Here is a 287,090-nt window from a genome sequence, read left to right on the forward strand (position 1 = left end):
CGGTATCTTTGTTGGCCCCAAGTGCTTATAGTTACAGCCTTTCTGTAGTTCACTCAAATGCTCCCGGACAGGTCGTGATGAAGTTCTGAGTGGCTCACGGTTGTCATGCGACGTTTCGTGGTCACTCAGATTTCAGGATCAGCTCGGTTTCATGGTTGCCTGCACTTACAGGGACTCTGGTTTACGGTCACACTGGACCCGTGAAGGCCAAGCAATGCGTTTACAGTGTTGCTATGGACACTCGAGTCAGGACCTGTGCTACAGTGACAATGTTGTACTGTAATAATGAATTCTGCTGCTGCGGTCTCCTTCCGTCGCAACAGCCGCCGCCTGGACGCTACAGAGAAGCAAGGCAGCAGAGCAGCATCACGAGCACCAACAGCAACGACAACACACACACACACACAGACCTGTGAACACACTGTTCTGTGGTGGAAGAGTGACCTACTGTATATTTGCCAGTGGCAGAGTCTGTCAGAGCAAATTCCAGCCATCCCCGTCGATTTACACTTTCCCCAAGTTGCATGCCGACTCAAGAAGGCTTCAGGAGAAGATATCAGTACGGTGGTGCTGTGTGCTCAAAGCTCCTTCAGGGGAAAACCTAATTCCTCGCTGTCTGGATGTATTATGAGTAATCAAGTGCCAGGGTCTCTGCACATATAATGTGGGCTTGCGTTGGGCTCGGCTCTGTGTGAATGAACTTCAATTACGTTAAACTAAAGGTTTTTCGTTGACCTTTTTCACCAGGTAAGACCTCCACGGGCCGAGAGCTCCGTCGAATAATCGTCAAAACCTGTTTTTTGTGATGTCGTTTCTTCCCCAGGGAGTTTGGCCGATGGAAGGTCAACAGCCTGGCAGTGGACAGGCGGGACAGCGGCGGCATGGCCACGCCCTTTGACCCCGAGTTCATGCACACGGTCCGGCAGCTGGGACGTCGGCCCACCCTCCGCAGAATTACCGACAGCATCATCAAGAAATATGGGACCCACCTGCTGCTCTCTGCCACCTTAGGAGGTACAGTAGAAGGAGGCGCCAAACATCGGGTTCTCCTGTCTTTAACCACCTGTCCTCCCTGAGCTCCTCCCAGCCTCTGATATATATATATATATATATATATATATATATATATATATGTGTGTAATAACTGTGTATATATGTGTATGTGTATGTATATATGTATATGTATGTATGTATGTATGTATATATGTATATGTATGTGTGTATGTATATATGTATGTATGTATATATACAGTTATTTTGGTAAGCTACACCAGTTGCTTTTGCGGAAGCACTTCATTCTCAGTAACCATTTGGATTCATGTAATAAGGCAGGAAGCACAGTTTGGCGAGGTCGGGATGAGATCTGGGATGAGATCACGTATGCGTCTCCGTTCCCCCCGTTATCATTTTCCAACACAGTCATTAGATACGTGGAACCTTTTTTAGTAGAGATGGAAGACTACCGTTGCTTAGTGTGCCCTGGCTCAGCGTCTCCCACCCTCCTCATTTCCCTTTCCATCGTAACCAGGGGAGGAGTCCTTGACGATATTTGTGGATAAGAGGAAGCTAAGCCGCGGCCCCGAACTGGGGTCCGAAGCCAGTAGCCACAACCGTTCAGGGCCCGGTGTGGGAGCCGTGACCCTGGAGACCCTTCACCAGCTGGCTGCCTCCTACTTCACCGACCGGGAGAGCACGCTGCGCCGACTCCACCACCTCCAGATCGCCTCCACCGCCATCAGGGTAAGAAGCCCTCGACCTTCCCCTGCCTCCAGGCACGCAGATGGAAAGCTACATGTGAACATAAGTTACTGTATTCAACGTAGGTTACTGAGGGAGGTCAAACTGGGTTAAACCGTGTGGGGAATTCTATGTTTTTGTATTTTTTTTTCGTAATTATTACTATATTCTGGATATATGCCCCCAGGTGACTGGAACACATTTTTGTTTTCTTTCAATTTTTCTGCTGGGGATGCAAGGCGATAAGCGGCTTGCAACGTTTTATTGACATTTTATTCATGTAAAATAGTCACAGTGTATTCCTTATGGTTGAACTCCCGCTGTGCCAATTCACTATGTGAGCCGTTCTATAGTCTGAAGGTCTGTCATTTCTACAATCCTATTTTCGAAAAAGTTGGGAAGCTGCATGAAATGCAAATAAAAACGGAGTGCAATGAGGTGCAAATCATTCATCCCCATATTTAATTGGAAGTTGTAGAAAGATGACATATCAAATGTTGAAGCTGAGAAATGTTATTGTTTTTGGAAAAATACATCCCCATTTTGAATTTGATGCCAGCAGCATGATTAAAAAAAGTTTGGACAGGGGCATGTTTACCACTGTGTTGCATCACCAACTTTTTTTAACAGTACTCTGTAAGCATTTGGGGACTGAGGAGACCAATTGTTGTAGTTTTGAAAGTGAAATGTTTTCACATTCATGCTGCCCAACAGTTCGGGGTCTCCTTTGTCATATTTTTTGTCTTTTAATGCCCCAAATGTTTTGAATGGGTGACAAGTTTGGACTGCAGGCAGACCAATTCAGCACCCAGACTATTTTACTACGGAGCCATGCTGTTGTAATACGTGTGGTTTGGCGTTGTCTTGCTCAAGTAAGGCCTTTCCTGAAAAGATGTTGTCGGGGTGGCAGCATATGTTGCTACAAAACCTGCATACAGCTCTGGAAAAAATTAAGATATCACTGCACCTTTTTCTTTCCTTTCCTAAAAAGTCAAAAAGGAAGGTTTTGAGTGAGGAACAGAAGTGGTAAAATTAAGAGACCACTGCAAATTGCACGCTTCTGTTCCTGACTCAAAACATTCCTTTTCAACTTTTTTGGAAAGGAAAAAAAAAGGTGCAGTGGTCTCTTAATTTTTTTCCGGAGCTGTGTATTGTTCAGCATTATTGGAGCCTTCACAGATGTGCTAGTCATCTTTGCCATGTGCACTAATGCACCCCAATACCATCACAGATGCTGGCTTTTTAACTGTTTGCTGAGATGGTCCCACTCCTCTTTAGTCTGGAGGACGCTGATATGATTTTGATTTGTCAGACCACAGGACAGTTTTCCAATTCGCCTCAGTCCATCTTAAATGTTCGGGCCCAGAGAAGGCGGCTGCAGTTCTAGAACTTGTTTATCTATGTTTTTTTCTTTACATTGTAGTGTTTTAACATGCATTTGTGGATATCAGCGACATACTGTGTTCATGGACAATGGTTTTTGGAAGTGTTTCTGAGCCATCTGAGGGCCCGAAGATCACAGCCATCCAATATTGTTTTTCGGCCTTTTCCAATACATAGAGATTTCTCTGGATTCTCGGAATCTTTTGATGATATTATGTACTAGGGATGCATCGATTAATCGGCCAGCAATCGGTAATGGACGATTTTTGGCAACAAATGTAATAATCTTATCGGCCAACTACGTTAAAATGGCCGATTACTTGTGACCGATTGTGGTATCTTTTTCGACCGATAATGGTCTCTGAAAAGGCATCATATTTACCAAATTTTTATAATAGACTAACGTTTATCGAGTCACGTGTCAATTACAGGTAATATACACTCACCTAAAGGATTATTAGGAACACCATACTAATACTGTGTTTGACCCCCTTTCGCCTTCAGAACTGCCTTAATTCTACGTGGCATTGATTCAACAAGGTGCTGAAAGCATTCTTTAGAAATGTTGTCCCATATTGATAGGATAGCATCTTGCAGTTGATGGAGATTTGTGGGATGCACATCCAGGGCACGAAGCTCCCGTTCCACCACATCCCAAAGATGCTCTATTGGGTTTAGATCTGGTGACTGTGGGGGCCATTTCAGTACAGTGAACTCATTGTCATGTTCAAGAAACCAATTTGAAATGATTCGAGCTTTGTGACATGGTGCATTATCCTGCTGGAAGTAGCCATCAGAGGATGGGTACATGGTGGTCATAAAGGGATGGACATGGTCAGAAACCATGCTCAGGTAGGCCGTGACATTTAAACGATGCCCAATTGGTACTAAGGGGCCTAAAGTGTGCCAAGAAAACATCCCCCACACCATTACACCACCACCAGCAGCCTGCACAGTGGTAACAAGGCATGATGGATCCATGTTCTCATTCTGTTTACGCCAAATTCTGACTCTACCATCTGAATGTCTCAACAGAAATCGAGACTCATCAGACCAGGCAACATTCTTCCAGTCTTCAACTGTCCAATTTTGGTGATCTCGTGCAAGCTTGAATCAGTCGGCCCATTCTCCTCTGACCTCTAGCATCAACAAGGCATTTTCGCCCACAGGACTGCCGCATACTGGATGTTTTTCCCTTTTCACACCATTCTTTGTAAACCCTAGAAATGGTTGTGCGTGAAAATCCCAGTAACTGAGCAGATTGTGAAATACTCAGACCGGCCCGTCTGGCACCAACAACCATGCCACGCTCAAAATTGCTTAAATCACCTTTCTTTCCCATTCTGACATTCAGTTTGGAGTTCAGGAGATTGTCTTGACCAGGACCACACCCCTAAATGCATTGAAGCAACTGCCATGTGATTGGTTGATTAGATAATTGCATTAATGAGAAATTGAACAGATGTTCCTAATAATCCTTTAGGTGAGTGTAGTGCCAGGCTGCTTAGTTGAACAGTATATAAGGTAAGAGCTATCTCACTTAGTCAATACATTAAAAACAATTTAACACTTCAAACTTGATACTGCATCTGAAAGAATGAACCCTAGTATTGTTGTCCCACATGGGACGATCAGTGACCCCATTCAGCCGTCAGAACGTGGCCACGTTCATTTCTCAGTGTACTCGAAACAGACGTTGATGCGAAGTGATCACCTGACTGAAAATCACACATGTAGTTATGACTGATTGTTTCATTATGTCCACCCAAGCTAACCACATTCATCAGCCATTGTGAGGACTGAGTTACACTGTCAATGGGTGGAGGAACAGTTATGAATAGGTTATGGGTGTTAAGCATTGCTGGTTAAACACGGTTCTTCAGGAACACACATCTCGGATGATGCGGATGGCAGAGTCGAGAAGCATTACAGATGCATCCCTTTAATCGTGATTTATCACAAGCCATGCTACGGTGCATATTTAAATGCTTTTTGATGCTTTTGAAAATATATATATAAAAAAATATAATTCCTTAACTTTAAGGTGGCACCATTTTAAACTTTAACATTGTGTGGATGGAAGTCTGCACATCAGAGAATGTTTGAATGGGAATATTAATTACTTTAGATTTTACTGCCAGTAACCCACAGGAAGCCTGTTCAAATTATAGAAATATATATATATACTACCATTCTAGTTTATGTTAATATTATGTGGTGGGAGGACCGGCAAGCGTCTTTTGTAGTAGTAATTCAATTATTTCAAGTTAGTGCAACTTATTTCAGTTCATTGTACACTTCAGTTGTGTACCATCTAAATTAGATAGTAGTTTGAAGGGACAGCTGAGCTCTGTTCTGTGAATTATATTGAAATGACTCCCACCCTGTATTCAAGAATAGGCTGACTCAAACACAATGTATGAGGCATATTCAGGTAAAACTTTTTTTTAAAATTATTTTGTAATTGTTTTTAAAGAAATGACCTTTTAAATTATATTAAGCTCCAAAAGCACCAACACGGGGGATATAGTTCACATGCAGATAAAAGGGAAGTAACGAACATTCAACATTAACAGTTCCTACATCCCCTTTCCTTTCAAGGTGACGGAGACCCGGACGGGCCCTCTTGGATGCAGTAACTACGACAACCTTGACTCGGTCAGCTCGGTGCTGGTCCATAGTCCAGAAAACAAGATTCAGTTACAAGGTATGACTGGCACGAGAACTACAGATGACACATCGACAACTTTGGTATCCAGCCAAAATATCAACTCAGGGTGTGGGTCACTCAGGAAGAACATCAAAGTTCCAAGTGTGCCTTTCATGAGCAACACTAATGCAAGAATTCCCATTAATTTAGAGGGAATACTGTACTGTAATTCAGCCGCCTCAGCTACAGTCATGTAAAAAAAAAACTTAAGCACCCCCACCTATTCACTTTGCTATTGACAAACTTATGAAAGATTCGACTTTGCAAAAAAGTCAGGAAAACTAAGTGCAACCCTAGCTTTAATAGCTGGCGATGAACCCTTCGGCTGAAATAACTTAATGTTGCCATGTTTTGTAACTGTCTATAGGTCTCTTACATGGACTGTGAGGAACTGTGTCAACTGTTCCTCATAGTCATGTTCAAGGGCTTTCTTTCATGCACGGCCTACTTCAAGTCGCCCCTGCAGCATTTCGATATGATTGAGACCTAGGCATCGACTTGGCCATTCCGTAATACATTCTGCTGTAGGATTGCCTGTGTTCTTTGGATTATTGTCCCATTGTAGGATCCATGTTTTGTTCAGGGTCACGTTTTTGACAGATGGCCTCATTGTTCTAGAATTGTTGGTCTTTATCCAGGTCCTGTCTGGCAATCGTCAGTTGTGTCTTGTTTTTCTTTGTCAAGAGCAGATACTTCTTCCTTCCTGACCGCCCATTGAGGCCAAGTTTGTGCAGTCTCTTTCTGGCAGTTGACTCATGTACTGATTGTTGCGAGAGAGACCTGTAAATCTCCTGATGTTACCCTGGGGTTCTTGGAGCATAATTTGGTCAGCACTTGGGCTGTGTTTGGTGGAACTACCTTTCTTGTGTAGATTGTCAGAGGTCTGGAACGTTGCCATTTGTAGATGATCTGTCATCTGTCATAATGTATTTTGAATTGCTAGGAAAAGTCTTTGGTGCCCCTCCCAGATTCATGGACATCAGTAATCTTTCTCCGGAGGGCCTCGGATAGGTCTTTTGATCCTGGCGTGATGTGTTACTACTCACCAATATGGTTAAGACTAAACTAGGCTGGACCTTTATTAATGAATGTGGTTGTAATTTAGCTCAGATGTACATCTACGTAAAGAGAAAAGCGCCAAATTTGCGGGCATAGTTACATTTTAACAGTACCCCAACATGAGATGTTTTCTTCATAAGGTCTAAAGCTGCAAAACACAAGGGCTTGTACTTATTGGCTGGAAGCAAATTAGCCTGATAACCCACACAGAAGTTCATCAAATCCCTGAATGACTCTTAATTAGTTGTTGAAGAGGGATCCTCAAGAGCAATTTAGCAACAGTGTCTTTTTGTCTTGCCTTCTTATTTACCGAGACACTTACCATACCTTATGTACTCCGCAGGTCTCCAGGTCATTCTACCAGCCTACCTGCGGAGTCGATTCGTCCAGGCCGCACTCAACTACATTGGCTGCAACTCCGAGGGCCAATTTGTGTGCAGGGCAAGTGATTGCTGGTGCCAGTGCAACCCAGACTTCCCACAATGCAATTGTCCACAGAGGGACCTTCAGGCCCTGGAAAACAATCTGCTTCACATTAAAGAGGCCTGGACGCTGGCCAACCAGGAGTTTGAGGAATCAGGTGTTTATTTGAATATGTAACAGTTGAATACAGTATGCAGTAGTCCAGTGACCTTGGTGATTAATGAAAATGTAGAAGTCTCAGTTCCAGTCTGTTTCTGCTTTTGACTAGAGATGTTGGATGTGATGTTGATTGCAAAGTAGTCATTATATTCAGGCACTCGTTCATTGCGTTTTTATATGCGTGGGAAGGGGTGGGGGGGCATTGTGAAAGTAGTCTTTGAGATGGTCATGAAATAGAATGCATACTAATAACCTTTCTGAAGTCAGATCAAAAGGGAATTTCTAAACTCTTTGAAACACAATTTAAGAAAAAAGCTTGATCGTTAAGGATACCATGGAAAAATGCATAGACTCAAATGTGGAACATGCCTAGACATGTCAGGCTAGGATTCCAGTGTTAATCTGACTGTCAGGCTAGGATTCCAGTGTTAATCTGACTGTCAGGCTAGGATTCCAGTGTTAATCTGACTGTCAGGCTAGGATTCCAGTGTTAATCTGACTGTCAGGCTAGGATTCCAGTGTTAATCTGACTGTCAGGCTAGGATTCCAGTGTTAATCTGACTGTCAGGCTAGGATTCCAGTGTTAATCTGACTGTCAGGCTAGGATTCCAGTGTTAATCTGACTGTCAGGCCAGGTGTCCTGTGTTAATCTGACTGTCAGGCCAGGTGTTCTGTGTTAATCTGACTGTCAGGCTAGGTCTCCTGTGTTAATCTGACAGTCAGGCTAGGTGTCCTGTGTTAATCTGACTGTCAGGCTAGGTGTCCTGTGTTAATCTGACTGTCAGGCTAGGTCTCCTGTGTTAATCTGACAGTCAGGCTAGGTGTCCTGTGTTAATCTGACTGTCAGGCTAGGTGTCCTGTGTTACTCACGAGAGGGTCACCTGAACCAGGATCTAGCCCCAAAATGGTGTTGGGTATTTGAGGCAAAATGTTTGAGTGAAGTGAAAAAAAAACTGCAGGTAAAGAAATGGCCCGATTTTCTCTCCGGCCTCACCTCCATTCTGTAGACAGCTGCAACTGTCTTTTTGCACCCACTCAAAGTTACTCACCATCTGATACATTTCCAATTAGTGACTAAACCATTCAGTGGTGCATGCTACAGACAGGTGGTAAATAATATATGACACCTCTTGGCTCCAGTGGAGAAATGAGCTCTGTTCACTAGGAAGAAATAAACAATCCTAACCGGAGTCTGTAGCATGTGGTTGTGCTGTTTATTTCGTACGTGGGTTTGCTTGCATTTCTGGGACAGCCCCAGAAAAAAACTAGGGAGAACCAGCAGTGTCACACATCCTTATTGTCATCCAATGGCTAGCAGGGCTCCCCGTCAGAACCGAGAGTTACTTATTCATGGGGTGGGGGGGTTTCCGTCTTGTTCTTGTCATCCATTTTCTTCCAGGGGAGTTCCGGGGCTTTGTTGGAAGGCTGCCAACCCATTATGCCATGAACTCATCTGTTGTAGAGAACCTGTGGAGGATGGACGGGGCCCTGCTCCAGCGCTACAGGCAGCTGGAGACCACGAGCGGCCTGCTCCGCGACAAAGCCCGGCGCGCGGCTAATAAGCTCTTCAGCTTCAGCAAGCGATGCCGCCATCAGCCCAGGATGGCGGTGCAGAGGGAGAGGTAGGGGCTATATTTAGTGTGGCCCGTTAACCCCCGAGGTTCCCCTGAAAGACCTTGTCGTCTTGTAACTGTGCAAATGACTAATGCGCTGTGCGAGAGTAGCTGGCACTTTCGGGGAGAAGTGACCAAGAGGGAGACGTTTTTTGGAAGGTGATTGAAGTGCTGACGGTGAATATTGAGAATCACCTGGGAAGAGCAGAAATGAGGATTGTTGGACAGCACGCAGTTGCAGTGCAATTAGCACCGTTTGGACTTTATTGTCCAAAGTATCCACTTCAGAGCAGCTCAGGCTTATGTAAACTGTCTGTCTTACATTATCATATCTCTTAAATAATGCTTATTCAAGCACTTAACTCTTTCAGTGTACAAATTGTGCAATTTAGACCTCTACAAATCTTTAAAATGTATTACAAATTTTAAGTTCTGTGGAATACCTCAGAGAAAATGTTTAGGACGAAGGGGTTGTTCATGCCAGGAAATAAAATGAACTATGCGGGATGAAGCTCCCAAGAGAAGCAATCAGCTAAAATCAAATGATCACGACTTAGTTCCTCCAACAGAACTCTGTGGTCGTCGAGGCCAATTGAGAATATCTTTGCGCCATAGCCTGGTTTTGAAGTTAGAGCAGACGTTTGTGCGGGTCCACTGGGGCATGTCGAAATTCATTCAAATCACCCCTCCGGGTGACAGTTATCCACGCGGCGCTACGCAGTGGGCGCCGTGAACGTCAGCCACCTGAGTCTTGGCGCGTTTGCGCTGTTACCGTCCAAGAGACGGAGACCTTCGGTAGCTTCATGACCAGGACCGGTGATATTTTATTTCTCGTCTCCAAGATATTTCATCTTGTTTTCCGGTAAAAAGTTTTGTGAAATAGGATACATTACTGAAATAAGTCTTTTTTTTTTTTAAGTTACAATAAGCAACATTTCTGCAGACTGTGTAATACGTAGGTGTAGGTGGATTTTCACTCAGTACAACATGCACCGTTTTCTGCAGAGAACTGTGATCCCTGCGGGGCCTTCAGGGTTCAGCCCAGGTAGCTGCTACCTGGTACTCTCCTCATTGGTTACTAAAGCCTTCCGGAAAAGCCGCTCTCCTTTTATCCCAACTTCACTTTGATGGATTCCCCTCCTGACCTCTATGTTTTGATAGCCATTCTTGTGGAGGAAATTAACTAAATGACACAATCCATCAGTTCTACTGCCGAACGCAAGCTCTGCTTCGTCAATCCACCACCTAGTTTTGCTGCTTTGTCACACCCCTCTGGCCATTAAGAGGGATTTGATGGAGGTTCAGATTTATTAAACCTTTTTTTTTTTTTTCATCCTGTACGTGCTGCCGTGAAACGTTATCTGAATACCATATTGTTTCTACATAGTTTACTTTCTCTGTAATTGTACCAGGTTTTTAGTATGCCATATTCATAAATTCAACAATTGTGTGTGGGGGTATGTGTGTGTATGTGTGTGTGTGTGCGTGTGTGTGTGTGTGCGTGTCTGGCTGTCATCACCCACCTGCCTTCTCGGGGGAAATTCATGATTCATGTTCATTTGGGTCTGATTTGGCTTGCAACGCAGCAGCTGAGCCTACAAGAGCAGAGATGGCGCTTCTGCTCTGCCTATTCTACCTAATTGATAGATATTGTTTGTCGTAAATGTGCTGGATAAATCCTGTTTTTTCTCAGAGGCAGAAAAACAGAAAAAATTGGAGTGGAAAACAAGACATAATAAGATAATATAGAATTAATTGGCCACCAAATGAAACATTCTAATTGGGCAGAAATGTACCCTCACCTATGTTATTTTAACACATGAGCTATATAACAGGTATGTTATGTAGTGTTATTGCTCCTAAGAACCGGTTACCAACACGATTACAGCCTTAAAAAGGCAGTTCATGAATTCATTTATAACCTATCGTTATAGTCGCATGTTCACGCGTGTCCTTCTGTCAACAGGCCCCTGCGCTACTGGCTGAGCTACGTCCTTTCCCTGATGTTCTGCAGTGAGAACAACCAGGTCGGCGTGTTCTCCGAGGAGACCCGCAGCTGCGCCTGCCCCTACCATCACCCTCCCTGCCAGGGTCCCATCCCGTGTTCAGTGGGCGAGGGCCCCCACTGCGCCTCCTGCTCCACTGAGAATCGCACCCGCTGCTCCAGCTGCAACCCGGGCTTCACCCTGGGCCAGGGGCTCTGCCGGCCGGCCGTGCCCGACCCCACCGACCCTTACCTGGGTTTGGAGAGCGACCGCGACCTCCAGGACCTGGAGCTGCGCTACCTGCTCCAGCGGCGCGACCCGCGCATCGCCCTGCACGGCGTCTTTGTCAGCAACGACGTGCGCCTCAACGCTTGGTTCGACCCGTCGTGGCGGAAGAGGATGCTGCTCACGCTGAAGAGCAACCGCTTCAAGTCCAGCCGCGTGCACATGCTCCTGGGCGTGGCTCTCCAGGTGTGCCTGACCAAGAACAGCACCCTGGAGCCGGCACTGTCTGTGTTCGTCAACCCGTTCGGGGGCAGCCACTCGGAGAGCTGGACCATGCCCATAGGCCAGTATGGCTACCCGGACTGGGAACGCACCAAGCTCGACATCCCCCTGGACTGCTACAACTGGACCGTGACGCTGGGCAACCGCTGGAAGAGCTTTTTTGAGACAGTGCACTTCTACCTGAGAAGCCGCGTTAGGGATTCGGGAACGGCGTCGGCTCTGGGGTCAGGGGTTGCGGGAAACGGGACCGCCGGCGCGGTGAACTTTGAACCGCCGGTGGAGGGCACGGTGGAGCCCTCGGAACCCGCGCCGTCCCAGAGCGTGGGCTACATGAAGATCAACAGCATGCAGCTGTTCGGATACAGCATGCACTTTGACCCCGACGCCATCCAGGACCTGATCCTGCAACTGGATTACCCCTACACTCAGGGCTCCCAGGACTCTGCCCTCCTGCAGCTGGTGGAAATCCGCTACCGGGTCAACCGCCTCTCCCCGCCCGGGGCTCAGCCCATGGACCTGTTCTCGTGTTTGCTCCGTCATAGGCTGAAGCTGTCTAGCTCGGAAGTGACCAGAATATTGGCTTCTTTACAGGCTTTCAGCGCCAGACAGCCAAACTCTGTGGAGTATGTGGCGACCAAACTCTGTAGTTAATAACGGGAGGTTGCCAGTGTTATGCCTTTTGTATTAACTCGATCGGATATGGTGTCTGCCCCCATAGCCGGTATATTTTGTCCGCGGGTCTGTGTTGGTGTACACCGTTCATGGCTTTAATTGTATATAAGTGTCATTAAATGTGATGTTTTTATCACTCCAGTGAATCATATTGCCTCGATTTGCATACTAATGAGTTCTGGCGGGGGGAATAATCAATTGGAAACGTTCTTTTCAAAAATGCGTACTTTTGCCTTTTTTTTTTTTTGCAGATAATGCTGCAATGTATTAATAGATACAGAGGATTTTATCTCCTTTATAAAATCAATTTAGAAATAAACATTGCCCTGTTATTACATTGAAAGTAACAAGCGCCCTACTGGAGCCCATCATCAAGCTCTTTTCCAATTAATCTGCTGAGTGAAGGAGAGAGAAAGGCCCTGCATACAGAATGTGCTGTGTTTGTAATGCTCATCTAAATCTGCGGAACACAGTGTCTCACAGTGTATTTCTTCCACAGCAGGGAGGGAAGTCAGCCCTGGCTCAGATTATCAAGCGCGAGCAGAGCGAGAGTAGTGGCCCCACCCCATCTCGTTCGTCCCCGTCTGCCATTCACACTGGCTCTGATGGATGAGAGAGGGTGGTGGAGAGACATGCACAGCATCAAACCCGGACCAAGTATCAGTGGCCATTATCAGAGATAGCTCTCTCACAGAGCGAGCGGCAGTTGGTTGAAGGCTCAAAGACCAAGGGGAAATCAGACCCTAGCTCCCTAAGGGATTGTCTTTAGACTAGATTGTAAGGAGCTTGGGTATGACTTGCATCTTAGATAGCACATGCTGCAGGAGTCGCCAGTAGTCGCTTAATCTAGATTCATAAGACATTTTCCTCAAGGGTTAAGGAAGAGGGTGCTTTTCTGATGTTCCCTGCGAAGTGCATGCACTGACTGAATTTAAAGAAGTTGTCAATCCCGTCTCTTCCCTCTGTTGAAATTGTAACTTGAGGACTTCGGAAAATGGCACTTCGCCATGAGTACAACAAATTAGCTTGCTAGCTGATGCTGTTGTTGTAGCTTTCACTATTACTTGTCACTACATAGGCCAGACTGATTGGTGAATACCTGGTGCACCACTGCCAAAATAGAACAGAGCTGATTTATTATGAGACAAAAATTTGAACAGTGAATAATTGCCATCCATAGCAGTCCAAACAGAACAATTAAATATAAAATATACACATATCAATTATACATTTCTTGGCATTACTTGAACACAGCGGTGTGGGCTTAAGCTTGGCTTGAATTCTGCCTAGGGGCGGCCTCGGTGGTAATTTCATCCCTCTGACTTGAATATCACCAGCCCACATCACCCATCCAGATGAATATTAAGATATTGCACCACTGACAGATTTATCTTACTTTGTTATGGGGAATGGATGCTAGTTAATATAAGTATTTTTGTTCAGATGTCGTAATACTTATTCTTTTTAAAACAGTAAGACAATATAAATACAATATGAGATTTGCACCTTCTACCTGCCACAGCAGATCCTTTGAATGCTTAATTACAGTAGCTATGGTATTTTTAGATTTAAAAATGTTATCCTAGATGTAAACAAAAACTAACATTTTAACACTGTTGTTTCATTTCAAAGGTGGCCTATTTGAAAATAGGCCATGGGAAGATGTTCATATTGAATTTGTTATTTTTTTTTTATATTACCCTTATTGATAACATAAATAGCTTGTCTGTGGAGAACTTACATCGGCCCAACCCTTGAGTTCAGGAACCACTGTCTGAACCATTCTGTACACCTGCACAGAAACAGACTGCAACTGAAGTAACTACATATTAGCTAGCCTTTGGTGGCGGAAAGTTACAGAGAAGTTAATAACACCAACACTTGGTTGGAGGACCGATCGTTCCCCACTGGTTAGCCAAACCCTTAACAATTGTGCAAGTACTTGAAAAACACTTGTCGGGCTGTCAGAACAATGAAGTTATATGAAAGTGAGATTTGTATATATATATATATATATATATATATATATATTACCAGCCCAGCAGACAAAGGTCTGGTCACTCTGGCCTTTCCCAGAACTGCCACACGGCCAAAGCCTCCTTGATTTTGCTCCCTACCTAGTCTTCATTGAAAATGAATGGCTGTGAGCGACTTTAGAAGAGCCGTCTGTCGTTTCTACCATTCATTTTTGGACTTCTACATTAATGATGTTGATTCTAGAGGAATGTAACATCAATGCTTCATGAGCTTGGTTCAACTGTCATATCCCACCAGAACCTGAATGTTAGATTGTTTTCCTTTGTGAACATTGTGAATTCAAACACTAATACTTATCGAATCAAAATGTTCTTAAAACTGCAATTTTGCCAACACTTAGGGTCAGTATTGAATCATCTTTAGCTCCTTTTACACATTTAAAATGGGGTAAATGTCTACTGGACCATTTGACTAAAACAGTCACCCAGCCTTGTAATTGCTTCAAACTGCACATTGGCTTTTTAAGGGAGAGAGAAATTGGGTATAAGGGAAGAAGCAATTGACTTGAAAGCACTACCAAATTGCGTACTCCGTGTGCTCAAATCCAGTTATGGGCAAAAGTCTGTTCCTATGTTTTTTTGTTCATGGTGGTCGTTTAATGTGGAAGTAAATTGGATTGCTTTCCAAATTCGATATACTGAAACCTTTTCAGTGAGGTAAGGTTGGGATTTCTAATCTTTATTTTTTATGTTGCAGGAACATTTGCATATCGAAATGGAAAGTAAAGTAATTAAAAGCAAGGCTGAGTAAACAAACAGCGATGTCGCCCATGTGTAGCATTCATCGACAACTCAAGTAACCACTTCAGTGCGGAAATGTGACGAGGGTCCAGATGTGCTTGAACAAACCCTTTAAAACGTCCTCTAATGTCCTCTACTATGAAGTCTACGGGTATTAATCTTTAAACTGTTGTGTTTTAGAACATTACTTACCTAAAGGATCGTTCAGCGGGAGGGCAGGCCACTATTTCTGAATTAATGTTATTTCAATGATAGTCGACCGCCGGGGAATGTTTGTAATCATGGTATTTTATTGTAATTGTACAACGCGGCCTATTATCTACGTACAGTTGGTAAACACACACAGAGTCGCTGACTGATTAGCGGGGAGCAGTGTGTGCCCGCACACATTGAGTGATTAGCGGAGGCTTTGGGCTGACAGGCCAGTGGGCCTCGGAGGAAACACGAGTTAGACTAATGTGTGTGTCTGTTTTACAAGTAGGCCGGCAGAGGAAGGCCGGGCCTCGGCGAAGGGGGAGAGTTTATAGAGAGCAGCCTCTCGAGGGAGGCATCAGAAATAATGGCTGACAATCCGCGAGAAGAACACATTTACTATGAGCTGGCCCTGGAAGTCCACGGAGACCCGGCTAAACAGAGGCGTGGGAGCGTTCCGTGTTCATCATACGACGGTTCTTCTATAGGAATTCGCGCAGGACTGGATGGCCATCTACAGTTTCAGCTGTGCTGGAAGAGTTTATAAAGAAAATGTTCAGTTAGATTTTAGTCACTTAGTAGATGCACTTATCCAGAGTGACTTTCAGTTAGTCAGTACGGTCTGCTTTTGGTTGTCATGATGGGGACACCGTAATGGAGCCATTGCTGGCACAAGAGTAATACCTCTATTTGATCACCTAATGTTAAAAAAAAAAGACAGGAAATCAACAAACCACAGTATTGGTTTAATTAATTGTTAATACATTCAAGCACATTCTACAAGATTTATCGCAATATTTGTTATAGTACAATGCTTTCTTTAAAACCTACAACACCAGCAGTCTGATTTTCTGTCTAGCCCTGTCCTCAACTATGCTTCTGAAAGCTATTAGAGCTGTGTTCAATTAGCGTGAAGTGTAAATATAGCTAATCAAAAGCAAGGCCACGTTTAAGAACAAATTATGACCAAAGAATGAGAACATTGCAGATGTTTTAATGTGCATTGAAGACTCCGGTTTAGTGTCGCATACAGTATGTTGGTGTTTTTCTTTCTAATATTTTCGGTGTTTGATCAAGCCAGTATGAAATACCAAACACGGATACGTTTACACTTTTCGTTCTATTACGTTTCCGTAGCAACGGGCAAGCTCAATTAAGTACAAAGTAGCATTTTTGTTTTATCCCAGGTCTGGTTGCCAAATATACAAAACGTATAATAAATAGACACAAACCCCTAAAAACAGGGATGTTGTTTAAACACTCATGGGTTCTCTCATCTCACCTGCCAAAGAAACCAATTTGCTTTGCAGCTGTTGGGCACGGTTTACTCATCTGAATACGATAGGAAGACCACTCATCGACTGGATCTCCTAAACCTTCTTTGAAATATTGCTTGAGAGTGATTTTTTTTCAACATCTGAACTTTCTCACAAAGCTTAACAACGAATACAATAAAGGTTTCCTATTGTGAGTGGCATCGATAACCGCCAGTGTGCCAAGAACGCTAACAAAGAACCAGTTTGTCTATTTATCTCTCTCTCTCTCTCATAGTTAGCCACGCCGAGCTAATGACTCTCAGCGGATGGAGTTATGGCGCCTGAGATGAGAGGGGGAGATGCCAGGGATTTAAAGATCCGCAGATCCCTGATAATGCAAAGCGTAAACAAAAAAACAGGCCGACGGTTGGGTCTCTGATGTTCTGCTCAGGCTTTCCTATAACAAACAGCTCTTAGCGAAACGCTGAACTCGTGAATTAACGACTAGATACACACCGGGGGGACCACGCGCAATGCCTGCGGAGCTTCTACTGATTCTTCAGCTTCCTTCAAGCCGTTCTTATTATTACCATACTATGGCATTATAATGGCAGACTAATCAGGTGCTGGGGAATATTCAGACGTACGGAGGTGGTGGTGGTGGTGGTGGTGGTGGGGGGGGGGGGGGGTGGGTGTTCAGATTCCTTGAAGAGTATTTGTTCTGAGGCAGCATGCAACATACAGGAGCATATTAAATAACCCATGCCTTTCTGCTCACAACACACTGAAAACCGACCTCCACACTGAAGCAGACCGTGCTGTACTGTTTTATAATGCTGTACGTATGAGAAAGTCTCTTTTTTTGAAGATGGGGGTGGCAATAAAGCAGAAATGTACAGTTAAAACTATAATTAACAGGTCCTCTCCCACTAGTGTGTGTACAGATAACCAATCACAGAGCTCGAATGTACCCACCAACGAAATCAATGTAAGCTCACATTTACACCTTTTAAACCCTGGAGTACCCAGAAGTTTATATATTGGCTTCTGGTGGAGTATGACTTTAACGTAATCATATCCTTTCACCCAGGTAATGCAGTGTAATTCCTTAACATTCACATGTACCTAAACATCCCCTCTAAATACTATATAAATCATTTTGTAAGCAGCATATTGATGATCCATCACACTACCAATCAAATCACTGACCCATGATAATGTAGGGCGTTTTGGTTGTTTGGTCGTTTTTCCACATGATTCATATAGACACACAAACGTACACACGTGGTCCCATAACCATGTGAGTGAAGCACACGTTAATATTGTGGTGGCGTATAGCATCTACAGTAAGTAGCCGTCCCCCTTGGCGATTTAAAATGACAATTTCATGAATGTTTGTGTTAATATTTCAAATACTAAACAAACAAACAATTAGTCATCTTCATTTACTCAGCTGTGTCCAGGGATTCTTCAGGGTCCGGCATTTGCCTCAGGGAACATTTTTACAACATTTCGCAATGTTCCCCGTACACATAAATCAAACAGGCGCTGACTAGGACATAAACAGGACGCCTAGAGACCGTTTTGCGATTAGGAGCGAACAAATTCTTGTTAAAAGCTGTAGGAATCAGCGTTTTCCAGGTCTTCGGAGACCATTCGGCTGGCAGGCGCTGCCACTGCTGGAGGACTTGTAATCTCACAGCCTCCTAAACACTGTAGCCAATTATTGGGTGGAAACAGGCACATCCCTGGACAACCCCAGGCCCTTGAGCAGTGCAGTGGAGGGTTATAGCAATTATGTATCGAAATCATAGGTCATTTGTCTACTTTGAATGTTATTTATTGTAGCATACAATTTACAAGTACATTTATTATATTGGTAGCTGTGTTCCAGAGGTGATACTTTGCCATTGCCACGACTAGTTTAAAGTTCACAAGGGGTGCAGTGGAACGAGACGTTTATAGAGATATTGACCAACTTATTATTAATTCTTGATATTCTTTTCAGTCCAGACCTTCATTTCCAAAGCATGTTTCACTTTTGCCACGTAATGTTGACGGAGTGCTAACGTGCTAACAGGCTAACATAGATCAAGTCATACTACTTGCTGAACAATGCCCTTGGTGAGAGTGGTTTTCTGTACGACTACTCCCGTGTTGTTGGAAACCACTGAAGCAGGTTTCATCTAGGGAAAACACACGGAAAGCCAATGGAAGTGGGTCAAGACTCAGTCCGAGCAGCTGTTTGGATATGTGTTCCGTCCGTTCGACCGAGAGAGACCACTGAGCTGTAAATCACACCGCAGCACACACAGCATGGCGTGGTTAAACCTCCAGGGCAGTGGAACAAAGCCGTGGTTTGCCGTGGCAGTGGTTTAGCGTATTGTGACCCGACTCCAGCCCCGTGCTCCTTGACCCGAGACGGGTCCGTTTGAACCCCCCCAAGCTGCCTGTGGGGAAATCAGCGGAGAGGCTGGCGACAGTTGGAACGTTACCTGCTTCGACATTGCTAATACTACCTGCCCGCCGTAATGGCCTAGAGCAAGATATTTTACTCGTTACTGCTCAGCGGTAGCCCCGTTTCCTGCTCTCACCCTATGATCTCTGTGCCAGGCAGGGTATGTGAGCGGAATGAAGCTGGAGCGGAGTTAGAAGCTGTGTGTGTGTGTGTGTGTGTGTAATTTGGCTTGAGCAGAGAGTGGGTTTCAAAAGTGTTGGAGTGGCGGCCATCTGTCCTACTTCGATTCCACTCTGGTACCACTCAGCCACGAGCTCAGGGCACGGTCTGCCCAGTGTTTCCTTTTTCTTTTTTACGGTGTCCGTCACAACCCTACTTTAGAGTGTTTTTTCTTACATGGCCTTATTCGAAGCCAAGTTGTAGACTGCATAATTGCAAGCCTAGTTGGATGTTTGTAAAAAAAAAATTTTCTTTAGGCAGAACAATAAATGGAGCAGTGCTCTACAGGTTGACCATGTGGTGCGATAGTGGTTGAATTCCACTTTGTGAACCCTCCTATTGTCCAACTTCTCAGATTAGGGCTTGTCAGGCTCAACACACTGTCAGATTGCTTCCTACTTGGCAGGCAACTCCTCCCAGGTGATGTGGAGAGGATCGGTGTCTGCCGTGCAGCCTCTTAGTACTGGTGTTGCCCAAGGCTCAGTTCTCGGCGCCCTCCTCTTCTGTCTGTAAACCAAGTCTATTGGCTCTGTCACATGATCTTTCCTATCACTGCTACACTGATACCATTCAGCTTTTTTCTCCTTTCCCCTTTCCAACACAACACACGCATCTCTGCATGCCTGGCTGGCATCTCTGCATGCCTGGCTGGCATCTCTGCATGCCTGGCTGACATCTCTGCTTGGATGTCGGTCCACCAATTCAAGCTTAACCTTGACGAAACTGAGCTGCTCTGTCCATCATGCTGTCCTCCTGGCGTGACCCCAGAGTGCAAAGAACCATGGCGTGACCCCAGACAACACCCTCTTGTTCTCCGCTACCATCAAGGGAGTGACTAGCACCAAATATGGCTCACAGGCTTCCAAGTAGTGAGAGGGAGTCACTAGACCGCAACAAGGCAAGGCGTCCATGTTAAACTACTAACCCACCAAACCCGGATGTTGCTGGCTAATTGCGCCACCCTTTGTCAAAGCCCTGGGCTAATGCTTAAAATAATTAATTATAATAAAATAGAAATAAAATAAAAACGGGATAAGAACATAGGACGCTGTAAAAGCTGTGAGGCTAAACAGCACGGTTAAGTTCAAGTGCTCAGTCATAGGCGTGTGAAAAGAGAATTTAACTTGGATTTAAACATTAATATGTTTGGGGCATGCCTGGTAGTTTATTGCAGCAAAATGCAGCTTGACCATGTTTAGTTTGGACTCTGGGCTCTGTAAGCTGACCTGTGTTCATGGATCTAAGAGCCCTGCTTTTAGATCCATGATCCAGATACAAGCAGCAGCATCCTAAAGACGATGAGAAGGTTGTTTCACAGTCAGTAGGTAAATAGCTGGCTAGCAATTAACAGTGACCCTCTTTTTTAAGGCGATATTGTAAAATGTTGTAATTGATTCAGCCACAACAGGGCATACTAGCTACAACAACAACTGAAGTTGAGCTGTAGCTTTGTTTGCTAAAAACAATATCTAAAATGTCCTGTATGGACAGCTAGCTTCAATTCATGTCATTATGAGCTAACCTGGATAACTGCTTTGATGATGATGACAATGTGAAAGAGTCTCGTTTGTTAAAATAATTATATATAATTTTGTAAAGAAAATTATAGGTGTTGCAGCCCCATCACTCTGTTACCATTGTTTATAACATTCTACAATTCCACAGCCATAATTATGGTCAAAAGCTAAACCAGTGATAATTACTTTTTTATGTCTAAATTACAATAAAAGAGCTAATGCCTCCACTGTAAAAGCACTGCTGCTGCTTGGTTTTGAATGCGTCTCACTGCTGTGCAAATATTATTTTTTTAAACGTTCTCATTCGTCTCTGTCCAACAAAGCATGACAATGGCCAAACATTCTTCAAATTCGGTTAACTCAATCTTAGCTTGTTAGCTAACTATAAACAAATTCTGAAATCAGTCTGGAGTCAACAAAATTATAACAAAATGTTTTGCGACTAGTTATTTGCCTTTAGAGATGGCATTCTGTTTTAAAGCCTCAGGGTGCTTTGGATCAAATCTTCTTCAGCATCCATTGATGAAACATGGAGTACTCAGTTGGGCTCTGAAACCTAACATTATCTTGCAAAGTTACTATCACATTGATATAACAGATACCAACTGGCTAATTAAACTTATTCTAAGAAGTATTTGCTGGGACCAACACTAAAAATATATAGTAATCCCAGTGTGTCTCATCGTCCATAAAAATGGGCACAATGGATTGCAGAAGGATTTACTTTTCCTGCAGTTATATCCCCTGCATAGCTGTGTTCATATATGTACCTAGGGGGAAATATCTTTACTCTGTACTGCAGCGATATAGAGGCTAATCTTTTTCCACACAGATCCTAAAATCACAAGCATCCATTGCATATTTATCTGTTGCCTTTCGTTTCTTTAGGCTTTTCTATCAGTGGCACCACCGATCTGGGCTGCCGCCTTCAACCCACCCGGCTTCGCTTGGCTAATCCAAATACGTTTTAAATGATCAATCTCATTCTATCCAACCTCGCTGCCCAGGTATTAATTTGCTATTAAATTGCTGGGGATCAGCCTGCTATAGTTATCTTTGGAAGCCATTATTACTGTATGGATTAAAAAAAAATCAATCCAGTCATACCAACGGTTGACCAAAGAGGTCAAAATCTAAATCGAATGAAAGGAATTGATATTCCTTGTACTCAGCCTGTTTGTTATTTGGAGTTATCAAGTATCCTATGTTTAACAGAAGTATGTTAGACCAGGTTTGAATGGGAGGAAGTCTGCTGAAGTGTTACGACTGGTTTAGCTGTAGTATTTATAGATCCTAGTAGTTTTCACCTCTATTCTAAACACTCGTTGAACGCAGCCACCAGACTGGGCACCTGTTCAAGTATCCTTTGAGTTGGCACTTTTAGCAGAAGTGTACGGACATCAAGCTTGGTTTATAAAGCCTTTCAGTAATCTTACTCTAAACGCACTTACACATGTCAAACACCAACATCACATTGTGCGGATTTAGTGTGATGAAATGGTATATCAAATGTATATTTTCTATTTTTCTTATGGAAACCACTCTTACCTGTCCCCTAGAGTGTTCTGCTGCCTCCAGTGCATATTTATGTCTGCCGCATTGGTTTTCAATCTGCTGTCTCGCACAAAAAGAATACTTTCAAACAATTATCTTTATGAGGTTTAATGTGTCAGTAAAATCTACATCACCTTTGCAATGTATCTTAATCACCCACCAAGCAACATTAAACAGCTATTGGCCAATATCAAGCCTTCCGTTGCTCTCAACATTTTTTGAAAAGCTTTTCCCAGCAACTCAGTGCCTTCCTGAAGACAAACAGCAGTTGTCCAGTCCAGTTGGGGAACCCATCATAGTACTGTGACTGTGAAGGTCATAAATTACCTTTAAATTACCTTTTTTTGCTTCTTGGCCATAGTTCAACCTTCGACAACACTGATCACTCCCTTCTTTTGGACAGATTGGAAGCCCATATTAGTCAACACAGTCACACTCTTTCCTGGTTTGGATCCCAAAAAACTGAGTGTGTTACCTTAAACCCTGATTGCCCCTCTGATTAACATTTAAATGTATTTGGAGTGTAATTCAATCTTCCGAACATAAAACCTTTCTGTCAGAAATTGAGAAATTAATGCTTTTGTTACTTTAAGATTAGAATATTGCAATGATCTTCTCGCTTACCTTGATAAGATACTAGATAAACTTCCATTAGCATTAAATATGGCTTCTAGAATCTTACCTAGAAAGAAAAGATTTGATCACATTTCTCAAGTACTTGTCTCTACACTGTTTGCCTGTTAAGGTAAGGGCTGATTTTAAGCTTTTACTGTTTATCTACAAAACATTACATGAATTTGCTACTACTTGTACCTAGGGGGTACATATACATATATACCTATATGCCATATACAGGTGCTGGTTATAAAATTAGAATATCATCAAAAAGTTGATTTATTCCATTCAAAAAGTGAAACTTTTATAATGTATACATTCATTCCACACAGACTGATATATTTCAAGTGTTTATTTCTTTTCATTTTGATGATTATAACTGACAACTAATGAAAACCCCAAATTCAGTATCTCAGAAAATTAGAATATTGTGAAAAGGTTCAAATTTAAGAAACCTGGTGCCACACTCTAATCAGCTAATTAACCCAAAACACCTGCAAGGGCCTTTAAATGGTCTCTCAGTCTAGTTCTGTAGGCAACACAATCACGGGGAAGGCTGCTGACTTGACAGCTGTCCAAAAGACGACCATTAACATCTTGCACAAAGAGGGCAAGACACAAAAGGTCATAGCTAAAGAGGCTGGCTGTTCACAGAGCTCTGTGTCCAAGCACATTAATAGAGAGGCCAAGGGAAGGAAGAGATGTGGTAGAAAAAAGTGTACAAGCAATTGGGATAACCGCACCCTGGAGAGAATTGTGAAACAAAACCCATTAAAAAATGTGGGGGAGATTCACAAATAGTGGACTCCAGCTGGAGTCAGTGCTTCAAGAACCACTACGCACAGACGTATGCAAGACATGGGTTTCAGCTGTCGCATTCCTTGTGTCAAGCCACTCTTGAACAAGACACAGCATCAGAAGCGTCTCGCCTGGGCTAAAGACAAAAAGGAATGGACTGCTGCTGAGTTATGTTGTCTGATGAATGGACATTTTGCATTTCCTTTGGGAATCAAGGTCCCAGAGTCTGGAGGAAGAGAGGAGAGGCACAGAATCCACATTGCTTGAAGTCCAGTGTAAAGTTTCCACAGTCAGTGATGGTTTGGGGTGCCATGTCATCTGCTGGTGTTGGTCAAATTTTCAGAGATACAGAATTTGGGATTTTCATTAGTTGTCAGTTATAATCATCACAATTAAAAGAAATAAACATTTGAAATATATCAGTCTGTCTGTAATGAATAAATATAATGTACAAGTTAAAATTTTTGAATGGAATTACTGAAATAAATCAACTTTTTGATGATATTCTAATTTTATGACCAGCACCTGCATTTAAGCCCAAAAGTATTCATACCCATGCCAAATTTTTTGCCATAGTGAATTTTTATTTGACCGAAATGACATAAACTTCTGGCTGGAAATGACATAAACAAGTGACAAAACACGGTGAGACATTGTGCTGGTGATACAAATTAGCACAAAATTAGTTTTTTGCCATGTCTTGCAGTTGACTAGTAACTGACTAGACTAGAGACCTACTGCTCTTCAGCTGTTCTCAATTTATAGGTGATTAGAATGCTCTCTCATGGTGGAAATTACAAGACCATTGTAAATGGTATAGAAACTTGCATTTTCTCAAATATTTGCAACAATTTCAAGGGGTATGAATAATGTTGGACATGGCATTTTTCATATAAATGTGAAAAAAACTGAAATAGTTACGTATTAATTTGTATCTCCAGCACAATGTCTTACCGTGTTTTGCCACTTGTTTATGACATTTCCAGCCAGAAGAAAAGTATTGGTGAAATAAAAATTCACTATGGCTCAAAATTTGGCATGGATATGAATACTTTTGGGCTTAACTGTATATGTACGCTACAGTCACAAGACGCAGTCCTGTTTGCTGAACCTAACATTTCTAAACAAACAGCTGGAGGCAGGACTTTCCCCCACAGAGCTTCATTATTCTAGAACAATCTACCGATTATTGTGAGACGCCCACTCAGTCCCAACCTTTTAGTGTTTACTCTAGACTTATCTCTTCAGTAAGGTCTATGATTAAGTGCAGTCTTGCCCCAGGGGTGTGAAGGTGAACAGAAAGGCACTGGATTTACAAACCATCCCTGCTGTCTTTGCCTGGTGGGCTGCCCTCTCCACTGGGATATTTTCTCTCGGGGTGGTGAGAAACTCTAGTTTCTCCATGTTGTCCTTAACGCTCATGCGATGGAACTCTGTGGGCTACAGTATACTCAGCTATATCTGGGTGGTTACAGTTGCTTGGTGTCCCTTCGATATGGTGCTTTGCAAAGAGGGCAGAGTTATTTCCTGCCTGGTTGGCCCGGTCCAGAGTTACCTTCAAATGGGGTCACAGAGTCCCTTTGTCTCAGACCCCTGTTTGACCCTGGAATGTTTTTTATAAACATAATTGCGGACTACAAAGATCAAGTTCAATGAAGGACATCTACTGAGCTTGATTTTTTAGTACCGGAAAAGGCAATAATCGTTGTGTGGGAAACCAACCCTAAAAAATGTAATTGCTGATTTCTGAAGCTGGTTAGTCTACTGAACTTATCTTCTGCAGCTGAGGTGACTCAGGGTCGTCCATTCCTGTGACGGCGTTCCTCACGAGAGCCAGTATCATCATAGCGCTCGATGGTTTTAGCGACTGCACTTTTCCGTATTGACTGACCTTCGTGCCTTAAATTAGTGATGGACTGTCGTTTCTCTTTGGTTATTTGAGCATGACATGGACTACTGCAGTACAGACACGTTGTGTTGTGACAACCCTGCCTTGTCGCAACACAACTGAAACGCATTAAGGAACCTAGCCATTAGCTCAGTGAACTGCATGCGACCGTAGCTGCCAAACTGCTTCACAGCATTACTATCATTATCTCCAGCACAATGCTATAGACAGCAATCATGTTTGATGATTTGTGTTGAGAGTTTTCTGGGCCCCAGGTACCCTTTAAACATCCAAAAGTTTGAAAAGGTTATGCATTACATATAGGCACCTATTGTGAGCCTTTTTAGTCTGCCCCCGCAAAAGACAACCCAAGTGCCCTTGCCCAACCTAATTGCAGCATAAATCAACTGTACAGCGCTTTCACTCCAAAACCATCCACAAATTCACAGACCTTGATGACAATGCTAAGTTTCTCCATAAATAATCACTGGCCCCCATCCCACTTTAATTCAGATCCACGCTTGTGTGATGCACATTCCTAACTAGAAATTGCAGCGCTGAAGGACTTGAAACGCTAAGAAAAAGACTGCAATTGAAATGCATCCTTTGAAAGAGAAGCACCTTTTCGTTCCTTCAGTGCCGAAGCGTCTGCAGTACTTTAAGCATGGACAGTTGGCAGACGATGATGAAATGGTGCTTCAAGTCTGACGGAAAGATGAAAGAGATGTCTTTGCTGCTCTCCATGCTCATTATTCTTAATTCAGGTGTCTTTCTGCAGTCCTCCCCTCCTCCCCTGTCCTTCTTTACCTTATTCACTGTCAGATTCCTCACTCCGGCTGAATGAATGAAGTCATCTCCACGTGGAGGGGTCCACTAATAGGATCAGAGTGACGCCTGCATTACTTTGATAGACAAATTGAGACAAATATACTGACATTTCGGGAACCTGCGCTGAAATTTATTGGAGTGGCAGACGTCTGAAAGTGATTTTAAATTGGGGCTCTTTGAATGGGTTCTTAATGATTGAAAGTCATTAAAAAAGAAACATAACATTATGAATGCATAAACTATTGTGGGTTCTATAGTCAGCTCATTAATTTTCTTGGAATAATTGTTCTTATGATGAGATGGTGGAATAAAATTAACACCTCAAGATAGAAGCTCACCATAATCAAGCATTCAAAATTGAAGCTCACCATAATCAAGCGTTCAAAATAGAAGCTCACCATAATCAAGCATTGACATGAAACAATGCTACACCTGGCCACAAATGTTTCATGCTCAGTTTCCCTAAAAAAGGACTTGACATTCTATCAAGATGTTGGAACCGGTTTTCTACAATTAGTTGCATAATAGAAGCTGACCGGAGGCCCCCACATTTAAGCAAGGTTTTCACTTTTGATATTGCAAATTATAGGTGGTTTTGGCCTTTAGACCATAAGTAACCAAAATGAATTGTTTGAAAATCTAACTGCATCATTGTTAGTTGGCTTTTAATGCATTATTAGTCATAATAAAGAATCACTAAAATATAGCTAGTCAAAGTATGATGTTTCACAGTTAGCGTACAAGTAAGCACTGTTCGTTCCTATTCAAACCATCAACAAGATTGTTTGAAAAGTCTGATACAACATATCGTCGTGATATATTGTTTTCAACCAAATGCATTGCACTTTGAAATTCACTAGATCTTTTGTGGGCTGTGTTATTAGCATCCTAGCTAATACCGAATGACAGGTAGAAAAATTAGCGTAGCTATGTAGGCATTGCTGGCATTCATAGGATGACGTTGAACCAAGTTTTGAGTGTAATGAAGATGATGGGTTTCTCTGCCACGCGTGTACTGTGTTCTATTCACAACATCAGGAGTGGAGCAATAGCCTGGCTATTACCAAGACAGAAATAATGTGCTGTTGTCATTTGAAATCAGGCATTGGTTTTATTGCTTTCAATGGGGAAAAGATTTCCCCATACCCCACCTTAGGCTCTTACACTTGTAGCCATTTGAAAAAAACTTTACGATAATCCCAGTCACATGTTGCATCAGTCTGCTTGACAAAAAATGTCTGCCTGCGTAAGAGTGAAGGAAAAGTCCGGTTTTGGGTTGAAAAGGACACACCATAGGACCAATGGGTTCATGGCTTCCTGGTTAAAGAAACTAGTGACCCGCCCAGAAGGGAGGAGTGTGGAGGGTGAAAGGGCATCCTTAAAAAAAAAAGATCCAACATCCATCTCTATTTCAAGGGTAATAAAGCAGCGTAGTGGTCCCGGAGCTACTCACGGGCCCTAGACGTCCTCTCCCAGGCCTTAAAGGAAGCAGGCTGACATATTGACACCCTGATACACTCAGAATTCCCTTACTCTTCTGGAGGTATTAAAAGTGATAGGTGATGTTAATCTACATTATCGCCTTCGGTTTGTCTGGAATGAATAAATGGTATGACAAAGGCTGTCAGTGTGGTACCACGGAAATTCAGATCTGAGGACTGAACGTGTTTACGAGCACATAGCCAACGGATGCCGCTGTATGTCGGATGGCGGATTAGAAATGGCTCCTTCCTCTACGGAACAGAGACAGAATTATGAAACGGACATGCTTTAGTGCATATAGTCTTGTCTTTGGGTTTTCCTACACTGATCTTTTGTCATTCAAGCCTTTCTCCCACTAAGGTAAGCTGATACGGTCTGTGTCCTAGGGGAATCATTCTGCTGGCGGTTACCTTGGGATGTATGCAGTCCTGTGGTTCTTATCCCTAATTTGTCCTCAAAAAGCCTGTCCTCGTGTCAAAGCTATGCCCCAGCGACTAACAGGAACATGCATTTACATCAATGAATTCAGCACGGTCATAAACCTCTCAAGAGTTATCATCTCACTCCACCCTCCGAGACACATTTCATGACTGACATTTTAAGCTGCGCCTCGATTAATTGGCTCCCATTTGAGCTGGTCCTTCAAGAGGACTGTAACCGTATGCTAATTCCGCAACTAAAAGCAAGTGAAATACTTCAGACAGTCTCAACTATATTGGCGTTTTATTAGCACTAAGGTAGATGGGTAATGACCCTCGACAATGACAAAACCTTTACAGTATAACATCCCAGGTTTTACCCTGCAGGACCGCATGTATAGCACTTCCACTAGAACTGACTTTGCTGCTAACTTTTTTACTGAGAACAAATGTATTGGCTATGACTGCTATACGCGTTGTCCCACTCAGCTATCTTAAGATGAATGTGCCAGCCGTGTGTTTTCCCGGATAAGAGTGTAAACTAGTAGAATGGCACTGTATTTTGTGTGAGGTGCATCAGTTACTTCTCTCACACAGTCCACAGTCTGAACCATGTGTGTGTCCTTTTACAAAGCGAGAAGACAGGCAATGTCATTTCCCCATTACCTGAGATAGCTGTCCCTAGCTACCGATTAATTTAAACCTAACAAAGAGGTACTAGGAGAATGGTCTTCAGGCTCTGCATTGTGCATGAGTCAGATGCAATCAGTGCAACTGATGAAAAAAGACACAAGTGCCCATTGACGCTAATGCCCTAATATTCAGTATAAAAGCTTAAAATGCTGAGGCACTTTTCTTTTGCCACTGTCGCCAAAGACATTAGCATATGATTGCAATTACTGTCTCATCAGAGCTGGAATCAAAACAGTAATTAGGCTGTGGTCTTGACACAAGACTGTCTGCTCAATTAAGCAGAATTTAGCATAGAAATTGCAGTGCATAGTTTTTCAGACAGCGTGGCATAAACAGTGCTTGGCATTGTCGCCTGTCTTTATTATCGCTGTTCCGAACAACAAAGCACATTATTGTATGTCCCCAAATTACAACAAATTCCATAATTAGTGATTTTTACCCAGTCAGCTCTTAACACATCTCCAGACTTTTCCATTGATAGGCATATTTGTCAAGTCAATTAATGTGATTGTTAAGCAAAATAAAACGTTTACCAACTTTATATGAAATGTAAATTTTTAGATGTGCCCAAACTGTACAAATTGTAGATATTCATCGTTATTCCATTTAGCACACAACAGACCGTGCATTGCCAGGGGGAATATCAGTGATGTGAGAAGACACAAGGCTGTGAAAATGATATTTTTAAATGGGCATTATTAGCTAAATAAAGAAAGCATTTTTGGTCAAACATTAACTTGCCCCAATCACTCCTGAATGTTGCCATGTCACTACACCACATAGAACAAATAGTCCTCACTATGTTGACTCCTCATAACAGACAATGAGATTACAAACCATGCTTTGGTCACGTGACTTAAAAGTAACTAGTCCCAACTTGATGTTGCTAGTGTATCATCATAGCTAGCTAGGCTAATGAACAGGCTTATATTCACATTAGCATTTTCTCCCAACGCTAGCAGCATTTATTAATATGAGCTCTTTATAAGCTAGTTAGCAATTCCACATTGACTTTATTATTTGTGTGAGCTATGCCTTTGCATGTGTCTTTGCATGTATTATCTCCTCTTTATACATAGTTCCTCAAAACTATTTAGACTGTTGGCTTGACAGGTGTTAGATCTGTTTTGTCCCAAAGAATGTTGATATTATTTTGTTTTTAAAAGTTTTGAAACACTTTTCAGAAGGTAGGCCAGGACTTGTCAGCCACAAACCTACTACCGGCAGAGGTCTTTACTAGCACAATTACCCAGGCTACACACAAAGTGCAATTCAGTACCTAGTTTAAAATAAATAAAAGCATGCAAAGTAATAGAAAAAGGTAGCCAGTGTAGATGAGACAATGATGACCATGTGCCAAAGTTAGGGAAGTGCAGACAGAAAAACATTCTCAGCATACCAGGTGGTGTTATGGCCTCTCATACCAGGTGGTGTTATGACTTGCCATACCAGGTGGTGTTATGGCCTCTCATACCAGGTGGTGTTATGACTTGCCATACCAGGTGGTATTATGGCCTCTCATACCAGGTGGTGTTATGGCTTGTCATACCAGGTGGTGTTATGGCTTGTCATACCAGGTGGCGTTATGGCTTGAACAGGTGTGGCTGGCACCGGAAATGGCTCACTTGTCTTCATTGATGATGTAAATGAGGGTTAAACTGGATGGGATCCACTTAGGGTTATACTGAGACCTCAGAGGAGCTGAGCTCTGGTAATTCCAGTGGCCAGCAGTGATCAGGGATTTAGGTTAGAGCCCCCACACCTCACAAAAGCAGGTCTCTCCCACTACTCAAATTCCAATTTAACCCCTGGATGAAACTGCAGACAGCAGAAGCAGAATGTGTTATATTGTGTATGCAAATATATTTTCTGCTGAAGTGCAGACATATTCCCCAATTCTGTTTGGATCAAGCTTCCTCATGCAGCGGAAACATGAACGTGAACATACTGCCATAGCAACTAGGGAGCGTTCCAGGGTCCAGCATTTGACAGTTCTTAACTGGCTAAAATAATCTCAGCATTTAAATCCAATTCAACATTTTCTGAAGGTGAGGCTCAAGGCAAAAAGACTGGGTTGCAGACTTCATTGTTTTGCAGGCTTCACTGGGTTGCAGGCTTCACTGGGTTGCAGACTTCACTGGGTTGCAGGCTTCACTGGGTTGCAGGCTTCACTGGGTTGCAGACTTCACTGGGTTGCAGGCTTCACTGGGTTGCAGACTTCACTGGGTTGCAGGCTTCACTGGGTTGCAGGCTTCACTGGGTTGCAGACTTCACTGGGTTGCAGGCTTCACTGGGTTGCAGACTTCACTGGGTTGCAGGCTTCACTGGGTTGCAGGCTTCACTGGGTTGCAGACTTAAACCAGACTTCATACAAGACTATGTAATGTATAAATCTCCAAGTAAGATCTAAAACAAAACATAGGCTACTGTTATATAAACAAACATCGGCTACTGTAATATAAACAAACATAGGCTACTGTTATATAAAGAAACATAGGCTACTTTTATATAAAGAAACATAGGCTACTGTTATATAATAAAATATATGCTACTGTTATATAAACAAACATAGGCTACTGTTATATAAAGAAACATAGGCTACTTTTATATAAAGAAACATAGGCTACTGTTATATAATAAAATATATGCTACTGTTATATAAACAAACATAGGCTTCTGTTATATAATTAAACATGAGCTACTATTATATAAAGAAACATAGGCTACTGTGATATAATTAAACATAGGCTAATGTTATATAATATTGTGGAATGCATGTTCAAATTATCCTCCCTATTTTTGGCTAAAAACACAGTATGATACTTTAACCAATATGGTTCCCAGCATTCAACAAAAAGTCAACCCTCACTACTGCTGCCTTCAAGACAGATGAGTTGGCCTTTGTTAAAGCCCAAACTACAGTAAAAGTGCTTCTGAGTTAGCTGATCGTCAGAACAGTTAATGCCAATACGACTATACATGCAATGAACTCATGCCCAAAGCAATTACAGGAAGTTATTTTAGCTGGGGTCAAAGGGGTGTTTTCAAAGCTTTTCAAAGGCTGCATTACCAAGGTATGCTTTAGCCTCAACTCACAGGTGAATGACCTGACATTCTGATTCCAAGAAGAATTCATGGTTTCTCCAATGATGGCAAGTTGTCTAGTTACTGAGACAGAGAAGCATCCTCACAGAACTGCAGTATGTCAGACTGTAGATATGGGGTCAATACGGTTAAATGAAGCAAAAACCCAAACCCTGCATTCCACAATCTACTACTGACCCTGTATTAATTACCAAGAAACTCTAGTGGTGGCAGTGTGATATTTTGACTACGCTTTGTGACCTCAGAACCTGGAGAACTGCTATAATTGATGGAGCCATGATTTGAGAATAAGAGGGCAATCAACTCTTAACCAGGAGCAGGCACAAGATATTGCAGAAATCAATGAAATAATATTAACATTTAGCCTTATTGGCTCACACCGGCTCACTTTAGTTAAAATGTGGTTTTGGATGATGATGTAAACATTCAGTAATCTTTGTTTATTTTTTATCAGAAAGGGGACTATTTCACGGCACATTATGTCTTTCTGTTTGCCTGTCAGTCAGTGGATATGTCGCTCTGTCTCTTTGTTTCTGTCTATCTGTCTGTCTCTTTGTGTTTGTCAATCTGTCTGTCTGTGTCTGTCAATCTGTCTGTCTCTCTGTGTCTGTCTATTTTTCTGTCTGTCTGTCTATCTCTCTGTGTCTGTCTGTCTCTCTATCTGTCTGTCGCTATGTCTGTCTATCTCTCTGTGTCTGTCTCTCTATCTGTCTGTCGCTATGTCTGTCTATCTCTCTTGGTCTGTCTATCAATCTGTCTGTCTCTCTGTATCTGTCTGTCTGTGTCTGTCTGTCTATCTATGTCTGTCTATCTCTCTGTGTTTGTCTGTCTCTGTGTGTGTGTGTGTGTGTGTGTGTGTGTGTGTGTGTGTGTGTCTGTCTGTTAGTGACTGGATGCCTTTACCTGCCTATGTCTTTCTGTCTGTCTGATCTTCACCCATTTACACATGGCTGCTTAATCACCAACTGTCTTGCCTTGAATTCCGTCTATTGACTTATGCATCAATACCCTCAACGCACATCTATGCATCAATATCCTGTCTGTGTAAGAGGGGGAGAGGGGAGGAGGAGGAGAGAGGAGGGAGGAGAGAGAGGAGGGAGGAGAGAGGAGGGAGAGATGAGCGGAGGGAGGAGAGAGAAAAGAACAAGAGGAGGGAGAGAGATCAGATTTGAGGAGGTAGACAGATGAGATGAGAGGAGGGAGAGAGATGAGAGGATGAGATGTTAGGAGGTAGAGAGATGAGAGGATGAGATGAGAGGAGGTAGAGAGATGAGAGGATGAGATGAGAGGAGGTAGAGAGATGAGAGGATGAGATGAGAGGAGGTAGAGAGATGAGAGGATGAGATGAGAGGAGGTAGAGAGATGAGAGGATGAGATGAGAGGAGGTAGAGAGATGAGAGGATGAGATGAGAGGAGGTAGACAGATGAGAGGATGAGATGAGAGGAGGGAGAGAGATGAGAGGATGGGATGAGAGGAGGTAGACAGATGAGAGGAGGTGGAGAGATGAGAGGATGGGATGAGAGGAGGTAGAGAGATGAGAGGATGAGATGAGAGGAGGTAGAGAGATTAGAGGATGGGATGAGAGGAGGTAGACAGATGAGAGGAGGTGGAGAGATGAGAGGATGGGATGAGAGGAGGTAGAGAGATGAGAGGATGAGATGAGAGGAGGTAGAGAGATTAGAGGATGGGATGAGAGGAGGTAGACAGATGAGAGGATGAGATGAGAGGAGGGAGAGAGATGAGAGGATGGGATGAGAGGAGGTAGAGAGATGAGAGGATGAGATGAGAGGAGGTAGAGAGATGAGAGGATGGGATGAGAGGAGGGAGAGAGATGAGAGGATGGGATGAGAAGAGGTAGAGAGATGAGAGGATGGGATGAGAGGAGGTAGAGAGATGAGAGGATGAGATGAGAGGAGGTAGAGAGATGAGAGGATGGGATGAGAGGAGGTAGACAGATGAAAGGAGGTAGAGAGATGAGAGGATGAGATGAAAGGAGGTAGACAGATGAGAGGATGAGATGAGAGGAGGTAGAGAGATGAGAGGATGGGATGAGAGGAGGTAGAGAGATGAGAGGATGGGATGAGAGGAGGTAGAGAGATGAGAGGAAGACAGAGGGTTAGGAGGGAAGAGAGAGAATGGAGGGACACGGTTGAAAAACAGCACAAATAAATGATGGGATATCCACAGTAAACACAGCATTATTTACAGCGTCAGTGTGTCAGTAATTCCATGTTTCTCAAATTATTCATGAAGAACGTTGGCAATACTAGTTTGAGACCACAAAGTCTGATAAATAATGTACAGCATGTAGCTCTATGTGACATTTTATTTTAAGATAATTCAATTATGTAAACATGCATTCTTTCTTTCTGGTAATACATTAATTAATAAAAAATGAAAAATAAACAAATTATGACCTACCACTTCATAACCACTGGTCTACATTATCACCATATTGTTTGAAGATGGTGAAATTGCCAGCTGAGGTAATTGAATAAATCCCTTGTTGAAAATGAAACTCTCCTTCAAAAACATTTTAAGAATGAATAGACATCCCCTCAACATCTTTTTTCTCCCTCTAGAAGGTAACTTCCATGTCAAGTAGTCCTACAGAAGCACCAGCAGGGCTGGATGCCATATGAGCACAGAGGTGAGTAATTCCATCAAACTCTTCAACTCCCAGTGAAGACTGTACACATCTGAAAAACAACCCCTCAGTCACCATCGCAACTGAAAGATGACAGCTTGTATTTTCACAGAGGACGTACACACAACCCCATTGCTACTAACAATACCTCAGAGGGTTGTTGTTGCTTCCGGACACAGCTCCTCGTGGACTCTGTGAAACTGGGTGCCATTTTGTTTTTCCTTTCACGTGGAACCGATAACACTTCATACAGCCCGTGGGTAGTTCTTTCACCTGGGGGACTGGAACCAGCAACCTTTCAGTTACTGACCCAACACGCTAATAACTTGGCTCTCTGCTGCTCTCTCCTCATGTCAACCAGTATCCCGTGGTCTATGCATTTATTAGTGTGTCCGACCCTAACCCGTGTGTATTTAATAGTCACAGCTCATCTCATGACTGTGTGGACACAGCACTAATTTGACAGTCACCCGTCATACTGGCCACAGAAGACAAGACTGCAATCTGGTCTATGAACTGGTCAATGATACTTTTTGAATAGGTCAATAGATAATGTGTGCATTGAATGCCATTGTCCCTTCCTGTGCCTGGGGACCGCTGATTATTCTCCTCTCTCTATCTCCGTCTTATTATTTCTCTGATCATGCTTACAAAAATGCTTTGTTCATGTTAAGTGCTATTTTGAAATGTGAGCGGAAGAGCCTCGTTTAATGTCACCACTGAAGTTTGAATATAAGACCAGTCCTCCTTTGTCATTCCTGATGTGAATGATGATGTTCTTTGTTTGCTTTTCTCTTTTTTCCGTTGATAATTACTGTACGTAACTTAGAATAGGCTTTGTGAATGTTTAATGAAACATTTATGTGAAAATATCACCTTCCCATCCATTGGTGAATAATGTATATAATCCCAGTTTAGGTTTTACATATTCTGTATAAATATAATATACCACCAGAGCGGAGCAGTTTGATTCCACAAAGGAAAAAGGTGTGGAAATGTGCGAATAAACATGGTTCTGACATGTCTACGATGGAGCCAGTATTGATTGGAATACAACCCCGCTGTCATTCAGTCTTTCCATCTGCCTCAGCTGTCTCTCACTGTACTGCCTGTTCAATAAAAACCCCACGCCCACAAGAGCCGGGGAGATTCGTCTTGATGATCTCACCTGTGTCTCTGCCAAACTATGAAATATGAGGATCCATAGATGCAAAGAATTGGTTTACATCATTACCACCGGCTACAAAAGAAACACTGAGCCATGATGTTGATTATCGCAGGTCCACTCCAGAGAATCTTTTTTTTTTTCAGCCAAGCTTATCTTTCCATTTCCAAGCGCATCGATATCACAATTATCGGTAATGGATCTGCCAAAAATAATGTCGTGAAGGATGATTTATGACAATCAAACGAAAGATTGGGGCATAGATTGAGCCATTGAGTCATTCGGAGACTGAGGAGAGATAGACTTCAGCAGTGGCTCCCCCTTTCTACTGTGGCCACCATTTCCACTGCTCATTTGAGAAGAGAATACTTTTAAGCCATCACTTTTAAACAAGCCCACCGGTCTGCCTCATCCATCCCCATTATACTTCAATCACTGCCTCACGCCGGCCCGGTGGAGAAAATAGCCGTGGAGATTGTGGGCCAATTGGCATAGATTTATTTAGTTCCAGTATGACATTAGAGTTTTGCGAGATTTCCATCCTCAAAGTGAGTGGGTTACCTTTCAAGAAAGCAAACAAGGAGTGTTTTGAGAATCTTTCAGTTAATTCAATAGACATATTATTGTGTAAAATGTCTGTTCATCGATATGCAGGTGCTTATTAATTGCTGCTATGGGAGAATGGATAGAACTGAGAAGCATGAGCAAATCAACAAATGAATGTAGCACAGTACTTTCAGTGGTGCAACTGTGCTTCTTTCACAAGCACTGTGATATATACCATGGCTAAAAGTGATGTGACGTAATACCTGTAGTGTATGGTCTCATATACCATCACTCTCAGCCAATCAAGCATTCAGGATTCAAAGCTCATGGTTTTAAAAAAAAAACGCATACCACAGGTTGCACAGCAAATCACGTTTCACTGTTCTAATTGCGTAACCGGTTAATAAAAGCGATAAACACTCTGCGGTGTGTCGTGCCTTAAGAACAGCTCTTTGTCATGGTATATTAGCCCCCTCGTGCCTTATGGCTTAAATACAAATAGGAACTGAATCATGGATATGCACAATGGTTTTACCTTTACATTTTAGCTGACGCTATTATCCAGAACAGTTAGGCATAACCACCCTGCTCAAGGACAGATTAACCCCTACCTTGGGTTTAATTAAGCCGCCTTTACAGAAGGGGTTTAAATGCTCTAAATGCTAGGCTATCGGCTCCACTGTATGAAGACGCTCTGAAGTAGTATTACTCATGCTACTACATTATGGGTTGGCGGGGGTCCTAGCGGTTAACAATTTTGGGCAAGAAACCTAAGCTGACATTTGGAAAAGTTACAGAAAAAACACCAGGGTATTTGGACAAGACCCATTAAATGACATGACAATTTATGCAGATTTAGTACACTGGAAATAAAACAATGGAAATACAGTGAAAAGGCTAACATTGTATTTTCGTGCTTTTACCATTGTATTTGCACCAGTCCCACTGTATTTCCCACTCATGTAAGTCACCAAAACCCTAAGAAAGTACCATGGTATCTTCTGTCTTTGTGCTAGAATATTACATTTTCCAAAGGGAGATCTTCACACATCCTCAGCTACATTCATGAGATAATGAGAAATAGGAATGCATGGAAATCTGGTTAATATGAGCCTTTCAATAATGCTGATAAAGGTAGGAAGGAACACAATCGCACACAATCTTGAATTCTCCCTGCGTGGTTTAATAGCGCATATTAAGTGCGTCGTTTCAGGCCTTGGGCCAGCATGGGTATTTGTGACTTGCATGCAATGATTTATTTCCCAATTCAGACAGTTCAGACCGTGACTAAATCATTTAGCCCTTGAACTGTACTTTCTTTTTCCCGAAGTCATAACATATTCATACATCTCTAACTCTCAAATACAAAGGCCTGCATTGGCATTCATAGCTAAGCTGGACAGTGCAAAATGCAGAAACTGAGGGAACAGGGAGACATTGAACGAGGCCTGCTGGTAACAGGACATTTATGCTGTTGGTGGCACAGCATCTCTGATGTGTTGAGCCTGACTGGTTAGAAGGACCACAAAGACGAGGCACTGGTGCCATCTGCTGGTGAAGCACTGAAACACACACACACACACAACCAAGTGCTGTTTGATGGATTGGGTTCCTAGACACTTCTGTTGTTAGTCACACCCATTCATGCATGGCTGGCCGACATCCCTGCTTGGATGTCAGCCTGCCACCTCCTCCCAGGAAGGACTGTCGGCTCCAAGACCTCTCCGTCACTGTGCCAGAGCACAGAGACCCTTAACCTCCCATGATTCTTGAACCTAGGACAGAGCAGTGGCATCGCATTATCCAAAAACCTTTTTAACACTAGATAGGCCGAGTGGGACAACTGAACTCAAACATTATAAAATTGAAATACATTTTTTTATTGTTGAAGTTCTAAATTAGAATATTCAGAAGGCTGGTCTCTATACCCACGCCAGGAGTATTTCAGAAGGCTGGTCTCTATACACATTACAGTAGTATTTCAGAAGGCTGGTCTCTATACTCATTACAGTAGTATTTCAGAAGGCTGGTCTCTATACACATTACAGTAGTATTTCAGAAGGCTGGTCTCTATACACATAACAGTAGTATTTCAGAAGGCTGGTCTCTATACACATTACAGTAGTATTTCAGAAGGCTGGTCTCTATACACATTACAGTAGTATTTCAGAAGGCTGGTCTCTATACTCATTACAGTAGTATTTCAGAAGGCTGGTCTCTATACACATTACAGTAGTATTTCAGAAGGCTGGTCTCTATACACATTACAGTAGTATTTCAGAAGGCTGGTCTCTATACTCATTACAGTAGTATTTCAGAAGGCTGGTCTCTATACTCATTACAGTAGTATTTCAGAAGGCTGGTCTCTATACTCATTACAGTAGTATTTCAGAAGGCTGGTCTCTATACACATTACAGTAGTATTTCCCATCAGTCATCAACCATTTGATTGCTGGCAAGACATTTTGCACATGACAGCTGACACAGATTATCTCACAGTGGGATTTTCCAAACATACAGTAAATTATTTTCTTCTGTAACTTTTCCAGTTGTCAGCTTAGGTCACTTAACCACTGTCTTCTGACGCACTGCTCCTGTCATGGGGAGAACACTTCCATTCCTGGCCTTTCACATATGTTCTGCCTTCGTCCATAGGCACAGCGGTCGGCAAATATAGCAACACTGGGGGTGGGTCTTTCAATTCAACCGTTTATCCAGTTAATCAAGGACCCATCGAAAGTCAACGGAGAGAATTCAACTTTTATTGAATGTATCACAGGATGTGTTGCCTCTTGGCTTTTCAAATCAATCTCACTGTAAAGGTGTTTGGTAAGTGATATATACATTGAAGGGTGTGTCTACCAAGCACAGATCACATTTGCGCAAGAATCCCCATACCACATTTCTGAGGTTGACAGAGCATGACCTACAGAGAGGGAATCTAAACACAGATGTTTCTGTTGTTCACATTATCTAGGCACACATTTAAGTTCTAATGAAACACAGTACATTCATATTATTCCAGAGAAACTTACTGCGACAGAAATCTAGTCCATAAATGACAATAGGCGAAGCTTCGTCATCCCGGTCTCTCTAGACATTGCGTTTCAGACTTCCTGTTTCCTCTTGACACTGCCTGGTTCCACTGGGCCAACTTTACTCTTTAATCTATCTGTACGTATGAGGGACACAGTCATCGCTGTCATCCCACATTAACATGAACTGCACATTTTGGAATTATTTTGTGAACTTTGACCCTTAAGACAGTCCCATTGAGTCAGATAGGATGTCAGAGAGCTGAACTTTTGTTTCGGTCTGAATGTGAAGTTACTGTGATGGTATATGTTGTCAGGGTTGTGGTTCTTTCAATCACAGTGACATCCAATTTCACTACACTTATTGTAATTGAAGGTGATTTGTCTTACTAGGAAAAAATTTAATGTGACAAACCAGCTGTATGGGAAACCTTTTGACCTCAAGGCCAACTAATCATGCCAGAATAGACAGAGACAGTCATCATAAGGTGTCTACAAAACCTTTATTCCCACCAATTTGAGAATGGATAGTTTCTCGTTGCTACACAGGCTAGCATTTTAACAATGCATTCATTAACTAAGAGGGATTGTCCCTCCATGAGGCTTTCTACTTGCTCTCCATGCTAGCTCTATGGCTGTGCTTGTTCCATGGCTGTGCTTGTTCCATGGCTGTGCTTGTTCCATGGCTGTGCTTGTTCCATGGCTGTGCTTGTTCCATGGCTGTGCTTGTTCTATGGCTGTGCTTGTTCTATGGACATGCTAGCTTTATGGCCGTGCTAGCTCCACAGGTGTGCTAGCTCTTGGAAATTAAGCTGTGATATTCACTCTTCATTTAAGTATTGCTTCATTGCATCATTCTTTGGGGATGCTTTTCTGCAAAGGGGACAGGACGATAGGACCGTATTGAGGGGAGAATGGATGGGGCCATATATAGCGAGATCTTGGCCAACAACCTCCTTCCCTCAGTAAAAGCATTGAAGATGGGTCATGACGAAACACACAGCCAGGGCAACTAAGGAGTGGCTCCGTATGAAGCATCTCAAGGTCCTGGAGTGGCCTAGCCAGTCTCCAGACCTGAACCCAATAGAAAATCTTTGGAGGGAGCTGAAAGTCCATATTGCCCAGCGACAGCCCCGAAACCTGAAGGATCTGGAGAAGGTCTGTATGGAGGAGTGGGCCAAAATCCCTGCTGCAGTGTGTGCCAACCTGGTCAAGAACTACAGGAAACTTATGATCTCTGAAATTGCAAACAAAGGTTTCTGTACCAAATATTAAGTTCTGCTTTTCTGATGTATCAAATACTTATGTCATGCAATTAAATGCTAATTAATTACTTAAAAATCGTACAATGTGATTTTCTGGATTTTATTTTAGATTCCGTCACTCATAGTTGAAGAGTATCTATGATAAAAATGACAGACCTCTACATGCTTTGTAAGTGGGAAAACCTGCAAAATCAGCAGTGTATCAAATATTTGTTCTCCCCACTGTATGCTCATATAAGACACATGAGTTACATACCTATATTGCCATACATTACTTTTCCATATGGGTCCCCTAAACGGGACCATGGTCTTCACAGCACAGAATCCATATTTCCCTTATTTCATTAAGTGTATTTACACATTCCCAGAATTGCACTGGTGCAGTGGTGCGGCTAATGGCTGACCACATTTAGGGACAGAATGCAGAACCTCCACCTAAAGTTTGCATACATTAAAAACAAATAGTGGAGAACATACAAGCTGACAGGATACAAGCATTGAGTCCGTCCTATATATTCATTTACAGTTGAATGCTGCGTCAGTTTGTTCATTCAACTGGGAGTTCAAATCCTGGCTGTGGCATTCCGACAGTGCCATGGAGTACCACCGGGGGGGGGGTTGTGTAAAATGACAGTTGGATGGGTAACTTGTCTCGTCACACCCCAGCAACTAATTCTAGTAAGTCGGGCACCTGCGAGCTCAATTGTGGTTGTTTGTTGGAGATTGCACTCTCCTCGAAGCACATGCAAACCAGGGGATTATTTCATTCTTGAGGGAGCAGTGTGGTACGTAGCAGAATGGCTCGGCAAGATCTTCAGCTCTCTTAAACCTCCAAGGTTAATGCAGGGAGGCAAGGCAAGGCAATCCTCACAAATTGGAGGGAAGATTAACACTTCTGAATATCCAGGACACCCCTGTGAAATGTTCTTGTTCAGGTTAATTTGGTGCAAACAGATACATTCATCGTTGCCAACAAGCAGAGGCTCTAAACCCCCCGCATTCCGTTCACTGTAGGTGCCGTGATGTGGATGAGTCTCCAATGGGGATGAAGCCACGGGCAATGGAGGTGGTTTGGTGCATCACACAACTGTGATGTGTGTTGTCTGAAAGCTAAGGACTTGCTTTAGCTCCCGGGGCTAATGTCACAGCGACCTGACCAGGAAGTCAATGGGTTCATAAATAGATCCGCAAGCATTTGTGTACTCGAAGCCTTTGGAACGTTGCCCGGAAATGGGGCCGTCAGCGTCAGGCAGAGTGGAAAACCAGCGGAGATTCGTGGCGACTAGGTGCACATAATGATTTGACATTTACGGTGTAATCAAAGTGACAGTCTCTCCAGCGTTGCCCTGGGTTTTTTTTGCCCTGAGCGACACCGATGTGTGTCCCCCCCCCCCCCCCCCCCCCCCCCCCCGTTGCTTTCCCAGCACTTACATGTATCCATGTTCTCGTTTGTCCCAGTTTGTGTTATAAAACAACCGCTCTCTGGAATCAGAAAAGATGCATTAGTGGTGTATTGAAGATAATCAATTCCTATAAAAGAGCTTTCTCCTCTCTGCAAGACCATTTCCAGCAATGTTCCCTATTAACCTTCTATGTACACAAGGCCGTATTTAGCACTCCAGAGATACTGAGGTCACGAGGTCAGCAGCCCCATCCCTTCGGAGTCTCCACTCCGGACATCCCTGTCTGGAATTGTTTTCAACTACAGACACGTTTTATTACAAGTGAGATTGTATAACCTTTTAAACTTTGAATTGTGCCAGATGAACCATGTACATGCTCACAAAATGCCTAAATGTACTCTGTATTGTAATGTATCACACCTATTGCGAATGTTTCGTTAATGAAGCCCTTTTGCACAAATTCACACACTATCTAACCTCTTAATTAAAATATAAAAAGAAGTTTGCATGGTATTGGCAAAATCTAGTGGTCCCTGATCTTACTTGACAACATCTGCTATTTCCCTCTCCCCCGTGACCTCACCTTCTCTCTTTTTCTGTCTATCCTCCTGTCTCCTGCCTTCCCAAAGGTTTGCTGTATCTTTTCAATGTCTTCTGTGTCAGTCAAGAAAGGAAACTCTGGATCAATCACTGTATTAATACAAAGTTACGTCTTTCACAAAATGTAATTGTAACCCTTGTAATTTACTAGAGAGGGCATTTTCCCCACCATGTTAGAATAATGTCACATTTAGTTCTACATCCTGCATACAGTCAACAGTGAATAAGTGGATTGTGGCTCAGAGTAAATACATATGTCAGTGTTTCCCCTAGTTTTTTTCCCCAACAATGGGGTTGCGGGCATCAACGACATAAAAGGCTTGATGTGTGAAATGCTAAAACGTCCTTCCTGTACAACAGTCTCTCTTGCTTTTTAACTTTATTTTCTTAACATTGTTTGTCAAAACTGTCTTAACAACATTCCCTAATAGTAACCTAAGTACTGGCCCTTAATTAACCATTCTCTGAAACTGTTCATGAACCGCCTCCCAGTCTCCTAATAAAAGCCACTGCCTACTAACTAATGAGACAACATGAATTCCATGTACAGTAGAGCATGTTGCATTGGGGGTTAAACAGCGGGTATTAAATATAGTTTTGCTGGATGTAGCACACAGTGCCCCATTATTTCACATTATATTTGTAAATTTACAAGTTCTCCTGGGTATTTCCTACCCAGGCACTAAATAGTTTTTCTGCAAAAGTGTCCCTTGTACATTACAGTGGGGGGATGGAAAATATAGTGTGGTTGGAATTAGAACACAATTCCTCTCCAAAGCATTATGAGCACAAGCAAATGAACAACAGTAATTGTAAAGATACACATTTTTTTTACGTTTCTCTGACATCACACAGTAGTTTGATACTTCGAACGCCGGGTGCAGGATGCTGTTGTTCTGCTCTGATGCTCGTGCGATAGTAAACTGCAATATTATTTTGTAAAGAAAACTAGGTTTTTCTGTGGCGGTGCATCACATTTTATTACAATAAGAGGGAAACACTGTATGTAGTTACATAGGTTTGTGTAGCTTACTGTAGTCTAGATATTAGCCGTGGTACCAATCACATTGACATTAGGAAATGAAACATCAACATATTAACTCATGTTTTCAATTATGCAAATGGGCTTCGAAGCATTACATGTTAGTTAGGCAGCAAACCAGCCAGGCCCACTTAGACCACGATATGCAAAAAATATCATCATCTTTTAGACGGTACATAGAGATCAGTGGCATTTAGCTGGTTTACACAACATTTACTGTCAAATAACCAAAAAATCTCAGATTTCTCTAGCTACCTCTAGCTATCGTGCTCGCCTTCTAAGACACATTTTACCCAGCCTCTCCCTCAGCTACAACTCTGCCTGGCATCAGTTCATTATGGACACTCTTCACGAGGACAATCGTGCAAGCAGTCGGTGATCGTGAATTCTACAAAGTATCTTTTTTTTTGTCAGTCCACTACTTTTATTCTGCATGTAAAAAGATATGGGCCCGGGGTTTTCTGGCATTCTACTGTCATGGTGTTCTCCCCTGGATCGGCCATCTTTGTTTATAGGTTAGCTGTGCTTTTAATGGTTTTCTTTGAAAAAGAAATCTTTAAACTGATGTCTGAGGCAAAAACACATTGAAAATTGCTGAAATAATTTCTATGTCATAAAACTTTGAAATGTAAGCCATGTAAAGTCAACCATATTTAGTCCATTAAGATGTAGCAATGATAACTAATTTAGGTAAAACTCCAATGAAGGTGTACAGGATTTCCAAGTTGTTAACAGACTAAATTCTAAACTTGTATGTAGTTTGTATGCTTGTATGTACAGTAGTATCTTATCTTTTCTTTTTGTAATTATTATCAAGCAGATTGGTTGAAATTGTCATGTTACCGCTAACCAGAAATATATTACATTTCATTCAGAGCAGGAACCTCTTTTGTAGAACACAGCTAGTGTCTGTGCTTTCATTTACAACAAGCCATATGTTTAATATCCATAGCTCTGTAGCAGCGGGTAAATCACCCTTGGGCCAGGCATTAGGAGCTCCTAGTCATCACCTGACCGCATGGATTACATTGTGAGACCTCTTGCTCCCATGATTATTCCAACAGAAGCTTCGACGTTGTTTGCATAATACGGTTTACTTGGTTTGACTGGCTGACATTTGATCCTTGGCAGATAAAGCATGACCAATAGCTTACCTACGTTGGCTCAGCTTGGTGGTTTGTATGCATGAGAATGGCCTCCCACTGTTCTGGTACAATGTTCTGGTAGAGTGTTCTGGTGGAGTGTTCTGACAGAATGTTCTGATAGAATGTTCTGATAGAATGTTCTGGTAGATTGTTCTTGTAGAATGTTCTGGTAGATTGTTCTTGTAGAATGTTCTGGTAGGTTGTTCTGGTAGAATGCTGTTCAGATGGATGAATAGAGATGACTGGTATATCTGCCGCCAGGTAGTCCAAATTCAAAGCCTCGTCTGCATCCCCGACAAACCAAATATCCCCTAATTTCATTGGCGATCTCCCGGGTTTTAGTGGTGAGGAATGATTTTAGATTAAATTAGTTTTAATAGAAATGAACTCTTTGAATGTAAGTTGCTCTGGAAAACATTACATTACATTTTCAGCATGGAAACATAAATGCTCAGACAAATTTCTTTTTAAATCTGCACTGTGATAAGTAACATCACACTTTCACAATAATGCCCCTATTTTGACTGAAATGGTATTAATACATTTGGGTTTTGGTACTTCTTTGGCATGTTTGTGTTTGTGCAACTCCCATTAACTTTTATGACCCCCAGTTTTAGAAGATTACCAAAACTGCCAAAGTTGACAGTGCCACATACTGTAATTGTATAATGTGACCCATGAAATCAGAACCACATCCCTGGTATTGATGGAGCCATGGTAACCCAGTCAGCTGTTGGACCATATCTGTTTCTATGTGGGTCAGAATATTTTTGGTGTTCTGAACAGCAATGTTTAGCTGTCACACAAGGACTAAAAGAAGGAAATTGTTTTGGCATGCCGCCTGGTACTTGGGGTCAGAGGTTTAAGTTGGGGATCTACAGATTGCCTGAAATTCCCATATTTCCCTTTCCTGATTTCCCGCTCTCAAGGCTAAACGGCATACCATGTCACATGTCTTTTCAGTTGAGATTTGAAATCCCACTGCTACAAGATAGGGAAAAGAAATATTGGGGAGTCCAACTCTTCAATGTATCTAGTACAGTCATAATTTAACTGTGTCACCACAGTGAAAGCTGATGACTACCAGACAAAAATTTAAACATTACCAAATATGTCAACAGGCTATTCTCACTAGACACCCTGAAACAACACTTTGGTTTCTCAGTCTTTGCTTAGGGAGCTACAGTTGTAAGGTAACTAATAGAATTTCAGGTTGGTGTGTAGAAAAATCAGTCTGACCTCAAATGTAGTGTTTTGCTGTGCAGAGTTCAGGTCAGGCAGAGGTCTTGATATTACAGAAAAATGTGTTTTTTCTCTGTGACTGGTCCCTTGGTATTGGGCAAGTGCCAAGGGGACTGGATGTTCTCATAAAACACCAAACTTAAAGCAACAGACTGAGAATTTGAAGGAGGCATGTACAACTGTCAGTTTTTGTCTGTCAAAAGCAAAGTATATATACAATGACAGACAGTGTGATTTGTTTTGTTTTCTGATTATCACTTCAAATGATGACATGGTAACACTATTTTGAGAGTCCAAAAAGTGTCTGTAAATGCTCTACAGTTTATCTACTATCATTTACATTTAACTATGTACTAACCCTAACCCTTACCCTAACCTTGACCTTTATCTAAACACTAACTTGAACTCTTACCCTAACCTTGACCTTTATCCTAACACTAACTTGAACTCTTACCCTAAACCTTATTCTAAACCTAACTCTAATCATACTAAGCAGTTGCTTATAAACAGATTGTTTGTTGATAGTAGTACTATCTATAGAACATCTACAGATGGAAATTGGGACACTCAAAATAAAGTGTGACCAACAAGTCCATTTTAAAACCATAAATACATTATAACAAAACAATAAAACACATTACAAAACTACACATTGGTTTGTGAAACCAGGAGGTAGTCTGTGAAAGGAATGTGAACAGTTAATGCATTAGTTTCCCTGGTAAAGATTGACACTGTTTCTGTTTCACAGACAACTTATTTAACCTTCAATTTAAATAGAAATAAAATATATTAGCATAAAATATGATATTGGCATACAAAACACACACACAATGCCACACATACTGAAACTAAAACAAAGCCTATATTGTTGTCAAACAGGTTATGGAAACCAATGTTTTGTAACATGGGTGAACTATAAAGATAGACTATTCAGCAATTCCACAGGTGATTCAAGTTGCATTTATGTTTTTCCTGTCATTGTGACCACATTTCCTTGGTCGTATAAGATAGCCGTGGCCTATTTTTCCCTGTCACTGTGGTGGTTTCATTTACAGCATCTCTTCTACAGTACATTATATGGGTCAGGAAGAGAAATCAGAAGAAAAGTGTCTACATCCATACAATGGATGTTTATTGTTGTCAGCAGAAGATTGGCTTTTCATTTGTCTCTTAAGCATAATAGCTGACCCAGATCTGCCAAACATGGTGTGATGTCTGCTTTGAGTAATGCGCTGACCCTAAAATGAGTTATATAGCCCATTTTCTCTTCTGTTGTATAATGCCACTTATCAAGGTTAGTTCATTTACAAAATAAACTGTCGCTTTCTCTCACACTCATGTCAACACACACACACACGCACGCACGCACACGCACACTGTAAGTATAAACACACCCTTTGTATGGTCTGTGCCCAGTTCACGTTTCCGTGCACACCACCTGTCATCCAGATCCGACTCACTCCCTGAATCCCAACCTTCCCAACCACCTGAACGCTGCGCTCTTCCCGCCTCACAGTCACCTGAACACTCATCACCTGTTGTCACCTACCTGTTCCTTTGTTTGTCACAGTATTCCGTTCAGTCTCACTCCCCTGTCTGATTGTGAGGTGTTTTTTTGTGCATTACTAAGTTGTTCGTAGCGTTTGTTATTTTCTCTTCTAGAGAATATATTTACCAGTCCTCGACCAAGATTGCCAGCTCCTTCTGCTGGATAATAAACCTAGACTCTGCAGTTGGATCCGTCAACACCTGCCTCTGTCCGCTATTGTCACACCAGTGAGCCCCAGGGAGTCAGTCATTGGGGAGAAGTCCCATCATGTCACACCAGTGAGCCCCAGGGAGTCAGTCAGAGGGGAGAAGTCCCATATTGTCACACCAATGAGCCCCAGGGAGTCAGTCATTGTGGAGGCGTTCCATCTTCTCACACTAATTATCCCCAGGGAGTTAGTCATTGGGGAGGCGTCCCATCTTGTGGTAAAACATTTCAATGCTGAGAGAAATGTTTGGTTTTAAATTAGATCTCCCACAGTTCACAGCATGTTGCCTTGAGGAAATTATCACTAAATGTGTACATAACTAATCAAACTAACAATCGAAACATTGTAAGATGACAATATATTGACTGCCATAACAAGAGCAAAACTGCAACTGCAACCTGATTCAAAATGGCTTGTAGTTTGGTTTTCTACTCACTCTCAGTAGTAAGATGAGAGCCTCAGGTGGTAGGTCGGCCCTGAAAGAGGTTGTGATGTCAGGACCTACCATACCGTGATGTCAGTCCTCTCACTGTGATGAGAGGACTACAACGCCGTGACGAGAGGACTACAACACCATGATGAAAAGACTACAACACCATGATGAGTGGACTACAACGCCATGATGAGAGGACTACAACACTGTGATGAAAAGACAACAACGCCATGACAAGAGGACTACAACACTGTGATGAGAGGACTACAACGTCGTGAGGAGAGGAATACAACACTGTGATGAGAGGACTACAACACCATGATGAGAAGACTACAACAGCGTGATGAAAGGACTACAACACTGTGATGAGAGGACTACAACAGCGTGATGAGAGGACTACAACAGCGTGATGAGAGGACTACAACAGCGTGATGAGAGGACTACAACAGCGTGATGAGAAGACTACAACACTGTGATGAGAGGACTACAACACTGTGATGAGAGGACTACAACACTGTGATGAGAGGACTACAACAGCGTGATGAGTGGACTACAACACCGTGACAGAAGGCGGAACACGCTTGGCTTTTTTTGATCAATTGGAGTTTGGTTACGTTTCTCCAGCCCCATCCCTCACCTTTTGACAGAAACAGATGCGGGGGGAATAGGCTTTTCTTATTGTTTAAACTGCTAATTCCACCTTGAAAGCTTCATGTGGTAACAGTGTAAACAGCTGTCTGGTGCATGGATCAAATTATAAACAATATAAGACGTATTTAATTTGACCACACATTGGTTATTGCCGTAGAAAATATGTTTACACTATGTCACTATGATTCAAGCTTCCACCGAATCTTCCGGTTATATGAAACATGACAAAAAGTTGCTATGATCCAGCTCACTTTCCTGTGAAGGAAAATATTATGAGGTGTTTTACTTGGTTTTGGTACTCAACATTGTAATATTATTTGAATTGCGTTTTACATTGTGAAAAAAATGAATGTTTAGATTCCCAAACCAAAATGTGATAAATGACAGCTACTTTCTATTAAAAGTCAGGCTTTGACAAACGGACGGGAAAAGCCATTATGTTTTCGTCATTTAACAGACACTCTCATCCATAGCAACTGATACAAGCGATTATGGTTAGCTGTCTTGCTCAAGGACAGAATGACAGATTTTAGATCTTGCTGGCTCAGGGATTTCATCTAGCAACACTTCCGTTTGTAGTCAGATGCTCTATCCACTTCTTTTGAAGATTCTTTGACGCAAAACTCTCCTCTACCTTTTCTTGATATCCAGCAGAGCACATTGTTCCCAAGACGCCCTTGATAATACATTGGTGTCAGACATTTCCCTCATTCAGTAATGCCTACATCATACTGAACACCACCAGGTAACCATCAAAATCGGGGGAACAGCATCTCCCACGTCTGTGAAGGCCATGGCATGTTTGTGAAACATTATCGTGTTGCGCATTGCCAATCACTCAAGCTCTTGACGAAAATGGCCCAACAATCACCCCTCCTTTAAGGTCGCTGCGATCTCATCTTTTAGTCATAGTAGCCAAACCCCCTTTTATAACAAATTTACCTGATGTGTTTCCTTTATGTTGGCTGTTACCTTTAGATGACACCAATCAAATCAGTGTTTTGGTCCTTGACCTATTCACAGGGTTTTCTATTGTATCGGTAGAGCAGTGGTCTGTATGATAGAAGCAGTTCTGGGGTATTCTACTACTTATTCTCAATAGTGAGTCAGTGTGGTCTCGATTGGTGTATATGAAGATTTAACCCGAAGTGCATCAAAGTGGCTTGGAAAAAGGAAAAAAGACAAAGTCTTTTTTGTATTATTCCAAAAAACAAAGGAAGCAACGTTGCTAAAGCCCATGTATTAACAAATGTATTCCCAAGACAGTGTTCATGAAAGATTTGATTGTGGAAAACCTGAATGAGTAGAATGGAGCAGACCACAGTTTCCATGGTATAAGCAAAGGCCAGTTTTTGTGGTTAATTAATGTTTAAGAGTTTCTGGGAAGGAGTCGTATTGTTTTAGATGGTCAGTATAGAAACCAGGAAGTCGACTCCAGTTCTCTCATCTGGCCCCTTTCCTGCTTCAACTCCTTCCTTCCTCAGCAGACTCCTGTCACCATTTCAGGTCGTTTGACATTCATCAGAAAAGAGTTTGGATTTTGCATTTTTAAAAATAACCCCTGACCCCCCACCACCCCATCTCTTTACACAATAGATTTGTTGTATTCCCAAAATTGAAGATAATATGTTTTTACCTCCCAGAATAAGGAATGTTTGTGTTTTTGACAGTTAGGCAGCTGCATTAAGAAGCTCAGAGCTGTTTATTGTTTTGTTATGATACTGAAGTTATTATAACATTTCTGTGACCACTTCCCCGACATCATATCTCTATACCTGGTCCTGGACTGGAAAGCACTTCAAAATATTCTCTATTGAGCAGGCTCTTTATTCCTGGAAAAACATCAACATGTGTCTCGGAAACCAACCCATAAATAAACTCAATCAATGTACAATATCTTTAGATAAATTATTGTGCGGATTTTCCATGCTCTTTACACCATGATTAATCAGTTCCTTCAGTCCTTCTAGTTCATGTGATGGTCAACCAAAAAAAAAAAAAAAAACGAAGGAGGGGGAATTCTTCCTCCCACTGCCCTCACACCATTGGCTGAAAAACTTGATGTCACAGAGAGGGCTGCCCTATAAGAACGCAGTCTTCACACACAGCCAGTAGACCACGCTGAGAAAGGTGCTACACGGCAGTGTTTGAGCTATTAAAGGCCGTACATTTCCAGAAAACTAACGGTACCGTGAACCAAATAAAGAATCACCTCCATTCATATCCACTCTCACCATGTGCCAAGGACTGGACTCACTGCCGACCACATGTTTGGAGAGGTAGGTTCTGTTGCCCTTTCTTTCTTTCTTTCTTTCTGTCTTTTATATATTAATTTTTATTATGTTACATTTGATTGTTAAGTTGCAGGATTTAGTGTTAATTCAGATTATTGGTATTATTTTTATAATTTTTTTTTTTATAGCTACTTCATGCGGGAATTGGGATTTGGGGTTTGTCGGTGTGGTGTAAATGATTAAATGATTAGATCAATCTAATGTCAACGTGTTCTCTGTCTTTTCAGGGCAAAGGAGCTCAAAGCTCTCTTTGGAAGATTTCTGCAGAAGCCAGATCTCATCAGACACTCACTCAAGACTGAAAAACTAAGGTAAGAGATTCTAAGAAGGAATACACCTTTTCACCTTATAGCTTTTTATAACCTCTTGCAACTTTAAAGTTGTCATAATACAAAATGTTGCATTGGAAATGTGAGACCTTTTAGGATACCAACTATTTCTTCAATGGCTGACTGAACTAATCTGATGCTTTTTATCAACAGGTTAAATATAGATGAACCGTTAAAATGGAAGGAGTCGTTTGAGAACCTGTTGTCCAACCAATGTGAGTCTGACTCCCGATAAAGAGCACTAGCAATATGCAACCAAAATGCTATTATTTCCTGTACTATATTTCAAATATTCCTTCCTTCCAATTTGGAAACGGAAACAGTTCAAAGTGAATTGTGAAGTTGTCACGTGCTACATCAGATTCACAGTACAATCCTCTTTTATTCCAGATGGTCTGTGCTTGTTCAGAGCATTCTTGGTGTCAGAGTTTAGCGAGGAGAACATAGCCTTTTACCTGGCCTGCGAAGATTACAGGACAACCAAGACCTCCTCAAAGCTACCACCTAAAGCTAAGAAGATCTATGAGGAGTTCATCTGCAGCGATGCACCAAGAGAGGTAACTATTAATGTTTAAATAATAAAAGAATTTAATCTACATCCAGATTATGTTTGAAGGGGTACATTTTGGATTGTTCAATACTTTTAGATAAATTACTGTGCAGATTTTCCAAACTCTTTACGCCATGATTAACACACCATATGCCACAATGAACAATGCCCACAGATACAAAATAAACCCTGTTGCACACTAACAACAACTAATACTTTGTTGTTTCATGTGAAACACATATTAATCAAATGTCTCTCCTTTTCTCTCAGGTCAATCTTGACCATGAGACCAAAGCCATCACCAAGAAGAACATGGAGCGCCCCAGCCACTGCTGTTTCAACCTGGCCCAAGAGAAGATCTACGGCCTGATGGAGAAAGACTGCTACCCTCGTTTCCTCAAATCCCCCACCTACCTGGAGCTCAGTCGGCAGGTCAAAGCCGGTTAAAAGACCAGTCAAGCCTGCTAAACACCATTAAGCCTGGTTAACACCATTAAGCCTGGTTAAGAACACTTTAGCCAGCTTAAGACCTGTCACAATTGTTAAATACCCCACTGCAATGGACAAATGGAGTGGGACACCAAGATAAACTCTGGAGATGTCTGGAAACACCCTTTGGAAACCAGACCGTCTCACCAGGATCCCCCTCAGTGGAGGGACGTTCCTGTGCTGCTGGGGCTGGAAGGACAAGGGAAGGTTCAATTCGCTCACTGGATTGAACTGGAAGTCGAAAGATGAGACCGGAATTTATTGTTCTGAGGCATGTGAAAGAGCCTTCTGTGAAAGAGCCTTCTGTGAAAGAGAGTTCTGTGAAAGAGCCTTCTGTGAAAGAGACTTCTGCTGTGAAGATTCGTGTTTCTGAAATCTGCAAGGGGTGAACCTGCGTGTCGTGAGTCCAGGCCAAGTGGTTTCTGCTGATTGTATTTTAGGAAAAAGAGGAATTTGATGGACTGCTTTGCACAACCTGATGGGGAAATTGTTACATATGGTGTGATGGTGCCAATGTCTATTTATTAAAGATATGTTTTTATTTTTTATTTTATTATTATACCAATGCTATTGAAATGTTTCTACTGTACAGTGCAACCATTTGGCTAAGATTATAATATTTATGTATTTATTTGTATATTTTTATATATTTATTTGTATATTCCTGTGAAAGGAGGTTATTTGAATAAAAATGAAACTACTGTATATGAAAAGTCTAAACATGAAGTCTTATTTTCACAACCAGATCAAAGGTGACAGGAATAACTAGATCCAGGATTCACTTATATACCGGACCTGGAATGATCAGTCATTTCTAAAACACTGGCCAGCTCCATCATATCATGGCTTGAAGTCCACAACTTCAGTTAATCATGATAATTTTCCAACCCCACCACATGGTTAGTCCGCTAATTCAGTACAAGGATAAAGGAAACACCTGTCAGTGCCCTGTAATTAGCCAATAGGGCACTGGGGGTGTGGTATATGACAAATACACCACAGCCAAGAGCTGCTTCCCCCCTTCATCACTAGAAGAGCAAATTAAATTCTCCAGAGCAGTCAGCCTTCATAACACCATCCTGCTCATTTATGCTATAAAATAATACCGTAACGAAAACCAGATTTCTGATGAAAATAAGGATTTCATAAAGCTCTTATGAACAGGTGAAGTACACCCCTTGTTAAAGAACGACTAGTCTACATCACCTCCCACTTATGAGTTGGTAAGAACAGGGCAGACGCTTCTTTTTTCAAAGATGATATTTTTTCTAACCACCGAACACAATATTCACCAGCACTTCGATTCAGTACTGTTAGAAATCGGCCGTTTCGTATAGTGGTTGTAATAATTAGCATACCCGTTTGTCAAGGGAGAGAGAAAGTAGATTATTTATAGCAGCATTAGAAAGTCTTGTTCATGAGGTTACGGACCTGGTCTTCCTTACACAACCTCAATCTCTTCTCAGTCAATCTCTTCTCACTGTAATGTTGGTTACCAGCTAGCCTATACATTAAGGGTGTTTCTAACTTTTTAGAAGTCAACCCCCATGCCATATGGCCATCGTAAACATTCCTGTCATTAGAGCGCTACCTACTGAGAGAGAATCTAAACAGAGAGGTTTCTGTTGTTCTCATTATCTAGGCACATTCACTTCCAATGAAACGTACATTCATATTGTAATTGTTAATGCTCAGATTCTACAGTACTGTGGATCTTGGACTTGACTGGTTAGATGACTTGGGATGAACTGGAGTCCTGTGTGGCTCAGTTGGTAGAGCTCGGGACTAGGGGTTGTGGATTCGATTCCCACAGTGGACCAAAAAGTGGGGGGGAAATGAATTTATCCGCTGCTGTATGTTGCTCCGGACACAAGCATCTGCCAAATTTCTTCAAATCATGTATTCTGAATGGACTGCAAGAATTTAGAAGCAGCGTTCAAGTATTCGAATGGGATAATGCCCGACAGCTAGGCTTCAGAAATGAGCATCTTCTCTGTTCAGAGACCACAACTACAATCTGACCTGAAAGGGCAGGCACAGTATCCTGACGCACATTCGAGAGCCCTGTGATTGGTTGATTGGGAGGTTCCATGACAAACCACGGGGGAAGTTGCGGACTGTGGCGGGAAAGACAGGTAGTGTGGGAAGGTGAGCAGGATATCCTTTTTTAATCCCCCTCCAGTGTTGTCAAAACACACAGGGGTGTAAATCATCACACACAAGACCCAACACATATTACAAGCCATTGACGTCATTGGCACGTGACAAAACAACACACAGACACACACACACACGCACACACACGTGCACAAATGACAACATGTACAAGGGTGTGAATGTGTGTTATGGAAACATGTGTTTTTGTTGTCACCATACCCAACCCTGTGAAATGCCAAACACAGAACAGGCACAGAGCAGGGGCAGTTGCAGTGCCCTTGTAAGATTTTAGGGGAAACTGCCATCGCCTACATCCACCCACAGCTAAGGAGTTGGGAAAAGCTCCAGAAATGTGATGTACGTGCTGCTCAACTCATCTGTGACTGGACTTTTAGGCCTTGCAGAATCACCCAGTACGGTGGCCGGGGTTTAGACACCAGTCCCATTGGTACTGTGACCTGGATGGGTTCTCTATCTGTGAGAAGCTGAAATGGGTATTGTTACAAAGGTAGTTCTTTACACCCAGGGTTCCCAAGCTTTATCACACAGATCATGATCATGTACTTTTGATTTCCCGGAGTAGTGTGGTGAAACGTGGCCTAAAGGTTAGAGAGACTGGCAAATACCTCGGGGGTTATTGGTTTGAAACCTGTCACTAATGGCTGGCAAGTCCTGTCTACAAATAAACATATTTGCGGCATTGGAAAGGTTTACTGGAAATCGTACAGTTGAGAATAGTGTTAGAATTAGGCTTACTTTTAGATTTTAGACATATTAGGGATAAACGTATTGAGTATTATTGTATGAAGCACAGTGATGTGTGTTTTTGTGTGAATAGGTAGCATGTGCTGAAATGTATTGGAAACTGAGAGTAGCACAGAAAAACCTACATTTTAGTGGACTTTTCTACATTCTTCAAAAGGTGTTTGTCAGTGCTCAATGTAATAAACAACGGTTAATGTAAGAAACACTGGCTAATGTAAGGATCTATTCAATTTAGCGTGATAAGTTAATACATTAGACAGTGCTGTTACGCATAAAGTGATGTGACAGCCTCCCTGAGGCGTTTTCCCGGTATGGGGCCGCCGAGAGCGTTTGCTGGCAGTGGTCTCCATGGAGACTAGCAGTCACCCATTGTGCACCTCTGCGTCTGCCTCGGCCCACGGGCGTTCGGCTCAGAGGCGCCATGACTCACTTTACTAACTAACCTTCTTCCCGCTTTCTGCCTTCCCCTCTCTTCCCTCCTTCTCTTCCCCCGTCCTCCTTCTCTTCCCCTGTCCTCCTTCTCTTCCCCCGTCCTCCTTCTCTACCCCCATCCTCCTTCTCTACCCCTGTCCTCCTTCTCTACCCCTGTCCTCCTTCTCTTCCCCTGTCCTCCTTCTCTTCCCCCGTCCTCCTTCTCTACCCTGTCCTCCTTCTCTTCCCCCGTCCTCCTTCTCTACCCCCGTCCTCCTTCTCTTCCCCCGTCCTCCTTCTCTTCCCCTGTCCTCCTTCTCTTCCCCTGTCCTCCTTCTCTACCCCCGTCCTCCTTCTCTTCCCCTGTCCTCCTTCTCTACCCCCGTCCTCCTTCTCTTCCCCTGTCCTCCTTCTCTACCCCCGTCCTCCTTCTCTACCCCCGTCCTCCTTCTCTATCCCCGTCCTCCTTCTCTTCCCCGGTCCTCCTTCTCATCCCCTGTCCTCCTTCTCTACCCTGTCCTCCTTTTCTTCCCCTGTATCCACTTTATTACAGCTGGCAAATTATTTGTAAATCATCTCTACTGCTGCCTCACTTGATGGTCGAGGAAATAAACAGGATGTTAATCAGGTGTTTGTGCTGAATACTTCTGGCAATAGTATTTTCCCTGAAAATGACATGCTTGATGCTCTGATCTCTATAAACGCCAAGAAATCGCGAGGTCCTGATAAGCTAGATCAAGGCTTGCTGGTTAAGGCAGCTGCATTTATCTCAGGTGCACTAGTGCATGCTTTTAATCTAACATTAACAACTAGGGTTATTCCATAGATCTGGGAAACTGCTTGTGCTAACACTTCACGTGCTGCCACTTCACGTGCTGCCACTTCACAAAGGTGAAGACACTAACATGTTTGATAATTATCAACCCATCTCTAAGCTGTTCTTAATGGCCAAAATATTGGAATCACTAGTAAATATACAGTTGTGTTGTTTTTTAACATTGAAAAACATATTGAACACATTCCAATTGGGTTTTAGACCAAAGCATACAGTAGTACCGTTACTGTGACCACACTGGTTGTATATGATACTGTCAGAGCTTTAGATGGCAAACTAAGGTGTTTATTTATTGACCTGGCAACGGCCTTTGATCATGTTAACCGCTCTATCTTAGTGGAGTAACTGTTTTCCTTGGGCATGAAAATGGACACCTGTGTAGGGTTTCAAAACTATCTCAGTGATAGGACACAGGCTGTTGTGATTGATGGCTGTGAATCTAAATTCATTGCAGTTCATAAAGGAGTCCCTCAGGGTTTGATTTTGGGCCCTTTACTGTTTAGTATATATATAAATTATATTTGTAAATCTGTTAGAAAATGTAATTTCCACTTCTATGCTTATGACAGTATTGTAATGTCCAACTGGTTACACAATTATCTTAGAGATCTTCAGTTGGTTTTAAATACAAATAAAACCAAGTATATGGTGTTCTCTAGATCTGAAGACATCAGCTTCTGTTTTGAAAAGTCTTGACTCAGTCTATCACGCAGCTCTGCGTTTTATTTCTGATGCAGACTTTCGTACACACCATTGTCTTTTATACACTACTGTGGGTTGGGACTTTTTGTCGGCCAGAAGAGTCAGACATTGGATGTTGTTTGTTTATAAAGCCGTCCTACAAAAACGTCCTAATGAGCTTTTCTTGAAAAAGATCTGGAGGATTAACGCATATCGCACTCGCTCTCAAGAGTAACTACTTTTCAAGGTACCTCGGGCTCAGTCTAAGATAGGTTCAACTTCGTTTACCTTATATGCCCTGCAATCCTGGAATGTTTTAAAGGATGACCTTGGGTTGAAGGACCTTTAAAGTACAGTATAAACGTTGCTTGACTGCCCACTTTCCAGTGATTTGTACTTGTTATGTTTAATTGTTTTAGGTTGAAATGTTTAACGCTTGTTATACATGTTTTATATTTATTTTTATGTATATATATATTTTTTTTTTTTAATCTTTTCTTTTTATTGTTCAGGGCACCACTGTAAACGAGACTTTGGTCTCAGTTGGTTTTCCCTGTATAAAAAGAAAACAAATACATATCCTTCCTCTTCTCCCACACAGCGATACTGCAGCATGTCCAGTAACACTCCCACAGAGACATGGGAGAGGGAGGAGCTATAAATCAAAACAAACCAACTGAGATCTCTGCTCCAACTACTGACTCTGTGATTGAAAGGTCAAAGGCCAATGGCACATATTCCCCACGGAATGTTTTGCTTTTGAGAAGGGTCCCTCCTTCTCTGGTAGGCCTACACTGACAGACTGTCCTGGTCAGAAAACTGACTGATCAAGGAACTTTGCTAATTTAGTGTATGTCAATCTGTAACATTGTTTATGAACACAGTAATAAGCGTATACATATCAATATGTAACATTGATCCTGACCATAGTAAGTATTCACTCCTCTTGGACTTTTCAAAATGTAATTATGTTACAATGAGAAATGTAAATGAAATGTTACAAATTATTGTATAATAAATACGATTGCAAAACTGAAGAACATTAATTGCATGAATATTTAGCCCCTTTGGCAGGGATTATAGTCTCCACCAGCTCTATACACCTAAACACAGCCATTTTTCTCTATTCTACTTCTGCAAAATAGCTTCAGCTCTGTCAAGTTGGACCTTAGGTGAACTTTCAACTTCTTCCACACATTCTCAGTTGTATTGATGACCAGGACACTGCCTCCAGTGTGGCTGTATGTTTGGGGTTGTTGTCCTGCTGGAAAATGAATCTTCTAAGTTCCAGGTCTTTTGCAGACCTCAGTGGGTTTTCTCCCAGGATCCATTTTGCTGCATCCAGCCTCTATCGTTACAACCTGTTCAGGCACTGGCACAGAGAAGCATCCCAAATTCTGCTTCATAGCAGGTAGTGTTCTTTGGATGATGCACAGCATTAGTCTTGCGCCAAATAGAGTGCACAGCATATTATGGTCTCATTAGTAATGTATATTGGAATATTTTTTTATGGTAATAAGGGTTAAATAGTACCATTTACCATTCCACATGGTTGACTGATTACAGCCACTGCTTCTTGGTCAAAGGCTTGAAACCTTTACAGATGTATTTCTACGAAGATCCGTCTAGGCCTAACAATGTTTAAGTTGCCTTCAAATAAGTTAAACGATGTCTCGCCTTATCCATAATCAGGCCGAGACTGGAAGGAAGTAGCCTTGAATCATGCGAGGATCTCAGACCTCCGTTTGGGAATCACTGACTTTAGTGACCCTCTTGAACAGCAACAAGCATTTCCCATCCTCAAGGGGGTAGTTCTGGTCGTCAGTTACTGGAATTGCTTCCCGCCCCCAAACCCAGGTTCAACACACTGGACGGAGCCTACTTATGGCAGAAAGGTATCTTTCTGGTTTAATGCTCACATGCTGTAATAGACATGACTCACTGTAAATAATTTATCATTAGGGCAGATGGAATGAGAAAAATGCACTTTAGTAGAAACTGTAACTTCAACACATTACTACTTTGTAACTATAGTAAAAACAATCCTATAATATGTGCATTACTACTTTGTAACTGTTTTATTATAGGATCGTTTTTATTACGTTGTAACTGTAGTAAAACCGATCCTATAATAAGTGCATTACTACTTTGTAACTGTTTTATTATAGGATCGTTTTTATTACGTTGTAACTGTAGTAAAACAATCCTATAATAAGTGCATTACTACTTTGTAACTGTTTTATTATAGGATTGTTTTTATTACGTTGTAACTGTAGTAAAAACAATCCTATAATAAGTGCATTACTACTTTGTAACTGTTTCATTATAGGATCGTTTTTATTACATTGTAACTGTAGTAAAAACGATCCTATAATAAGTGCATTACTACTTTGTAACTGTTTTATTATAGGAACGTTTTCCACATTAGCTCAATTCTTAGCCCTTAGATCAGATTATTTATATTCAATATTCAAATTGCACATATTTTACCTGTATACTACTATACATCCTAATTATTGTATAATATTCGATCCTATTTAGTAATGATTTCCAATTATTTAAAAGTGTGTCTTCCATTGTTCATGTGTCTGTGTGTGTGGGTGTTGTGGGATAGAAATGGCCCTTAGGGGACTGGTGAGAAATAAAGATATAACATACAGAGATCAGCTTCCTGAGATTTCAAAACAAGGGCTATAATCTTAGGATTGATCTTCAAGGGGTCTCTTTTCTACAGTATATATAGCATCCTGACAGAAGTAAAGAAGCAAGCCTGTTAAATATTTCATTTAATATCAGTAGATCTCTGGGTTCATTGGTATTAATACGAAAAGGAAACAATGGTTTCCTAATCTTCGTTTCCTTTAAAATGTTCTAGTGTATTTCTGTCTGTGGCATTTCAGAGTGGGTGGTTCCCAAGGTCAAGATGGAACGATAATGAATCACTGGCTGGAAGGAACAACAGCAAAGACTGTTTGTCACTCTTGTTAAGCAGTCATCGACAGTTTCTGTGAGCTCAACAACCCTGTAAATCTGTAAGGTGTTTAATTGTCCAATTTGCAGTTATCCAATTGATGTAGTAAAAGGGATCGCTGTTGAATCATTTGACACTACAGTGGCCTTTGGGCATTTTGTTTTATTGCTGACCTTTTTAAACAGTTCAATATGTTTAAAATGTTCAGGTCCCCAACAGTCAAAGTCATGATCCAGAACAAAAGAGGATGAGTATAAGTATGAAAAATGGTAGCACTTATAATCTGTACTATGTCAGGTTTGATGTTGTGTCTAGGTCTCACTTGTCTTTCTTGCATTACCAACAATAAAACATAATTTATTAATAATATGATGTATGGTGTGTAGATGAGCAGAAACAAAGTGGATTTTTTTGAGGCATGACAAAGTTGTGGAATTGACAAGACAAATTGTGCACGAGTTAAAGTGATTAACTTTATATTCACTGTAAATATCTGGAAATTCCCAAAACAAATCACTATAACACCATACATCATCACCATTGTTCCAGCCTTCAGTAGTTTCAACAATGGATACAACACAGATTTTCTTACTAAATAATGTATAATCAGTTCTGTTTTTTTCATGTTCGGAGAGTGGATATTGACTCTCCTTACTCGTGTTTAAACAGAAAATCCAAGGCTTTTGAAGATCAGTCATGATGGTAAAGGGTAGAGTGGGTATTGATCCATGGTCTACAGAAGGGAGGCACATGTGTTTAAGGACTGACAGTCCGGGACCACAGTCCTGTATGTTACAGTATTACAAAAATGGGACCACACACACCCGAATCACCAAGATACATGATATAACATCATGTCCTTGAGCAACTTTGGTTTCTAATGTTTTTATTATTTATTTTTATTTTAAGCCACTAAAACATTTACAAAAGCGGTTGCATTTTTACATATTAGAAAACCAACAAAGAACCAACATAAACAAACCACAGAGACTGAATAAACAAAAGCTACTTTTTGTTTTTAGATAATATTTTGAAACGTAATATAAAATGATTTGAACACCCGACCCCGGTCCAATATAATACCAATACAAACTGTGTCAGAATAAACTGTTTGTTTTATAACAAGCCAGGTGCAAGATGGATGAATGCATGGGCATAGCAGTAGCTGTTAATGCCCACAGCAGATGTAAAGGAACTAGCTTAGGAGAAACCATGTCTATCTAGGTCTACTTTCCTAGAAAATTGGGTCTTTGTGCTTTGCAGTTGGGACCTCACAGCTCGCTTACCTTGTGAGAACAAATCAGTTCATTTAATCTTGTCTGTGTTAAAAGCTTTGTGGACTTCAAAGCATTGCCAGTACATCTGAACCTGGTACAACAACAAGAACCTTAACAACAGAGTAAAAGGCCAATTATAGCAAGGGCTTGATCAGTACGAATGAGTCACACACGTTTAATACATAGCCGGCATAGAAGCGCTGCTCAATGATTTCACCCTCAATGATTTCATGATTTTCACCCTTTTCCTCACAAAACACAAAACATGCATTTGATGTGGAGTGAGCTATGTTAAAAACAAAGAGTAATAGTCATGGTAACCAGGTTACTAGGGGAACCAAGCCGGCGATGCTGCAGAGCTGTCGCTTTGAGAACACTCTCAAATTACACTGTGTGACATTTGCCACATATATGGCAGATTATATTATATATGCCCATGATAGCCAATATCTGAACGGCGGTTTGTCCGACATTAAGACAAGGCAATATGCTGCTTTAAACAGTCCGTAACATGAGGGATAATCACAATAATAGTTTGAGGCTTTGCTTGTTATTGGATTTGTGGCGGCAGCCTCTGGTGTGGCATCTCGTTTTAATTGGGTTCACACCACTCTCGGCGTGACATCATTTTTAGGGCAACTTCTTTTCCCCCCAGCATGTTTACTATAACTCACTGGAGCATGTATGGTTTTCAGAAGCTAGTCTGGGAAATGTCCTTGAAACGTCAAGCACATTTCCTTGCAATTAGTTGATGTCACTCTAGAAACACTAGCTCAAACACCGGATATAGCGTTCGTCAGAGTGTTTATGGGTTAACCTGTTTCTACAGATTCTGTAGAAAGGCTGGACATTAAAGTGAAATATATTTGAGAAAATGCCCTTGTGGCCGTCTTATATCCGGTTTTGTTTTTCATCACAGTAAATCAAAGAATGTAGCTTTTTTTGGAAGTATTTTGCAGCTTACTTGCGCATGAAGATTCCAGAAGGTGAATGACCTCCTCCATCATCCTGTCATTGGGATATGCAGTAACTAACATGGCGTAAACATCAGCCAGATGTCTCCACACTACTGAAACTTCTGCTGGACCTCCAGCGGACCGCCCGATTGGCTGGCCCTGCTCTTCTTTCTTAGGCCCTCAGCCAAAAAAGCTCTCTATATAGCATTCAATTCTCATAAGCAACAGCAGAACTTCAGGACTTCAGGACCTTTTTAAGGAGTTTACACTAAAAGGGATTTTAAGAAGAAACGAATAAAGGAGAAAGTAGAGAATGTGTAAAGGGTTTGTGGCCTTACAACAAACATGTCTTGAGCGGTGAGTATTAATCTTTGAGCATTTTATCCAAGTGCTATAAAATATAATCTGAATACATTTTCACATCGACATTGGCCCTAGTAACAAATGAATAACTTGAAATGGAAACCACTTAGAAAGCTGTTATTCAATGTGCTAATGTGTGATTTGTGTATACACATGGCAGGGAAGATATGTTATTATCTTTTTTTCAGACCACATTATTCATTCTTTTTGATAATATCTGACAAAGGGGGGACATTTTTTCCATGTCTCTATTAACTTATACTTTTTCATCAGAAAGATATAGCTAATCCCAAACCTGTATCCATAAGTGTGGACGCTGCATATAATGCAAATAAAAACAGAGTGCAATGATATGCAAATCATTTATCCCTATATTTAATTGAAAATAGTACAAAGACAACATGTCAAATGTTGAAATGGTGAAATGTTACTGTTTTTCAGAAAATACATGCCCAGTTGGAATTTGATGGCAGCAACCTGTTTCTAATCACCTGAATATTAAGCACCTGTTCAACCCACCTGGTTTTCATTAGTTGTTCTCTATTTATTTCAGTTTGATGCACCTTCTATCTTTGTGAGGTCTTGTTTTATATTTGTTACAACACACTAAGCCGATCTATTGAATGATCTCTGGTCAGTGTACCGAACAGTCTTTCTGCTTGTTTATTTCCGACCTTGTTTTTGAGCCTGTAATTCTGTGATTCTGTACCTTCGCCTTTCCGATCCTCTGTGTATTGAACGTTGCTTGCCTGACTTCTGCCTTTTGGATTCTGAATTAAACCTACGTTCTGCATATTAGAATTACTCCACCATCTGGGCCTGTGTTGTATTCTTACAACTGTGTTGCATCACCTCTTCTACTATCAATACTCTGCAAGCCTTTGGAACCTGAGGAGACCAATTGCTGTAGTTGTCAGTGAAATGTTTTCCCGTTCTTGCTTGATATAGGATATCAGCTGCTCAACAGTTTGGGGTCTCCTGTGTTGTATTTTCCGTTTCATAATGCGCCAAATGTTTTCAATGGGTGACAGGTCTGGACTGCAGGCAAGCCAGTTTTGCACCCAGACTCTTTTACTACGAAGTCATTCTGTTGTAGTACGTGCAGAATGTGGTTTGGCATTGTCTTTTAAGCAAGACCTTCCCTGAAAAAGCCATCATCTGGATGGCAGCATATGTTGCTCCAAAAGCTGTATGTATTGTTCAATATTAATGGTGCTTTCACAGATGTGCAAGTCATGTGCACTAATGCATCATCACCATCACGGATGCTGGCTTTTGAAATACGCACTGATAACAAGCCGGATGGTCCTCTTTAGTCTGAAGGACGCGGCGTCCATGATTCCAAAAAATTATATAAAATCTGGATTTGTCAGACCACAAGACAGTTTTCCACTTGGCCTCAGACCATTTAAAATGAGCTCAGGCCCATAGAGTCTTTCACGGAGTGGTGAACCTCTCCCATACTCACTTCTGTCAGACCCATTTTCTCTGGAATGATCGTTTAGCACCCAATCGTGTTACTGACCTGTTGCCAATTGACCTAATTAGTTGAGTGTTATTCCACCAGATAATTTTTTTTTGTATTACACAACTTTTCCAGGCTTTTGTTGCCTCTGTCCCAACTTTTTAGAAACGTGATGCTGGCATCAAATTCAAAGTGGGCATATATTTTTCAAGAAATTATAAAATGTCTGTTTCAACATTTAATATGATGTTTTTGTACAATTTTCTATTGAATATTGATTTCAAATGATTTGCACATCATTGCATTCTGTTTTTATTTACATTTTACGCAGCATCCTAACTTTTTGGAAGCAAGGTTGTACAACAATTGTTTGATTATCTAAAGACTTAGGAGTGGGGACATCCGATTATTTTCATAATATTGTGTCATGTCATTAGAATAGCAGTGGGCCAGAAGTGATGTTCACTCAGGGGCGTGTGGTCAGGAGACAGCAAACCATTAGATCAGCTCGGGTCTCCTTTCTCACAAGTCTATAATTACACTGTTTGGTGGAAGAAAAATGCAATAGTAATGCTAATACCTAAAATGCAGTAGTAATGCTAATACCTAAAATGCAGTAGTAATGCTAATACCTAAAATGCAGTAGTAATGCTGTAGTAACTTAGTGAGTGTATACATTCACAAAGTCCCTCTTTACATGATGATTGACAGTACGACTAAGATCTTTGCAAGTGTGAAACTTTAATAAATTTTTAACATAAAAATATTATTTTATCTAAATATTAGTATTTCATCCATACAGGTCCCTCCCCCTTGTGAGAGCATATCAGGTTCTTTATGTTTTCATAATATGCAATATCCTGAAAGTGTTCCTTTCCCCCATATGCTTTACCACAGTGTCCTTCTTTGCAGTGACCCCATTTTTTTCTCCAGAATTTCTGGTGGGGTGGTTGTGTGACTGTTCTTATCATTAGGCCTTTCATGGTTTCCACAAATGTTAGCAACTATCTAGGTAACAAAATCAGCTGACTACAGTTTTTAACCAGTTGCCATTAAATAAAGCATTTGTTTTCACTGCCAGGAAGGGATTTGTTTTACGGTACCAGGGGTGGGCAAACTAAGGCCCGCGGGCTGAATCTGGCCGAATCCAAGATTACTTTTTTTGAATTAACAAAAAAAAAAGATCTTGATGATGTTTAAGTCAATACAATAATATAGTCATTCAGTTTGGTGCTATGGGGGTTCATTTAGTTTGGTATTAAGGAGGTTCATTTAGTTTGGTACTAAGGAGGTTCATTTAGTTTGGTGCTATGGAGATTAATTTAGTTTGGTACTATGGAGGTTAATTTTGTGTGGTACTAAGGAGGTTCATTGTGTTTGGTACTAAGGAGGTTCATTTAGTTTGGTACTATGGAGGCTCATTTTGTTTGGTACTATGGAGGCTCATTTAGTTTGGTACTATGGAGGTTCATTTAGTTTGGAACTAACAAGGTTCATTTAGTTTGGTGCTAAGGAGGCATGGCAAGTATGTCTAGAAGGTTTTCAGGCAATCAGCATTCAGTGTTCGAGTCACACTTCATAATAATTGTAGTTGGTAGTGCATTACATTTGCAATGCCAGGTTTGTGGGTTTGATTCCCACTTGGGGCAAATACCAAAACAATTATGCAAATCTACACGTGTATTCAGTACTGTCGCTGACAGATAAGAGGGTCTGATAAATGACTTAAATATAAATGTTTACCCGCTCTGATAGAATTACATTGTGCTATATTAGTGTCATTACAATCATGTCAGTTTAACATTTAAGATCAATTAAACAAAGTAAAAATGATTTACAACTAACACTTGTCGTTTAACGATTGTTTAACGCTGTTTTTCTCCTGACTCCTGATGCTTGCCAGAGCATGTGAATTGGGCCCTCTACAAAAGTTCCCCATTAACAGCAGCTTCTTGGATTGATGTGATTCTCATTCAAATGACAGAAGGTCAGTTAGTCTGTCAGTCTGTCAGTCTGCCATACATGATGTCAAATTCTCATTCTTACTGTAGGGCTAAACAGATCAAGGTCAAGTTTGGTACCCTTCTCCAGAGGCCAGACCATGATTCCACAAAGACTGTAATCATCCCTCCAAAGACAGCTGAGGGATATCTGGAGGCACCGCCTAAGCTTGACAGGTAATAAAAAAAACATCCAGGAAAAATCATTCACAGTGAGCTACTCACAGGGCAGGATGTTGTAGCTGACAAATAAGGTTTCCCTTGAGATTAGTTTTTCTTGCAGAAGCTAAATTGTTGAATAAAATACATTTAGGATGAGGGAGGAATATGTTTTTACATTGTCCAAAAGCAAAACTTCACCAAACTTCATGAAAGCACCATTAATATTGAACAATACATACAGCTTTTGGAGCAACATATGCTGCCATCCAGACGATGGCTTTTCACGGAAATCTGCTTCTCAGTCAGGAGTGGCAGCCCCACCATGGCTTTAAAATCATACTTTTTGTAAATGTTTGTGTGTTTAGAAATGTATTTTAAAACTAATTCACAGCATTTAAAAAGGTATTACCTTTGCATGTGGCCTGAACACAACCAGATCTGATGTCCCCATCTGGTTGTCAAATAACTAACTTCAAAATAAAAGCCTTCTTGTACCTATTCACTGGGAAATAATTCCAAAAAGCACAACACTGTACACGTTTGTTATAAATACACGTGTGGGAGCACTTCTGTCAACTAGCATTTTATGAACCTGCTTTAGAAATACAACACATTAATACGATATGTCTCTATCAAGGCCCTCAAGAGAGGAAGCGTCTCTGTGGGGGAAGGCCCTGGACAATGTATTGATCAACAGCTGTAAGTGTCAGGATAACATTACACTGTTGCACCACTATTCAGACCAATCATAATGAGACCGTTTCGCCAGTGACTGCATTGAGAATCTGAGAATTCCATTGAACTTCACTCTATTCAAATTCCTCTTCTTAACAGATGGCCTGGCTACTTTCTGGAGCTTCCTAAAGTCAGAGTTCAGTGAGGAGAACCTTGAGTTTTGGGTAGCCTGTGAGGACTACAAGAGGACCGGAGAACAAAGCAGAATGGCTGGCAAGGCAGAGGGGATTTATAAGGAGTTCTTAAAGACCGGAGCCCAGAAAGAGGTTTGTTCTTCTTCTTTATCCAAGACGGTGTTAGTTGGGCACTAAGTGGAGAAGTACTGACTGACAAAGGCCAGCTCCACTTGGAAGCACTCATATTAGTTTTCCACATGAAAACCCTTTTTAAACATCTCTGATGTGCTACCCACAGCCAGGTCACGTAGCGGACCATCTTCCCAAGAACAATTTTCCGATGCTCTGTCATTGGGTGGGCATGACAACGGGCGTGATGTAAACATACTAAATTAGGCTGAGTGAGGAGACCGTCGATATTGTGCCGGCAGAGATGTTACCGTCCACTCACTGGCAGCGCGCGTGTCGCAGGTGTCACCAGACCACTAGCGTTTGGGGGCATACTGGCTCCCACTGAGTCATGTTTAAAAAATAGAATTTGTGTTTGTTGAGTAAAGAACAGGAATGACGCTTCAAAGTGCCCGCGAATGCGCCAGACAGGTGAATTAGCATTTACACACAGAACTGTACATGGCTTTACTACACACGGCGCCTGGCGTGTAGTGTTACACAATTGCGGCACTGGCTGAGTGTTTTCACACTACAGCAGACCTTGCCTGTCCCAGCGTTACACAACAACGGTGTTTGTTGTTTTCAAAAGGCTCATGACTCACAGGTCAAATAAACATATCATGTGTTTAGCTGTTGAAGAAGGTCCGATTAGGCGGTTTTACTGTAGAGTTACAACAGGATACATTATGACTGATACGATCCATGCGATTGAGAGATGATGGATATGATGCAGTACTTACATGTTTAGCATTTTCTAAATATCTCTTTCAGAACACTTCTGTGCGCTGATGTACACATTCTGAGCCTCCAGTCACTTGATTTAGTGTATATCTGATTCATTTCCTCCAACAGGTGAATATTGACCATTTAACCAAGGATGCAACATTGAAGAACCTGGCCAGCCTGTCTCCTACGACCTTTGACCTGGCCCAGAGACAGGTCTTTGCCCTCATGGAAAAAGATTCGTACGGGAGGTTCCTCAAATCCAACCAATACCAGGACATTATAAAGTAGCGACTCAAACACCGGTTGTCCAGTCGGGTCCTCAGCCAGAATAGAAGGGTGGTGTTGGATTGAATGGCATGTCAGATTGATTGATTGACATGAATTGAACATGAATTGGACAACCAATAATGTCATCAGACTGACTGGAAGGAGTGTTATAGTTGATTTATTGATTTGTCTGTTTGTCCACTTTGGTAATCCAATATTTAGGTAACACTAGTACAGTACATGCATACTGACCCATTGTTCAACAGTATTTGAAGTAAAAAATTAAAAAAAATAAAAAGGTATTTCATGTGACATATTTTCTATTTTCTAACTCTCACAAAGTTGCTTCATGTGTAGTTCAGAGGTATGACAAGGAGGACGTGTGATGTGTGTGTATGTAGCATGTGTCATGCTACGTGACAGCCTCCTGACGAGGCTTAAATGAGGATTGGGTGACAAAGCACTGTCAAGGCCAGTGACACAAATTTAAAGGGGGAGTACAAGATTTTGACAACGAGGACATATATACTACTGTCTACTAATAGAAAAGCTCTCAACACAATGCCTAATGAAACATGAGAAGTAACACACAGGACATGATTTGAAATAGAAAAGAGGCACTCTGAAATACCCAGTGTTTTTTTCAATCTGAACATTGGTGCCTGTTGTGGAAACTCTGTTTTGAAATTCAGTGCATATAAAGCACAAAACAACCCGAAAAGTGTATTTAATCCAAACAAAAAGTTGAATGCTAATGGCTTGTGGCCTAAAATCTATTATTTATTTTTTTGACACAACAGAAAATTTTAAGCTCCTGGGGCCTTAAAATGGTCTACATTATTGGAGGACTTATTTGAAAAGTACTTAAATGCATAAACTTTTTAGAAAAAAGCCAATTGTCTGGTGCAATTGGCATTTACTCATCTTAACAACAAATACACTATATCATTAATTAAAAGTAATTAAATCTTCTATAATATTCTGTTTACTATTTACACTTAATTATACTTAAGTAGAAAAATACATCTCAATTGGGAGGGTTTGACCAATTAATTAATTTGATTCAATTGTTAGACATTATTTTTGTTTCTTCATTAGCAGTAATAACTTCATAACTATGATCGGCGTCTTAAATATCAGTCACTCGTCTTTAGGAGAGCCTTTCAAGATTAAGAGAAAAAAAGAAAAGTATGCATAGGTTGAAAAAATTAAAGTATATATTTCTCCAGTTACAGAAGAAGGACTATGACAATTCCCCACACAGCTCTGATCTGTGAGGACAAATCAATGCAGTCAGTATCTGAACAGACGAGTAACAGAAGAACAACCTTTGTGTCAGAATAGGGATTTGAGAATGCATGGACGTTATGCTCTTGAGCACATGCTCGTGTCAGGTCTCAAAAGAAAGGGTTTTATCTTGGGCTATGACGATCTGGCGTGAACCTAGAGTCTGTTCAGTGAGCTGTGTTGGTGTCTCTGGTTGCCGTCACTGCCTCACAAAAGCAGCCCATCATTTTGGACCATGGGACGGGACTGAATGAGGTAACTGGCAGACATTCTGTCTCAACTATTTATTCCAGACGTCTCGCCTGAATGACTCAAAATGGTCAAACTTCGTTTCCATCAAGACATGAACATTTTGTCACCGCACAGCCAGTTCTCATTACGTCACATTCGAGGTACAATCAGAAGGTGGTCACTAGACCATTCGGAAAACAAAGAACCACTGACACAATTTTCATTAATTTCGGGCTACTTTTGAAAATAAATCTGAATTATGACATTCAGTGTGCATGGTTGTGATTTGTTTTTTGTGTTATGACGCTGAGATTTATCAGTGTTAACCACAGGGATCTAGCGCCATCCTCTGGTCACTTGCAGACAGTGGTCAAAATATATAATGTAAAAGTTTGGAAAATAATAGAAATAATACTGTAAAACATAAATCAATGCATTTTTTTTTTAAACGTTATAATCAGGAAGCGTCGCACTGGAGTGATGAATGGCTTTAAAATCATTCAGCAGTTCACAAATGGGGCTGATTTACTGAGATATTTGTCCCATTATCCCAACTGACCAATCAGGAGCATTTTAAAACCCTGGTTTAACTGCTCTTTAAAAGGTTTTTGTTTAGTGCAGAAGACACACTAAACAAAAATGGAATGGCTTGTAGAATGTTTCAATGAGGAACAATGCAGCCTGATTGGCTGACAACAGAGCGACAGACCTCCCCGATATCTGCTTCCTGGAAGTTAAATTGATGCATATATTTCAGTAATCAAATGCTGATCAAGGCTTATTTGCATGTAAAAAGGTTAGCCTGTATATGTACTAGTGTTTTTGCTCCTCAGGAGATTATTAATCAGTGAACTATTGAAGCTGTCACACAGGGGCACATTTTTTTGCATCCAACTACACACTGTAAGTTACCAAACCTGACTGATTAAATTCTGAAAACTGTGCCAGGGGAACACCTTTCTGTGTCACAATTATTAATACAAGTATTTTAAAAGACTGTAGCTTAAATCAATAGTTAATCGATACAAAATAGTTCCATTAAGTTTACAGTTTTGTGGTTCCCAGATGTTTTGAATGAGATATTACATGGACATTTTTCTTGCAAGGCCTATAGATGCCAACCAATTCATGGACGTGTGTATTTATGGTGGTTTCAAGACAGACTGGGAAAAACAAGGACAAATTGTAATGTGTGTGATCATCAGGTTGGAGTTCTATCATGCCTGAGTCTCTGACTCAATGACTATTCAAAGAGATTTTCCCGGTCTGTGGAGGACCCAGGAAGAGTTTGGAGTTGATTTGAACACTGAAACATTCAAAGGGACATTAGTGGCTCATTTGTAACCAAGTCGGAATTGGGAATTAACCACATAAAACTGGGAAAATGACAGCTAGAATGGAAACCATCTCTCTATCATATGAAAGCTTAAACTTTTCCCACATGGTGACCTCTGACATCAACTTCAACGAAATGTACCAATATTTTGGGAAGTTAAAAGAAAATAAAAAATGTTTAAATACAGAGCAGTAATATAGCATTTGAACACTATAATTTGTTTAAAAGCATACCATTTTAATAGCTGATGCAGCTTGTTGACCATGGCCAATCTCTCAACTCCTTAAAAATCATCAAATTTGGTTATGAATGCTATCATTTGTTATCTCAGCTGGTCAGGAATTTCAACCATTAAAGTGGTCACATGTCTATCTCTTTTTTTATCTATTTTTTCGAACTAAAACAGGTTTGATGTAACCGTTTTCACCTAACACTAAACTAACCCTAAAATCGATTTACTTGTAGAGATGTTAGAGGATTGGATTGGTGTAACATAGTGATTCTTACGCCCAATTTATCACAGGGCAAGGTGAAACTATCAGAATGCTTACACTTGTTCACCTGGAAACCATAAAATATCTGTAGCTGTGCAGGGTCCGTTTCAAGCCGCTAGATGTCACACAACACTTCTGACGTATGTCATCTGAATTGGAGTTCTGTTCCTGTAAATACGTGACGATGTTCTGCTCATCTCTCATGAGCAGTGGAATCTCCCGATTTTAAAAACTAATAAGACATTAAAGCGGATGTTTAGTGATCCCAACAGAACTGTGAACTGTAAAAAAATTGGTAAAAACCAGCCGTTGGTGATGTGGCCCGTGTTTCCGACTTGGAAATCCGATGTCAAAGAAATATGCGAGTCATAGATCGTTTTTTTCGAGTTCCTAATTGTCTTGAAAGCGCTACAGTCAGATATTTCCCAGTTCCCAGTAGTTATGAAGGCTGCTTTGGAAACTGTCGTTCGTCATTTGCCACCCTTGTAAATTGCGCATCACATGAATTTATTCATGTGCAGGAGAGGAAAATAAGCCACAACCTCGCGTCGACAAATGTCACGGTAGTGGTAGATCTAACTCCGACTTGCTTGAAATTGTAGCGCTGGACGAATGTTATTAACGAAATCCATTAGCCAATCAATCTGTCGCGCACAGTTGTCCAACCGAAATGACCTCTGGGAGCTAGGCGACTAACCAATCAAAGACCCTCATCGGTGCTGAGCGAGATGCGCGTTTTTATGGTCTTCTAATAATAGCGTTGGCATAAAACTAGTGTGAGACTAGTCGTCTATCGGAAGGGCGATGCCAGGTATAACCAAGTATAATTTAGTGGATGACGCGCAGGACCTGAGAATCCCCATGCACAACGAGGCGGCATTTCAGCATGGGGTCTGCTTCGAGGCTAAGGTATGATACACTAGGTTATTTAAAAAAAAGTAGCTGTTCATTACTAAGCGGTAATGAAATGAGAATGGTAGTAGGCTTACTGACTCAGCTTCAAGCCGATTACATTGAACAATTACAATATGTTTTCCAGATGTTATGACAATAAAATATCATGATGATAAAATTGTATGAGGCTGTAACAACTTATTTGCCATTCACATACGTCTACGGTGGCATACTCTTACAATTTCTTCATGGTGTATTGGCCCATTGAACTCAAATTGAGTAAGAGTAATGCTACTTGTATTACTAACGACACATCTCATGAACTTTGTAAATGTTCCAGTACATCGGCAGTCTGGAAGTGGGGCGTCCAGGCAGCCGAATGGAGATCGTGGCAGCAATGAGGAGGATACGGGTAAGATATTTCCAGCACAACTCTGGTTATTCCTTCATTAATTATGCTTTCTCTAGATTAGGAAAAGTGCAGTGTTCTCCAGATATCAAACATGGACTCTCTCTCTGTGTGTGTGTGTGTGTGTGTGTGTGTGTCTCTGTCTCTGTGTGTGCGCGCGTGCATTCATTTCTGGGTTTGTGTATGTCTGTGTGCCTGCACAATAAACACATTTTCGATGATTATTCCATTATTTTAAATGTTATTTGCATGCTACCAAAAAAAAAACGTCACAGCTTCCTGTTTGGTTTGGCATCAGTTCCATTTCAGTTCCGAAAGTGAATGAACCAACAGTTCCAATTCAAAACCTTCCCCATTCAAAAGCCTTGAACAGAACTGGACCAAAAATGTGAATAGCAGCGAACTCCACTGAAGTGAATGGAGGAGTTAATGGCTAATATTAGTATCCTCCCTGACTGTCAGTTTAGGAGCCTTTCTAGTCCGTGGTAGGTAGACTTTCTCCGTCTTTAGGAGGCGGCGTCTGGAGAGAGAGGATGGTGCTGTTTTCGGCTTTAGTCTAGGCTGCAGTGGGCCAGAGTATTACAGTGTTGCAGAGTGGATTGAGCTGCTGGAGAACCAGCTGGGAGAGCCGACTGATGCATTTAATCCAGCCCTGCTGTCACTGCCATGGTGTCACTCTGAGGTCGGCCGCTCCCTCGACAGCACACACACACACACACAGACTGAGAAAGATTCCTTGTGGACACAATGGCATTAGGCCCAGTAAGTGTTTGGCAGAGTCATTCTTGTTGGGCTAAGACTATATTGGCATACTTTGAGAGACTTGGTTTATGGAGAAAAGTAAGTGGAATTGGGCCCGGTAAGTGTTTGTTGAGGTCATCCTGAGGGAGAACTTCTAAGGAGGCCCCATAAGTGATTAAGGTTTATCAGAGTCATCCTTCCTGGGTCAAATTCCCTTGTTGGCATAGAGTACATGATCTTCTGTGCAATGGAATAGTGTAAAGACACCCCAAACGGTCCGAAACCATGCTGGTAAACACTGAATCCGCTGGGATTTATCGATGCATTCTGGGATTGTTTGCTACTGTTTGTAAAAGTGGCGTTTGTTGATTCAAATCGAGAGAAATTGTGTCCTATGTAATCTATGTGCCAATATGTGCCCCATGTCATGAAAACCATTCGCTTTCAAACCTTTCAATTTCAGGGCTAACTGAGGTATAACTGAGGTATAACTGAGGTATAACTGAGGTATAATAGTGATTCTATTTATAGATTATCCAGATATAATATTACACATTCCTAAATGGGATGTTTTAAAAAATAGTTTGTTATTCACAACAGATTGCATCTTTAATATTTTCTGGACAGACTAGATTAACATAAACGCCACCACAGAGTGTGTGGAGATTTTTGTTACAGTTGCGATCTTAAATCTAGTGTATGACCACTTATGCAAAACTCTATCTCAGTGTTAACAGAGATGAGCTGGTACCAAATCAATTTTTTGTACATTGAAAAGCACAAAGAGATTAATGCTTCCCAGTAGGCAGTCTTGTCTGTGTGTTTGAGAAGCAGTGCTTTGTTGATGCTCATGAAGATATATGAACCGTGATCTCTGCTTTTCCCCTGATTTCCTACTCTACCTCTGTGTGGGGGTGGAGGGTGGTGTTTAGTCCCAGTGTCTGTATCTCTCTGTGGGGGTGGAGGGTGGTGTTTAGTCCCAGTGTCTGTATCTCTCTGTGGGGGTGGAGGGTGGTGTTTAGTCCCAGTATCTGTATATCTCTGTGGGGGTGGAGGGTGGTGTTTAGTCCCAGTGTCTGTATCTCTCTGTGGGGGTGGAGGGTGGTGTTTAGTCCCAGTGTCTGTATCTCTCTGTGGGGGTGGAGGGTGGTGTTTAGTCCCAGTGTCTGTATCTCTCTGTGGGGGTGGAGAGTGGTGTTTAGTCCCAGTGTCTGCATCTCTCTGTGGGGGTGGAGGGTGGTGTTTAGTCCCAGTGTCTGTATATCTCTGTGGGGGTGGAGGGTGGTGTTTAGTCCCAGTGTCTGTATCTCTGTGTGGGGGTGGAGGGTGGTGTTTAGTCCCAGTGTCTGTATCTCTGTGTGGGGGTGGAGGGTGGTGTTTAGTCCCAGTGTCTGTATCTCTGTGGGGGTGGAGGGTGGTGTTTAGTCCCAGTGTCTTTATATCTCTGTGGGGGTGGAGGGTGGTGTTTAGTCCCAGTGTCTGTATCTCTCTGTGTGGGGTGATGTTTAGTCCCAGTGTCTGTATATCTCTGTGTGGGGGTGGAGGGTGGTGTTTAGTCCCAGTGTCTGTATCTCTGTGGGGGTGGAGGGTGGTGTTTAGTCCCAGTGTCTGTATCTCTCTGTGGGGGTGGAGGGTGGTGTTTAGTCCCAGTGTCTGTATCTCTCTGTGGGGGTGGAGGGTGGTGTTTAGTCCCAGTGTCTGTATCTCTCTGAGGGGGTGGAGGGTGGTGTTTAGTCCCAGTGTCTGTATCTCTCTGTGGGGGTGGAGGGTGGTGTTTAGTCCCAGTGTCTGTATCTCTCTGTGGGGGTGGAGGGTGGTGTTTAGTCCCAGTGTCTGTATCTCTCTGTGGGGGTGGAGGGTGGTGTTTAGTCCCAGTGTCTGTATCTCTCTGTGGGGGTGGAGGGTGGTGTTTAGACCCAGTGTCTGTATCTCTCTGTGGGGGTGGAGGGTGGTGTTTAGTCCCAGTGTCTGTATCTCTCTGTGGGGGTGGAGGGTGGTGTTTAGTCCCAGTGTCTGTATCTCTCTGTGGGGGTGGAGGGTGGTGTTTAGTCCCAGTGTCTGTATCTCTCTGTGAGGGTGGAGGGTGGTGTTTAGTCCCAGTGTCTGTATCTCTCTGTGGGGGTGGAGGGTGGTGTTTAGTCCCAGTGTCTGTATCTCTCTGTGGGGGTGGCAGCAGAAGGGTCCCTGTCAGGTATCATTTAATTGGTTGTTCTTTCCGTCCCCTACCTCAGACTCTGGTATAATATACTTTTCACACCACGGATGCAAGCTGGTCTGAACCGGTCTGACCTCTGTGCTACAGTGGTTCAAGAGATTCCAAACTACATTTTCCTGTGTTCAAAAACATGGTCTAAAACTGTTGAGCTAAAGCCTAGGAGACGTTGTAAGTCCTATGGTCTCAGCCAAGCTTTGGTTCCACATAACGCTGTAGCTGTAGCACACTAAACCAAATGCCACTAAAATAACGATTAAGAAATGCAATGAAAGCAAAGATGTGTATTCACAATTGAATATGCTGATAGATGTAATCTATAAAAAGTTATTGCAATCAATTAAAATGTGTTGGCTTGGTGTTTGAATCACAAATAAAAATTGAACATTTGCTGTGGTCGAGTCACTATGTCTTTTTTGTTCAGTCTGTACATCCAGCATGATGTTGCCAGTCACCAAGTAAACAAGCCGGAAGAAACAAATATGAATCTCATTAATTCCGTGTTGCTTTTGTGAGTAGGTCTTAGAAATTGCCTGAGACACATACGGTTTTGTAAGTGAATGCAAACGAGGGTTTGATCTACATTATCCCCTTTTTATGGGAAATGTACTGAAAAATAATAATATTGAATGACCACACACAGGCAGTTATACAGTGGAATTGTCCATACTATAGACTTAAATAATCCATCGTCCTGTCATTTAACGGCAGTGATCCCATGAGTCTCACACTTTCACAGGGGATGTAAGGCAGCTCACAACATCTGACTTCAAATGGTTCTGATTGGTTTTTTGGGGATAAGGATCGGAGTGGGTGGGGAGTGAACTCGTTAGATAAAGGTTCTCATTTGATCGTGCTGACTTCTGATGTTGCATTTAATCATCTAAGGAAAAACATGTATATTTCTATGCCTAGCTCTGATGTTTCATCCCCTTTGCTGCAGTACAGGCTGCAACAGATCTACACATTTCATCAATCGAGGGGAAGGACGAAAGCGATTCGAACTGCTGAGTATTCCTTCACGTCTAGCGTACCCGTAGGGTAGGAGGAAACTTTGCCAGAGACTTTACTGACCTCCACCGTACTACTTTTCAACTTTAAGCAACTTTGTGTTGACTGAAATGTTGATTCACCCTCGGCGGCAGACAGTGTTTTGGGGCAGCAGTGCAAAATATGTTGAAGCTCACTTCTTGTCTCCAGGAACTACTTCTAAAAGGTTTAGGAAAGCTGGAGTTGGTGTTTACCTTTGATTTTCTGTGGTCTTCTCTACACTTGATCTGTAATTAGTAATGTTCTGTCCTTTGGGAACCTCAGGACTAGCAGCTGTTACATTTAGCTGTAGCTGATGGGGATCGTGATACAATCCCAATTTAAATGTACCTTTTCAAGTTCAAAGTATATTTATCAAATGCAGCAAATAACACAGCGTCATCCTGTTTTAAAAAGAGTAGGATGGGGTATATGACTAAAGGTTTATGCAAAGTCTGTTATCCAGTCCAGGGACAGTTTCCCAGAAGCATCTCAAGGCGAAATAATAGCCTCTAAGTTAATCTAGAATATTTAGCAACCAGGGACTTGTTAGACTATGCTGACCGACTCAAACCACCTGTTAAGTGTTAACATATCTTCAGCTGACAATCATTTCCAGGCTCACTCACTGCACTCAATCAATCAGTCAATCAAATATATTTATAAAGCCCTTTTTACATCAGCAGTTGCCACAAAATGATTTTACAAAACACCCAGCCTGAAACCCAGAGGCAAGCAGCAATTGTGTTGAAGCACAGTGGCTAGGTAGAACTCCCTAAGAGGGGCCGAAATATAGGTAGAAACCTAGAGAGCACTGTACTGAGTACAAAACAAAGTCCCCTTCTCTGGGATACCCAAGGGATCATTAAGCTATTTGATATACTTAAACTCAGCCATGTTTGTAGGTTTTTTTAGCATGTATTGTCTGTTGAGGTCATGCTGAAACATCCCAATTGGGTTTTGATTCGATCCTTGACTGGGCCATTCCAAAACACAGAAAACAAAGCATTGTTACAAAACTACAGGAAATCAGTAAGGAGACAAATCGTTTTTCATGGCACAGTCAGTTTGTTTGAATCACAGGATTCTAACTTTGAAATTTAGCCTTAAGACACCTTTTGGAGAAAGGTGGCCCAAGTGCTCTAGATCAGGTTGGAGCCAAAACCTCCTGGGATAGGTTTAGCGACCTGGTCCAGTCCAAGCTGCATTTGTGGGTTATTTGACAGTTACATAGAATTTCCATGTTCTCCACAGTATGAATTCAAACTGAAGAACATCAAGAAGAAGAAAGTCAACATCATTGTGTCTGCGGACGGTGTCAGGGTGGTTTTGCGGACAAAGAAAAAGGCGAGTCCCCTTGAACAAACACAACCTTAATGAGAGGCTGTTGAGTAGCTGCCGGAACTTTGGATCAATTGTGTTTAGGATTTTCAAGAACGTTCCCGTGAACGTACATTATGTGCTTGACAGTCTTGTGTAATGCATGCTCACATCAACACTGACATTGCAAGGTAAATCGTGCACGCATATCATATTATCCGGTCTCTGGCTTAAGAAACAGTTATCTCTCAGGCTGTCGAAGGACAGGCCTTCGTTACTGATGGATGTATTGTTTTAATTTGGAGAACTCTGAAATGTCATTTCATCTCCCTGCTCCCAACTGAAGCTGCAAGGTCTTTATCTTGAGCGTCGTAAGACAGCACATACACTGTATCTTCTATAGATCTGCCCCATAGTCCTAGAAGTGAATTTCCGTGTTGAGTAGTGAATGTCACTGTTTAGTGTTACATTTCAGTGTTGAGTAGTGAATGTCAGTGTATAGTGTTACATTTCCGTGTTGAGTAGTGAATGTCAGTGTATAGTGTTACATTTCAGTTTTGAGTATTAAATGTCAGTGATGTTGCTGTTGTTCCGCGGTTTTCTTGCAGAGGAAAGAGTGGTCGTGGGATGACAACACAGTCATGATAACACAAGACCCCATCTACAGGTACGGCACAATGTCTCCTCAAACCCAACGCTCTGAGACTGTTAGCGGCTAGCTAAGATTGAAATTGATCAAATTCCCATTATCAGGAAGGTTTTCCTTCTCGTTCAGGATTTTCTACGTGTCACACGACGCCCAGGACTTGAAGATCTTTAGTTACATTGCTAGAGATGGACAGAGCAGCATTTTCCGTTGCAATGTCTTCAAATCCAAGAGGAAGGTAAGGTCTCAGAGGTCCTCTGTATGTTCTATGTAATTCTGTGGCTACAACAGTCTGTGTCTCTCTGGGGGAGTGGGCGGAGCATTATCCACAGGTTCCAGATCAGTGTTCTTTAATCTGCTTATCTCTACAGCAGGGCTTTAGAAACCCGTTCCTGGAGAGCTTTTTTTCAGATCTGTTAAGCATGTAACTGCATTCAAACCCATTTTAAATAGTGTTTGTTAAAGCAGTGTTTCAAACCAACATTCATGTTGTTCTTCAGTAGTGAATGGGAGGGTTTTTGTGACACAAAAATGGGTCCCACAAGCGCCCAGGGTGTTTTCCTTTTCTTTTTTTACAAAGCATCTCTAAATGTTTTGTCAATACGACTGATGAATGGAATGGTTTATGTGATCTGCATGCAGCTTAAAGACCAGTTCTACAGAGGTGTTAGGAAGCTCACTTCGACAGGTTTTAGATGTTTTGGGAAGCTCAACTTGACAAGGTTTCAGATGTGTTGGGAAACCCAGCTGTACGAGGTTTTAGATGTGTTGGGACGTCCAGCTGTTCAGGGTTTCAGATGTGTCGGGAAGTCCAGCTGTACAGGGTTTCAGATATGTCGGGAAGTCCAGCTGTACAGGGTTTCAGATATGTCGGGAAGTCCAGCTGTACAGGGTTTCAGATGTGTCGGGAAGTCCAGCTGTACAGGGTTTTAGATGTGCTGGGAAGTCCAGCTGTACAGGGTTTCAGATATGTCGGGAAGTCCAGCTGTACAGGATTTCAGATGTGTCGGGAAGTCCAGCTGTACAGGATTTCAGATGTGTCGGGAAGTCCAGCTGTACAGGGTTTCAGATGTGTCGGGAAGTCCAGCTGAACAGGGTTTCAAATATGTCGGGAAGTCCAGCTGTACAGGGTTTTAGATGTGTTGGGAAGTCCAGATGTACAGGGTTTCGGATGTGTCTAGAAGTCCAGCTGTACAGGGTTTCAGATGTGTCGGGAAGTCCAGCTGTAGAAGGTTTTAGATGTGTTGGGAAGTCCAGCTGTACAGGGTTTTAGATGTGTTGGGAAGTCCAGCGGTACAGGGTTTTAGATGATTTGGGACATCCAGCTGTACAGGGTTTTAGATGTGTTGGGAAGTCCAGCGGTACAGGGTTTTAGATGATTTGGGACATCCAGATGTACAGGATTTTAGATGTTTTGGGACATCCAGCTGTACAGGGTTTTAGATGTGTTGAAGTCCAGCTGTACAGGGTTTTAGATCTGTTGGGAAGTCCAGCGGTACAGGGTTTTAGATGATTTGGGACATCCAGCTGTACAGGATTTTAGATGTTTTGGGACATCCAGCTGTACAGGGTTTTAGATGTGTTGAAGTCCAGCTGTACAGGGTTTTAGATGTTTTGGGACATCCAGCTGTACAGGGTTTTAGATGTTTTGGGACATCCAGCTGTACAGGATTTTAGATGTTTTGGGACATCCAGCTGTACAGGGTTTTAGATGGGTCAGCAGCTGCTTACAGAAGGGGACTGGGGGGTGGGGTATATACTGTGATGCATTATATCTTACTTGAAGTTAGATCAATATGCCTCCTTGAGGGCTTTGTTTGTATGCTCACACACACACCCTCACACAGATTAATATATGCCGCCCCCCACACACACACACACCAGTGTGCGTACTACTGCATGCTGTGTAGAACGTCCACCCAAATCTGAATGTCACTTTCACACCACCCTGTATGGAAGAAGATTCCTTGTGGAACCAGATGGAACGTGACATATTTAGCCAGTCCTGTGAAAGAGGCTCCACCATGGACACCAGACATGTCCTACACACAGTGACTGAATCAAGAAGCGTACTAACAAGCATCAGAGTCACAAATGACAAGCTAGTCCCTATTGTGGACTATACTCCCTGGTCATAGGTAGTGAACGAGGGTAGGGAATTGGGCGCTGTTTAGCACCGGTAAGTGTGGACGGTGGAACTAGACTTTTAATTCACTCAGCTGCACCTCCCACCATCCCCACCACCTCCACAATCTCTCCACCATCCCCACCACCTCCACAATCTCTCCACCATTCCTACCACCTCCACACTCTCCCCCCCATCTCTCCCCCACCGTCTCTCCATCATCCCTACCATCTCCACCACCACCAGCTTTCCATCATCCCCACCATCTCTTCACCCTCCCTACCATCTCCACCACCACCACCAGCTCTCCACCATCTCCACCACCACCATCAGCTCTGCACCATCTCCACCATCCCTACCATCTCTCCACCATCTCCATCATCCCTACCATCTCTCCACCATCCCCACCATCTCTCCACCATCCCCACCATCCCCACCATCTCCACCATCCCCACCATCTATTCACCTTCCCCACCATCTCCACCACCACCAGCTCTCCACCATCCCCACCATCTCTTCACCCTCCCTACCATCTCCACCACCACCACCACCTCCACCATCTCCACCACCACCATCAGCTCCCCACCATCTCTCCACCATCCCCACCATCTCTCCACCATCCCCACCATCTCTCCACCATCTCCACCATCCCCACTATATCCACCATCTCCACTAGTCAAGGAGCAGAGATACAGGCCATGGTGACGTTGCATATGTCTCCGGCCTGGAAGCTTATATCTCCATTTCCCATATCCAACTCCAGCAGGAGGGTTTGTGCCGCAGCCGGGTTAGATTTACTGGCCTTCGCGTGGCCTCCCATCGATCGTGGTCGGGTTGGTGCAACCTTGGTTTGCTTCCTGGTCTGGATGGATTGGCTGGTGGTTGGCAAGAAGGGCCATGTGAACTGGAAGCATGTAGTAGTTTAAAAAAAAAATTAACAGTGGCATTAAATGCTGAAATTGGCCAATTATGTTATTATACAGCACAGTAAAGCAAATGCTATACACAGCAGGCCATAACATGAAAGCAGGTTATAACATAACAGCGCACCATAACATGACTGGCTAATAAAACTAAACAAGGAAATGAGGAAAGGCAGTTAGTCAGTTTTTCACTGAGAATCCAACACAAGACAGACCACAGGCTGTGTTGTTTCTCTGTGTTACCTTTATGAACAGTACATTATTTCGCCGGTGTAACACTGGATTGTTTGGGAGCCATACGACTTGTAGCGTCTGAAGGAGGAGCGGCGCTGGAACAAACCAATCCATCACAACGACAGTGTGCACCTTCAGTATATGAGCAGGTCGCCATGTTTTAGTGTGCTGTCAAAACCTCTCCTTCAGTTCTCCCCTTCCCCCTTCTGTTGTTGTTCTCCTCCTCCCTCTCTGTCTAATGCATCATCTAACCTCCCCCATTCCTCCTCCCCCCTCTGTCTAATGCATCATCTAACCTCCCCCAATCCTCCTCCCCCCTCTGTCTAATGCATCATATACCCTCCCCCATTCCTCTTCCTCCCTTTTTATTTCTGCACTTTTGTATTCTCTCACTGCTTCTTTTCCAACCATCCTTGCCTCCCACTCCTCCACCTCCCTCCCACCCCTCCACCTCCCTCCCACTACTCCTCCTCCCTCCACCTCCCTCCCACTACTCCTCCTCCCTCCCACTACTCCTCCTCCCTCCCAATCCTCCTCCTCCCTCCCACTCCTCCACCTCAATCCCACTACTCCACCTCCCACACCACCCCCTCCCTCCCACTCCTCCACCTCCTACTCCTCCTTCACCTTCCTCCCACTCCTCCACCTCCTTCTCGCTCCCCCTCCCTCCCACTCCTCCACCTCCCTCCCACTCCTCCACCTCCAACTCCTCCTACTCCTCCTTCACCTCCCTCCCACTCCTCCACCTCCCTCTCACTCCTTCTCCCTCCCACTCCTCCACCCGCCTCCTACTCCTCAATCCCACTTCTCTCTCTCACTCTTCCTCTCTCCCACTCCTCCTCACTCCTCCTCTCTCCCACTTCTCCACCTTCCGCCCACTCCACCTCCCTGTCCAACGTCAGTCCCAGGCAATGCGCATCGTGCGGACAGTGGGCCAGGCGTTTGACGTGTGCCACCAGCTGACCCTGCAGCGGACAGAGGAGCAGAGTTCTGAGGATGGAGGCGACATCAAGGTGGCAGGTGCAGAGGGGGCGGATAACGTGCCAAGGGTAACTCCAGGTATTACCCCTCTAACACACTGTATTACCCCCCTAACACACTGTATTACCCCCCTAACACACTGTATTACCCCCTTTACATACTGTATTACCCCCTTTACACACTGTATTACCCCCTTTACACACTGTATTACCCCCTTTACACACTGTATTACCCCCTTTACACACTGTATTACCCCCTTTACATACTGTATTACCCCCTTTACATACTGTATTACCCCCTTTACATACTGTATTACCCCCTTTACACACTGTATTACCCCCTTTACATACTGAATTACCCCTCTTTACACACTGTAGTAATTACTTTGGTTTGTTGTTTAGTCCCTTGTGAATCCAAATAGAGAGGATTGCAGTCTAGTTTTGATTCATTACTACGTGAAGGGTTAGGGTTAGGGTTAGGGTTGTGTGTTTTTGTATGTGATAGGTGGTCTCTAGGTTTGCATCTTTATGCTTCTCTCCTCTCTCTCTCCCGTCTCTCCCTGCGTTTCTCTTACTCTCCTGTCTCCCTCCACCCGTCTCTTACTCAGACAAAAAGAGGTTGGCGTTGACGGAGTCGACTGACCTTGAAGCCACCACGGAGGAGAGCATTGACTGTCTATCGTCTGATATGGACCAGACTAAAAGCCTTGAACTCCTGTGTAAAGATGGGACGGTACTGTATTACACGGACTTGTTCATTACAGCAAAGCGGAGCAAAATGTTCACAACAAAAAACAGAACATCTTTCTGGACGTTCTGTTTTACTTCGTTTTAAAAGGTTTTCCACCCGTTCAATAGACCTTGGTCAAGTTTAAAAAGCGCCCTTTTAGCAATGTAAAGTGTAGTGTTATACAACATATTATTTAGTGCCCCACATACCAAAGCTCATCCTTACAAAGTGTGACGAGTTCAGCTGTAATGCGGCTTTACAAGCACCATTAACATGAAAACTGTCAATGAACTTTGAGCCTCGTAGCACCTGGTTGCATTAGACGAAATGTCACCCTAAAAGAGAGAGTTATGAGGATTAACACTAAGTCTCTATGGAAGGATCTAGTGTGAGACAGTGGTTGTTGTCTTGTGTTTGTTGACAAGTGGTAATATTTTATATGGTTGTGTTGTAATATTTACGTGTCTGTATTATTTATTGATGGAAACGCATCAAAATCCCAACATGATGCTCTCCTGTGCTACAATTGACTGTTATTTCAACCACTGTCTACTCACTTTTTACTCACCAACCTCTATTTCTAACTATCCATGCTTACTGTCTCTCTCTCTCTCTCTCTCTCTCTCGCTCTCTCTCTCGCTCTCTCTCACAGACAGACAGACAGACAATATTTTTTTCTCTCTGTTTTACCGTCTCTGTGTCACTTGTCCACAAGTGTTATCTCGCCTGGCTAATGGTGTGGCATTGTTCTCTAGCCTATTGTATTGCATGTTAATTTGTCCAGTCCCAGCCTGATGTATTCACAGTACAGGGCTGACTACTTCTAGTGAGAAGCTGTCCTTGGTCCTGCTTCCAAGGGCAGCCCCCAGAGGTAGGCTCTGGAGTTACTAATGAATCCCCATTGCTTTCCAAATAGAGCTTTCAATGTTGTCGCCTATGCAAATATAGCTCGCGGTTGCACTAATTACATTATAGCTTACGGTGGCTTAAAGACACAATTCACTGGTGGGAAAATAAAATCTTCTAGCGAATAGAACAGATATCGTCCTGCTCAATTTATTGGTAACAGTGTTAGTAACACTTCTGCCTGCAAGCACGTATGTACAGTAATCCCTGTTGGAAGTTTCCAGAATCAGGAGAACGAAAACAGATAACCTGGGAATCCTCCAACACTGTAAATGTTCAGCCATTGCAGTATGCACAGTAAGTCTATATATCCTTCACCACTTACCTGGTCCTCTGCTCACTATTCAAGGAGCCAATCCTGCAGCGGACGTCCCCAAGGCCCGGGTCAGCTGGGTCGGGCTTGCTGGCTGTGGACTCCAACCGGTCTGTAGAGCACCAGGTCCAACTGCTCCAGAGACAGCTACAGCAGCAGGAACAGCAGGCCCAGGCTGCAGCCTCGCAGGTAGACATGGTTCCACGGTCCCATAGACTTGGTTCAGCTGTCCCCTAGACTTGGTTCAGCTGTCCCCTAGACTTGGTTCAGCTGTCCCCTAGACTTGGTTCAGCTGTCCCCTAGACTTGGTTCAACTGTCCCCTAGACTTGGTTCAGCTGTCCCCTAGACTTGGTTCCGCTGTCCCCTAGACATGGTTCCGCTGTCCCCTAGACTTGGTTCCGCTGTCCCCTAGACTTGGTTCCGCTGTCCCCTAGACTTGGTTCCGCTGTCCCCTAGACTTGGTTCGTAGTCTCCTAGACTTGGTTCAGCTGTCCCCTAGACTTGGTTCGTAGTCTCCTAGCCATAGATCAACCGTCAAGATAAGACAACAAGACACTAGGATTGGGGTTCATTAGTGTTTAATTTGTTTTAATTAGATGTTGAAGGATTCAGGCAAAGGTTTTGCTGTCTGCAGATGTGAGAAAGGAGGGAAGTAAAACTGTAGTGTGTTTTTCATCTAAGACCAACTCTGAGTTCTACTACAGCCATGAGACATCCCTGTTAATGAGCGTGCCAGCTCAAAGGTGTGACTCCTTACTCTCTGTGTCTCCTTCTGTCTTTCCTGTTATCACGTATCTTGGTCTAATGAGGTTTCAGATGGTTCTGGGCTATAATGAGGGACATCTGCTGAGGGAACAGAGCCAGCGCCAGGAGGGAGAACACTCTGATCATTAATGATGTTGGTTCCAGAAATTTGAAATGGAAAAATTTCATTTTTTTGTGCTTTCTTTAGTAACTTATAGTTGTGCATTAATTTGCTGTGTATGTATACAGTATGTGTATTTCTTTAATAACTTATGGTTGTGCATTCATTTGCTGCGTGTGTGTATGTATACAGTATGTGTATTTCTTTACTAAGAACCAGAAGTTCTCACTAGTATAGTAGCCCTGGCTATGCAACCCTGGTTTAGTAGCCCTGGTATAGTACCCTCAGGTATATAATCCCCTGGTATAGTAATCCTGGGTATACAATCCCCCTGGTATAGTAGTTCTGGGTATAAAGTCCCCTGGTATAGTAGCCCTGGTACCATGGGATTGCATACCAGGGCTACTATTATATAGTATCCCTGGTATCCCCTGATATAGGGGCCCTGGGGTATAGTGGCCACTGGTATAGGTGGCCCTGGTATTGTAGCCCTTTGTATATTAACCCCTGATATTGTAGCCCTCTGGTATTGTAGCCCTTGGTATTGTATGCCCTGCTATAGTAGCCCTCTTATTGGAACACCTGGTATAGTAGCCCGCTTATTGGAACCCCTGGTATAGTAGCCCGCTTATTGGATCCCCTGGTATAGTAGCCCGCTTGTATAGTAGCCAGTGGTATAGTAGCCCCTCTTATAGTAACCCCTGGAATAGTTAAGGTTTTGGGTTACAATTTGAGGTGTAGTGATAAAGGGTTAAGAGTTTTAGATTTAGGGTTTGGATGAAGGTTTTGGGATTAGGGTTGGGGATAGTAATCAGGGCTGGGAGTTCTAGTTAGGTCTATGTTAGGACTAAGGGGATTTGGGGTTAGCGTTGGGGATAGTAATCAGGGCTGGGAGTTCTAGTTAGGTCTATGTTAGGACTAAGGGGATTTGGGGTTAGGGGTCAGTTTAAAGGTCTCACCGTAGTTGGACATACAAGCTCTCACAGCAGTGTTCTATACAGCCTGCCTATTCTGGCCACTGGCTGGGTCTCTGGGCTGGGTCTCTGGGCTGGGTAACTACGTCACTATCTCGTGTCTGCATCTGTTCACTGTCATTTTGGCTTCAGGGTAAATAGCTTTTCGAATATTTCTAATGCGTCTTTCCTAGGTGCGTGTGCTCCAGGACCAGTTGTCGCTGGAGGTCTGTGCCAGGACAGAGGCTCAGGCCCAAGTCCAGAGACTCCTGCTGCAGAACACAGACCTGCTGAAACACATCTCCCTGCTGGTCCGACAGATCCAAGAGCTGGAGCTCAGAACCGCTGGAGGACTTAGCACCAGTCAGTGGCTTCTTCCTCCTTTTCTCCTTTGTCCCTTCTTTATCATTCCGTCAGATTCCTCTTCTCTCCCAATGTCTCCCTCTCGTCCCTTTGTCTCTTCGTCCTTTTGTTTGATCTACTATCTCTCATTTCTCTCTCCTCTTCTTCCTCTCTCCTCTTTTCATTTGCTCCTGTATCCCTCTGTCAATGACCACCTTTTCTGCTCCTCTTCTCTTCTCAGAGGTGACCGTGTTTTTCATTATGATCCAGACTGGTATCAGAGCTCATCATTGGTCGCCCTGCCCTTTGTATTATTTCATCCGCTCTTAATTTAAACTAAATTCCATATTCTCTCTATTTTCTTTCTCTCTCATTATTCCCTCAACTCATCATCCATGTCTTATTTTCTACTTCTTTCTCTGTCTCTCTCTCAAATACACATTTCTCTCTCTCTGTCTCTCTCTCTCTCTCTGCTCCCCTCAGTGGGCTCTCAGGACAGTCTTCTTGAGATCACCTTCCGTGCCAACCCCCCCTCTGTGCTGCGTGACACCCCCACAACCCCCACCTCTGCGGACCCCCTGCAGGGCCAGTCGCAGATGACCAACGGCCCCTGGTCGTCCACTTTGCAGGGGGCCTCACCTCCAGGCAGCAGGGCCCCAAACAGCCTGTCTCTTGTGCCAGGCGGCAGTGCCGTGAGGCTGGAGTGCTTCCGTTTCCCCCGCGGCAGAGCGGAGGCCCGCGACCAGGAGGGGGAGAGTCCTAGCTCATGCGACCAAGACGGTGACTCCCCCCTGGGTGGAGACGAGGTCCTGGGAGCCCTGGAGCTCCTCCGGTTCCGGGAGTCAGGAATTGGTTCGGAGTACGAGTCCAACACGGACGAGAGCAGTGACAGGGACAGCTGGGGGCACGGTGAGGGGGCGGGGCCTGAAGGGGTGGGGCCAGAGGGGGCGGGGCGTCTCTTCAACGTGCTGAACCCAGAGGGCCTCTCAGATTCTCTGGGCGATGAGATGGCTGTGTAGCCTTCCACAGCTTCCACGCAAGACTCAAATAATCTCATCATATACAGACACACTATGATGTTACTGACGGGCAGTCTATGATGTTACTGACGGGCAGTCTATGATGTTACTGACGGGCAGTCTATGATGTTACTGACTGGTCGTCTCCCTCTGATCGCTGGAGTCCTTCATGTTTTTGGGTTGACGTCTGTTTATATTTGCTCCCCTTAAAATATGTTAGCTCAGATGTGTTGCGTTTGTACATATGTTGATATCTGTTTACACCCTAGTAGCTGTGTTATTCACATCGGATCACATGTGTTTAGGGTTTCTTTATGCTCTATCTTTTGCCCTGACTTACATTTGTCTGTAGTTATAGCTGTATATTTCTTGCTGTTTGTGCGTCTGTTGTTCCCGGGCACCTGCCTGGCTGCTGTGGTCGGTTCTGTCCTGGGTGTACTGCGTGGTTCTAGTCAGGTGTCAGACCTCTATCTAAATACTGTAAATGGGTCCAGTCTGTTCAACTGTGAAACGCCCTGCCCAGCATGGATCGTTGTCGATGGTTTTATTTCCCCCTGAAGACTCTTGATTGTTCGAAAAGGAATAAATGTCCATTGTGAAGACTAGACGTGAACCGGGTGTTGTTTTAAACCCAAACGTTGGTTGTAGCTGTGCTGTACTGCGGTCAGGGTCGACTGATGATCTCATTTTCGATGAACAATTCAATCAAGGCCGTTTACATGTAAGCGTCTCCCCCCCCCCCCCCTCATGCATTCTGTCCTTGTCGCCTAGACAATGGCACTATTCGCTTTTGAGTCAACTGAATAGCATGAAACAAAAAAAAATATTAACCATTATGTCTTCAATGGAGATCACCATGGCTACGGTTTTCTCCGTCTCTCCCAAGAAAAAGCCTGCTAGGATGTACTTCGCCTTTGCAGCGTAACATAACAAATTGCTAGGTTGTAGATTGACTTTGCATCATAATATAACAACATAAAACATCACCAGGATGTAGGTTGACGTTGCAGCATAACATAACACATTACTAGGATGTAGGTTGACTTTGCAGCATAACATAACATGTCACTTGGATGAAGGTTGACATTGCAGTAATCCCTCTCTCACAATACAATGCAATTTGAAGCAGGGTAGACTTAGCCAGTAATACTTGTCAGTAGAAATGAGAGGCTTCGAGCCAGTTCAGTATCATGCAACCAGTCTTTAAGCAAACAATGCATCTATTAATTTTACTACAACTAGATTTTCTAGACATTTTCGACCGGCTTTATTTGGATGAAGAAAATAATATATACAGTAAATATTTAGTGGAAGGAGTTAGTCACATTCCTGTATAGATGTTGGGCATAGGAGAAAAAAAACAGCATGTTTTTGAGTGTTCATAACACGCATGTTTTTGGTCAATGGCCTATTTTGTTGCTCACTAACAAGGCAGGGCCTGACAGGATTCAGACATCATACAACGCAGCGCTAGTCTTTCTGCGTTCCCGTCGTTATCGTCGCCATGGGGAAATAACCATTTTCGCCAGAGCAGAGACAGCAGGAGCATATTTTAACGGGTCTCCCTGTAGTCTCTTCACTGCAGCGCTGCGGCCCTCTCATATTCTAATGGCCCTGCTGTCAAAGTCTTTCTGACTCTGATCCAAACCTCTGACTCATTGTATCGGGGCTGAATCCTTAAGCACTTTTCAGATCGATATGTCTTTTTTCCCCCCTCGGTTGTTTAACGCTCTCATCTCTTTCTCTCTGATTCACCTCTCTAAATCTGCCTCTCTCTCTCTCCCTGACACTCTGCCTCTCCTCTTTGACTTTGTTTCTTTCTGACTCTATCGTTCTCTCTAAATGTCTTTCTTCTCCAACTCTGTCTCCCCCTCGAAAGGCCATTTCAGACAGACAATGAAGAGAGGAGTTCCCTGCTGAGGAAAACGAATTAGCTAGCTAGATGATCCTGCTGATGTGAACTACGTGGGATCAGCACACAGCCAAAAATGTTCCACTGTGATTGGTCAACGACAACAGCAGAGCATCAGAAATAGAATAGATATCTATTTTCTGACTCTGTCTGATGCTATTTAACAGTCTCACCAGGGCCAATCCACCACATTAGCAAAATGGACAGAAATGTATGGTGTTATCGCCCTCTAATGATATTATAACTCATATCTCCAAGGGGCTGAAAGAAAATGTTGCGATTCTAAAGAAAATTGTACAGTGATCCTAATGCTATTGGTCCCTGACCTACGGGGGGGGGTCTTTATTGCAAAAAATAAAAACCCAATTTGGTCATTTGACGTGACTCTCTTTCCCTCACACACACACACACACACACACACACACAGACACACACACTCATACTTCTCTCTGATTCCGTTTCTGTCCTATCACGCACAAAATCAACTCTTTTCATACCCTCAAACTCTCACAAATGGCCAGATCAATTCAGAGTGCTTTATTGGCATGGACAGATGGTTGTTGCTATTTACCAAGCAAATATATTTAGGCAGCAATAATAACATTCACACTCTGTCCTCTCTCTGACTCTCTAACTCTCTCTTTCCCTGAAACATACACAAACACTCATTACATTTAGTTTTGTCACTTTGGTATTATTATCAATAGTATGGTGCAGTGTTTCAAAACTGTTAGTACTAAACTCCAAACTGATCATACTTGTAAACCATTTCATCTTGCTTTCAAAACAACTGATTTTGCTTTCATTTGGTTTGTAAACATCTTTCACCACAAGATCAGTGATTCAGCCACTAGGTTTTTGGACAAATACAATGAGTACATACGTTAAAGTCATCAAAACGTAACATACTGTAATTCTTTCAGTTTAGTCAATAAAACAATCAGTTAGTTCAAGACCATACAATGTAAGACGTGTTTTATCACCTCAAGTACTCTGAGGTGATAAAGGTAATCTGTTACAGTTTATTTCACTGCTTTCACTTTAGGCAAAACTCTAACCATACATTTCTTGTCATACTTGACAGAAAATAATTGATCAGTGAAAACATCTACAATTATTGATGCAAAAAAAGTAACTGTTATTGCAACATGTTTTTCATCTAATCAATTGTAACAAATTATATCAGAAAGACATAAATGAAATGCCAATGTTTTGCACACACTACACTAATTTGCGTCAATTGTCACAATGAATATCTTAATTTTTCATGCACTGCGGGAAAAATATTTGGGCATTGCAAACCCAAATGGGACATTGGTCAATGTTGATGTCATGACATGACTTATCCGTGTGCTGTAGGAGGATGACATGCTTATTGGGATGGCGGTCATAGCCCTTCCACCTCCATAATGAAAAGGACATTATGGGGCCAGGTCAAGTGTCAGGAATCAGGGTTTGGCCCAAAACCATAGTTGAAATATTATCACACACGATTTAATTAACGAACTCAATGAGGTGTGCAGTACTGTAAGACCCAAGAAGGAGCTTATGTCCTCCCACCCCATCTTCAGATATGGCTACAGGGATATGTTTCTCCCACATTGTCCCGGCACGTGGACAGTTGCTCATTGGCCAATGATATTGCGCCAACACTGTCATGTTTTGGCCCAGCAGAAGCCCTGTTTATGACACTATTGTGTGGTACATAGGCAATGCAGTGGTCTTTTGTATCTCCCAACACCAAGGTTGTGGGTTTGAATCCCACAGAGTTCACATACAAATCCACAGCATGGTCTTAGGATGGTGATTCTGTACTTTTCAATCTGAACATAGCAGGCAAACCAGTGTAAAATACATACAGTATATTCACCAAATGGTTGAGTGACGACCAATTAAGAACAACGAGCGAAGTGATAGTTCCTGTAAAGGGTATTTTAATAAAATCTTATTACACATTGTGCTTGTACTAAATGTATAAATGTTATGTATTTTACTGTGAAACATGTCTTTTACTATGTCAATGTCAGATGTACTTTGTGACAAAATAGCACAGGTACAGAAGCCGGCCTCGTGCGCAGTGTCCAGCAGGTTTATGGAAACGACTGATTTAACACGGTAGACTTGAAGATGGGGTCAAAAGGCAGAACAAGATCCAAAAACCAGAGAAAAGCTAAGGTACAAAAGGGAAATCTAGAATATTGGTCAAAAAGGTCTAAAGCAAGTAACACTGGTTGGTGCACGTTTCTACTAAACCCCTGGGAGAAAAGGCTTAGTAATGTGCTCAGAAAAACCACAATACATCACAAAGTAAAATAGAACCTAAACTGAATTAAACAGGGGAGATGACGGGGACAGGTGAGCAAAGAAACAGCTGAAAGAAGTGAAGGTAATGGGGGTGTGGTTAAACTAAGCATAGATATAAACAAAACCTGAGCAGAAACTAAGCATAGATATACAGTGGGTAGAACAAGTATTTGATACACTGCCGATATTGCAGGTTTTCCTACTTACAAAGCATGTAGAGGTCTGTAATTTTTATCATAGGTACACTTCAACTGTGAGTGACAAAAATCCTGAAAATCACTTTTAATCATCTTTAAGTAATGAATTTGCATTTTATTGCATGACATAAGTATTTGATAAATCAGAAAAGCAGAACTTAATATTAGGTACAGAAACCTTTGTTTGCAATTACAGAGATCATACGTTTCCTGTAGTTCTTGACCAGGTTTGAACACACTGCAGCAGGGACTTTGGCCCACTCCTCCATACAGACCTTCTCCAGATCCTTCAGGTTTCGGGGCTGTCGCTGGGCAATATGGACTTTCAGCTCCCTCCAAAGATTTTCTATTGGGTTCAGGTCTGGAGACTGGCTAGGCCACTCCAGGACCTTGAGATGCTTCATACGGAGCCACTCCTTAGTTGCCCTGGCTGTGTGTTTCGGGTCGTTGTCTCAGACCACATGACCTTCTCCCATTCCTCCTCTGTATCATCCAGATGGTCATTGGCAAACTTCAGACGGGCCTGGACATGTGCTGGCTTGAGCAGGGGGACCTTGCGTGCGCTGCAGGATTTTAATCCATGACGGCGTAGTGCATTACTAATGGTTTTCTTTGAGACTGTGGTCCCAGCTCTCTTCAGGTCATTGACCAGGTCCTGCTGTAGAGTTCTGGGCTGATCCCTCACCTTCCTCATGATCATTGATGCCCCACGAGGTGAGATCTCGTGGAGCCCCAGACCGAGGGAGATTGACCATTGTCTTGAACCTCTTCCATTTTCTAATAATTGGCCAACAGTTGTTGCCTTCTCACCAAGCTGCTTGCCTATTGTCCTGTAGCCCATCCCAGCCTTGTGCAGGTCTACAATTTTATCCCTGATGTCCTTACACAGCTCTCTGGTCTTGGCCATTGTGGAGAGGTTGGAGTCTGTTTGATTGAGTGTGTGGACAGGTGTCTTTTATACAGGTAACGAGTTCAAACAGGTGCAGTTAATACAGGTAATGAGTGGAGAACAGGAGGGCTTCTTAAAGAAAAACTAACAGGTCTGTGAGACCCGGAATTCTTACTAGTTGGTAGGTGATCAAATACTTATGTCATGAAATAAAATGCAAATAAATTATTTAAAAATCATACAATGTGATTTTCTGGATTTTTGTTTTTGATAAAATAAAAAATATCATAGTGTACCAAAAACTTTCAGGGGGTACAGTAACTGAAAAAGGTTGGGGGCCACTGTACAGTGCTGGGGAAGGTTGCATGCAGTTACAAGTGAGAATGACAAGAGAAAATAAGTACAGTTCATAAAGCTGTGAATACGGGTGACCTTCACAACACTGTGCTATTTTGGTTGGCCTTTCCACCTGGATCTTATTGCTGTGATTGGAGGCATTTCTCCCGACAGATATGGGGGCTCATCAGTGTTGTGGCCTTGTCTAGTCTGTTAGGGTTCGTGAGCCGACCCCCATTACTATACCTGGTCCACATTACTACACCTGGTCCACATTACTACACCTGGACCACATTACTACACCTGGACCACATTACTACACCTGGTCCACATTACTACACCTGGTCCACATTACTACACCTGGACCACATTACTACACCTGGTCCACATTACTACACCTGGTCCACATTACTACACCTGGACCACATTACTACACCTGGTCCACATTACTACACCTGGACCACATTACTACACCTGGACCACATTACTACACCTGGACCACATTACTACACCTGGTCCACATTACTACACCTGGACCACATTACTACACCTGGACCACATTACTACACCTGGGGGGGCGTTATATAGGTTTGAGTTCAAATATGTTGGAGATGTAGTTAACCCATACATCCCCGTTTTGGATAAGTAGCTCTTCGTGATATTTGTTGAGTGTTTTCCAATTTTCCCAGAAGACATTTGATTCAATCTCGCTTTGATTACATTTTTTCAGCAGGTTGAGCTGTTTTCTGACATGCTGTTCCTTATGTATTAGTTCTTAATGTATTCCAGTATTGCTTCAGTGTTTCTGGTTGTCTTCAGTGTTTCCCAACAGTCAGGTCTGGACATAACTGGACACGGACACAAGTTTTGTTATATTGGCTTTTTACAAAAATATATTCAAGTTACAGTTAAATAATGAATATGGGCTTGAAGTGCAGTCTTAGTTTGAGGATATTCACAATCAAAATCTGAAGAAATTCACATTCAGAAGACAGAAGCAGCCAGATGAATTCTGAAGCGTATAGGAATATATTGTCTGCTCAGATTCAAAATTGATTGGACGGCGCTTCACTTTACAGATGAACAATGACCCAAAACATACTGTGAAAGCAAACCAAGATTCTTTTAAGGCAAAGAAGTGGAATATTCTGCAATGGCAGGTCCTGATCTCCATCGGATCAAGCATGCATTTCACTTGCTGAAGACAAATCTTTCACAAAGTTTCACAAAGGAGGAAACCCAACATTTGGTGATGTCCATGCGTTCCAGACTTCAAGCATTCATTGCCTGCAAAAGATACTCGACAAAGTATTGCAAATGAAAACTTTTATAATGTATTTATTTAATTATGATTGTGTTAATTCGTCCAATTACATTTGAGCCCCTGAAATAAGGGGACTGTGTATGAAAATTGTTGCAATTCCTAAACATTTCATGTGATATTTGTTCAACCCCTTGAGCTAAACCTGAAAGTCTGCACTTCGATTGCATCTCAGCTGTTTCATTTGATATCCATTATGGTGGCATACAGAGCCCAAATTATGAAAATTGTGTCAGTGTCCAAATATTTCTGGTCCTAACTGTATAATTAAGGTGTGTTTCTGGTTCCCTTTAGTGTTTCCTTGTATTTAAGGTGTGTTCTATATATCTGTATACCTTATGTCTGTTTTTTGTTGGATCGTTTTTCTCAAATTCTTTCTTGGGTTTTCACATTCCTCGTCCAACCATTTCTCATAGTTGTTAATGTATTACCTTTTGTTTATTTAGAAAGTTCTCTAGCTGGGGTTGGATTTGTTTTTGGCACTGCAGCCAAGTAAGTATGTTCGTATAGTTCATATACTATATAAATACATTTCCCCAAAACCCTCCCGTAGATTATGTACACACTGATCTTTTGACAGAGCTGCTGTTGTGATCCATTTGCTAGTAAGGTTACCACAGTTGTGTTAAGGAAGGCATATTAGGGAGGAGATGCTGCCCTCTTCAGGTCGACGTTGGTCCGGTTCTGGTGCAGTTCTGGCATTCAGGTCACCAAAAACTAATACATGTCTATGGACCTGGAACTTCTCTCCAGAATGAAGAAGACGGGGGTCTCCCTGAGTGCTCAGACAGGTTTGGTAATGATGTCTCTCTGACTCTCTTTCCCACACACACACACACACACACTCTTTGGCTACTCCGCTCTCTTGCCTTTTACTCTTTTTCATCTTTCTTCTCACCTCCTTTACGGGTATTTAGTTTTTTCTCATACTCTATCGAGGTGTAATAAAGCGGAAGAGCTCTCGGATTTTCGTGTTGATGCCAAGATCCTCTTTGCTGGATTGAACGACCTTTCTGAAATGTCACACCGTCTTCTGTGTAATTCATTTTTCAAGCCCTGAATGAGTTATAAAATGCAGGCTGTCTTGGAGTGGGTCCCAGGTGACACCTTTGCCCGGTAACAGAGCACAATTCACAACGAGGTCCTCGTGTCAGAAATAATGCACCGCAAAGTGAACACGACGTCATTCGGAAGCCGGGCGACGTTCTCCCCGTCATCCTGTGAGCCTCGGCTGCAGACCCGGGTGTAAATAATATTTAAAATCTTTCGTGTGCTGTGAGCATCACCGTGGCGGCCTGGGGTGGCGTCGGGGTGTCCAGTGGTTGGGCGGTTGCAACTTAGGGACTGCTCCCGCTGGTTCCATCGCCACAGTCAGAGTCCATCGAGCGCTGCTTAGCTATTGGAGATGATTTCCAGTTGGATGTGAACCCGGGTTCGGCTCTTCAGCATCTGCTTCTCCTCCGCCCATTACTCATGGTGCTCGAAAACAACACTGACCTTTTCACAATGTCTGTGTCTGTGTGTATTTATAGCGGGTACTGGATGGGCTGTGTTCTGGCCTTTGCGGCCGTGCCGAGGTGCTGGCCTGTCTGGGCGTGGACAACAGCGCTGCCGCTCGGAGGGGGTCTGCACCCGTGGGGGCGTTCGTTAAGCTCCAATGTGACAAGGCCGCTGACACCTCCTTGCTGCTTGTTTTTTTTGGGGGGGGGGGGGGGGGCAGAGAGGTCGACCACATCCATTATCCAGATGCCGTCTTGTGTGTGTGGCCTGCCGCGGTTCAGAGGGGTTGTGCAACACTGTGTCTGGCTGGGGGCTCCAGCGCTAGCTTATTTCCATTTTGAAATTGACCGCAAAGCCAGAGAAGCAGTCTATCTCTCATTAACCCTCAACCAGACGATGTTAAAGCTAATTCTTTCTGTCCAGTTCATTTGGTTAGGGTCCCTTATGGGCTGCTTGGGTTTTTAGTAACCTGCAGCTTTGCTAGTTGTTCCCTTGCCTCACCTGATTACTTCCCCCATTCATCTCTTTTTAAGGCATGACCTTCCAAGGATTTTTCTCTTGCTGTTGTTGGTTTGGGGATTTCAATAAGGCCTGTCTATTTTTCTTTCTTCCTGAAAGCACCTCAAACGAACCGTTTCAGTTGAGCAATTACAGTTCATACTGAGCACATACAGAACCTAATATTGTTTTGTGAATGTAAGAATTCGTTTCTATGTCCGTCCTACATGATCTTGATACACATTTTCTGCCCTGGGTTTTTTCTTTGTTAGTGTAAATGCTCTGTATTCCCCACACGTGTGTAAGTCTCCACATCCTTGATGTTTTATTCATCATTCTGGACATATCAGCTGGTGCAAGTGCAAGGATCAAAGTATATATTAAAATTTTAATAGGCCAAATGAGAAACATTGAATCTATTAGCTGGAGATTTTTGCAAATAAAAGAGAAGATAAAATAATCTAAAATATACAATTCCACCCACTTCCAAACTGCAGCTGTAATCTTCTGAGCTGTTTTGTCTCGTGACTGACCGTACGAGGTGCTGTGGTGTCAAGGTGGAATGAAGGGGACCTCAAGGTGAGACATACTGTGTGTCATTTCTTTATTAAGGTGCATTTCAGTAATATAAAATGATCCTCGTCCTCCTCAGCCTCCTCCTCTTCCTCCTCACCCTTCTCCTCTTCCTCCTCACCCTTCTCCTCTTCCTACTGTTAAATTCCGTATCCTCTTCTTCATCTTCCTCCCTCTTCTTCATCTTCATCCCTTTTTGTTTCTATCCGCTGCGCTGATGGACAAAGGAATTCTGGGTAAGGAAATGTATTTTCAACTCTTCATTTCTTTTCTGATTAATAAAAAACGACGAGATAATGGTGAGGGCCACCTACGACCTTCGCCAAAACCACGCCGATGAAAATTGTCATTACCCCCTTCTGAAGTCCGTTACTGACGTGTAGTGAATCTGTTTCATTTCCAGGGCTGCGTCTCAACTGATCTCCACTTGGCATAGGAACTGGACAATAAGGAACAGCAGTTGGAAAAGTGCTGAGATCCACTCATTAATGCTCATATGGTTAGACATATTTTCAAAACCACTTCAACACAGAAAAACACAAGGAGCATCCAAATTTGGTCTCCAAGTTGTTTTACTTCTCTGTTTTTTGGAGGTCTACATCCTGTGTAACTTTTAGAAATCCTGTAAAACATCATCAGTCCCACAGCAATGAACAGGTTTTCCACTGGAGGAACGTAAACCTGTACTTCAGTAGCCCTTGGCTGCCCAACAGAGGTCCATGCTAAACTGGCTCTCCAGGCCATAATTGAAACCTTATGTGAATGAAGGAGAATTCTGGGTCTTTTTGGCGTCATTCCACAGTGATTTTTTTTCCCGTTTTCTTTCTTTTTTTTTCTCTCTCTCTTTTCTCTGTTGCCATTCCGCCAGCCCTTCTCCTCCTCCTTTCCCAGAAAGTCTGTCCCGGGAAGAGGGTAACATTTTGTCGCAGCGTTCCCAGATCAGGAATTATATCCAGTTGATGATGGAATAATATTCCCTTGGACTACAAATGATTTTGGTAAGTCGGTGAGGCTGATGAAAAGAAAGCGTGATGACCTTTCATGGATGACCTTTCTAGACACTCGTTTGGCATTGTGCTTTGACAGTTGTAATAGCCACGTTTCAGTGACAGCTGTGAGGGCTTCTGTCATCAATTGATTTATATGTGAATACTTGTTTAAATTGATAATTTATTAGTTATCTGCTGTCTGATAATATATTATTCACAAACGATTTACATCATATTTTAATCTTTTTTTTTTAAGTTTAACATTTCAGTTTTTCTAATTGCACATAATTATACCAAGGGCCCAGTGTTGTTCCTAATTGGTCACGTTAGCTGACCCGGAAAAACTCCACACCATAAATACAGACCTCAAGCTGAAGCCCCATGTCCAACCTGATTTAAACAAATGCGTCCATTGTCCTGATGTTTAGACCTTGTCCCGGTCTTGTCTATTTACACTAAATACCTAAGACCTGATCACAATCAGACCACAATGCTTCTTTTAAATCACCTATGTCTGTCTGAAAATTGCCACTGTCAGGATGTGGCCAAAATCAGGACAAAGGACACATGTCAGCACAAGGGGCAAAAGGGGTTTGACACAGCAAGCAGTGAGAGTGGGACTAGCATGCTGAAATAAGCGTAATATAGAGCAGGAAAAGACCACACAAAAGAACAGAGGCAGCGCTTTACAGCGGACCTCTGTGGGTATCCGATGCTGCCCATGTGACCTAACCGACTCACCGCGGCCAAGACAGAACCAGCGAGTCAGTACTTTTCCCCCCACTCCCATATTTGGGTTGAACTCACCAAACGAAACATTGTAAGTACAGAAGTGTTTCTATTTATTAATGCAGCAGCCACATTTCACCAGGACATTTACGGGCTTTTCACCAGTTAAATAAACGCTGGGGACTCGGGGTGCAGTGTTCTGTGGACAGAGGGCTAGTCAATTGCCTCGGGTGACTGTACAAGGGATCCTCTGTTTATGTTGGTGGTGACGGCTTCAGGCAGAGGCATCAAACCGGTTCCGTGAAGGGCCGAGTGTCTGCAGGTTTCCACTCTCACCTTGTACTTGATTGATTAATTAGTTCACTAATTGGTTAGTTTCCACTCTCACCTGGTTGTGTAGGTCTAAACTGGGAACCAATTTATAGGAAAAACCAAAAACCTGCAGACACTCTGCCCTCCGTGGAACCGGTTTGACACCCCTGGCTTAAGGACACAACTAGAATCATGATCTTAGGCATAATCCACACGTACATGGGTATTTTTTTTAACTGGGTTTTTCTATGTGTTTTGGCCTTTCGTCCACACGCAAAATGCTTTTTAGGTCACTGAAAACTGACATTTTGAAAAATGTCTTCCAGGATGAAGATATTCAAGAACTCTTTTTCAGTGTTGACGTGTGGACAGGAAAACTGAGATTTTGGCTTGTAACGTCAGAGAGTGCACCGCACAGGAGGCGACTTTATGCAATGGCAGACAGAATCCGCTACAGAGGTCACTGCTATATCCAGCACCTACGCCGTTGTTGTTAGCCTACCGGGACCGCAAATAACCTTTTCAGGCTTCTGATTGGCCAACATGGTTTTAAGGTTAGGGTTAACATTGTCGGCTGTTGGTTTGGCATGCTTTTTGACAGTGCCTGACAGCAAGTTTTCATATGGATGGAGATTTCTTTTAAAACAGAGCTTGTATGGAGATAATATTTTTTTTAAGAACTGAGAAAAAAAATACAAATGTATAAGGTAGTTTTATAAGTGCGGACTAGGCATTAGAATGTTTTCAAGTGGTCGTTATAGAGCAAAAGGATTGCAAAGCTAAATTCAATTTCAATGGATTTTCAACTCAATTATTATTTTCTTGAAACCAACTAGATTGGCCCTATTCTCAGGCTACGACGCCCTCCACCGGCTCACCTTCATCCAGCTCACCCACTTCACCAACCTGACCAAGCCCCTAATCACCTGAATCCTCATCACCTGTGTTTGCAACTACCTGTATTCACTCACCCACCCCATCTATTCTGCTTTGTTTCACCTTTCAGTCGTGCGCTATTGTTTGTTCCGTGCCACATACTAAGCCCGTTTTTAAATTCCAAGACTTGTACCTGACCTTTAGCTTGTTCCTTGTTTCAACCACCTCTCTTTGCCTAGCCCCTCTTGTAACTTTGCCTCTGCCATTTTTGCCTTACGGGGTACTGACATTCTGTGCCTGGCCGTTTGACGTTTTTTGGACTCTGGGTCGATAAATCTGTGCTTGGATCTGCAACCTGTTCCTGTGTGTTCCCGACACGTGGCCATCGTCCCCAGTGTGTAGCGTGTGGATGGGTGAGGGGCGTCGGTTGGCCCCCCATTTTGGTTGAATGATTCATCTTGCCCAAAAATAATTTCACAAAATTACACTGTTGGCATTATAACCAGTGACCGAAAACGCCACCCACACAAAGAACCCATTTGAACCCACAAGGTCGGCTATAATGCGTTTTCCACCATTTAACATTTTCAGAAAATATTTAGAACGCCGCTCCTCTGAAACCGAATCAGGTCTGTGCCCTAAAATATTTACTAAGTAACATATTTTGACAGATATTGGTCTATAAATATTTGCATGACATTGGCTGTAAGGATATTTGTATATGAACTTGATGTTTTTGTTGTACTTCTACGCTGAACGTGTGAAAACGTTTCTCCAGGTGTTCAGCTCACGGCTGTCTCGGGTATGGAAGTGCTTCAGATAAGACATGGTCTTCTGCTCTTCCTCCTCGCTGCTGTGAGAGCTCAGGTCAACCCAGGTACTGGACGTGGAGGTCAGAGGTCAAAGTTGTACCCATTTCACACTATCATGCCAAAAAGAATTGTGCAATCCTGGCACAAATCCAGCCCTCTACAGCAGGGTTGGGGTAAATTAACTGCTCAAACTAAAGGCAGTTAATTAACATAGAAAGAAAAGTAAAATTCCTTTTAAATAATTGAGCAACGTGTGTAGTATCTTCCTTAATTACAGAATTCTCAATTAATTGAGCAGTAGAAGCTATTTATTTCAACAATTGTATAAACAACTATTTTACCTGCCTTTGCTTGTGCATTTTGGTCGTGTTGTGTGTCTATTTATACTTACAGAATGTATGTGTGTGTGGTTTAGCCATTGGTACTTTGGTCAGATAGCAAATATGTGAGAACAAGCAGGTCATTCACAGGGTTGGGGAACATTCAGGAAATGTTTGAAAAATTGTAGGAGCAGGACAGACTGTAGGAGCAGGAGGAGCGAGACTGCAGGAGTAGCAAGTATAGGAGGAGGAGGAGAGAACAGGGTGAGGACAGAATGTAGGACTGTAGGAGCAAGAGAGGAAAGACAGTAAGAGGAGGAGAAAAGTAGAGACTGTAGGAGGAGAAGGGATTGTAGGAGGAGTCGTCGAGGAGGGGGACACAGCTGAAGAACTCCTCTGCAATCCTCTCCTGGATTTTTCCACTTGAAATAATTCAACTTCAGTTCTCAGTATAAAGCATTTCTGTGTTTATTGAAAAATACAAGCAATTTTGCTGTTCAGAAGTAAAACAAAATAATAATTTCTATCACATTTTATATGGTCACTAGCATATATAGAAATATGTATTATTATGTATAGAGCAAGTGAATAATAACTGTGGCTTTGGCTCTGGTAGAAATTATAAAAAAAATAAAAAGAGTCAAGCAAAGTAAAGAGTGGGTATGTCAAAGGGCCCCCTCCCTACTGTGTGTGGTTTGAACGGCTCTCATACAGTGGTGCCTCTGTCAGTGGAGGGGCCTCCTGGCGTTAACGAAGGGGCCGGGGTGGGTCTTCCCCATTCCACGTCCGCTCTGGCTCAAACCAGACTCTACTAAACACACACTGATATCGGAGTTTACATTTTTAGTTAGTCATGGATTTGAATCAGGATCCAGATAATTTTTTTTCCTCCCTGGTTAGACGGCATGACATATATTTAACTTTCAATGGTTGGCCTAGGTGTGTGCCGCTATCCCCTGGGCATGACCGGAGGGCAGATTCTTGACGAGGACATCACCGCTTCCAGTCAGTGGTCAGAATCCACAGCAGCCAGATATGGCAGGTATGCCCTTCGCATGAACATGGCGCTCTGAACTGATTTCTGCGGTGTCTCTGCTGTCTTGGGTTGATGTGTCAAGTTATTTTTCTTTCGACCAATCCGGCAAAGTCAGAACGGTGATCTCTTGCCCCCCCTGACCCCACCCCCAGGCTGGACTTTGACGACGGAGACGGGGACGGGGCCTGGTGCCCTGACATTGTGGCCGATGCAGACATTGGCGGCCCGAGGGAGTTCCTCCAGGTGGACCTGCGCTCTCTGCACTTCGTCACGCTCGTGGGCACCCAGGGTCGCCATGCCGACGGCATGGGCAACGAGTTCGCCCAGCGCTACCGCATCAAGTACAGCCGCGACGGCAGCCGCTGGGTGGCCTGGCAAGACCGGAGCGGAAGAAAGGTGGGTGTCGGTCGGTCCGGCGTTTGGCCGTGTTCCACAATGGAACTGTCCGTGCCGCGTTCTCAGCTTACTGAATGACTTCGGCTGTGGAGCGTCTGTGCTGACCGGTCTTCTCAGGTGTTGTTTGGCAGTGTTCTTGTTGCAGTGTAATTTCCTGTTCTGGTCTCCAGGTGATTGAGGGGAACAGGAATGCCTACGATGTGGTGCTGAAGGACCTGGAACCGCCCATCATCGCCCGCTACATACGCTTCATGCCCATAGCAGACAACTCCATGATCGTGTGCATGAGAGTGGAGCTCTATGGCTGCGAATGGCTAGGTCCGAGACATTATATATTACATCTAATCCGACCTACATCCCACGTCTAATCCGATCTACTTTCTAGATCTAGTCAGACCTACATCCTGTTCTAGCCTACAGAGTATATCCACACACAAAACTGAAAGACAAACCTACCCCAGACAACTCCCTGAGTTCCAAAGGAATTCTGAGGGATGTGAGGTTTTGACGAGAGTGATGTCCGTCACTGATGATGAACTTTGACCTGTCCATGACCTTGTGTTTTCTGCAGACGGCCTGGTGTCCTACAGCGCCCCGGCTGGCCAGGACATGATCTACCGGGGCCTGGACGTCCACCTCAACGACTCCGTCTACGATGGAACCGTGGGTCTGCTGTCAGTCGGTTTACTTGAATACAGGCTCCAAAATGGGGATCTTCTTTGCGCAAATTTGCTGTGAACCTCATTACGCTCACAAATGTTATCGTGTCACTCACCGTGGCGACTGTGCGACCTTGCCGACCTTGCCGGAGTCTTGGTGGAAGGCTGACGATCCCCTCTCCTCTGCCCCCTCCACCCCCCAGCATGGAGCAAGGCCTGGGCCAGCTGACCGATGGGGCGTGGGGCCGGGACGACTTCCTCCACAGCCACGTGTACGGGGCGTGGCCCGGCTATGACTACGTGGGTTGGACCAATGAGAGCTTCCCCAGGGGCCACGTGGAGATGACCTTTGAGTTTGACCGGGTCCGAAACTTCACATCCATGAAGGTGAGAGTTCGCCCGGGGGAAGATTAGTGAGATGGATGGGGGGGGGTCACTTCTGCGTGTCACAGTGTCACAGCTGTATCTCACTTGTTCCTTAGAAGGATCGTGGTTTCTGTTTTTCACCATAGGTGCACTGCAGTAACATGTTCAGCCGCGGTGTGAGAATGTTCCGGCAAGCCACTTGCCACTTCCGTACTTCAGAGTCGGACTGGGAGTCCCAGGCTGTGTCCTTCCATCCCCCGGTGGATCGGGTCAGTCAGGGTGCCCGGTTTGTCACCGTGCCCTTGGGGGATCGAATGGCCAGTGCCATCAGGTGTCGCTTGGCCTTCAACGAGGCCTGGATGATGATCAGTGAGGTGGCTTTCCAGTCAGGTGCGACTTTAGTAGAGCTGATTGACAAAAACAATTATTTGCAGTAGGAGACAATCATCCAGTTGTTCTGGTTGTCTCCCTGTGTATGTATTTTGACACTTCTCCTGTCTGTCTTTCTCCCCTCTTTCTTTCGCCCCTATCTTTCTTTATTAGCAGGAACAGCTGTTTATAACACATCTTTGACTCCTCGTAAACGTGGTCACCCTACAAATCTTCTTCCAGGTCTAGAGCTCCTACCTATTTTGCCTTAACCAACCCACTCTGCATTTGCATCAAACAGTCCCCTCTTCTTTGTTCTTGAGATATATATGTGTGTGTGTGTGTGTGTGTGTGTGTGTGTGTGTGTGTGTGTGTGTGTGTGTGTGTGTGTGTGTGTATATATGTATATATATAACGAATATAAAAATAACAATTACACGTGAACGATTCAAAATTTTGATCGCAAATCTTTGCAAAATTTTCCAGGGGAGGATCCCGTTCACAAAGTGGATGAGAGCAACACCAGGATCCTGATTGGCTGCCTGGTCGCCGTCATCGTCATCCTATTGGCCGTTATAGTCATCATTCTGTGGCGTCAGGTCTGGCAGAAGATGCTGGAGAAAGTATGTGACAATCGATCTTAGTCACAAAGTCAGAGAAAACCGATTCAGTCAAATCCCGCGTTGGGGTTTTCACACGATAGTTCTTACACATAATGTACAAAATGCCTCTTTCTTTCAGGCATCACGGCGCATCCTTGACGATGAGCTGTCGGCTCGTTTGGCCATCCAGACCCAGGCGTTCTCCTTCCATCACTCCTCTCAGTCAAGCGGGGACATGTCCAACTCCAACTCCACCTATGAAAGGATCTTCCCCCTCTGCTCCTCTGACTACCAGGAGCCCTCCCGCCTCATCCGAAAACTGCCAGAGTTTGCCCAGTCCCTAGAGGATCTAGGTGAGTCCATTAAAACCCTAAAATGTGTCGTTTTGATTTCCTGGTAAATCCAAACCCACTCAGTACACTCCAAAATCACATTTGGTAAAAGCACTTCCACAAAGCCCAGTGATGGCGGGGTTGGTAGGCTGTGGTTGGTATGGGAAGCTCATGGCCGAGGCTGGGTTTTGGTTCTAAAAACATCTGTGAAACCATGTTCTTTTTTTCATTGTCGGTGTTACTAAATGTTTGGGTTCACAGACCCCAACAACCAATATTAAAACAACATTGAAAAGAGTTGAGCCAATGCATTGATCTCCACAGCGGGGTCCAGCAAGTCCTCCACGCCCCCACAGGCCTGTGGCTCAGACGGGGCCCCTCACTATGCCGAGGCAGACATTGTGAGCCTGCAGGAGGGGGCGACGGGCAGCAAGTCATACTCCTCTGTCACCGCCGTCAACATGAGCCTACTCTCTGGGAAGGACAGGGATATGAGGGAGTTCCCCAGGGACAAACTCACCTTCAAGGAGAAGCTGGGAGAGGGACAGTTTGGAGAGGTGTGTGTGTGTGTGTGTGTGTGTGATGATTAACATTCTGCTGTCAGAGGAGCCAGGTTTGATGATGTTGTGTTTTCCGTTGTACCAAATGTACCAGATGTTGTGATGAGGCTGGGGGAGATGCTCATCTTGGAAGCGGGCTGTCTTCATGACCACTACGCAGAGCAGACCGCTACGTTCATGGTCCTAAAACACCAGTCCCAGTCACGCCTGAACAGCCTCAGGTGTCATTCCGATATTTCGGTGTTTCAAACAGGCAGGCTATAGGTGGCCTCCAGATTGGATCAGGCCAAGGCCCGTCCAAAACCAGGCCAAGGCCCGTCCAAAACCAGGCCAAGGCCCGTCCAAAACCAGGCCAAGGCCCGTCCAAAACCAGGCCAAGGCCCGTCCAAAACCAGGCCAAGGCTACTATGTGCTGCTGTGTCAGTGGTTGTGGACAGCCTGGCTGTATGGAGAAAGAGAGGCTTCCTGTACCCATAACGCAAGCATTTATGTATGTCCATCCGTGAGCTGTTTGAATTCTTTAAACTGTGACGTGATTTCTGGATTCAAATCAACCATTTGAAGTGCTGGCATGCATGTGTGCGAACATACAACGATGCTTTTGTGTAGCGTTCTGGCGTCAGGAAAGCGAGCAGAAGACACAGGAGTCAGACGGAACTCTCTCACTGCGGACGCATTTTAAAGAGTAGAAAACGGTGTCTCTTCCCGCAGGTGCATCTCTGTGAGGCCGAGGGCATGCAGGAATTTATAAAGAGGAATCTGCCAGAAGCAGTCAACGACTGTCTAAACACGGCGGAGGGCGGGAGTGACACGCCCGTTCTGGTGGCCGTTAAGACCCTGAGGGAGGACGCCAACAAGGACGCACGGTGGGAGAACTGGACCTGGGACAGTTCAGAATAAGAGTTTCAGTAATACGTTTAGCAGTTAGGAATGCAATGGGATGTTTATGTAGGCGGTATACTTACGGAACTTTTATTTGATTAAGCAAATTGTCAAGTCTTAGTGGCCGGTGTCGTGAACGTTACCAATCCGTGTCGCAGCAATGACTTCCTGAAGGAGATCCGGATCATGTCTCGGCTGAGGGACCCCAACATCGTCAGCCTTCTGGCCGTGTGCGTGGAGTGTGATCTTCTCTGTATGATCACGGAGTACATGGAGAATGGGGACCTCAACCAGTTCCTGTCCAGCCATCAACTGAACGACGAGACGCAGTCTAGCGACAAAGCCACAGTCAGGTGGGTTACTTCTGCATCATTTCAAATGACGTCACCTACTGAAATAATTCATCTCATGTCATGATTATGATAGTTAGTAAAAAAAATGTTTTTCAAAAAGTAGTTTTAGTACACGTGGCTCTGCAGGAACTGATGCAATAAAACATGGCAAAATGTTTGTCCTTGCAACATTTCAAAAGCTTCAAGTGATATTTATAATGAGCTAAAAAGTGATATTTCCCGACCACACCCTCTTCCTTGTATTCATCGTAATACAAAAGGCCTGAGTTCTCTAAATCCACCCTTTCTTCTGTCTCATTCGTGCCCACTCAGCTACAGCAACCTGATCAGCATGTGTACACAGATTGCGTCCGGTATGAAGTACCTGTCCTCCCTCAACCTCGTCCACCGCGACCTGGCCACGCGCAACTGTCTGGTGGGGAAGAACTACACCATCAAGATCGCTGACTTCGGCATGAGCAGGAACCTGTACCGGGGCGACTACTATCGCATCCAGGGCCGGGCCGTGCTGCCGATTCGTTGGATGTCGTGGGAGAGCATCCTGCTGGTGAGGGCCACGGCGGTAACTGGCTGTCACTGGGAGGCTTTGAATGCTGGAACAGAAATGAATTACTTTCCTATTCGCTTCAAAGGGTTGTGTAGCCTAGCATAATAATGCACAAAAATGGTCAATTCCAGAGAAAAGTAAGGTGTCGGTAAGAACCTATACATTGTTTTTTTGTTTTTAACACGTGTCCTGGTTTAACGATGGCGGGTCTTCCTCAGGGTAAATTCACCATGGCGAGCGATGTGTGGGCTTTTGGTGTGACTCTGTGGGAGATCATGACCCTGTGCAAGGAGCAGCCCTACTCCCAGTTCTCAGACGAGCAGGTCATAGAGAACACTGGCGAGTTCTTCCGGGACCAGGGCAAACAGGTGAATACTAGATGTCGGCCACGCGGCTCCTGTCTGCTTCAGGAATGCTATAAGCACTTTTTTTTGCTGCAACAGTATAGATTTCAAACGAAACGCTAGGTTTGTCTTATGAGTGTTCAATGGTTGGGTTCAGCCGAAACCTAGATGTTTGTCTAAGCTTCCACCTAGTTTAATGGTTCAGTGTTGTCAGATGTGCTCTAAGCACAGATTTGTGACTGGCATGGCTGCATTTGTGGTGAGAAAATAGGAAAATGAGTTCCTTCCCTCAGTTTGGTGTGACGTGTTGTTTCAGGTGTACCTGCCGAGGCCTGCCTGCTGTCCGGCTGTGCTTTACAGTAGCCTGATGTTGGGCTGCTGGAGGAGGAACGCAAAGCAGAGACCAACCTTCCAGGAGATATTCAGCCAGCTGGGGGAGAGCCAGGCATAGCGGCATGCAATATATACCGCAGTTATACAAAGTGGTTCAGTTAGTTACAGGCCTAGGATCAGGTTCCCCTCCCCCAACCTTAATTTTAGCTATTAGTCATGAACATCTGGCCCACGATCATGGTTTAGGGGCAACTTCACCCAACACGTCAACCCTTGTTTGTGACATGGACTATTTCTTGTATGGTCCTTCTGATGCTTCTTCCTATTGTCAAAGTGATGGTCTTTCTTCCCTTGAGCACACCATGAATTAAAACTAGTACTTGAGTACCTACAACTGGATTTTATTTTCTCTCTTTCTCTCAGACCGTTTGTCTCTGAATTCTAGTTGACTCCCTGCCTCTCTGAATAGATGCAGACTCCTGCACACTGATGTGTGTTGTAAGAATCCCTTTGTACTCATATAATCGAGAATATATTTGTTTAATTGGTTTGTCTTGATTCAGTTTGTTGTAAAATGTTGTATTTTGTCAAAGATAAACTTAAGTGAATCGTATATTGAGGTAAATGTGTGCCTTGGAATATCTATGACAATTTTTTTTAACATTCATTACCAGGTTTTATATCTTTTTGTATTTGCTTAATCTTACTACTGTAGGTAGAAAACCTTACTAGATGGCTTATAATTTCAGTGAAAATCCACACCAATTGTTTTAATTTTCAAAATGCCAATAAAATTTTGAAATTAAATAAATTTAGATTTTTCGTCTTTGACTCTGCTTTAACAATATAGTAATCTGGGAAAATACATACTTTTTTTTACTCACAACATATTCATTGAAATATTCTGTGTTGCCACAGGATGTGCTGCCACACTTAAATAACTTCTGAGTCAAAGAAGGGAGCTGTTAGAACAGGCTGCCTTTTTTTAACTTTAAAAATTAAAAGATGATGTCTATGTCAAGCTTCTTTTTTTTTCATTGAATCCAAAAAACGTACTAGAAATGTTTTTAAAGTTACTACTTATTCTTTAGTTACAGGTAGCTATTCCAATGGTTACTAGTATCCATTCCAGTTGTACTAGTAACTATTCATTAGTTACTAGAATCTTTCAGTTTTACTAGTAAATATACATTAATTCAATTCAATTTATTAATGGATAGCCTCTTGAGATGCAGCATCTCATTTTCAAGAGGGTCCAAGTACCAGAACATAAATCCACAGCACTAAAAAAAAAAAAAACAACTAATATACACCTTACATCACTACCTTAGGCCTCAAAGCTTTAACATGTTATGACAGTTTCAAAAAAGTACAAGCAATTCATTGAACAATGAGTGGCACATAGAAAGGACAAAGATTGGATTCACGAGAGGTAAATCAATTATCCAGTTATATACCTATGTACATATATATATATACATATATACATATCAACATACACTTACATATACACACACACATATATACATACACACACACATATATACATACACACACATACGTATATACATACATAATAGAAAGTCAGGCTTTAATAACATGCACACACCTTAGTTAGATATTGGAATATAGATAACTTGAATCTATGAAAAGAAGAGATAGACCTCAAGGAAAGAGGAAGGTTATTCCAATCACTGGTTGCTTTATAATGAAAGGATTTACGACCAATGACTGAAAAGATTCCTGGTACAGTAAAGGCGAGAGCTTGCATATCTCTAAGAAGATACAGCGAACTACTTGGAACCAAAAGTTCTCTCAGGTAAGGAGGACAATCAAAGTAGGCACACTTAAAAACAAAAAGAAACCAATGAAAGTCTCTTCTTGCATTCAACTGAAGCCAATTCAATGATGCATACATTACACAGTGATGTGTTTTAAAAGGACACCTCAAAACAAATCTACATAGAGAATTAAAAACAACATTAAGCGGCTTAAGAGTAGCATCATTGGTGTTCATATAAATAATATCAGCGTAATCCATAATCGGCAAAATCAACTGAGAAATTAATCTTTTCCTGACTTCAAATGTAAAACAATTGACAGATCTATAAAATGTACTGACACCCGTATATTCTCTTTATGATATAGTCAATGTGAGGTTTAAAGGTAAGCTCAGAATCCAACAACAGCCCAAGGTATTTAAATTTTGTAGAATTCATCATAGAAGACCCATTAGCAAAATACAGTTGTAAATTAAGAGCACATGGTCTTCTGTGCCTCGTCCCAAACAGCATACAACACGATTTTTCAGTATTCAGCAGTAGGTTGTTTCTGTGAAGCCATTTTTGAATCATATTAAAGTCAACTTGTAACCTATTCTGGAACATTAGATACTAGTATCTATTTATTAGTTACTAGTAACTATTACAATTGCTACTATTAACTTTTTTATTCAGTAACAACTGCTTTTTTACTAACTGGCAATGACTAAAAATTACTACTTGATAGAATTAAAAATTATAGTAATAATACAACTTTTGATAGTAATAATTGGAAAAGATACTAGTAACTAATAAGTATGGAATAGTTGTTCGTAAAACTTAGTTACTAGTGACTATATGAATAGTTTCTAGTTAGAAGCAAACAGATATCTGAACGGCAGATGCCCATAGAATTAAATTGAATAAGTCTTTAATGTCAAAAGTCTTGCCAAACTACGTGAAAGTTAACAATTGGTGGTGAACGGGATATGAGGCAAGTAGGCTACACCCTGCATACTAACAGTTGAGGTACACGTTACCAGATTTACAGTTCCAGTATTTATTCCGTTTAAAAGCAGAGCTTTTGGAACAGTATTGTGATTCTCAAGTCTTGTCGATGGCTAATTGATGACCATCACAACACAATGAAAGAAAATGTTCAGGTGGCGGACTTAATCATAACTGAGGAAGCACTATAGGTCAGCAACGACCTCAACAGCTTCGTTGCTATGCGTGCAAAAGTATACATAACATTATTAGGTCATTAGGTCCATATTTATAGTACCTAAAAAAAACACTTATTTGCATAAACATATTTTGCATTCCACAGTTAACGTTTCTATAAAACGTGCAATCAACTTGTAAAGAAATAATCAAAGAAAGTCAACGTTTTTTACTCTAAATGTGTTCGCGATTTTCAAGCTTTGCGCTGCTTGAAAAGCATGATACTCTCGGCTCTCTGTAGACCACTATGATTGGCCGACAGGGTTGTGTCGTCATCCAATCACACCACGTAATCGCGTCTGCATAGGCTAACGCGGTGTTCATAACATCGGACCAGAGGGCTGTACATTTTTAAGGCGTTATACTCTGCTCTCGTGGTTCGATTACTTTTCAGAAGTGACATATAATTGAAGAAAAACCATGATGGGGAAAGTGATTTTAGTGACCGGTGCAAACAGGTACGTACATTGTTCCTAAATAGCCTGGGTGTCAAAGCTGGTAGCCTAATACATTTCGGTCTGAATGGGATGGAATGACACGATACGCCCCCTTATGATACATGCTTTATTACTGTTAGCGTTAGTGGCAATAGTGGTAAGTTACATTCAGTTGTTCGCTAAAGCTGTTGCACTAGAAATATGCACTAGATAATATATATTAAATGGGTCGTATTAAATATATATTATCCCTCCAAACCAGAGCCCTCCCAAGTCTATTGACTCTTATCCTTTATACCTGTTTTGGTGCCCCTAATTGTATTATTTAGTTATACAGGGTTACCTTCATCAATTAATGTGGTTAGCTCAAAAATCCATGTCTAAAAAAATATAAGTATTTAAAAACAGCCAATTATCCAGGGGGTGTACTTCGTAACTGTATGTGTATGCCCGTGAGCTTGTGTCCTACCACAGGAGATGTCACCTCCTCTCTGTGTCTCCTTTGTCTCCAGCGGCATCGGCCTGGCCCTATGTGAGCGCCTCCTCAGCCAGGACGCTGGGCTGCGTCTGTGTCTCGCCTGTAGGAACGCACGGAGAGCTGAGGCGGCGCGCTCCGCCCTGTTGACCTCTCACCCCGACGCTGAGGTAGACCTGCTGCACCTGGACGTGGGCTCTGTCCGCTCGGTGCTCCGTGCCGCCCAGGAGGTCAAGGCCAGGTGCAGACCGGCGGAACGTCCTCCCGTTAAACCCTCGCAATAGTACATACACACGTATGCCGGACACACACTTACTACACACACACACACACACACACCAGTGCATGCACACCTTTCATCCCTGTGATGTCATTAAATACTGTGAGTAATATTTACTAATTATTCCACAGATACGACAGACTGGACTATCTGTACCTTAACGCCGGAATCATGCCCAACCCGCAGATAGACGTCAGGGCCTTTTTCAAGGGCTTGTTTTCTAGGTACCGGTTGAAACCCTTCCGTCTCCTCAGCACCCCCGTAGCCCCGCTTCACATCTCGTTCCCAGAGAGTGGCCGGCGTTGCTCTATGTTCTGAGGTGATGACCTCTATGTTCTGAGGTGATGACCTCTATGTTCTGAGGTGATGTCCTCTATGTTCTGCAGCGGCGTCATCAAGATGTTCGCCACGGCAGAGGGCATCCTGACCCAGCAGGACCGCGTAAACGAAGACGGACTGCAGGAAGTGTTCGCCACAAACCTCTTTGGTCACTTCCTCCTGGTGAGTCACGCCTTTCCTGGCCTCGCTTCAGTGGGGGTTAGTGTCATGGAGAAGGGATGGGGATGGGATTTAATGTCTGGGGGGTTTGTTCCTCACTTTTAATGTTCTTGATTGATTTGTTGTTAGGTCACAAGGTGAGAAAAAACCTAAGGGTAAAGCACTTATCGTCCATTTTAAGGAACTCCACTGCTGTACACAGCCAAAGGGAATGTGATACCCTGCCCATAGTAATTGGTGGGAACCTCAAGAGCAGGGATGTTCAACTCTTACCCTACGAGGTCCGAAGCCTGCTAGTTTTCCATTCTACCTCGTCATTAATCGCACCCACCTGGTGTCCCAGATTTAAATAAGTCCCTGAGTAGAGGGTTGCAATGAGAAAACGGTCCAGAGTTGAGCCCGAGGGCTCTAGAGCATCACAGCATTAAGAATTAAACGTCTCGGTTTCAATGTCGTCCATTTTGTGTCCTTGTGACACCGTCCATGAACCTCACTCAGGAGTCTCATGGACGGTCTCAGTTACAGGAGAACGGCAGTGCCCGGTGTGGCCTGTCAAACCAGGCATTCATTAGCATAATGTACCATCATGTGTGTCCTTTTCATAGTTCTTGGGGTAATTTTGATTTACATCGTTTTTGCTTGTCATTTTCCTTGATTTCCCAGGGACCACTTATTTAATTTCTCCCTTACTATGGACACAGTTAAAGAGAAAACACCCTTTACGGTATATTTAAGCAATAAGACCCAAAGTGGTCTGGTTCTGTAAATGGGCAGTATATCACTGTTGGCTATACACCACAAAGCCGTGAGGCTATCATTAATTGGTTACCAACCTTGTAAAAACTGTCAAACATTTTGTTTTCCTGTAACTGCTGTAGCTGATCTGAAATGACACCGCTTTCAGCCAGTTGGCATCCTGGACCCAACCTACACAGTTTGAGAGCTAACACCCTTGTCGGCCCTGTTTGTCCTATATTGGTGTTTGTGCATTCCAGATCAGGGAGCTGGAGCCTATTTTATGCCAGGCTGGCCGGACCTCCCAAGTAGTGTGGACCTCATCCAGTAATGCCAGACGGTCAGCCTTCAGTCCAGACGACATCCAGCACCGACTGGGGACTGAGCCCTACGCCTCCTCCAAGTACGCTGTCGACCTCCTCAGCCTGGCCCTCAACAGGCACAACAACAGCCAGGTGAGCCCAGATGATCACTGAGTTACACACAGCAGTGTTGGGCTTATTGATGGGTTGTCAGCCATCGTTGACTTGTGGGTGGAGAGGGGCTCGTCCTGTCTGGACCAGTATCCTATAATCAACATTGACGCTTTGTGGACGTGATTGACAGGGGCTGTACTCATCAGTGATTTGTCCAGGGCTGGTGATGACCAACCTGACCTACGGCATCCTCCCCTCCTTCTTCTGGACCCTCATCATGCCTGTGATGTTTCTCGTGAGTTGGTTGTGCTCCGTCGTGAATTCAGAGAGTTGGCCCTATGAGGTTTCTGCAATACGATGCGTGCGACTGATGCAGCTTGTTCTGCGACGGCCATTTTGGCTCTCCATTAACGTCACATTGGAAACATCGAACGATGCTATGTAACCGAATTTCTCGAAGAAACGCACGAGTTGGCCTCTAAATATATACACTCACCTAAAGGATTATTAGGAACACCATACTAATACTGTTTGACCCCCTTTCGCCTTCAGAACTGCCTTAATTCTACGTGGCATTGATTCAACAAGGTGCTGAGAGCATTCTTTAGAAATGTTGGCCCATATTGATAGGATAGCATCTTGCAGTTGATGGAGATTTGTGGGATGCACATCCAGGGCACGAAGCTCCCATTCCACCACATCCCAAAGATGCTCTATTGGGTTGAGATCTGGTGACTATGGGGGCCATTTCAGTACAGTGAACTCATTGTCATGTTCAAGAAACCAATTTGATATGATTCGAGCTTTGTGACATGGTGCATTATCCTGCTGGAAGTAGCCATCAGAGGATGGGTACATGGTGGTCATAAAGGGATGGACATGGTCAGAAACAATGCTCAGGTAGGCCATGGCATTTAAACGATGCCCAATTGGCACTAAGGGGCCTAAAGTGTGCCAAGAAAACATCCCCCACACCATTACACCACCGCCACCAGCCTGCACAGTGGTAACAAGGCATGATGGATCCATGTTCTCATTCTGTTTACGCCAAATTCTGACTCTACCATCTGAATGTCTCAACCGAAATCGAGACTCATCAGACCAGGCAACATTCTTCCAGTCTTCAACTGTCCAATTTTGGTGAGCTTGTGCAAATTGTAGCCTCTTTTCCCTATTTGTAGTGGAGATGAGTGGTACCCGGTGGGGTCTTCTGCTGTTGTAGCCCATCCGCCTCAAGGTTGTGCGTGTTGTGGCTTCACAAATGTTTTGCTGCATACCTCGGTTGTAACGAGTGGTTATTTCAGTCAAAGTTGCTCTTCTATCAGCTTGAATCAGTTGGCCCAATCTCCTCTGACCTCTAGCATCAAAAAGGCATTTTCGCCCACAGGACTGCCGCATACTGGATGTTTTTCCCTTTTCACACCATTCTTTGTAAACCCTAAAAATGGTTGTGCGTGAAAATCCCAGTAACTGATCAGATTGTGAAATACTCAGACCGGCCCGTCTGGCACCAACAACCATGCCTACGCTCAAAATGGCTTAAATCACCTTTCTTTCCCATTCTGACATTCAGTTTGGAGTTCAGGAGATTGTCTCGACCAGGACCACACCCCTAAACGCATTGAAGCCAGTGCCATGTGATTGGTTGCTTAGATAATTGCGTTAATGAGAAACTGAACAGGTGTTCCTAATAATCCTTTCGGTGAGTGTTTGTAGTATTGCTGTCGTTTTTTTTTTGTTGCAAATTTTATATTGGCTAGAATTGTTTGTCTTCACGAACAGATAAGAATCTTCACCAACACGTTTACACTGACACCCTACAATGGAGCAGAGGCATTGGTAAGTTACTAATCTAGGCCATTCAGATGTGTATTGGTAACAAAAACGACAGATTAGACCTTTATCGGCTGGGTTCCCAGAAACCGATTTAAGGACCTAGTCCTGGGCTAAAAAACATGTGCAATGGAAACTCAGGAAAACCGAAAATAGACTTAATTTTGTATGCCATTTACCTTTTTAACAGTCTCCGTATCCTTGATATGCATTGGCTTTTGATGTTTTACAGCTTACAGAGATGTAAAATAAAAAGGATCTCTCCCTATACCAGATTGCCCTAGATAGTCATGGGATTACTGCATTTCGTGTGTTCATCCTAATGCAGCCTTACGGTTAAATATTTCAACAGCTTGTTTTGATATTAATACCTTTGAGTGATTTTTCCTGGCTAAACATGTCATCCTGTTTTTTTTTTAAAGTACTCGCTGTTTCTGCAAAAACCTGAGTCCCTAGATCCCAGAGCAAAGTACCACAGTTTGACATCCGGCATGGGAAGAAACTACACGCAATCTCAACAAGTGAGTGTCTTTCAGTCGCTGTTTTATCGGATGCCAAAAACCACATGTCAAAGGTCCATGCAGTCAGAGTTCTTCTCTGCCCAGGCACCTCAATGGAAAAAAATATATGGAAAAAAGGATCTGCCAAATGACAAATCTAGATTTAACGTCAGTATGAAAATGTATGCACTCACTACTGAAATTCCATTTGGCTAGGAGCTTCTTATAAATTACTTGTAATTTAAATGCAATTGTATTATATGCCAAATGTCAAACCTCTTCAATAGACAGATGTAAAACGTTTCTGCTAAAATAATTTAAGATATGCCTCAGTATAATCATCTGTAATGATTAACTAATGTAATGTTCCTCCCTGGTAGGGTTGTTTTTCATAGCTTTAGGTTTACAGGGGGATTTCATTACAATTATAAGGACAAAGTGAATCAATCTAAAAAAAAAAAAACACAAAGGGAAAGCAGAATCACATTGTTTAGTGAGACCGAACCCAATGTGTCTACATCGTCACACACTCAAAAATACATGTAAAATGGTCACATCTAAGTATATAAACTGTGTCTATTCACTCTGCACACGTCATCACATTTCTAATCGTTACTTCGGAGAAAAACAAAGCGGTCTTACTAGTACAAACCAGAACCTCCCTGATAAAAGGCTGGCGACTTTATCTCTCATTTTCTCAAACTACTAATATCTGGTCCCCGCTATTCAGACCGGACCACTGGGGGACAGCCACAAGCACAGTAAATCAACATTACACTACTATAACAGTTATAGTGAACAGTTGTAATACATATCTTTGATTGTTTCTAATTATACAGAAGCATTTTCATGGTGTATGGCGCATACAGTCCACTCATGTGTGACATCATAGGAAGTGTCTAACATGACAGGTTCAACATGGCTTCTAACAACGCCGTTGTTTCATATCACGCCATTTTTAGATGGACATTGATGAGGACATGTCAGAGGCCCTGTACGTGAAACTTCTGGAAATGGAAAAAGCTGCCTGCAAAAGGTTGAAGGAGGAGGATGACAAATAAACCAGCCTACAAAAAGTACCTCCACTTGGCAGTAGTCTTTTGTGTGACTTACTCCTTGACTGTGCAGTTGAAACACACATTTCATACCATAGTATCACTACTGAAGGAGCAGTTTTAATGCTGCAAGAACAAAAGCAAACTGTTTACTGAGTTGACCTTAGCTATGAGGGACTAGCAGTTCTATGAATAATGGGGGTTTATCTGAGAGAACATCTGACTTTTTATCGGCCACCATGTTTTTAATAACCTCCCACTTAACTCCTCCTGTTTCAGTTGAATTCCATTTACCAGCACATTGTAGTTGTATAACGGTTAATGTATGCTAGCTACGCTACACAATAACTGTTTCTTCTGTCACTGGTGCACAGATTTCTATTATGCTTGCAGTAATCTAAAACTGAACAAAATAAAATAAATGTTCAATGCATAGAATACATACAGAGAAATGGATCAGGAATATTTGTAATGAGTACAACTGAAATGGATTGGGGATATTGAAAGGGACCAGCCTGCATTCCTGCTGCTGTGCTATGTCACCAAATGTGGTGGCTCTAGAGGTTAGACTGAATTATGAGACACATGGCAACAATGTCACCAGAAGTCACATTTTGTGAAAACATTTATTCCCTGTGAGTGTTGGGTTCACTGTGCTGTCTTGGGTTAAGATGAAGAGAGCGAGTTGGGAGCTGCTTTTATTTTATTTATATATTATAAAATATAATATTTGTTTCATCATCTCTGCTTTGCTCAATTTGTCGTCTTGTTTGAATTACTCTATTTGTCACCTTGTTCTATTCAGTGCTAACGTTAACAGCCCCCCCCCCCTTTTTTTTTTTTTTATTATCATTTACCTTTTCAATCTTATCTACTGTATGTACTTCAGTCATAGAAAGCAATTGCCAGATCCATTAAAAAATGTTAATCAACATTGCCTGTTTGGAATGGGTTCTAAAGTATATTTCGTTAGTTGAGCAGTTTGACAATAAGGCCGCAGCAGTTGGGATCAGGCCGCATCAGTATTGCTGACCATGTATGATGTGCATGCACAGTTTACTTGTCTAATGACAGATAGTGGCTCTGTCTTTAACCGATAGCATTATCGCGTTACCCACAGGGCCTGATGAGGGGCGGTGTAGTTTTACAAACATCAGTGTTGTTCTGTAGTAGTAGACATGTACTCAAACAAATGTGTATTAACTTTATATTTAAAAGACTGTATTCTTAGAATAAAATATGTACTTGATATCAGTATGTGTTGTAACCAACAGCTTGGTGTTATGGGTGCCTGGTTTAGTTCCAATGTCCTAACAACAGGACAGACCCAGCAATAGTGAGCTCCATTACACCAGCAGCTGTTTCACAACATTACTCTGCCTGTCCTTGGCTTTTATTTGTTGCTTTTAATAAACTATAAAATCCTCTTTAATCTTCAGATGGAGCACACAGAGCAGATGTTAGCCAACTAGGTTTGGAAATGCTTCACTTTTTGGGAAAAATCTCTGTTACTCTCAAACGTTCCTGAAAAGCAACCATTTAATATAAGCATTTCTGATTCTGTTGACGCAATAATGTATAAGGTAAGTATTTTGTGTCTTGATACCAGACCACTCGATCTTATTTTTGTATTTTTGTTTTTAACAACGAACACGCTTATAGCTAATACTATTGTGTCATGGCTTAGTAAGATTAATGAGTAAGGAAACCTAGGTCAACATCATACACGTGAGAATAATTAGCATTTGTTTACAAACAGCATTCTTTTTTACATCCTGATTGGAGAGACGATTAAATGCCCCATATGGCGCGATACTGAATGTCCCGGATATTCCCCGCGCCGGAAGAGAAGAAGTATCTTTTCCAGCCATCTTGTGGCAGCGTCTAGCGAATTGTTCGCACCAAGCCTCGTAGAATCGGAGGTGAATCCCGCTGAAGGGGCGCCATCATGCCCGGACATCTGCAAGAAGGCTTCGGCTGCGTGGTAACCAATCGGTTTGACCAGCTATTGGATGATGAATCAGACCCGTTTGAGGTGTTAAAGGCGGCAGAGAATAAGAAGAAAGAGGCGGCCGCAGCTGGTATAACGAAGTCTGCAGCCCAAGCCGCTAAGCAGCCCAAGAAGGAGTCACAGAAGGACCGGAAGAATCCGCTCCTTGACAAGAAAGATGAAACTCAGGCACCAGTACCACTGAAGAAAGAAGGTAAACTGCACTGACCCTCAAAAATTGGCGATACGTTCATTCCAAATCTGCAGAAACCTAGCCAGTTTGCTAACAAAAACATTCTGAGGGTCAACATGATTCGTGTCCCTGTTGTGATCAACTTAAAGGGCAACCGAGCCCACTGCGAACATGCATGCACGCATTCAGTCCATGATTATTGGATATAATCATGCATTGTATTTTATCACCTGGGAACTCTATCATGTCGCAGGAATGCATTTTACCTGGCTACTGGATGTGAAATGCTTGTAAAGAGTTCTCCAGGGTATCTGCGCGGGCGCCTGCAGGTTGTCATCCAACAGCTCGAGGTTGTTAGCTAGCTAACTACATATGTATTTATAATGTAGTTATAACCAATCTTTTTTTTTTTTTTTTTTTTACCTTAGAGCTAAACTGGCCATTATAGGCATTCGCGGGGGAATAGCCAGGGCTGTTTTTCAAAGCAAAACGAATGGGGCTGACCTGTCAACATATTCGAGGTGAATATCAAGGGCCTTGTTTGAAGCTGTAAGTTCAGAATGGCTCGCTTAAAGCCGAGCAATGTCTGGCGCCTGTTGTCGTCTCGGCATATTGCAACTAAGGTAACTATCTAGCGACAGGCCAACAAAACTAAAGCATGGCAAGTTTATTATCTAGCAAGCTTTTACACTTATTGTAGAACAGTTGTTTTCAGTGAACCTGTTAACCGTTTTTTCTGCACTGAACAAATGCGTAATGAATGCTAGTGTACAGTAATGCGTTTGACATCTGAGCAGCTGTGTAACTTGTACATCCGGCCACATGTCCACCGTAACCAGCTAAGGCCTCTCACAACATTGTATCACTAAATGCAATAGAAGTAGGCTGGTCTGCTTTGATTCAAAAGTGCGTGCTGTCGAAGTATTAAACCAGTCTGCATGACAGTCAGGCGCTTACACGTCCTTGTAAAATAGCTAACCAAATTTCCCAGAGTAACCCAACATGCCTTTGCCAATAACTGACTCGTATTAAAATTCTAAATCTTCTGAGGTCTATTGACACAGGTTTAGAGTCGTTGTTATTCTTTGGGTAAAGTGCCCCCCCCCCTCAGAACAAAATACTTATATAAGCCGAAACACAATACAAATTAATTAGTATTGAAATAGTGGTCTTAGCCTTAACCCTGTAAATAAGTGGTGTTTGTGCAAGTAAAAGCTGCCTCTTGGTTTTGGCCGCCCCTTTTTAAATTCTCTAGTCACCTCTGGAGTCCCCAAGGACTGGCCACCTCTCAAGCCTCCATGTTGTTGTGATGGCAGGTATCAGGCGGGTTGGCCGGAGGCCGGATCAGCCGGCCCTGCCCGGCTCCCAGGGCGAGGGGCGTGCCGCCGGTGACCGGAGGCCAGACAACAGGAGACCCCCCCGGGAGCGCCGCTTCGACAAGCCCCTGGAGGACAAGCCTGAGGGAGGAGACAGAGGGGAGTTTGCTGCAGACAAGTGAGTCTCCCTCTCTGTTTTTTTTTTATTGTAATTACATCAGGGCCATACACCAGAGGTTCCCACAGGATTCTGCTAGCAGAAGGGGCACCTGTTTTCCCAGGAGGGATCCAATTTCTTTCTTCATGTTATTGTATGTACAGTAAAACTGTTGCTTTAAGAATTTCTATTGTGGCTTGATACAAACCAACCATGTCATTCTACCTCAGGCAGGTAGAAAATCAACAAGCCACAGATGTGTGTCACCCAAATTGTTTTCCAGCGATTACACAGTAAAACACAAGTAACAAATGCCGCTAGCTTGAATCTGTCTATACTGTAGTAATCTTCGCTAGAAATGGCAGTTGAAACTAAAACCACCAAGTATGTGAACAAAAAAAGTCTAACATACAAGCAATACTCAAGGAGATTCTGCGGTGTAAAATGACTCTGCCCAGGGACAGAATAATTTCGGGCTCTACTCTGGTAGTCTACAGTGCGCACACTTCCTTGCTGCCATTGTCTGTGATTGCAATAAGGACAGGTAGTGTCACAACTCTGTTTCAACTTGCTCCTCCTCCCTTTCCTTTGGAACAGCAGCAAACTCATCCGTCGGGTAACGTCTGCTAGTTACATGAGATCGGGTGCTGCGGTCACCACCCATTCATTTAGTCCTGCCTCCTTACGCCGTGTTCAATAACATCTAGTGAGGTTAAAGCAGAAACAAATTCTACTCTTGTTTTTTCTGTAGTGGCTAGCGCTCTCAAGCCTAGTAGGAGGGCGGGGCAACCTGTGAGCAGTGCACATCAAACCTAGGTTGCCTGGCAACCCCAAATGTTGATAAGGGAGTTGGAGTGCACGCTCTCTCACCACAGCCAAAATATACGATTGTTTTGCCGTGACGGCATAATTCATCAGTGTACCATCGTTGCAGTAAAGATTAATGTTAATTGATTAAATCTGGTAGTGGCTTTAGGGAGGGGTTTGGGTTTGGGTGGTGTCTTTAGGGATGGGGGTTGGGCAGGGCCTTTAGGGATGGGGGTTGGGGTTAGGCTGGGCGGTGCCAGAATGTTTTGTTAGGCTGAATAAATACATCCCCAAACTATACACTGCTAGATGTTGATTCTGCAGGTCTGTGTGTGTCCTTCATTAGGCCTCTTGGAGATCGGCCCCCCAGAGGGCGTGGTGGTGCCCGTGGTGGGCGTGGTGGAAGGGGGCGGGGCATGGGCCGGGCCGACGGTTTCGACTCCCGCGGGAAGCGGGACTTCGACAGACACAGCGGCAGCGACAAACCGTGAGGCATTTCTGCTCTTTAGGGTTTTTTTTGGGGGGGGGGGGGGGGGGGGGGTCTGAACTTTAACCTGACTCTGCATGTATTCATCAGTTCAAGGAAGAAACTCCTTGTTGCTTGATCGAAAAATAATATTGCCTCAGGCCTGTAATTTTCAGAGGTTAAACTGTGTCCTTTTTCCTTGATTTACCTCTGGGATTTTTATCATTCTGGCAGATAAACATCCATCCAAGTGCATTGAGTCAAAAGCAGAACAAGTAGTTTTCTAGTGATCTTTAAGGTCTCTTTTTAGATTAGGGCTGTCAATCGTTACACGCTGGGCCCAGTTGATTTTGGTTTTTCCTTTTCATCTTGTCCAATTAAGTCCTATTGTAGAGAACAAGGTGAGGGGAGTTCCTCAGGTCTTGGCCGAGGCTGGACAAACTGCACTTGGTAGTGGGTAGGCAGCTCTTCGGGTATATGGGAAATGCATGCTCTTCAGAATAAGGTTTTATTCACAAATGTCACTTTGACATTTGTTAATTTAACTTTGGTCTAAGTGCAACTTCTCTATTCAAATAAATAATTTGAATAAATAATCAAATAATTTAGAGGTTTTTCTTGTCTCAACAGTCAGAAATCGGAGGAGAAGCGTGGCGGGAGTGCCCCCCACAATTGGGGGAACCCCAAAGACGAAGTCAGGTGGGTGTTCAGATAAACTTATGTCCACAAGTGACTAGAGATCGAAGTCATGTCCTTCATTGATGTAGACTGGCTTTTACATTTTCCCTGGAAGGGCCACTAAGTGCTGCTGACTTTGTGTTTCCAGTGGAGATGCTGAACAGACCGTTGTCCCTGAAGAGACCCCCGAGGGAGAGGAGCACCCCCCGGCTGACTCTGAGAACAAGTGAGCACTCTTTTGATTTACCCCTCTCCACGTGCCTCTGGGCCGAGAGACACACCCCTCTCCACGTGCCTCTGGGCCGAGAGACACACCCCTCTCCACGTGCCTCTGGGCCGAGAGACACACCCCTCTCCACGTGCCTCTGGGCCGAGAGACACACCCCTCTCCACGTGCCTCTGGGCCGAGAGACACACCCCTCTCCACGTGCCTCTGGGCCGAGAGACACACCCCTCTCCACGTGCCTCTGGGCCGAGAGACACACCCCTCTCCACGTGCCTCTGGGCCGAGAGACACACCCCTCTCCACGTGCCTCTGGGCCGAGAGACACACCCCTCTCCACGTGCCTCAGCGATACTTGCAAGGCTAAAATGTTGAGAAGAAATGGTCAATGTATGAAAAGTGTTTTGGGATGTTCTGGGTTTAACTGCCTTGCTCAGGGACAGAGCAATTTGTTCACTGGTCTGCTGCTGTAACTCTCAGTTGGCAGTAACAGACTGTTCGTTCCAGGGAGAATGAGGTGGAGGAACCTAAAGAGGAGAGCCCCAAGGAGATGACTCTGGATGAATGGAAGGCCATGCAGGACAAGGAGCGCGCCAAGGTGGAGTTCAACATCCGCAAGCCCAACGAGGGTGCAGACAGCAAGTGGAACAAGGGCTACGTGCTGCACAAGTCCAAGAGCGAAGATGTAAGTGATGACAAGCCCAAAGACGTAAGTGAGATCAGACTCCTCTATCTTTGAGAGTATTTCCCTGTGTGGTCCGGGGCCGTGCTGATGTTTTGCCATTGTATTTGGTTGTATTTTGGCACATTTTATTGTGTTAACCTTGTTTTGGATGTCTTTGTTACCTACACTGAGGATGTGACTTAAGTTATGTTAAGATATCATCATTTGGATTTAAATTAAAGTCCGTCGACAGCGACAGATTTACAGTGGGTTTTCAAGAAGTGTAGGGTTTGCTGTACTGTGTCTGTCATTTCAAGTTTGGAAAGAAGTTTCAAGTTAAAAAGAAGTTTGATGATTGATTCCTGTGGACTGATCAGTGCTAATGAAGTATTCACATCTTTAAGGTATTCAATAATTGTGGCGGTCTGTATTTTGTTTCATCCGTTTGCCAACACAAACGATGATATGAACCTGATTGTAAGGTAAACAATTAATAACCTCTCAACACTTTCTTTTGGGTGTTGTAGAGACCTGCTGTGATCGACGCTCCCGAAATTGAAGCGGACACAACCCCACTCTTCAAGGTACCTGGCTCATATTTTCAGCTGTTTACAGGTCTACCGTTAGCTCGGCAGGTCTACCGTTAGCTCGGCAGGTCTACCGTTAGCTCGGCAGGTCTACCGTTAGCTCGGCAAATCTCCCCTCTACACACCGTCAACTGTCATCCCCAGGGCAACCCTGACGAAGTCGGCACGGACCACCACTTCCGCAAGCCTGCCAACGACATCACAGCCCAGCTGGAGATCAACTTCGGGGACCTGGGCCGCCCGGGGCGCGGGCGCGGCGGAGCTCGCGGTGGAAGGGGGGGCCGCGGTGCGGGCGGGGGCAGATCCGACCGGCCGGCTCGCGGAGGTGTTCGATCCGAAAAGGTAGCGTTGATGGGAGACGTCACTGGCCAAGCTGTCGTGTAAATATTGTTGGGCCAGTATAGATTTAAATTTAAACAGTTAAAAATCAAGTCAGTGAAATGGTATGGTTACTGACCGTGTTCATCTTATTTGTACCTAAACGCAGTGAAAGTACATTTGTGTGCTTGAGGTTATTGTAGACATTCTCTTCCTTTTGCGGGAGTTGTCGTTCACCTGGTACCCCCAAATTCAAAGAAGCATGTTTTGGCCCAGCGTTTCTCTGAGCGCCTTCTTCTCTGTGTTTGTCTCCAGCCGGGCGGAGTGTCCGTTCCTAACGTTGACGATCCTGAGGCCTTCCCAGCCCTGGCCTAAGAACACCACAGCCCCAGCATTCGCCCCTCCGGGTCCTCCCTCTACGAGGCTTGCATGCGTCCAACATCTTTGAGTATTAGAGAAAAAAAGAAAAAAGGAAGAGAGATTTTGACCGGGGGAAAAAAGACTGTCATCCATACCGTTCACTCCTGAGAACTGAGATTTTAACGTTTTAAAGGATGGATAAAAAGACACAAAAAAAAAAGGGAAACGGACTTCTCTTGGTACACTGAAGCAAATTATTGGTAGAAGTTTTGTATTTAGAGATGTGATAGCAGGGATGTTTTCATACAGTATTGTTTCTTCAGAGATTATGCATACTTCATGGATATTTTTTTGTATTGCTGCTTGATTATGAATTTCCAAGATGGGGTGAAATGTGTGTGGGGGTTACCCCCCCCAGACTTGGCTGGCTTTCATTGTGACTTTACCTACATTATCTTAGACAAGCTTTTATTTTTGAAAGGGCGACTTAAGTCATGCATTTCTCGAATGTAAGACTTACAATAGGTGAGTACCTTATGTACTAAATCTAAAATTTACAAATTGTTACCTGAAGTCTGACTCCTTGCGCTTAAGAGTGTTTTATTTTTTTTTTGCTTGTTGTGCAGTTAAAATGAATTCCTCTGGTCTCCTTTTTTGGTTTCCTATATTTTCCTATTGATGGCTTTGCTCTTATTTTTTCAGGTGGACCAGTAGTCCCTGGTCCTGACTTTACTACCTGTCTTCAGGTCAGCCGGGGCCCAAATGTATTTATAGGCTGGTCCTGGTAGGTCAAAAAGGCTACACTATTATAGTAACCTAAGGACTACTATGCGAATATGGTATTTTGTGTGTGTGATGTGTTCTTGTGAGTGATTGGGTGGAGAGTGAATGTGAATAGTTACTTATGACTTTAAGTACTCCCCTGCCACGAACTTGACATCCTTTGGGAACTTGACCAATGAGTTCAAAAGCAGCTTGGTTTTGCCTGAAGCAGTACATAGTTGTTTCTATCTAGGGACTGTGGACATATTTTGCACTTAAGTATTTGATAAATATGTATTTTATAGCTTGGAAAGCACATGGTTCGATCCTCACCAGTACTATGAACCGAAATGTTTTTCCCCCCTCTCTTGTGATCATCTTTGTTGTTGTTGTTGTTGTTTTTTTTTTTTGTAAAATTATAATGTTGTCATTACTTCAGCAGCACTACCACAATTTGTCTGAATGAAATTGGCTGTTCAATGTGGAGCGAGCGAGTGCTACAGAACGTATTACTGTTAGCCATGCTTACAGTCACCTGTGTCTGGCATTTCTAGGCAAGGTGTTGTCACCTCGACGTAGGTACACTTCTCACATTGGCGGAGGGGCACATTTTTGGACTGATGTTGTAAGTGACCCGAAAGCTTTATATTCCAATGCTCCGGAAAGATCTACTGGTAATGAACAGACTTGGGTGACTAGAGCCAACCTTTTGTAGGACAGTTTGAGCCACTTGACAGTAGACTTCGCTGCAAACATCCCTGCTCTAATAAATTGCTTAGAGGTGTTAAATGTGTTCTGCCTACGGCAGTGAGTTGTGTGAAATCATTATTGTTACTTTAAAAAAAAGAAAAAATGACCAAAAAAAAAACGACAATGGACTTTTCTGTATTAAAACTGTTTGAGGTGTTTTGTGTTATGTTCATCAGATTTTTAGGACTGCTAAATGATGGCTGTACTTCACATTATGACATGGGGAAAGTCACTACACACTATTATATGCACAAGATGCTACATACAAACCCGATTCCAAAATCGTTGGGACACGGTACAAAGTGTGAGTAAAAAAGGAATGGAATAATTTACAAATCTCAAACTTATATTTTAATTCACAATAGAATATAGATAACATATCGAATGTTGAAAGTGAGAGATTTTGTAATGTAATGCCAAATATTGGCTCATTTTGGATTTCATGAGAGCTACACATTCCAAAAAAGTAGGGACAGGTAGCAATAAGAGGCCTGAAAAGTTAAATGTACAGATCAGGAACAGCTGGAGGACCAATTTGCAACTTATTGTGTCAATTGGCAACATGATTGGGTATAAAAAGAGCCTCTCAGAGTGGCAGTGTCTCTCAGAAGTCAAGATGGGCAGAGGATCACCAATTCCCCCAATGCTGCGGCGAAAAATAGAGCAATATCAGGAGTTTTTCAGGGTTAAATTGCAAAGAGTTTGAAGTTATCATCTATAGTGCATAATATCATCCAAAGATTCAGAGAATCTGGAACAATCTCTGCGTAAGGTTCAAGGCCGGAAAACCATACTGGATGCTCGTGATCTTCGGGCCCTCAGACGGCACTGCATCACATAGGAATGGTACTGTAATGGAAATCACATGGGCTCAGGAATACTTCCAGAAAACATTGTCGTGAACACAATCCACCGTGCCATTCGCCGTTGCCAGGTAAAACTATAGGTCAAAAAAGAAGCCGTATCTAAACAGGATCCAGAAGCTCAGGCTTTTTCACTGGGCCAAGGATCATTTCAAATGGACTGTGGTCTGTGGGCAGACGAATCAAAATTTGAAGTTCATTTTGGAAAACTGGGACGCCATGTCATCCGGACTAAAGAGGACAAGGACAACCCAAGTTATCAGCCTGCCTCTCTGATGGTATGGGGTTGCATGAGTGTGTATGGCATGGGCAGCCTACACATCTGGAAAGGCACCATCAATGCTGAGTTATATCCAAGTTCTAGAACAACATATGCTCCCATCCAGACGTTGTCTCTTTCAGGGAAGACCTTGCATTTTCCAACATGACAATGCCAGACCACATACTGCATTTTTTACAGTGTCATGGCTGCATAGAAGAAGGATCCGGGTACTGAAATGGCCAGCCTGCAGTCCAGATCTTTCACCCATTGAAAACATTTGGCGCATCATGAAGAGGAAGGTGCGACTAGAAGCCTGTATTAGACAAGAATGGGACAACATTCCTTTTCATAAACTTGAGCAACTTGTCTCCTCAGTCCCCAGACGTTTGCAGTCTGTTATAAAAAGAAGAGGGGATGCCACACATTGAGATATATTGATGCCATGAAATTTAAGATCAACTTATTTTTCCCTTAAAGTGATACATTTTCTCAGTTTAAACATTTGATATGTCATCTTTGTTGTATTCTGAATAAAATATTGAAATTTGAAACTTCCACATATAATTGCAATCTGTTTTTATTCACAATTGTACAGTGTCCCAACTTTTTTGGAATCGGTTTGTATAAATCATAGAAATTATTTGATGGTAAGATGAACATGCTAGGTAGGTTTTCCTTATGACATGAACAGGTGGTGGCTGGTCAATAGGGGCAGGTGAGGCACAGCCCCACCTGTTGTCAACAGAAAGAACTGCAACAAGATTATTATTTCTTGAAGATGACTTCCTATAATTTATTATCTATGAATATAGCATCTTTCTTTAAGTGCGTATTTTATTTCATGTTTATTGGTCCCTGCCTTGCTGCTTCAGACTACATTCTGACAATTCGAGTTTGCAGTAGTAGGCCATAACTAAGCATGAATGTGGGGCTAGCCCCTCTCTCACAATGCGATGTACATTGTACGTGTGAAAATATTAATACGCATGCTCAGAATGTTAGTGTGGTCAATGTAGATAATACGAATTTGATGCCAAGTGGGGCTGACAGCCTGTAGCCCCACTACAGCGTCATTTTGTATTTCAGACCTGATTGGCTGTCTGTCTGGCGCCAACATTAGTCGGCAAGAAGAGTGAGGAGGGTATGATTGTCTTAGCTTGCTTGTTAGCTTCACAAACGCCAGATTACTTGAAAATGAATAATGTGGATTTAATACTCGAGCACCGGTTTTAAACCCTTAATTTGAAGGATAAACTTGGAAGTAAAGTGACTTGGTGCCCATCAGCCACAGGATATTCATCACTCAAACTGCTGGTAAACGTAACAGCGGGTTTAACGTGGAGTGGTTTTTGAAGAAAAAGTGGCTAACGATTAACATACATAAGAAGGCACTTATGTGGCACTTCTGTTTTCCATGTCTGCTATTTGTTGGAGATGGTACTTGGTCGAGGACGGGTTACAAAGGGTAACCAACACCGTGCCGATGATGAAGGAGGCATGCGACACAGTCATCTCCCAGGTGGAGCAGAGGTTTTCACAAAATGACCACCTGATCGCTGCCAAGCTGGTTGACAGCTTGCTCTTCCCACAATTTGTCCTGTCATTCCCTACAACTGAGCTTGACTGTGCGGTGAAACTATGGCCTCTAGGACACGAGCATGGGTCATATTTGTGCTGGATCGATTGATATTGATGGTGACGAGTGTCAGTGTGTCCATGCTTATCTATTAAGGTTGTTGTCATTGAATGGTTCTGTATCCCTAAAAAGTTGTCTTTCCGCTTCGTTGTGGCTCATTGCTGTTCGTGTGTGGCCCTGTAGGCACATTGGTTCTGTGCTTGGTTGCATTCCTAATTTAGGTTTGTAAATGTGACAGTGGTAATTTTACATGTGTGTGTGAGAGAGAAGGAGAGCAATTACACAAGAAGGTCTATCTGAAATGGTTTGTGCCCCACAAATCATTTACATATAATTACGCCACTGGACATGAGGGAAATTGATTAGAAAATGTCTTTGTATGATCAGCATGTTCTACGTTCGGGTACCACAAGGTGGAGACAGTTAATTGGGACGTTGTAGACCTGCATCACTATTGGAAGACAACTAACCACGTCATAATGACATAGTCAGTAGTGAATTATGGCGGATGTTCAGAAACGTCAACATGTGCGAACTGAAGGAAAGAACTTGCAGAAAAGACTACGAGCTCCGATTGACAGCAAAGTATTGATGAAGAGGAATTCAGACGTGTTTCTGAAGCTTTTCGCGGCTGGATTTTACGGACTGAGTTCGTTCCTTATCGTTGTTGTGAACAAAAGCGTCCTTACCAATTACAGGTAAGCGCATTCGGGAAATTATTGGACTTTGGACGTATGACATTGCAGAATTTTCGAGGTTGGGTTGTTCGGTTCGTCAGTACAGTACCAACATAAAACTGAATTATACGTGGCGTAGATATCGTGCAGAGTAATCATTCTCCAACTCGGAAGTTTCACTGTCATGTTCCTCCGTGCCACCTTTCATGAAATTTTTTTATTTTACACGCACATATATTTTTTTTATTCAGCAGACACTAATGCAGAGTGGTCTCTAGGACCAATAAGTGTTTTAGACTGGGTGGGTACCAGATCCCCCCCCCATAATGCCTCCCCCAGTACTAAGTAACGGATGGTGCAGCCATAGAAGGCTATCAGTTAGAATGTATAAATTATTATGGACCTTCAAATTCTGCGCAAAGCAACAACTGATTTATCTATAACCAAATTATATTTTATTTGTGCTCGAGACTCCACATAGGGGAAATCTAATTTATAAATAGTTATGCTACTTATAAAGAAATAATATATGCAACAGGTTTATATACGTTTATATAAACGTGTGTGGGGTTTACTTTTTTTTTGTTTCTTATTTTCCTCTTAAACAAATGTTTTCCAATAAAGCTCTTTAAATTGAATGACAGATGGTGAGAGGAAGTGCATGTAGGATAACTCTTAAAGGGTATGGAACATGTCTCTTTTTTTTACTCCCAGAAGTGTGCAGCGGACTAATTTGTGTAGTCGCAATTGGCTTTCCATTAACTAAAAATGTATGATGTATTATATTAATATACGCTTCGTAAATGCTTTGTTTTCGGCCACGGTACTAGCTGGAATCAGGGGAGTGCGGAGTGAAGAGCGGTTTTCACTGAACGTGGTGAATCTCTGACGGGCTACGTCAGAGACGGGGTACCCCACCGCATTACGTCTGTATGGGGTGTATCTTAAATTAGGTTTATATAGGTGAACCTATTTATATTATTTAGAATATTGGACTATTAGAAAACACTTTATGGAGTCTTCCAAGCTGTTTCACCAGACCATGAAGATCAAGTTAAAAAACAAACTGCCATACTACCCCTTACCTACTGGATGGTTCTTTGAGCTTCCTGCCGTTAACCGTCCCTGAAATGTCAATCATTTTGCACTGATGCAAACTGATGAATTTCCTCAGTGCTTTTCGTCTCTTTCGCCTTCAACCAAGGAACATGGAGAACCTACGGAAATTGACTGTTTTTAACTCCCTCCCATACCGCTTCTGTCGCGGTAGCTAAGCACGAACTGCTAGTCTGGCTGTTGGCGAAATGGAAGTATAAGCATTTATTGACAATGTCGACCACTCTTCATTCTAATTGAGTTTATAATTATGCTTTCAAAATATGTGTGGTAATATCATGTCAACAGTTGTGTCTTAAATATTCAGCCGTGGACATTCAAAACAATGGCCAAGGTTAACCATGTAAAGACTAGTATTCTGAACATTTGATTAATAGCCTAGCATATCGATATCCCTATGGATATTTTATCTCTGATTACATTCTAAATAAGGTTGACAAAAGCTGGTGTGTGTTTCGAATAAGTCTGTCAAGCTTTCTGACAGGAATCCTGGCCACATTCTAGAGACGTCACTCCACGTCTTCCCCGACAGATTTTTAAAAGGGACTACATTTGCTGAATTCAAAAACACTTTTTTTTGTTGTTTGCAGATTCCCCTCATCCACATGTCTGGGGATTGGTCAAGTAAGTATAATAATTTGCGAGTTACATCTTTGAAGTGTTGACTGTTAAAGGGCCATTACAATGTACTTTGTTTATAGGTTAAACATACACATCTGTAAAGACCACCAAACAAGTTGACATTTCTAAAATGCACTTCATAGGAAAATGTTGGTAAATATAGTGAAGTTTTATTATATTTTAATTTTTGTTTAACAGATGCTTGCTACAATCGTAGTACTAGGGGCTGCAAAAGCAATAGGTGTCATCACATTTCCAGGTTGGGATGGGAGTCTTCCAAACAAGGTAGAAAAACGTTTAGTTCTACATACAGTACAGTATATTGTATATATGGACATTGCTGCTTAGGTTTCTGGATGCGTCTTGTGAAGTGTGATTACAGTATAAGGGAGCCTTTCATTGGTAAATAGATAACCCGTAGCTGTATATTGTGTTACACAGAAAGACCCCCTGAAATGGATGAGCAGCTGTCTCTGGCAGATGTTCCTGTTTCGCCATAATGCCTTTTGTCTCTAGCTAGGTTTCCTGGTCAATATTACTTCTATATGATTTCTGTATTTTCAGATTTTTCCCTTACCTCTCCTGTATGTTGGCAATCAAGTTTCAGGACTTCTAGGAACCAAAAGACTCAAGTATGTTTGAGTGTTTTGTTTTATACGAATAAATGGGTCTGTAATACAATTCCTCCACCTGTCACCTTCCCTAACTCATCCATTTCTTTATTTTCCAGTCTACCCATGTTTACAGTCTTAAGACGATTCTCTATTTTGTTAACAATGTTGGCTGAAGGAATTGTTCTGAAGTAAGTCATTGTTTATTATTACAAACATAAGTATGAAATGTGTCACTGTGCCGTATAAATGTGATGATTGTTTTTCTTTAATTCTTTACAGGAAGTCATTTTCTGGGCCTATCAAGGCAACAGTGTTTGCAATGATCTTTGGAGCCTTTGTAGCTGCAAGGTAAGACTGGTGGCCCTTCGGTGGTCCAAGCTGACAAATGTTGATCTAAAATGGGCTTCACAAGGAATGTGATAGATTAAACAACAATAAATACCTACTGTTATGTATTACTGTTGTTAACGTGTATTTGGTGGCCGTTGGATACTCTCCATATAGATATGTTGAAACAGGAATGGTCCTCAACGGGGAGATGTTTCACTGTGTTTTTAGAAATAAAATCCACATCTGCTTGTTACAGCACTGATTTGGCTTTTGATCTTCAAGGCTATGTGTTCATAATGATCAACAATGTCCTGACTGCAACCAACGGGGCTTATGTGAAACAGAAACTTGATTCTAAGGTAAGTTGAATAAAGTGCCAATGATAAAGTATGAGTAGTTGAAGAGCCATTATACAGCGCTGTAAAAAAATTAAGAGTCCACTGCACCTTTTTCTTTTCAAGTTGAAAAGGAAGGTTTTGAGTGAGGAACAGAAGCGTTCAATTTGCAGTAGTCTCTTAATTTTAACCCTTCTGTTCCTCACTCAAAACCTTCCCCTTTGACTTTTTTGGAAAGGAAAGAAAAATGTGCAGTGCACTCAATTTCTGTTCAAGTGAGAAATCAAGCACTAAATAGGGTAGGGGAATAATTGTGCCATCTAAATGTTAATCTTGTGTATTTTAAAATTTTCATTTCTTTTAAATGTTGGGGAGGAATCTAAATGTAATCACTCATTTGGCAGTGAATACAGTGGCTTTGGAAAGTATTGTGGTAAAAACAAGGCACCAGCCATTTCCTTGCTAATACATCCCTGAAGCTTGGCGGTGGTGGGAGCATCAGACTGTGGGGCTGCTTCTCAGTGGCAGGGACAGAGGCTGGTCAGGATTCAGGGAAATAGAGACTTAAAACATTCAGTGTACATTTTATATTCTCTCTTAGATCTTGCCATTGAAGTATTGCCGGCTTGATGTTTTTCACTTTCTGTGTGTGTTCATAGGATCTCGGGAAATATGGTCTTCTATACTACAATGCGTTATTCATGATTGTCCCTTTGTTGGTTTACGCACACTTTTCTGGGGATCTACAAGTGGTAAGAGTTTCATATATATATATATATATATATATATACTGGTTCCTTGTGGTTTTAGACTGGGTGTTTGTATAAGCTCTTTGTGACAACTGCTTTTGTATTTTTTTTTAATGAAGAGCGTTATGAAATATAACCACATCTTGCTGATTAGTGTGTAGATTAAGCCACCGTGTTTCTGTTACCTAGGCATTGGAGTTTGAAGGCTGGTCAGACATGCTCTTCCTCCTCCAGTTTGTGGTTTCCTGTGTTATGGGGTGAGGTTATCTTTTCCTCGTATTTTCTTTCACTCCAGAATAATATGCTGTGTTTGTCATTGGACATTGTTTATACCTGCATTTTTCAAAATTCCTTCCCAATTGAATTGCTAATTAATTAATTCTGCTCCTGTTTTTGGTTCTGACAGCTTTGTGTTGATGTTCTCCATTGTGCTTTGTACTCAGTACAACTCTGCCCTGACTACCACCATTGTGGGCTGCATTAAAGTAAGTCATCGCCAACTTATTTTCATTGTTGCAACACTACACAGTTTATATCTAAACAAAAGTAACTGATTTTTTTCCCTCCACAGAATATTTTAGTCACCTATCTTGGGATGGTCTTTGGTGGAGACTATATTTTTACCTGGGCCAACTTCACTGGGTTAAACATCAGGTAAATTAATGTTCCTCATTCACTCGTTTGTTATTAAAGTACTGACCTTCTCTGTTTCTACTTCTGACCGTGTCTACTGACGGGTTCACTTGTGAAACTGACGTCACGTCACTGATGAAACTGACGGCATAAGAGTTTGTCCTTCTCTTCCATTCTCCCCAGCATTGCAGGCAGTCTGGTGTACTCCTACATAACATTCACAGGTGAACTGTCACGTAAGAAAAGGAACATTACTAGCCAAGAAATACGCATTGCAAGTCCCGCCCGTGCCATTGTTTGTGAAAGGAGGGATTCACGTTTTGTTTTTAATTTCTAGCCGATAGTATTCATTTTTCCTTCCAAATGTACACTAGGCAGACATAATGAGATTAATCCTTTGTATCTTGTCATGTTTGGACATTGCTTAACATTGAATTGTTTTCTTCATTTCACAGAAAAGATGTAAGCCTGGACACCAGTGGAAGGTTGGAGCTGGGCATATCCTCTTCTGTAAGACAACTTTTATGGCAGTGGTTTTCAACTTCTACCTGGTAGCCAATTTCACTTACCTGGTGTCCCAGGTCTGGATCAGTTCAATTAGAGGGCTAGAATGAAACCGCAGCACTATGCGTCGGGAGGCGTAAATTTTTAGAACCACCTTTATGGTAAAGTGTTTTTATTGTTTTTATCCATTTACATTGCACTTTTTGAATTAGTTTAACTAAATTCACAAGATCAGATCTGTTTATTTATATATTAATCCTATGGATAAAAAAAATTGTTTTAAGTCCACAATCAGACTCTGAAATCTGAGTTATTTTATGTCAATTACATGTAATTTTCTGTTATACTAATGAAAAATGTGAAATATCCACTGTTTTTACCTTATCTAATAAATTAATATGCAAAGACGTCTTACATTTTGGGGCAGTTCAACCAAGAATGGGAAAAAATCTGTTTGAAACTGCATTAAATGCAGCCTCCATTCTTCCAGTCAGTCATGGTATACGTTACATTTTTATTCATGTTATTTTTGGAGAAAAACGTACAACACATTACTTTAAACGACAAGGCTAAAGCTTTTAGAGAACAAAAAGTAACTTTTTGAAAATCAATTTGTGATTGTAGACTAAGCAGCTGCAGACTACAAAGTAAAACATTGAGAATGTCAAAAGGATAAAGGCTGTTGTAACAAGTTTTCAAAACAACGCCGTGTAAATTTACAATGTCTTTTTACGTTGAAAGCTTACAGTGACCGTCTAATTACAATCATCAATAATTTGGCCTCACCTAGAGGCTATCAAGAAACTTTGCATGTATGGCAGGCAAGAAGATATTTACTGGTACCACATCTCCACCTTTTTGTTGAAAAACAAAGACAAGCATCATTACAAAGCATCTCTTAACATGGAGTCATTATCAAATGTTTTTTTTTCATTAAAAAACAAAAACATTTCCAAATGTACTAGACGGAAACAATGGGAATGGGAAATGCTGAGAAATAGGAATGACTTAGAACCGCTCGGCTTGGAACGACAAAGAGAGAAGTTCTTAAGATAACCTTACAAGAGAGACTAAAGTAGAGACGTATTGAAGAGACAGTTATCAAAACGTGTAAGAACTGTACAAGATAAGAAATCTATACAAACTTTACAGAATATCACTGAAGTACTGTCTAGTAAAAAAAAAATAATTCAAAAATACAATGTTCTTAACCGATGAGTTATAATACAGGACATCACTGATGTCAAATGCTTTACACAAACGAACCTTGGAGGCAGGCACTCCCACTGGTTCATTTCTTGCAATTAAATGTTTTCAAGGTTATGGCCTATAGGGGTTGGGCGTTGGGTTTCAAAAAAGCAATGATGTCATGCAGCAGTTGTAGCTTTAATCACTCAATAATTAGAAAAAGAAAAGTATGAAAAGTGCAACTTAGGTATGCCTGCAACAGCGACAACCATTCTGTTTGTCTATCGCCCTTTCAAATACCCAGAACCCCTTTACATACAACACCCCTACTTTGATTTCCAGGTTTGACATGGCTTGGACAGCAAATGCCTATCAATCATAGACTTCTTTTAAAAAAATATAAATATCTTTCACGTAAAAAAATATCACAGGCAATTTTTATTCTAATACAAATGGGAGGGGTGCATTTTCCTGCCGTAAAAAAATCAGATCGGCATCTGACAAAGGGGATTGGGAGGATTGATTTGAAGAACCAGTAGGAAGTCGTGACAGGGAGTGTAAGAGAACGCTGGCAACGTTGTGGAGAAGCATTGGAGGTTCTGCCGGATGAGGAACAAGGCAGGGCTGTCTGATGTGCCCCTTTACAATCAGGCCACTGCTGCTCACTCCATTTGCTGGAGTGGCCCAGTCAAATGTGGTTGGTTGCTACGGGTCATATTCATAAGGGAACCAAAGAAATAAATTCAACGTAAAAGGGGTAGACTAACTTATCCAAAAAGAAAGGTTTGGTTTTCCGCTGCAAAAAAAAGACGCTTTGCTGCGCTTAGTCTTTTTTTTCATGTTTGGTTCAGTGCCCTTTAACCTCTCCGAGAGGCTACTCGTTACTCTTGTCAGTCTTCCTGCTGTCGGAGGTCTGTCGACGTTCTGGAGGATTCTGGCTTGCTCTGCTCTGGCGGCTCCGCCTCAGTCCGGCACCTCTTAGCCGGCCGATCATAGTCTTCATCGCCACAGTGGGGCTCCAGGGAGCCGTTCCTGTCGTGGCTGGGAGCGGCGGCGGCGGCGGCCGCGCAGCCGTTAGCGTCGGTGTCCGAGGTGGTCGGTGGAGGGGGGAAGGCTTCTGGAGAGGGGCGGCCACCAGGAGGCCTGTTGCACTGGGTGGACTCCGCTTTGACCTCGTCTGCCAGGCCTGCGGACGACTGGGAAACGTCTCCCGAGCTGTGACGCAGCACGCCTGTGGCAGGACAGACCGAGTGAGCCACTGACCAAGGAGTGATCACATGGAGGGACACCAAGGGGCTCCCACAGGCAGTCACACAATGTCGCATGCAGCTCCTCCTATGTACCCCCCAAGTCCCTCCTCAGTGTGCCCGCATGTGTGCGTTCTCTCACCATTGTGGCTGCCGCCGCCGTCCTCCTTCTCGGAGTGGCTGGTGTTGCTGTTGGAGGTGGTGGGAGGGGGCGAGGCCGCCCGGCTGGACGTGGTGCTCTCGGTCTCATCCAGCAGCCGATCCATGTAGTCCCTGAGGCACACGGGATTGGGAAACCACGGTCGGTGTCACAGGCAGAGGTTTAAGACACGGTCAGCGCCGTGGAGAAAGTACCAGTGGTTTGTTCACCGACTCGTAGGAGAAAACCGACAAATTGGCAACGGACGCGGCCGCACTAGTTCAGCCATCGCAGACTGATTATTTATGGGACAGGAAGTGAGGTATGCCCTCATTTCCTGCACCTCTATTCTACGGCAGTGGTACAGAACGGCAAAACCATTTTATATTTTGTCTGAGGTGAAAAATAAATCAATCCGGTATCTAGGCCACTAGGCTCAGCCGGTGTTACGACAGGGACATTCTTCCCTATTATCGTCCTAGTAACGTGTGAGCCTGACAAAATGAACGGGTTCAAGCGTGAGCAGGACCCAAACTGAGTGTCAAGCGAGTTTGGTCTTTATGCTTTATGTTCACATGGTTTTGCACTGAGACAGTGGACTGCACAAGCTTTGCTGTAGCATGGTTTACGGTTAGCGGCGATTTGATGGAAACACTGCGGTCGCCTGCCGTGTTCCCGGTGGCTTGAGACACATAAAACGGCAGGCCCGGCGAAGGCGACGCTTTTTATCATTATTTTGATATCAATTGTTTCAAACATCACAGCCCTGAAGATAAGGTCACAAATGTTATGTGATCATGTGTAATTTAGACTATCATTATTATTAATAAGAAGACGGCAGTGTATTTTTTTTTTTAATTACCAACACCTCTCACAAGTAATCGAATACTAACTTAACTTTATATACATTTTCGATTTAAAATACTGTTAATGTGTTACTAAACAAAAAGGCTGGGAGATAACGGATCTTAGCCGAGCCGTTGCATGAACCAAAGCGGGACATTCAATATGGGTGTGTGGACTTGTGACATCCTATGTATTGAAAAGACCCAAGGACCATTAGGAAGGCACTGGGCCGGGCGCCAGGACTTACGTTACACCGGGGTGCAGATTGTATTTCCTTTTCCCCAGCCTGGTTTGCTGTGCAAAGAAATCATAACGCTCAGACTTCTTCCACATGTAATAAAAGGCCACACATTCTCCTACTGACCTAGTTCTCACCTGAAAAATTTAATATCAGCACACAACGAGATTGCCATTATTACCATTGCCTTCCAGAGTTGGATGCAGTTCCATTTAAATGCCCCCCGGTCAACTTGATGAGGGCTATTGTTGGGGTGGGGTGGGGTGGGGGAATAAATCTTGACAGTTGGGTTTTAAATTAACTCAATTTCTACTCCTCATTAAAGTTGACAGGGGTTTTAATGATGCAACTGAGCCCAACCCTGATTTATTCAAAAGACACGATACATGCAAAATCAACATGAAGACATTTCAAATATACACACTTTTTCATTTTCAAGTACTATTACTTTTGTATTAAATATCTGTTTCCAGACATAAGCTTACCTTGTTGGCTTGTATTGTATGAAAGTCTTTCCCATACGCTTTTAATCCTTGTTCAAAATGTCTACATTCTTCTTCTGTCCATACTGACAGCTCTTCTGTGACACAAGAAGAGGCATTTTAGGTGTAGTTAAATTATACATGTCGGTTTACTTACCCTGTAAACTGTCTATGGACAAGGAACAGCAATCCATGCTTTGGTTTTGTTTACCTGGCCAGTAACTGCTGTTTACAATAACTTTGTAGCATTTGCAGCACTAAGTCGATTCAGGTCAATAGCCACACTCTATTTAGAAAGTATTCTAAAATGTGTCTAAAAGCAAATATGCAGATGTTCTTACCAAAGGTCTTTCAACAACAATCACCACTGCATTTTAGCAGATAAAAGAAAAAAAAGAATAAAACTGTGAATACATAATACACAAAAAGTAATATTTTCATTTGTTTTTCTTAAAAGAAAAGAAGAAAAGATCAAATCACATTACCCCAACTGTACTTCGATATCAAAGTTACTCTATTGGTATTAGCAAATTATGCAATTTCCATGGTCATTTGACCCAAAATATCCCACTACATCCAGGTTTTACACACGTTATTGTTTCAATACAACAAACATTTACTTGCATAATAAAACGTGGATGGGAAAATGGTTATTGAAAGAATGGCCAGGTAAACAAAACAAAAGTAGAGACGGTCAAACAGCTCTCAGGGAGACGACACTGGTTTTTTCATTAAGAAAACTAAGTTAGAACCATCGCATTAAAATGTCTCACCTCTGGCTGCCTTCACATTGAACTTAAGTCTTCTTAAAGCTTCCTCTGTGTCAAATTCACACTTGACCAACTCATACAGTGCCTATGGAAGACACCACAGAGGTTGGAAAGACATTTACAGAGACATGGGTCCCCACCCAATTTTGGCATGTGACCCGGTATTCAATATAAAAATTAGATCCTGTGACAAGGCCCAATCATGTTACAGATTATAGGTATTCAACGACCAATGGTAATGTTCTCATTACCGGCTGGTTAATTTGTATCACATTGATCTGTAAAACTGTGTCAATCTGAAGGAAGTAATCACACTTTCTCTTCAAGTTTCTCTCCCAACACTGTTTTCAATTCAGGTGTCCGCTAGTTTAGGAAAGGATACACTACGGTCATTTTGAGGACGGTGAGATGCTCTTCATACCTGCTCGTTGTCTTTGATATGGGACCCCTCAGGGATGGCATCCACTCCTTTCTCCTCTCCTGATCGTTTTGACGCCTCAGTCAAAAACTCCACAACCTTGCCCTCTGAAAGGAACTCAGGGTCCCACAGAAGCTGGTCATCGTTTTCATATACTGGTGAACACGAGGGAAAAAAAAAGAGAGGGGGAGAGGAAAGACAAAGTCCTTTATTTTCCTATTTACCTCTGTGTGATTGGACGATATTCGACTTAAAATTAAACAGTGCATTGCAATTGCAAAAACAGTGTACCTTTCTCATTGTCTTTATATTCACAAAGGCCCGATGGCGTTTCAGCCTGATACATAGACCCAACCATGATTTCCTGTCCAGGCCAAACACAGACACGGTTCCGTTTTCACATACTGATAGTGGTTAAAATGAAGGACACATCTTTGAGGTTCGAACTTATATGTACAAGGGTTGGTGAAACAATGACTAAAACCCACAATTACCTTTTTCCAGTCCTCAGATGGGACATAATCTTCGTCTTCTTCTGACTCTTCCTCCGCGTCGTTGTCTGAAACGAGACACAGCATTTTAACTCTTCACCAACTGTACAGTTTAAAAAGCGGGTTTTGCGGGGAGAGATGTAAAGCTGCATACTTTCAAAGTACTTCAGCTTTTGTGAACCACGGATCAGCTCTGCCGTGCCGTGGGATTTGACGGACCGCGTCCGACCCTCGCTGGACAATGGATTCTCATTCCCGAGTCCCGACAAGATCTTCACCCCCTCGGTCTGAACACACACACACAGTTATATTCATCGATATAATGGTAATTTACGAGTCATGCATAGAAACAGCCCCAAAGCGGACTTGATATATGCTCAACAGACATGTAACAAGTACATATCTCAGACTAGGTATGCCAACATTGCTGGCTTTAGTACATGTCAGAAGTGTCTTCATAACAAATGGAATGAAGTAAATTGCAAACAAGTATTGTCATCATGAGCGTGTCGCAGTGTTTTCTCTGGAATAATAACATTTACAATGCCGCATAAAAAACACACAACAGCAACTAGAAAAGTAGATGAAATACTACACTATGGTGTTGTCTGCTTTTGGTATTCATTAAGGCTACTCATTTTACTAGCAGAGGAAAAGTAGGCTAGTTCTCACACTTTTTATGGAAGACTGACCGCACCCACCTTATTCCTTTTCAGCTTGCCAGTGCTTCTGCTGCTTTCATCATTGTCCAGCTCCTCTTCCTCATCCTCTTCCTCATCCTCTAATTCCTCTTCGTCCTCTAAGTCTTCCTCGTCCTCTTCCTCTCCATCTGCTGGTGAACCGCCGGCGTATCCGTACATACTCAGTAGCTCATGAATGGGCATCTCACCCTCCTACGGCACGACAACAAGCATGAAAATAGCTTCATTATATTTACAAACAGGCTTCAAACACAACGCCCAAAAGCGTTCAATAATATGGGTCGAATAGTCAATCTGGAAAAGGCTACATTAATTAGAAAATGCACTGTGGAATGGGCCGGAAAAACAGTACGTGTTCATTGCCAAACTAACAGGGTCCGAGATAAGAAGAGATGGCGTTGACTCACCCGCGCGAGGTCATCAATCTCATTGGTGAAGTTGGTCTCCCCCTCAAGCATCTCCTCCTCTTCCAGTGTGCGTTCGTCATCAAAGTCGTGAACAAGCATATCTGCTGAAGGATCAAATTCACGATCGTGGTCGTCTGCTGAACCTCCTGGGGGGGGGGCACAACAGGCAATGTAAATGGTATCTGATGATGAAGTACTAGATCCATGTTTCCCCAAATGTGTGGTCACCTGATTTGAAAATGGGGTTGCACGAGAAGCTCTAAAATAAATGATGTAATCATCAACCTTCAGTTGTCATTAGTGTCTCTATCTTTTAAGCTACAACCTCGTATGACCAGACAACTGAAAGATACAATTCGGGAACATTTCAATTCGGAAACATTTCTGTTTCATGGCAAAAAGTTATGACCGATACATAACGTTAAACCAGACTGATATACTGTTGAATTAAAAAACGGTCAGACTTTTGTAATATACCCAAAAGTAAACATTGCCATGTTATCACTAAACTATTATTATTTATTTTTTTACATGGTGACGTCACATAGAAAATGCTGATATCAAAATGGGCCCACAGTGTTGGCTACGTCTATTACAATATGACGTTGTATTGTTTTCAGATTTTTTTATTTATTTCATACTTCTAATCTAATGAGACAAACATTTTACATCCAAAAACAATATTTACCTGGGCTCGTACTCCCAACGGAGGGCTAAAAACAAGACAATACTGAAAATTATTATGCGCCATATAAAAATACACAAAGCATGATGTAGGGTAATGACAAAACCTTTTCTGTTGTACCGATTGCTATGACTTTTCCGTTCAGGGTTAGTTCATGAATTATGTCGTTTTTCTGGACGACGCGAACATCATCTACTGACAAAACTGGGACTAAACAAACACAAAAATGTACTATCTATAATACCACAGTCTGTGCAGTGGATGGAAGTGGAAGTCGAAGTAAAAGCGCGCCTGAAACTTATGACTGGCTCCTTGATGGCTAACGACGCAAGAGTGAAAAATACACATCTCTCTGTAACTACCGTTATGTTAAGTACAGAATAGGTTTGTAGCAAGTTGTGAACTCTGATCAGGCCATCATTGAAACAAGTTTAATTGTACATACATAGGAGAGGGTTAAGTAGTTTTAAGAAACAAATATGTTGTTTTCACATTGTGGATACTCGATAGCTAGCTATTTGCTAGTCCCAACATCTACTTACGTTAGCTAAATAAATAGATGGCTATTCACATAGTTAGCAACCTAGCTTCGCTTTATATGCAGGATGACACTACATATTTTATCAGCTGTATTATATATCCGACTGTGTAGCTTTTTCCCTAGCAGTCAACACTCAACCTTTTTTAACCATTACTAACTACTGTAGCTAGCGTAGCCATCTAGCTAGCTAGCGAATTTTAGCCAGCTAGCTAGCCACCGTCGCTAAACTGAAGTTTGTAAAATACCATTTATGGCAACGCAAGTATATTTGTATTTTTAAATGTAGCTATATCTCTTGTAAGTATTTAGCAAATTACTGTTTGTTTCTCGTTTAGGACATTTTCACTAAAAAGAATCAACTCTATAAACCTAAAACATTTTTATTTTCCCGAGTATTTATTGGAGTTTGATTCCTACCTCCGCCATGTTTGAAATCCTTTAGTGTCATTGGGGGTCACCGATTTCCCGGATAGGCTTGCCCCGCCCACTCCTCTTTACCACCGCACATCTAAATCTTGAGTTACTATCATCTGATCTGAGACAAATAGCTTAATGTGCCGTAGTTAGTGAAAGTATGGCCCAACACCAAAATAAGCAGAACATCATTCGATTGTATACTTGTTACATTGAAGTGTTTGGCAGCCTCTTTTCTTTGGGAGGAATATATTGGTTTATTGCTTTAGTTTATTTAATAAAGGAATAAAAATAGGGGACAGCTCTTAAAAGAAGTGTGATTATGATCAAACTAGTTCTACTTAATTAAGCGTGTGTGCTTACTCATTGACATGAAAAGGGCAGTGCCTACAGTTAGCTGCATTTAACCTACTTTCAAGGAGTAGTAAAAACGATTGAGTCAGAAAAGTGTTAAAACATCTGGAGATGCTAAAATGCTGTCATGCCCTTCCTTGGAAAATGTCAATGTTGTGGTGTATATTTCTACAAATGCCATTATGTTGCTGTGTGCCATGCCATTGCCTCAATCGGTTTTACGATGGAGGAATATTTAGATCTGTATCTACATCCCGGTACCCTCATTAAGGAATACTTTACAAGAGCTTGGCAATTAACAGTCTCCCTGAAATGATCTCAAAACTCACCCACTGTTAAAACAAATCCCCCTTCCCATCCGTACAATAACTAGATGGGAAGTATCATGTCATCATCACAGGATGTCTGACAAGCCCAAATATTCTGTTTCAAAGCCGGTGTTAAAAAGAGGGAGTGTATAAAAATGAGTGCAGACTCCTCTTCATAGAGACAGAAACCGAATCCAGCGTCTCTATCATCTCATTCCACTGAGCCACCATGAAGTCCCAGTTGCTCTCTCTGCTGCTACTGTTTATGCTGTGCACACAAGAGGTGCAGACAGAGGATGAAGCGACTGTGACCGCGCTCCGGCTCTGTGAAACCAAGTTACTGAGAGCCGTGGTGTACACCTGTGGAGGATCCCGGTGGAGAAGGCATCCAGTAGAGGATGTAGATGGTCAGTATCACAAATACAAATAGAGTTCAACCGAATCATTAAAACATACTTGTATCTTTCCTGAAATCCAAAATTTTTTTATGCTTTCTTGGAGACTGGAAAGTGGGAAAAGATCGATTTCAAACCCAGACTGTAGGGGTACAGTGTGCACTGGAAGCACTGGCATAGACTTCTGGACTAGATAACATGGACAGGCCTCTCCGTTATTTTAACTGACAAGTTGATTAAGAACCAATTCTTACTGACAGCGATTTACGCAGCTCAGTAACCTCGGATGATGATTGAACATTTCATAATACTTAATGAAGCAAACACATGAAACTAGCACATTGACTGGAAAATAATCAGTAACATTTGGTGATCTGGTTGTCCAGGAAGGGTGGACCACAATGGTCTGAAAAATCTGGGTGGATGGCCCCAGGACAGACCGGAGGCAAAGGGACTTGAGCCAGGCCCTGGCCAGAATGTGTTGTCAGCTAGGATGTCAGAAGAGTGACCTTCCCACCATGTGCTAGGGGACACTGTGTAGGCACTGTTGCTAATTCTGGTTGGAGACCATCATTTTTCAATATGCTTAGATGGCTTCAATAAAAGTCAGCTGAAGACGTCGGTAACATCTGTAACGACTTTCAATTGCTTTTATTGTGACTTTCAATGCAATTCCCTCATTAATCTTACGAGTAATAAACCACTTGTAACCACTGTGCTATCTCTTCAGACTGCTTTATTGTCATTGATCTAACTAATTACAAGAGGTAATGTCTGTTGTACCATGAGTAATTTGAGCTAACCAATGCAATTGCATCAAGCAGGCGTCTGACAGGACTATTGTACAATATCCTTATAGTCTATTCTGTTATTTATGAAGATCAGCAAGTTATGACATTACTTTAACAGCTTTAAAGCCTAAAGTCATTAATTAATTAGGTCAGTAACATTTCCACAAAATGAGAATTGTCCAGGCCTTGCCTCCCAGGACAACTTGGACTATTTCTTTAAAGTGATGTAGCCCAGACACATCCATACTGTACAATATTTAAAAAGTATTACAAAAACATGCCCTCCTAAGTCTGAGAACAAACATTATTGTTGGCTGAGTTAAACATTATTGTTGTCTCATAACAGTGTTGAGTCTCTTGTCATAAGCCGACACCAATAGTCCTGACTGTCTGTTCATTAATCAATTGTGTCATGCTTACTGTGCCGTTATAAAACCCTCGCGACAGACTCCATGGCTTTTAAACAGTAGTACTACAGTGACAACTGTGTTCCATGAATCACTCAAAGTAAACGGCGTACACGTTGGCTAGGGCGAAGAGAGAGCTGTTCTTGAAGGAATGTGAGGAGAAAGTGTCGTTGGAGGAGTCCCACAGACAACGGCTGCCGATGCGCATGTTCTGGTCACTGAGCTGCCCGATGCTGATCAAAACAACGATCTTATAGCGGGGAACCATCAGTTCCTTCACCCTGGCTTTGATTACCTATAAAAGACAAGGAAGAGCCACATACTTGGGAATATGAACAGAGCAACTTTAGCAACCGCTTGTTTTTTTGTTACCAGGTACACTGACTCGTACCAACGCCAATCCTGTCTGAAATATGAATCATCATTTTACATTTACCTTCGGCTTTACTTGACATGTGAAAAGAGAAGTCCAAGTGTGCTAAGATTAGGGTCCAGATTCCAACCCAAGATTCAAAAGTAACTGTGCACGCAAGCCAGCCCCATTTCATAATTTGAGCCAAGCCTAGGACGAAGCATTTTATGATTTCCTTTACATCATTTACCTCCGATATGGTCTTCGTCATCTGCCGACAGAGCTCTGCTTCATACTTCTCCTCTTGTAGGTAACTGGACAGCACATCCTTCAGGATGTCGTTGACCGTGAGAACAGGAAAGCGTCGATATGGTGCTGCTCAAGAGGGCAATACATTTCACATAATGTAGTTAAGTTGTATACAAAATGGAATCACTCAATTTAATTCTAAGTGGCATCTGCTTCTAGGGCATGAGTAGGCAACTTCATTCAGTCAGTATAATGGGACATGGAGCTCATAAAATATAATTATATAAAAATGTTTGAGCACCGTAAATGGACTAGAACCTAATCCCAAAACAAAACTGTATATGGAAAAAAAATTGAACAGTTCACTCAGCACCTTGATTAGACTGAGACACTAAGCCAATCAGCAGTTTATTTATTAATTTTAATTTTTTGACCCAACATGTTGCTGACCCGGGTTCTATTGTTGTGACCTGATTCCAAATCGGTTCACTACGGTTTACTGGCCTATCAACCGCTGAGTCCATTGTCAATGACTGGTCTGGGATCTGGCTATAGCACCTCTTAACATGTGGTGAAAAGAAACTCACCCAATTGGAAGGTGTTCTCCATCTGTACAGTGGGCCGAGGGTTATCCTCATGGTGACCGGGTTCCTCAATATAGGATAGGGTGCTTATAGAACTGTGAATCAAGATCCATGTGTAATCAAAGACAGTGGAAAAACACTGAAAGGTCTGTTTGAGACTGTCTCATTCAGTATTTGTTCATCATCCTAAGGGTTGTATTTAGGATATGTAGGATACTAAACAGGTTTCATTCTACATACATTAATGAAACCTGTTTTGTTCTACAATAATTTTAGCAACCATTCTCACATCATCAAGGTGAACTTCAAAGAGTACTCACTCTTTGGTCTTTCCAGCTGTTTCCTTAGCTTTGACGTCATGGCTCCCAAGCGACGAGACACTGCCTCTCTTCTTCAAAAGACGCGCTGCTTTCTCTTTAGCAAAATCAGACATTATGTCTGTGTTGTATGCTTATTTTTCTTCAAAGGAGGAAAGATTTGTATTAGGCCCCAAATTACATTCACTGCAATTAGTTGTATATCCTAGTTATTGATTCATCATTACATTCATCATGTAAATTAGAATTAAAACCTACAGTGAAAAAAATTGACATTTGAGAAGAGTTATCGTAATTCCATTCATGAATAATTTGAAAGACGTCTTTCTAACGTCTATTCAATGTATTTTCAACCAGCAAGTCGTCTTTTCAAAGTCCTTAACTCGGTGGGTTAGAACAAAGTTAGATGATGCACAACTTTCTCGCTTGGTTTAGAATCACATAAGATAATGAGATGGGTGGTATATAAACACGAATTTAGAATTTATTACACAGCCATGTGAAACAAAAATTGGGAGACATTTCATTAATAGCTAACTGAACAGATTAATTTTACGCGACAAAAAAGCACCAACATTTTGCAACCAGCGATTTCCAAACAAACTACACACTTGTGTCGCTACCAATAAAAAATAATAATAAACATAATTTTTGTTAACTAAATAATTACCAAAGAGAGTATTTACCAAAGCGACTCGACGTAATCACTACTTTAATTCCGAATACTATAATAACAATCATACCTATTCCAAGTGTCACGACTCAAAGCGGAAGCATTTAGCCATCCAGAGTATTGTGTTGTCCTGACAACCGCAAGTTACGTGTGCACATACATTTTTAAAGAACCCCGTACAGCTTTTCACGTCGGTAACACTTAGTTGAACTTAACGATAATTCTGACAACAAAAAACAATAGTAATCCACACAAAAAGGCTAAAAACAAGAATGTATCTGCACATGTGGTGAATGTAGAAAATCAAGACATTTTATTTTCTCAATATTCTCCCTTTATTACCAAGTAAAACAGGTATTACATTATATTCACTTTTATATATTTATTTACTCTTAAAATCTTTGGATGGGAAATTTACATGAAACGTTTGCATATTCAGTGTCCTATGCAGTGAATGAAACACAACATGAAGAAGTAATACTCACTATAAAAAAACATACAGAAAAAATTACTTAAAAATTACTTATCAATAATAAGGCAAATAATTAAACTTATCAGCATTATTGAGACCTTAATAAACTGCATTATAATCTGGAATAGCAAGTGAAATACTTATTTTTAGAAGACCAGTACGCTCAAATAAAGAAGTAAAATATTGAAACCATGAAAATTTCTTAACATGAATACATGTAATGTATTACAAGGATAAAAAGGGTTGTTTGTCATGGGTTGTGACTGATTTTGAATATACTGATTTGGATGCAAGTAATAAATGTGAGGTAATTGTATTACCATTGTCATAAAGTGTAAATGCATCGAATAATACATTAACATTGTTCTCCTTGAGATGGGCAGGAAAGGAGAACAACAAGTACAGTAATAAAAAGCTATTTGTCGCTGGTATGCAACATAAGAGAATGTTAGCTGCAATATATAATGAACAACAATGTTGTTAGGCTTCATGCCAAAGTAAAAAAAATTAAAATCTACAGGTTAAAGGTGAAATACGATGAATACAGAGGTGAAAGAATGAATTTATTTGCTCCTTTTTGAAGGTTATGAGCTAAGCTGACATGACTAAGCTGCTATCCCATTTGTGTTCATGGGAAACCAGAACTGTGAGCATTTTAGACAACAATAAACGGCCTGTGAAAGACATTTACACTTATTAACCGTCTTTGATCAGAAGTTAATCACACCATAAAGTCATGACTAATTCATAGAGTGAAAAATTCCTAGTTGTGAAGTCAGAAATATGAGTTGGATGCATTCACGTGCTTTCAACTTGCTAAGAAGCGTATTCACTTATCGACCAACGGGCTAAACATTTTTAAGTGCAGCTATCGTGCTAGTAAACAAACAAGAACACGAACAATGCATTGTCTGACTTGGGCCAGTTGAGACAACATTTGACCAAAGGATTTCATGTGAGTCCTGCAGTCCCCTGATCCTCTGTGTCCGTTCCCTGTGCCTCTTCCTGTTACAGTACGCCCAAACAGTACACACCATTCAAGGGTATTTTGTTATTTTTATGACTTTCCAATCATGTAGTAATCAAAAAAGTGTTAAATCTAAATACATTTCATTTTGTAGATTCTTCAAAGAAGCCATCCTTTCCCTTGATGACAGCTTTGCACACTTGGCATTTTCTTAACCAGCTTAATGAGGTAGTCATTTCAATTAACAGGTGTGCCTTGTTAAAAGCTAATTTGAGGAATTTCTGTCCTTAATGCATGAGGGTCAAGGTAGAATCGGAATGTTAATGTATGGTTTCCAGGTGTGTTATTTAATAGTTTTGATATCTTCACTAATATTTTACAATGTGGAAAATAGTAAAAATAAACAAATAAATTCCCTTGAATGAGTATGTGTGTCCAAACATTCACATGACACTGTATGTATAAGGAAAGATCCAAAAATGGTTCTGCAATGCATGTGTGCCAAATGTCACTACAGTAAAACAGACACAAATACAAAGTATATGCATGCGTCAGCGCCACATTGTTGTTGTATAACTCAATAGCGACCATATTGTTGTAAGCATTACACTTCAAAATATTGTGTTTAGTTTAGGTATTGTGTTTAGTTTACAGATGATGCATATCAAGTTTCATTCACTTCAAAAGGTGTAGCGTCAAAAGTGTTTTCTCACAAAATAAAAAATGGCAGAAAATCCACCAGATTGGACCTTAGACAAGTTGAAGGATGGTGAAGCTAAAGTTTCTAATTTGTGCAAATTCTACCTGCCCAATTGGTTACAAACAGACCATTACTATTAAAGGAGTAAGTCTGAATCTGATGATTCAAAATCACCAAATTTATTCCCCTAGTGTGCTCCTGTGCATTTTAAATCTCATTAAAGACTGACTCATCAAACGGTCATTGCCACAACAGCACCGCAGATACTATGAGAAAATAAGAGAAAATCTATGACCGCACACCTTATGGGTTCTTATAAGGAAAGGGACCTGGGTACCGAAATTCATAACTTTAGGTAAAATGGGGCGAGGGGCGTGACTTAGCATAGCAACATTCGTATTTTCCTTTTAGCAACATTCGTATTTTCCTTTGCTTGTTATTGCATTACTATCTGCTCCATCAGTTTAAGATCTAAAGTTAAGTGCCATGATCTCTATGGCAAGACGCTTTATTAACCCAAGTTTTGTTGCAATCGCACCGATGGTATCTGACTAAGTTTGATGCATATTGGCATGAAGAGTGATCCAAAAATGGTCCTGTAATGTATCATGAAGGCTAACACCACCGTACGACACACATCTTGACAATACACAGAAATACCCACATGTCCAAATGGATATATGAAGAAATCTCTTTCATATTTACACTATTTTAAAAATTAATTTTCAATATATTGCTATTAGAAATTATAATACATCTATTTACTCCACATGGTGGAAAACAAGAACATAAACAAAACATTGGGCTTCCATTACATATACATTAGTCTTCTATGTTAGATAAATGATTCATGGGAGCATTTTTCCATCTTCTTTGATGTCTTCCTGTATAATTCCCAAAAGGCAAAACTGTTTAAAACTAGTTGATTTCATAAACACCACTAACCTGTGTTTACATATTTCAACCACTTTCCTAGCATAATGATGCCAGTCCAATCGGTTTTGCTGGGTAAAGACTCCTGTAGATGGTCACAAAAATCAGAAGGGACAAACAAACCCAGAAAATCAGCGACTCTGGTCCAAAGCTTTTAAGGCAGCCTCCTTTGTTTTTGCCATCCACAGTCAGAAAAAGGGGATAATCCCACCTAGCACTTGTCCTCCAAGCAAACATACAATGACCACACAACAACCATTCCTCCATGTTGATTCCAAGTTGTGGGCATCAGTGTCCTGGTACAATTATCAACCCAATAAACAAAATGAAAGCATCAATAAAATTAAAACAATTTAATCACACTTAACGTGTGGAATTCTTCTCATTGAATTATCAATTCATGTTATCTATCTAATCACGGAAATATTTTCAGTGCATCTTGGTGTGCACAAATAAGGCTGGATCACTGTATGTGCTGAAAAGTGGATATAAATTACCTAGCTTAACGGGAGTGAAGTGTTTGAAATTCATTCTATTGGTTTCAACAGCCCCTCAGGGTGAGCAAAGGGGAAAAAGTCGGTGACTAATTGCATAACCCCAAGTGAGACTACATATGGGCAAACAAGCGATACACTGGTGAACTGTGTCTATTACATCCCACTCTGTGGTTCCTTTCATCCAATCATCCACCCTTCCCTGCTGGAAAGTGGAAGGTTTTCTCGGTTGGTAGATCGTATCAAAAAAGGAATCCATGGCTGTGTCGTCCTCCTCAGACAAAAGCCATGGTGCGTTTGAAAGGGGGCCATTTTGCAACAGTGGTAACTAATTGTCCGCCAGATATTTCCCTGTAAAGAAGAACAAGCAGATTATTTAGTCAGGGGGAACTCCAACTGTTTGCCACTGCCAGAGTCTTTTTGTTGGGCCTTAGTTTGCACGGCCAGACAAACTAAGGGTTAAGAACGGTCTCATTCGAGTTACGTTTCAAATGGGGGAGTATGAATGGCATCCCACATGTGCCAATGACCAAGACACTTGGCAAAACCACCTAAGCGGTGCTGGGACAAGCAGACTAGTTTTTCCATGCTTCTGTCACATGGTGACACTGACCTGCTGCAAATCTCTTTTTGACCAGTGAGAGCCTGTATCCGCTCCGCACCAACTGGATATCGCAGCCTGACAGAGTGCTGCCCTCACTGGTGAACTGCACTGCCAACTGGGACGGCCTACTGGGGCCCTCCGTTAACTGGAACCTGCCCAGCAGAGCTCCCACTCCTACTGGACAAACAGTGAGGATGTAATGTTGTTAAGATTCAGATGCTGATGCCAACAGAGACCATGAGGGGGAGGAGACCAAGTAGAGGAGAAGGAAGAGAAGGAGGAGAAAGAGGAGGATACAAAGTCACAGGTAGTAAAAAAAAAGAAAGCCTTGCCTCCATTTTCAGACCTCTGGGAAAGGTTTTGTATCTTCCATAGAATCTTCTGTTGCTCTGGGTTCCTTAGAGAGAGAAAATAAAACAGAGATTTAGTATTTATTAAAATTGTATGTATAAATACATTTTTAATGACTAAGAATAAGATGAAAATGAACACATTTAGAAATCAGCAAACCCGCATTCTCACCAGTGGGCAGTAGGGATCATGTTTTGTACTCTGGCCACGCCTCCATCCACAGAGACCAGGAAGTGTATGTTGTGCAGGGGTGACGGCGCAGCCATGGCCTCTGTGTTGTACTTGTAGTCTATTCTGAGGTCCGTGCTGTTGGCGTCGCCACGCCAACTCACCGCCAGGTTTAGGGGAGTTGACTGGATCCCCTCGGCTGCCACCTGTAATCACACACACGCACACGCACACGCACACACGCATAATAATGTAATAACGTTCAAACAAGACGAACATGCCTGAGGTTCCCAAATTGGTTACACATGTTTAGCAGCTGACAGCTGAGTAGAAGCAAATGGATTTGGTTCAGCCGGTTCACTCAGACGTCGGATCAGGCCCTTCCTAGTTAGCTAGTTCATGCAAAAGCCACACAGCACTGGTTAAAATGTGTAAAAAACAACACTAATTCATTTTGATGGGGAGGGAAAACGAGCCGCGATACTGGTCACCATTTGGATGCCACCGTAACTAACATTAACGACTAGCCATGTGATTGGCCAGAGTGTGTTCTTGTGTTCCATCACCGGAGCCAGTAGCAAACCAGGATCATTTGTTACATCCCACCCTATTATATTATCAATGGCACAGTAGCCTGCACATTAAATAAGCAGTAATGTTTAGAATAACAATATTTAACAACAACAATGTATTTTACCTGGTTGGTGAGCAAGTATGGCAACTGTTTTCTTTTGTCACTTGTTTAGTTGTAATAATAATAATAATAAAATAATAAGTACATAACTATATTCTGTATATAATTATGCAGCAACTTCGAATTGTGCAGACGATCTCTCACTTGATATTTGATCATGTCCACGTTGTAATATGTCGCTTGAGGCTTCTGGTCAGCTACTCTTCTCAGGTGGCACATCAAGTTTGGCATATTTACCCAGAATTCCTTGGTGTCCACATTGGACGTAGTGGTATCGCTGAAAACCAATACATGACATGGGCATTTAGATTTGCTGATGGTTTAATATTACAATGAATGTTTCTGAAACATGCACTGTATAAGATTATCTTGCATGCTAACTCCCCAGGTCTTACAAATCAGAGCTCTAGAGTGTTACAGTTTAAAGGGGCAATCTGGAGTTTGGACCTATACATTCATAAATATCTATTGATTCTTCAGGATTGTACCTTTTAAATGTTTCATCAGCTTTGTTCAACAGTTTAACCCACGCAGAACCAAAAATATCTTTGTGATTTATTCTTACTCTTACTAATTGTAGAAACAGTATATGTAAAAGCAGAAACTTAGCAGCCGCAAAGCATGGCTCTGAATCTCATTGATACATTTCTCCAGCCCCATCCTTACAGGGCCAGGGATATGCTTTGCTTTAGTTTCAAATGCCAAATATGGCCATAATTTTTTTTCTGTTCTGTTCTGGTCCAGTCACAATTTCTAGGGGCATTCATTAAGAGGCAACATGCAGCTGTCATAAATCCAGACTACAGGTCAGACTACAGAAGCGCCCCAAAAACCACCACCACTGTTTAATAAGCCTTACCAGCACAACAGCTGTGGGTTGGGGAGGACCTGCTCCAGGCGACTGTAATTGCTGATGCTGAAGGTGAGCACGGGGGCTGATGGGTGACTGGCAAAGTGCCTGGTGATGCCAGCTGGGAAAGACAGCACCATCTCCCCAGTGATTTTCACCACGCACCTGGAGCACGAGAGTAGAACCTGCTCAGCGCTCAGAAGAGGGGCCGGACAAAACAGAAAAGCTAATGTGCCCACAATCCTTAGGGGTGTGGGAACAACTACAACACCAGAATCCTTGGGTGTGCCAATAAGCAAGCTATGTTTCACAATCAAATATCTACATTCTCAGTACAATGAACACAATGAATTTCCCTGCGGGGACCACAAAATGGGAAAATAAAGTTTGAAATAGAGTTGCAATATGAGATGTATCAACAATATCATAGCCTCTTACTTGTTGCATTTATTCTGATGAGGGTCGCTTTGCCGGCTGAAACATCATCACATCAGTATTGACTTTGATTTACATAGATGTTATTCATATCAGTATCAAATCAATATTGCTACTTGTGAAAGCATTAGCCTAGCAATGAAATGAGAATGTTGGCCTGTTTATATTTCTACTTGTGTTAGCATTAGGCTAGCGTTGAAAAGAGAAAGTTAGCCTATTTCTATTGCAACTTGTGTTAGCAATAGCCTAGCGTTGAAAAGAGAAAGCCTATTTCTATTTCTACTCGCGTTAGCATTAGCCTAGCATTTATCAGAATGCTAGTCTTACTTGCTGGGGTCAGCTCCTTTAAAGTAGGCGTTGATGGTCTCGGTGAAGGCAGCCGCCACAGGCAGAGTGTCCTGGGCTCCCATGGTGAGTGGGCTGGGTCCTCTTGAGCATCCTGACACACACACACACACACACACTGTGATCACCACTGAAAGGCACCAGCTCAGTAGTTCAAGCCCTTCCAGTATCTGTACTCCATAGTACTAAGTATTATACGGCGGGTGGTGTGAATCTTGAATGCTGGTTGGCTGAGAACTGTTGTCTATGTAAGCAATAAGGCACAAGGGTGCATGGTATATGGCAATGGGTGAAATGTAACAAAATTAAAGCATTAAAAAGTGATATGATGTAATACCTGTGGTATACCATATAATATACCACAGCTATCTTACAATCAGCATTTAGGATTCAAAACACCGTTTAAAGGAGATACCACAGTTATGACATAACATCACTCTTTCCTGCTCTAAGTGCCTAATTGGTTTATAAGAGCACTATTTCAAATATACCACGGCTAAGCACTGTGTCCAGGCACTCCGCACTGCGTCGTGCATAAGAACAGCTCTTAATCATGGTATATTGGCCATATATCACAACCCAGTGTCCCTAATTAACACACTGAATGTCTTCATTAACACAGCGTAGTGAGTTGTATGGAGGATGCTAGCAGATCATTAGGAAGATCCCTGAATGTCTTCATTAATCAAGCTTAATGTCTTCATTAACACAGCTTAATGTCTTCATTAACACAGCTTAACGTCTTCATTAACACAGATTAATGTCTTCATTAACACAGCTTAATGTCTTCGTTAAACAGCTTAATATCTTCATTAACACAGCTTAACGTCTTCATTAACCCAGCTTAATGTCTTCATTAACACAGCTTAATGTCTTCAATAACACAGCTTAATGTCTTCAATAACACAGCTTAACGTCTTTCTTAACCCAGCTTAACGTCTTAATTAACACAGCTTAACGTCTTCATTAACACAGCTTAATGTCTTCGTTAAACAGCTTAACATCTTCATTAACAAAGCTTAACGTCTTCAGTAACCCAGATTAATGTCTTCATTAACACAGCTTAACGTCTTCATTAACACAGCTTAACGTCTTCGTTAAACAGCTTAATGTTGTTAAACAGCTTAATGTCTTCATTAACACAGCTTAGCGTCTTCATTAACACAGCTTAGCGTCTTCATTAACACATCTTAACGTCTTCATTAACACAGCTTAACGTCTTCGTTAAACAGCTTAATGTTGTTAAACAGCTTAATGTCTTCATTAACACAGCTTAACATCTTCATTAACACAGCTTAACGTCTTCATTAACACAGCCTAACATCTTCATTAACACAGCTTAGCGTCTTCATTAACACAGCTTAACATCTTCATTAACACAGCTTAGTGTCTTCATTAACACAGCTTAACATCTTCATTAACACAGCTTAACGTCTTCGTTAAACAGCTTAATGTTGTTAAACAGCTTAATGTCTTCATTAACACAGCTTAACATCTTCATTAACACAGCTTAACATCTTCATTAACACAGCTTAACGTCTTCATTAACACAGCCTAACATCTTCATTAACACAGCCTAACATCTTCATTAACACAGCTTAATGATTGGTACGGCCCATGCCAGCAGTACCTGCGGTGGATATGCTCAGTTCCCTCCCCAGGGTGGGGGTGGAGGCTGCACTCAGTGAGGTGACGGAGGAGATAGAGGAGGAGCTTTCGGCCCGGGCCAGGGGTGCAAACGGAGGGGGGCTGCCGGACACTGGGGGGCTGAAGGGTCGAGTCTGTGTGGGGGGGTCGGGAGCAGAATGTCATTGGTCCACCTAACAAATGTCTGGACAACACAGTGTAACGTTGGCAGCGTTTGGTTTCATCTCTGACTGATGAGATGTGTCATACCAGGTCTCCTATTGGTTTCCCAGGAGGCAGCTTGGGCCGAGAAGAGGGTCTTGGAGGAGGAGGTGGAGGGATCGGACTGCCGCCTGAAAGGGGCGTGGCGGGCCGAGCTGGAGAGGAGGGGCCTGGGCAGGGAAAAGAAAGTCAAGTGACATATGATCTCTAACAGCAATTTTCTGTAAATAAAGCGATATCGACCAACTACGTTCTCATGACTGTAGGATGACCTACTGTACACCTGTAGTGGTCACATTTCAAGCCATGTCGGTACTCACTGCTGCCTGAGCCGGGTCCAGGAGATGAGACTATAGACCTGTAGGTGAGCGGGGGGAGTGGGGGCGGTGGGCTTCTGAAGCCCGGGGTCACGCCCAGGGGCGAGGCCACGAAGTCCTGCTGCCCCTCTCTCAGGAACACCAGAGGCGAAGGGACCCCAGCTCGAGAGGTGCGCTCCGCCGGCAGCGGGGGAGGCGCGGGACTGGGAGGTGCACAGGGATAGCCCAGAGGCGGAGCGGAGGAGGAGTACTCCAGCATCTCATCGTCCAGAAACAGGCTAGGATCGACGGCCACGCACAGGGGGGTGTCCGGGGGCAGGAAGTCGGGGGGCAGAGGGGGCACAGGTTCGTCCGGAGGGGGGATGGAGATGATGGAGATGGGCGAGTCCGGGGGAGAGGAGAATGGCGGCGGGGAGGGAGGAGGCTCATCCGGAGGGGGGCCTGGGGAGAGGCAGGGGGAGTCTGGTGAGAGGCAGGGAGAGTCAGGGGGGGAGGAGAGGGGTGAGTCGGGAGGAGGTGAGGCAGGGGGCGGAGGAGGGGCCGGTTCGTCGGGTGGGGGCGGTCTCTCGCTGTTGAAGCTGACCCATCGGGGCGAAGCTCTGTCCTCATTGGTCCGGGAGGATTCCATAGGACCGAATACATCGTCCAGGTCAGGCACAGGGGACCCTCTGTATGAGGCTGGGGATTGGATGTTCAGGTAGATGGGGGCTGGGACTGGAACTATTCTTCCATTGGGTATATCAGCTGTGTGGTAAAAAGTTCAGAGACTTGAATGGTGTCCAAAAAACAACCATTCACCATGACAGGTTCCATGCAAAAGGCATTGGAATTTGAAAATGCCAAATTCAAATACAAATGAAAACTAGCTGTGGCACAACATATGCATCCAGAACAGAGCTTTTGGCAGAATAATATTGCAGGAAGAATCAGATGAAAAATGACCTTGACTGGAGGCTGAGATGTTCTTGGGAGGCACTGGAGGCGGAGCTACAATGAGAGTGATTCTGGGTCAAATAACTTGCATTGTAAAACAAGATCACTATAAAACAACAGAGGTTAAGAGGGGTCACAGAGTCAAAGAGATTCATTCGGAATCAGTGTATGTAACATTATTTGACAACTATCATTTGAAAGTCCGATTCTCTATTTGAGACCCTATTAGGAGAGTGGATCATCATGGGTGTTTTCGTAAGCACATCCCAGGAAGCAGCTCCGCTTCTCATCACATCCCTCACTTAACTGCCCGCAAAGAGAGATTCGAGTCCCGGATTACACAGCTGTAGCAGCGCAGACCCATTTCAGACCCTGCTTCGGGAAAGACTTATCTCCACATATCACAAGATCGAAAACGAATTCAGACAGACACAAGGGCCCTGAGAGCTGGGCAACGGTTACATCTCCCGACGTGTGGCTGGTCTACAGGCTACACAGTGGTCATCGGGCTATAATGCGACTGCGCTGTGCAATCATGGAACACTAATAACACGATTACACGAGAAAGACTGATGAACAGAACGGCCGGGGCGTACCTCCTGTGGGAAAGCCTCTGGCCAGCGGGGAATCGGGAAACGTTGAGACAGCCCACGCGTCGGCCTCCAGACAGACCACTAAACACAGAGAAAGACGCAATCTCAAACCCAATACCATTCATCTTATATCAGCTACACCGGACGTGCCGTCATAAACCGGGCGCTTTGAATCCTGACAAGATAGTGCATCCCTTCGTGCCTTCGCTGATTCATTTTATCATACGTCATTATATGTTTACTCGGGTCTTTGTTGTAGTAGGCGTTCCCTCAGCTCTTTAACAGTGGCTCAGATGTGCTGGGGAGTTGGCGAATAGAAACAGCCACCTGCAGGAACTCTGAACCCGCAATCACCACAACACACCGCGGTCCTGACACACAGCCGAAACCCATGCCAGAGCAAACCCACATGCGGCGCGGACTACAGTTAGAGGTACCGTCATTTCTGTTACTGTCGTATCGGTATATCTCGTTGGTGGACTCTGGAGGAGGGCCGAAGAAGGCTGGCGACGCTCTGCGATTCTGGGAACCTCTCTCACTGGAAGAGAACGTGACACATGGACATGTCAGCACAAGTGTCTGATATTCAGAATGTCATTCGCTCTGTGAATTTAGCAACTTTCGTTCATTTCACCAAAAGACGCGTTTCTGTAGACCCAACACAAACACAGTTCAGGGCAAATATGCTCGCCCGCTTGCGCTAGCACGGGTTTAACCTCTGACCTTTGCATCTCAGGGGCGGGGCTAGGCGTCGGGGTGGAGCGTCTGGGTCTGGCGATCTCCTCATCTGGAAAAAAAGCAATGCAATATTATACCGTCATATTATTATGCATGAATACTGACAAGGGTTTAACCGGGGGGGGGGGGGGGGGACGACGACGACCTGGATGCAGTTGTTTACCGGGACACCCCCCCTAAACTTGTTACTTTTTCCACACACAGAAAATGTAGCAAAAAAGGGTAAATTATAATAAATTATTTATATTTACAGTGTGATGTAAAACAGAACTTTTTGCCATATCTGCTCCACTGTCTGCAGGGGCATAAATACTCCTGGTGTGTGTGGGATGTAGAGGACCATATTCACTTACACAAAGTCACCACAAATTCAAGGACACCTCGTTCATTCAGTGGACTCATATCTCCAACAATGCCGGGCAAGTGCCAAACGGTGTTCTTGGCTATTCCTTACTTTTTATTCAGACATAAAGTTCTGGTTTGTGTTGCCTGAAGGCTCAGATTGCATAGTCTTACTGCTCTAACATCTAAAAATGTATCAATGCAAAAATTACAATAAGAATAGCATGGTTCCAAATCTCTGCTAAATTAGTGAACACTGAAGAATCAGATAGTCCGCTCTCTCAAAAGCACCACAATAAGTGCCTTGTCATCAAGTACGGACAGCAACAACAATTTCTTTACCATTATTTTCTCAGATAACTAAGCTATCAGTTCCGCTCTAAATGCTTTAAGCTTATCTCGAACAAATTACAAATTGCGTCAAACCACTACCCAAACTGCAGTGCATCAAACGCCCAAATGTACTTACAGGACAGATGTCTCTTCATGGAGCCCTGCAATGAAAACAGTAAAAAAGTAATGCTCAGTCTAACAGTATATACCTTAACATACAAAACATGAACATAATCAGGTAACTGACAGAGTACAGGCCCCCGGACGAATCAGCACTTAGAACTGCTAAAGCCAGTCAATACAGTTGGGCACAGCATAGGCCAGGATTGGGGTTGATTCCAGTGAATTCAAAAGGTTAACCAAACTGCAGCTAAAATTCCAAATTGCTCCTCATCGAAAGTAATTGAAAAACTTTCGATTTATTTAAGTTAATTTACTGACTAGAACTTAAACGGAATTGAGCCCAATCCCAGCATGTTTAGTAGAAACAATTTTGCGAGGCCATCAGTACACCTTATATTAGTGGAATGCAGACTACAGGTAAGTCTGTGGGCAGAGGCTGAAACGGGCAGACAGCCTTCATAGTTCACTTGTTTCCATGTGTGTGTTTATGGGTGCAGGCGCATTTAAAATAGGCCACTGTGTGGAGACTTACCGGGCTGCGTCTCTGAGACCAGCACAAAGGAAGAGAGAACAGACCTGGTCAGAGAGTGAGTGACAAATCAGTCAGACGGAACTTAAAACAAGGCCACACCCCTTCACTTCAACACGGTGCTGGGTTGCAAAAAAAGCTTCAGGTTACCCAGAATGCCTTGTTGGAGGATTTTCTATTAATTCCCTCCTTATTCCTGGGGAATCTTCCAACCGAGCTTTCTGGGAAAGCAGTGCTGTTTTTTGCAACGCTGAGACTGTGCCGTAACGCCGACAGGCAGTAACACACCAACAGCACCGGGTCGGTTCTGGTACCTCAGCTTGTCAATCAAAAAAAGCACGGGACGTGTCCATGGCAGCAAGCTGATTAAAACAGATTCATAAAAATATTTGCAACAGGCAAATTAAACATTTGGTTTATCTAATTTATTAATGTATGAATTTGGTATATTTGGTAAATCAACTTCATTAATGTATTAATTTGGTATATTTGGTACATCAACTTCATTAATGTATTTATTTGGTATACAGTACTTGCTCTATCTAATCATCTAATCTAATTGTTTTAATAGCACTGTCTTACCACAACTACTTCCAATGGATTCTGAAACGTTAAAGATCTCTGCCTTCATGCAGGCAAACTGTGCCGATCCGTCCTGCTTTGTTCTACAGACATCTGTGCTATAAAATAGTGCCACAGATTGCTGTGCCCCCTGAGAGCCCAGAATGTTGGTTTCTGATTGGATATGCCCGAGTAGACCACACCTGCATCGGTCTGCTTTCTTGCGCTTGACGTTCAGGGAACAACTCCCTGCTGTAATTTAATTGAAAAAGCTGTGCATGTCATCCCAATTGCAAGCCCATAAATTACCTTCTGTCAAACAGAACCGTGTGGATACAGACAGGGGCTATGCAAGGGATTATGCATTATGTCCCATGTAAGCTTTACAAGGGAGGTTCAAGTTAAGTTTTAGAATTTAAAAACAAATCCTAAGGGAAGATGCTCTTCACAATGTGTTGAAGGCATGCAGTGTGAACGAGTTAGTGATGTAAAACGTAACATGTAGAGAGAGGAATTAGAACAGCTAAACCACTCAAACAGGAAAGTCAAAGCCAGTGAGCAGAAACGAGTTACAATGACATCACTAACATTATCACGGTCGCAAATGTATTTTTAGCAAAAAGAAAATTTACATAACCTGATCGTAATCGGGGTTTAGCCTGACAAGATAACAACTAAAATATTATGTATTTCGTGACGTTGACATTTGATGTTGATACGCACATAGATGATATGATGTTTGCTTGATCCAAACGTTCTATATTGCAATACAATTCTGTCATTATAACCAATGTTACGTGCAACACTGCCCCTGTGGAATGTCTCGGCGACAACCATATCTATGTACAGTAAAACAGAAAAAGGTGAAGGGAAAAAAAGAGACTGGCTTACCGGACTTCTCCTCTACCAGAGGAACACATGTAAGAGAGAGAGAAAGTTGGAGAGATATGGGGAGGGGGGGGGGTGGAAAGAAAAAGAGGGACTGGTATTCACTACATTCCAGATAATGTCAGTAACAAGCTGTGCCAAGTATCAACCATCACAACAACTCCCACTGGATTGCAGAGAGCTGAAGATCGCAGTAAGCCTTCCTTCGAGGCAACCGCGTCAAGCCACTGCCCTGTTCCCACACTGCTCTTCAAACCAGGAAGTCAGATGGAAACCATGGGGTGAGGGCACGCTGAGACCAGGTACGCAAAGAGACCAGGTGTGTCCGTTTCCCTGGGCAACAGTGACCAAGATACACCGCCCATATGCCTAACTCGCCCACTCATCAGCCAGCCCAACCCTAGGCCGTAGTGTTCAGCATATACCAGAGAGTCTGTTGCACTAGTGGAGGTGGGGGAAACGGCTCACCAGTGAGGGAGACAGGGCCAAGCCTCCGACGGAAGCCTTCAGTTCATCCACGGAGGGGACGGCGCACTTGGCCGTGTCCGAGGGCAGCGGCTTGATCTTGATCTTGAACCTCCTCTTGTCGTCCTCGTCCTCCGAGTCGCTGGAGAAGAAGTGCTGCTTGCCTCTGGGAGCTGGTGGACGCTTGTCAAGGAGGCATATCATTAACATGGACTCACAGTGCCTCACAATGGTGGAGGGCCACCTGGGGCCTAGTTAGGATCTGCTCTCCCCCGGCTGTCTAGGTCTGAAAGTGACACCAAGTGGAAGGAAATACCAAAAGAAGAAACCAGGCAAGCCTAGTTCAGCCGGCCCGCAAAAGAAAACCTTGCCACTTCGAGATTCGAACCTGGGTCACCCACGTGAAAGGCTGTATGCGTGCCAGGTTTCAGCATAGCCTCTTGTCTCTATCCTGAACAAATCCTCTTTTGCCAGTGGCCGTTTTAATAGTTAATTAAAACGACGCTGATACAGTTAAACTGACTAACGTTTCTTACTAAGTTTACCTCCTCCACAAATAGCGGCTATGTATTGCGTTTGCCACTGGCTGTTTTAACAGCGTATTAGCCAGTAATAAGCTTTACCGGTATCTACTAACTTACTGGAATAGTCATAAGAATTGAGCAATTGCTAGGGAGACTGAAGATGAACTATTCCATGCCAGAAACAGTCGCAAATAACCATATACAGTTTCAGCCAGCAAGTCGGCTTCTCTGCCCCTTGTTAAATCTCTATTTAACAAGGGGCAGTTAGTCGGTCAGTCACAGTCAGTCAGTCGCTCAGTCAGTCAGTAAGAGCCATTCGCTCTTAGCCGTCTCCGCTTACTCGGTCCAGCCAAAAAACAGCAGCCTTGGCCCTCCGTGTAATGAGACTGAGACCCTTGAGAGAGACAGAGGTGAGAGGGAGTCAAATCAAGGATGGAGAGGACAACAACTGGGTGTCAGAGCAGGCAACGTCTCTCTGCCGGCAGGTCGCGCGACACTAGCTAGCCACTCCACACTGAAGGTCTTCTTTCTGTGTGGTCTAATAACAAAAACCCGCACAACGAACAGAAAAATGATAAAGGACATGACAACAAAGTGAATACATTCTCTTTCTTCTAATAGCTAATTGCACAATGCCCGGATATACATTTAGTAAAAAGGTATTGGACGGAGCAAAAACCTGAATGAACAAAACCACCAACGGTTGCTGTGGTTAATCTGACATTTCAAACCAATCGGCCAATAGCGACAGCGATTGCCGGCAGGTATGTCGGTGCATCAAACAGACTCTGAGAAAAGTCTGATGTGCAAAGATCAGATGTGATTGGTCAAAACGTCATACCACAGCTGTGTGTGTGTCAGCCTGAAAGGATATTCTCCCCCTCTTCTCCAGGTCTCAGGCTGAAGCCCTCAGCATCCACATCCGGAGCCACCTGTAACAGGACGTATGTGGTCAAGACGCAGTCCAAGACGTGGCGCGAACACACTGTCCTATGTCAGATGAAAGCAGTCCAGTGTCGTCTTATACAGCTGAGGATGTTCCAACATGCTTATTGCTAAGACTCACACAATCGTCACTGAACAATTCTGAAAAGAGAGGTCCCATTTTGATCCCAGACTCAGTGTAACTTATCGGGAAGGGTACAGGGAGCAGAAGCGGAAGAGAAACGTCTAGTTGTTGAAAGGAAAGTTAAGAACACGGGCCTCCTGTTGCGGTCAATTCATCCACCCTTTACAAGCCAAGTTTGGCATATACGCGGTTTTGAAATGCTCATTTGTCATGGTTTCAATTGACCGGCCACGCCGTAAGATCCACTTGTGCTCCTTGTGCAACTAACCACTGACACCAGAGTTACTTACTGCAGTGTACTGTACATATTTACTTACATATCGCTCCCAATCAATCTCCCCATAATAGCCATTTGGAGCCCCGTTGGTTTTTTTCTGTGATAATGGAACGTGTGAGTGAGAAACTCTCATAACAACAAGCATTGTATCCATTTATGCCCATATACATTTACACCCATGTACGTTTATACCCATATATACACTGAACAAAACGACAACACTTTTATCATGAGCTGAACTCAAAGATCTAAGAATGTACACAAAAGGCCTATTTTCTCAAATATTGTTCACAAATCTGTCTAAATCTGTGTTAGTGAGCACTTCTCCTTTGCTGAGATAATTCATCCACCTCACAGGTGTGGCATATCAAGATGCTGATTGGACAGCATGATTATTGCACAGGTGTGCTTTAGGCTGGCCACAATAAAAGGCCACTCTAAAATGTGCAGTTTCACTGTATTGGGTGGGTCCGGGGGGTTCGAAAACCAGTCAGTATCTGGTGTGACCACCATTTGCCTCACGCAGTGCAACACATCACCTTCGCATAGAGTTGATCAGGTTGTTGATTGTGGCCTGTGGAATGTTGGTTTACTCATCTTCAATGGCTGTGCGAAGTTGCTGGATATTGGCAGGACCTTGAACACACTGTCGTATACGCCGATCCAGAGCATCCCAAACACTCAGTGGTTGACATGTCCGGTGAGTATGCTGGCCATGCAAGAACTGGGATGTTTTCAGCTTCCAGGAATTGTGTACAGATCCTTGCAACATGGGGCCGTGCATTATCATGCTGCAACATGAGGTGATGGTCGTGGATGAATGGCACAACAATGGGCCTCAGGATCTCGTCACGGTATCTGTGCATTCAAAATGCCATCAATAAAATGCACCTGTGTTCGTTGTCCATAACACAAGCCTGCCCATACCATAACCCCACCGCCACCATGGACCACTCGATCCACAACGTTGACATCAGCAAACCGCTCACCCACACAACACCATACACGCTGTCTGCCATCTGCCCTGTACAGGGAAAACCGGGATTCATCCATGAAGAGAACACCTCTCCAAAGTGCCAGACGCCATCGAATGTGAGCATTTGCCCACTCAAGTCGGTTACACCGACAAACTGCAGTCAGGTCGAGACCCCGATGAGGATGACGAGCATGCAGATGAGCTTCCCTGAGACGGTTTCTGAGAGTTTGTGCAGAAATTCATTGGTTATGCAAACCGATTGTTGCAGCAGCTGTCCGGGTGGCTGGTCTCAGACAATCTTGGAGGTGAAGATGCTGGATGTGGAGGTCCTGGGCTGTGTGTGGTTACACGTGGTCTGTGGTTGTGAGGCCTGTTGGATGTACTGCCAAATTCTCTGAAATGCCTTTGGAGACGGCTTATGGTAGAGAAATGATCATTCAATTCACAGGCAACAGCTCTGGTGGACAGCTCTGGAGCCAATTGCAAGCTCCCTCAAAACTTGCGACATCTGTGGCATTGTGCTGTGTGATGGAATTGCAAATTTTAGAGTGGACTTTTATTGTGGACAGCTTAAGCCACACCTGTGCAATAATCATGTGGTCTAATCAGCATCTTGATATGCCACACCTGTGAAGTGGATGGATTATCTTGGCAAAGGAGAAGTGCTCACTTTGCACAGATTTAGAGAGATTTTTGAACAATATTTGAGAGAAATAGGCATATTGTGTACATGGGGAAAGTCTTAGATCTTTGAGTTCAGCTCATGATAAACGGGGGCAAAGACAAAAGTGTTGCGTTTATTGTTCAATGTACACTAGCATTCAAGTTTGGGCTTACTTAGAAATGTCCTTGTTTTCAATGAGAAAAGCATGTACATTTTCCATTGAAATAACATCAGATTCATCGAAAATACAGTGTGGACATTGTTAATGTCGTAAATGACTAGTATAGCTGGAAACAGAAGATTTTTTAATGGAATATCTATACAGGCATACAGAGGCCCATTATCAGCAACCATCAGTCCTGTGTTGCAATGGCAATCCAAATTCATCATTTTAAAATGTTAATTGATAACTCCAAAACCTTTTTGCAATTACGTAAGCAAAGCTGAAAACTGTTGTGCTGATTAAAAAAGCAATAATTGGCCTTCTTTAGACTAGCTGAGTATCTGGAGTATCAGCAACTGTGGGTTCAATAACAGGATCAAAATGACCAGAAACAAAGAACATTCTTCTGAAATACGTCAGTCTATTCTTATTCTGAGAAATAAGGGCTATTCCATGTGAGAAATTGCCAAGAAACTGAAGATCTCGATTACCTCAACAAATGAATAACTAGAATGCCAAATCTCTGCAAGGCTGTGATTGCTGCAACTGGAGGATTATTTGACGAAAGCAAAGTTTCAATTAAAAATAATAATTTCTAACCTTGTCAATGACTAGATTGCCTTTTCATTTAGCTATTTTTCATACTGAAACAAATTTCATGTATGTTTTCAAGGAAAACTAAAACATTTCTAAGTGACCCCACTTAATACAACAAAAACCAACAACTAAGACAACAACAACAATCACCACAACAGCAACCACAACAACAAAAACCACAAAAACCAGCAACACAACAACAAACAAAACAACAACCACCACAATCACAACAACAACCACCACAATCACAACAACAACCACCACAACAACAACAAATACAACAAAAAACTAAACAACAACCACCACAATTACAACAACCACAAAAACAACAACCACCACCACCACAACAAACAGAACAATAAACACCACAACAACAACACTATTTAGACAGGGGGCACAATAAACAAAAGTTGAGTAAAAAGTAGAGTGACATTAAAGAAATCAAGGACATCCCATTTATGGTTGATCCCATAGTCTACCTTTCTGGTACTCCCTCCATCCCTGTCAGGTGAGCCCCTATAGAGAGACAGAGGAAAGCACAGCATCATCAGGGAAGACTACATTCACAATGTTGGTTAAAGACACAGAAATATGTTTGGATAGACAGCAATACAGCAGCCTGTATCCCACCACTGTCTCTACTCCAAAGCTAAGCATGATCTCTCCTGGATGGGAGACCAGACGCTGCTGAAAGTAGTGTTAGAGCACCAGTTCCACACTTCCCTTTCATTTAAAGATTTTGAATTTGACATATAATGTAGCACCCAACACAGCAGCCACTACAATCTCAGAGTGGTTGGGATAATAGCGAAAGACAAATTTCAGTTGTAACGCGTGTGCGAAAACTAATGTATTCGTTTAAAGATTCCCCAAAGGAAGTGCTGCATTCCCCAAAATTTTCAATTTCATTGTTTTTCCACTGTGAATTCGTGTTTTTTACTGATCAAGTGGACAACAACACTGAGCCAAATAAAAAATGTTGACACACACCCTACTACTTAAACTAGGGCATCCATGCATCTGTCAATCTCAGATAAAGTGTTTCATGTTTCCCACAGGCTTATGTGGATAATAAGGGACATGTTGAAATGCAAACAGTCAAGGTTTTGCGCTAGCACTGAGGCTAAGAACCAGTGGCTCACCTACCTATGTGCGTAAAACTGTCATAGGAGCGTTTGATAAATATTCTTTCTCTAATGTATCGTGGAGGCAGGTTTTAAATTTTACATGTTAAACTGTCTTCTCAAGCTCACTCACGTGGAGTCTGTGTCCTTCTCTTTCTTTCGTAACCCAAAGGCCTTCCTGGTGCGTTTTTTCAGTCCTGACAGAAAAGGAAAAGAGAAGATGAAGGACAAAAAGTGTGTTACAGGAAGTTATTACATTGTGATAACTTAGACTGTTTGAGGCTTTTCACAAAATTCGCCAAGGCAACCAGTTAAACCATTTGAGTTAACTTGTTATATTTTACATAGATTATATGCATAATCTGTACATATTATATACATATATAAATTAGCCATACAGTGGATATAAAAAGTCTACACACCCCTGTTACAATGCCAGGTTCTTGTGATGAAAAAGAATGAGACAAAGATAAATCATGTCAGGACTTTTTCCACCTTGAATGTGACCTATAACGTGAACAATTCAATTGAAAACCCAACTGAAATCTTTGAGAGGGAAAAGTAAAAAATAAAAAACTCACAATAACCTGGTTGCATAAATGTGCACACCCTTTGTTGAAGCACCTTTGAAAAAACGCTCCAAATCTGTCAGATTGCGAGGACATCTCCTGTCCACAGCTCTCTTAAGATCACCCCACAGATGTTCAATTGGATTCAGGTCTGGGCTCTGGCTGAGCCATTCCACAACGTTAATCTTCTTCTGGTGAAGCCATGCTTTTGTGGATTTTGTTGTGCTGAAAGGTGAACTTCCCCTTCATCTTCAGCTTTCTAACGGACACCTGAAAGTTTTGTGCCAAAATTGCCAGGTATTCGGAACTATTCATAATTCCCTCCACCCTGACTAAGGCCCCGGTTCCAGCTGAAGAAAAACAGCCCCAAAGCATGATGCTGCCACCACCATGCTTCACTGTGGGTAAGGTGTTCTTTGGGTGATGTGCAGTGTTGTTTTTGCGCCAAACATACCTTCTGGAATTATGGACAAAAAGTTCAACCTTGGTTTCATAAAGACCATAACACATTTTCCCATGTGCTTTTGTGGGACTTTATGTTTGTTTTTAACCCAGACCTACAGATATATGCTGCCATGGAAAATGTTATGAGTGCTACAGGACAATGAGGCCTTATAAGCCTGTAGATACCTCAAAGACATCTCAGCAGAATCTTCATCAGCATTGAAACAATGGAAACCCTTGATGGCTTTAGTAACATACATTATTTGGCACAAGCGCTTAGATCTAATGTTGCATGTTCACACACATTTGCTAATTGTTTTCTTAAGTGCATAATCTTTAAGCACTGAGGTTGGATTTTAATATATCTTACAACAGCTTTAATAGGTTTTAATATATCTTACAATAGAAAAGTCTACTTAAAGAACACAAACCATTTTGGTGTTGTTGGTGCAAAAGTCCTAACAATGCTGATGTAGTTGACTAGTTTACATAAACTAGAAAATTATGTACAAACACAGTGTCCTGTAAAAACTAAACTCATTTTAAATAAACATTTTCAAAAAAAGTTGCATTCACACAAAGGACTTCATCATCTTGAAATGTCTTTAGATTTCAAGAAAGTTGACTTCTCTTTAGTGAAACAACAAAAAATAAAAGCAGAATTAGGGCAAATTAATGATTTTAATTTGTGAAAATGCAAATTGGGGTAAATTATAATAATAACAATAAATGTATATACATATAAATATAAACTGTTGCTTTCACAGACAGTGGTAACAAACACAACAATGGTTTTAATAATTGTAACTATAGCTAACTACATGTTAGCTTTTTTGATCTGGTGTAGGCATAGTTTAGGCCAAACACAATAATCAGAAACAAACTGCCTGGTGGAGGAGACTGTGATGCTCAACAAATACTAGAATAATCAATTAATCGCAATAGTAATTAACAGATGAATAAATTATCAAAATAGTTGTTAGTTGCCGCCCTTCTTCTGACTACTGAGAGGCACACCTTTTTTGCCTTTCTCTCTTCATTCCAAATTCCATAAGAAATAAGTTAAAGTCCCTGTGAAGTATTTTTGATTAATTTCAAAATGTTCACATTGTGCAATACATTACAGTTTGTGTGAAAATAACTACAAAATATATTTTTTATAACTGGTTAGGCCATGCAAATGCTTCTTCTGAGTGTGTGAGTGTCAAAAAAACAATCTGAAGATAATTTGGCAATAATTCCCAATTATTCCCCATGTCAAATGTACCTTCACTAAAATAAACGGGCTGAAATTCCAAAAACGTGTTGCGTCCAAAAAACGTAATGATCAACATTTTAGAGTGTTATTTTAATCTTATAGGGTGAAAATGCAATTTGAGAAATACCAAAAACGTTTGACTGCCTTGGGCCTTAAGAAAAATATAACACAGCACTGAACAGGCCTAGCAGTCAACGGGCTTCAGAGGACATCTAGGCAAAACCTTCCACCTGCCACCGTGGATAGCGTTTTACAGCCATCTCTATTTCTGGCTAGGATGCCTATCCCTTACCTAAGACCTCCCAATCCCATGGTGCACCTTGCTGTGCACGTGGGCACTGAGGCTCACTACCATAGCTCTCACTGATGAATGGAGAGAAAGCCACACAGCTCGAAAGAAAGCCTCACAACTCGATTGTGGTTAGAAAGCCTCACAACTCGATTGTGGTTAGAAAGCCTCACATCTCGACTGTATTAGAAAGCCTCACAACTCGATTGTGGTTAGAAAGCCTCACATCTCGACTGTGTTAGAAAGCCTCACATCTCGATTGTATTAGAAAGCCTCACATCTCGATTGTATTAGAAAGCTTCGCATCTCGACTGTTAGAAAGCCTCACATCGACTGTGTCAAAAGCCTAGGCTGACAGCTTGGCACGCATGTCCACAAACGGCCCAGTCGTCAAATACACGTACTTTCTTTAATGGCATGACTAGGAGATCTTCATCAATAAAGCCATACAGGTTAGTCGTGTTGGCCACACAATCAGCTAAACCTAAAGAATACCGGACATATTTGAATGAGAAGCGACAACACACAGAGCCCAGTGGAGTTGGCGCGTGCCTGTAGTTGCAATACCCATCATGTTGACATAATGCTTGATCTGAAAAACATTGCTTACTAGCAATAAACAGTTGTCGGCTGTTCATTAGGAACTTATCGGTGAATGACCGCACTACTGTTCATCAGTCACCGCTACGGTTTGAGTTATAGAAATATAGCAAATAGAGAATGTCACGATAAAAACTGTTCAAACGGAACGTCTTCATAACGTCCTCTCCACATGACGGCATGGATCTGTGAATGGGTTGCAAACACGTTCCGAAATGAGCTTGCATTATTTCAAGACAACTTGACAGACAACGAGACAGAAAATAACAATACACTAGCGCGCAACAAAATATTGCACTGCTGGTAGATTGAGACAGAACCTCGCCCGGTATAACCTTGAGACATCACTATTAACTGCATGCACAGCCATCACCAGACCCCCCCCCCCCCACACACACACACACACACACACACCTTCCCAGGGCGAACGTCGATCTGACCGTGCTACATAGAGCTTTAGTGCGACCAATGACCATCAACCCTCCTCTTACAAATACATCTACACAAAAACACAACACACATTAAATCCCCCACACACATGGTATCACAAGTGAACACCAAGTAAAGGGAAAAAAAGCACCAAAACACAAATGCTCTACATACACGTAAGAGCTTATTTCCAGATACAAGCACCCAAACATTCCGCCCTGCAGAAGGACACCGGAGTGTGAGAGGGAGGAGGTGGGAAAAGGGAAGCGAGAAGGAGGGGAATGGGAGAGGAACATAAATAATTACCTTCCATCATGATTGCAGATTTTCATTCCTCTGTCTCCCCCCAAGGACGGAGGGAAACCGGCAGATAAAGAAACACGGGCGGACGCAGAAATTCTAAATATTCCAAGTGGCTAAAGGATGTCGGGGTAGGCCATTGCTAATTCCCGAATGGCTCCCCCAGTGAAGCGGAACGTCCCTGCTTCCGAAGCCCTTGAGCCCAGCTTTCCCGACAACGGGAATGTATCCAAGCAGCCTGAACGGCAGGATGAAGAGGGAAGAGGCAAAGGACAGAGGTCCCGGGAAAGTGAGGCGATTTGGGGAATGGCCCTGCGAGTTAGGCCTAAGTCGCCCAAGCTACACAGACACACGCCATCACTGAGGTGGATGCTGAGGAGGAAAGGCGAAGGAGAAAAAAAACGAGCGCTCGAGTGAAGAGAGAGGGAGAGAGAGAGAGAGAGAGAGAGAGAAGGAGAGGGAGAGGGAGAGAGAGAGGGAGAGAGAGCAAATGAGGGAAGGAGTAGGCCTGCTGATGTCATAGTTGAGCCAATCGTACACACCGACAGTCATCCGCTTTGTCACGTGACTTCTATCCGCTGATGCTTTTAGCCCTTCGCAGAGATGCTCAAAGGGAAGATTACTATGAAAGCCCCAAATCACTACCGGTCATAATTAACAGACAGTACGTTGTACCAACGAGATATTATAATGAAATAGCAAGTATTAACGAGATACTAAGTCATGGTTATGAGACAGTAAGTCATACAGCATACAGCAGTTATTATACTACATTGTAGTTTTGAATCCGTAAGTCATCACCATGTGCAAAAAAACCTATGTTTGTTTTACCACATTGTTAACCTTGTCCCAGCTGCACCAATTGCTGTTGCATAGAGCTTCAACCGCTTACTGGCTGCCCAAATCATTGAAGTAAATGTCAGAGCAAAAAAGCAATGGACCATGAAGTCCAAGCAACTCTATGTGGACCTCAGAGGATTGTGACAAAGATTACCAAGTTACCAGCGAAGATGGGCCTTGGTTCGGGAGGTGACAAACGGCCTCAGTAACAAAGCCTCAGAGTTTCTCTGCAGAAACAGGGCAGCCTATCCGAAGGAAAACCATCTCTGCAGCGCTCCATCAATCGGGCCTGTGCGGTGAAGTGGCTGGGTAAAAGCCAGTCCAGAGTGGAAGGTGAATGACATGCCATCTGAGGGACACTTGGAGCTTGAGGAACAAGATTCTGTGCTCTGATGAGACCAAAATTGAACTAGTAGGACTAAGTGCTTGGGTAAAATCAACCCGTTACCTGGCTAATACCTGCTGTAAGGTGAAGCATTTTGGTGGGAGAATCATGCTTTGAGGGTGCTTCTCAGTGGCCAAGACAATGCTGGAGTTGCTTCAGGAAGAGTTTCTGAATTATCTTTGAGGGGACTTGAACCCAATTAAATATCTGTGGGGAGACCTGAAGACCGCAGTTTACTGATGCTCCCCATCCGCTATGACAGAGATCGATAGCTTCTGGAAGGAAGAATTTGAGAAACCTGAGACATACCCTAGAAGGCTTTGTGATTGCTGCCAAAGGTGCTTTTACAAAGTACCGAAGAATAAAGTTAGTTTAGTTATTTTTGTTAAATTGGCACACTTTTCTAAAAATTTGTTTTCCAGATTGTCATAATGTGGTATTTTGTGTAGATTGAGGCAATATAAATGTGATGAAATATAACCCAATTCTTTAACACAATGCAATTTGAAGAAAACGAAGGGGTCTGAATACTTTCTGAAGAAGATTATTTTCTTTCAAACAAAGACCAAAAACAATTCTTCCTTTCTGCATAAGTGTGCAATTCCAAGTAGCTAGAATCAAACCAAATGATATTAATCACAGGCTTCACAAACAACTGGTGTAAAGATCAAGGAGGTAGCCAAGTGGTTGGCCCATCCGACAAGTAACAGAAACGTTGCTAAATCAAATCCCTTTACTGGCAAGATAAAAAAAAATCTGTTGTCTTGACCTCGGAGAAGACAACCAGCCCTAATTGCTCCTGTAAGTGGCTCTGGATAAGAGTGTCAGCTAAATCACTGCCTGTCCGCAGACAGTGAATCGCGGTCCTGGATGGCAGGGAGTTCAGCTCCAGTAAATGAACCCAAGGCCTTCCCTACTAACCCACGACACGACCTGTACTAACCAAACTCAGCCTACTAACCAAAACCCTCTCTGCTCCCCAGTTCCCTGACAACTCCCTGTCACTGCCTATGACCCTATAGCCCCCCTGGGGTGGGGGGGGGCACCCTACCTGCCCCCCCCCGGGACATTTACCCAATATGCCGTTGACTTTTTTTTCCAACCGTGGTCTTGTCCGCTCCTACAGCACTATCAGTGTAGCAGTCACAGCCTCTAGGACACATGTTAAAGGGATTAGTTGGTTCACCGTGGGACACCACACACTCACCGCTGGTACTGTGTGCTCAGTTCACAACCTCCTGGTTACATAAGGAAGACCCAGTCTGTACCGCCTGGTTATGTATGGAAGACCCAGTCTGTACCGCCTGGTTATGTATGGAAGACCTGGGCTGTACCACTTGGTTATGTAAGGAAGACCCGGGCTGTACCACCTGGTTATGTAAGGAAGACCTGGGCTGTACCACCTGGTTACGTAAGGAAGACCCGGGCTGTACCACCTGGTTATGTAAGGAAGACCCGGGCTGTACCACCTGGTTATGTAAGGAAGACCCGGGCTGTACCACCTGGTTACGTAAGGAAGACCCGGGCTGTACCACCTGGTTACGTAAGGAAGACCCGGGCTGTACCACCTGGTTACGTAAGGAAGACCCGGGCTGTACCACCTGGTTACGTAAGGAAGACCCGGGCTGTACCACCTGGTTACGTAAGGAAGACCCGGGCTGTACCACCTGGTTATGTAAGGAAGACCCGGGCTGTACCACCTGGTTACGTAAGGAAGACCCGGGCTGTACCACCTGGTTACGTAAGGAAGACCCGGGCTGTACCACCTGGTTACGTAAGGAAGACCCGGGCTGTACCACCTGGTTATGTAAGGAAGACCCGGGCTGTTTCAAGGGACATTTGCCTTCAGTGATTCTGTAATCACTGTGTCCTGTAGTTCAGTTATTCTCGTTGGGGTCTGTTTCACACAATTATCTCTCATACACAGGAGGGCGCCAAAGACCAGAGGATGTCTTTCAAGAATCTTTCAAAGCAGCCCAACGTATCATAGCATTATCTAAGCTGTGTAGTAGTCTAACACGAGTCACCAAACAATTGAATGGCCTGAAGACCTAGTCTCCTAAAACATTTAGTCCCAAATATGTCTGCTTGTCTACTTCATTGGAACATGGAGAGAGTTAAAATGCTCCTACAAGTCTATCACATATTAAATATACCTGAAATGTACCCAAAAAATAAGCATGAATGTATTTCTGGCCAATTTATGTCACTCCATTTCTGGCCTTCACCAATCCCCAACAAGAAAATAGCGTGAATGCCGGCGATCCAGATTTCCAAAGACCCTGCAGGACAAAAGGGAACCGGATTACCAGGAAAATCCCCCTGAAAATAAATATGACAGGGAGTGAGAGCGAGAGAAGGAACGAAACAGACAATGAAAGAGAGACAGTGTGGCAGGCATTACTTCCAGTCAGCAAACGAGAGGGGTGTGGCTGAGTGGGGACAAGGAGGGCGTGGCTTCCCCAGGGGCCATGAGAACGGCACGTAGGGTTGTCAGGCCGGGCCATACACCCGATGCACCTCCCATCAAATGCTTCCACACACACACACACACACGCTGCATTATCTGAGCCCATCTGTTTGGGTTCGTAGTGGACCAGTCACAACAGGCCATCTAATCGGCCGCCCTCATCGGCTCCAGGGAACAACGTGCAGCCCGGCTGCCTACGTGGAGGCCACTGCCAGAGGCTGTACTGGCTACCGGGTAAGGGTGGCTTGGTGGAGCGGCTTTCCCTTCCTGGGGTGAAAACACACGCACACTTAAACAAACATTAAGGGGTGCTTACATATGCAAGCCCACGTGCATACACACACACACACACACACACACATACATACACCCAAACACACACCAGAAGTAGGAGGCCTTTGCAATTCCAGTAAGACAAGGCTGCTATCTTGAAGGAGTTCACTTCCCATTTGGAGGAAGCCTGACGAGGGTCTGGCATCAGAGCTGCACATCTCCACTGACTGGAACCCACAGCAACACAATGAGAATAGACCTGCTATCTCCTAATTACCCTGAATGTAAAAGATGTAAACGCAGATACAGAGAGCGTCATAGCGCACCATACGCCTCATAGAGCTGAGGCTCGTACTGTACACACTGGCGTAATAGTCACTCCAACTAATGTGAACTAATGCAGTTGGCATTTTCTATCGTTTTTCATTTTGTTTTTCTCTTCATCCCTGCTGTTAGTTGATTAACTGATTAAGATGTTTTCTTTCTTCTACTGGGTTGTGTGTCATACAGCTACTTTTACATCCCGTTCTGTGAGTCGCTCTGGATAAACGTGTCTGCCGCGTTAATAAAAAGCAAAACAATATTATAAAGACGCATGAAACTCGCTCAAAATGTTTAGAGGACGGGGCCGTCCTCCAGTTGTCTTGGCTCAACCGACTGTAACGCCGTGTGGTGTGTTAATGCGAAGCCAAGAAACACCGGATCGAGCCCATGTGTGGGATACTCAGATACGACATGTTAAAAAGCAGTATATCTGGATGTTTATTGTGTTAACTAGTCTGTTTCAGTCTGTAACCATGTTGTTACGATACTGTGGTGCTTTATATATTTAAATGAGTCGACTCCATATGGTGTCATTTACTACAGAATTCAAAGGTACAAAATCTCATCACTTCAAGTGATGAATAAATGTGGAGAAGCAGGAGAGTTGAAACTCTGGTCTGACTGCTTCTGTACACACCCCCGCACACGCACACCCCCACACACACACACCCCCGCACACACACAGAGACACGCACACACAGAGACACGCACACACACAGAGACGCACACACAGAGACGCACACACAGAGACGCACACACAGAGACACGCACACACACAGAGACGCACACACAGAGACACACACACACACACAGAGACACACACACACACACAGAGACACGCACACAAAGAGACACACACACACAGAGACACGCACACACAGAGAGACACACACACACAGAGACACACTCACACAGAGACACGTGCACACGCACACACAGAGACACACACAGAGACACGTACACTCATGCATAGGCTAGTCATGAGGAAATCCACATATATTCAAGCCCTTTAATACATACTGGCGCGCACACACACACACACACACACACACACACCCAATGCAGGTCTCTCGCTCTCAGGCACTCAGTCATCTTTTGTGATGGCCAAACGTGTCAGTGTCATTAAAATCATATGATTTACAGGTCTGGCTAGCTGCCAAGCCAACAGGGCCAAGACTGTGTTAAATAGTGCATAGAAAGGCAATGCAAACATTGCATGAATGTGTGATAGAAATGACAGTCTAGACTGCATGCTATACCAAGTGTCTCACAACCAGGGGTACTAAGACATAAACCATGGATGCCTACCAGGAGATACGTTAGCAGTACTCTGGGCAGAGCAAAATTCAGTCGGTGGTACAGTAACGGAAAAGGGTTGGGAACCACTGTGTTGCCCCAACCAATATTTTTACGTCACACCAGCCACTATTTACTGAGTTTGCATTGGTCAGCCAAATCTGTGTTTGTTTATCGGTTTTATTGAGCCAAAATGCAGAAAACAGGTGATTAGAGCAAGGGACCAATAACCAGAAGGTTGTTACATTAGATGGAATCCCTGACCAAGCAGAGTGAAGAATCTGTCCTTGAGCTAATCGTACACATGCCTAACCCTAATCACTCCTGTAAGAGAGCAACTCCTATCTCTGGATTTGGGTGTACGCTAAATGAGAGATGATGTCAATGCAAACGGGCAGTGTGTTTTATGAGGACAGAGGACACGCTGAATGGTTTATAAGGACAAGAACAGGCCTTCAGCCTCATGTCACTAATCATCTCCATTCAGCTAAGTCCTCTGCATTTCTGTCTGTGTGTGTGTGTGTGTTTGTGTGCCCGCGTGCACGCATGCATTTAAACACTGAGATGATCTTCTCTTTCACGTCCTTGCTGACCGAGAATGACAGTGTTTGTGTGTGTGAGTGTGTGTGTGCAGTGCTGCATCCCCACAGGGATGTTCTCTTCCAAGTTACGTCTCTCTGTCGATTGAGGACAAGAAGGCCCTAAGAAACGAGGAATGTCAAACTGGTAGCATGTGACCTTAAAGGATGAAGAAGTGTCCTGAAATGACACGATTACATTGCCGACTGCCAGTTCATGAAGGTAACGCCTCTACCAAACGCCGTTCACACATGGCGCTAACACGTATCCTCTGTCCTGGAACGTCCTGTCCTGACAGCGCCCACATTGTCAGACTGGCGTGCATGCATTCATGACCTGATCGCGATCAGATCTCAGAAGTGTATTCAGAAAAGGTCAGGACAATATTGACACGGAGGCACAGAAGTGGACAAGGCTGTAGATAACACGTGCATGGCTTTCAGCCACTGGTGGAATGCTTACAATGCAGCCGTATGTTGCTTGGCAACACCCCGTTCTGTCAGGAAGTTCAGTCAAGCGTTCTTGTTGATTGTGTGTATCTCCTCACCAGCCCAGTCTGCGTTTTATGTGTATCATATCTCCTTTGTAGGTGCAGACAGGCAACTCAAAACACAAGCCCTATACTGGGGTTGGATGACTGACAGGTCAGATCATTTGGGGACAGAGGCTATGGGAAAAACGTACAGACACACACACACACACACACACATAGGTCAATTCCTAAAAGTGACTGATGTTTCATAACCTTGGGACTATTGTCTTCCTCAGCTACACTTCACCCGCATACCTGCCTGATGGTAATGACCATTTCCTCTTTGTCAAAACCTCAACTTCCACCACACAGCCGTTCCTATGAATTCCAGCTGTTTGACTACAGCTGACGTGGGTTTCTCCTCTCAAGTTCCAAACAAACAGCTCAACTGGCAGGGCCAGCTTCAGGAAGACATTTATTTTCATATGTTGAACCAGAGAGCCCAGTTTGTTTGGCGGGAAGTGGTCCACTTCCCCTCCTTCCCCAGCCCCTTGGCTTCAAACCCCGGACCCAGAGGCCCTGCCCCCCCTGGCTCCGCGCGGATGAAGCGGCCTGGGCCTTTCCACCACCCCGTTCGCCCGCCACTGTCCCTGGGCTGGCTGCCGGCTTCCCCAGCTCCATTGACGTCAGTCACCCACACACCACAAGACCTCTGTTTGGAGTTTTAAAACAAACTCCACGGCCCGTCACCACGGCAACACAGACCCCGGTGACCAACCGCCATGGAAAAAGCTGGCCCTGTGCGAGCGTGTGTACGGTAAACAGCTTCTCTGACCCTGGAGGAAAAGGGGTTCCAGTTTCCTCCTCTAGTGTCTCCAGACACAGCCAGAGCTTCCTGCTGAGACAGGACAGACTGAATAAACTGCTGATATTCAGGCCTACTTTACATCAAACCTTGATAGTGTTTATTTTCTTGATGAGAGCGTCTGCTTAAATGACTAAAATGTGCCAATGCCATCTCATCAGATGCCTAGAGTAGGAACAGTGAGGAATATGATACAAGAATAAAATAGTAATATGACTGGAGCACAAATAGAATAGTAAGTAATATGACTGGAGCAGGAATAGAATAGTTAGTAATATGACTGGAGCAGGAATAGAATAGTTAGTAATATAACTGGAGCAGGAATAGAATAGTTAGTAATATGACTGGAGCAGGAATAGAATAGTTAGTAATATGACTGGAGCAGGAAAAGAATAGGTAGTAATATGACTGGGGCAGGAATAAAAAGCAACCCTGTGAACTACTCAGCCTGCATGGCCTCAGTTCTTTTATCACGTACACCTGTCAGATCAGCTATCTTTCTGGGCTGTGGCACCACATCCGTTGGCCAGGGAAGAGTGGTTTGCACCCACAGGGCCTAAAGCTTAGCTTCGCTATCTCTGCATTTCCTGTTTACAGTCTTGCACCCAGATTCCCACGGCGGTCTGCTACAGAAAAGTCATACATTTTCCAATCTACCTTCCTTGTTAGCTTCCTCAGAGATCACCTCACCATCGAGGCATAGAGCAAACCACACAGACGCTGGGCTGCCATGTCAGGTACTGCCAAAGGTGACTCAACAGCTGCTGGAACTCCTAAATACGTGATGTGTGATAAATGTATAAAATAAATATATACATATATTTATCCCATTTCTCTCAACTTGCACTTATGGCCCAAATGACTTAAGTGTAAAAAATGAACTGGCATTCTATATCTAAACAGTAAGGCACAAGGGAATCTGGTATATGGCCAATATACCATGGCTAAGACATTCTGGAATAATTACACATATGGCGAACTAATCTGTAAGGGCCGGTTTCACAGACACAGATTAAGCAAGGTCTAGGACTAAAAAATCTAGTTCAATAGAAAATGCCAGTTAGTTTTCTTTGTCTGAGACTAGGCTTAATCTGCCTGACAAACCGGCCCTGCATGTTTAAGGGATTGATAGTGTTATTATAGTGTCCCAGAATGGGTTTTCCAAACTTTTGATTGGTACTGTATGTTACATTGGTACATATGGTACATTATATGCATTCATGTGTTAGTATATAGTTTCTTCAAACTTAAGTTCAAAACTGAAGACATTTTATATTACACTTCATTCACACAAAGAAAATACATGAAACTATGCATAGAGTAAATTCATGCTCATTTTAATAATTTTGTAAAAAATATCTGTCGAACAGAACACGCGACACCTCACCATAAATCATGATACTGCAGCAAAGTACATGGGAAACATGAGCACATCTTAATGTAGTATTCCAATGGACACGTGTGCAATAACCAGTCACCACACATAACATGGGAACAATGGTGCCAACATTACAGCCCGAGATAACATTAAAAAAAACAACAACACCGGCAACCGAGGGATTACGCTTCTGCCAGGCTCTTCCCCAGAGACCCAGGGCGTTACACGGCAGCGCGCGTCAGGATTTCTGGGGCATTTCGAGACGTCAACCAACCATTTGAATTTGCAACGCTAATTGTATTTTTACCCGGAACAATTGATTGAAAAATTTAATTGGCAATTTTTTTTGTCAAAAGGTTTTAAACTGATAGCCTTGTCAGCTTCGCACGTTAGGGTTCAACAATGGTGTCAGGGAAATCTGTAAAGAAAACGTAAGCGTTGCACAACCATGTAACAAACAGTAGACGTCTTTTGATAGGCAATGGCAGTGCATATAAATTATACTAAATGTACACTACCGTTCAAATGTTTGGGGTCACTCAAAAACTTCCTTGAGTTCCATGAAAACATTCATGAACAAAAGTCTAGCAACATGAATAGGAAATATAGTAATTTGCAAGGTAAGTAATAATCTTTTTTTGATTTAAATAATAATTGCGTCCTTCAAACTTTGCATCCGTCAAAGAATCCTCCGTTTGTAGCAGTTACAGCCTTGCAGACCTTTGGTATTCTAGTTGTCAATTTGTTGAGGTAATCTGAAGAGATTTCACTACAAGCTTCCTGAAGCTCCTTCCACAAGTCGGATTGGCTTGATGGGCACTTCTGACGTAGCGTACGGTCAAGCTGCTCCCACAACAGCTCAATAGGGGTGAGATCCAGTGACTGTGCTGGCCACTCCAATACAGACAGCATATCAGCTCACTGCTTCCCTAAGTAGTTCTTGCATAGTTTGGAGCTGTGCTTTGCTACAATTGTCATTTACAACATTAACAATGTCTACTCTGTATTTCTGATAGATTTGATGTTATTTTATTGGAAAAACTTTTTTATTTTCTTTCGAAAAACAAGGATATTCCTAAGTGAGCCAGAACATTTGAACATTAGTGTACATTTTGCGAATATTATTTTATTTACAGATAGAAGTCATAAATACACTGTATCAAACAGTTCAAGGATTCACATAGGATTAGGTTCAAGGAGGAGATTGTGCTGTTGTTGCCCGCAAACACACACGCACACGCTAACACACGCACAAATGCACAAACACACACACAGACAGACAGGGAGGGTTGTGTTGACATTACGACATGACCTCCCCACACTGATGCAGTTTCCATCAATGTACCATTTAGAAGTGTTGCTGGCAGGCGAGCAGCTAGATAGCCTGGGTAACAGTCTCTCTAGTTTATACTCCTCTTCACCCCCGAGACAAGCAGTGAAATGTTAAACTGAACAGAGACGGCAACCAGGCTAGCAACTAGGTACCCAGCTAAAGCAGAAAACATGGAGATAACGTTAAAACATAAAAAAGTGTCATCACACAATATGTGATGCAAATTTAAAAAAATGCTCTTTGCTCTGTGTTTGCTCTTTGTTTTTGAATTCTCATTGTGTTTATTTTTTATTGTGATTTTTATTTTATTTTTAGGGTAAATTGTGTTCAGCTCAGGGCTAATCTGGCAAACAGAATAACATCAGCTGGAGTCAGACAATGTTATTTTTTTACTTTGGTTCTAAATGGGGTATTATTCAGAATATCACATGACATCACATGACATGTGATTTCTCTCTCTCTGAAAACAAACCACTCAATGGTTTTCTTTGATTGGCCTAAATTCAACTTAATTCTGTGCTTCAATCAGATTAGATTTTTTACAGGATGTCTCTCGTGCACCATGTTGCCTCTCGCTGTTTGAGGGCTTTGATCAGGACATCCTTGGAACTCGTTGGGTTTTTGAGAAATGGACTTTCAATGTTTTTTCATGGGGAAAAAAAATTATGAGTCAATTGCTTAATGGTTAAGCAGATACGTAAAATCAACGTTAACAGGCTCGCAATTGTTCCGCTATGAGTGTGGAACTAATTGGTTCTGTTGCTATTGTTTATGTTGACAGTATGTTACATTGAGTGTGTGTAGTTTTACAAAGGTGGGTGTTGAATGAAGAACCTGGCTCTTTAGTAATCCCCAGGGCCATGTATTCAGAATAAATAGGAATAAATATATGGCTCTGGTTCGCTCTACTCTTTAGTTTAAAAGTCTTTCCTAGAAAAAAGTGCAACTTGTGCTGGGAAGTCCGACGATTTGTGAAAGTCCAAAAAAACACAGTGGTGAAACTACACTGCACTATTGCCATGACAACATGAGGAAGACCTGCGTGTATTCTCCTCTCGTTCGAGAGGCACGCCGATTATTTCTGGGTAGAAAACAGACATTTCACAAAATCAACATTAACCTTTTCAATAAATTATAAAATCACGTTACAAAAGACGCTGTCATAAAAAAGGCACACAACAAGTGGTAGGACACGTGTGTTACGAAAAGGGTAAACCTTTTGTTTTACAAATACTTGTGGACCACTAGCTTTGAACTCTGGATGCAACGTCCCATTCAATCCCACTAGAAAACTATACAAACACCCGGAAAAAGAAACGAAGAACAGCAACTGCTCTGAGGGGCAGGAGTCCCTCGTCTTGTCCCAGAACTAATCTCCGGCAGCATCTCAGCTTGGCGTTTTCTACAGCGTTTGTCCAAAACAAAGACGGTAGTATCTGGCAAAGGACCAAGATACAGCTGTTCATCGAATCTCCTTCAGTGCGTCGCTCTCCTCAACTTCATGCTAATCTTCCTGAGGGCTCCCAAACCAAGTGCCAAGGTCCCCCACCCTCTTCTGAAAGGGCCCAAAGTCATCCAGGCCCTCTTGCAGTGCAGCTCTGTGATTGCAGGATTCCTCCACTGCAATAAAACCGCTGCTTGGATTTGACAAAGACGGTGATTCCCAGCATTTTATCTGAGGGCGACCGTGTGTCAGTCCATCTCCCCTCCACCCCGCTCCACTGTACCCCTGTCCCCCTCATCTGCCCCCGTGGGTCCGTTCCCATCCTGGCTGTCATCCAGCGTCAGCTCGAACTGGAATTTCTGACCCGGCTCTCCGCCCTCCCCATCGCCCTCCCCGTCCCCGCTGTAGAAGGGAGGAGAGGGGCTCTGGGGGATCATGCTCTGGTACCAGTTCCGGTTGTCCTCCAGGGTGTCCAGGATGTCCTGGGCGTCAGGGTGCACCAGGTCGGCCCAGGTCTCCCACAGAGGATGGACGATGTAGTCGATGAAGCCCACCTGGAGCAGAGAGATAAGCACACTTGTCTTAACATGGGTGTGCTGTATGAATTTGGGTTTGTGTGTGAACAGCTAAACGAGTACACCGTGTGAATTTGTTTTTGTGTGTGTCTCCAAAGGCCTTTCCTGAGGCAGCAGTCGAACGCCCCGCCCACCCCCCCCCCACCACAGGGAAGTCCGAGTGGGACGTTGACGGCTGTGTGACCGTGGTAACCCACCTGGCTCTTGGCCACCGAGGCGGTGTGTTTGTCGCACATGGGGCTGATCTCCATGCCCCTCTCCCTCTCCCGGTCGCCCTGGTGGAAGAACTCCTTCATGATCCGGTCGGTCCACTGCTGGTACACGTCCAGGGGTTTGGTGGGGTTACTGAGGTCGGCACAGTGGACCATGTTACGCATCACCTGGGGGATGGACGGCAGGAACATGGTGAGAGTGTGTCGCGTGTGTGTGTGTGTGTGGTCCTGTTCTGACTAAAAGTGAGGACATGGCGCCAGTCCTCAATTGGACAAGTAGCTTAATCTGGCTTAGGGGTTAGGTTTAGGCATTCAGAGTTCTGGTCAGGTTAAGTGCCTGTGTGTTCACCTGTATTCTGTCTGTGTAGTTGTCCAGCAGCAGGACCCCAGAGCTGGTCACCTTCTTGGTCTCCACCATGGTCTTCAGGTCAGCCAGTAGACTCATGTGTTTGGACATATCGGTGGCCAGCACCTGCAGACAGACAGAGACATTGTTGTTAATCGTTACATTTTTAGTGATGTATGATTTGTGATTCAAGGTACCACTGAAGCTTCACCGACTTATTTAAAGAAAGATAACCGAGCCACATCCGCTCACAATCCACATCCACTCACGGTCCACATCCACTCACGGTCCACATCCACTCACGGGCCACATCCACTCACGGGCCACATCCACTCAAGGTCCACATCCACTCACGGTCCACATCCACTCACGGGCCACATCCACTCACGGGCCACATCCACTCACGGGCCACATCCACTCACGGGCCACATCCACTCACGGGCCACACTCTAACTAGATATCAGGTCCGGGAGCTCCTTCCCCTCACCATGTCGATGACCATCCTCCGGAGGGACTGTCTCTGTTTCTTGCTGAGGTTCTGGAAGATGTCACAGTTCTCCTCCTGCAGCAGCTTGAAGCCCACGGCCAAGTGGTGGTTCTCCAGGACAGACTCGTCGTTGTACATCAGGGCCAGCTCTGAATCTGGACAGACACACAGCAGAGGAGCAGTTATATACAGCTCTGAGTCGAGACAGAGAGATGTTGGGAGTAACATGGACTTGTTCTAAGCGATCAGGAAGTAATAGCAGCTGAGTCCTCCGGGTGAACACAGCCAATCTTCCGTGACTACGTGGGACAGAGCAGCCCAGTCCAGGACGTGTTCTGCATATCAAACTGTCCGAGATCCGTTCCTGGATGGGCCATTCTGACTAAGACCAGGATATGATAACACCAGTTCCAGTTTATTAGTATCTACTGGAGGTTGTGAACTTACCTGGAGTTTACTGTCGCAATGATGCATTACAAAGTTGAATATGGCTCTGGTGTCTTGACATATGTCAACAATCATATTCCATATATTAGATAAGATAACTGGGTCCAAGTTTCAGGGATTGTGAGCCAGTGATCGATTGGATGGTGGGGTATCGGCTGGTTATGCTACATGCATTGCTGTAGGCGGTGGAACTTACTGGTATTGATCAGGAACTGGTTGGAGACTCCGGGATGGTCCACGTCGTGGATGGCTGCTGCAAAGATGGCCGCCAAGATCTCCAGATCCGTGAAGACAGCCTGTGATTGGACAGGGCCAGAGAGCAGAGCGGAGACAAGGGAAAAAGCTGACATTTTAGGAGTTTTTCCCACACGGACATAAAAATACTTCACCGCAGTAAAACACCTGCCCGGCTAGATTAGACAAATTTCCCTGGTAGTCCCTCATCACGGTGTAATATAAGTAAGAAAAACAGACAATTTACTGATAACACACGCTGGCAGACAAAATTTATGACGGTCAAAAGACATTTATGCCTGTCAACGCTCCACCGCCGTTTCGTCCCTCCCCTCAAGCCGGCCTAATCAAAACAAATCAACAAGACCCGCTGCTAGGCAACAAGTCAAGGTCTGAGCGGGAAAGCGGCGGCTTACATCCAGGGTGGGCGTGGACAGCAGAATGTGCGTGGACTGGGCCACGTCCGCCGCGTGCAGGCTGTTGTGGTACTCCACGTCCGAGTGGTAGTGGGCTTCCAGGGTCAGCATGAAGGTCACGAAGGTGTCAGTCGGGATCTTGAATGTCTTCATCAGGTCTCGCTCCTGAACAGGGGGGGCACGGAAAACCACACGGCGCCGGTCAATATCTGACACCGTGACGACCAACAACCAATGTGAGACCTCCACCATTCAGTGATTATCCTCGCATTCACTTGGAAATGGAAAAATCACTGAACGAAAAGACTTCACATTCAATTGACTTGAAGCACTCAGTCGAAATTCAAACCACTTAAATCAAATGGTTCAAATTGAAATGGAAACACTTGGAAACCTCTGCCGTAGCTCGGTTCCGCTTTTGTGTACCTCAGTGAGAGGGGAAACACCCCGTTCTGACAGGGAGGTGGAAAGAGGAGAGGAAGGAGGAGCGCTGACCTGGAAGATGGCGTACATGGTGCATGTGAGCGGCCGGTTCTGGGAATGCTCAGACACCCGGAAGATGTTCAAACCCCACTTGTTAATGTCCTCCAGGTCCTGAGAGAGACAAAGACAGACAGATGGGTTACAACTTGAAGGCGTCGATCGAAAGGTGCCATGTTGTCTCTCTCCAGGTCAGCCTGCTGTGTAGCGTGGTCATCAACGGTGACTATCTCAGCACCTTAGAGAGCAGGTCCTCCTGGTCTGTCTTCACGCCGAAACGACTGACGCCGCTGCCTTGGGGCCCGGGGGTGTTGCTGAGCTTCCTGACACCGCTGATCTGGGTCATTGTTCCCTGACCTTGACCTTGGGGCTGACCCCCCTGCTGAGTCTGCTGGTGAGGTCTCTTCTTCCTCTCCCTGGTCTTGGCCACAGTGCACGGAAACTCCAGCTCGTTCTGCTTGTCTGGAGGTGGGGAGGAAAGAGAGGGTTACACTACAGCACCCGTGTGAGGAAAACACTCCGTGGGAACTACGTGCAGATCAGGTGTGACCGTCGCTTTGGATGCTTTATGGCAAATATAAATCACAACACCAGCCATTCACTGGGATAGAACCAGTTTGTTCATACTGACAATACATTTGCAGTAGAACAGGACCAGGCATTTCCGAACTGGCTTTTGCTAACAAGAGCTACTTCGACCCGAGCGGACAGTCGGGTTTGTGTCTCAATACAGGCTTAGTTATCATTTCTGTTCAGAATATTTTGACAGCTGATAAAAGCTCAGATTCATTAGCGGTTCTGGTTGTCGACCTGGTCGTCCATACATCCTGACTGGTCATGGCTCTCTCCTCAGCATAACTCAGACAGGCCCACATGCACATCAGTCACATTCCCATAGACCCTCCCCTGTTACATTTCCCTGGCCAAAAGCCCAACGCAATCAAGCCGTTTGACGTCCAGGTGGTGTAGCCTCACGAAGTAGTTACAACACGGTAATGACAACTAAATTGGCAGACGATTGAAAGACAGGAGTGTTTCCTGGGATTGATCTACAGACACAGAGACATTCCAAAACATTCCGTGTCATCTGTTCCTGGTGGAAAGATGAACAGTGCTTTGGGGTAAACACAGCGTTGTTGCCAAACCAAAACAATTCCTAGAAAATGTTGCCTTGTCATATTCAAGGGACAGCGTGTCGTATTAAAGGGACAGCGTGTCGTATTAAAGGGACAGCGTGTCGTATTAAAGGGAAAGCTTGTGGACTGTTGTGGTGGCCCTAAAACCACCTACCTGGGGGCAGTGAATAGGAGCTTCTCGGTGTATGTAAGTGGATGCAGCTAACTGTGAGTGTGTGTGTTCTTCACACAACCCCTCAGCTCCATTCTCTAGGAGGCGTAGGAAGATGATCTGCCTCCACCTGACAGCTGCCAGCCGCAATGCAGAATACAGACTATTCTGCCTCCAACCACCATCCAGTCTGTTCCTCACATCCAGTCTGTTCCTCACATTCGGTCTGTTCCTCACATTCGGTCTGTTCCTCACATCCGGTCTGTTCCTCACATCCGGTCTGTTCCTCACATCCAATCTGTTCCTCACATCCAATCTGTTCCTCACATCCAGTCAGTTCCTCACATCCAGTCAGTTCCTCACATCCAGTCAGTTCCTCACATCCAGTCTGTTCCTCACATCCAGTCTGTTCCTCACATCCAGTCTGTTCCTCACATCCAATCTGTTCCTCACATTCAGTCTGTTCCTCACATCCAGTCTGTTCCTCACATTCAGTCTGTTCCTCACATCCAATCTGTTCCTCACATCCAGTCTGTTCCTCACACGTTTCCCCTTGGTTTATTTCCTGTCATTAACAACATCCCTTCATGTCTGTATGTCTCATCAATTTCTCTACATCTCACCAATCTCTGTATACATTATCAGTGTCTCTACATCTCAACAATGTCTCTACATCTCATCGATGTGTTTGCTTCTCTTTTCCTGTCATTTACCATCTTCTCTCTCCCCCTCCGTGAAGAGAAAGATGGAGGCTGTTTACTAGTTTGTGTACTGCGCAGTTTACTCTGAGCAGCAGAGTCAGCTTGAGCTGGATAATTGTCTGGCAGTCATGGAATGTTGAACACAAGGCAACACTACCCTGTCTGTCCCTCTCTGTGTCTGCCTGCATGTTTTCTGTCTGTCTCCCTCTGTCTGTCTATGTATGTCTCTGTATCTCTCCCTGTCTGTCTCCCTCTGTCTGTCTATGTATGTCTCTCTATCTCTCCCTGTCTGTCTCCCGCTCCATTCTCTCCTTTCTCTGCAGAATGACAGATGTTTGAATTCCCAGGAAAGTGTAGATTCCTCCCTCCCTCTGCAGTGAGACCAGATTAAACTGGTTGGGACTAGTTCAGAGCTGCACCGGTACCCCCCCTCCACAGCTCCTCTCTCCTCCTGCACCGGTACCCCACCTCCACAGCTCCTCTCTACTCCTGCACCAGTACCCGCCCTCCACAGCTCCTCTCTACTCCTGCATCGGTACCCCCCCTCCACAGCTCCTCTCTACTCCTGCATCGGTACCCCCCCTCCACAGCTCCTCTCTCCTCCTGCACCGGTACCCCCCTCCACAGCTCCTCTCTCCTCCTGCATCGGTACCCCCCCTCCACAGCTCCTCTCTACTCCTGCATCGGTACCCCCCTCCACAGCTCCTCTCTCCTCCTGCATTGGTACCCCCCCTCCACAGCTCATCTCTCCTCCTGCACCGATACCCCCCTCCACAGCTCCTCTCTCCTCCTGCATCGATACCCCCCTCCACAGATCCTCTCTCCTCCTGCATCGATACCCCCCTCCACAGCTCCTCTCTCCTCCTGCACCGGTACCCCCCTCCACAGATCCTCTCTCCTCCTGCATCGGTACCCCCCTCCACAGCTCCTCTCTCCTCCTGCATTGGTACCCCCCTCAACAGCTCCTCTCTCCTCCTGCATCGGTACCCCCCCTCCACAGCTCCTCTCTCCTCCTGAACCGGTACCCCCCTCCACAGCTCCTCTCTCCTCCTGCATTGGTACCCCCCTCAACAGCTCCTCTCTCCTCCTGCATCGGTACCCCCCCTCCACAGCTCCTCTCTCCTCCTGAACCGTTACCCCCCTCCACAGCTCCTCTCTCCTCCTGCATCGGTACCCCCCCTCAACAGCTCCTCTCTCCTCCTGCATCGGTACCCCCCCTCAACAGCTCCTCTCTCCTCCTAAACCGGTACCCCCCTCCACAGCCCCTCTTCTCCTCCTGTTCAGTCATGTACTCCTTCTTTGTCCTCGTTTCTGTTTCAATCTGATAACGCCCGCAGTACAACATGAAGTATTATCTATCAATGCAGCCAGAGGTGTTACATAACCAGGATTCATTCAAGTGCGCTTGTGATGTGTGTGTGTGTGCTGGTGTGTGCTCGTGATGTGTGTGTGTGCCGGCGTGTGCTTGTGATGTGTGTGTGTGTGTATGTGCCGGCGTGCGCTTGTGATGTGTGTGTGTGTGTGTGTGTGTGCCGGCGTGCGCTTGTGATGTGTGTGTGTGTGTGTGTGTGTGCCGGCGTGCGCTTGTGATGTGTGTGTGTGTGTGTGCCGGCGTGGGCGTGTCTGTTTGCATGTCGGTGCATGCAGGTATGACGTACCTAGGAAGGTGTTGGAGATGTACTCTGACACCTGGTTTCCAGAGCGACTCATCTCCGACAGGTGGGTCAGCTCCCGGTTTAACATCCTCTTGAACTGGAGAGACAAAATGACACAACGGCATGTCACTTGGCCATTTGGCTAGGGGCGGATGAGGCCATTATCAACCACCACCGCAAGGACTCTCATCTTTAGCGCTGATCCTTCACTACTATAAAGTAGCCAACAGATGAGAAATGTGAAATAGAAAGTAGGTCATGAACAAATTTTTTTTTTCTTCCAAAACAATTACACAACACACAGTTAAGTCACACAACATGGTGACTGACACTACACAAGACAGTGGGGAAACACAAAATGACAACACTATTTTACTGGAACCAAGAAGCATGTAGGTCAGAAAGACGTGAATCTGGGGAAACACAAAATCATAACGCCATGTGAGACACTGACAGGAAACGGCTACCCTGGGGCACTGGATTTAATGGTTTCCAGGGACTTTCCGTGGATTTTGGAGTGACTGGCCCCAAAGGAAATACACGTCACATTTGATACATTTGTTACGGGGTATGTCCTGGTTTGAGATATTTGGTGAACAAATCAACAATGTTTCTGCATGCATTTAAAGTGTAATGTTCAAATTCAACCAAACACACTGGGGTGGTTGTTCTGTGTAGAAGCTGATGCTTGATGATTTTGCTGAGAGGGATTACTCTGAAAGCCCCTGGTAGACGACACCACATGCTGACAGTGGTGGGCTGTAGTAACCAAATGATCTGAGTATTGACTGTCGTCAACTGTCCTATAGTGAGCTACAGATAAATACATATTAACCAACACTGACCCTCCCCACCACTTCTCACAACACACACACACCCTTAAGAGAACCCACTATCCTCACCAACATGGATTCCCCCAGTCCCCAACACCTCAATTACCCCAACAAACCACACTGTCCCCAAACACACCTCAATGTCCCCCCAATCCCACCTCAATGTACCCCCAAATCACCCCTGAATGTACCCCCAAATCACACCTCAATGTCCCACCTAGTCACACCTCAATTACCCCAACAAACCACACTGTCCCCAAACACACCTCAATGTCCCCCCAATCCCACCTCAATGTACCCCCAAATCACCCCTGAATGTCCCCACAATCACACCTCAATTACCCCAACAAACCACACTGTCCCCCAACACAGCTCAATGTGCCATCAAATCACCCCTTAATGCCCCCCCCATCACACCTCAACGTCCCCCGGATCACACCTCAATGCCCCCCCCCTAGTCACACCTCAGCCCCCCCCCCCTGACCCCAACACACCTTGATGTAACCCCAGGAGACACAGAGCATGGTGTTAGCTTCAGGCATGGTGCTGTGTCCTTTGGCTGTGTCCTCACGCGGTTCCACGTCTCAATCCCTGTGTTCCCACGCACAGTCAAAACCTTTCCCTCACGGCCAACCTCCCTGTCTCGATCACCTCCAGATCTCTCTTCGTATCTTCGGTAGCTCTTCACTGAGTCGCGGGGCATGGATCAACCATTACGGTGCACCCTCATCATTTCTGGAATCTTCCGGCCATTTCTGCTCGGTCGGGGTAAGTGAACGGGCAGGGAGACTGTAGCTGTGTGCGCAGAAACGTCCTCCAACTGTGCCTGCGGCGGTGCAGTCGGATGAAAAACAAAAGCGCTGTCAACGCGGCGATCGCCACCCCCGTGAGTCTGCCGCATCCATATCCATCCCAGAGGACCTGCGACGGCAGAATGAGGAGGAGATCCCGGCGCGGTTTCACCCATCCGCTGTGAGACTGCTGACAGACTGACTTGATGGAGGGGGTTCCGGTGGAGGTGAGGGATCCCCAGTGACTGGATAGAACCAGCAGGCTCTCTCTCTCTCCCTCTCTCTCTCTCCCTCCCTTTCTCCCCCTGCCTCTCTCAGCAACCCCCCCCCCCACCCACCCACCACCACCACCACCCCCCACCGACCGAGAGAGCAGACACAGAGAGCAGTGAGTTTACAGCAGCCTTCCCATCCACCTCATGGTGGGGAGACGTCTAGACTACAAAGGGCTTCAAGTCCTTACTGATCAGATCCACTGAGGAGGGCCGTTGATAATGAGGTAAACAGACCACCTGGTTATCACTGCCACACTGCCACACAGAGAAAGAGAGAGATGGGAAAAAAGAGAGTGGTGAGAGGGAGAGGTGGAAAAGAGAGATAGAGAGAGAAAAGGATGGAGAGAGAGAGGCAGGACTGAGATGGGAAAAGAGCAACAGAAGGAAGGGACTTGGGGGAGACACAGAACTCCAGAGTCTGTAAGCACCAATTACACGACAACCTGAACGCCATAGTAACAGAGTCACGTGCAACACACAGGCTCCAGTGAAATCTCCCCTAGAAAGACAGCACACACACACACTCACACACTATCACAAACACACACAATCACGCACACAATCACACACACACACACACACACACTGTAACACATTTGGAATGAAGGGACTACTTGGAGGACTGGCTGTGGATGACACAGCAGCTCTGCTTCATCTCAAAGGGGCCATCACAGTGGATCCCAATGGGGCCGTTTTAAAGCCTGTTTCAATAGGGCCGTTTTAAAGCCTATTTCAATGGGGCTGTTTTAAAGTGTATTTCAATGGGGCTGTTTTAAAGTGCATTTCAATGGGGCTGTTTTAAAGTGCATTTCAATGGGGCTGTTTTAAAGTGCATTTCAATGGGGCTGTTTTAAATCGTATTTCAATTGGGCTGTTTTGAAGTGTATTTCAATGGGGCTGTTTTAATGTTTATTTCAATGGGGCTGTTTTAAAGTGTATTTCAACGCCGCAAATCAATTTAAGGTGTTTGCTTTACCTTTGACAATTAACAGATTATTTATTGTAAACTCACAATATCCACAGTGGTTCCAAAGTTGCACTAAATCAACAGCAGCGTAATAATCAGAATGTGTTAAAGAAAATCTTAGATACTGCAGTTAGAGTTTGACAATCTTGATATAAAAGATAATCTAAAATATATCCAATAAAATGTACTACAGTTTATTCATAGAATCTCTTGGGATCCGTTTTTGGTTTCCAACCAAGACATTTTTCAAAGTGATGCATCTAAAGTGAACCAAAACAATGTTACTGTCTGGCGGGGAGTCATATAGCAGACCTCTTTGTTATTTCCAACTTTCAAAGTGCAAAAAAAGAAATCCGACTGCCTTTCAAAGCTCAAAGCATCGGCTTCACTTTACCGACTCTGGCAATTGTGCTTAACTCAAATAACACCATAGAACTTCCTGATCTAGAAATGTTGCAATGCTGCACAGATATTCTGTTTAATGTGTAATTTCATTTCTCATTAAGGAAAGCATTAAGGTACTTGAAAGCGTATTAACAGCACATTTTGTGAAAGATCTTTGATTGGTTGTAATGCCCTGGCATGTCAGATTAATGTGGTATAACAACTAGCCAGCACTTTATTATGCACTTCAGATGTTTCATTTGGAGTCATGGACTAGTTTTCAGTGTGAAGCTTATGTAAATTAGCCTACAGTACATTAGCATATAGTCTAATAGTCTACAGAAGATAAGCCTATAGGACATTCACCTATAGGATATTAGCCAAAATCATAACTGCTTATAGCACATTAGCCTATAGTATAATATCCAATGGTACATTAGCCTATAGCACATTAGCCTATAGTATAATTTCTGATGGTATATTAACCTATACCACATTAGCTTATAGTATAATATCCAATGGTACATTAACCTATAGTTCATTAGCCTATAGTACATTTGTCATCCTTATCCTTATGCTAAGAGTTGAGGCAGGATGACAGCAACAGGACACCTTAGGACACCTTACTCAACGCATTCCATCACTTGCACATCCTATCATGCAAGATGGGGCGACACACAGTCGCAATCAACCCCCCCCCCCCCCCCCCCCACACACACACACACACACACACACACTCACAACAATGCGCTGTTGTTTAGTGTTTCCGACAGCGATTGTACACTCGTGTGATGTAAGAGTTCCGGTAATAAGAAGGTTAAGTATTGAAAGGTCAAGTGAACACTTGCAGAAATGCTTTATTCAAAGCAGGCCGAGCAGCGTGCAGCACCGCAAGCTAATGAGGACGTCAAAGATTTCAAAATGCTCCGTGTTTGTGCTTCTCTAGCTGTGTTATGGATTCAGGTAGCCAATGTACATTACATCACACTCTATGCAGCACACAACCTTGTTTGACGTGTACACACACACACTGAGGGTATTCTGCGTATTGTGTACCTAGCGAGTGTGTAGATGTACAGAGACACCCTGAATTAAATTAAATAAACAAACACAAATGTGGATAAGGGGAGTTTCACTCCCCCCCCACACACACAATATAGGACACGCTGAAATTCCTGGGACACAGCCTAATCCCAATCCACAAAAAAGATAATTAGGTAATCAACAGAAGTCTGATCAATTGTTATGCCATTTTTTCCAAAGTTATCAAATGTTATAATCCAAGATCGCAGAGGAAATGGCCAGCACCTGAAGTGAAGTTTTTAGGACTAATTTAAAAGCCAGAGCAAGGCCCATTCAACCTGACTACCCACACGTTTCTAAATTCTGACAACTTCGTTTCTTAACCAACTTTCTTTAAGTTGAAGCATGTTGAGGCTCATTCTAACACTGGACATTGTGCATTAACATACCTGTTTCCAGCTTGTCAGCATCCCAAACGTTTTCTCGTTCGTCTCAGAGCAGCATAGTCCCATCCTTGCACAGACCATGCCACATGTACCGTGTTAAACTTCCCGCAAAGTTCAGCCGAGATGTCCCGAAAAGCGCCTCAAATATGTGAGTCCGTCTCTGGGTCTGTCCCTCTCCCCGTCTCGGCTTCCTCTATGCAGGCGAGTCTATTCTCCTCTGGTGGCAGCCAGGAAACGTGAAGCAAAAAAAACCTTAAGGACTAGCTAGCTGACTGGTTGACTGACTGGCCCACACAGAGACTAAGCTAAACAACTCCTCCTTCAATGATAATGTAGTGTTGTTCCTGTCGCCCACTACACCCTCTCTCCCTCTCTCTCTCTCTCTCTCTCTCTCTCTCTCTCTCTCCCTCCCTCTCCTCCATACCAGCTTCCTCATTCTGACATAATTTACTAGTCATTTACTGGAAAGAATCGTAGATTCTTCTGACAAAGCCTCTGGCAAGGGTCCACATATTCAATGCACCACAAGCACCTGAACCTGTAATATAGGTTTGTCCCTAATTACAAAATACCAGATAGTTAGGGTGACATCATGTATTGGAGAAGATTTGGCAAGGTGCCATCTAGAGCTCACAAATACATGACAGAAATCACAATGTGTCTGGTTAATTTAAAGTCAAAAATATGGATGGAATGCTGGTTTATTCCCCTCTATGTATTCGCGAAGTTAGACCTCCTAGCCTCGTTCTTGTTTAGGTCTACAGTGACTTTAGGCACACAGCTTGACACACATGTATTCTTTGACAGTGTGGCGTCCTGTCTATAACCGTTCAGCGCTCTCTAATGCGTATGGTGTTTTATTTTGGATCCCAGGATGAGTAGCTACAAAATGTGAAATCGCATCCTAATAAATGACAGGGAAACTGGATTTGAGGCTCGGCCTTGGCTGATTTAAAGTTAACAGATACAGCGGATTGCAACATTAGCACAACGCAATACTGACCAAAGCTGACAGTGCCTGATTTGACCCGACCCAGTGCCAGTCTCTGTGACCTAGTTTGGACTGTTTGCTGGGTAAACAGATGTAGGCGCCCTGCACGCACACACACACACACACGCACGCACACGCACCCACACACACACACACAAACTGTGGTCCGAGGAAGATACTCAATAAGACATTTGTTGGCTACAAACAAACATGTTTCCTGCAGAGCTAGTGGAAAACTGTGTCTATTAAGAAAGGCGATGCCACCCAAAAAACATAAACAAATAATTATGCCGTTTCGGAGAGATCTTTGTGGTCCAAGAACCAGTTGGTGGATACATGACCGGCTTCAGTGCAGCGACGGAAAAAAAAGGACCGCGACCGTACAAGTCGAACCTCATTAGTGAAAGTACTAGCTATTTAAATACTGCGATCGTCAGACTGCCATTATCAAAGTGTCATTCGGCATGCGCTACCCTCCCTCCAGCACATCTGTTTAAATAATCCAGTCGTTTCGGGCTGAGGCCGCGGCACTTTCAAGTGGAATGGCCACACGTGAGTTAAAGTTTCCTACCAGCGTTTAAAGCTACACCAGCACGCTAGCCCGCAAAGATGCCCCCCCCCCCCCCCCTCCCTAACTGGATTCAGATGGCTGTGTTTGTCTAAGGCCTGGAGCTAACCATGGCTAACGTCAGCACGGACGCGTGGGGAACTTAATGACAGTGGCGCTAGCAGCGGCAGCAGCTCCTCTGAGGTCAACGAGCCCGTCGACTTCCTACATAATTCGGTGTGTGTGGTCCAAACCCGGATACACCTGTGTCCTTGGAACCCCCCCCACCCCACCAACCACCCCCCACCCCGGGAGCACTACGCCCATTACCGGGTTAATTAGTTCCACCCCATGAGGTAATTGGATTACATGGGGCCTGAACGTTGCCGCTTAACACCGGTCTGGAACCTCCACATGAAGCGGACCAGGGTCTGGAGGATGGATGAACATGAATGGAGAAGCCCCCCACCCCCATGTAGAAACCCTGCCCACCTGCCGCTCAATGGGCGGGCTCAATCAAATGTTAAACCACCGTCGAAGAGAGATCAAATACTGTTTGACCCTCTAACTGACTCTGTGAGATAAACTCGTGGAGGAGTTGAGTACATGCGTGTCACGGCCAGTGGTTTGGGCTTTGTCATGGTCCTCAACTTCCACAGATCAATGATCGCCACATGTTTCACACTGTTGCACGAGTGGAGTCACCTAGCTGGAAATTTGGAACTTTTCACTTTCCAGCCTCCAATGCCCAACCAGTTGGAATTGGGTTTACAGGCAACCATCCGTTTTAAAGGTCTATGACTCAAGTCAAATAATCACAGTTATTTTCACTCATACGCACTTTGTGGCAATCTCTGATGCAAATCAGTGTAGAAAAGTGAAATGGCATTTCTCGACTGAACAATGGCTCCTGTACCCTGCCGAAATCTTGAGTGCTGAATGCGCCGCTGGCCTATGTTCAGGGTCCCTGGGCTCATTGTGTTGAGTCCCAGTGACGTTAATAACCGTAAAGGGAGGCCCAGCCTTGACTGTGGGGTCCATTGTAGTCTGGCGGCCCCCGGGGAAGAGGGAGAAGACCATGTGGTGGTCAGGACAACAGAGACAGGAAACGTTCGTCACCGTCGCGGTCCTTACGGTCGGGCTTGGTGCCCCTATGTATTTTAGATCATTTTAATGACAGGACAGTAGGAAGCAGAGGGAGGCCTGCGTGTGGTGGAGGGGACAGAGGGGAAGGGGACAGACAGTCGGCCGAGCCGAGCCGGGGGGCCAAACCCCCGTCGCCAGGGGGCATGTTTGGTCTGGAGTCAGGAGCTGAGACTGCAGGGTTGGCGCCTCTTCCTGACCGCAGTTCCCCTGTTATGCTACAGTGTAGGGCAAGGGAAGTGAGCAGGCGACCTCCCAAACGGGCCTCTTCGGTTGTAAACTACTGTACATTTCACAAGGCAAATTGTACTGGTAAGACCTAACAACCCTCCATTAGTTATTATTACAGAACTGCCTTAATGTAGTGCCGTATGGCAAACCAAGAGGCATTAGCCTACATTAGCACGCAACGGTATAAACTGTAAAGGTTACCGTAGCTCAGGTACAGTCTACAGTCTGACCAGAGCCACAAACCAATGTAACAGTTAGCCTAGCTTAGCACAGTTTTGTAACACCACACGACACGTCGCACACGCTGACTTCACGATACCTCCTCTACTACCCGTCATAAAACCAGATGCGCAGCATGAAAGGGCCGGTTCTGATCATGGTTTCCAAGTCTGGTTTTAGCCACTGAATAATGTGGGGCTAATATGAGCAATCCAGATGTACTGATGTCATCGGACAAAATGACCCATCGGCCAACGATTTCAACATCAAACAAGAGGACGCGCGGAACTCATTGCTCCACGACACCTACTATTTCACGCAGTGTGGGTGCGCGGCAATACACGAACGACACGAGGCTCAGCCTGCCAAAGGACAGAAAGGGGGTCCTATTCAGGGAGAACCGTGCCCCGCGGGCCATTGCCCAGGACTCCCCACTGTCTTGTCCTTCCATCCAGGAGAGCCGTAAAACACTGGCAGCCGTTTACGCATGCAGCCCCAGGTCGCGGGTCACTTGTATGCGTCAACGTTAATCAAAGGGGCGTTTCATGAAGCACCGATTAAACAGTCACGACTCACCATGATGCTTTTTGCGCCGCGAGCAGAAGGTCCAGTGTTATCGCCATGGAGCCTAAACACATATGCAGCCTGCGGCGAGCAGACGACCGGATTGACCAGTATCATCGCAGCCGTAAGGCGCACCGGATGTGGTCAGTTGCAGGCTGTTTCGTGATTAATTTCCGTTTGGTCGTGTTAAGTTTGTGCTGCTGTGGGCTCGTGGTTGCGCTTGCGTTAGCCGCGGCGACGTGTGGTAATGAGTGTTTGTGTGGTTTCTGTCATACCGTCATGTTGTGCCGTGGTTGCTAAACAGTGTGGCGTTGCGAAATAGGTTTTGTTTCGGTTTTTGCAAGTTGGATTTGCTTTGTGGTTGCGTTGCGGTCATGCTGTCTGGTGGTAGTATAAAGGTTGCACTGTGTCCTGCATTTGTGTTGTTGCTGCATTAAGTTCATGTGGTGATTTTGTTTATTCATTTTGTGTCGCGTTTTTGCGCCGCGGGCCATGTTGCATCATGGTTGGATTGTGGTTGCACTGCATCAAGCTCAGTCCTACCTTATTGGAGGCCATGTCGCTGACAGATCGGTAGGTCTGAATGGTCTCCAGCTGGTCCAGACACCAGTCCAGCTCCTCCATCGTCTCCACGGCCAGCTTCTGGTATGACTCATCTGTCAACAGGCACACAGCAGAGACAAAACTCAGGGCCCAGTGGCTGCACGTCAGACGCAGGGCCGGGCGGAGGGCCCGGGGCGGGGGTCCCGGGGCGGAGGTCCCGAGGCGGAGGCGTGAAGGGGCGAGCAGGGGTCCTTCATCACATGCGGTGGTCCGGCAGTTAACTTAAAGGCTCTCTCAGTCAGTCAGGGAGAAGTGCTGAGAGTGATGTGTTTGTCTCTCTCTCCCTCTCTCCCCCTCTCGCTCCCTCTCTCACTCTCTCTCTCTCTCTCTCTCTCCATGTCAGTGTGCCCATAGCCTCTCTACCCCTCCCTGTCTCTGTATCTCTCTCTCTTTTCCTGTCTCTCTCTCTCTCTCTCTCTCTCTCTCTCTCTCTCGTTCCCTAACCCTGTCGTGCGAGGCAGTTGGGTCCGCTGCGCCGCTCGCCTTGTAGCGTTGATGTGTCAGTGAGCACCCCCCCCCCCCCCGACCGTGGAAGGCTGCCAGCGGACTCACTCACCCTCCTCACGCACAAGCCGCTTCACCTCAGAGTGGCGGGGGAGGACTAACAACAGAGCCACACTGTGGGCTGTACTGTCCTGCAGCTACGCTCCGGTGGCTAACGGAGCCGGCTGGCTTTTGGTCGGACGTTCACAGAGAAGACATACACAGGAGATGGAGGGGAGACGGGGGGAGATAAAGTACAAAAGAAATTAGGGAGCAAACACAGACAAAGAGAGAGAAAGAGAAAAGGGATAAATACAGAGAGAGACTGACGGATGGATAGAGAGAAATAGTGAGGGATTTTCCTTTCGTGTTAACAGTCCCCCTGTTCCCCGGTTTTCATCTGAGGCATATCGGTTGGCAGTTGAGCGTCTCGGAGAGTCTTCAGGCTGCTTCAAGCAGCTAACACCAACTTAGTAAACCAACTATTTCTCCTCTTATCGAAAGACAGAGGAATAAAGGGAGAGAGAGAGGAGGGCAGAGAGAGAGAGAGAGAGAGAGAGAGAAAAAAAATCTAACGCCAATGATGTGTAGCCCACGCCATGCAGGAGGTGAGCCATAACCCCCCTTAACCGGGGGAGAACAGATCCAGGGTTGGAGCCAAAGAAACCAGAGCCAGCCCTCTCACAGGCCCCGACTACACACAAACCCTGGAAGGACTCCTGTGAGGAGAGATGGATGGAATGAAGGGCTTTGAGAGAGGTCAATGTGGTTCAGCATCATGAAGATAAAGAATGTCCATTAACACACAGTGGATTCATTAGGGAATAAGGGGCGGTCTCTGAAGGATACCTCGATCTCCACACTGAATGCTATACATGTGGAACAAATTGGAACCATGTGCTGCGCACAGTGAGACAAACCGAAATGTGGTTCAGGGATTTGTGTTAATAACTGTGGATAGAAGCACTTCAAAGCCCTCTGACATCACAGTGACGGCAGCTTCGTGCAATCGACAAACCGTGGTACTGTCAGAAAGGGCTGCCATAAAATCAGCGTTCCATCTAAATCTCTTTAGGTCAGAGAGCTAACATGCCAGAGATTAAAATCCTGATCTCTTACAAACAGACCAGAGTTAAATATCACACAGCTTTATCAAAGGCGACAAGTCATCATGCATGACAATCTGGACCCGGCTCTTGATTTTATCTATGTAAATTTGTAGAAATATTTTAGTACACCTAACAAACCATTTTCTTTAATGGACACTCATCAAATGTGTCTTCCCTCACAGAGCACGACCCTAAAGTTATATTCTACCTCCCATGTACCAGCGCTAGATGCCTGACACAGATCCATGACAACGGGAGTTAGCTAGTGAAAGCCCAGCATGCATAACAAAGCAGTTGTCCGGCTGGAGCCTGTGCCATGCCAAGACAGTGGAGCCACATCCTGCCCTCAGCCCTCCATTCAGGATATAGAGTAAAGGTCTTTCCCTCCATTCAGGATATAGAGTAAAGGTCTTTCCCTCCATTCAGGAAGTAGTTTCCCTTTCAAAGCCACTGGCCAAACCAGAACAGCTTGTCATGAGATTCGGGAAAAGATAAATTACATTTGTTTGGCTCAAATCTGGGCTGCAGAGTTGATCGATTAATAATCAAAACGGCAATATTGACACGTGCAATATCCAAATCGCTTACTTCTGTGAATTTTGACTCTATAAAGAAGGTGAAAGATGGACCATAATATTTTTTTCTTGGGGGGCTGCATGTACTTCTGAAGATTAATACCTGAACTAATTTTGTTCAAACACTTGATGGTTTTCCAATGTTAGTTTACACTGCATCTCCTAGCGAAGACGCCTGCTTTACACCTCTATCCAATCAACAACCAGGCCTGGGACTCCACCCCTTATAACCACGCCTCTATCCACTCAACAACCAGAGCAGGCCTGGGACTCCGCCCCCCATAACCACGTCTCTATCCACTCAACAACCAGAGCAGGCCTGGGACTCCGCCCTCCATAACCACGCCTCTATCCACTCAACAACCAGAGCAGGCCTGGTACTCCGCCCCCCATAACCACGTCTCTCAACAACCAGAGCAGGCCTAGGTCTCCACCCCTCGTAAACACGCCTCTATCCACTCAACAACCAGAGCAGGCCTGGGACTCCGCCCTACAAAACCACGCTTCTATCCACTCAACAACCAGAGCAGGCCTGGGACTCCGCCCCTCATAACCACGCCTCTATCCACTCAACAACCAGAGCAGGCCTGGGACTCCGCCCCTCATAACCACGCCTCTATCCACTCAACAACCAGAGCAGGCCTGGGACTCCGCCCTCCAAAACCACGCTCTATCCACTCAACAACTAGAGCAGGCCTGGGACTCCACCCCTCATAACCACGTCTCTATCCACCCAACAACCAGAGCAGGCCTGGGACTCCGCCCCTCATAACCATGCCTCTATCCACCCAACAACCTCATAATGCCCCTTTCTCTCTACTCAGCCCCCCCCACCCCCACCCCACTGCACAAACACCCACTTTCAGGCCTCCATAAATCCCAGAACCCACGTTCCATAACTGGTGGTCAGCTCTGAGACCACACTGAGGAGACTGACAGGAAGGCCATTTAGCAGTGAACAGTCTGCCGGAGACTGAGGGCCTAAGAAACAGGAGGGCTTTAGGCATTTTGTTCCCCCGGGCATTCAGTCATATTGTATTTAATACATTTTATGTACGCTACGTCCACTGTTTTATCATAGTTGTTTTCATAATTTTATTTGCCCAGTTGTTAATGTTACATTTTTTATGACCTTTTTCAATTCATATTAGCTAAGGCTATACATTTTTATTTGATGATGAACCAGTTCTACAGAACCTGTTACTGTTGGGCCACTGTACTAACAGGCAAGTGCAACCCATTATTAAGTTAGTATACATTTTAATGTCAGTAATAGATGAAGATGTTATACATTTTAAAGTTATTATCAAGTATACATTTTTTGTGCCTAACAAATGATTACTTCCTCCTTTACATTCGTTTTTTCACCTTAACCAGGAAACTCAGAAGGAATCCTTGTTCCCTATTCCTTAGCTGCTAACATAAGAAAGGTTTTGAACCACTGGTGACTGGATCCGTGCAGCTAATTTGGCAGAGCATGGCACCTCCACGGGCAGTGCATTCCATGGCTGGCCATTATGACAAGTTCAAGAAATGATGCAGTGCTTTCTGAATATGAAAGCCAGCTAAATGACTCAAATGCAAACAAAGTGCTGATCACCAACGTCACACAAAAAGAGTGGACAAATAGAGAAGCAAACTCATTGAGCAGCTTCCCGGTGACTCATCTTTTCGAAACATCCTCATGATCCACGTCAAGATTTGGTAGATGTCTCAATATGCTAGGCAGATGAGTTGTTTCCCAGAAATCCATGCCTCTCGTTCACCATCACTTTATAAATTCATATATTTGTCTGCATCCACGGTACCAGTCAGAAATGTGGACGCAGATACTCATTCACAGGTATTTCTTTATGTTTACCATTTTCCACTTTGTACAGTCATTTTTTTTTAAATATTACACATGTCATCATGTAGCAACCAAGAAAGTGTTAAACCAATCAAAACACATGAATATTCTTTTTTCTTTTAAGTAACCACCCTTTGTCTCAAACCTTTCTGAAACAGCTTGATGGGGTAGTCACCTGGAACCCATTTCAATTAACAGGTGTGACTTGGGGGATTTCTTTCCTTAATGCATTAGGGTGGGTATACAGAAGACCAGCGTTACCATATTCTGGCAAGAACAGCTGAAATACGCAGAAATACAACAGTCCATAATTCCCTTTAAGACACAAGGATCAGTCAGTCTGGAAAATCCTAAGAACTTTTAAAGTTTCTTCAAGTGCAGTCTCAAAAAGCACTACGTTGAACCAGGTACTATGAAGACCGCCATAGGGAAAGAAGACCCAGGGTTACTGCCGTATATACACCCCATATACATACGTATATATTTTGGGGTTTTTGTTATTTTATTGACAGGAAGGAGAGACTAGGGAAAAAGGTATCTAGATGGAGACAGAGAGGCGGGGCCACCAGTTGGCCTAGTCGTTTCTACAGGCCCTTTATTCTCCACACTGATCTTTGTCTGATCTGTCCAGAAAAATGTCCCCATACTCTGCTGCAGGCTCCTTTAGGTACATTTGAGCAAACTGGAACCTGGCCATCCCGTTTTAGGGCCTAGTGGTTCGCTACTTGCAGTGTAGCCTCTGTAGTCTTCTGAGGATGGTACTGGCTTATGGCGAGCGTTCTTCAATCATCCACTCTAGACGTCTTCCTTGTCCAACCAGGCTTTTGTGATTGCTGAGCTCACCAATGCTTTCCCTCTTTTTAATGTTTCAAACTTTGGTTTTTGGTAAGTCAAAGGTTTTGGCCATGTTTCTGACTAATTCTTTCCACCTTTTATGTTCATAATATTAGCAGACACCAATTACAGACTCCAAAGGCACATGCAAAGCCTAGGCCTGCACAAACAATGTGATGGACAATAGTTGATCAACGAGAAGAAAATATCTGACCCTCTGTCAAGCAAATTGTCCCAACATTAAGAATGTTTTGTTGTTTCTAAATGTTGAATGCAATATACATAAAAGTACCCTAAAAAGTGGTTCTCAAAGAAGTTCTCAAAGCCCCTGGTGGTACAACATTAGACAGGATTGGGGCTTTGGCTGGCACTGGAATGGTTTGGTTGGATCAGAGCTGGCAGTTGGTCCGAAACATTTGGGCAATGATCTAAAATAAAAGTGGAGAGTGTACCTGTCAACCCGGCAGTAATCAGTTGATCTCGAAACTTTCAAATTATATGGCCACTTGAAGAAAAACATGGCAAAAGTCCACGGTACAGAGTTAGAATGTTGCGTTGCAGTTCAGGGATACAGAAGTATCTTGAGAACCAACAGGGTGACAAGACTTCCTGGTCCACCCAGAAACCACATTATGTCTTTGTAGTCTCTGTGAAAACAACCACGGGCACTGCCGATTGGATCTCTGGGAAGTTTACAAGTGCGTCTCGATCTCTTTAGACTATCAAAACAACAGTAAAGGCTTCTGAGTTTTACGCCCTCCAACCACACGCACGCACGCACATCTGGTCACACACACATTCAGTCACACTTGCACACAAACACACACACATTCAGTCACACACACACACTCAGTCACAAACACACACACATTCAGTCACACGCACACACACATTCAGTCACACACACACACACACATTCAGTCACACACTGAGAATCCCCTGCCGGAGGCTTTGTGGTGGCTGCAGGGCTGACTGGCTGACTAACTGGACTGGCTGACTGGGCTGGCCGACTGGGGATGGGTCTCAGTCAGCTTTATGGCCGTGCTGACGTCAATGACATAATTCAAATAGTCCTCTGGACCTGACACAGGGAAAACAAGACACGGATCAACACCACGCCGGACTCATTCACGCCGGGCCGCTGCAGAACAGTAGGACGAGTGACAAAAAAAACACATATAAATGTCCGTATGTAGGGGCTGAATACTTCCGCTTTTCTTGTTTCATTGATTTTTTGCTTTGTTATTATGGGACGATGCGTGGCAAAAAAAGGGAACACTTTCTACACATATATTGTGTATATTGTGATGGGGGTGGGGGTTTATATGATAAAAGTAGCTAAATAGCCTCACACACACACACACACACACACACACACTGTAAACACAAAGACATGCACAAATGTTCCTATCGTCAGCCTCCAATGTATGCCCTGCTTGGCCGTCCGTCTCTGTGCACATTTGTTGAATGACACCAAAGCAGAATGTGAGGGATGGTTCATTTGCAGAGGATCAAACCACCGCGGCTGAATAACCTGTTTGGCCTCCCGCCGGGCCACCCTCCACCTTGTATGACGTAGTTCACAACAGGAAACACAAGCTGGATGAGCAATGTTTTGAGCGGGGCCTACACCCATGGCCATTTACGCACGCAGAAACGTAGGTCGCTGCTTTCTTTACAGGTTAGGAATGTGTGTTCCAAGTAATGTGCTGCTCTGTCATGTTGAGTTAGTGTGTTTCACTTTTTCTGATGGTAATCGAGTGCACTTTTCCTCACCTGGAAAGAACTGCCATGAGAAACAGTAATTTGTTGAACACTTCTTGTAACAGCCATGGCGAACTTCGATTAGCCACCACTTGCTAAAAATCTATGGAACTTCTGATTTTCTTTCAGCGTGAGAAATCATCTAACCTCAAAGGCAAAGTCGGCTTTAAAGATGAATTAACGAATATCAAGTGTTAAGATCCCATAACCGTGTGTTTCCACGAAAAAAATTTCATCAAGAAAGTTAGCAACTAATACCCGCTAAATCCCTCTAGTCAAATGCAGCACTGTCATGTGGAGTAGTCAAATTTTACAGAGTCAATTAAGTTCAGCATGCCCCAATGTTGGTGGGAAGTGAGAAAACCACCAACATGCAAGGAAGCTGTAGATGACCGTCAGATATGACAGAGAAACTGATACTCAGGTTCACACGTTCACACACATTCCCAACATTATACCCTGGGGCAAACCGGTCACAAAAGCGTGACTACTATGCCAAAATAAATACAGGTACCTTCCTTTGAGATTTAGATTGTCAAAGCAGTAATGGTGTGAACAAGCACAGACAAGACATCATTAAGAATTGCTCTTCAAGACAAACGTATATATTTTAACCAAGTCCTGCATATTGCAATGAAGAGGTATTGGGCATGGTTTTGAAGTTGTGTGTTAGTATTTATGGCCATTATTGTACAGAAGTACAGAAACATTTGTTACATGAACATGTAAGTCCTTCAGTTCCATTCATACAGTCACTTTTAATGTTATCTTTCTAAGACCGCTCAAATTCATGGCCCAGTAATTTTAAACCGCCGTTAAACACTTAAGCTAATTGAAAAAATCCGAAACCTCTGAATTTCTTTAACAAAAGAAGCATCTAATTAACAGTTAATATCTGCTTCATAAACAAATGACTGAATACCAACTGTTGACAGCCATAAGACCCCATAAACCTATAGATGTTTCATTTATGAAGATGATAATCTGATAATACAAAATAAAAGCCTGTGTTGTGGGTGAAAGTAGTTTTGGCTCATGGAATTTGGTGTGATGAAACCCCTAGGCCACTCGCCTGCCCCCAAACCGCTGTCTTCCTGGGAATCAAGCCCGCGTCACCTCGGATGGCAGCAATGCCAACCTCATGAAGCTCCCAGACCGGTATTCTTTCTCGCTGGCTCTCTGGCTTTCTTCTTCTTTCTTTCTGTTATGACTGGTACATCTCCAGCACCTGAACCCCCCCCCCCCCCACCTGCCCCCCAGGACTGTTCCTCCGGATCATCACGATAACACCCCGCTATAATGTTGTTCATGAATGAAAGAGACTACTGCCTCCCCCAACAAAACACGGACGCAAAACAGGAAAAATCTGTTCTTCCTTCCCCCTTCCCTTCCTGACGATGAAACTCGATTGGCTTTGACGAAGACAAAGGGTTGCACGGCAACGGGAGGATGTAATGTTCTCTTTCCTGCTGGCGCGGCTTTCACAGTCATGGTCCAAGCGTGTTTTCACTACGACTCGCTGGTTAGCTTGTGGTCATCTGTTGAGTGTCCACAAAGGCATTTGGGGTAGAGGGTTCCAAGAGCCACCGACAGACTTTGTGGAGTCTGAAACATGCGCCCGCCACAATGCACAGAAATGAATGTGTGCGGAGGGAAACAGATAGGTTTGATGGTATCCTTACTAGTCTTAAGAGGCATGCGCCTGTGCACACATGTGCACATGTCACATATAAAGCCCCCTCCACAATAATTTCTCAAAAAATGTGCGTCACGATTATTGGCACCCTTATAAATGATTGTAATCGGATCAAAGTGTCTTCCCGCAGATGCATACTGTCCTGTACATTTTTCAAGTCATTAGAAAATTGTTTGTGGTAATCAATAACTTTCTGTCTTACTGGGGTATAAACATGAGGTGACACCCAAGCCAACTCATTGCGGGAAAGTAAGAGGACAAAAACAATTGGTTGTTGACCATAATACATTAGGCAATGGCTATAAACAAATGCATCAACCTAGAAGAGGATGCATTCGTATTTTGCCCCTATGAACACTGGCATAAAATGATCCAATGATCACAGCTGGATAATTGGTTGGATCTTTGACTCATCAAATCTTCAAAACAAAAATAGTTTCAGAACATCCATGCCAACAAGCTATTTGGACGTCTTGCCGAAAGAAATGTCCTACTTTAATCTGACCATGGAACCCGGATCCAATCAAAGTTCCAATGACATTTAGCAAACTTCAAGCCCTGACATTTACAGTATCTCACAAAAGTGAGTACACCCCTCACTTTTGTGGGTGTACTCACTTTTGTTGCTAGCGGTTTAGACATTAATGGCTGTGTGTTGTGTTATTTTGAGGGGACTGCAAATGTACACTGTTATACAAGCTGTACACTCACTACTTTACATTGTAGCAAAGTGTCATTTCTTAAGTGTTGTCACATAAACAGACAATCAAATATTTACAAAAATGTGAGGGGTGTACTCACTTTTGAGAGATACTGTATATCTTAATGAGAGTAAAGGCTTTCCCTTGGCGATATGTTTCTTTTTGGAAGAGGCCGATCAGGGAATGTGTGCTAAGTGAAACGAGATAGCTTTGATGGTATCCTTTCTGGTCTTACTGGGGGAGGCAAGCCTCTGTTTGTGTGACAGTATCAGATATACACTAACCTTTCAGTTGTGAAAGTGTACAATGTCCGTACTTTTGTTACATTGTTAATTTTGTTGTTCACAGTTTGTTCCAGGACCCTTCTGCCATAAAGCTGGTGTGTGCTTGCCTGTCTCTGCACAATGAGGGATGGAAAACGCAAGACTTCTCAGAAGAGTCTTATCTTTTATTTTTTCCGTGTGAACACATCTGTGCTGATAGGAAGTGTGGAGGGCCTGTATCTGGGCCCTCCTGACGTCAATGGACCTGGATGCGACACCAAACAGGAACCCAGAATCCCCCACCTAACCCTTCATCCCCTCCGACTCCATCCTTCATCCTCCACCTGATATCCAGCAGGGTCATTTCAGGAAGCGGAACAACCTCTGGAATGAACAGTTCCAACTGCTCAGTTCATTCTAAAAAGAATTACTTCTGTATGAACTGCCTTCCATTTTAACTGACTCTAATCTTGTGCAAGCCTCTCTCTCTCTCTCTCTCTCTCTGTCTCTCTCTCACACTGTTTTTTACATTGTTATTCAGTCCTCACGGTTCATTTCCTGTGATGCTTACAATGGCTTCATTGTGCCCTTCAGCTGTGAAAGGAGCAAACGGTGAGACACGCTCAATTAAACCCCCCAAAAAAAGCAAACCCAAATACAAGTTGAACCCGGGTGAGGACTGCATGTTTTTATGTCCAGTGTCCACATGTTTTTTTTTTCTTTAGCTGCGTCAATCTCCCCCTCTTTATTTCTCAATTTGACACCAGATGAGGTCTTATGGAAAAGGGTGTTCAATGCATCATGTAGAACCCAGTGCAGCCCTTAAAGATCATACTCTGTCATGAGCTGTTATGACGCAAGACTAGCAATGCATACTCCTGATTTTGATATTAACTCAAAATGTAGTTAAACATTTAAATTCAGGCAATATTAATCGTTATGAAAAGGGTTTGTTGAAATCCTGACTGCTGATTGTCTGATCGCAGTGGTATATGGGACTGTATCAGATCACTTATATTCTGTCCTAAATGAATTTGAAACTGGTTTATATTAGCAATAAGGCCTTTCTGTCTTTTGAGCTCTATTACCAAATGACCACGACTAAAAGCTGTATCACCTCTGCGAGATGCGTTGTGCCTAAGAACAGCTCTTAGCCGTGGTATATCGGCCATATACACCCCCCCCCTCCCCCCCAAGAGATTGACTTGTGAGCTCACCTGACAAACCGACTCTGGTCACGGGGGGTTGGGGCGTGGCAGGTGACCTCCTGAAACACACAATATCTTGAATGAAAGGACTGCTTACACACAGACACAGACCAATACCAACTCCGTTTCTCTTCACAGGCTCTGAATACATTTAATGTGGGTGTGCCCTGTGTTTATTTTTCTTCTTTCAACAGTTGTCCACTAATGACCCGTGCAACCAAGTACAATGGAAATATAAAAACGTGCAGACGCCCGGTCCTGCATGGAATGAGTCGGGCCCCTGTGGATTAAATCCATCAACCCTGTGACCATCATATCTGGGTGTGTTTGGGCTCAATATTGACTGACTGTCTGGTGGTCCTACAACCCCTAATGACCTACTTCTATGGACAGTGAGTAAAAGGCTGCTCTTGAACCCGACTGTAGTGTGTTTGCAAATGCATTTAGCTTTACTTATTTATTTCAGCATGCAATACGACCCAGGCACATTGTAGAGAACAGCCCCGGTAGCCAAAGCTATACTGTGCTGTAACGCTCCTTTAAAGAGTTACTTTTTGCAAAGTCTGTGTGACAAACACTCTCAATGTCAGTCAACAGACGTTTTAAAGCAAAGGCTAAAGGTCAACTGTTTTATGAATACTGTTCTAATTCTCACTGACACATCATGACCAGGGCCGTGCTGGCCTGCCTCTCGGAAAACACATGTCTCTGGTGCCACCTAGTGGATGCCATGGCGCATCACAGACTAGTCTGTGACAGGTCAAAGGGAGGAGGCTCTTACTTGCTGGAGGCACACTGCACGTTGGTCAAGGAGGTGAAGTTGTTTCGGACAGTGCGAAGACTGGCAAGAACCTAAAGCCAGAGAGCACATTCAAGGGTTAGCCCACGTACTCAAACCCTACTGATCTGCGACTAACAACCATTCTCAAATTAACATTACCAAACAAAGGAAAACATTTTACCTGAGCAAAAGGAGTCACTATGAGGTCTTCTCCATGCCTGTGGGACAGCAACAAAGAAAAATAGGAAAACAATCCTAAAATACAGCACGTTCCAAAATGTTCTCTTATTATGCTGTGATAACACCTGAAAACGATGGACTCACAGCTCTCCGGCGATGGAGGAATTGCGGGAAATCTCGCGGGATTTGGGTGACAGGTCGTAGTCGGAGTCGGAGCGGTAGAGGAAGGACTCGCGCCGCTGCCCGTGTCCACCCAGGTTGGGGTGTAGAACCAGGCCGGAACCAGGGGAGGCCTGGGGGTCCGAAGGGCTGCAGCACACCGACGGGCCGTTCTCCGCGTCGAAGCTTCGGCATGGAACAGAACGAGGGAACGTAAACGTAAAGACCCTCAGAGCAGAGTCAAACTGTTATCTCATCTGGGGCAACTGACCGGAGCAGGTGGGGGGGGGGGGGTTGACCAACTTCTTTCACCGCAAATTGTGTTATTCAAACTGGGGTTGCTGTAATTCCGCTTACTTCCACAAGGTGGGAGCAAATCAGGCATGTCTCTCTGAGGTTTTCTTGTGACATTTATAAGTTAATGGGCTGGTTTCACAGACACAAATTGAGCCTAGAATAGGACAGCAAAATGCTCAATGGAGTTTCGTATTGAACTTGAGTTTCTAGTCCTAGACTACGCATAATCTGTGTCTGCAAAACTAGCCCAAATAAGATTTAAATAATAAATAATATATGAATACTTACTAATGACAACCACTTTGAAATCCCTTAAAGAGAATATATATATACCCACAGTATGTACTGCTAATGTACAACCGTGTGTGACCTCTGCAGCCGTGCTTCAGATTCTGATTTAGTTCCGTCAAACGGTCCTTTCCCTTGTGATGCTTCTTGGGGGAGCAGGGTGGTATTTGGGATGGTGCGCTTGGTCTTGTGAAGTAGAGAGAACCAGATCGATTGCCCTTATGTTCAGTTTCCAAACAACCTAATCACCTCGCTGAAGAATACGTTTCTGTGATCAGACTGATCAGAGGTCTGAAATCGAGAGAGATGAACTTCAAGTGCCCAGTGCTTACTGAAGACTATTCAGACTACAGGGGAGTTCACATTAGAGATTCAACAGACACTCTCAGTCATGCCACCCTGCAGGTTCTCTTCCATGTTTTGAGTAGAAGAGTGAACATAGCAAGTGCAGAAAGGACCACAGTTTTTACTTTAATCCCTACAGTCTGCCTCTGACCATACATGGTTAATTACTGGTGTTTGGAAAAGCAAATCAAATCTGTGGACTTGTATTGAGGCCACTAACAACAAGTATTTTAAAACGGTGATGTCCTATGATTGTTTGATATGGTAAATTCAGTTTGTAAATACAAATTTAAAATAGTTTCTACAAGAAGTCATTAATTTGGAAGTCCAAGTAAATCACAAGTCTTTTTCCTTCAAGTCCAAGTAAATCACAAGTCTTTATTAGTACAATTAGCGATAGAATAGTGAGTTATTTTTAGGTTTAGGCATTAAGGATTAGGCTAAGTTAAGGTATAGAGGATAGGTTATTCAGGTTAGGTTACGGTTAGGTAAACATGAGCGAATAGCATCTCGATTGGATTAAGGTCAGGACTTTGACTTGGCCAATCCAGAACACAAATCTTCTTTCTCCAAAGACATTCTTTGGTACAGGTACATTTACTTGAATATCTTGGGTCGTTGTCTTGTTGGAAGACCCATTTTTGGCCCAGCTTTAGCTCCTTGACTGATGGGCTGACGTTCTGTTCAACAATCTCATGGTATACCTCAGTATTCATGGTTCCCTTGATGATGTGCAGTTGACCAGAAATGTAGCCCCAGATCATGACATTCCGACCACCATGCTTGACTGTTGGGGTTAGGGTTTTGTTGGTGGTAGGCAGTGTTGGGTTTTTGCCAAATATAGTGGTTTTTATTGTGACCAAAAAGGTAAATTTTGGACACATTGTCCAGAGAATGGACTTCCAGAAGCCTTCAGGTTTGCCTAGATGATCATTGGCAAGGTTGAGACAGAAAGTTTAGTTGTTGTTTTTTTACAGCAGAGGCTTGTTCTTAGGAACCCTCCCATGAATGCCATTTGGGTTCAGAACACTGAACCAGGGAGGTCTGCAAATCTCCACGTTATTTTGGGGTTGGCATTTACCTGATTTATTACTTTTGTCTCTTGTGGAGAATTTGGAAGGGCGTAAACCTCTTGGCCGAGTTGCTGTCATGTTATATGATCTCCATTTGTAAATTATTTGACTCACAGTGGACTGATGGAGGTCAAATATTTTGGATTTTTTGCATTCACCTGCATGACTGGTTCATTTGGTACCCAATTGTTTACCCACCTGATTCTAATTTCTAAATTAATTAAATATTCTTAGGATTCCTTTGTGGGTGCTAGGGAGACCGATGCATTGAGAGGACAGTCTGTTGTGACAGGACGGACTCAGATAGTCGACAAGATAGCACAAAAGTCAATCCAACCCCATTTCACCCCTAAGGTATACTTTCTGTTTGATGGCTTCTAATCTAGTGTTCAAAAGACCATCTGAAAGACCATCTGAAACTAGATTTACCACTTTGCGGTCGTGACAAGACTAGTATAAATCTGCACCACAGAGTTCCACCAACCCAGTAGTGCTGCCTAGAACAACATGAAATCGATCACAGGCTCTCTCCCTGTTTCGCCAGAAAAACACAACTTCTGCTTGTCAGGGACAGTGATGAGGATGAATGGCTTATAACGCACAGTCATGTGACTGAAAAACTCTCCTAAGCAGATGGTGATATGATAAGAACCGGATTTCCTCTACTGAAACCAAACCACTGAAGTGGGTGGAGAGAACCAGACAGACGGACAGAAAGAGCAGGACGATACAAAGCTTATTTAGACTACATAATTTAAATGACATTTACATTATATGCAAACGCAGTTTCAGATCCACACTTTGGTGCACTGTAAGTCGAAACACACCCTTGCACAGCACTTTGGCCCCTGACCTGGTCAGCCACATGAACTCCCCGACAATGTGGTTGATCTGGTAGATCTGGTAACTAATACGGAGCCCTCTGTTGCCAGTGGTATTACATTTGTTTCGTGCCAGTGTGAAATGTTTTTTGTTTTCTCTGGATTCTGTTCGATGAGTCGGAAGGACTTACGGAACTACACTTCCTATGTCACCTCTTATACCACTCCAACACACATTGACCTCTTATACCACTCCAACACACATTGACCTCTTATACCACTCCAACACACATTGACCTCTTATACCACTCCAACACACATTGACCTCTTATACCACTCCAACACACATTGACCTCTTATACCACTCCAACACACATTGACCTCTTATACCACTCCAACACACATTGACCTCTTATACCACTCCAACACACATTGACCTCTTATACCACTCCAACACACATTGACCTCTTATACCACTCCAACACACATTGAGCGACACTCCATCTTTTGACCACAGTAGCTGTGGGGAGTCTGGGACAGACAAAATGCCCCATATAACCTCAGGAGGAGACGTTCAACAATCGCCAATCTCACCCATTTGCATTGTAAAATCTCTGACACAAATATGGCATCTAGTCTAGTTCATCTAAATAAAACTATCGTTGTGAAAAAACAACAGCAGCCTGCTTAAAACAAACGGGATGCAAACAGACAGTTCATCAACTAAGAGTTAGAGCGATGTGGGTGTCCATCTTCATCTTGACCTTGTTAGTACAGTGCTGTTGTACATTTCTAAAGTGTTCAAACGAATACGAAGACCACAAATGATGACCAACGTGAATTTCTCACAAAGTTCTTGCAACATCCTTGCCAGTGCTGTAATCCTGTCTGAAAGGACAGTGCATGTTGCAACACAACCACTCCATCTGAATGCCAGTACTCCGCAACGCAAAACAGACCAACAGTATGAAAGACAGACGGACAGTAAGATGGACAGACAGACAGATGACCTAGAGTGAGACAGACAGAAAACAGTAAGACAGACAGACAGAAAACAGTAAGACAGACAGAAAACAGTAAGACAGACAGACAGAAAACACAGACAGACAGAAAACAGTAAGACAGACAGACAGAAAACAGTAAGACAGACAGAAAACAGTAAGACAGACAGACAGAAAACACAGACAGACAGAAAACAGTAAGACAGACAGACAGACTGACAGACAGACGGACAGAAAACACAGACAGTAAACAGAGCTGAACTAAAGAAAGGAGCATCACCTGCGGGCGGAGGAGGGGGCTTGGCTCCTCACCACCTCCTCACTGAAGTCAAAGTGTACCCTGCCCCTGTGACAGATGGGAGACCTGGCATACATCCTCTCCACCACACCTCCTCCCCCCTCCTTTCTTCTCCGGGTGGACATCTTTTAACTGATCCCTTCTTTAATCAGGTTAGCAAACACACCTTCCCCTGAGCTGATCAACTCCATACTGACACACTGGCTTCGTTCTCTCTCTCTCTCTCTCTCTCTCTCACTGTCTCTCTCTCTCTTTCTCTCTCTCTCACTCTCTCTCTCTCTCTCTCTCTCACACACACACACACACACACACACACACACACTCACACACATAGAAACAAGCCCAACCTTCCACGGAGTACCCTATTCCTGACCCGAAGCCAACAGTGTGATGACATAGTATTGGCTTTCTTAGGCTAGAAGGTAGATCTGGACTGGATCACAGGGAATGGACTCTGTTCTCTCTCTTTGTCCCGCTTTCTCTCTCTCTCTCTCTCTCTCTCTCAGTATTAATTCAAATCCATGAACCACTGCCAGAGCAAAACCATTTAGCCAATAATAAAATAGCACACAAATGAAATCAGATAAATCTCAATAAATCAGAGATTTACAGTCAATCTTTTATAATGACAGACCAGGACATACTCATCGGATAAGATCTACAGTGTCTATGTTTTGTCCTGAATTTCACATTCTGGCTCAACGTGTCAGTGCCTCATTTGGAGCACAGACACCTGTTTGTGATCATTATCACCACATGTGTTCCCCATCACTGTCACTTTAAGTTCCTCCTTCTCTTGTGTTTCCTGTAGGTCTTTGTTTGGTTTACGGCCAAGGAAATGTTGTTCAGTTCTGTCTGGTCATTTAGTTTCAGTTTTGTTATGTCTTAGTTCTTCTTATTAAACGTCCTCCGTTCTCCCAGCACATGTGTCCTGCTTAATCTTAATCGTTACACCTGACCAACTCAACTGTCTTTCTCTCTGTACCTCTCTCAGTGCAATAACGTTTTTTGCATCTATTGACAAATATACTTTATTAACAAGCACAACTCCAATAGTACCAAAGGACCAATCTTCAAATACCTTGACATTTGGTATTTATGGGCAGTAAGTTAAAAAAACATGGCTGCTATTGACCAAAAAACATTCATGTGAGTGTCCTCTAGCTCATCAATGCATATAAATTAGACACAAATAACTGTACATTAATATACATTGACATGATGCCCACAACACAAATGAGAATTAAAAATACATTCAGTTTAGCCACATTACATGATTACATTACATGTGAACATTTTGAACAAGTTTGAATATCGTGGATGATCTCATTACATTGCAGTGGTTCAAGTTCTGCAGCCTCAACTGCCTGTCAACCATCGCTTTCACAACCCCTGCACAGTCAGTGAGAATGTGCCCTTGTGTCTGGGCGCTTTGGATTCGGGCCAATGTGGAATACATGTGTGAGGGTTTCCTACCTTCCAAACTCCTCAGAGGGGTTGAGATAACTTCTGTCGAAAACGAGTTTCCTTTCATAACACCACAAGTGGGACTTTCTATTGCTCAATATAACTTGTGCTGAAACGAAGTGTTAGTTGTTAATGTGAATATATAACCCAATCATTTTTTGGTCTGTATTGATAAAAAAAAACGTTGTGGTACTTTCATCAATAAAACACAACAAAGTAAAATACTTTCGAGAGACCATTGAACTGACTCCTCTCCCACAATTAGGTGAATCAGATGAGCAATTTCAGGGATCAAGATCTGCCGCTCCCTGACGAAAGGTTTGAGAAGCGCTGATTTAGGGGGTGTAGGACAGCGGACTCAGCAAATGGTCATTTGCCCTGGGCCTGGAACAGGAGCTAATGTCCCTGAACATGGCATCAACACCATGACAGATGGTCCACGGTTGTCTGGTACATTTCAGAAAAGGGCATACTCAGTTTACTTTGTGTGAAGTGCTTCTCTGCTCAGGGCTGGAGGGTAATTTTCTTCCTCATGTCTTAGCTTTTTCTGTGTGCTGTTTGTCTCTGGTGTCAGTTATCTTCGAACAGAAAACATCCTTGGCCAAAAAAATATCTGTTCAGAGTTAATTGGAAATGTCATCGAAATTTGAGTCCGTTATTTTAGAGGAAGTAATGCTTCCACAAGCAACAGGAAATGCTAATTGTTATGTGGATTATAATTCATTAACATTTTTATTTTGGTCGAATCTAGTTTGCCATTTTGAAGTGTGCATTCCTGGAATATCACATCAGCAGCAGGATGACCAAATGAAGACACGGCATCTATATGAATGTTGGAGAGAGACCAGAACACGCCACTGTAGCTTGAGTGGAAGCAGACCAGATAGACCGACTTCGCAACTGCTACCAGCAACGCCTGAACACTGAATTCTTAGTGTACTGATGATTGCGAAATATGGCCAAAAAAGAAAGTAAGGAGGTTTGTAAAATACTAACCTACATCCGGATAGGTCTCAGACTAGACTAGACTAACAGCAGAATGCAGTGTCAACAAATAAAATCAGTTTCTACCAGCCTAGCTGGGTTAGCTGAATTGGCAGTTTCTGAGCCTCAGAGATTCTGGACATTGTACAAAAATAAAGTTTGAAGAAAATGTCAAACCTCACAAAAATGCTGCACAAATGTACCTACCACTTTCATGAATGTTCTGTAGAAGAAAAAAAAACATTTCAAAGTAAATGAAGGAAAGTTCAACTTAAATTTTTTTTATAACTCAATGTATACAGATGTGAATAAGCACACCTATATTCTTTCTAGGGAAATAACCACGCTTTAGACCATGCTTTAGAATAACATGGACAAATTTAAAGCCAGCAAGAGAAATAATACCAGTAAGATGACATGTCCTTGTTTTAAAAGAGGACCAGCTAAATATTTGCAATGCCACAACCACTTCCATCTGTAACACTGGTAAAAATGTACACATTACTTTGATTTGAACTCAACTCAAATTCAGTCTAAGAAGCATCAAGTAATTCAGTATTCTCTAGCCGACCTCCACATTAACAATACCCAAGAGGACCATTATCTTGAACTGACATATTTTAGGCGGAGCTAATCCTCCGCGTGGCCTGTTCTCCTCTGGGCTAGGTCACAGATTCTGAGGTCATGGTTCCAGTTTGCAAATTTTCCAGGAACTAGTGTGTCTTACTGTGGCAAAAGCCCTTGGCTCGGAGGGATAATTTACCCAACATACCTAACACAGAACATTTCAACAGTGTGCCATTTCACACAAATTACTCATCCTGGTACGAGACACTTAAATGTTACAAAAGGGGTAAAACTATCCTAAGTGCTATTTGAAATGTGTGCACACAGACACACAAAAACACAGACACACAGACACACAAAAACACAGACGCACAGACGAACACACACAGCTCATGGTCCTTACCGGGTATGGGCCACTGTGAACCGCCTGTATTTCCGTTTGGTCACCACCTGCTTACGAAACAATTCCGGCGAGTTGTGGGGCGAAACTCTCCTTCCCGTTTTGGTTGTCCCACTTGAGTCGACCATGGCGCGGCCCAGCTCTGTTTGACCCGCGTGGGCATCCATACCCCGAGTCCTGGCTCCTGAGTTGAGTTTCCTTCGGTCCCGGTGAGAGGAGCTCTGGTGTGCAGAGGCAGCAAACCGCCAGCAGCGCTCGTTAGCAGACTTGTTTGGCGAGTTCTTCTTGGTCACAGCGTCAACATCGGGTCCCTACAAGGGGGTGAAACACGCCGTGCCTCTTCTTCTGTCGTTATACTTCTTTCAACTCTTGTTTTACTCTCCACCAATCAGCTCTTCACTTGAACAATCCCTCAAACCTTATCTCCTCTACACAGTCCTCTCTCTCTCTCTCTCCCTCTCTCTCTCCCTCTCTCCCTCTCTCTCTTCATTCAGGGACCACTCAAAGTGAAGGCCCGTTTCAGAATCCGTCCAGTGTCCTGCTCTTGATGCTAGCCACGTGGTACAGAGGGAGCTGTGACCCACTGGTCAGGAAAACAGGCCGTTAACGGCCGCCCTCTTGGCCCGGAGTGGATGAAGATTTGATGTGTTGAGTCAGACGTTGTTCATTTTTATACTTGTGTTTATCATCTTTTGGAGGACAAAGGTAACTGTTCTTTTACTTACCTATGAGCTTTAATACGAAATTAACTTTTGGTAGACAGTCGTTGCACAGTACAGTAGTTTACATTGGAACAATGTACATTTTGAAGGACAACACAACTGGGTATATTGTACTGAAAACATGTACAGCTTTGCTGTGATGTTATACAGAATTTTCGGAACCACTGAATTGCATAATATCAAGAAACTGTAAGTTAGAGAATAGCACTTTTATTATATTGTTGATTGACTACAGATTTCTAAATCTCCCAACAGGGGTCTTTGATCTTAGACATGAGTTGGTTTGGATTTAACCCAGCGTTACAGGGAGAACGTCACAGAGGAGAGAGAACCCTTGTCAAAGTACAATCCCCTTCATTATCAGGCAACAGCATCAGACACCCTCATCAGACCCTGACAGTCTGGAGGACTTTGTTATCAGCACTGGTAGTCAGAGCACTTGAACGCAACAGACAACTCAGAGCATTAGAGTTCCCCAGAACATTAGAGTTCTTCAGAGCATTAGAATTATTCAGAGCATTATAATTCTTCAGAGCATTAGAGTTCTTCAGAGCATTAGAATTCTTCAGAGCATTAGAATTCTTCAGAGCATTAGAATTCTTCAGAGCATTAGAATTCTTCAGAGCATTTGAGATCTCCAGCCAGTGGCGGTTGGTAGGTAGGGCTGTTTTTCTACTGATACAGAATGTTCAGAACAGACACACGCTTCCCTGACAACAACAAGATAATATAATTCAACGCAACTTTGCATCGGCTCATCAGCGAGTGACGACTGATTGTATACCACGCTGTACAGATGCAGGAGAACAGCGGGATGGGTAGGTAGGAACGCACAGCGACAGATAGGGTGAGGCTGATCATTGACAAAACACATCACTCAAGGGAGGAAATCAACCGCTCAGGGCGGCGGCCGAGTACAACAGGAGCTGTTGACCCTTAACCTGGGAAAATGGTGACCTCACCTGTTGGGGTCAGCGTGGATCACGTTGATTGTTGGCGGTGACTGGAAGGGCAGGGTGGTTGGCCGGACCACGGCGTCCACCTCTGGCGTGCGGCCTAGGTCCCTCTCCGCTAGTCGCCATGCCAACGGCGGCAGCAGCAGGGTGCCGGAGTGACGCCTGCGGCCCCGTCGGAGGTCCACCCCGAGGGTGCTGCCTGACAGGGGGACTCCCGGAGGCTCTTTGCTGTCCTGGAAGGCGAAGGTTGACAAAGGGTACGAGGCAGTGAAGACGTTGAGAGAACTTCGACACAACGTTGGCAGAACACAGAGGGTTGTATGGTGAGAGTTAATCCCGGCGACACGAACCTGAGGATGGGGCTAGGTGACGGTTGGCAGAATGTTGATGGAAAAAAAAAAGTCAATGTTGGTAGAACATTATAAATAAGAGTACAGAGATTGATGAGGGGATTCTGGGAAATACTTCAGTCCGCCAGGCGTGAAACGCTAGCAGTTCTATGGATCTAGCACTAGGGGGCACTCTTAGACCTGCTTCACTAAGACATCCAGAAACCAGATCCAAAGACACAGAAGTAAGCAGACTTTCCCTTCAAGGCTTGATAGCTCACAGATTGTGCCTTCATACTTGTGGGTACATACTATAGATACTACTGGGTTTTCAATTCCTCCAGTGTGTGCAAGGCGGTCCTGTTCTCGTGGAAGGGAATCATGTCACCTTTCTTTACGAAAGGTCTCCGGTGACAAAAGTTTCCGGTTGCCTAAGATCTACACACTCTCTATCTCATCCCATCTCATCCTCCTCTATCTTCTACTTCACCTTCTCTCTCGCTCACCGTCTCACCGTCTCTTATCTCAATGAAGACATCTTTAAGACGACGTTCCGTAAAAAAAAAAAAGTCCACTATTATGTCCCTCTTAGTGGGGAGGGCAGAAACTCCTACGGCTTGAGAACCAAATGCACTGGTGTTTATTTAATTATTAATTATTAACTCAACATCCTAAAATATTTATGTAGTATCAGATAAGCCCAACAACAAAACAGTAGTATCCACTGAGATACATGTTTATATATATTTCCTAAAGTGTAAAACAATGAATTCAGCCAACTGTATTGATTATAGACAGTATTGTGAGTACCTGTGTGTGTGTGTGTGTGTGTGTGCGCGCGCGTGATGGATGGGAATATTTATGCAGTGCATGTATGTGTCTATGTGTGTGTTTCATCTGTATTCATGTCCAGACTTCAGACAGAGTGGCCGGTGCTTTCTGTAACGGCAGACGGTAAACATCGGCGGTTTCAGCCAGAGGCTCCTGACAGAGGAGGAGGTTTACGTCAGCCTGTTTTACATCCCCCGTCTATGTGGAAATTACGCAGAGACATGGCCAGATGAAAGAGGCAGGGAGGGAGGAGGCAATCAAGGAATTCCTAGAACTGTCTGAGTCAAAGATAGGTGTGGTTGTGTTTTCAGAGAAAGTGGGGCCGCGATATTGTGTGTGTGTGTGTGTGTGTGTGTGCATGGTCTCTGAGTGCGTGTGAGCTGTATCATGCGAATGAACTGAGGAAGACCAGTGAACCGTGAAATGGCTGCTTCCCTCCTGTCAACAGGTACTGATGCTCCCCCAAGCCAAACCAGCCCCCCCCCCCCCCTCCGTCACCCCAGTGCTGCTCCACAACACCCTGGGAAGGCAAGAGGCAGGCGTGGTGCAACCCGAGGGGGGGCGGACCGAACCTGCTATCCGTGCGATGAGACACGACACCAAGAAAATCCTCAGGGGTCCGATTTTCTTTTAGTGTTACTGAGGGGAACCGAGCCCAGCCAGCTGTTCTGTGTTAGCTAAAGGGTTTAGGGAGGAACATGGGTCCTGTCATGGGGTTTGGCCAGTATAAAATAGTTTGGAGAAACACAGGTTCCGCTGTTCCGTCTCGAGAAAGTCTCTGGATCCGGCTGACGGGATCTGTTATACTGTTTTATTGCCTGTCCTCCCAGTTCACCATCTGGACACACTAAAAGATTAACATTATTTGACTTCCCCCTCCCCCTCCTCCCCCCTCCCCCCCCTCTCCCCTCCCCCTCCTCCCCCCTCTCCCTCCTCCTCTCCCCTCCCCCTTGCCCTTCCCCTCTTCCTCCTTAACTGTGACTGACTGTAATGTCCCTGTAACCCACTATCCTTGTACTATATGATGAAGATGTCCTAATCCTGTCCTTGTACTATATGATGAAGATGCCTTAACCCACTATCCTTGTACTATATGATGAAGATGCCCTAATCCCTGTCCCTGTACTATATGATGAAGATGCCCTAATCCCTGTCCTTGTACTATATGATGAAGATGCCCTAATCCCTGTCCTTGTACTATATGATGAAGATGCCCTAACCCCCTAGTCTTGTACTATATGATGAAGATGCCTTAACCCCCTAGTCTTGTACTATATGATGAAGATGCCCTAACCCCTGTCCTTGTACTATATGATGAAGATGCCCTAACCCCCTAGTCTTGTACTATATGATGAAGATGCCCTAACCCCCTAGTCTTGTACTATATGATGAAGATGACCTAACCCCCTAGTCTTGTACTATATGATGAAGATGCCCTAACCCCTGATTTTGTACTATATGATGAAGATGCCCTAACCCCCTAGTCTTGTACTATATGATGAAGATGCCCTAATCCCTGTCCCTGTACTATATGATGAAGATCCCTGAATCCCTGTCCTTGTACTATATGATGAAGATGCCCTAATCCCTGTCCTTGTACTATATGATGAAGATGCCCTAATCCCTGTCCTTGTACTATATGATGAAGATCCCTGAATCCCTGTCCTTGTACTATATGATGAAGATCCCTGAATCCCTGTCCTTGTACTATATGATGAAGATCCCTGAATCCCTGTCCTTGTACTATATGATGAAGATCCCTGAATCCATGTCCTTGTACTATATGATGAAGATCCCTGAATCCCTGTCCATGTACTATATGATGAAGATGCCCTAATCCCTGTCCTTGTACTATATGAAGAAGATCCCTGAATCCCTGTCCTTGTACTATATGATGGAGATGCCCTAATCCCTGTCCTTGTACTATATGATGAAGATGCCCTAATCCCTGTCCTTGTACTATATGATGAAGATGCCCTAATCCCTGTCCTTGTACTATATGATGAAGATCCCTGAATCCCTGTCCTTGTACTATATGATGAAGATGCCCTAATCCCTGTCCTTGTACTATATGATGAAGATGCCCTGATCCCTTTCCTTGTACTATATGATGAAGATGCCCTAATTCCTGTCCTTGTACTATATGATGAAGATGCCCTAACCCACTATCCTTGTATTATATGATGAAGATGTCCTAATCCTGTCCTTGTACTATATGATGAAGATGCCTTAACCCACTATCCTTGTACTATATGATGAAGATGCCCTAATCCCTGTCCCTGTACTATATGATGAAGATGCCCTAATCCCTGTCCTTGTACTATATGATGAAGATGCCCTAATCCCTGTCCTTGTACTATATGATGAAGATGCCCTAACCCCCTAGTCTTGTACTATATGATGAAGATGCCTTAACCCCCTAGTCTTGTACTATATGATGAAGATGCCCTAACCCCTGTCCTTGTACTATATGATGAAGATGCCCTAACCCCCTAGTCTTGTACTATATGATGAAGATGCCCTAACCCCCTAGTCTTGTACTATATGATGAAGATGCCCTAACCCCCTAGTCTTGTACTATATGATGAAGATGCCCTAACCCCTGATTTTGTACTATATGATGAAGATGCCCTAACCCCCTAGTCTTGTACTATATGATGAAGATGCCTTAACCCCTGATTTTGTACTATGAGACAGTGTGGTGAACTGAAGATAAATAACAGTATTCAAGCCGGTGTTCACAGCCTTGTTTTACAGTGGTTTATCACTCTGGCTAATAAGACCTAGTCTCTCTCTTTCCTTCTTTCTCCCTCTCCATCTCAATCTCCATCTCACTCCCCTCTCCGTTTCACTCACTGTCTCACTCTCCCTCTCACTCCCCATCTCACTCTCACTCTGTCTCACTTCCCTCTCCGTTTCACTCACTGTCTCACTCTCCCTCCCACTCCCCATCTCACTCTCACTCTGTCTCACTTCCCTCTCCGTTTCACTCACTGTCTCACTCTGCCTCGCAGTCTCACTCTCCATTTCTGTATTTCTTCCTCTCTATCTTGGTCTTTTTGTGTCTCAATCTAACAGTCCTCCTGACAGTGTCTCTCTCTAACACCTCTAGGTGAGTTAACTGGAACAGCCCCACCGCTGTGACCCAATAAACACCCACAAGGGGCAGAGACAACAAAAACCCTGGCAAGAATAACTAACAAAAATAACATTGAGAGAGAGAGAGAGAGAGAGAGAGAGAGAGAGAGAGAGAGCGCAGAGGAACGAGACAGAGACAGAAAAGAACAAGGGAAAGCAGGAACTAGAAGAGAGAGGCCGACAGGACATAGATTGAGAAGTCTCCCAGTACTACCCTGTGCCCTCCGACACTGTGTACAGCTCTGCTGACTCCCCGGGTATTTCTAGGAAATGTGATTTCGCTGATTTATCCCTGACAGACACAGAGGGGCAGCCCAACCTGGCAACCCCACAATGCTTTTTCCATTAGGTTTCATTGTGTCAACTAAGGGGCCTGTCTGAGCAGGACACCCCAATGGCAGTGTGATATTAAGTTACGGCGTGTTCATGGGGTCATAGGCTCTCTCCACGGGTGTGTCACGGAACGAACGCAACATGTCGATGTTGTATAATTGTATTCGTAACGTGTTTCACCGTGTCGTGGGTCGTTCATCACGCATTGATTAGTTCTCTCTAAGAGCTGAACATGGGTAATTCTAACCTGTGATCGATAAGCTGTTCCATACTTTGATTATTAAAAAAAAGGGCAGGAGAATAAAATACTCAGGCCCATCAATCTACCGCCGTGGATTTCAGGAATAACAGGGATTTTTCATCTCACTTTCAGCGTTAATCATTTCCTGTGATCCCCTGTCTATGACTACTGGTCTTATGTCATCAGTCAGTTAATCATGCTACATTTAGAAAAAACTGATAATGTCAAAATTATCACATTTACATAAGAAGGGGAATACAGTCAAGGTTTCTGTATCTCACAGAAGCGGATGTGATTTCCGTATGACTGGTAGTACCTTCAGATTGCTCGGAGACCAGGGAGACCAGGGGCCGGGGAGACCAGGGGCCAGGGAGACCAGGGGCCAGGGACACCAGTGGCCAGGGAGACAAGTTGGTAGTACCTTCAAATTACCCTGTGAGACCAGGGGCCGGGGACACCAGTGGCCAGGGAGACCAGGGGCCAGGGAGACCAGGGGCCAGGGAGACCAGGGGCCAGGGAGACAAGTTGGTAGTACCTTCAAATTATCCTGGGAGACCAGGGGCTGAGGACACCAGGGGCCAGGGAGAACAGGGGCCGGGGAGACCAGGTGCCGGGGAGTTGCTGACAGTGGTGATTCTCGACTCTGTTTCTGTAAATGAGCTGGCCTGCCCTCCTGATACTAAACACAGAGCTTTCATACTCCTCTGATCACGGAGGGGAAACATATTGGCTTCCTCTCTTCTCTTCCCCTTTTCTCCCTCTCTCCTCTCCACCTCCTGTTTAATTCTAAGTTCCCTGTCTCTCCGACTCTCTCATCATTCCCCACTACCTCTCAAACCCATTTCTCTATGTCTCTCTCAATACCCCTTTATCCAAACCCCCCCTCCCCCCATGTCTCTGCCGTCTGCCCTGCGGGACACCAGTCTGTTTGTGGACAGTCATCTGCTTATGAGTCACAGATACCCAGACGGCGCTTTCCTCAGTGTCGGCCAGGGAGGACCGTCCGACTGGCTGACCAACATTGAGGCTTGCAAAATGCCTGTGCAATTCTTAACAATGTGAAATAAAGTCCAAACTAACATAACAATAATAATGAATAATAATGAAATGCTTACATACTACTTAGGAATGTTATATAAAGTCCTTATCTAAGTGCCTCATGTAGGAGTATTAGACTAATTCTTCATTTTATTTAGCAGGAACAATACGCAACAGAAATGAACATCCTGGAGCAAAGAAGCGTCATACCAGATGTGGTGTGGCTAATAATAGCCTCTACCCATCTGTAGTCCTCAGGCAGGAGAACGTCAAATCAAATGTCCCATGCTTTGTTAAAAACAGGTGTCGGCTAACAGAGAAAGGCTTGCTGAACACGGAAACATCGTAGAACAAGCTATTGTAGTTGATGCTCGACACCTGCGCGGCGTGCCACATAAAAAACCAAAAGCCTGTCAGAAGCTCACTGCTGACTGGATTAACGGACAAGCCAATCATCTTCCACGGACACGCTCAGGAGAACTAATCCGCTAGTTGACACCGCCGCGGTGGCTTTAGTGTGTCGGTAAGGGCATTTCAGGTTGAGGGGTGTCCTATCCTATTGTTATACTGTGGCAATGAATGGTTATTAATGCATTCACAGTGGTACATTGCTACCTTGCCGGAATGATTATGAAATCAGGCAACTCACAGTTCGAATGGAGAGACACTGTGGAAACACGGTTCAAGCTGGGGGACAGGACTAACAAGTGAATGCCTTGAGGTTGTGTACTCACGTCGCCTGGTGTCACCGCCAACACGCTCCTGCTCTTCTTCATCCTCTGTGTTGGTGTCAGTAGACCAGTTGGCCAGGCAGCCTGTTAGTCAGTCTCTCTCTGGCTGCACACTCTTCCTTCACCGGGCACCTCCAAAAGCCTGGAGGGAGAAATGGAGAGAGGGGAAAGGCGTGACAACCAAATAGGTAAACGCCTGCAAGGTATCATTGGCCTCGACGTGTGTTGGCACACACACTGAATGGACAAGAACAAGGGACATTGTCTGTCTCCCTCTGATCATTGGGAGTAGGTTGAGCTGACGGAATACAACACATTCTGTTGCTAACGGCCACACGTCATATCACCTGACACGTAGCCACCATATATTTGGTCCGTTGCGGTTTTGTTAGCGGAGCATGAGGGCTAGCGACGGCAAGGTTGTGCCGTCTAAGCCCCACGGGGTGACCATATCAAAGACGTACGTGAATGTCTCCACGCGCAAGTGTTGGTTTAAAAACAACAGCATCCGTTAAAATACAGACCACGGAAAACAGACAAATGCAAAACTGCTGCTTATTAATTCGCCATTAAGTGTGCATGTAGGTCTTGGTCAAGTTAAGCTGCGTTTTGTCGGAGGCCATTCCTTACTTGTGCCTTAGTGATGACATTACAGGGCCCAAAGCATCAGCATTAGTGCAGAAGCCTTGGCATGCACAGCTGCACCATGTACCTGCCTCACGGTATCTGAGCTAATTCAATGCCTCACGGTATCTGAGCTAATTCAATGCCTCACTGTATCTGTGCTAATTGAATACTGCCTCACAGAACTTTTAAGAGTACGCTTCAGAGTATCTATTCTCTATTTTGTATCTTGTCCAGGTTCAAGAGCTAAATAGCATCAGTTAAATCGAGCCACAGCAATACATTTTGTACAGTAAAACCATATATTTTTTTTTTATAACAACCAAGATGTCTTTCTAAAAGGAGGTTGGCACTGGGCTGAGCTGAACGCGTGATCCTGTTGATGAGTATTCAGTCCATTCCACCATGTTTTAGTCAGGAAAGGTTACTTTACTTGTGAACTGCGCCCACACAATACCTGAATTCACCCGGTACTCCTAAACTTACATTGATTTATTAAAAATGTCTCATACTTGGCAAAGGCTAAAGTCTAGAAAAAACATATTCTACTTGTTTTTTAACGGATTTCACTTTTGGGAGCTGATATCTGTATATTAGAACAGACGTTTCATCAAGGAGAATATTGGCCTGAATGTTGGCCTGAATGTTGGCCCGGTTCCATCACCCTCTCTAGCGGGGGTCTCCAACCCTGCTCCTGGAGGGCTACAATCCTGGTGGTTTTCACATGCATGTACACAGGGTTGGAGTGAAACCCTGGAGTAGGTCTCCAGGAACACGGTTGGAGAGCCCTGCATAGGCTTCCATTGTCTGGCGACTGGGCTTCCTCTTCCTGAGAGGACAGGAAATTATGTCCTTAGGCATCAGGTTTACACACCCGGTTGGTTATCTGGCTGCCTGTCCATCTGTGGTAACACTCTCTGGCAGAAAGTCATGTACTGTACAATACTCTCGGCTCTACAGGACTTCTGCTGGGGGCTGGGAAAGAGCTCAATAACAATCAGCGGGGAATGGACCTCTGTGTGACAGGAACCAGTCAATATTTGGCACCGTTACAGACGAGGAACGCTCATGTCACGGTGACGAGGCCAACCAGAAGCACACAGAGTTAACAGTCGTGTCAGGTTCTCCGAGACCTTTGTGATGTAGAGTGACAGCTTTTAAAAAATTATAATAATCCCCCAAAATTGTGATCGGGGCCCCGCCTCGTAACAACAACCGCACAGCAGCCGTAGGATAAGAGCCATCCGAGAAACACCTCGCCTGGCTGCCGTAGTGCTCGCATCACAGGGATACGTGCCGGAGGAGAACACATTCCCCAGCCAACAACTAGGAGCTCTTAAGCCTTGTGCACTGGGCCAGTGTGCAATGCCCTCTGCTGAACTTTCTGTTACTATTGGTATGGCACAGCCTGGATTTAAACACAGAGGTGAGTTCCTTGGATTCGGTTGATTCTAATTACATGGCTAACCTGTTTGTGATAACGGTAAGGCTACTATAAATCACAACCCCTCAGGCCTTATTACCTAAAAATAGTCCTTTAGTATAATGAACTCCTTTAGGAGGCCGTTCCAAATATTACAGTTGAATGTCACATTTTAAGGTTCCAAACCTATAATGTTTCTATTATTCTGCCTATTTTGTAATTTTAGAAGCAGCCCTAACCGCATTCAATGCTACACAAAAAAACTACTTGAAAAAATATATTCCAAATGCCAACCTGTCATCTTTCTCAAAAGAAAAAAATATCCTGTTTAACGTCTCCAACTCCAGAATCTTACGCTACAGTACAAAAATATTACTAGCGATCAGTTAGATGGTCTATGAATGAAGTGTAAAGACAAACTCAAGACCGACAAACCAGACAAAGACAGAGGCAGGGAGGGCTTAAGCTTACAGAAGATAATATTGTTTGTTAGAAAGAAAGGCCAGGTCGTAACACCGTTTTTTGTCAGGGCCTAGACAAAGATCTGGAGAAAGCTCATTAAAAAGGTCACGCTGACCTGAAAGACCTCAGGCTCCAGGGGCTTCCTGCATCCTCCTCCTTACGTTTTCTCAGGAAACTGCAGGGCTGCTTTGTCCCCGTAATCAGTAGCGTGGTGTTGTGCTGCCCTGACTTACCGTAAAGAGGTCCCTACCACAGCCTGACTGGGGTCCTTCAGCACCAATAAACAGGTTAATGACTTACATAAAGTCTTGATGTCTGTTCTCAGTCCCATACGTGGAAATGTACAGCACTGACGGATGCTACACGACTTGCCCGGCAACCCCTCCCGATATCTGAATCTACAGACACAGAATAATAAAACAGTCACATTTGTTTGCTTTATTTTTTAATTAGGAAATGTGTTATTTGCCGTCATGTGAATGTGATCAGGATTTTTTTTACATCCTACAAGAGATCCAATTCAGTGTTAGGACTCTTGAGGCAAATTGCCACGGGCACTCGAAAACCTCTGTCCTTTGCAATCACCACCAACAATCAGAGTGTTTTAAATAGGGTAACCACTTCAGCCACTTCCCCTGAGACAGTTAATTAAGACCATGCACAAAGCGTGTTAAGTAACAGCTAATCCTCTATGAAAAACATCACTTGGTATAATTTTCGGTCTGTACGAGGCCCTGTGTAAACCGTCTTCACTCAAATTGTTGATTTCTGTCGCCACAACCATCATGATTCTCGACCTAAACACACGTCATCTTGATTCTCAACCTAAACACACATCATCTTGATTCTCGACCTAAACACACGCCATCGTGATTCTCGACCTAAACACACGCCATCGTGATTCTCGACCTAAACACACGCCATCATGATTCTCGACCTAAACACACGCCATCATGATTCTCGACCTAAACACACGCCATCATGATTCTCGACCTAAACACACGCCATCATGATTCTCGACCTAAACACACGCCATCATGATTCTCGACCTAAACAAACGCCATCATGATTCTTGACCTAAACACACGCCAGCTTGATTCTCAACCTAAACACACACCATCATGATTCTCAACCTAAACACATGCCATCTTGATTCTCAACCTAAACACACGTCATCTTGATTCTCAACCTAAACACACGTCATCTTGATTCTCAACCTAAACACACATCATCTTGATTCTTTGACCATTAGTTGCTGGGTTCCTCAACTGAGTGAACAGACCACAGACATGCCAAAACCAACTCCAAATAACCACCTGATGGTGAAGAGGGGCTGTTTGCTAAGGCAACAGGGCACTTAAACGCACCAGGTGGTAGATCAGGGTTGCTGGACAGTAATTTTTTCACCAGTTCACAAAATGGATAGACGGGATTTGTTGTTCAGTTAGTCAGCACACATTTCCAACTATCACAGAAATGGCTGGGGACCTTGAATCTTTTCACCTTCAGGAATTGATTTATTGTGTACCTCAGAGCATTCAAAACCCATAATAAAGGGGAATTGTGAAGGGGAAATGTGCAATTTTATGTGCAGAGGAAGTATAAACCACTTCCTGAAAAGGAAGGTTTTACAGTAACAGTAATAGGGAGCAGGTCATGAAGGGTAGGATTTTGCAGTAACAGTAGTAGGGAGCAGGGCCAGAGGGGGAGGGTTTTAAAGTAACAGTAATAGGGAGGAGATCCAGATGGGGAAGGTTTTACAGTAATAGTCAATCAATCAAATGTATTTATATAGCCCTTTTCACATCAGAAGTTGTCACAAAGTGCTTTCACAGAACACCCATCCTGAAACCCAAGAGCAAACAACAACAGTGTTGATGCACAGTGGCTAGGAAAAACTCCCTAAAAGGGTCTGAAGCTTAAAAAGAAACCTTGAGAGGAACCAGGCTTGGAGGGGTGACAAGCCCTCCTCTGGCTGTGCCGGGTGAATGGAGTTAAGAGTAAACATTGTAGAGTCTATAAAACATAATCCAGGTCAGACGAATGACCAGATGGACAAGGACAGGGACAATCTGGTGGGGGGAGTTCAAAGGTAATAGCAATAAGGAGCATATTCAGAAGGGGAGGATTTTACAGTAACGATAATAGGGAGCACGTCCCATCTGTGAATGTGGAACGGAGGCAGTCCTAAACTCTGTGTGTCGTCACCTCCACCAAACCACGCCCTCTTCCACAACACCAGTTACACCTACAGTAGATATTTCTACATGGTTCTCTGAGCCATTTCTATTTTTTCAAAAGTAGGCTACACATTTAACTGGACTAGCGTAGCCTCTGTGCCATTGTGAGTCTTACAGTGGGTCAGCAGGGGTGTTTAGTTAAAATGAACCCCTTGCCTGCTTGCGTACACACACATACACACATACACACATACACACATACACACATACACACATACACACATACACACATACACACATACACACATACACACATACACACATATACACATACACACCTACACACATACACACATACACACACAAACCTAGCATAACCTAGCATTAGCATAGCCTAGCATAGCCTAGCACTACAGCATTTACTCCCATAAAGCAGGGGGACCACATGCAAGCGTTTAATACTAAACTCAATCAGAGATGGCACAGAGATAAAATCATATGTTTACAGTAAAGAGACGTGTCACAAGATGTAGCCTACATGCACAAAGGAAGCCTGTGGAGGGTGAGAATATGCCCAGTACGCACTCAAGGTCATCGGACGCCCACACAAAGATTGCTTTTGTGAAGCCACAACAAAGGACTTCAAATGTGTTGAACAGCGTTCATATGAAGTCCAACAGTGAATGCATTCAAGGCTATCTTGGCAGAGTGACTGAAATGACTTCATTAATATTTATTTTTGGAGGGAGGGGTAAAAAAGAAAAGCTAGCTGTCCTTGATGAGAGGCACAGTACACAAAAATAAACTTTGCAGATGACAGATGAAGCAGAAATCTGCGGTGAGAGCCAAAGAAGCTGCCTTGATGCATGAGGTATTGAAGTAAAACCATGAAGTGTTAAACAAAAACCATGAGGTATTCAATTAATTGGATTGGTCTACTCCAAGCTTCAGTAGGAGACCGTTTCTGTTGATGCCTCTTTGCCTATTGAGTTCTGGAGATCCACAAACAATCTACATATCCATCTATAGATGTTATCGAGCCATCTGGCATTGTTCTGCTGTGGCGGTGTGTAAGACAGAGCCTTTCTAAGTCTAAGACAACATGGTATATAGACTGAATGTAGGCCTTATGCCGTTCAGTTGGTGGGACACATCACTGGCAACACTAGGGATGCCAGTGTTGCCAAATTAAAGGAAAAATCAGCATGAAGTGACTCAGTAAGGTGTTGTTCCGTCACGAGCCCAACAAAACAGTTTCGGTGTGCCTTGGCATAGATTCTAAGAGTCTTGGCTGGAGGGACGGAACACTGTTCCTCCAAAAGATATTCCCTCGTTTTGTTTTGATGATGGTGGTGGAGAAAGCTGTCTAACACATCGGTCCAAAACCCAAGTGTTCACTTGGGTTGAGGTCTTGTGACAGCGAAGGCTGTAGCATTTTATGATTCCCATCATTTTCATACTCATCAGGCCATCCAGTGTCCTGTGGATGGGGACATCGTTATTATGGGGACCCAATAATGAACCCTCCTTCAAAGTCACTTAAATCCTTTCCTCTTGTCATCTTGATCCAAAATGTTATACATGGCGCAGAGCATGATGGGATGTTAACTGCTGAACTGTATCATGCAGCACACCTGAATAGAGGCATCAGCGTTGTTCCTCTACTCATTTATTCAAGATATTTCCTTTTATTTGACTGTCTGTACATTCCACTGCTGACAAAACTTACTGTGGTGCTATAATGGTTTACACTCATAACATGACTAATGAAATACATACATGGCGGCCCTTCTGGCAAACACTTCTGGCCTTCATCCTCTCTTTCTAAAAAGGAACTGGTTCAGACCTGAAACACAAGTCGAGTGCAATTAGCTACTAGGTAAAAACAAAACCATTGTGTTTCAAGCCCCCAGGACTAGAGCTGAATAGACCTGATGTAGACTTTTTTGAACAGTCTGAAAGGTTCATTAGACTATGTGCAGTACAGTCTGGATATACTCTCCCATACATTTGACTAAACACCTCCTGCAGGACACAGGAAGCTGTGATAACAGTTCTGTGACAATAGTTGAAACTTTCAAGTAAATGACATAATACAGGATCTTAATCAGGAGTATGCATTTCTTATTGAGATATATATATATATATATATATATATATATATATATATATATATATATATACACTCACCTAAATGATTATTAGGAACACCTGTTCAATTTCTCATGAATGCAATTATCTTATCAACCAATCACATGGCAGTTGCTTAAATGCATTTAGGGGTGTGGTCCTGGTCAAGACAATCTCCTGAACTCCAAACTGAATATCAGAATGGGAAAGAAAGGTGATTTAAGCCATTTTGAGCGTGGCATGGTTGTTGGTGCCAGACGGGCCGGTCTGAGTATTTCACAATCTGCTCAGTTACTGGGATTTTCACGCACAACCATTTCTAGGGTTTACAAAGAATGCTGTGAAAAGGGAAAAACATCCAGTATGCGGCAGTCCTGTGGGCGAAAATGCCTTGTTGATGCTAGAGGTCAGAGGAGAATGGGCCGACTGATTCAAGCTGATAGAAGAGCAACTTTGACTGAAATAACCACTCGTTACAACCGAGGTATGCAGCAAAGCATTTGTGAAGCCACAACACGCACAACCTTGAGGCGGATGTGCTACAACAACAGAAGACCCCACCGGGTACCACTCATCTCCACTACAAATAGGAAAAAGAGGCTACAATTTACACAAGCTCACCAAAATTGGACAGTTGAAGACTGGAAGAATGTTGCCTGGTCTGATGAGTCTCGATTTCTGTTGAGACATTCAGATGGTAGAGTCAGAATTTGGCGTAAACAGAATGAGAACATGGATCCATCATGCCTTGTTACCACTGTGCAGGCTGGTGGTGTTATGTTGTGGGGGATGTTTTCTTGGCACACTTTAGACCCCTTAGTGCCAATTGGGCATCATTTAAATGCCACGGCCTACCTGAGCATTTTTTCTGACCATGTCCATCCCTTTATGACCACCATGTACCCATCCTCTGATAGCTACTTCCAGCAGGATAATGCACCATGTCACAAAAGCTCAAATCATTTCAAATTGGTTTCTTGAACATGACAATGAGTTCACTGTACTGAAATGGCCCCCACAGTCACCAGATCTCAACCCAATAGAGCATCTTTGGGATGTGGTGGAACGGGAGCTTCGTGCCCTGGATGTGCATCCCACAAATCTCCATCAACTGCAAGATGCTATCCTATCAATATGGGCCAACATTTCTAAAGAATGCTTTCAGCACCTTGTTGAATCAATGCCACGTAGAATTAAGGCAGTTCTGAAGGCGAAAGGGGGTCAAACACAGTATTAGTATGGTGCTCCTAATAATCCTTTAGGTGAGTGTATATATGTACATATGCATATATATTATATAACATTATTTTGACAACATACAATCGTTGTGGGCTACAAATCCCAATGGCCTCCAGGTCATGAATCTGACATTTTATCCCAATTGACCTTTGTCACTGATTACCTTTTTATAACCATTGATCAACTGCAGTACAATGATTCATTCTAGGCCTAATCAATTTCAGCAGATTGGCATGGACTGCAGGGCACATCTCAAAGGGGTCAAAGCCTGTTGCTACACAGTGTAATACATAACACTCAATGGCCACTTAAAACATGGTCTTATGACCTTAAAATTGTAAAACATTTATCTTTGTCTCATTCTTTTACATCACAAAAACCTGGCATTTTAACAGGGGGGACCAGTTTAAGTGACCAGTGACCTGTAGCTACAGATGTCTGCGTGACTTTTAAGAATCCTTTTACCCTCGCTGTGTTCAACAAGCAATTCACACACAGAGATTCAGAAGAGGCCAACGGACACAGTACAAAACAGTCCCCAGTAACACAAACACACCCAGAGCTATTTAGAATGGACCGTGGCGTCGTTAGCCCGTCGCTTGGGACAGACAATCGACTTTCAAGTGAAAAATCAGAGTCTTGGCAGCATCACTCTGCAAGCGTGTAATTGCCACCGGACTCACAGACGGGCAAAACACCTTTTCCGCTCCTTCAAATGACGCTCGACTGGAAGGAGAGAACAGGGAGACAGAAGTAGGACAAAGACAGACGGCACACCAAGACAAGGTGACGGTACTAACACAACCAGTAAGTAGTGAAAAGAAGAGACTGACAGTGAAGTCAGTGAAAAACATGACACGGCCGAGGAACAGAAGGGGGCAGGGAGACAGTAGAGAAAGAAAGAGGGAGTGAGAGAGAGAGAAAGAAATCGAGAAAGAGAGGGAGAAAGAAAGAAAGACGAGTGAGAGGGTGTTGCGCGTGGCAGCTGCGAGGTGAGATCACAGATGACATGCAGAGCTAATGTACACGGTCGGCCCAGACAAGACAGACCGCTCCCGCGGCATTCAGCGACATGCCTGCCCAGCAGAGCCAGAGATATACGGGCTGTCAACTGGGGTCTGCCGTGTTGAAACCAAAGCCTTCCATGATGATGCGGTTGTGTACATACTTAGGAGAAGGTTATGATCATAGATCTTTCAGTGACAATGTGGTTAAACGCAGTGTTGTAAATCCGAGGAGCTCTGGTCTAAACCACACCTTGTCTCCATATTTGAGTACCAGAGAAAGACCTGATAGTCCAAGGAAGACCAACACAGTGGATGACCAAAAATGTCTCACCACACTGACAAAAAGTTGTCTGATAGATCAGGAACACTCTCCGGGAGGTAAGGTCCATGCGCACAAAACATCACAAAGCTTAAAGTACCAAAAATAGCCTACAAAGTTGGCAAGAGGAAAGGGTAGAGAAAGAAGAACTGGCACACAACCTCATCTGTACAATATAATGGAGGTGTTATGTTTTGGACATGTATGGTATGATGGCCACTGTAACTGGCTCACTTGTTTTCATTGATTATGTGACCGCTGGCGGCATAAATTCAGAAGAGTATGCAAGCGTCTTGTCTGCAGAGATGCAACTAAATGCCTTGAAGCATATCTGACGGCGCTTCATAATGCAATGACCCCAAACACACTGCCACAGCTACCAAAGAGTTTTTCAGGGCCCAAATGTTCTTGACTGGCCAAGTCAACCACCTGAAGACACAAGAAATAGAGAAATAAGCAGAGACAGAAGATGGATGCATTAGAGGATGAAGAGTACTACAAGCGAGAAAGCAAAGGGATTTTATAAAGGCCTTCTCACAAAGAGCTTTTACGGACGCCCAGCCTGAGACCCCAAAGAGAAAGCAACAACAATACATACCTCAAAAAATAAAAATAAAACAATCACTGCACGCAAAGGGAACGCGAGCAAGTAAACACGTTTCATTCTAAATGATGTAAATCCGTCTCTATACTTTTGGCAGCCTAAAACAGGGTCGGGACTACAGTATGTAGAAAACATGCCGTAGTTTACATATTTTATGGTGTAACCTAAAATGCGGCACATATCGCCTGAACTGTTTGAGACAATTGGACGTTAAACTCCTCCACCAATTGGTAGTCGCAGACAGGACTCGTGTGCAGATTCATTGTGTGTTTTTGATGCCACCTCGATGACAGTGCGAGCGTGAGCAAAGCGACCTGGCAAACCGTCGCAGGAGAATATAATTGAGCGGACACATGGACGATATAAATGAGTCATCTGACTGGAGTGCTGAATACGCTAAGCGAACCCGCATTCAACCCGGCAGTCGTCGCACAGTGTTCCACACAGAACCACTGTCTAGAACGTGTACGCTGGTCGTTCCTGGTTACGGGCGGGGGGGGGGGGGGGGAGATCAGCGGTGGAACTGCTGCGGTCGCGTTTAAGATTCACAGTGGTGTTATTGCTTGGATAACACACCACTCAGACACCCATGCCGGTCCCACAGGACTTGTCACCAGGCATCTCCTCACAGCGCCCAGGTCAAAAACTAATGCACTCCAGCATACACTGTTAAGTGGAGACATGGCAAGAATTCAAAATTCCAAATGAATCTAGAACAAATGCATAATTCAAAACCTCATGGCACCATACGGACTATGAAGACACACGCAAACACACACACACACTCTACAAATTACAATGTTGTTTTGTTATAATGCTTTTGTAATGCTTTTGTAAAAGCTAACGTGAATTTAAATAAAGTTTGGATAAACTGGCCCTGCCTAAACACACTCCCACTGTAGTCTAACAATGAGATTAAGGACAGGCCACTAAAACTCCCCTGAGGAGTCTCAGGTCCCTGCATTGGCCAGCACTTCGTCAACTACCTCCATTCACTGGCAGTGGACTGTGTTGCCTGATGGAATAAAATCCATCCTCCGGGTGAGTCACAACAACAGACGGTGATGGAAAATGGGGGCACCTGGCAACCGGAAGGAGCAGAGAGCTAGGTGGGGGGGGGGGGTTCTCTGTGAATTTTTTATTACATATTTTCAGCAATTAAATATATGCAGAGAGGAAGGTAATTCAAAGTGCTGCATTGGCCAACCTACCAAGCACCCCTTAAAGTCTCAGCTGGGGAGAGCTGAGTTGTGGAGTGCAATATGCATCAAATGTGTGAATCACATCTTACACAGCCTTCAGTCAAAGCACCATTACATATTCCCTCTATGCATAATGCCTTGTTACTTTAAAGGCACCACACTCAGTTGTCCTTCAGCTCCAGCTGCCACAGGCTTGATATTTCCATTGGTCTTTCGGGATTGAATACTGAATGCTGATTGGCTGAAGGCCGTTATGACACCACGGATGTGACTGGAAAGAAAATGTTTCACAGTTCGAAATGGGTTGGTAACGGGTAACCACAGCAATAAAGGCACCTCAGGGGTTTTAACTAAATGGCCAGTATACCACATCTGAGGCTGTTTTAAGGCACTCTGTGTTGTGTTCTGCCTAAGATCAGCCCCCCGGCTGAGGTATATTGGACACCCTCGCTTATGCCTTGTTGATTAAGTATTCTTCATCAGAGAGTATTGTAGTGGCTGAACAACCATTATCTAGTCTCAATTGATGTCAGCATACAGTGAGCACGGCATGCTGATTAAATGTTTTTTTTAAATAAGAATGAGATGAATAGTGTCATCGCGTCCGAAAACTAATTCTAAATTCTAACCTTTGTTAGTTGTATGTTGGCGTGTTGTGCAGGTGAACCAAGCTTGAAGCCAGTTTAATGTAGCTTACTATCCAAAAATCCAAGCAGCAACCTTTAACCTCAACACCTTAATATTGTGTTTCAACAGCTGCTATTCAATTGGCAACTCAATTATTGATAGATTTTCCTTGGCTGTGCACACAGTTCTGAATGGAATTCATTCTGGTGAAAAAAAGTACTCTAAGCATCAGCCTGCTGTCAATATATAAATTAAACATTTAATTCCAAGATACATTTTCCATTAGGAAAATAATGCAGAAGTGTAATATATCAGTATAAACTATATTCAGTTCAATCAATCAATCAATCAAAATTTATTTATAAAGCGCTTTTTACAACAGCAGTTGTCACAAAGTGCTTTACAGAGACACCCGGCCTTAAACCCCAAGGAGCAAACAACAGTAGTGTTGAATTTCAGTGGCTAGGAAAAACTCCCTAAGAAGGTCGAATTTTAGGAAGAAACCTAGAGAGGACCCAGGCTCAGAGGGGTGACCAGTCCTCTTCTGGCTGTGCCGGGTGAGATATTAAGAGTCCAATTGGAATAATAAATAAATTTCTCTTGGCTAAATCCAGAGTATATTTGATTTTAGACTAGGTCAGAAGTATGACCAGGTGGACAAGGACAGGAACAGCAACGGTCCCCCCAAACCAGGTAATCCGCAGGTGTGGACCAGGACCTCATCTCCTTCTAAAATTTAAAATTGGAGGAAACTGAGAAAAGTTAGTAGTACATCCCTCATGTCCCCCAGCACAATAATATAGCAGCGTAACACCTTGGAAACTGGAAACTTGGAAACAGTTATTTAAAATGAAAAACATACCCAGTACCAGTTAAATGTTCGACTCCAAACTTTTGACTGGTACTGTGTTTTCAACATTTAGAGGGGCTGAATAACTACACTAGAATCTTTGGATGATTTGGTTCTGATCTACACACAATAGTCCTTAATTTCAAAGTGAAAACATATTTTTAGAAATTCATGATGATTTCTTGGAAATAAAATTTTTTAAATATCTCATGTACACAAGCATTCGGGTCCTATATTCAACATTTCGTATATGTGCCTTCACAGCTCAGAGTTTTCTCTGGTATGTCACTGCCATTGTTGAACTCCTGGATTTAGGAAGTTTTTCCCATTCTTCCTTGCATATCCTCTCAAGCTGTCAGATTGGAAGGAGATCATTGGTGAGCTGTGATCTTCAGGTCTTCCCACAGAGCAGTTAAATCGGGTTCAAACCTGGCCTTTGGTTGGGCCGCTCAAGGACATTCACAGATTTGTCCCAAATCCACTTCAGGGTTCTCTTGGCTATGTGCTTCGGGTTGTAGTCATGTTAAAAGATAAATCTCCGGACCCAATCTTAGGTCCTGTGCATTCTGGATCAGGTTTTCTTCAAGAAACTCTTCATATTTCACTTTGTTCATCCTTCCCTCAGTCCTGACCGGTCTCCTAGGCCTGGCCTCTGAGAAGCATCCCCATAGCATGATGTTCCCACCACCATGCTTCACCATAGGGATGGGATTTGTCACAGGTGGATACCAATCAGGTTTTTGATCAAGGATGATTAAAGGACACAAGGTGAATCGGAGCTCAATTTGGAGCTTCATGGCAACAGTTCTAAATATGTACATGAGATATTTCAGTTTTTTAATTATTAATGAATTGGCACATATTTCCAAAACGTGTTTTTGCTTTGTCAAATTGTTATCAATTATGAATTAAGTCCATAACACAACGACATGTGTTGAAAGTGACGGGGTCCGAATAATTTTCAAAGGCATAGTAGGCCTAAATGCTATACAGACACATCCCAGACGTGTCTCCCCCTACGGGTACATGTATTTAGGCTACTTTACCCTGCTATTTCACAACCTCAGGTTTTTGGGTGCAGGATGTGCCCCAACTGCCTTCCAAATCACTTATGCTTAAATCAAACGTGAGTTCTCACAGTTAAAGCTTTTTAACATTCTACCCATTCTAGGTCTATGGAATGTACAGTACGGATTTACGCTGTCTGTGCGAAAGAGTTACGCAAAATGCGTCCGGACAAAACAAAGGGATGTGATTAGAAAATACCCCTCTAAAATGTCAGTTTACCTACTGACTTGCTTTTTCGCTCCGTGTCATAGCGTTTGAGCCTCGCAGCGTACCACGCCTTCTTGTCAATAGTCGACTCACGCGGTATAAGCACACCTTTGTTACCCCGGGACAGCAAGATAGAAAAGCAGAACCACAACAACGACGCCAGGTGCTTGAACGACAGGCTTATGGTTCTGCACTTGAATGGGACAACATTAATGGTTTAGATAAGAAATAGCAATCATACGGGTGTTATCATCCTCAACCACTGAATAAATAAAGCGGCAGTCCAAACCCGGTTTAGCCCAAATAAAATAAACAGCATATAAAGTAGAAGACGCCTTACCCAGAGATTAGTCCTCTTTCTAAGACGAGTTTTAGTGTATTTATGAAGTAAACAATAAATTCTCTGCAACGTTATTGACTTCAGCTCACTCTTCCGTGTGCTCCGTCGCGAGCCTCCCTCCGTAATGGATAATTTTTGGTCTAGCTCGCATCGCCGCTCGCTATTTAAATGCCCCCAGCACTCTCGAGCGTCAGTCTCGCTCACTCTCGCTCTCTCGCTCTCTCTCTCTCTCTCTCTCTCTCGGGATCTACTGGCATTGATGTGTACGCTACAGAAGAAACGCACCCCTTCACCTTCACTTTCTGACCGTTACTGGCGCGGCCTCAGTGGCGCTCTTGCTCTCTATCTTCCTTCCTCTGTCGACTCTAGCTTCTGTCCGTCTCCCTCGATCTCCCCTTTCTCTCATACGTCTCCATTCACCTCTTTTAGTTTTGATTTTGACTATTGATTTACAGAACCAGTGATATCAGCATCCAGTAGTTTAACTAACCTACATCCATCAGTCTACACCCAGCAATCCATTCACAATACAACATTTGCAGTCGTGATGCTGCATAATACTGCATTAACCCCCCCCCCCCACACACACACACACACAACAGGACAACCCCCCCCCCCCACACACACACCCCACCCACATACACACCACAGGACTACCTCCAGTATGCTTTCAGTAACTTTACAGTAACACTGTCCCAACGTATCTCACCCGATCTAGCCAGCTACATTGTTGGGTCTAGAGGCAACTGGCCAGGATATCTTGCCAACTCAACTCAGACAAGCACCTGCATTGTAACTGTTGGCCAGCCAGCACTGAGAGTTGGGTGGTTTCCCGCAGGCACAGATCTGGGATCATCCCCCCTTCCACACATTCCCAACTTAGTCATTAGTGGGATAATGCAGAACTGACCCAGGATCAGCGTCCAGTGTCAACTCTTTACTATTTCACTAGTTTCCCTGGTAGCCTCTCCAGACTTTCTGTGATCCACACAGGCAAAACACAGGGCCACTCATTATAACATGCTAAATAATACAATATATTCTAATATGCGGACATGAACCCTATATTAAAAATGTAAATACTGGAACTATGCTCACCCAACGATGAGTGTTGATCACTGGCTGTAACCATATGGCCTACCAATGTGACTTATGTTCAGGGCTGGACCGGCTGTTTTGATTTTTAGGCTGTTGCCAGGCAACGGCTGTCCCTGATACAGAGGGTAGATGGATTGTCTTCCTCTTCTTCGTCCATCCTGCTTCTTCCACCTGCCATGCTTAGCTAAAGTACACTGCTGCCTGTCAGTCATGCTCACAGTTGCACGTACAGACACAGACACACACACACACACAAACAGCCAGGTACAAACATGTACGCTCACGCATGTGTCAGTTTCGTGGACACAGCCTAGTCCCGGACTGAAGTCTCTGGGACTAAGCTTAATCTGTGTCTGCAAAACTGTCCCTATGAGTACAACTAAAGTCATCATTATGTAATCAGTTTCTGCCGACGGAGGCTCCTGGAGTCTGAAAACTCACTTGAAGTTCATCGAACTCAATTTCAGAGTTCTGATCAATCAATGCTTAATCAATACAACTTTAGGGACAAACCTTTATCTACATGGTGACTAAGCTAAATTTAAAGTGAATGGGGGCTGCCAAATAACCATTTGAAACCTCTTCTTTGTCTCTGAGAATGTACTAGCCTCCAAGCCTTGTGGCTTTGCCTATCCATGATGGTATCACACACACAGTTTCACATATGCTCGGTCTCTCGATCCTCTAATTTTATATATTACTGAATATTATTTAATTCTGTTTAATGTCTGGATTTTATTCAGGTAAATTCGCCACAGGCCCTGAAGGTGCTTTAAAGATATACTGTGAGGGGAGTAACAAAAAGGACCTTTTGGCAGAAATCAAGTCAAATGGTAGGTGATTTTCCTTTTGCCAAGTCCCAAAAGTGCACCAGAGTTAAAGTCCAACAGTGTGACCAAGTGTCCCACAGTCATGTTCCACACCACATGAATATATCCGAAAGCCTAAAATAGACCATAGTTTAGGTCATTGTGAAAAGTTCTGTTCAACAGCCACCATGGCACATCAGTCAGAATGTGGGAATAAGAAGATATATGAATGTATATTGTATTTATATATTCATACAAAGAGACAGCAGTTACTGACAAAAAATATTCTTATGAAACATATTACTGAATATGGATGGTAAACCCATTGGTATTCAGTATTCTTTGTGGACGCATAAGGCCAGTTTGTGGTATCAGTTTGTGGTCATTTCTTCTTTTCACACACAAAGGTTGGACCAGGAAAGCCAGTTGTGGAATTACAAAATCTATGGGTTGATACAACTGTTAAACACTAATTGTATGGTGAAACAAAATAATCAATAATCAATGATGTGCAGATGGAGGCCGATAGTAATTAGTCTTTGTGTCTGCTTAGAATGGTGCTTCGCTAAACACAAAATGACAATTTGATTGCATTGTATATGAAACAGGTGAACAATGGTAAAACCACCATTGATTTCTATCTAATTAAATAAAGATTTAACAAGTTATAATGTTGCTTTACCTTAGTCTGCTACCCACCTGGTCATTTTAAACTGGCATTTAATTCTTCTTGTAAATGAACTGAATTGATTGTGCAAACTTTAAATAAATCCCATGCTGCGCAACCGAAAAACGTTATCTGAATTAGCCGTCAGTTGACAACCGTTTAGGCGTCATAGAACAGACACCAATGCTCTTAGCTTTTAGGCCTCTAAATATTTAATCGTCTTTTAAATTATTAACTGACACTTCACACCTGGATTTCTGTCAGTCAGGCCTGGTGGGCCTACCCCCTCCTCTTTCCCACTGTCTCACTCATCCACTTTCCCTCTCTATTTCTGTCTTTTCTCTCCATCACTGTCTCGCTTTTATTCTCTGTCTCTTTCTCTCCCTCTGATCCCTTTTCTCCCAGCCTCCCTGTGGCTCTGTGTTGTTCGGATTCCTTCTCTCACGCTCTCTACTCGGTCTCTCCCAAGGGAGAGCATTACTGGGGTTTCTACAGTGATTACAGCTGCAGTATATGCACAGGTGTCCTCTAAAAGGCTCCATCCACAGGTCGTGTTCATGGACCGGCCTGGTATACAGCTACAGTGACTGTTTTGAAATAACGTTTTCAGTGGTGGTGGAGGGGAGCTATACACAAATCTATGAGTCACTACAGAATACGGTACAATTAAAAAAAACAAATAACAACGACAGGATTTATTGGCAGGGTTTATTGTATGGGTTCTCATGATAAGCCTTGCCAAATGAAAGATCTCTTGATCTATTCTGACCGTGTGTCCTGTCTGTGTGATCGCACTTACTTCCTGACTCTCCATTCCAAATCAGTTCCTTTGGTACGTAAAGCTGCCAGGTTGGACCCAAATTATGGCCAATGATGAATCTGCAAATAACAAAGCTGACAGTGGCCTCGGGTGGTCGAGGCGTCCGAAACGATTTCAGTTTGTTTTTCAATTAAATTTTTCATATTATAGGTCACATTAAAAGTGGAAAATCTCTGAAGATTTATCTTTGTCTCATTGTTTAACATCACAGAAACCTGGCATTTTAACAGGGGTGTGTAGACTTTTTATATCCACTGTATCCAGTGTATATATACACACACAAATACACACATATACATATTTATATATATTAAAAAACACAAAAAGCAAACAGGACATATTTTAGTTCAATAGCCCTTTATTTAATGTTACAAAACATACATAGTTTTATTTTAGGCATTTCCTAGTTTCTCTAGTGCCCTCTAGTGTTTTGAAAGTGTAGTGGGGTTTATGTACAGTGCACACATCTGACAAAAAGGCTTCAGAATCAATTACACAGTAGCTTATAAAACAATGGTCTATTAATGCAATTAGACAACTGTGTTATTTTAATTCATGGTGAAGACTGTAAGCAGGCATTATGCATATTTACGACATACAACTGTATAAAGTGGTCTGGTTAAATTATTTTACTAACTGCAACATTGAAAAAATCCATTCTGTAATGTACTATAAAGTACAGAATGTAAAAAAAGTGACTGATATACACTGAAACATAATTATATGGAATCAGTACAAATAGATATTTACTAGGCACTTGCAAATGTGAGTTTGTGGGTAAATAAAAAAGTAGGCATGTCTGCAATTAATTCAAAGAAAAAGAGGATGATTCCGGACTAAAACCATCAGAACAAGAGTTATAGGGTATACAATCCCCACGTGAAATCAACATTCATCTACAAAGGTAGACCACAACTCACTGACCCCCATCTTGGCTTCAGTCCCCAGCGAAGACAAAGAATAAACACATCTATTTCAAAACTACTCGTTGACCTCAGACAATTGTAATCAAAGTGAATCATGGGTGTAATCATTAAAGACACAGAAACCATCGTAAGGAACATGGGCTATTTGGTATGGCCTTTGGTATTGGTGTAAATATATTAGTATTGGTGTAAATATATTGCGATTTGCAACAGGGTATAAAACAAGGCTTTTTCTTTTCCTGGAGCAAATTGTTGAAGAAGACAAACTACAGAGACCCCGACCTTAATGAGGTCATACCCGAGGAGATCGTATAAAACACACATGGATGAATGCAGCCAATGCAACCGCAAACGTGCGCACACAACAAACTGCTACGCTAACCACAGACAGCTAGACCACTTGAAATGTGTTGTGTTCAACGACAACGAGAGATACATTTTCACAAACACAAAAGAGGAGAGGACAATTCTTAAAAGAACAAAAAAGGAACTGCGGTCATGACAACAGAAGAAATGAAAGGATATTGAAAAAGGATGTACAAACAAATTAACACAATCAAATGAAACTAGACGTGGCCTTCCAAACTACTGGGTGCTGAGAGATGGGTCCTGTCTGTGAACAGCCACACTGGGCTCAATGCCCTTAACATGCATGTTAGATGGAAAGGACACGTTACCTGTTAGCTGTCTCTTCAGGATGGTTCACCGCTATGCTCACACCTATATGGTTATCTGACAGAGGTCTACAGAAGTCCCTATGGGATGGGGACCCTGGATTTCACTGACTCTTGCTCGGGGTGGGGGGGGGGTGGGTGGTGGGGGGGGTTGAGAGAAAAAGCTGAGGGGTTAAAGTGAAGTCAGACTAATTGACAGAACATAATAAACAGGGCAAACTGTCCATGAATGCCCCGTGCCCACTGTTTGGGTTCCTTTCCCTATCAGCAGTCTAGCCCTTTTCCTGTTGGACATTAAATAACAATAAGCATCAACTTGGTAGCACGTCCTTTAATAGCGATGTCGAGCCGCAGCTCCTGGTTTACATTATCCGTCTGCACTTTAACCTCTCTGTGCCCAATCCCAAATTGGCCCTATGCATTGGTAGAGATCACAGAAGTTCAGACCGGTGTAAGGTGATTGGTGAAAAGTGCGCTAGCTAGCCAATCAGTGGGCAAGGAAAATAAGCTATTACAGCACCAGAGTGCCTCCACCAATCAAATCCTCCGAGTGCATAGGGTGAAGAATCTAGATTTCGGACTGGGACTGTCTTTCTGCTCGGGAAGGTCTACCACTGCTCCCAGCTGAAGTCGTCTCCCCTTCCGAACACCAGGAAGAAGCCCAGGATGGTGAAGAAGATGACGGAGTTGCCGGCCATCACCAGGCCACAAGCCCCCCACTGGATCTGCAAAGAGAAACCGCACCATGTTGCTTAGGGACCAAACACTAGGAAGGGGGATGCATTTTTTGTTCTCCGTCGTAAAACGTTTTTTTAAAAGTGTTTTCAATGCCGCATGACCTTATAAACACAACCTAGGCAAGAGGAAAAACTAGTGGACATGTTCAGTATGTGCAGCCTTATCACACTTTAAAGCGGACGGCAAAAATAGCTCCGGTTGTGTCTAAAATGTTGACCTGCCGGCCAGGTGGAGTGCGTGGGCCCAGCTCCCCGAGGTCCCATTTTAACCCAATGTGATGTAGCTCCCATTGGCTGACATGCAATTGAACCCCGGCATTCCACGGCATTCCACGGCATTCCACGGCATTCCACGGCATTCCCCCCAAATAAGTGGTCCAACATGGTTCAGGCACGACACGTGATCTCCTCAGGATGCTTTGCCACTTCAGCGTCTGAACAACTTGCCATCATCGACGAAGCCTGAATTTTGTCCAGCATCGCAGCATCCTGAAGCAGAATTCAGGCCATTCACACTTGAACTGAAGCCAAGACATGCATCAAGAAGATTATCCCAAAACAAACAAGTGTACATCAGGGTAGCTTAAAGTATGTTTTTGTTAATTATCTTCAAGCCCGTTTTGTTCTCTCAAGCCCTCTACCTCAATTGAGTTCACAGGCGCCGAAGCTGCCACAATGAGTGCCACAAAGCACAATGAGGCAAGGCAATGGGTTCTGATTACAAACCCCATAAACCGAAACGGTGCTGGCCACATGCACCGCCCTCCGTGTAATCTCCAGGCTAATCCACTGGCCAACCACTACTTTACCGCAGCACCAATACATTTTCCTCTCTTGCATTTCGCGATGATGGCCTTGCCTTGCCGCACCAATTCCTTGGCAGGTTTGGAAAGATTAAAACCTGTGCGTGGATGCACATCTCACCAAGCTGTTTCACCTCGCCCAACACGCGCTTGTGGGGAAGATCCTATTCCCTGGCCAACCACGAGCAAGCACTCAGATGCCCAACCCACCATGAGGAGTTTCCAGAACCGCCACACCCCCGACACGAACATCAACATTAATATCAGTGTTCTGTATGGAAGAGTGGGCCAAATTTCCTCCATGGCCACGTGAGAGACCCACACTAAACTATGGGAAGCCCAACAGAAGTCACGGATGATTAATGAGTATAGGGCCATTACTTTTTTACACAGGGAACTGGGTATAAGCAAAGGCTCAAACAACTATGAACTCACTGTGTTCCCTTTAACTGATATCTTGTGGCTTGACGAGCTGACGAGAGAAACAGAGAAAATCCTAAAAACGACACTCAAAACTGAACCAGGTCTCAGCTACAACCACCACTTTCACTTGCCTAAGTCACTAGTTTCAGGTGTCACGAAAGCTCATATCTTCTTCCCCTTACAACTGCATGTGCCCTAATCTGTGATCCGCTGTCCCCAGCCATGTCTGTATGACCATTACAAGAGCTTCAACACTTAAACCTGACCCTGGATCAGCTATTAGCGGAAAACAAAGGCGACATGGCAGCCGCAGACCATTTACAGCGGTCGGCTGGCCCACCACCGGGACTCACTAGCTCTGTCCGGGCCATAATGATCGGAAGTCCGAACGCGGACACCACGATGCCAGTGGTGAAGAAGTACGCCAGCTCCCTGCACGCGTTGCTGGTGGCATCACTGTCATCACTGAGCCTCCTGGATATGAAGGTCGGGATCGGCGAGAGTACGTAGAAGATGAGGACGAAGAGAGGCCAGTACACCCTGTGGGGAAACAGAAGGTTCAAATCAACTCTGTTCATTCCTGGTGTGTTGGGCACAGATGCAGAACACCATGTCACAAAACCGAGGCAGCGAAACCTCCCTTGGGGGTTAGGTGGTTAGGGCACCCCCCGTACCCCTTTGTAACAGTGCAGTAACTGAAGCAGCCTATATTTTATCGTTTGGACACAGCAATTGCAGAAAAAAAACAGCAGCTGTGTTGTAATCTTTTTGTAGGGGCAGATTTCAGAGGTTAAGGTCAAACACAAACCCATACTCCTCCAGTCCACAGCCCAACAGGAGGAATGTCAGGCCAATGGCTCCACTGAATGACAACGCCACCAACGCTGTAGGAAGCCAAACACAGATGGTGGAAGTTACAGGCAAATCAAGACAGTATTTGAAAGACTATAACGAGGTTATAGAGGCTCAAATACCAGGAGTTAAGCAGACTATTCTAATTACAGCTATCCTGGAACGGGTGCTATGTATTTCCACCATTATGAAAATAACACATTATCATGCGATATAGTCACAGTATACATTGGTCTTGCCCACTCTCAGATTCTCAGTCGTAATATATTCTTTGTACAATACGGAAATAGTTCAATACAAGACAAGTACAATGCAGAGAACGACCCATGTCACATCAAAGCTAAAAGTATTTATGACAATGCCGTTTCGTGGAATCAAAAGTATTACATTTGACTTGTCAGCGAGGAGTAAACCGAATAAGAAACAAGCAGGCCTATGAGTTTTTCCAGCATCAATTTATTTACCTTTAATACCCGCCATTTGCTATATGTCTTATTTTTTCAGTTTCTATTCTTTGTGCTTGTTTATTGATGTGTTCGAAAGTGACTTCCTATTTCCTTCTTCGAACTTTTTCTTTGTATCAGCTGACTTTCTTAAAGGAGCCGTTAAGCACATGTTTCTATTTGCGTTGGATTTCTATTTCACAATTTTATATATAAACCCAGCTAAACTATATTCTCGACCAGGAACAGGTATTAACTGGAAAAGTGGCATGAAATTAATTTGACTTGAAACTTTCAGAAGTTTTGTTGATCAATAACATGGTTTATCATGCAGTGAATATCCCAATAGCAAAATCGCCACTTTTATAAAAGTATTTAAATGTAACTCGTAATAAAAATAGAGTGCGGTCCAGTACACTTCAAGGGTTAATTGTTTTCTTTAGACTTTCTATCAAGGGGCGTGGATTTGACATTTTTCGGGAATTTACTCTACGCCTGACTGTAAGAGCCGCCTCCTAGACTTATCTACGCAGACCTGTTCGGAAAACATCTCAATATTGACGGGTATACATCTTCTAAGTACACGGAGTTTGGTCCGCTCGTGAAAGAGAGTTGTCAAAGGTTCGTGGACGGCAATATTGAAGTGTTACATGTACATCGGTGAGTTTTGCTATTATGAGTTTAACCATTTAATTATGGGCTAAATGAAACATGTTTATATTCCGATGTTCCTTAATTCACATACATTGTACCGTATCTTAGAAGAGTGTTTAAACATAAAAACAATTATTATGAGACCAATTACAGATTTGTATATGCTTTTGTATGATATCTGTACTCTCACTCATCAGTCTACCAAACAGTCTAGGGTTTTGTATCGCACAAGTTTTGTAATCCAAGTCACTTTTGTTAATTACGTGCTCATTATGCATTCATAAGGCTGTATTTACATCCTTTCAGCATTCATTTCTTTAGTAAATGCCTCCAAACAGCGCAATGGAAGTGGGCAGGCAATTGTTGGGGAAAATGATGACCAGAAGAAAGGGCGAGATCTCCGTCCCCGTAATAGCACAGGGCCTCGAGGTCCACTTCTACTTGGGAGACTGTCACCAGCTGAAGTTTCTCCGGGGTTGTTTCACTGCAGAGGAGCTGTGCACAGAGGCGGCCAGGAAGTGCGGTGAGTCACGTTATTTGATCGTGAATTTCACGCTCTAACGTTATTCCTGCCAAGGACTGTCCCAGCTAACACGTTACGTAACCACGACCAACCTTGACGTTGTGTATTGTTAATGTCATGACATTACCTTCTCAAAACGTTGTGGCAACGTTATCCGAAGGTAATTGCATGACCACATAATTGGTAATCTTCCTTACCTCCTCAGCACGTCGCAGGAGCATAATTACACGACGTACTGTTACTCTACGTAACTACAACCGGGAAATATTAACTCATATTTTTGTGGCTACAACTTACAATGTCATTACTGCCACCACATCGGAAACCACATATTCCAAATATTTCAACGTTCACCTGAAGATCTTTAGAGTCACAATAATTCCCCAATCACCGCAGTTCTGACCAATACAAATAGTTATATATAATCTCCCACAACACATACGAAATGCGTACACAAATTGTAAACTGTGCGCGCCAAGTGTGCCACAGATCGAGCGTCCCGCCATTTCTTGTTCGTTATAGTTTGACTTCTAAATAGTCGTCAGACGTTTACCTCGGCAGACATAACCGGTGGCTATAGCACATTTATTTTACTCCAGTTTAAGATCAATCTGATTTATTTTCTGATGTAGTCATGTCTGTGAGTTTTCGCCAGTACTCTGCTACTGTGGTTAGCCTACATTAAGTAGTTATTGCTATTTAGAAATGTTACGATCATTGTTAATCATACTTTCGTTATCTAATCTAGCAATTTTCCAATTTAGTTATTTTCTAATTTAGTCGTGTAGCCTAAATTATAGTACTGTTATATACCTATCTAACCACTGCAGGTAGCGCAGGTTTTCTTTTAAGGTATACCTGGCAAACTAGGTACTGCAGCTAGCAAACGGTACTGTACGACAACGTTAAATATCATAAGACGACATCATTTCTGGAGCAACGTCATCATTTCTGGACAAGGAATCTCAGGTAAGCGTATTTAACTTCTTTACAAAGTATATAGATAACTATCAGTCATATAGCTTTAATCACTTTGGTAGTTCCCATCGAATTACAGTACTGTCTAGCAAGCCTACTAACGTTATGCCAAAAGTTAGCAAGCTACAGTACAGTACAGTAAGTCAACTAAACTAGCTTGGTTGGTAACTTTTTTCAAACATAGATGAACATAAGTACTCAAATGTAAATATTTTTACTGTGAGTTCCACAAGTAATGATTCAAGATATTTGACAAAATTGTAAAAGTGATTGAAAAAAATTATGAACGAATTCAAATCAAATGGTTGACACTCTATTTGATACTGTTTTTAAACTGGTTTTAATTGTCCAGGTGCAGCAACGGGTCCAACGGCAGAGGAAGGTGAAGATAGAATTGAAGACCACTCAGACTCATTTCTGACTATAAGAGTAAAGTCTCCGTCTTTGCTTGTGTGATTGTGTTTTGTCAGTTGGATCATATTAATTGTTTGTTTCAATTTATTGTAAATTTTTTCTTATCTGTATGATTTCACAATTCTTCACCATTTGAAAACGAAATAACCCAATGAGGAGTAAAGCATTCATATTGGCTTGTGTTCTTATATTTTAATTATTTGTAAAATGTCCAGTTTGATAGTATTTCTAAATTATATCATTTGATAGCTGGAACAAAAATGTCAATCATTGGAGAAGGATAGAACTCTACTTGCTGGAAAGAAATACTGTTTATCATGGCTATTGCCATTGAAGACCTACAGTTTCATGTGAGTTAACTAGATGAGATTTGCTACTTTATACTTCCTGATGGTTATAAAGTCCCACACAATTCAGATTTTAATTTCTGTGCTGTTGACCAGCTTGGAAGTGTGAGGTGGGTGATAAATAAAATATTTTTTAAATTACATAAATGTTCTGGTTTGTTTGTAAATATTGTATATATGTTTTTGCTACATACAGTGGGGAGAACAAGTATTTGATACACTGCCGATTTTGCAGGTTTTCCCACTTACAAAGCATGTAGAAGTCTAATTTTTATCATAGGTACTCTTCAACTGTGAGTGACGGAATCTAAAACAAAAATACAGAAAATCATATTGTATGATTTTTAAGTAATTCATTTGCATTTTATTGCATGACATAAGTATTTGATACATCAGAAAAGCAGAACTTAATATTTGGTACAGAAACCTTTATTTTGGCTCACACCTTTATACAGACCTTCTCCAGATCCTTCAGGTTTCGGGGCTGTCACTGGGCAATACAGACTTTCAGCTCCCTCCAAAGATTTTCTATTGGGTTCAGGTCTGGAGACTGGTTAGGCCACTCCAGGACCTTAAGATGCTTCTTACGGAGCCACTCCTTAGTTGCCCTGGCTGTGTGTTTCGGGTCGTTGTCATGCTGAAAAAACCAGCCACGACCCATCTTCAATGATTTTACTGAGGGAAGGAGGTTGTTGGCCAAGATCTCGCGATACATGGCCCCATCCATCCTCCCCTCAATACGGTGCAGTCGTCCTGTCCCCTTTGCAGAAAAGCATCCCCAAAGAATGATGTTTCCACCTCCATGCTTCACGGTTGGGATGGTGTTCTTGGGGTTGTAGTCATCCTTCTTCTTCCTCCAAACACGGCGAGTGGAGTTTAGACCAAATAGCTCTATTTATCTCTGATGTCCTTACACAGCTCTCTGGTCTTGGCCATTGTGGAGAGGTTGCAGTCTGTTTGATTGAGTGTGTGGACAAGTGTTTTTTATACAGGTAACGAGTTCAAACTGGTGCAGTTAATACAGGTAATGAGTGGAGAACAGGAGGGCTTCTTAAAGAAATGTTTTGTTTTAGATTCCGTCTCTCACAGTTGAAGTGTACCTATGATAAAAATGACAGACCTCTACAGGCTTTGTAAGTAGGAAAACCTGCAAAATCTTATAAAATATTTGTTCTCCCCACTGTATAGGGCTCCAGTATTACAGGATATGTAATTTGCTAGGAGAAAATGTCTGAACTGATGATCTGACAGCATTGCCATTATTATATCTGGGAAGGGGTTGATAAAATAAATGTATCATATTTATACATAATACCGTCGGTATAGAACCCTGCTGAAATGTGTTGTGCAAATTTAAGATTTCATGGAACAGTTGGAGCAGATAAACACAAGGTTGGAGAAAACTGTCAAGAAGTTGCCTGGACAGAAATGAACTTAGCTGTACATATTCTAGCTGTACGTAAGAATATAGAAAATGTAAGAGGAAAAGGGCAATTAATGGTCAACTGGATAGGATGCCTGGGATTCGCGATTACCAACCGACAACCTTAGAAATGCCACGTTGCTATGACATGCGACCAACCGACAAAGTCAATTAGTTACGTCGTAGCTACACCAAGAACGTAGCTGACATTTGCTGCTACCTAATTTGGGTCGATAGATAACGTCGTAACAACATTGTGACAACGGAAAATTGTTAGCTGGGGTGTACTTTCACTGCAGATGGGCACGTTATAAGCACTTTAAATGAAAAGCAGTTCAGGAGGTGATACGTTCGTTCTTTCAGGCGAGCTGAGCCGCGATGGTCGGCTCACGAAACAACTCCGAATGTTAAGGTGACCATATTTCTGAAATAAAACCGGGGACATTTCCAGTTCGGCGGTCAATATATAATTTAAAAAGGTGGACAATTCCGATTTCATGTATTAGTTTAACAGGCACAGTGATATAGAGAAAACCATATATTACAGAAACAAAGACAGAACATGAGCAAAATTGAAAACAACATTATAAAGAAATAATATGATGAGATTGGTAAGTATATAATATACTTAGACCAACCTAATCTGTATATTTCTCAGAAATTTATATTCTCCAGGATTGCTTGTGTCACTCTTACTCTGTTAACTTTTTCTTCTAAAGACTTTCTCCTAATTTCTTCTCTCATCTTATCTTTCTTCCTTTCCTTCTCTTTACCTTTCCACCTGACATCCATTCTACACTCTCCTCGCTTCACTCTTTTGACTCCCTTAATTCTTCCTTCTCACTCTTCTTCCAATCTTTAATTGTAAATAGTACACTATTATATAAAATACTCAGTTTAAAAGATTCCCATTGCTTACCTCAGTCTACCGCCTCTCCATTCTCTTGTTATCCATGAACATTTCAAAATGTACTTTTACACTACATATTATAATGCCAAACAATATAAATTGCATTCTACAAATAAATATTCTCATAATAAACAATGCATTAATTTAATATATATATATATTCTGGACCAATCACAACAGGCCTCTTTACATCAGATGTTTCTCTGGGTTTATCTGTTTGTTCATTAGTACAATAAGCTGAAAAATTGCGGGAATTTGGCTGCCTGGGTAAAAACATCCATGGTCACAGCCATCCTCGATTTATCTCTAAAGGGGCGGCACGGTGCGGTAGCGTAGTGGTCAAAAGTGTTGGAACCGTAAACTGGTTCTAATAATCCCTCAAGCGGCAAAAATTATTGTCGTTAACCCAAATGGTATCCTTGTTGGTTTCTGCAAAATAGTAATGTGTTCTACCTGAAATGCCTGTGTAATAGTCTTGCTACAAGGTAATGTGCATACGGCTCTTAGTGTTTGCGATAATTACTCCCCTAGGCTACTTGCTCATTTGAATGTGATTGATCATGAATTTTACATGTTCTCTTACAGTGTCTTCTGGAAGTATTCAGACCCTTGCACTTTATTTGAAATGTTATTCTGTTATAGACTGAATTTATAATTTATTAAATGCATTTTGTTCCATCAGTCTACACAATACCCATGATGACAAATATAATTAAAAATATATATATTTTTGCCAATTTAATTAAAAGAATAACCTGAAATATCTGTTGTACGTATTCAGACCCTTATTCAGTACTTTGGTCCAATGGACTTGGATTTGGTCTCATCAGAACAGAATGCCTCCCTCTACCATAAAGGTCTGATTGATGGAGCGTTGCAGGGATGGTTGTTCTTCTGATATGCTGTCCCATCTCTGCAGAGAAACTCTGAAGCTCTGTTACTGAGGCCATTTGTCATCTCCCTGACCAAGCCACATCTTCACTGGTTACTTTTTAGTTTGGGCTTACGTCCAGCTGTAGGAAGAGTGTTTCCAAACTTCTTCCATTTCACAATCATGGAACCGACAAGGCTCCTTGGAACTTTAAGGGCTTCAACAAAATATTTCATAAACTTTGCCAGATCTATGCCCCGACTCAGTTCTTTCTCTGAAGTTTACTGAGAGTTTCTTGGACTTTATGGCTTGGTTTTTGCTCTGATACGCACAGTGAAGTTAGGGACCTTTCAAAGACGGGTGCATACCTTTCTAAATCATGTCCAATCAATTTAATTTGCCACAGGTGTACTCCAGTCATTTTCTTGAGACTTCTTGAGGATGATGCCTCCGAGCACCATTTGGAGTGTCAAGGCCATGCGTCTAGATACATATGCACATGAGATTATCAATAAATGGGCACATTTAAAATATATATATTTTTTTACTTTGTCATTATGGGGTGTGTAGAAGGCACTGCATGTAGTCTCTGGCAGGTTCTTGTTGAGGGAAATACTGTGTCTCTGTTTTTAGGCATTTCCCCTCTTTGCTTCAACCTTTTTGCGTTGTGTGATGAGGGTATGGACCTATGGTATCCTCCCAATCACATCTTCAAAATTGAAGAGAGCACCTGCTTAAAGCTCCACTATCGCATGAGGTAAGTGTTAGGATGTGTTATTCTCCAGTTTCTAACAAAAGAGCAGATCCAACCAGTTTAGTATGCAACAGCTCTTCGGTATGCAATTCCACAATCTTGTTAGGTTAAAAATATACATTTTCAAACGCATTGTCATCATTTTCTGAACCCAGTAACCTCATAGTGTGGAAATATGGGCAGGGCTTGTAGAAAGTCTACACCCACTTGACTATCTTTGTTTTACTGCTCCGGAAAAAATAAAGAGACCACTGCACCTTTTTCTTTCCTTTCCAGAAAAGTTGAAAAGGAAGGTTTTAAGTGAGGAACAGAAGTTAAAATTAAAAAGACCACTGCAAATTGAACGCTTCTGTTCCTCACTCAAAACTTTCCTTTACAACTTTTTTGGAAAGTGAAAAGAAAGGTGCAGTGGTCTCAGATTTTTTTCCTGGCGCTGTACATATTTTCATGTCAGTGCCTCACAGCTTTTTGCATTTAAACTAGAATTTTTTCCCCTATAACTGTACTCCACACATTTAAGGCAAATGTTATTATTGGGAAATTTAATGATTAAAAATACAAAACTGAAAAGTCATGACTTGCTATAACCCTAAGCCTTTGGTCCAGGTTCTACTTCACCAACTGGCACGGTCTGAATGAGTGTGCAGCGCGCGTTTGCAGACACGCCCTGAAGGGAAAGAACGGCAGTGAGCCAAAGTCTGAACCAGGAGGCTCACCTCTCCTTGACGCCTCCTCGCTGAAATATCTGTTTGCCCAGGTATCACTTTGCACTGACAGCCGGTCCCTCACAGTGGGAACTGGTAACGGGAAGCACCAGAGTCCAGTGACACTGCGGATCCCGAATAGTGTGTTTGTGCCTTTTGATTTCCCCCCAGAGTCAGCGAGACTTCCAGAAGGGCCGCGCTGCAGTGCGGAACGTGGAGAACGAGGCGGAGGCCCACAATATTGAGAATGAGTGCCTGGGGATGGCGGTGCTGTCCCTCTCACACCACGCCATGGACAAGAACATCAGCATCCCTGATTTAGCCAAGCAGATCAGGTAACCCGTCACCGCTCATGAAGAGAGTCCCTCCCAACACACACACACGCACGCACACACACACACACACCTCACACGCACGCACACACACACACACACACCTCACCTGACTCCACTTGTCGATTTCTTTGCTCCCCCACGCAGCTATAAGAAATACATCCCAGATAACGTCAACCAGATCATTGACCGGCACAACTGCCTGACACGACTTCGCATCTCCCGGGTTTTCCGGCGCTTCCTCAGTGAATTCAACAACAACACAGTGCAGAGCAACAACATCAGCACCCACGACATCCGGGTCAAATACCTGTCCACACTGGAGACACTGACCACTTGGTTCGGCTGTGAGGTGTGTAGCACTACAGTACCCATAATGCTCGGTGTGAACGGTATATCTGCTCTCAGTAAAAGAGAGCGTGAGAGGCTCCAAGGTGGGGTGGTGGGATAGGGCACTTCTTTTTATTGCAAAACCGTCCGCCACAGTATGGGCTGAAGCCCTGAATGAGCCGCTGGCTAACGTGTGGCTGGAAGCTCCGGAAGGCTGTGTGGAGACTGTGTAAAGAGGTTCCAAAAGCTAACATAACGGTGTCCTGTCTCGTTATAAACACAAGGTGTTTGAGCCTGAGGTACTCCGTGTGATGGACAGCGAAGGTGAGATCGAAGGAACCCCCCTTTCCTTTAAGAAGGATCAGCCTGCCCAGTACCAAGTTCTCGTGTCTGGAAATACAGGAATCAAGTGGCGGAGAAAGCAACAGAATGTGAGAGTCTGGAATTTATCATTTGATGGTGATTCTTATACATGTTATTATTTTCGGAATGTTGTCTGAGATTTTGTTTATTAATTGAAGTTGCAGTCTGGGACTTTCGTAAATAACAAAGTCATTATTTGAAAACTCCCATTTTGGGCTGCATGTGTAACTCGCTTTTTTATATGTGCATAACCGTAAGAACCGCCACTTTAATACCAGTGGGCCGTAAACCTCCAAGGAACACAATTTTCCCAGGACCAGTTTTGCCTCGACGGCGCTACTTTCACAACAAGTGACCGAAAAATCCCAGAATGCATCTTTAATACCTTCTTTAACTTTTTTTCCTTTCAATTTCTCAGAGTGCGTGGACTGCCATAGAGAAGAAAACGTCGAAAAAGAACAAATACAAAATCAGCTCGAAGAACCAACCCGCTCAAGACGTCTCAAGTGACTGGAAAAGCTTCTCTGAATTAAACGAGATCACACACATCAACATCAAAGGCTGCACTGTCACCGTGCACAAGCAGGACAACAAAAAGATGGTTAGGTTTTAAGTTTCAGGAGAATGATGTTCACACAAATTACAAATAACCCTTGGAGTGATGTGCCAGGCATGTGAATGAGCCGTCTTGACAAGTGCTCTGTTCGCAACGTAGGAACTGAGCCTGGGTTTCCACGCCGAGGCACTGTCTTTCGCCGCTCTCATCGATGGATACTTTCGTCTGACGGTGGACGCGCATCACTTCCTATGCACAGATGTGGCCCCTCCCTCTGTGGTGCGGAATCTGCAGGAAGGCTGCCATGGTCCAATCAAGTGAGTTTAATCAACAGTTCATCTGTCATTGGTTAGAGTACATTTTTAGTAGTAAAAAAAAAAAAAAGAGAGAGTACCCACACTTTTTCCATGCCGTACCTTGGCCTCCCCCCTCCACCAGCATGGACTACACTGCCCACAAGCTGTCCCAGGAGGGTGGGGAGGAGGGCCTGTACGTGCTGCGCTGGAGTTGCATCGACTACGACCACATCCTCCTGACTGTTGCATGCAACCAGGTACAGGACCAATGGCTAGAACAGAACACAGCAGTCCCCATAACACAGCAGTTCCTTTGAAAAAAAACTAAACATTTTGCTTCCAGTTAGAACTTTCTTTTTATACTGCACTGAACCCTTTTCCACAGAGCGTTTTTTACACGGAACCCAAGTGGGTTACACTTGGAACCAAAAATTGTTTTCAATGGAACCTGTAAAGGGTTGTGCTACAGGGAATGCTGAAGAACCCTTTTGGAAGGCTTTTTTCTAAGAGTGTATCTTGTTGGTCACGAGCATGACTGAACTGAATTGAAAATGTGTTGGTGTGGGGAAAAACACTGTGAAAGGCCGCGTTTGCTTGAACGACTGCTCTCAAAACCGTCCTCCCCTTCACGGCTCTGCTGTGGTAGGTGGACCAAACCGACCAGCGTCCGTACCGGAACTTCAAGATCCAGGTGGGCCCGGGCGGCTACGACCTGATCGGAACATCCCTGAAGCAGCCCTCGCTCAAGAAGCTGATGGAACAGCTTACAGCCCAGAGCCTGAGGACGGACCGGGTCACTCTGCGGCTCCAGAAGGCCTGCCCTCCACAGCCCAGAGGTACGGCATGAGACACTGCCACCAGGAAATCACCACAGGAAGTGTTGTTTTGTCTGTGCCGCTTTCATAACAGGAAGTGTTGCCAAGTAATAATGTTTTTCACCTCAAAATGGAGATAGCTGGTGGTTGTCTGTTTTGTTCCCTTTCGAGTTTCCAGTTTCTTTTGTGTGTTTTTGTTTTTTTGTCTCAGAAATCTCTAACCTGCTGCTGGTGACGAAGAGGGAGGTGGAACCAACGTGCCCCACACAGAGTCAACTCATCTTCCACAGGATCCTCAAAGAGGACATTGTGCAGGTGCATGTGTCCGCCCGGGTGACTTTTTGTGGTTGTCTGTTTGCATGCCAGGCCTGCTCTATGTGCTGGATGTAGGCAGTATGACAAATGTATTCCTTTGACATCTGCAAATATTGCTCTATTTGTCTCTGTTGGCGATAGGTCTGTTGTTGTGCCCTAAAGCACCCTGAGTAGGAGTGTCTGCTAAATTAACACACTTGTAAATGTGAATTCAGGAGGAGCACTTGGGCTGTGGCACTAGAACTAACATCTATGCTGGCACACTGAAGATCAAGAGTGACGGAGAGACGGACTTGTGGGGTTCTCAGAAGGACCACGAGGTCAAAGTGGTCCTAAAGGAGCTGGGGTCTCAACACAGGGATATCTCTATGGTACAAACACACACACACACACACCCCAGTCTAACCTCGGGATCTATTCCTTTTGACCCTTTGAAACTGACCTCTTCCTGTCAGGCCTTCCTTGAGATGGTCAGCATGATGCGGGAGGTATCCCACCAGCACATTGCCCTGCTGCACGGTGTCTGGGTTCGTAACCAGGACTGTAAGTCTTCCCTCGCCCCTCCCTCCGTCTTGACCTTTAAACTGAGCCCAGACCTGTCTCTGATGACTGAACCCTCCGTCCTACTGGCTTGTTGTAGCTACTGCTTGAGCGGTCCGTCCTTTCCCCTTGCTCTCTGTGCCTCTACAGACATCCTCGTGGAGGAGCACGTGAGGCTGGGTCCTCTGGATGTGTTCATGCGGCAACATCGTCTTCAGCTGAGCACGTCCTGGAAGTTCGAGGTGGCCCAACAACTGACCAGTGCTCTCAGCTACCTGGTGAGACACGATGAGGCCAGAACCAGTTGAGGTGTTTGTGGAACATTTACTGGTCCACACTTCAGAGTCCAGCTGAGCTGTACCGGGCAGGGCTGTTTTTTTCTCTCTCACATTTTTACAAAAAATGCCATGTCCAACATTATTCATGCCCCTTGAAATTGTTGCAAATTTTTGAGAAAATACTAGTTTCTAAACCATTTACAATGGTCTTGTAATTTCCACTACGAGAGAGCATTCTAATCACCTATAAATTTAGAACAGCTGAACATTGCTATTTTGCAATGTTTGCATACGGATGGAAATACCCTTACATTAACGCCGACAGTCTGTACTTACTCATTGTTCAAAGTGGAATCATTTAATTCCCCCTCCTTTTTAAAAACACATTTTAAAAGTATTTTAGAAGAAAACGTGACTCATGTCTTTACTTTTACAGTGTGTCAGTATAGGTCTGCATGTCCCTGAATGTGTGTCTGTCTTCTACAGGAGGACAAGAAGCTGGTCCATGGCTACATCTCTGCTAAGAACATCCTAGTGGAGCGGGCTGGACTGGATGGAAAAACGGGGCCATTCATCAAACTCAGTGGTCCTGTCACCCCCATCTACGCGCTCAACAGACAAGGTCTGTGTGTGGGTTTGAGTGCGTTTCACACTTTACATATGAACACTGTCACATGACCAACAACGCACCGTTCAACTAAATGCTTACCAGCCAGCTCCCTCTTGCCGGAGGAGTGAATAAAGTAAATACATGAATGAATAGTTAGACTGACATGCCATCATATTTAATTTGAATAAAAAGATGTGTGCAAACGTAAAGTGCTGTATTTGTGTTATTTACATCTGTGTCTGTTTGGAGAGCGGGGATGTTTAAATTGGGCAGGGACTCAATGTTAACTGTCTGAGCATTAATGAATAGATACAGACCCCTACCGTCCGACGGCATGCTGATCAATAGCGGCATGTGTGTCTGTGATTTTATGTGTGTTTTTATGCGTGTGTGTGTTTATCTGTGTGTGTTTGTTTGTGTGTGTGTATGTGTGTGTGAGAGAGAGGCTGTCTCCAGCTGACAGTTGTCTTGTCTTCCAGAGTGTGTGGAGAGGATCCCCTGGATCGCCCCGGAGTGCCTGGAGGAGGATCCGGCCCTGAGTGTGGCTGTGGACAAATGGGGCTTCGGCGCCACCCTGTGGGAGATCTGCTACGAGGGAGAGGTACCTCTGAAAGACAAGAAACTCATTGAGGTACAGTCATCATAACACTTTAAATTCCATTTAAGCAAGCAAGCACGTTTATTTATGTAGTACAATTCTTACATAGAAGTGATTCAATGTGGACGCCCAGGCCTAACGACGCCACTGGCTGTAAGGCTAAACAGTGCGGTTAAGTTTAAGTGCTCAGTCATAGTGAAAAGATACATTTTTAACCTGGATTTAAACATTGATATGTTTGGGACACGTCTAAGATCTACTGGTAGTTTATTCCACTTGTGTGTAGCATAACTGCTAAATGCATTTTGACCATGTTTAGTTTGGATTCTGAGCTCTTTTAGCTGACCTGAGTTCATGGATCTAAGTGCCCTCGGTTTATATTCTTCAAACATATCAGAAATATATTCTGGGCCTAAACCATTCAGTGATTTATAAACCAAAAGCACCACTTTAAAATCTATTTTGTAACTGACTGGAAGCTAGTGCAAAGATTTTAAGAAATCCAGAGAATCCAGCTCTTTACTAATATTAGTTATTTTATTTTTGTTGCCAAACAATAATCTCTGTTTTATCTTGGTTTAATTGTAGACACTTTTGGTTCATTCAGGTATTTATGTGCTCTATACAGTGAAACAGTGAGTCAGTGAGAACTGATCCCTGGGGAACTCCGCATGTCATAGCCACCCTATCAGATTCATGATGACCAATGGTGACAAAGTAACTCCGGCCATCTAGATAAGATCTGAACCAATTAAGGACTGTCCCAGAGAGTCCTACCCAAAGTCCTACCCAAACTAAACACAACCACTCTCTCCATACTTCAGACACTAACACACATTGACAACGAACTCTGTTCCTCAGAAATGTACATTATTAGACACTAATGTACAATAACAACATCATCAGACACTAATATATGGAGAAACAAATTCTCTTCATCATACACTAACATATGGATAAACACATCCTCTTCATCAGACACCAACATACAGAGAACCACATCCTCTTCATCAGACACTAACTTACGGAGAAACAAATCCTCTTCATCAGACACTAACATACGGATAAACACATCCTCTTCATCAGACACTAATTTACGGAGAAACAAATCCTCTTCATCAGACACTAACATATGGTGAACCAGATCTACTTCATCAGACATTAACATTGCAGTGAATCAGATCCTCTTCATCAGACACTAACATACAGTGAACCAGATCCTCTTTGTCAGACTTTAACATAAGGTGAACCAGATCCTCTTCATCAGACATTAACATAAGGTGAACCAGATCCTCTTCATCAGACACTAACATAAGGTGAACCAGATCCTCTTCATCAGACATTAACATAAGGTGAACCAGATCCTCTTTGTCATACATTAACATAAGGTGAACCAGATCCTCTTCATCAGACACTAACATAAGGTGAACCAGATTCCTTTCATCAGACATTAACTTGCCTGTTAGAAACCCTGGTAATCGATCAAGCTCTAAGTGAACTTTCCATAGTTTTTATGAAGAATATCTGGCCCATACAAAGGAAACATACCCAGGTTCCTGTGTTTCAGTGAAAAAGATAGAAAAGAGAAAGAGCTGTCACTGTCTTCACCCAGTGCTCAGGCAAAATCAGCTCCCTGTAGCTACACAAACAAAGCCTCTGTCAAGACACCTATCAATCCTGGATCAGGAAGAAGAGTAGCCCCGCCCCTACTTCCCCCGAACAAGGCTTTCCATGCCCACCATGGTCTCCAACCCCAAAGAGGACTTTGTGGATTGGGGGAGCGTGGTACCCTGGTCATGAGAGGGGTAGCTGGCTGAGAGGGTGTCCCGAGAAGCGGAGGCCGGGGCCAGTGTCCTGAGTGCCCAGAGATACCTGCTCGCACCCAACTGTCAGCCTACTGATGGTCACACCAACAGGGCACTGCACAGTCTGAACAGTGGGTGGTTGTCCCTCCTTCTGGGCGTGGTTTGCCCCCTTTACAAGACTTAGTGGGAGGGGCCCTATGAAGTCGTGGACAGGGTGTGGTCGCATAATCTCTGTCTCCGTCAGCTGGGGAGGAAGCGTGAGGATCAGCTGTACCACGTCAGCCTACTGAAACAGTACTAGCGAAGAGAAACCTCCACGCCTAGGCCTGGGGGAAACAGATGCCCAGGGGCAAATTATTTCACTGAATACCCTTTTGCGGTCTTTCAATATGTATAGAAAGGTACTGAACACAATACCGGATAACTGAGCCCAAGTCCTTGTTCTTGATCCCCCTCCTGTGAGCAGAAGGAGATGTTCTACTCGGCACAGTGTTCCCTGGTGACTCCGGACTGCCCCCAGCTGGCCGAACTCATCAAAAAGTGCATGGCCTTTGACCCCAAGAGAAGACCCTTCTTCAGGGCCATCGTCAGGGACCTTACAGGGGTCGCCGAGCAGAGTAAGTGAGCAAGAAGGACACACTCACCTTCCCTCTGTCTCTCTTGTCCACATTCGCCTTTTAATGTTTCTCTCATCCTTCTCTTTCTTTCTCTGTGCAGCACTGTGTCTCTCTTGACGTCACTGTGTCTCTCTTGACCGTCACTGTGTCTCTCTTGACCGTCACTGTGTCGCTCTTGACCGTCACTGTGTCTCTCTTGACGTCACTGTGTCTCTCTTTGTGTAGCCATCTGTCTTTTGTTTCCATCACTGTCACCTTCTCTGTCCAGCTCACATTCACGGTGGCGTGTTTGTGTGCTCGACGTTGCACGTGCGTCCGTGTCAATAACTTTGTCTCTGTTTGGCTCCTCCCCCAGACCCGGACATACTTCCTCGTGGGTCGCCTGCCAATGAAGAGGACCCCACTGTGTTTGAGACCCGGTTCCTCAGAAAGATCAAAGATCTGGGAGAGGTAGGGAGAGATGCGTACATGCTTAGCCACGGGAAGTAGGGGTGCTGGGGGAAGTAGAGGTGCCGCCCTCACAGAGCCTCAGCACCTCTTGAAGAGGTTACGAAATTCACTTGTACTTTCTGTCACAAACCAGTGCGCACGTTTAGTCAGTTTTCCATCCACCAGTCAGAAGTAATCCAGTTTTCCATCCACCAGTCAGAAGTAATCCAGTTTTCCATCCACCAGTCAGAAGTAATCCAGTTTTCCATCCACCACTCAGAAGTAATCCAGTTTTCCATCCACCACTCAGAAGTAATCCAGTTTTCCATCCACCACTCAGAAGTAATCCAGTTTTCCATCCACCACTCAGAAGTAATCCATCCACATATGATTTTGACAAGCATCATTACGGCCGAAGGCCACACATTTCCCTTCCGCTCGATATCTGCTCAGTACCTCCACACACTCAACCATTATCAGCACCCCTTTGATCAAAACACCTTCCCAATGACCGGGCTTATTTGATCAAAACACCTTCCCGAGACTAGGCTTATTTGATCAAAACACCTCCCGGTGACCGGGCTTATTTGATCAAAACACCTTCCCGTGACCATGCTTATTTGATCAAAACACCTTCCCGTGACCATGCTTATTTGATCAAAACACCTCCCGGTGACCGAGCTTATTTGATCAAAACACCTTCCCGTGACAATGCTTATTTGCACCCATACTTCACTTTTTGGTTCCTGGTCCTCATTAACATATCAAGCCTTTGCCACGATTTTCCCTTAATTTGCAAAATTCTTTTTTTAAAGCTACTGTGTGCCCTGAAGTGGTCACCCAATGGATCATTTACCAGTTGGTTTGTAAATGTTAGGAGCTATATAGGTTTACAAAAAAAGTTGTTTGAATTTATTTAAAATTACAGTTAAATGTAACTTTGTTGCCATGGTGGATATAGAATGCATTGCTATGGTTAGTCAAAAAAAACTAATTGATATATTAAATTAATTAATTTGACAATTCTTTCTCTGTCGTGTTCCAAATGCACAATATATAAAAAAATAGATATAAATAACATTTGGAAGAGCTGGACAGGCACAGTGAAAAAACAAAACAGGAAGTCTCAACCACAAACACCGTCCACAAACAGAAGTGATGACATGACAGTATGTAGTCTCTCCAGGAAGACAAAGGGTACTATATTTTGTGTACATCCATTGAACACTGGACAAGAGTGTTTAAACACTTGAATGTACAAATATATATGAGCTCAGATCAAATGTCTTGCACTCTTGTTGTTTGTGCACTTATATGATTCGGTAACGTGTGTACATGTTTGTATGTGTGATATGGATCTGATCTGTACTTTTATGGTTTTGGTGAGGAAGAAGAGCAAGGACAGAGACAGGCGTGCGCTTAGATACACGGGGGGGGGGGTTGTTATCAAATGGACACAACAATAAAAAGGAAAATAAATAATAAAACACAGGCAGCTCTGCTGTCTCAGGGTGTGTCACCTCACACAGTGGGTTCACCCTCCTTTAGCTCCTTTCCCCCACTTTATGGCCACCCCAATTGGCCCTGATTGTGGGTCTGGCCCTACCAGCTGCCTCCAGAATGTTCCAGAGCTTTCCCGTGCATCCCCTGGGCGTGCTGTCAGCTGTTCCCGAACAACGCGGGCAGTGCGCTCCCATCCTCGGGAGCAAGACTCTGATAGGATGGGCGTGACACACTGCCTAGATGTCTTCATTAGGTCTGTTTTGGCGTGTAATTGCTAATGAATTGTGTCTGTGTGTGTGTGTACCGCGCAGGGTCACTTCGGCAAGGTGGAGCTGTGCCGGTATGACCCATGTGGAGACGGCCGCGGGGAGCTGGTGGCCGTCAAGTCTCTGAAACCGGAGAGCCGAGGCCAGTTGGGTTGCCATCTGAGGAGAGAGGTGGACACAATGAGGGAGCTCTACCATCAGAACATCGTCAAGTACAAGGGAGTGTGTAGTGAAGAGGGTGAGGAGGACTAACACATACAGCCCCCCTGCCCCCAGGCTTCTCGTCAGCAGCCGTGGCTGGCCCATCTCCCTTGTTTTTTGTGGTACAACTATGAGAATCACTTCCAGGGGAGTTGCTTTGTAATGGACGTTATACTGGGAAATTCATGCAAATGTTACTATGGTGAGGAAAACGCTGTAGGGCACTCTGTGCCGCTGCCACTCGAATGTGAAGAGGAAAGCACTGTAAACACACTCAACACAAAGCACTGTAAACACACTTTACACAAAGCACTGTAAACACACTTTACACAAAGCACTGTAAACACTCAACACAAAGCGCTGTAAACACACTCAACACAAAGCACTGTAAACACACTTTACACAAAGCACTGTAAACACACCTTACACAAAGCACTGTAAACACTCAACACAAAGCACTGTAAACACACTCAACACAAAGCACAGTAAACACTCAACACAAAGTGCTGTAAACACACTCAACACAAAGCACTGTAAACACACTTTACACAAAGCACTGTAAACACACTTTACACAAAGCACTGTAAACACTCAACACAAAGCACTGTAAACACACTCAACACAAAGCACTGTAAACACTCTCACCACAAAACACTATAAACACACTCAACACAAAGCACTGTAAACACACTCCACACAAAGCGCTGTAAACACTCTCAACACAAAGCACTGTAAACACACTCTACACAAAGCGCTGTAAACACTCTCAACACAAAGCACTGTAAACACACTCTACACAAAGCGCTGTAAACACTCTCAACACAAAGCACTGTAAACACACTCAACCCAAAGCATTGTAAACACACTCAACACAAAGCATTGTAAACACTGTCAACACAAACTACGCATTTTGAAACATGTACTACATACTAGGTATACAGTCTATAGAGTAAAGGTGAACACCACCAGTCTGTTATAACACTGACTGTCTCCTTCAAGGCGGGAGAACAACCAAGCTGATAATGGAGTACCTGCCAGCGGGGAGTCTTAAGGAGTATTTGCCCCGGAGGAGAGACCAGACAGACCTCCGGAGGCTCCTCCACTACGCCCTCCAAATCTGTCAGGTATGGCATTCGAGTGTACCGCTTTAATAATGTCCAGCGTGAACTTTGAATTGTAGGGACCGGTAAACAAAAAGTCACTGGTTCTCTTCCCCAAGCTGACAAGGTGAAAAACCTGTGCACTGAGCAAGACAGTTAACACTGAAGGCTCCCAGGTTGTTGCTGTAACTGAAAATCTGTTCTTAACCTACGTACCTGGTAAAATAACGTATAATTATAATTTTTTTATATAAGATTAATGTATGGTTCCAAATCATGATAGAAAATTCTAAATAACTTTTTGACTAGGGCGTGTATTTCTTATTCATCTTATCAAGAAAGTACACCTTTTACTACATACCAACTAAATACTGTATCCCTTGATTTTGTGAATCTGTTGAGCTAGTTCAGGGCTACAACAAAATAATGAAACATTCGGGGCTTTCCAAGAAGAGGTCTGAAACCACTGCCTGAACCCACTGGTTAACAGTTGCTTAGTAGCAGCTGTAAATGTTGTGGTGAATGTTTCAGTGATTAATGGAAAAATAGAAAATAAATGATGGTGTGTATGTATGTGTTTTTTTGTGCATGTTGGTGTTGGTGTGTGTGCGTGTGTTTGTGCCCCTTCAGGGAATGGATTACTTGGGTTCCCATCGGTTCATCCACCGGGATCTAGCAGCCCGGAATGTTCTAGTGGAGAACGAGAGCACGGTAAAGATTGGAGATTTTGGTCTCACCAAGAGCATGAAGGAGGATAAGAGTTACTACACTGTCAAAGAGGTGACTGACAGCCCAGTGTTCTGGTGAGTATCAGCAGAATGAGGACATTGAACCCTGTAACTTAACATGATAGTTCATTCCCAAATCAAAATTGAAGTGGTGAAGCTGATTTTAAGCACCTAAACATTTTAACAACCCAATTCACTCTAAAATCAGGACATACAGCTCCGGAAGAAATTAAGAGACCACTGCACCTTTTCTTTCCTTTCCAAAAAAGTCGAAAAGGAAGGTTTTGAGTGAGGAACAATTTGCAGGGTTTGCAGGGAAAGAAAAGGGTGGTCTCTTAATTTTTTTCGGAGCTATATATATAGATGGAATGTTGATGTTGCGCTACTTTAAAGACTACCGTCTGAAATAATACAATCAACTTTTAGCATCACTGAGCTTCACTGAGTTCACATGCCATACACACAGAAGCCTGGATTTCATGTCAAGACTAAACAACTATGTTTGCGCCTATGATCGTAATTGGACCGGGATCATTTTATTGGCTTTAGGTCACATAATTACAAAAGAGAAGGCAGATGCTACCCAAGGCCGACCAACCAGCACTGCTCACTCTGTTAAGCTAGGTTTTGTCCTGACTAATGCACACATTGCCTGGTTAGGTATGCCCCTGAGTGCCTGCTGGATTGTAAGTTCTACACGGCGTCTGATGTGTGGTCTTTCGGAGTGACTCTCTACGAGTTGATGACCTACTGTGAGACAAGCAGCAGTCCCACTACGGTATAAAAAACTATTTCCTCCAAGTTTCCCTCCCTGGGGTACATATTCCCATACAAATCCCTGTAGGTGATTTAACAATATATCGGATTTTGTAGCATGACGTACAGTATCTGATTGTGTTATTTGCTAGATCAAACATGGTCGTAGGTGTGGCCAGAACTGGAGCTGTTTTGATTTTAATCATGTGACGTGGGGTTGACAGGTATTCTTGGAGATGCTTCGTCCGACCCAGGGCCAGATGACTCTAACCCGATTGGTGGAAATGCTTAGGGCCGGGAGGAGGCTGCCCTGTCCATCTCACTGCCCAGAATCCGTAAGAGAACTCCTCTCTCCTCACCAGTATCTCCGGTCTGCTATCTAGTGTTGCCTTCTTGTTCATCTGATAGCTAAGGCTCTGGCAGAGATGCAGGATCCTCTGATCCAAAGCTGGACCATTCATGGTGTAAATGCTAAACTGACCCAAGATCAGCATTCTAGGGCAAACTCATCATACATTAAAGTCAAAAGGGCCCATTCTGAATTGCAAGCCAGTAGTGTTAGTCTCACACAAACCTCAGAAGGTCCAACTGTCAAGCAGGTGCTGGTATTGAAATCAGCCTGTCATTGATGAAGGGACAACTGCCTGCTCAGCAACAAACATGTCTTCCTGAAATGTTTAGATCTTTGATCATCCTATTTTGCCGATCCAGGTGACAAAGAAATTGCAGAATATAATCTCTCTTCACATTTCTGATCTCCGCCTTTCTTTCCCTTCCACCCTTTCTGTTTGTAATTCAACGGATACTGTCCGTGTGTGTGTGTGTGTGTGTGTGTGTGTGTGCATAGGTATACTCTCTGATGAGGAGGTGTTGGGAGATTGATCAGGAAAACAGGATCCAGTTTAAAGAGCTCGTTACAGAGCTGGAGGAGCTTCTGTTCGACAGACACAGAGGAGACGGGCTGTTCCACTGATGGTCGGACATGACCGCTCATCCTGGATAGGAGTATCTGATGAAAGACTTAAATGGAGATGAGTGGATGAATCAGGGGAAATGGACTGAACCTTGTTTGTTGGCCCTGTTCACACCTGCCCCCAACCATGTCTCCTCCATTCAGCCCTTGCCTTGTTTACATGACATTCCTGCCGGGCTTTGTTGGTAGAAAACAAGATGCCATTGTTGTGAACGGGGGGAAAATGTCGATTTTTTTTGTCTCAGACTGAATAAAATGAAGTTATGTATATTTGCACAAACGTCAACCAGCAAGAACTTGAGATCAGAGACAGACAAAAAGGAACATTTGTTAAGATAAATGTTTTTTCACCATGGGGAAAATAATTGCTTAGATTAAGCCTAGAATTACTTCATTTACTGTAACTTAAAAGTAGTCTGCCCTGGATTTTATTCTATATTTTCTGTAGTAGTACAGAACTGTTTTCGGTTTGTTTCATAAACTCTTGTAACAGCGTAACATGCTCCCGGTGTGATTACGTCCCACACTCGCGCGATGGAACATGAGACCAGCTGTGGATTTCTGGCCTGACGTCGTGGGCAACTTCAGGAGCCACCTGTAGACTACATGGCTCTAACATTTACATCTCAGAACGTAACAGCAACAATGAAACAGCCTATGTTCGGCAGCTAATACGGGTTAAAGCTGATCTAATTAAATCATAGCCCCTAAAAAAACACACTTTTATAGATATTTTTATTTTTTTTTACTTACTGGACTTGAACCCAGGCTGCGGCAATGAATATGCCCCGGCGACAGATACATTTGGACCCCCCTAGGCCACAGTCGTGCACTTTTAATACGATTTCATAAGCATTAACACAGGGCCGCCTCTAGCCGTTTGGGGACCCTGAGCAAAATTAGATTTGGGGCCCCCTGCACCAGTGGTCCCTATAGCGATCGGGGCCCCCAGGCAGTTGGGGCACCCAAGCGACCACTTATGTCCTTTATGCCTACGACCGGCCCTGCTTTAACATTTATTTAGTATCAACATTCTACAATCTATTACATTTGGACTGTATAAACCTGGTACTGTATAATAATAACAACTATAACTACGGAGGGTCCTCAGAAATGTATTTGGTGAAATGCTGTGTGTGTGTGTGTGTTCAGGGTTGTCACTCTAGCCCGCTGGAGGACAGTGGTTGTGTCCAGGCCAACAGCTGGTCTGTATCATTCTCCCCAGGGTTGCGTTGCTGTTCTCCATGAGCCCTACAGAGACCTCTGGTGGCATGAGAGTCCCTCTGCATGCTGCCCTGAGGGTTCAGCCTGTCTACAAGAAAAGATGTGGTTCTTTTAGGGCTCTGAGACTCGTGTGCACACAGACAGACACAAGCTGAAATCATTATGAGCTCACCTGGTGTTCTGCAATGTAGACAGATTATCCACATTTGGTCGATCCTCTTTGGTCAAGCCTTGAACATTTGGAAAGTCAATGCAAAACCCAATGACAGATTTTAAGAACAAATGTTAAATTGGTTACATCAGTCAACTGTGGATGAAGACTAAATGTTATCACATGATGCTAAACGCATCATTCAGTGAATGTATTTTGAAAGTGTCATATTTTCAAAACACGATTGCTGAAATTCAAAAACGTTTTTGTTAGTGTATTAACAGTGGAATTTACACAAAAATGCATACGTTTATTTTTGGGTGGTTTTTTCCTTTTAGGAAGTAATACTATATTTATATGGACTGCCAGCTGAACATTTTGCGTTTCGGCTGGTAATACCCAGTCCGAGGTCATTTCATGTTCCACTTCCCTTTTATATCCTCCTAGTCATCACTATCGTAACAGTAAACACCTACGTTTTATGCTGTGTACACGTGGTAAACCGAAATACATTTCCAATGTATCTGGTCGAATGACAAGATCTTTCGGAGCTTCAAGAGTGCAGCAAATAGAAAAACCTATTTACTCATTATAATACCCATTAAGCATTGGATTACTCTAAGCCATGGATCACAGCGAAATCTAGTACCAGGCTGGCTAATGCCTTACAGATCTAGTATCTCCTAACATACATTACAAAGTTATGATGCGTTTATGAAATTAACGTGGACATGAAATGCACATGCACGTAGACATCACACACGCACTTTCTTTCCTCCTCCACGTGTCCGCTTTAGTAGTTCCAATCGAGGTCCATGTCTTCGCGTAGTCCTCAAAAGGGATTCTCCTCACAAGTCTGGGGGCGACGCATTCAATGCCACACGTTTAGTCACGTAAAAAAAAACATGTAATGCTAACGGCGTTCAGTGCAACACTGGAAAATCAATGATATTAGCTAAGTGGAGATTTTCTCTCACCTGTTCGGCGAGTCCTGCTGGGCAGCTTTCATTCCTGCAGGAGGGCTGTCACCGTTCACAATGTAAAAACAGCTGTAATAGAAGTCCTATAACATTTTTCGTAATGTATAGCCTCCTTTGGACGCTTTCGTGCCAAGAAAGATTATAAAAGTTTGAAAGACGTCACAAACAGATGTGCGACCAGGTTAATTGATCAAAAGATAGGCGTGATGTCATACTGAACATATATACAATGTTCAGAACTGGATGGCGTTCAGTGTGTGCGCATTTAATTAGCGTTTATGATGATTTTGATTCTTATATAGCATAGCTTGAATACCGTAGAATATTGAAAATGTAACTGGTCGAGCATTCTGCCGTTTAAGTGTTAAACAATTATCAAATGGGAAGACATACATTTTTCTTTTCATATTTAATTCAAGACTATTACTAAGTTGCATGGAAAAGAAAAGGTTAGTGTATATCATAATTTACACAAATTACGTTCCTGACACAAGCTTCTCTTTCGATTACGTTTGGACTTACTTTCAGATGCCGCTAGGAGGTAATGTATGGTTCTTAGCAAGAATTGTGGACGTGCATCCTTGAACTTTATTCGTTGCTACAGATCTTGACAACGGTATGTGGCAATAATTCATACAACTACAAAAAATTATTGTAGGGGAGACCGGGGATGGGTTTAACACGGGATGGTTGTAACACTTCCAAGTTACGAATCATCTGATTCACTCTGCACATGCTCAATTTAATCCTTATTTTACAATGTGAAGAAGTAGCACCCTGTGGCATACACAACCATTTTTTAAAATAAAAAAATAATTATTTTTTTTACCTCATACATTTTTGTGATAATATTGCCAGCTATGTAATTAAATTAATCTAACTTAAACCATGTTTATCGTGTGTCTATATCGATATCTTTCATGCAAGTTGTTAGTGATAACGTTTTACCTGTAAGCTGTAAGGTAAACTAGTTCATGACTATAGGAGTCTGGGTTAGTTGTAACAACAATAGTCTGGGTTAGTTATAACAACAATTAAAATGTTACAACCTACTATATGCAACATTTTTGTTGTAGGCCTATATATGTTTTCTTTGAATTTCATTATGCCTAGACTGACGGTAACAAACAAGCACAAACACACAAACTAATATTCAGTAATGCTAATGTATTATGTTCAAATATCTCACTACTATGACTGACAGTTACTAACATACTTCACACACACACACACACCAATTATGTTAAAAAGTAATTTAAGTTTTGAAATAAAAAGCTTTCAATATAATATTTTTGTCATAATATATTTTTTTAATAATGTTACAACTCACCCCAGGGTATATCATAATGTTAAATTTCACCCAAGGGTATGTTACATCTGACCCAGGCTATGGGGTGAATTGTAACATTTCACTCCTTGTGTTTGAGACTAAACCATGCATTTTCTGTTTGTGTCACAGATATAACAGCAATGCCATCTAATAGCAGACACATGTAACTAGTCTGTATACCATTTTGAATGCACTGGCTTAAAAGAGCTTCAAGATACAGACAGAAATGTCCAAAATGTTACAACTATCCCTGGTCTCCCCTATTATTTACCCTTGACGTTTAGAGAACAATGGCAAGCTTGATGTGGCCTAATATTTCAAAGCTGTTGTCAAGCAACGAGATGTCAGCCGATTCGGAGTGGAGAACGGCTTAAAGCTGCTTTCCGTGATTCTTGGCCATGATGTGAATGCGTCGACAAGTCAAACCGGTCCCAAAAAATGCATATGACATGGGTCACATTCACCCATTAAAACCAACCACTCGCTTTCAAACTTAAAATATCATAGTAAACTGAAGTGTAATATTGATTATACTTGTAGGCCTAGGTCTTCTGCATAAAAGCATAATACACATTCATCTTAAAATAGGAACTTTAAAAAGTGGTTTGTAACTTGCAGCAACCTAGGAATGCATATTTCAGATGAACCCTACTTTTTAAACAATACATTGTTGTTATATTGTTGAAGCTGGGATGGAGCCAGACAGCCAAGAATACGCCTTGCCAGTAATCTACATACTTCCCAAATTACACTTGTTTCACTTATTCAAAGCGTCCACTATAAAACGGTAATGAAACGGACAACCAAATACAGAGCTAAACATGTTTTATTTATGGTAGAGTTCACTCTTTCTCCATTTTGAAATGTACACGTCTACAGTTGCAGTGATTATTGGGTGGGCTTGTAATGTAATGTAAATTAGGGCTACTAAACTAGAAAAATCAGTTTTCCTCTGATTAAAAGTGGAACAGCCATTGGAGTAGAGGTAAAATTTGGAATACAAAGTCGGCACATTTAATATGAGGAGGGGCGATAACGGTGGATCATGTGATGATCGACGGGCCACTGTGGCCTGTCCTCTCATGGAGCCGGGAGATCTTCAGGGCTATGGTAACCAAGGGCGCCAGCATCACCTGACACACACACACACACAGTTTACAGACTTAGTGTGTGACTACATAATTACTTGGAAAGAGAACAACCGTTTGCATAGGGACGTCTGCTCTCCGCAGGGTGCAGGACTGACCTGTGGGTCCTGGAACATTTTGCTGGGGTCTTTCTCATAGCTGTCGATGTACACCCGAATGGTGGCCCCGAGGCTTTCTGTCCCACTGAGCCTGTAGATAATCCGAGATCCATCGGTGAATGTTATCCTCAGGCCCTGATAGCGGACAGATACGTTGTGTTTTAGTGTTTGTGGCTCTTACTGTGGCTAAAGAAGTTGCAACCATTCGCATATGCTGTTAGTCCAAAGTGACACGAACGTCCGCTTCTGTGACCAGACCAGCGCCGATATTCCCCACCTGGTTTCTGTAGATGCAGCCATCCACAGGGTCGGTGTATTCAAAGTTGTCGGCCCTCTCCACCTGGTAGACCTGCTCGCCGACTGCAAACCTCTGGCCTACGAAGGCTTTCTCCAGCATCATCAGCTCCAGATCTTCCATCATCTCAACGGCTACATCCAGGTCTACTTCCTCATAGTCATACCTGCCCACAACACGAGAAGACATCCCGGTCTACATCCTTATAATCATATCTGCCTACACCACGAGAAGGAGACATCCTCATATAATGGCTGTAGAAAAAAAACGGAAGCTTTCCCCCGTATTGCTCTGATGTCTTAGTTTGTGTGGACAACTCTTCTGTAATTCCTGCAGGGATTTACAGCCTATTTGCTGAAGTGATTTTTGCTTTCCTGTAAAATGGTGTCTCTCTAGGTGAATTATTAGTCTGCTCTACAACTCAAAGTTTCACTTAGACTTCAGCACCAACCTGCCCTACTTCCTTGTTCTGTCCCTGAAAAAAGCTTGTGACAGCAGTAGGCCTCTTTGGTCCTGGAGAGCCAAACCACTTCTCGTTTCTATTCTGATCTAACTATCAGAGACTAATTCAGGCCAGGCGAATGCAATGAATTAGCAGTTAGAAACAAATAACAGCAGTGTTTTGTCGCTTAATGGCTTTCCCTCTGGTTTACTGGCAATCAGAATTTGTCTTTTGAAATGACATGCTTTGACCACTAGAGAACAGTACTCCCATTCTCCCTTTCCATTGCTCACCTGGTAAAGAAGTTCCTGCCAAACCTCTGCCAGTGGTCCTTCATGATGCCCTCCACACTTTGCTTCCTTGCTGCCAGAATAGTCAGCCATGCCAGCACGGCCCAAAGTCCATCCTTCTCGCGGATGTGGTCAGCCCCTGGCGGGATAAAAAACGTTCCAGGTTTGTTAGAGTTTTATTTTAATTTTTTTGCATCGTTGGCCACATTTTACTACAACGTAGTCCCTGACATTTTGGACTCACTGATGAGCTACCTGTGCCAAAACCCTCTTCTCCGCACAGCGACAGCCTGCCCGCGTCCATAAGGTTGCTAAAGAACTTCCACCCGGTCGGTGTCTCGTACAGTTCAATCTTCGTCACCCTGGCCACACTGTAGAAGGGGCAGGGAAATGGGGGTTGGGGGGGTTATGTTGTCGTTTTGCTGATCTGGTTGAGACAGACTGAAATTGTGTGTTATGGTGATTTGCCAACAGGGTAAGTGGCAAATCTTTTTCAATGGTTAGTGCCAGGCCAAGGCCTTACTTGTCCAGAGCAGCACTGGTGGGCATGCTGCGGCCGAAGCCCCTCACCCCGTTGTGCTGGAAGTAGGGGATGCTGAAGACGTTGGCTGCGATGACCGCAACAGAGTCCGACGGGTTTACGAAAAAACCGTGCTTACCCAGGATCATGTTACGGTCCTAAAAAAACAACAGGGCGGGGTTGAAGGTCGCGGAGGGGGGTCGGCATCTGGGTAATATTTAATCTTACGGTTGAGACCAAAGTCTTCAGTCTGTCTGGGGTTATAAGGAAGGTCACTGAGGTTTTATTATACCTTGACAGACACCTTCTAACCTTTTAACCCTTTAACCTTTTAACCTTTCATTTTACACGTAATATGGGTGAATTATCACTAGGATTTAGACTTTATGCCTTCATAGATTATCAGTTGTGTTAGTTAAGTGTACCTCAATCCTGCAACCTGTTTACCGATTTTCCTTGATTTCAAGTTTACAACCAGTAACAAAAAAGTTAAATGATTTATTATTGTCATAAAATTGTTAGAAGCAGATATTTGTCAGTGTCTTACTGAACACTCACCCCATCGCCATCGAAGGCTGCGCCTAAATCATACTGGCCACTCTTCATCGTTTCCACCAGGTCCGCGGCGTAGTTGAAATTAGGGTCAGGGTTCTGGCCCCCAAAGTCCTCCAGGGGGACACAGTTAATGGCGGAGTTAGCAGGGGAGCCCAGCTCCTCACACAGTATCCTCTTAACATAGGGTCCCAGCACTGAGGACCAGACAGAGATGCAAAAAAGAAGGAAGGGACACGTGGAGGTAAAGAGAGAGAGAGAGAACAGAGAGAATATTAAAATGTCCTGCCTTATCTAAGACACAAGAGCCTTCAAGCCGGTTTAAACCGGTTCTCCCACAGAAACGATACCAGGGTCTAAATGAATGTAAAGATGGTAAAATGTGTGAAACTACGTATGCAGTGTGTTAACCCTTTTAGCACATCGCCCCTTCATAGACAATAATGTGACGGTTTCCAGTTGGCTCGACGGTCTCGCTTTCTCTTCCATAGATGCTCTACACTCTCCTGCTGATGTTTCCGTGTACCAGTGAAGGGACAAGGCCCTTTGGCATGTCCAGCCTTCCTCAAAATCATGCAGAGAGTTTTTTTTTTTAATGAATCACAATGATAAAATGTGGGCTTAAACATTTATTTTGGCAATATATTAAATAGCAGACATTTTTCTTTTTACTTCTAGCAGAAATTTTTCATCACTTCTGCCCGTGAGAATTTTCAACCCAAAATGCAAACAGCTGCCAATTTGCCAGTTTGCCCACATTTTAGATGCCAGAAGCATGCATCATTTTCCAGTAACTCGTCTTCGTCAGAACTTCAGTGGTTGATTTTACAGAAACCTGAAAGTCAGAATGACAAAGCCACATCCCTCTGCTGCCCGACATCAGCTCAAACCCACATCAACACCGACTCCATCTCAGCATGTAACGTAGTTGGCATGAACGCGGGACCATGTTAAAATTTCACTCATGTCAAGATCTTCGGCAATGTGGCGGCCTAAAGGACACTGACTTCCGTGCGCGACGGTTGGGGTCCCGCCTTTGGTTTCAGTGTTTTCACAGGGAAGCTCCTGGAAATGGCTCCAGGAATTAACATCATCCCTGCAGTAGCCGACAGTTTCTATAACCCCCCCCCATTCCATCCCTCCCATAAACCTGGATCATGTAACAGATGATTGGACACAACAGACACATTCCTGACTGGGGTGCTGTTCCTACTGTCCGTGCTGTGCTCAACATTACCGCAGTGCTGTGTGAAATTCCCACAACGTTTAAGATAGATATCAGCCGTAGTCTAAATGGAATCGAAATAACTCCATGTTTTGCCCTAGAGAACATCTGAGGAGAAAGCCCTCTTCCAACGGGTTAGTCTTGTAAAAGTCATAAAAGTGTGTCTCTTTATGCTGATTGTACTCCAACTTCACGCTGTGCCTGTGAAGTCTGGCAGGCCAGGTGACTAACCTCCATGCATGGCGTCTAGCCGGATCTTGATGTGGTTCTCCCCAGACAGCAGCTCCTTCAGAGCAGCAAAGTCAAAGATGTTCCTTAGCATGTTGGCGTAACACTCCACCGAGTCCACTATCTCCACTGTGGTAAGACAAAGAATCATCTCAGAAAACAAAAAATGAAAACAGTTCCGTGTAAGTTCCATGAATTGTTGCGATGTTATGTGTCCAGATTAAATCTAACCAGAACCTGTGCTGTAAACAAGACAAATTGACCTTGCAGTGCAAACTTCAAATGTTTGTTTTTGTATTTGCATGTTTTATTGGTATCCAGCTTAAGTATGTCAGTTTTTCTATTGCTTACTCCAAAAGTGCCAACATGGAATCTGATCTTTTGTCTTCTGTTCAAACAGCTGGTACTTGTTTACTCTCAGTTCTCCTCTCAGGTTTTGGGATATATGTGTTTGTGTTCACCTGTGAAGGGTTTGAACTTGTTCTCCAGGTCAAACATCTGTCTTCCCAGGGTGTCCAGGTCCACTCGGAGCTCTGGGCAGATGGCAAACTCCTCTATTGTTCTACTGATCTGAAAGATTCTGTTGGTGACCGCCTCCTGGGCCGGTCCTGGGTTGGATCAAACAGAAGCACTTAAAAACATACAGTGGTATCCTGTATACACACGTTCTGCCTTATGTTGATTTAAGTTCTCATATCTCGTCTTGGGGCCCTCTCTTTCCTCTGGTTCTAAACATAGCCTCAGTACCTCCATTAGCAGTGTTAAACTTGATGCCGAAGTCTCCGTCGGGCCCCCCGGGGCTGTGACTGGCGGTGAGGATGATACCGCCGATGGCTTTGTACTTCCTGATCAAACAGGAAACCGCTGGCGTGGACATGATCCCGTGATGACCAATCACAAGGCGGCCCACCTACCAAGATGACACAGGTTAGTGCTGGTTAGTGGCACTACAAGTGACTGCAGTAGCAACTGATTAGGTGCAGGTGTTATAATGTGTAACTCCCTTGTAATCCCCCTTACCCCCCCCCCCCCCCCCATCTGCAAAAGCATGGGTGGCTCTCTAATTTAAGACCTAGCACCTCAGTGCTGGCACCGGGACGTTTACAAAGCCAGTTAAAATACATATCTATTTCAAGACAGCGAGACCTACGTGAAGAAAGCTTGCTTCGGAAGAACCACGTGAAACAAGTATTCAGCAAATGGAATAAACACAAAAAAAAGCCTTCCTTGAAACACTGTGTGAATTCAAAAGCAGTTGTTCATTTCAGCAGGTTAACCTGTTTCCATGCAGTCTATTGATCTCATTGTCCTGGATCGGCGACATAACGTCAGACAAGAAACAAGCAATGGTTGAACTTCACAACAGGTTAGAGAGACTTGAAACACTGACCCCATTGGCAGCTGCCATCTGAACAATGACCTCAATGGCCGTCTGATTGAAGTACCTCCCATCTCCCCCAACGACCATCGTGGACCCCTGCCGGTCCCGCAGATCGATGGAGGAGTATACGCTCTGGACAAAGTTCTCAAGGTAGTTCCTCTTGGACTGGAAGACGAGCACCCTCCTCCTCAGGCCGCTGGTGCCCGGTTTCTGGTCCGGGTACGGAGCGGTGGGTAAGGTCAGAACCTGCAGTGGACCATCGTCCATTGTGTCAACGTGGCGCGAGAGCGGGGGGAAAAATGCGACGAGAGACCCGCGGTGTGGATGTGTCCCCTGACGTCTGCGACGGTGCGCCGGGGGGGGGGGGAAACGGGAGGGGAACGGCCTTGGCCACTCCCAGCATTTCACAGAATGTTGGTGGCGCTGGCGGTGGGATGGTGGCGGCGTGCTTATGTTGACTAAAAATAACCGGGCTGACTAATGTGTGTGCGTTGGCGGACGGTAACTGAAGAAGCTCCTTGGTTGACACATGTGAGGGGGTGCCAGTGTCAGGGCCACAGCGGGCCTGACACGGGAGGGGGGGTGGGGGGGGCTCTGTGTTCTGCAGCTGTGCCGACACTGATGGGCTGGGGGCAGGCACTAAGACGGACTGGGAGAACAGGTTTAGGAGCAGTTTGTACTTAAAATGTGCTTTCTGATGTTGAGGATTTTGAAGATGTCACAGTTTGGCGGACACTCTTATCCGTTTGCCGACTACAGGGAACAACAAGCGACCTTTCACCTTTTCTGCGCCCCGACGTCCAAACCAACAGCCTTTCTCGGTTACCGGCCCAACACTTAACTCTCTGCTGTCTGATAACGGCAGACCTTGGGTCAAGGGTCATCATCTTCTCTGAGAGTAGGAATGTAAATGACACCTCCCAGGGTGAATGTGGCGTGTTGTTTCCAGGGGTCAGTGTCCAAACATCACCGACCTGAAGACTTTATGGTCAACCTGCGGCCAGAACAACCAGTAACTCTTTTGGAAACTGCTTGAGGCTCGCTGAAGGCTTCAGTGATTGAATCACAGCCTGACTGAGCAATGGTCTCATAACAGCCAGGAGTCCTGATTGCTGTAGGCTGTCGGCAGTTTGGTGGAATAGAACTTAGTAGTTCAACAACACTTGTTAAATATTTACTACTGCTAAATACTACTGCTTCTGCTAGTACTACGACTACTATTTATTATTATCAAATTAATTTCCCCAAATGTTGTTCTGCTGCCATTTAATTACAGATATTGCCTTTGACAGAATGTGATTACCTCAATTGATAGTAACAGTCACACCTGATTTGAAATATCTTTCTAAAAGAAGTAAAACTTTTTGAAATCCTCAACTTTAGCACAACTTCTGAAAATCTGTAAGACAAACTAAAGACAGGTGCATCTCTTTATAGCATTTTACAACTTGTTCCAATTGCAGATTGTTTTTTGGTAGATTGGTATATTGTATTTAAAAAAGTTTAATTATTCCCCATGAAACTTTGGCAGCCCAAATTGTTTGGAAATCCTGATGCTGTGTGATGCTACATAACGTCATTAGAACCAGCTCGCTTTTGGGGTCAGTTTGTTGAGGTAATCTGAAGAGATTTCTAAGTGACCCACATTTTTTGAAAGTTAGTGTAGGTTCTAAAACTTTAACAAAGTGTTAAATTATCCTTGGTATTTCCATCTTAAAACCATTCCACATGTTAATTTACTGGTAAGCACAAATTATGAAAACAAGGCCAAAGACATCAGTGAGTAAAGCAAAAAATCTGTTGTAGGTCTGTTTGCGTCAGAGGTTGGTGAGTCGTTTTTCAGGTCAAGGTGAAAGCGTCTTCAGGGGAAGATCAAAGTTACCTGCCACAGGGTTGCATAAGGGAGGCAACATTACAGCAAACATATACAGTTTACCATGTAAACTACCAGAATTTAATCCAGATTTATTTAATCCATTCTGACATCTAGTGTCCCGTTTGGGTACTTCAGTCTGTTTTTTATGTCCCTGAATGGACCGCCAACGAGGTACTGCAGTAGATCCTTGGCTAGATGATGATGATGATGATGAACTTGCTTTGACAAAAGGGGTACCCAACCCCCATAAATTAAAGAACCACTGCTTCAGAAACTCTTCTACAGTATGCATAAAGAGATACAAAACGAATACTACATTTGAAAAAAAGGTTGTTAAATTACTGTTTTACGAAAATCCCTCAAGATCCCCACAACTGAAGTGAGTTACCAGTAGTTCTGCAGGCCTAATCTGTGAGCCACTCACCATGTGGCATTAACCTCCCTGAAGGCCATTCTTCTTGTTTACCTAAAGAGGCCAACATCCTCCTCTCTTTTTCTATTTGAACTGTCATGATTCCAGAACCACCCATGCAGTGTCTATTAATTTTCAAGGATTGTAAAAATGTAAAAAACAAAACAAACATAAAACAGTATTTACAGTGCAGCTGCGCTGGGAGTCAATGTGAGATAAGATCCCGATGATAACTTGTTTTTTATAAGTGGATGCCTGCTTGTTGTCGATCCAAATCTGCTCCATGACAGAAACCAGTCTGAGCTGCATTCTTAACTCACATTTTTGTTTTGCCCACATACTATATTTATTAGGTTTGTGTGCAGATCTCAGGTATGAATACCAACCACCTTTTTATAGTGTGAAATACAGTTCCTTAAACAAGACCATTTTGCACTCCTACAATTCATGTAACAACATAAGCACCGTCAGTTAAATCCTGACCATGTGTTTAGTATAAAACATTTTTTTGCAATTAATTTGATTTGTTGTGTCCCAGTCTTTAATGCTGAAGAGAAGAGAGCCCTGTCAAACTGTTTCTAAGAGATAAACAGATAAAGAGATGTTCAGAGTCCTATGTAATCAACTTTGTCCCACTGTGCCGTCAACCCAACTACATTTTCAGTATCTCCTCAAGGCCTTGCGATCTTGAACCCGTCACAGTGGTCACTGTCTTTTTTCTGTCCATATTCATGTTTCTAGTTTTAGTTCTCAGGAGAAGTTTTCTGTCTCTGAGGTTGTAGGGGTGGAGCTAGTGTTGGGGGTGGAGCTAGTGTTCGAGGTGTCGCTTGTGTTGGGGGTGGCGCCAGTGGTGGGGGAGGAGCGAATGGAGATCTGGGTGGATTGAAGGGAGTAAGAGGCCACTCGGGTGGGCTTCCAGGGGATTCCCCTCCTGCGTTCTGAACGTCCCCTGGATCTCACTTGGACGTATCTCCCATTGAGATTGGCCTCCCCACAGGCATCCAACCACCAGCCACCTGCAGAAGCCCACAGGAGGAGTCAACACAATTCTGGCATCAAAACAAAATACTCCACTCAAACTAATATTCAATATTAAATCTGATGCCTCCATTGGTCGAAATAGCAATAAAGAATCAAAAATCCCATTGGCCCCACTTCTCAGTCCCCCACTACTGCACCTGTGTGAGTATCGGCGCAGTGGGAGCCTTCAAGGTTGTCATTGTCCTGGTCCTTAGTGGAGAACATCATGCCTGTGTGGTTGCTCGTTGCATCGGGCAGATCTCCGGACACCTGTGTGAGGTGGATGGTGTAGTGGGTCTCGGGTCCTTCCAGAGAGAAGTTGTACTGGATGAAGCGCTTGCCCTGTTTCCAGTCCACCACTTGGATGTCCAGGAAAGAGTCCCCTTGACTAGCCAGGGAGTGGATCTTCTTCAGGCCCAGCCAGAACTCTCCTTTAACAGGCACACGCATGTAAAGCGGACTCACGTACACACACGTACACAACCAGACACGCAACGCAATTATGTTATCTGGTATCACTGACCTTGAAAGTCTCCGAAGCCATTTTCATACTTCTCCCAGTTCTGGTCAAAATTCACAGACCCATCCTTTCTTAGTTGGATCACTGTGGCCCCCCCATCTGCAGAAATGAAAGGGTAAACACTTGAAAACTAAATCAACGGCGTGACGTGAGAACACAATGCTCCGGTCCAGTCACGGTTGGCGCCACATCAGGTCTTACCTTGATCCATGTCGCAGTAAACCATGAAAGGCTCTGATTGGTTAGGCCTGATTGCGTACACACCGCTAGCTCTCTCACCCCTGTCGAACAGCTCACTGCAGTGTGATGGGAGATCTGTCAAACAACCAGACACACAAGGAAATAGGTGACCGCTTGGCTCCCAACAGCCGCGGGCGAAGCTCTGAACACAAAGGGCGACTGTCACCCATGAAGTGCTGTTACTGTCACCCCGAAAGAGCTGTGGCCCAGTGCGGAGCAGGGAAAACAACTACTTCAGTGTCTCAGAGAGAGTGACGTAACAGATTAAAATGCTACCAGTGCCAACCGGGGCACAGACAGACTACCAACCGGGGCACAGACAGACTACCAATCGGGGCACAGACAGACTACCAACCGGGGCACAGACAGACTACCAACCGGGGCACAGACAGACTACCAACCGGGGCACAGACAGACTACCAACCGGGGCACAGACAGACTACCAACCGGGGCACAGACAGACTACCAACCAGGGCACAGACAGGCTACCAACCGGGACACAGACAGACTACTAACCGGGGCCCAGACAGACTACCAACCATGACACAGACAAAATCATGGCTGCGGTCACAGTAAATCAGCAGCCTGGTCCAGTTCTAGGCATGAGCAACTTAAGCGATCGCATTTTTATAAAACAAATCTTAAACCGAGTCATGATGAAGGATAAAGGTGGAAGACGCACAAATGTAACTCCATTAAAATGACAGATGCCTTCAATGGCATTTCTATAATGGGAAATATAACATAGGAGCCGTTCCACCATGTAAATTGACCGGGATAAAGTACCAAACAAACTACCCTTTCAACTTGATAACCTAGTATGATCACAGCAGCAGTGCTCAAGCCATCTTACCTGCCATGTTCAAGTTGCCACTGGTGGAGGTGTTGGTCAGATAGCCACCAAGGCTGGGTGAGACGGCCTCCGGGTCGAAGGGTTTCTCAAAGCTCTCTTGCATAAAAGGGTTGTAGTTGAGCTGGACACGTTAAAGGATAATGTTGTGAGGTCACAAACAGTCGTTTCTGGCACTCGGCACAATAGTCTTTTAGGTGTACATATGAACATATACATGTACATAGGTACATATGAAGCTGATTATGAATAATCATGGTGGATGAAGTGAATATTCATAGTGGATGAGCTGAATTTCCCAGATTATGGTATGTAAAGCGCTTTGAGTATCAAGTGCTATATAAATCCAATTCAATATCATTATTATGATGGATCGAGCATTACATAATAGTCACTGTTGTCACAATTGTGGTTCAAGCTACATTGACAGTTCCTACCCTCTCTTCCATAGTCTTGATCTTGCTCCTCTGGCTGTTGAGTTGTTCGCTCTGTTCTCTCACAGCCTTGAGCAGCTCAGCAATGCTTTTCTCCTGGGCTTGGATCACGTCCTGAAGTAGACATGAGGAAAAGGGATGGAACTTTAGCTTCAGTGGGTACAGGAAGAGTCTGGCAGTAAGCTATACTGGTGCTACCTAATGGCTATGTAAAAGAACAACCAAGCGTGACTATGGCCAATCTATCTTCTTGAAGCTTGTTGATGTGCCGAAAACCATTTAAAATGTCTCAGTTAAAAATGACTTCGTATCTGACCAATACCTGTAGCCTTTGTATATATTTGAGTTGTGTGAGAATCTTAATCAGATTTGAGTTTTGTGTGCTCAACTGAAAAGAAATATTTCTCCCACGAGTTAAGGTTAGATTAGGGTGACTCACCTTCAGAGTGTTAATCTCAGCCAGCTGCTCGGTAGGCACAAGGCCCCGAGACAGGCCACTCAATTTCTCCTCCAACCCGCCCACCTGACTCTGGAGCTGGGTTCGCTCT

At 43.5% G+C, this 287,090-nt stretch overlaps 15 protein-coding genes across 40 annotated transcripts in view; 8 read left to right on the forward strand and 7 right to left on the reverse strand.

The window, feature by feature from the left end:
- Positions 1-12,394, forward strand: part of LOC105024844 (BMP/retinoic acid-inducible neural-specific protein 3) — a 17,557-nt gene extending 5,163 nt beyond the window's left edge. For 2 of the 3 annotated variants that reach the window (XM_034289841.1, XM_010895097.3), the window contains 6 exons: positions 824-1,014; positions 1,529-1,740; positions 5,722-5,827; positions 7,233-7,469; positions 8,871-9,093; positions 11,051-12,394. In XM_034289841.1, the coding sequence (XP_034145732.1) occupies positions 824-1,014; positions 1,529-1,740; positions 5,722-5,827; positions 7,233-7,469; positions 8,871-9,093; positions 11,051-12,227 (2,146 nt within the window). In that variant the 3' untranslated portion in view covers positions 12,228-12,394. The remainder of the gene's footprint in view (positions 1-823; positions 1,015-1,528; positions 1,741-5,721; positions 5,828-7,232; positions 7,470-8,870; positions 9,094-11,050) is intronic. The other variant, XM_010895106.3, reaches the window with a different exon arrangement.
- Positions 12,395-51,107: 38,713 nt separating this feature from the next.
- Positions 51,108-53,266, forward strand: rgs5b (regulator of G protein signaling 5b). Its single transcript, XM_010895077.4, has 5 exons — positions 51,108-51,260; positions 51,503-51,586; positions 51,758-51,819; positions 51,995-52,161; positions 52,425-53,266. Exons 1-5 carry the CDS (start codon positions 51,217-51,219, stop codon positions 52,599-52,601), a joined length of 534 nt encoding a protein of 177 aa, XP_010893379.1. The 5' UTR covers positions 51,108-51,216; the 3' UTR covers positions 52,602-53,266.
- A 9,656-nt stretch (positions 53,267-62,922) lies between these two features.
- LOC105024831 (regulator of G-protein signaling 5) lies at positions 62,923-68,977 on the forward strand. Its single transcript, NM_001310897.1, is given in 5 exon segments — positions 62,923-63,053; positions 66,576-66,701; positions 67,324-67,385; positions 67,521-67,687; positions 68,561-68,977. Coding segments are annotated over 5 exon segments (561 nt in total). The 5' UTR covers positions 62,923-63,009; the 3' UTR covers positions 68,723-68,977.
- A 3,519-nt stretch (positions 68,978-72,496) lies between these two features.
- Positions 72,497-90,977, forward strand: LOC105024822 (carboxyl-terminal PDZ ligand of neuronal nitric oxide synthase protein). 3 transcript variants are annotated; one of them, XM_029119142.2, is made up of 10 exons: positions 72,497-72,958; positions 73,284-73,355; positions 78,589-78,681; positions 79,263-79,321; positions 79,430-79,538; positions 83,485-83,641; positions 84,171-84,295; positions 85,548-85,700; positions 87,525-87,693; positions 88,156-90,977. In XM_029119142.2, exons 1-10 carry the CDS (start codon positions 72,854-72,856, stop codon positions 88,689-88,691), a joined length of 1,578 nt encoding a protein of 525 aa, XP_028974975.1. In that variant the 5' UTR covers positions 72,497-72,853; the 3' UTR covers positions 88,692-90,977. The 3 variants fall into 3 exon arrangements, with proteins under 3 accessions (XP_028974975.1, XP_028974976.1, XP_034145778.1); XM_034289887.1 differs by lacking the exons at positions 72,497-72,958; positions 73,284-73,355 and adding an exon at positions 79,001-79,007 and having other exon boundaries at positions 78,590-78,681; XM_029119143.2 differs by lacking the exons at positions 78,589-78,681; positions 79,263-79,321; positions 79,430-79,538.
- A 9,433-nt stretch (positions 90,978-100,410) lies between these two features.
- On the forward strand, positions 100,411-109,815 carry LOC105024812 (discoidin domain-containing receptor 2). 3 transcript variants are annotated; one of them, XM_010895018.5, is made up of 17 exons: positions 100,411-101,756; positions 101,906-102,019; positions 103,199-103,301; positions 103,448-103,691; positions 103,862-104,009; positions 104,263-104,365; positions 104,554-104,737; positions 104,863-105,106; positions 105,260-105,328; positions 105,572-105,708; positions 105,827-106,040; positions 106,344-106,576; positions 107,291-107,445; positions 107,620-107,814; positions 108,127-108,361; positions 108,580-108,729; positions 109,022-109,815. In XM_010895018.5, the coding sequence occupies exons 1-17, from the start codon at positions 101,690-101,692 to the stop codon at positions 109,154-109,156; spliced, it is 2,730 nt and encodes a 909-aa protein (XP_010893320.3). In that variant the 5' UTR covers positions 100,411-101,689; the 3' UTR covers positions 109,157-109,815. The 3 variants fall into 3 exon arrangements, with proteins under 3 accessions (XP_010893320.3, XP_019898698.3, XP_010893329.3); XM_020043139.3 differs by having other exon boundaries at positions 105,263-105,328; XM_010895027.5 differs by having other exon boundaries at positions 100,412-101,756; positions 101,906-102,004.
- Positions 109,816-112,298: 2,483 nt separating this feature from the next.
- On the forward strand, positions 112,299-127,678 carry LOC105024805 (3-keto-steroid reductase). 5 transcript variants are annotated; one of them, XM_013131932.3, is made up of 13 exons: positions 112,328-112,480; positions 112,972-113,175; positions 113,346-113,438; positions 113,601-113,715; positions 114,708-114,902; positions 115,054-115,158; positions 116,646-116,702; positions 117,119-117,217; positions 121,751-121,928; positions 123,061-123,201; positions 123,811-123,879; positions 124,007-124,084; positions 124,589-124,758. In XM_013131932.3, the coding sequence occupies exons 1-13, from the start codon at positions 112,443-112,445 to the stop codon at positions 124,633-124,635; spliced, it is 1,419 nt and encodes a 472-aa protein (XP_012987386.2). In that variant the 5' UTR covers positions 112,328-112,442; the 3' UTR covers positions 124,636-124,758. The 5 variants fall into 5 exon arrangements, with proteins under 5 accessions (XP_010893307.1, XP_012987386.2, XP_019898775.2 ...); XM_020043216.2 differs by lacking the exon at positions 113,346-113,438 and having other exon boundaries at positions 112,330-112,480; XM_010895005.4 differs by lacking the exons at positions 121,751-121,928; positions 123,061-123,201; positions 123,811-123,879; positions 124,007-124,084; positions 124,589-124,758 and adding an exon at positions 118,159-119,185 and having other exon boundaries at positions 112,299-112,480.
- A 3,060-nt stretch (positions 127,679-130,738) lies between these two features.
- On the forward strand, positions 130,739-136,269 carry LOC105024785 (UDP-N-acetylglucosamine/UDP-glucose/GDP-mannose transporter). Of its 3 annotated transcripts, none has more exons than XM_010894977.3 (13): positions 130,741-130,981; positions 132,667-132,700; positions 132,896-132,982; positions 133,262-133,329; positions 133,428-133,499; positions 133,591-133,659; positions 133,898-134,000; positions 134,636-134,728; positions 134,915-134,982; positions 135,132-135,210; positions 135,297-135,379; positions 135,542-135,594; positions 135,814-136,269. In XM_010894977.3, the coding sequence occupies exons 1-13, from the start codon at positions 130,785-130,787 to the stop codon at positions 135,822-135,824; spliced, it is 1,017 nt and encodes a 338-aa protein (XP_010893279.3). In that variant the 5' UTR covers positions 130,741-130,784; the 3' UTR covers positions 135,825-136,269. The 3 variants fall into 3 exon arrangements, with proteins under 3 accessions (XP_034145819.1, XP_010893279.3, XP_010893287.3); XM_010894985.3 differs by having other exon boundaries at positions 130,742-130,981; positions 135,542-135,582; XM_034289928.1 differs by having other exon boundaries at positions 130,739-130,981; positions 135,542-136,269.
- An 87-nt stretch (positions 136,270-136,356) lies between these two features.
- On the reverse strand, positions 136,357-144,521 carry mier1b (mesoderm induction early response 1b, transcriptional regulator). Of its 3 annotated transcripts, none has more exons than XM_010894947.3 (13): positions 144,433-144,521; positions 143,478-143,502; positions 142,790-142,935; positions 142,383-142,574; positions 141,836-141,968; positions 141,685-141,749; positions 141,482-141,554; positions 141,194-141,345; positions 140,776-140,857; positions 140,006-140,100; positions 139,530-139,576; positions 138,440-138,570; positions 136,357-138,281 (listed from the first exon to the last, which is right to left on the reverse strand). In XM_010894947.3, the coding sequence occupies exons 1-13, from the start codon at positions 144,439-144,441 to the stop codon at positions 137,941-137,943; spliced, it is 1,491 nt and encodes a 496-aa protein (XP_010893249.2). In that variant the 5' UTR covers positions 144,442-144,521; the 3' UTR covers positions 136,357-137,940. The 3 variants fall into 3 exon arrangements, with proteins under 3 accessions (XP_010893249.2, XP_010893241.2, XP_010893259.2); XM_010894939.3 differs by having other exon boundaries at positions 139,530-139,657; positions 144,433-144,516; XM_010894957.4 differs by lacking the exon at positions 144,433-144,521 and adding an exon at positions 143,595-144,364 and having other exon boundaries at positions 139,530-139,657.
- Positions 144,522-146,105: 1,584 nt separating this feature from the next.
- On the reverse strand, positions 146,106-152,022 carry tctex1d1 (Tctex1 domain containing 1). Of its 4 annotated transcripts, none has more exons than XM_010894917.3 (5): positions 151,944-152,022; positions 148,190-148,328; positions 147,873-147,964; positions 147,287-147,411; positions 146,106-146,979 (listed from the first exon to the last, which is right to left on the reverse strand). In XM_010894917.3, exons 2-5 carry the CDS (start codon positions 148,300-148,302, stop codon positions 146,776-146,778), a joined length of 534 nt encoding a protein of 177 aa, XP_010893219.1. In that variant the 5' UTR covers positions 148,303-148,328; positions 151,944-152,022; the 3' UTR covers positions 146,106-146,775. The 4 variants fall into 4 exon arrangements, with proteins under 4 accessions (XP_010893219.1, XP_010893199.1, XP_010893208.1 ...); XM_010894897.3 differs by lacking the exon at positions 151,944-152,022 and adding an exon at positions 148,930-149,073; XM_010894906.3 differs by lacking the exon at positions 151,944-152,022 and adding an exon at positions 148,873-148,945.
- On the reverse strand, positions 151,944-173,235 carry sgip1b (SH3GL interacting endocytic adaptor 1b). 5 transcript variants are annotated; one of them, XM_020043157.2, is made up of 24 exons: positions 172,832-173,235; positions 169,070-169,133; positions 168,292-168,328; positions 165,453-165,509; positions 164,941-164,998; positions 163,546-163,718; positions 163,081-163,092; positions 161,632-161,643; positions 161,113-161,137; positions 160,287-160,350; positions 160,001-160,101; positions 159,567-159,644; positions 158,980-159,024; positions 158,041-158,781; positions 157,769-157,890; positions 157,503-157,653; positions 155,855-155,966; positions 155,531-155,566; positions 155,102-155,257; positions 154,387-154,519; positions 153,552-153,754; positions 153,362-153,426; positions 153,039-153,203; positions 151,944-152,776 (listed from the first exon to the last, which is right to left on the reverse strand). In XM_020043157.2, exons 1-24 carry the CDS (start codon positions 172,839-172,841, stop codon positions 152,754-152,756), a joined length of 2,643 nt encoding a protein of 880 aa, XP_019898716.1. In that variant the 5' UTR covers positions 172,842-173,235; the 3' UTR covers positions 151,944-152,753. The 5 variants fall into 5 exon arrangements, with proteins under 5 accessions (XP_019898716.1, XP_019898727.1, XP_019898721.1 ...); XM_020043168.2 differs by lacking the exon at positions 165,453-165,509; XM_020043162.2 differs by lacking the exon at positions 155,531-155,566.
- An 8,410-nt stretch (positions 173,236-181,645) lies between these two features.
- LOC105024737 (cAMP-specific 3',5'-cyclic phosphodiesterase 4B) lies at positions 181,646-242,222 on the reverse strand. 4 transcript variants are annotated; one of them, XM_010894852.3, is made up of 17 exons: positions 242,086-242,222; positions 227,807-227,945; positions 221,169-221,395; positions 211,929-212,129; positions 211,786-211,822; positions 211,605-211,675; positions 210,833-210,882; positions 200,282-200,394; positions 191,328-191,421; positions 187,920-188,143; positions 187,697-187,795; positions 187,202-187,366; positions 186,748-186,847; positions 186,105-186,259; positions 185,621-185,743; positions 185,257-185,439; positions 181,646-185,038 (listed from the first exon to the last, which is right to left on the reverse strand). In XM_010894852.3, exons 2-17 carry the CDS (start codon positions 227,846-227,848, stop codon positions 184,733-184,735), a joined length of 2,190 nt encoding a protein of 729 aa, XP_010893154.1. In that variant the 5' UTR covers positions 227,849-227,945; positions 242,086-242,222; the 3' UTR covers positions 181,646-184,732. The 4 variants fall into 4 exon arrangements, with proteins under 4 accessions (XP_010893154.1, XP_010893162.4, XP_010893172.1 ...); XM_010894860.5 differs by lacking the exons at positions 221,169-221,395; positions 227,807-227,945; positions 242,086-242,222 and adding an exon at positions 219,488-221,146; XM_010894870.4 differs by lacking the exons at positions 221,169-221,395; positions 227,807-227,945; positions 242,086-242,222 and adding an exon at positions 216,049-216,328.
- Positions 242,223-247,202: 4,980 nt separating this feature from the next.
- On the reverse strand, positions 247,203-250,490 carry LOC105024728 (leptin receptor gene-related protein). The gene is made up of 4 exons (XM_010894841.5): positions 250,359-250,490; positions 249,851-249,926; positions 249,396-249,582; positions 247,203-247,804 (listed from the first exon to the last, which is right to left on the reverse strand). Exons 1-4 carry the CDS (start codon positions 250,372-250,374, stop codon positions 247,688-247,690), a joined length of 396 nt encoding a protein of 131 aa, XP_010893143.1. The 5' UTR covers positions 250,375-250,490; the 3' UTR covers positions 247,203-247,687.
- A 338-nt stretch (positions 250,491-250,828) lies between these two features.
- Positions 250,829-271,594, forward strand: LOC105024705 (tyrosine-protein kinase JAK1). Of its 2 annotated transcripts, none has more exons than XM_010894817.5 (25): positions 250,829-250,997; positions 251,298-251,514; positions 257,091-257,214; positions 257,818-257,968; positions 258,087-258,250; positions 258,395-258,599; positions 258,862-259,008; positions 259,359-259,541; positions 259,656-259,813; positions 259,935-260,049; positions 260,439-260,628; positions 260,819-260,922; positions 261,138-261,293; positions 261,378-261,465; positions 261,613-261,740; positions 262,227-262,362; positions 262,830-262,981; positions 265,220-265,370; positions 265,726-265,820; positions 267,614-267,806; positions 268,769-268,893; positions 269,500-269,672; positions 270,258-270,375; positions 270,578-270,688; positions 271,201-271,594. In XM_010894817.5, the coding sequence occupies exons 2-25, from the start codon at positions 251,316-251,318 to the stop codon at positions 271,324-271,326; spliced, it is 3,492 nt and encodes a 1,163-aa protein (XP_010893119.1). In that variant the 5' UTR covers positions 250,829-250,997; positions 251,298-251,315; the 3' UTR covers positions 271,327-271,594. The 2 variants fall into 2 exon arrangements, with proteins under 2 accessions (XP_010893119.1, XP_019898694.1); XM_020043135.3 differs by having other exon boundaries at positions 251,330-251,514.
- Positions 271,595-275,819: 4,225 nt separating this feature from the next.
- LOC105024691 (phosphoglucomutase-1) lies at positions 275,820-281,729 on the reverse strand. Its single transcript, XM_010894782.3, has 11 exons — positions 281,200-281,729; positions 280,557-280,719; positions 280,271-280,417; positions 279,813-279,938; positions 278,363-278,553; positions 277,808-277,962; positions 277,540-277,655; positions 277,288-277,423; positions 276,535-276,718; positions 276,258-276,392; positions 275,820-276,144 (listed from the first exon to the last, which is right to left on the reverse strand). Exons 1-11 carry the CDS (start codon positions 281,455-281,457, stop codon positions 276,055-276,057), a joined length of 1,701 nt encoding a protein of 566 aa, XP_010893084.2. The 5' UTR covers positions 281,458-281,729; the 3' UTR covers positions 275,820-276,054.
- A 1,410-nt stretch (positions 281,730-283,139) lies between these two features.
- The window catches only part of LOC105024685 (angiopoietin-related protein 3), a 4,454-nt gene continuing 503 nt past the window's right edge, over positions 283,140-287,090 (reverse strand). The window contains exons 1-7 of the mRNA XM_010894770.4: positions 286,982-287,090; positions 286,546-286,656; positions 286,112-286,232; positions 285,220-285,333; positions 285,022-285,117; positions 284,657-284,929; positions 283,140-284,494 (exon numbers count right to left, since the gene is read on the reverse strand). The exon at positions 286,982-287,090 is cut by the window's right edge and continues 503 nt beyond it. Of these exons, the coding sequence (XP_010893072.2) occupies positions 284,229-284,494; positions 284,657-284,929; positions 285,022-285,117; positions 285,220-285,333; positions 286,112-286,232; positions 286,546-286,656; positions 286,982-287,090 (1,090 nt within the window). The 3' untranslated portion in view covers positions 283,140-284,228. The remainder of the gene's footprint in view (positions 284,495-284,656; positions 284,930-285,021; positions 285,118-285,219; positions 285,334-286,111; positions 286,233-286,545; positions 286,657-286,981) is intronic.

The sequence above is a fragment of the Esox lucius genome, chromosome 3, assembly GCF_011004845.1.
Source record: "Esox lucius isolate fEsoLuc1 chromosome 3, fEsoLuc1.pri, whole genome shotgun sequence".
Taxonomy (NCBI): Eukaryota; Metazoa; Chordata; class Actinopteri; order Esociformes; family Esocidae; genus Esox; species Esox lucius.

Excerpts from the sequence above, each read along its gene's own strand:
- rgs5b (XM_010895077.4), top strand. The coding sequence starts at position 51,217 with ATGTGCCAAGGACTGGACTCACTGCCGACCACATGTTTGGAGAG. Across the intron at positions 51,261-51,502 it reads CCGACCACATGTTTGGAGAG|GGCAAAGGAGCTCAAAGCTC; the intron begins GTAGGTTCTGTT and ends CTGTCTTTTCAG. Across the intron at positions 51,820-51,994 it reads GAACCTGTTGTCCAACCAAT|ATGGTCTGTGCTTGTTCAGA; the intron begins GTGAGTCTGACT and ends CTTTTATTCCAG.
- LOC105024822 (XM_029119142.2), top strand. The coding sequence starts at position 72,854 with ATGCCAGGTATAACCAAGTATAATTTAGTGGATGACGCGCAGGACCTG. Across the intron at positions 72,959-73,283 it reads GGGTCTGCTTCGAGGCTAAG|TACATCGGCAGTCTGGAAGT; the intron begins GTATGATACACT and ends TAAATGTTCCAG. Across the intron at positions 79,539-83,484 it reads TCTTCAAATCCAAGAGGAAG|TCCCAGGCAATGCGCATCGT; the intron begins GTAAGGTCTCAG and ends GTCCAACGTCAG.
- LOC105024812 (XM_010895018.5), top strand. The coding sequence starts at position 101,690 with ATGCGTTTTCCACCATTTAACATTTTCAGAAAATATTTAGAACGCCGC. Across the intron at positions 102,020-103,198 it reads CCCAGGTACTGGACGTGGAG|GTGTGTGCCGCTATCCCCTG; the intron begins GTCAGAGGTCAA and ends TGGTTGGCCTAG. Across the intron at positions 105,329-105,571 it reads CCCTACAAATCTTCTTCCAG|GGGAGGATCCCGTTCACAAA; the intron begins GTCTAGAGCTCC and ends AAAATTTTCCAG.
- LOC105024805 (XM_013131932.3), top strand. The coding sequence starts at position 112,443 with ATGATGGGGAAAGTGATTTTAGTGACCGGTGCAAACAG. Across the intron at positions 113,176-113,345 it reads GCCCAGGAGGTCAAGGCCAG|ATACGACAGACTGGACTATC; the intron begins GTGCAGACCGGC and ends ATTATTCCACAG. Across the intron at positions 124,085-124,588 it reads CCGGCTGACTCTGAGAACAA|GGAGAATGAGGTGGAGGAAC; the intron begins GTGAGCACTCTT and ends TGTTCGTTCCAG.
- LOC105024785 (XM_034289928.1), top strand. The coding sequence starts at position 130,785 with ATGGCGGATGTTCAGAAACGTCAACATGTGCGAACTGAAGGAAAGAAC. Across the intron at positions 132,701-132,895 it reads CATGTCTGGGGATTGGTCAA|ATGCTTGCTACAATCGTAGT; the intron begins GTAAGTATAATA and ends TTTGTTTAACAG. Across the intron at positions 135,211-135,296 it reads CCATTGTGGGCTGCATTAAA|AATATTTTAGTCACCTATCT; the intron begins GTAAGTCATCGC and ends TTCCCTCCACAG.
- mier1b (XM_010894939.3), bottom strand. Across the intron at positions 141,750-141,835 it reads AAAGCTGAAGTACTTTGAAA|ACAACGACGCGGAGGAAGAG; the intron begins GTATGCAGCTTT and ends GTCTCGTTTCAG. Across the intron at positions 140,101-140,775 it reads CAATGTGAAGGCAGCCAGAG|AAGAGCTGTCAGTATGGACA; the intron begins GTGAGACATTTT and ends CTTGTGTCACAG.
- tctex1d1 (XM_010894917.3), bottom strand. The coding sequence starts at position 148,302 with ATGTCTGATTTTGCTAAAGAGAAAGCAGCGCGTCTTTTGAAGAAGAGA. Across the intron at positions 147,412-147,872 it reads GGAGAACACCTTCCAATTGG|CACCATATCGACGCTTTCCT; the intron begins GTGAGTTTCTTT and ends CCTCTTGAGCAG. Across the intron at positions 146,980-147,286 it reads TGACGAAGACCATATCGGAG|GTAATCAAAGCCAGGGTGAA; the intron begins GTAAATGATGTA and ends TGTCTTTTATAG.
- sgip1b (XM_020043157.2), bottom strand. Across the intron at positions 159,645-160,000 it reads CGACAGTAACAGAAATGACG|TGGTCTGTCTGGAGGCCGAC; the intron begins GTACCTCTAACT and ends CTCTGTGTTTAG. Across the intron at positions 153,755-154,386 it reads TGGACATGATCAAATATCAA|GTGGCAGCCGAGGGGATCCA; the intron begins GTGAGAGATCGT and ends GTGTGATTACAG.
- LOC105024737 (XM_010894852.3), bottom strand. The coding sequence starts at position 227,848 with ATGAAGAAGAGCAGGAGCGTGTTGGCGGTGACACCAGGCGAC. Across the intron at positions 187,796-187,919 it reads AGGAGGACCTGCTCTCTAAG|GACCTGGAGGACATTAACAA; the intron begins GTGCTGAGATAG and ends TGTCTCTCTCAG. Across the intron at positions 187,367-187,696 it reads CCATGTACGCCATCTTCCAG|GAGCGAGACCTGATGAAGAC; the intron begins GTCAGCGCTCCT and ends CCCCCTGTTCAG.
- LOC105024728 (XM_010894841.5), bottom strand. Across the intron at positions 249,583-249,850 it reads TGTGGACTGGAGGAGTATGG|GGTGTACTGGCCTCTCTTCG; the intron begins GTTTGTGTTTGA and ends GTTTCCCCACAG. Across the intron at positions 247,805-249,395 it reads TTATGGCCCGGACAGAGCTA|ATCCAGTGGGGGGCTTGTGG; the intron begins GTGAGTCCCGGT and ends TTCTCTTTGCAG.
- LOC105024705 (XM_010894817.5), top strand. The coding sequence starts at position 251,316 with ATGCCTCCAAACAGCGCAATGGAAGTGGGCAGGCAATTGTTGGGGAAA. Across the intron at positions 258,251-258,394 it reads GATTTAGCCAAGCAGATCAG|CTATAAGAAATACATCCCAG; the intron begins GTAACCCGTCAC and ends TCCCCCACGCAG. Across the intron at positions 258,600-258,861 it reads CCACTTGGTTCGGCTGTGAG|GTGTTTGAGCCTGAGGTACT; the intron begins GTGTGTAGCACT and ends TATAAACACAAG.
- LOC105024691 (XM_010894782.3), bottom strand. The coding sequence starts at position 281,457 with ATGGACGATGGTCCACTGCAGGTTCTGACCTTACCCACCGCTCCGTAC. Across the intron at positions 280,720-281,199 it reads AGATGGCAGCTGCCAATGGG|GTGGGCCGCCTTGTGATTGG; the intron begins GTCAGTGTTTCA and ends TCATCTTGGTAG. Across the intron at positions 280,418-280,556 it reads GTTTAACACTGCTAATGGAG|GACCGGCCCAGGAGGCGGTC; the intron begins GTACTGAGGCTA and ends GATCCAACCCAG.